Here is a 286,365-nt window from a genome sequence, read left to right as displayed (position 1 = left end):
GTACGCCACCTCGGGAGACGGGGATTAGAGGCCTTGGAGGACTGACTGTATGGATGGTGTATGAATAAGTTGGAGAGAGGTGACAGACGGGACAGATCGCGTCTCATCACCAGTAAAGCCTCGGGGCTCCCATAGGGGACCGGTGCATCACACAGAGAGCTACATAAAGGGCCGCCGCAGACGAAGGCCTGGTCAAGGCCTAAGCTATAGAAGCCCTGACATCTGGCTTTCTTCTATGTTTCACCGCCAACCTGCTACCCCAGTCTGGCAGCTATATGCACTTCATTATTGTGCCTTAATGCACTCTTGAATCACAGTCAAAATTTAGTCCTGATATGTGTCTTTATTGCCAATAAAAATCTACTTTATATGAAGTATCTACCATAAGATATATGGTGAGTTACAACAGCATGCAGTATATGACATTGGCAGTATCTTTATGCTGCCCATTTATGTACAAATGTGCAATGTGTGTTGCATTTTGGCCAACAAACTGTAAAGATAAAATTATGATGAGACAATAAAGGCAGGCTCAATCATTTTGAAGGGAAGATACACAGCAGGTGGTACGAAAAGCTCTGACAGAACCCCTGATTTGTGCAGAATTGTGTTGCTTAAAGGATATGGCCACCAGATGCCCATTTGGATGAAAATCTAGGTTTCAGTCTAATCTGTCAATTTCAGAAGCCAAAAACGTGTCAGCTTCATGAGCAATGCGAGAAACTTTGCTGTTAACACTGTTCCAGAGCACTTCTTTACTTTACTAGATTGAGAATTGTCAGACATTTGTTTGCAATTTGATGATTACAATTATATTTTATTAATCTTATTTACAAATAACAAGCCATACTTTTTTTTTCTCCTAGCAATACATGACTGCCTTTGTGCTGGGTGCACAGGACCTCAGCAGTCCTAGGAACATAGCCATAGATGGCAGTGTTTTGCCTTATTTTTAACAGCCCACTGAGTTCTGTGGCTGTGCAGAAATTAAATTTTGTTTCTGTGTAATATGCTTCCTGGTGGCAGTATATATATATATATAATACATTTATGTATACACAGAATACTTTTGGCTGATCTGTTCCTGAACTGGAGATGAATCTCTAGATTTAAGCAAATCCTTTATGATATAAAGTTCCAGGTGGCATATTGTTACAATCACCTTTAAAATTTGCACTTTGCCTAAAGCTTTTCCCATATTTTTGTTTCTTTTTTTGTTTCCATTTTCTAATGTACTTTTTAAAATGACTGCAACAGTTTTCTTATTTACTGTACATAAACAGAAAAGAGGGAAACACATTATAAAACTCAGCTGTCTGTCTAGAGGTGCCGCATTTTTAATTTTCCCATTTACGGGATTATTGCCTAAATATTTTTATTTTTTTTTACTGTTAAATTACTACTTAAATAATAAAATCACCTATTGTACTTGATGAGGTAATCTCTGCTGCTTTTTGACTGAAACCTCCTGATATTCTTCTCGTATTTGCTGAGTTGAAGAAGATTTGTTGACAAGTTCTACTTGAATAAATTGTGTTTAAACAACAGTAAATTTCCTTGGTCTTTTGCTCCGACTGGGCCAAGGTCGGTTTTATATTCGAGCGAAATCATAAAATGACACTTGAGATAAACAGAATGTTTACCCTCCCCATGTGAGCTGAGGCTGATATGTAAATGCAGCCTTATTCTTTCATCAAATTTGCATTTACCCTCTTAACCAAACACTACAGGGCTCCAATTCAAACAGCACTAATGATGGCTGGCCCTTTATGACCGATTGCCGTATCGGCAAAAAAGGGGAAGAGCAATTTAGCCCGGAATGAAAGGAGTAAAGCATAGTAGCTATCTGTGAGTGGCTGACAATAATTGGATCAACTTTGCAGAGAAATGGATGTGTTTTGATGCTCTAGTGGCTGACTGGCAATCGGCTGGCTTTTCGCCTATTTATCATTCCCCTTTTATCTGCTGCTGCCAGACCTTTCCACTGCCTCCATTCCAGGGCCGGCTAATCAAACAACTTTTTAATAAGACCAAACGGCATCTCCGCAGCCGGAGAACAGAGCGGGGCTTCACAGAACAGCGAGGAGAATCTCGGGATGAATATCAATTAACACTCTGACATGCTGTTTTTCTGCACTGAAAAGTTTGACACAGTATCAAGAGCAGTCAGCTGACTTTGTTTGCTGCTTTCAGATCTGTCAAGCAAGCTGTGACTCACAGGGCCACAGCCTCTTCAAATTGGGCTGCTTACTGCTCATCAGCAAGAAAACATTCAGCTTAGCCGGATTTGACTTTTCGGCTCAAATGACGTCTTCCAGAACTGCTTTATTGGCTGCAGTTGAATTCAGCCTGGTGCTTCGAGGACCACGCTGCTGTCGTGTTTCCACACTGAGTCGGATTGGTCAGAACCTTCCAGTGAACCGTTATCAGCATGTAAGGTTTAGTGCAAATAAATGTCAGTATATTAAGTTGCCCAGGCCGGTGACACTTGTTGTGGTCGTGTGGCACCTTTGCACATCTCTCTGGTCACAAATGTAAGCTGGACTTATCGCTGCATAGAAATCTGGACAGATAGTATTGCAGGGAGGAGGTTCAAGGTCCTGCCTGGCTTGTTTTCTGGCTTTGTCCCACGGGTAAAATTGATGTCTCGCAGCCACTGCAAGATCACCAGCTGCTGCTTGTCCGTGTGGCTATAGAGAAGCTAACAATCTCCCACCAAAAACAAGTGACAAGATGCAACAAAGAACACCAAGGAGTGAACAGGGCTGTCTGTAAGGAGGAGCTCCCTGTTGGTCCCCTACCACCAAAGGAAGGCAGGGTAGAAAAGCAGACCTTGATTCGAGTCCTTGCTAGGTAACTGAGGGTCTCGTGTTTGGAATGTGTCCCCCTGTGCGTGTGATACGCCACCCTGCGAGTCCACTGGCCATAGGTCACACAATTTATCTTTGTTTTCAATGCCTCAATTATGTATTTCCTTTTCGATTTAAAAAGAAAAGATGAGGTGCCCTTGGAAGTGAACAACAAACCTCACATTTTGAGTGTGCCTGTCAAATTGCTATCTAATTGTTGCAGGGCTGCAGGGGGAGCTGATATCTGCTTTTCTCTTGCCGCCGGCTGCCGGCCCTGCCGTTCACAAAGCCAGGGATGCCACACACATTCTGTTTGTTCTACATGAGCAAACAGATTGTAAACTGGCTGATAATTTTTGTTCTGACAATGTCATTTACGGCTGTCAGCCTTTTGTCTGCTCTGTTTGCTTTATTCAAATATGAACCGAGTGGACCTCCCCTTCAGCGCTCACTTCTGCATTAAAATCACATCAATTCACTTCCATTTTGTCTTATCTGAAATTCATTGGAGGCAATCACTTGGTTGAATGCCCTGCCATTGCCATGGAGACCACAGGTCCCGTGTGGACTTCAGTAGGATTAGGAACTTGTAAGATTTAAGTCTTGAAGTACACAGTTGCTTTGTTGTGTTTCTCTTTGATTCGATGGGGAGGAATTTGCCTTTTCTAACTTTGGACTGAGGTGAAATAAATCTGTGTGGATATTAGCATCCTCTGCTAGGATTGATAAATATTCATCTAGTCCCCTTTGGACTGATTTATCTCTACATTTACCAGTCGCTTTAAAGGCACTTCTGTAGTTATTTGCCTGACCCTGATCTGCATTCATATGGCATGGGGACCTCAGCGGTGAACCACTCGGAAAATTACATTTTATTCAGGCACTGCTCAGCTTCATTTGTCAAGCAGCCACCTCTGTGCTGAAACTATGACAGTCCAAGTGGCATGCAGTGCCTGGGTGCCCCAGTGGCACCTCTCTGCCCCGCCGAAGGACAATAAGTCCAACTCAGCGAAACGAGCAGGGGTGCTCACTGGACGCTCGCCTCCCAGGGCGTCGCACTTCACTCCTGAGGCATCCCCCCCCCCTTTGTTCGCCAAGGTCAGGGCACAAAGTGCTGAGTTATTCACATCAAACTGTCTGGTTGGAAGCGGCTGCAGATGTTACTGTTTTTGTGTTTGGTTTTGTCTCCTCGCTCCGTCTTTTCCCTCTCCCCCGCATCTTGTCAGAGCTGGCTGCCAGGGCGCTTGGCGTGTGAGGTTTTAAAAAGCTGAAAAAACGTGGCCCGTGAAAGAGAAGTTGAAGCCTTGGCTCCTGCACCTCATGAATTGTGTTTTTTTTTCTTTGCCAAAAGTACAAAGTAAACAGAGTGAAGTAAATGGATTCATTTTTAGTTGCACCAGGCAGTTTGTGCACAACAGAGAGACGCTTCTTTTTGTCCTCTTTACCACCAATGCTAACATCTATTAGACCACCCTTTATTGTCAGCCATGACAGGCGGTTTTCAGAACTTAATGCATTCCAAATATTTCCTCCACTTTCTTACAAAGGTTAAGAACAAAAGAAATCTTTTGAATAGTTTGCACATTTTAACTAACAAAGGGATAGTCTAGATCAAACCACTAACAGTCCTAAAATATGCTGTAGATGTATGGAGTAATTTGCATCTAATTTCCTCATTGAATCGCACCGTAAACTCTGTACACTCGGGCCCGTTTAGACATCGGTGATACGTAAAGCAAGAGATGCACAGATAGATATTTTTATTTCAAGTACATCATTTATTTAAACGTTAAAATTTATACATCAAGTGCGCTTGACTCTAATTTTTATTTATCAGCGCAGACACTTTAGCAATATGTCAATAATTTTTTAGTGCCATTTCAACATTCTGTGAAATTTGAGATGTAAACAAAAGTTCTCTCTGCTGGCACGGTGTCACCTAGAGCATCTAAACAATCAATGCACATTTGCAACTTGGTATTTACCTGCTGTTGACATCAATGGCAGCCCTTTAAATTAAGGTCATTTTGTCAGATATTGCATGACATTACACATGGCATTTTGCAAGGATAACTATACACTGAATATAAAATAAAGGCAACCAAAAAAACGAAAGCAATTATATACATTAGTCATTTAGACAAATGCAAACTAGGTTTTCGCAGTAGAGCAAAGATTGCCTACAATTCTGCTTAATTTCACATTTCCTGTGTTCAAAGCCAGGTGGCACATTTACATCACTTGTTTTGTCATTAAAGAGACATTTTTTCAGCCTCCAGCATTGCAGATCCTCCAAAGAGTCACCCCTCAAAAAGGTTTTGACAGAGTCTTGCCGCTGCCTGTCGAGACACTATTTCATCTATGGAAGGAGGATTATTCTCAAATACCAGCCCCTGTTTGAACAAAAGAAGCTGATGATGGCAAATTAGGCTCAGGCTTTCTGTTGGGGAAAAAGAGGAGAAACCTCTAAAGTCTAACTTGGTGGTCTCCATTTATTCATAATGATATATTCACCTACAGTTTACGTGATTACAGAAGGGAACGATCAAAGCAAAAGCCACGGACAGTTAAGGCTGCGTTTCACTCTGTACGTTATTGCACCGCGAACGGGCCTTTATTGAGTTAAAAGCATCAAAGCAGACATTATATAACGGCGTGGGTTACACTTTAGTCAAGGACACGTCTCGGTGGTTCGTTGACAGTCTTTATTGTGCCAAGAGGCAATGGGAAATCAATGGCACTGACCTGTCCAAGCCAGTGTACCTATAAGCTGACGGAGGTCACTGTTAGGAAAGATCTGGCTCAGCAAAGTACACAGAAAACTTCAGAAGGTCCTCTGGGACGCTTTCGTCTAAATGGCGATATGGTGCGTCGATACTGCACCTCGACTGCAGTGTTTCATATTCAGCGAAACAAATGCGATGAAAAAAGTTCCGTGTGAAGGCAAAGTGCGTGCAAGCAGATCAAAGATCCAGATCAGACAATGTGCCCGATCTTCTCTGTCTTGCAGCTCCTGAGCGGCTGCTGCTGCCACTAGCTGCTGCACAGTTGGCCGCGCTATTGATCTCATTGTGGCTAAAGACACTTCATGTACCCTGAAAGACTGCTACACAAAGCTGTGACATTGATAGGGCCACACTGAGGTGGGTCTTTTTGTTCCTGCCTGTGTGTGGGAGTTGAGCTACAGCTGGGGGTGGGGGCAGTGCTTTGAGCTGACCCGCACAGGACAAAATTTAAACTTCAAGAAGCTGCTTAGGGGTTAAACTGAAATGCTGGGCCGTCTCTTAGTCGTCATGACACTTTTTCTTTTTTACTCATTTAGATTTTACAATGGCTAATCCAGTTAATCTGCTTTGTTGTCTAGACATGCCATCCCAAAATACCAAGCTGCAAATTTGATGTTTTGAAAAATGTAATAGATATTGTTTATTATCAAACACATAAACACAGCGTCTATCTGAAGTTCTGCCAGGTTCAGCTCCCACACTGTCAGCGATGTTTGTACATTTTGTTAGGACTGTTGGTTTAAACCTTTCTTTGTACAGTGAAAGGGAAAGTCGGCTTGCAAAGCAGTGGCTGTCGACAAGGCTGCCTTTGCGTCGTCACACACAAGTATCCTGCATGTAGCCACACGAGGCTCCTGCCTGCACATCTGGCTTTTATTTTCGTAGCTAAGGAGTATCTAAACAGGTCTGAATCCGAAAACGGCTTTGTTGTTTTAGTCCCAGGTGGAAGGGATGTTGGTTGCCGCAAAGAGGAATTTTCATTGCACGCTGATTTCTGTCTTTCCTGCATTCCGTGCGTAACATATCACTGTTGTTAGTGGGCACTTGCTTTTATTGTTTTTCTAAAAGGAGTCCATTTTGATAGGATTAACCATTGCTAGGAGCCTTGTCGTAGTAGACTTAGTTTATCCAAATGTAGGAGCTGTATTGTGCTGTTTTGAAAGCACCGTGGCCACCCAGATTTCTGGAGTTTCAGGGGATGACTTTGCAGGCAAGGCGTGACTGATGCGCCTCCCAGAGGAGAACAACAACTTCCGAAGGGCAAGTGGGTAATTGATTTGGTGCTTTGTTAATAGCTCATGACTAATTAAGCATACTATGAGTGGCAAAATCAAGTACAGAATGCTGAACACTGTCAAGAGGGCCGTTAGTTCAGTTCTTGCCTTTTCACCGCCTTTGCACCAAACTACATGCAAATAAAATACAACCAGTATCAATAAACGTTTTTTCATTTGTAAAACTGCTTGTAAAATATTGCTTGATCTACAATGTTTAACAGGCTTCAAACACACTGGTATTTCCTGGTATTTTTTGTAGGGTCAAACCAAGATGCCCCTTCATCACGTTCAGCCTTTTTCGGTTTGATTTCAGTGCCAACCTTTAGTGTTTACAATGGTCTCCCGTGTCACTTCAGTGGCACATAGGCGTCCCCTAATTAGATCATAAAGCTGATCTGTTGTCCTGATTAGCATTGAATGGACTTTGATCTGCATGTATTATCAGATTACTGTGATAACCCACCTTTGGATTAAGAAAAGGTCCGTGCTCATTGTGCTCTCTTGCTGGGAAGAAAGAAGGGGGTGTGGGTTGCTTGAGGATTAAGCCCGATGCCTCCTTTGTATGCGGGAAATACCACTTTATCAGGGAGGGCTGTGTCGAGCTGCAGGCTCTAGCAATGAGAAAGGGGGAGCGGGTTGCTCTTTCAGGGGAAGCGGTCTTCTGTACCCTGGCCTCTCTTCTAGGCCTCAGCCCCCTTTGTGGAAGCCCAGTGACCAGCAAGGATCACAAGGGATGACACACCCCAATCTGGCCTGTTTACTCAGGGAAATAATCACTAATTTTGGAATAATCATGCCTCCTACTGACCAAGACTAATTGAATGGTGGCATGCCATGGAGGCGCTGGACCAGCTTTACGTTGCGTCTGCCTTGTCAACGGTGTTTGGCTAGGCAGCTCAGAGTGATTGATCCCCACAGAGCTCCGAACACAGAGAGGCGGAGAAGAAAGATATAGAAACATAATTAGTCATGAATATGCCTCCATACCCCTGCTGTGATGATCCTGAGATTTTAGGATTGAGGAATGTTGGATTACCCATCGGCACTATTTGGACAAGTTGGCTGCATTGTGGTGCACAGGGATAGTCCGAAAAAATATGTGACCCAGCCTAACCCTATCGAGAAATCAATATTTCATATACGGGGATTGGCTATTCATAACCACTGAGAGCACTTGCATTTCTTCATTATGACGTGATGCTTCAATCTTACTGCCAGCTTTAGAAAAGAAAGAACCATCCCTTGCCAATAAACGGGTCAGCCCTGTTGACATTTTTCCCAGCGTGAGCCATTTTGATCACCCAAAATATTTCAGTTCCCAAGAAAGGGGATTTAGGAAAATTTTCTTTCATTCTGCTGATCAGTTCATCTCCCGTCATTTTGCCGTCAGGTAATTCACTGAAACTGAAAGAGAAGCTTTGAATGAAGTAATGGAAAATTTCAATCCATCTTTTCTCGCTGACAACCCTTCCCTCCTTTAAATGCAGCTTAATGCAACAAAAGAAGCTCATGCATGTGTTTCATGCTTTGTTTGGTATTTTTCAGAAGACAAAATGCCTCCAGGTTTGGATTACTGTGAGAGCCAAAGTTCAAATTCAGTCTCAGTCCAAGAATGTCATTTTATCTAACTATAGGAGCTTTTTAGGGTTACAAGGCTGCAAAAATAAATTAATAATAAATCAAACTTGTACTCTGCAAGTTGAAGCAGCGAGCAGAAAATATTGATGTATGACCTATAATATTATTAGTGATTTAATCTCAGCACTGACAAAAAGGAAGTTTCCACCAAAGCTTGCAAATCATTTTATTTCAAATGAAATGTTGTAAACTGTCAGCCCATCTGCATTCATCTGCACTGCTGATGGAAGGACAAAGACTGTATGGAAAGACTGAAATTGGATGTGAGATATTCTGGATTAACTTCAGGCAAAACAAACACACAAAATATGGTTTTAAATATTTTCCTAAACACAAGAGTTCCAGCTCTAAGAGTACAGACACAGGAAAAGTGAATGGCTGATATCAAGGTTCCCATCTGCTGTCAGATCAATATTTTGTGCAAGCCTTGTAGGCCTGTCTGTTTACCCTAGGCATCTGTGCCTAGCATACCAACCCAGCGCAATGTTTGAGCATGTGACTGTGTAATAATGGCTAGATAGAGGAACTAATAGCCACTGCAATATCTGTAGCTTGACCCAGTGTGCCTCTACCTAATTGATCTATAGATTAACATCAGACACATCAGTCAGGGGTTAACCTTTTCTGTTTCCTGCACTGTCTTTGCTGTGGATTATAAAGCATTTGGAAAGCTGACAGCGGCTTGCAGGAAGGAAGCGATCCCTCTTCTTTGTTTTAACGCATTTCAAGCGAGGGGTGAAGGGAAATGGCACAAGCACTATCAGCATATTAAAAGAGATGTCAAAATACTTTTTTTTAAAAATTCACCCTACACTATATGTGCCACAGATGCTGTGCATACACTTTCCACATCATGCAAGTATTATATTTATAGTCAGCCACCCTTCCTTTTTGACCCACGTTTTTAAGCAATCTTCCTCTTCTGTGGCTTCGGTCACAAAGTGTCTTTTTCCCCAGTCCAGACTCACGGAGGTCAGCCTAGTTCAGTCCCAGTTGGCCCCACAGTTCCCCTGCCCTATATGTACACTTGGTCTGGCTATGTAAACTTTGACATGTGGGTGTCAATCTCTCCCGTATTTACCGTGGGCTTTATCAGACCATGATTAGTTTTCCGAGCAAATTTGGAGGTAAAAAGAAAAACACCACTAGCAGTATGTAAGCCAACACTGCGTGTGCCACTGTTGGGCACTGCATATTTACAAGGGTCCAGCTTGTTTTGTTAAGGCTTTCTCTGTAGGTACATGTCAACCGAGGGCTTCTGGAAGAAGCAGGGGTTTATCAACAAGCAAGAAAGGGTGCTTTCACGCATGCCGTCCACCCCGACAGGTTCGTGTTTGTTAGCTGTGCCGTTCCCTTACTTCTACTACAAATACTTGGAGTGCCGTGGATGTCAACAGCAGTATTTCTGTGAAACAATCACAATGTCATTGACATGTTTTGCTATACCGGCTCAAACAAGTAGGCAAAAAGACTTCATAACGCACTCAAAAAAAGGAGTTAATTGAACATTAAAACAAGACAGATGGGATTATTTTCATTTATTGCATTAGGAAAACAATGGCACAGGACATCCTAAGATTGAACTTGATAGGATTATATTTGCGGACACCGGTCAATGACATACGAGGGCCCTAAGTGTTTGCCTCAAACAAATGGTCCCCACTAAACGTGTACTCAAGCCAGAGTAAATTTGATTGTGGCGACTGGAGAGAGGAGGGGTGATTTCGGCCATTCCTGTAAACACAGGAGAAAGAGAAACATTTGCTATGACACGGATAAAGCAAAGATGATAATAGCATGCAAATGTTGGCAGATGTAACAAAGCAGTTTGCTTTTACGGACCTTGAAGAGCCCTCATAGAATATTGACACTGACCTTAGCGCTCCTGGTAATCTGCAGTTGTGCAATTTTATTTTTTCAAATTTTCTAGACATCCAAGGCCTGGTAATGCAGAATACTGTGAATAACCCTGACTTTCAGTTTCCAGCTTTACCTCTGATTACACCCGTCTATGATCAGTCCTCTCTGCGCTAATCCAGAGTCGGCTCTCCATCGACACAAATCTTATCAAAAAGTATTCATGTTGAAGTTGTGCTTCCTCACTCCCAAGTTACCATCTAGTCTGGACAAATCCCACTCTGTGCTGCTCGGTGTCATGGCAACCGTGGGAACGCTTGGGCTCTGTTTAATAAACGTGGTCGGACGAGGAGCGAGGGTCCGATATTGACCACTCAAGAAAAGATTAAACGCTGGTGACATTTCCGAGGTGGAATTTGCAATTTCCACAAATATGAGGGCGTCCTCGAGCCCGACATGACAGCACATAAAATCAATACAAATAACCTGAATCCCTAATACCTTGATCCCTGTTAGTGGAGGGATGCATTACAACTAAGACACTGGGAAGTGGGAGACACAGCTCTCCATAACCCCACCACCAGGCTCACTGCTGATTCCTATCGACTGTCTCCAGGCCAAACACAGACGCAATAACAATTAGGTGGGACACTGGGCCAATTCTCTCACTCACACACACAAACACACACTCGTACAGCACAAAAAAAGAAAAGAAATATAATAAAAATCATATCACTAATTCAAATGTTGTTTTCTGTGGGTCAGGTATATAAATATACACACGAGAGAAGGTGTTCATCCACCATTAGAAACTATTAAATGCCACACAACATGATTCACAAAGCCAACATAAACATTCCTATTGATATTCACACTGTGGAAAAGATATCTTTGGGAACACATTGGACACACCCGTTGTGAGTCATCACACCAAGAAGGATTAGCGGGCTTACCCCAGACTTAGCCGAGGGGAGATACTGAAAAGAAAACAGCTCTCCTTCTTTATATCTTCTTTTCTGTCTCCTGCAAGAGCCAAAATTGGGGGTGGGGGTTTGCTGCGCTGTACAGTAGCTACTAGGCAGGGTCTAGCTGTCACTGCAACTCTGGCGTTTTTTTATTCTCTAAGCTCTCACAGAAGGGCAGGTGAGCGGAGGCAGGTGGCTCTTTTACAGCACGGAGAGCAGTTGGCCTCTCTTCAAAGCAGGCACCCGTAAATGTCACACCACTTTGAGTCTAGGGAGAGCTCATAAACAAAAGGGATACTACAGCCAGGGAACAGGGTTAAGGAAAATTTCCCTTATTGAGAAAGTTAAGTGCCTAGCGTTGGCTTCAAACAGTTCGACGTGGGAGTCGTCTTGTGCGCTATCGATCGCCCCATCGTATGTAGACCCGTGTACATGACTAAAATATTGTTCGGCGCAGCAGAGTAGGCAATCAAGCTCAGCTGTGCCCTTCATTTCCTGCTGATTGTGGTGTGGTTTCATTACCTTTCTATGGAGGTGATAACAGTGCACCTGCTGTCTCTGCTTCCTGTGTCTGACCACAGCAAGGCAAGCCACTCCTAGTCAGCACAGTTGTCTGCCTACAGGTGGTGGTGGAGCTGCTGACCCTGCAGTGGTGCCGGATACACACAATTACCAACAGCTCTCATAATGGCCATGTTCTTTACTCAGGATTAACTGTTTCTATTCCCCTTCCAATCCAAGAATAAGGAACCGATTCCATTTACTGCCTTAAAGGGGAACTCAGCCTGTGAGAACAGTTAAGTAATGCCAGACTTCATGCTCTGGCAAATGACCCTGAAGAGTACGATGAACTCGTCTTGTTTTCTTAAGTGGTGCTCTAAATTAGTTGCCTTTTTTGCTCATTTTGCACAAAAAAATAAATATAAACTGTAAATCCTGAAATGCAATAAAGTAATTGCAGAAAAATAAAATGGATGTAAGAAGGAAAGCTAAACTCAACTGGATAGGTGGAATCTGTGAGAGTTTTAGTTTCCCAATGCGTCATGAAATTTTCCTCACATATTTAGGTGAGCTGTTTGGTGAAGGATCATCGATGGATGTGAGAATCTGAAGCCCGGCGCTAAAGCTCTCCTGTCAGGAGGCATTACTGCTCCGTGTTGTGCAGGAGGACAGTTGGAATCCTTCAACACTGATATCTTAATCTATGTCTTTCAGAAGTGCGACTCCTGATGAAGTGGTCACTAAAGTGGGAGGGAGGAGGTGCAGGGAATCCAGGTGGCCCGTGACGTTCACCGGCAGGTAAATCTGAAGGAAATGGCATGCCTTGACTCCTTTTACTCCCTCCCCATTCCAGGCGAGTGTTTGCAAGAGAGGCGTTTTAAAAGCTGTGCCCCAGCTAAAGCTGCCATCATCATTACACTAAGAGGCTGAACTGTGGTGGCATAATGTGTGTGCCGAGTTACTCTGTCTGTTTGAAGGGCCCTCAGCAGAAGTGTGTCTGCTGTTGACTCTCCCCATTTAATATTGTTTGAATTTTTCATCAAGATCCCAAGCCCTGTTACAAGAGCCCTTTGTTTTCTGACTTGTTTGTACATTCTTTGCGCACGCTTGTGCGCGCACGTGAACGGTAGTGTAAGTGCATGTTTGCAGAGAGGTAACAGACAATCATTTAGCGTTAAATGTAACAAAGTTAGTGCTGCTTTGCATGCCTCTGTACGTAATCGTATGTCACCTATTTATTTTTACTGCAATATTTCCTTGATTTCAAAGTATTGTCCATCCCAGAGGTCTGTGAGGGTCTACTGAGGAATTCCAGACTCAGGACTGGACATCCAGCTGCAGACTCCCCTGTCTCCCAGTGCCTTTTGTTCTGGGGACCCCGACGTAGCCTTGAATGCAGGTCACTGCAGGTTACTGACAAAGCTTGGTGAAAGGGGCGTTTTGTGAGCATGTCTGAAAGAAGTGCATACAATTAAAAATAGCCTGCCCTCCTGTCAATGTATCGCCATTAAAAACAGCTGGGCTGGGCTTCTGCCTGCATTCAGCCACGTGAAAGTTGATTCTCTCATTGTGCGCCGATCTTGTCACAACTCCCCCTTTACTGCCACCCTTTGTTGGCTGCTTTGTGCAAGCACCATCACGGAGGCAAAGTCAGCCTCATAAAAAGAGTTCATTTTGGATTCACTGGCCTCCGATGAACAGTGGGAACTTTCTTTATTGTGCCTTCATCCATAAATCGCTGCTAACTCACTGGGCCGTGTCAGTCTGTCTCAAAAGATTCTTTATGGGGCATTTCCTACTTCTTTCCCTGGATGCGTTTTGTAGGTGATTGTGAAGCTCAAGTTTCTAGGACGGTGCACGGCGGATGCTCCGTGCGTTTCTTTTATTGCAATAACAGGGGAAAGAATAAAAATGCCTTTTTATTTTCGATGGCGGGAATATATTTTGATTAATCAAACTTAATTAACCTCACCTGGCTGCCAGATGATCGTGCAGACCCGTGAGAGTGTTTTCATTTTGCTGTCAGTTATGACACATTGGAGCTATCATTGGCTTTAGGATCAGTCCTCTGAGCCTACAGGTAAAAGTAAACACACAGGATCCCACCCATGGAGCAGCTGTCAGTGGCTTCAATGAATCAGCTCTACCTGTGCAACCAGGCACTCTATGGGTTAATGGAAGTGGAGGCGGACAGTCTTGTCTGTATGGCATAGCCGCCTGTGTTAGATGTGGTGCTTTCAGGAAGACCTCCTTTACCAGGCTTGTCATTTTCCACCAGCCCTTATTGTTCCACCCCCGTCTCCGTCTCCGACTCTCTCTCTCTTTTTCTTTCTCCCCTGGGCCCTCTCTTCACTCTGTCCAAGGCCTTTTCTGATGCCAAGAAAACACACACAAGCAAGCAGCAACATGCACCCTCACACTGACACACTCTCATAAAGACAGAGACAGAAGCAGTCCAAGACACAGAAGACTCACACAAACAGAAAGTCAATAAATGGCCTTCTTATCTTATCAGTACTGTCATCGCTCTATCATCCACAGCCGGTCCTTTTGTCTCATTGCCTAGTGATTCCCAAACAATGGATGCAATTTATACTTAGAAGATTTGAAATAAGCCAAACCTTTGAAATTTCACTAAATCAAAGATTAGTTTGCAGAAACGAAGAAAACATTTTTTTGTTTGTTTGGGTTTTTTTTTTTTTTCAAAAATGCAGAAGTCACCATTTGTAATCAAAGCAGGCGCACAAGAAGGCCTTTAAGTTGTTTATGAAAGAACAAATCTACAGGAGTGTTTAAACTTATTCTAATGCGCGAGTTTTATTTTTGCTCTACGTTTAGCTGAGGGGTCACCGCAGCGGGTAGCTCTGCATATTTGATTTGGCACATCTTTACACCAGATGCCCTGTTTGATATATGTGTAGTTGTACCTTAAGCTTATAGACACAGACACCTAAATAAACCATAAAAAGGTTATTACTGTGTTTCTTTATTGATAAATTACTGAATTTTGGCCGTTCTTATTTTTAAATGTTTAATTGAAGAAGAAGAACTCCCCAAGTCCTTACAAATGATACAATATGTAAAAACATGAGTTTATTCTTTTGTGATATGCTGTGAGGCCTGTGGGTTCCCTCCACTACTAAATCATCACATGTGTGAGCAATATACTCATTGGTAATAATAAGACGCATGTTCATTTTGCACAAATTTCTCTTATTGATATCCTCATATTTTTGCATTCATAGTTAAAGCAGATGCCATGGATTTAAAATCCAAGCAAATTCCAGGTGTATCACCCGTATACAAACATACTGCTGTGATAACATGAGAGGCCACTGTTGGAAAAAAAACCCTTAAATATTCACCCACCTCCCCATAATTAACTATTAGACATAACATTGTGTTGTTTTTGTTGATATTAAAGCAGCTCTTTTAATGGTTACATAGACGGCGTTTTAAAGATAGGCTTCGCAGAAAATGTAAACTCCTCCTCTCACCCTGCTCATTTTCTCCCTCACGGCTCTCCGCCTCTCTGCTCTTTTGTTCTGTCTCTCTTTCTGCTTCGGCCTCTGCCGCCGCTGCACTGCTGATGGAAGGGATTGTCTAGTTTTATTAATATGACAGGTGAGCCTGCCCAGCTGCTACCTGAGTGCATCTGTTTGTGTGCGTGTGTGCGTATTTGTGTGTCTCTGTGTGTGTGTGTGTGTGTGTGTGTGTGTGTGTGTGTGTGTGTGTGTGTGTGTGTGTGTGTGTGTGTGTGTGTGTGTGAGTGTGCCAAAAAGCAGCAGCTGTCTCATACACGCAATGCACTCTCATGTGAACCCTTTCACTCGGGCATTATTGTGGCATATAGATTTTTATTTTATTGCACTTTTGATTCACAACAGCCGTTTAGAGGATGGTGCAAAGAAACTCGACACAGCCGGTGAAAAGCAACGACTGGCCAGATGCTCTTCATTCTGGATCCATATTTGTGCATTATTACCCTCGTATATGAGTGCTTTGTTTACTTCCTGGGCTGCAAATCACCAGTGTAATTTCCACTTCCCCACTGAGATGGCCATAACATCCCTGTGCTTGTATATACACTTTATGATTTGACTCATATGTTGGGGTTCAATACTTTCGTATTGACTCAGGTAATTGAACACGAGGGACACGATCTGTATTCATAAAAGAAGCAGGGAGACTCGGTGAATCCGGGTTATCCGAACGGTCGTGAGAAGCTCCTGGCAGCGCGATCGACACGCTTTTTTGCTTTGAGAGAAGCGTCAGGTTGTATGTCTGTCATTGACTGCAGTTCAGGCATGACCACGGCAGGACTGAGGTCTTCCACCTGAGCAGCATTTTGTTCTGAGTCGCTCCATTACCTGAGCGAGCCTCCTTTGTCTTATAGCTCCATGTGGAAAATGAATACAAGCTGAAACGGTTCAGGTCACCAGGCATCGCGAGCATTGTTTGTATGTGTGCGTTTGGGGGGGGCTAAAAGCTGAGAATGTTTTTAATTTTATCCTTTTAAATCCAACAAACACCTGCTCTGTGGTTTCTGATCCTATCAGAGATGTTACCTGAAAATCATCAACCCACCAAAGATTTCTAAACTATGGTGTATTACAGTGTTTTAACAGACAGATGTCAATAGATTCCCACTCAGTAGAACAGAGCCATCACACTTATATATGTATATATTGTTTTTCTTTCTTTTTTTACTTTAAGGAGTCAGGCTGGCTAATGGGCAGCGTTTGTGCCGTCGTGGCCCTGCATTGCCCTCACTGCTGTTAATTTTTAAGTACTGTGATGTCATTATTAAAGGCTGCCTTCATTTCTATGATGCTTTGTGGCCATCACATTTATTATCAGACCTAAGAAATATTTACAGAAAAGAGTTAAATACATAAAACTTAAAGAACAGACAGAAATGTTGCTATATTGCCAAAAAGTCTAATTTTTCTTCTTTTTCTGCCTATCACTAAGGCAGCAGGTAGAATTAGGAGGTCATTACTCATCAAGTACATCCTCCATAGAGTTGGATATTACGTCTTTCTAGGTGTGGGCTTGTCAAAAGGCAGGAGGTTAATGCAGTGCACTGCTGCTTAAAGCACACTTTGCTCTTTTCAAATTTAGTCATTGTGCCCGGTGAGATCAAAGCGGCCCTTTCAACATGTTGCTGTTGTCAGTGAGCTTTCATGTCTTACCTCATTACTGGAAAACTTTTCTTTGATTGAGCCGAGGTCTGAGCTGAGTTTGGCCAGACAATAGGCCTGGACGACTTTCACCATAATACAATGAGGAGGCAACAAAGATGTTGTCTCAAATCCCTCTTGAGATGCTGGGCCTCCACGCTTTACTGTGGCCAAAAAGCCGGTGAATTACAGTAAGATCCCTAAAAATAAGGATTTGTAACTCCTCTGATCAAACTCAGCTCACGACCAGTAGAGGCTAAATTCCCGCAGGGTACCAGTGTCGGAGAAGAAGATGAGACGAGCTTCTCCAAATGCATCCCCTGCCCATTTCATTTTAAACCCCTTTGTGATAATGTCTGGAAAAATGGCTTGAAGAGGTTAAATGTAACTTTTTAAATATGCAAGTTTTAGCAGGCTTAAATATCCAAAGCACTGTCGGAATGAAAATCCTTTAATAGACAATTTGTAATGAAGCACGACACCTTTCCTTAAAAATATTTTATTCATGCGGTTTCTAAACAGCTCCAACATTTTTTTTTACTTCTAACAAAAATGTCATAGCAGGGCACCAATATTTTTTCCAATCATTTTTTTGAGGAATAGAGCAAACAAAGCCTTGAGTGAATCCTTGAGTATACACGCCCCTCTCTGGCTCTGAGAATTGGGCTGCAAAAGTCAGAAAATACTGACAGAAGTGGCGTTTTATGGATCAGTAGAAAACTACTTTTGACCTTTTTTTATTTATTTTTTTTTGCTTTACCCATTATTTCCCTCCTCACACAGACATTAGCACCACGCTTTCCTTTCTCCAATTTCTCTCGATTTCTTTCGCACCTCCTGTCTGACCTTTTTTTTTCCTGTCTGAGCTTCTCACTTTTACAACTTAATTTCCTCTCCTGCTGATTTAAGTGTTTGTTTTAAAATATTTTTATCATCTTTCCAGTGATAACTGCTTTACGGGCTCAGGTAATTGCAGACTGTCAAACCAAAATGCCCATAAGAGACAATATAAATATTTGAGTGATTAAAAAAAGTGCGTTTCCTGTGACCCGGCCTCTGCAGAAAATTGAAAATGAAATAAACTGCGCCTGTTGCAAATTTTCCACTCTGATAATTTTTCCTTTCTTTGGAGGAGCCGGCCAATAAGAGCCAAGCTTTTGTTCCTGTTATCACACGCTGTTCATTTGTCTCCCGGCCGGAAAGCTGTGTTAAGATAACGCCATCCTATCATCTGATTGTCTTATCAAAGTTGAGCGACACAGCACCTCCAGACACTCTGAACAATCAGTCGAGCTGGATGAAAAGGTTAAGTTCTGTAGACACATCTTGTTAAAAAGGCCACAATACTTGGATAGAAAAGCATTTAAAAACACAACTTATTCAAGATGTTTTCTGTTGCTTTTCTCTCCCGCTTTCAGGTACCTCACCACATCAGGCTCGTGTAGGCCAATACTCAAAGCCTGTTTAATTTCTTACAGCCTCCTCTCAAGATTTCAAGTGCAAGAGTGTGCAACCCTTATGCAGCGTTTGACACCAGGGTCAGTGGAATTGCCCCACTTGAACTAAAAGACTTTTAGTTTGGTTTGGAAAGTGAAAACTCGGACACCGTTAATTTGTTTGCTCTCCCACTAGTCATGACCGCAGCAAATGCCATCACCTCAAAGAAGTGGTCGGCCGTCCTCACTTTTATTTGTTTGTTTCTTTGGAGGGTGTCAGAAGTTGTGGAGCCCAGCTGTAGCAGACATTGGACTTGTGCAAGGGGGTGTGGTGACCGTCCAAAAGGAAGGCTTTGCAGGGAGAAAGCTATAGGGAGCTAGCAAACAAGCTAGCGACAGAACAGAGGGGGGTGTTGATGGTGCAGGGAGGAGTGGGGATTCATTTAGCCAGGCATAGCTGCTCTTGTTTGTGGTTGTCCCTGACAGCGTCGGCAACGCTGCTCCAAAGCACCTGTGTTTGCTCACTAGCTTTCCCCCAATCTGCTCGAAAAATGCTGTGAGCATGTCACATGGTGGCCAGATAGCCTGGGCACCATGGGAATACAAAAGCCAGGGCTTTTAGAACAGTTAATCATTAATGGAGGCCTCTCTTTTGTCCCCATTCAGTTCCACGCTGACAGAGGCTTTGATATTACATATAGCAGACAGGTCAGTCGTAGATATCGCCAAGTACATGGACAGGAAAGCGCTTTCAGGCCGCTTGATGACGGTAAGAGTTTCCTTACAAAGAAAAAGGATCTGTAAAGGACAAGGAGAACATATAAGTCAGTTTTATATAACACTGTAGGATTTTTTTTTTACTATTTAATTAACTGCACAGTAATTGTAAAGCAGCTTAGCAAATGCTATTGAGCTCAATTAGTGAGTACTGCCAACAAAAAATCAAGTAAGGGCCACAAGCTTCATGATTACGGCTCTGTCGGTGATCGTCAGGAATGCAATTAATAGAACGGGTCTTTTATAGAACTGAAGGCTGTTTTACCAACCCCACAATTAATTAACATGCCCTAATCTCAGTTTGCTCACCATCTCGAACTGTCAATGAAAAGTCCTGGGCTCATTTCATGCCTGTCAAAGTGGGCTTTAGAATAGAAGAAAAACGCAATGCGTGAACTTGCTTTCACAAAGCAAGGCCAAATTTATCTTGAGGAGAGATTACGTTCTTATAAAGCCCTAAAAGGGTCAGAGACAAACTCTTATCTTCCATTTACCTCAGCATGCCAACAGTCCTTTATTGAAAGTTAGAGCCTACCCCACCTTAACCCCCCCCCGGTGCTAATAATACTGTATGGGACTTGGAGAGCATAGTGGGGCCACAAACATTTACGGCTGAAAATGCAGCACAAGAGCAGGCAAAGTGGCCACTCAATGCAGGATGCTTGGTGTGCTGAGAGTCAATCATTAACGTGGCACTTTTAGCGATATCTGCTCTCTCTCACAAAGTAGAAGTCAAAAGATAAATGGAGGTGGTGTTTCAGGGAATGATGTAAGGCTCCAGCGTACCAACTTGGGTTGTTTGGCAAACATAGCAGGTTTCTTTTGAGATATTTGTGGATGGTTTTCATGCCTCTCTTAGATAATATGTTCCATAGCTGGCCACCAAAAGCGAAATGACTCAGGTTTATGTTTGTGTTAATATCACTAAAACACTTCCTGAAATCTCTAATGGAAACCTCTCAGCCTTTCCATTATCATGCAGTTTAAACTTCCCTGTTCTGTTATTAATGACCTGCCTGAAACCGTTCTCCGTCTACACAAAAACTATTTGAACTCAGGTGTATGGAACTAGTATGACTGCAGCATGATGCAGAGACGCCAGCAGAAAGTAAAAACAATTCCTTTGGCATGTGTGAGCGTCACGCAGCCATAAATTGTTCCCTTCCTTGGGTGCAGCTTGACCTCACTACAGCGTGTTTATTTGCAAACCCTGGTCACCGGCGATAAGAGGTACTGATGTCCCCAAACTGTAGCTCGCAATCTCTGCTACAAACACAGTAACAACACACCCATGTTTTTAACTCATTTGCACGGCACAACACACAATAAGGAAAAACACAGAGGCGCTAATAAATCCTCTGTCTCAGCTATAAGAAAATAAATCAGGTTGACTACAGTCAAAGGATGGGCTTAACAAGTGCATGTTTCAAACAAAAGTTCCTGTTTTAGGAGGGAAGGTGCACGGCTGATAGATGGCTTGGCAAACATAGTTGACATACCTGGCCAATGCCATGGGCCGGTCAAAACCCAGGACTGAGAGGGACATTGTGCAAGTGTTTGAGTGTGTGAGCGCATCAGTGTAGCTCTTCTACAGCCTTCCCTCTGAGGCTTCCTCTCCCTCCTCTTCTCCTCTCAGGCCGTGGGGATCACTTCAGTCAGCAGAGCCCTGTTTGACAGAGACTCAGCCTCCATATAAATCCCATCCTCCTATTTATTTGATGTGCAGTTCTACTAGGACGCCTTCGATCCGTCCTCAGGGAGCCCGCATCTCAAAACACTCAAATAGTCTGGGTGCACAGATAAGCACGGGGCTGGAATTATACTCCCAAATTCCCAAATCCTTATAGAGCATTGTTTCATCGCATTTTAAAGCACTTACATAGAAAGAAAAACTGCCATATGGTATAGGATCGTGAATGACTGCAACTGCTGTTTTCTGTAATTTAGTGTGTTAGTGTGTGTGATGGGAAAATGTGAAAAAGACCAAAAAAATAAGTAAATAAATAAAAGGAAAAGGGGGGCAAATATTCCAAATCCTTTTTCCATGAGTGCAATTTGGAGCATTGGAAATGGGTCAGTGCAGTCTGGTGGATGAGTGGTGAACCTTTACGGGGAACACCCAGGAATGTTTAGTTAACTCACCCGTCGCATTCAAGCATGTGTGTCAAAGGTGTTTACAGGGTGCTGACATTCACACACTGGAAGAGAAGTGTTGTCAGTGAAACAGCCGTGTGTGGCTGAACTGAATCTTTAACAGAAGTAATAAAAGAGATCTGGAGGAAAAATGTTCCCAAAACAAACAGCTGCATATGAATTAAGAGAGAAAAACAATTATTTTTAATAAAATGAAATACAAATGCAAAGGAACTGCAATCGTTAGCACAGCAGCCTTTTCACCAAAAAGCCTTAAATACAAGTTATTAATTTCATTAAAAAAATCATGAGATTAAATAATAAATTACATTTATATAATGTCATATTTTTATATTTATTTTTGCTCGAAATTCTATCCTGATATTTAATTCATTTATTCTTTCAGATATATTTGAATTAACGCTAAAATTCAGTAAATAAAAACTGACACAGCACTGACTCGATAAGGCAGAAGCACAAAAATGCGACCCCGTTCTCAAAGGTAAAAAATGGTCAGCGCAAAAGATTGTTTTGATCCAGCAGTCCAACATTAATCCAGCATGTAAATATCATCAGCGCGGTGTCACCGCAGCTGCTCGGTACTGGTTCACCCAGTATTGGATCGCACTGACCCCACGCTGGATACATTTTTAACTCAGTGATGCAGTGACACAAAAACATATTTGAATATTTCTCGTGTCATTTTTTAATTTATAGGATAAATTAAATAATTAAATATATTTGTTTAAAATTAAAGATTTTTAGTGCAGCCAAAGATGATGAAACAATTCTCTTTTTTTTTATTTATATTAATATTAGTTGTTCTATTCTACATAATCATAATTAAGCATCATCTTTTTATTCCAAAGTCATGGCATATTCATTTTAATTTTGTTTAATTTATGTTCTTATTGTTTTACATTTGTCTTTTCAAAAGTGGGGGGCAGGGGGCGGGGGGGGGGGGTGTTTTCCATTTTCCATTTAAATTATGTTTTTGTTTGCTTTTTTTTTTAAATATGTGTGTGGTTAAAATATGAACAAGGTATAATTACTCTAGTAGTAAATTTTATGATTAAGTAACATGTTGATCTGCTAATAAAACGAACTTGATAATATGTGGTTTAATTTCCCCTTATTTGATTCCCCGGCAATAAAACCCAATTATGCAGTCATATATCCAGCCGCTGTAACACAAGGCAAACACAAGATATGTGAATCTAAATGTTTAGTGATTTAAAACTGTGTGATTATGAATCATATTTCCACAGTTTAAAAAAATGCTATTTATATTTTAACACCAGCTCTTTTAATTAACGTGTTGGTGAGATATGGGTTGTTAACACTTTTATTTATAACAGATAAATGGAGACTGAATGAAGAACAGAGTTTATTTTGAAAATAATAGAAAATTAACTTTTTTTTATTCTTTGTATAATGTTTTGTATTTTTGTCTGACGTCTTTTTGAAAATACTAAATTTGGAAAAGGTCTTTTACTCTGTGTCTCAAATACAAATGTCAAAGACGTGCCCATGAGCAAACACTCAGTAAGTCCTCTCTGTCTGTCCGTGTGACCACCCACCGAGTGCTTTGGGGCATGAAGCGAATGACTTTAACCGTGTCCTACCAGCTCGCCACACTGACCCACAGGTGACAAAATGGCTAACCTGTTATAGTGCCTGTACACCCAATTACTTTAGGTCACATCGCGTCCACGTCTAGTGACTGAACCACACGCGAGAAAGCTGCAGACTTCACTCAGACTGGCATTGTTTAAGGTAATTGGAGGAGTGTTGTAAGTTTCCTATGACTCACAAGGCTCTTTTCTCCACCCATGAATGCTGGAAGATTGTAGGTCGTAGTTAACTTAAAAACGAAGTCCTCTCAACTCATAAATTACACGGTAACGGACAACCTTAAGCAGTGTTGAAATGCCTCGAACAGAGCTTTATTTCAGCGTTGCTGGAGCGTGAAGCTGAGAGCACCACCCCACAAGGAGCCTGGCTCTCACAACCACAAATAAGACAGCTATTTATCTTGCCATACCTGAGGTCTGACATGCTGGCAGAACGCTGGTGGTGCACCAAAGGTGGATGTGAAAACAAGCACTTACTGTTTCTTAATGGTGTTGCTCTTTGAGGTATTGCTTCCGTAACAGGTGATACCCTTTTTATTGTTGTGAATAAAGTCAGGTCTTGAATTTAAAATTTCTGGCCTAAACAAAAGGGTTTTCCTTCCTGGGGCCTGTCTTGGCACAGCTACTGGCACTTTGAAATCTGATCTGATAGATTAAGAGCTTATCCATTAGAATAAACCATTGTGGAATCGTCGTGGGCTGGGTTTTCACTCGGCTGAAGAAAAGAACAGTTTTCATGCCATATCTTTGGGTGCAGACTGTATAGAAAGATGCACACACTTGTATAAAAGTGGCCTTACAAACACAGCCAGTGAAAAGCTTTCTTAAACGTTTCCTTCACAATGTCAAATTGTGTTGAAATTATCCTCCGTCTGACCACCCAGGGGGTCCCTGACATCACAACCTTTACAGAGGGGGAGGGGCTCAGTGTGTGTGTGTGTGTTTGTGTTTAGGCAAGTGTCTGCTCACATGCATGAATATGCTGCTTCATCTTATGTGTATTGATCCTCTGGTGACATCCCACTCCTGCTCTTTTCTGTTTGTTTGTTTGTTTGTGTGCGTTTCAGATTCATTTACCATTGTTACTTTATTCCCTGCAGATTCCGCGGGGAAGCACGCTACTTCCATTTCCTGCCACCCCGGCAGCATTACACGGGCCGAGTGTGTGTGAATACACATTCAGCAGAGAACTGGTCAATGTAAATGCAAACACCAACCGACACACCAAAACAAAGGAGCACAATATGCTTCTCTCTGCCAGAGCCCCTACACTTGCTCTATTTGCCCTCTTTTCTGGTTGGAGTCGCCATTAGGTCATATAATGGCAGCATCAAGTGCCCTCAGCAGCTTCCTGCCTTTGACTGGAAAAGGACTTTTTGTTGGGCGCTACAAGCACGACTCCTGTCTTAGAGCTTTCCTTGCGCCATAAATCTAGATCCCCAAAAATTATTTAAACTAGGCCTCCTGCTAAAACCATCTAAGCGCCGTTATCACAGTCGGTGCTTGACTTGTGCTTCCTTCTCTAATACGAGAAGAGGGGTCACCCGTTATCCCCCTCCCACAGGCCTCAGCTGCCTTTTATGGTAAAGAGAGAGCAAATCGAGGCCAAAACGAGTACACATGCTAAGGTGAACAGAGATACACGAGTGATACCTCATTCAATTAGACAACACCATTAAGGCAGGCAGAATGCGGACAGATAAATGACCATACAGTATGGCGTACAATGGGAATTAAAAGTATAGGGCAGCTGTGCTCTTATCTGGCTGTGGTAGAAGAAACCAGGCAACAAAGGGAGGCCTAAGACTAAGAGGCTTGATGCATGGGAAAGCCATGGGCCAGCCATTGTGGCTGCCCTTCTGCTGAGCAAATAGTCCAAACTGTTCATTCCCCATCTCCCATTCTCTCGCTGGTACATTGTTTGTGTCCTTGCATTTCATTCTGACTGGGGAAGATTGCTCTCAGGGCCAGTGAGCAAACAGTCCAGAAAAGAGCCAGCTATCTCCTGCCGTTCCCAGGAGAACTAGCATTTTTATTTCAGCTCCAAGCTGTCAAAGGATTGGAGAGTTTATGTCAGGATCCTGAATTAATTGCTTTAAGCCTTGGGGCCGACGCCGGCGTTTTTATCACCAAATGTTCGGTAAAATGTTTCCTAGCAAATTATGCGGCCCCCTCCCCACCGTTTCCTCGCTCAGTCGCCAAACATTTGGTATTGGATACATACAGGATGAGTTTCTGCAACACAAATGATGTGTTTAGTTGTTGTGACAGCACAATGGTGTGAATAGTGATGGGCTATAGCACGGCTGTCAAGGATTTGGTGGAATGAAGGCGAACAGAAAACTTTTGTGTGTGTGTGTGTGTGTGTGTGTGTGTGTGTGTGTGTGTGTGTGTGTGTGTGTGTGTGTGTGTGTGTGTGTGTGTGTGTTTTCTCCCTCTCCATGACGGTAGGTGCACGAGCCAAGCTTGGCAATAAAATTAGTAAGCTTACAGATGCCTCAATAAAACATAGCTGCTCAGACATTTGGTGGACCGAGCTTTAAAGGCTCCAAACTGTCCCATGAACTGCCAAACTGACTTCGGAACCGTCTGTCATCCTCATATCCATCCCATGATACTGCTAGCTAAATAACTGTACACTGTATATCATAGATTTGGAGGTGAAAAACTCCTATGAGTGACCACAAGCCGTATATCCAACCGAGCAGCATGTAGAAACTGCTCATTTCAAAGAACCACTTTTTAAAATGAATTTTGCCTGCAATGAATGCATTCGTAGCTAACACTTGATACAGTTGATACATTTGGCTCCGTTCACTGTTTTAAATCTGGTGTATCTATCTCAATTATCCCAATTATTCTATGCATAATTTTTGGAATTAAAAAAAATGCTGTGGTATTTATGAACACACAATGTTGGCGTATCTGGATGTTGCGTTTTCACTTTTTGGGGCCAAAAACAACACAGCAACGGGAAATCCGACACTTCCAGTCCTTGGAGTTACACACCAATAACTGAACCTGGATCCACTGTGTGCGTGTTGTTTTTCTTTTTACCAGTCGTCACCCACTGTATTTGCGTCCAAAAAGGCATAAGTCCTTTTTCACTTTGCTGCATGATATTAAACTATTTGTATAAATAAGCCCTTTGACAAATTACCTGTCATCTATCCCTCACTGTCTACATCAAGGATTGCGTCGTCTGATCTACATGCTGATAGGGAGCTGTTCCCAAAGAAACATTTGCATATGACGGGATCTCAGTGGGAAATTTGCATCAGCGCATAAATACAGCTGTCTCTGACTCAGTGACCTCAAACAGTGGTTGCTTGTAACAAGTCTGAACCCACAGCAAATTTAACTGTAACCATGGCCCTTCACAAATGCTTTACGACACCTCTTTCTGCTGAGACTCCACCATAATAACCCGACTCTGACCAATAAATCTGCCAGTTGACTCCTTAATCTAAAAGGATATTAAGTGACAAACACCATGATGTTGCTGTCAGCATCAAGCAGGCGAGGGTTAAATAGTGTGTATCAGGGGACTACTCTGCAGTGGGGGAACATACAGGCCTCATCCTTCACAATAATCTGCTCAACAGCCCTATAGACACTTCCCAGCTTTCCTCAATCCTTCAACGGAGCATCCGTCTTTCCATTATAAATAACACAGCCATTTATATGGGATTAAATTGGGGATTAATTTGATTCAAGTCAGGGTATGGGAATTCATTAACGGGCTGACAGTGGCACTATACACGGGGAGAATTTAATTTGAATCCCCCAAGGGAAGCACTGTGAGGCGCTGGAGCTGTGTTGAAATGGAGGTCTGAAAGACAAGGAGGGATATTGTTCTTTAGATTTGGACACTTGTAAGGTGGCACTTTATTGCTGTTGATGGTTTGTTATCAAATTGAGAGCAGCACTGCTGTTAGCTGAGATGGCACTGAAACAGATAGAGCATACTGGACAGCAAGAGACGGGTTTATCTGGAGGAAAGGGCTCAGATTTCACCTTGTCTGTCTGCGTGGATCAAGAGTAGTTTTTGACACTCGCTTGACCGTGAAGAAGAATATAGAGGTTTTCTCACACAGACTTGGCTCTCACTCACATGGTATTAAAATGAGCACATTATTTGAATGTCAGTGATTCTCATGAATGTTGAAATGGCATATCTATAACAGCCATTCCCGACAAGCTATGCAGTGTAAAGTAAAGGCATTAAATTCAACTCGGATGCCCATTACAGAATTCGCCCCTGCAGAACACCATCCTGGCATTCTCTAAATTGGACAAGTCCCATTGTAAGATAGCCTATCAATGTGCACATGTCTGCATAGGAGAACATATGCAGGACAAAATATTCCATAGTTTGTTATTCCGAGGACAGCGCTGGGGGCACACAGGCTTGTTTGCCTTTGCTGGGAGAGGAGATTGGATTGGGGGTTTAAATGAATCGCTGGCGCACCACGTTTATAGGTTTCATTAACTTTTAATGAGTTAGGTGTCCTTCGTTGCGATTGGCTGGCAAAGCTCTGCCTTCACTTCCTGGAACTGGAGCTCAGGGGGAAGTGAGGAGATATTGCAGCATCCTGGCTTCCATGTTATGGCCGTGCGATGGCTAAATATGCCACAGTGTGTGGAAGTGGTTCAGAAAAGGGGATGTAACATGGCACTATATGCGATACCTCCCATCAACACTGCAAGAGCTGGGTCTAAAATATTGAGGTGCATGGTCTCAAGGGGAATAAAGACTCCACACCAGATCAATCACAGCCAAGCAAGCATCCCTTTACCACTGCTGACCGACACATCGCCCATGGCGGCTTTGCCAACAAGGTTTGAGCTAAAAGATCTCCTGGGAAATGTCTGAGGAATTACCAACAAGGGCTAAAAGCACGACTGTGTGCATGTACACAAATACATCAGCAGTCAGCCTGACTGATATCTAACTTCACATTGTAAGCATCTCTAATCTCCAACCAATATGATTTTTTTTCTGCCTGGATGATCACACTTCTATTATCTTATGTGGAGGGTTGCTGTTTCTTTTTTCTGTTTCTCTTTGAAAACCTAATCTTCCCCTCCGCTGCTGGGCTGAGCCTCACGTCAGCGCTCAAGAGAAACAAAAGCTTTGATGGTCATCTCAATTTTATCTCGATTCCACCGACATAAGACGGAAAGCTCCTCTTCAGAAATTTACATCACCTTCCACACTCTTGATATTTAGCGGTTCCCATACGAGAACTTGATTGGTTTGGTGAGGTGCGGACTGCTTCTCTTCCATTTTCATGATGACAGACCTGTGCTGCGATACTATTTAAGGATAAACACTGACCATCCATCCACTTCCAGCCTTATAAAAGCAGGAGGGTAGTGAGAGGCACCCCGTTCTGGACTGAATAGATTGCCTTTAGGTCACTGCATGTCCCACCAGCTGCTGCCTCACAGTGCTCAATGGGCATTGTTGACGGACCCCTCTCTCTCTCTCTCCTTCTCTCTGAGAACATGATGGAGTCCTGCGCTGGAATGTCACACAGTCTTGTCAGGAAAGTGCGGACACATCACAGTTAGCGTCCGCATTCTCAGCCTCCATCCCTTCCTCTCTCTTTCTGCCTCTCGCTCGCTCTCACACACCCAGCTCTTCATCATCTTTGTAACAAATCTGCGTTCATCTAGAGTCACCAAATAATATCTGCGTCTGTAACTCTGAGACTTTGCAAAAAATTAAGATGAAACATGTCAGCATTACAAATGACAATAAAGTGATTTGTAAATATAGAATAAATCTGCTTTGCCTTATCAAATAATCTGTATACGTAAAGATTTTTTTAAAAAGGGACAGAGCAAAATTAAAGCCAAATTTTAGTCAGAAATGATAAAAGTTGAGGTTTCACTTACATGCACATCTTGTAAATTCCTCATGATATTATTATATTCCAGGTCAGGAGGAGAAAAACAGACTTTTCTATAAAATAGTTTCTGCCTGCTGTCTCATGCAGTTTGTACGAATTATCCACAACCCCCCAAATTACATAAAGAAACATTTTTAAAAAGCCAATTTTTTTTTTGCTGATATATATATTTTTAAAAATAAGGAACATTTGCAATTATTGAAACTCCATTTACTTTAACTGCACTGTTTTAATAGGAAAATTATTTATAAAAGCCAAATAGTTAATTCCTTGCTTGAAGGTCTGCCTGAGATTCATTTTATGATTTTACTTTTTAATATTTCAAGTTTGTCTTATTAAAAACAAATATTCCACAGGAAAGAACGAAGCTCAAAAGTCATTTTAGAAAGCCAAACACACAATAAAACAATGTTTTCAACAGCTGCAACGCAAACTTATGTGGAATTAAAATGTAATTTATTAATAAATCATTCTTCCCTGCAGTAATCCTGTTTTCATTTCTACCTTTTTGTGCTAGAAATCCGTAATATGTTTGCAGAAGTGCGTATTTATGTGCAAATATCCTTTTAAATACAAACGTGTGGGCAGCCTATGAAACGGCAACAGAAGGAATGCATTTTCAATTGCAAATTAGCTGGTTAACTGATAGATGTGATTTCGATACATTTTAATATTTCAAATTTCGGACACTCTAAATGTATATTTTGGTTATGAGCTCATTTTAAATTCCTGTTAAATCAAATGTTTAACAACGATAGAAAATAGCAGACGTTCAGAAATGACAATAACGCAAACCGAACCGCAGTGCCGCCTCTGGAAAAAATAAGCCGTAAAATGTTTATTAATTTATCAACATAACAGAATTTATTTTCTACAATTTATTTATTTATTCTTTTATTTAAAGTTGAATTAATATTTAAATCTTCTGGGTTTATTTGCGCAAATTTGTCGAAATCACATAATAAAAAGTTATGATTACAAGTATTAATTTTCTGTAAATAGGCGCTGAGAAAACTGAAGACACGTACAGTGGCTGGCCGGACGGGACGGGACGGGGCAGCGACGCTCACACCGGGATGGGCCGCCTGCTGGGAAACCATGGGTGGCTTTAAGTTTTGACTTTGTGGCCTCTTTAATATACTGAGGGACGGCAGTTTGCCTTGCTAAGATATGGGATTAGGAGTATTTCTGGTGAAAGAGGAGTTAAGTCGGGCTAGTGTGGACGGTCCCTCCCCTGAAAAAGGCTGAGACAGAATTACAGCTTGTTGGACCGGTGTCCCGCCGTCGTCATGGAGACGGATCTACTTGGGTGTTCCAGTCCGCGGGCTGCAGCGCATGGAGAGCCTATAGGTGCGCCAGACACCTTTCTGTGTATATAACACATCTGACTCTTGAAAGAACACTGCTCCAGATTTAATATAGCCTACAGACACAGGCTGATGAACTGGGCAAGAATCGAAGAGGCTGTATTAGAAGGCCGATTGGAGGATTGATCACAAAACTACCCACTCTCACACACACGCGCACACACTTCTTATTGTTCTTCCCTTCCGAGGCCAGTGTTCATACGATAATTCCAATAATTTGTTGATATTATTTCAATTCTTTTATGCGTAAACCGATGGTGTAAATGGAGCCCCATCAGGCTGATATAGCCTATTCAGTTGACGCCCATGGGTGGATGCGCATATGGCTTATAGGGTACTGAGTCATTCATTGAAGACAGAGGCCCAAACTCGCCTAGGCATTAAAATACGTCGCTGTAGGGAAAATGTCTCACTTTGGAGGTCTGGTATTAGACGCTATTTAAAGTGATAAAAAGAAAAGGAGGTAAATCGTCTATTGTTGCAGTAAATATATCCTCACCCCCCCCCCCCCCCCCCCCCCCCCAAAAAAAAAAAAGACTGAATTAAACAGCAGAAGACTTTATAGTACAATGATATTTGGTCTATTGTTTCCAGCTACGCTGATTTTTTTTAAAGATATATGATTTCCCATCGACGACCTGCAGTGAGAGTCAGAATGCCTGCCAGAGATGAGTGCCTCTGAGAAAAAGGGGGTCCTGTTTTCAGGCCCTAATCAAGAAATATGCAAATACGCTCACAAAAAAAGCAGAGAAATCAGGTTAGCGGGCTAAGAAAAAAAAAGGATCAACAGGCCGGGCCATCCTTTATTCAGTTGCTATAACAACAGATGTGCTCGTCTATGATGGCGCGGCCAGGAGCTCCAGAGGTATCCTCCCCGATGGAAAAACCTGAATAAAGTTAGGAGATGCATGAGCCCCGGCGCACTTTTGTGTGCCGGTACAGATTGAGGTTGGTTACCTTTGAACCGGCAAAGCTCCACAAGGCCATTCCCGGCTCAGTGCGCGCGAGAGGGGCTTGACTGGGGTTACCGCGCCTTCTGAGGGTCGGAGGAGAGCAGCGTTGGAATATAACTGTTATATATTGGCCGAGGAACAATTTGAAGGGCTCTCCATCTACTTCAGATTTTAAAGAATCAGTATTTTGGATGCAGTGTCTTGAACATCATTATTATTATTATTATTATTATTATTATTATTATTATTATTATTATTATTATTACATGTTTGTGTTTAATAAAACGGTAAAGATTCTAGCTTTAAAATTAAGACTTCCGGTTTTTGAATCCAGGAAAAAAGGGGGGGGGGGGAATAAGATAAAGTACGTATTATCCTAATTTTCTTAAAATATTTTATTAAACGCGTTTTATTTTCATATATTACTTTACTTTTGATTAAAACTGGTGCTGGAAAATAAAAATCGATTCAGTGTATTTACATACCGGTACCAAATAATAAAAGCCGTAGAGTCAGTGTTGCAGGAAAGCTCGCTTTCAGGACGTAAGAGCAGCCACACTGATACCAATCAGCCGCACACTGCAAAAAATATCTGCACTCAGTCTCACATGTCTCTGAACAAGGAAAGAGTTCCGCTGGTTTCGTGTGTTTCCTCCAGTTTAAACAGTCGCTTTTCTCTAATGTGCTACAAGTTACAATTGTGGACAGAGTTCATCTATTTGGATGATTTACTTTTGCGAAATAACCACCAATTGAGGCGAGAGAAATTATCTAATCAACTGAAAACTTTTAATTAAAAACAAAAATTACGCAGTTGAAAGAGTAAAGCCAACCTAGTGTGTCCGTGGCAGTTTTTTGCAGTGCGCTAAGGTCTCTCCAACATGCAACTCAGAGACAGGGAAACTTGCAGCAATCACACAACCTGCATATCCTCTCAGCTTTGCACCACCCTGTCGTGAAATCAAATACGTCTCGTTTCGACTGAATTTAGGAAATCAGCCTCTGCCCCCTCCACCCCATGCACCCCCGGGAACGGCTGTCAAACCGTCTATCCCTCCAAGTAAAAGGAAAAAAACGATGTAAGAAGACAGATTTATAAAAATAAAAGCTTCATACCTGCGCAAAATAGCCGCTGCTTGTTGTTGGCAGGCCACACAGGAGCCCATTGTAGAAGCTCGCCTTCTGCCTTCTGCAAAGGGCTCCAGACATCACGGCATTTATTTGAGCTCAAACTCTGTCACTGTTGACTTTAGCACAAAGCAAAGATTTCACTGCCCCGCTAGTTTAAAAAAATGATTATTTTACAGAGATATCGATCAGTGTGCTATAAAAAAATCAGCTTAGCATTATATGTCTAAAATGAATAGAACGAAATTTAATGTCTGTGTAAATTTACAGAGCTGCGGCGTCCTATTCAAAGTTTACACTTGTGCAATTTGGTTTGTGTGTGTACTCTTCCTATATGTGAGCATAGCCTACACTCTATTGTTTACTGGCTTTGTTTATTCGCAGATCACGCTGTTTAAAGTACGATCTGTAAAGAGGGCCTGGAGAATAAACGCACACTTTAGGCCCTACGTGTTCAGAAGTCGAAGGGGTGTCATTTGGTTATAAGAGGAGCAGAAATGCTCCCAAACTCCCTGGCCTTGGATTTGAGCTCAGGAGGGGACTTGGAGTCATTTGGATGACAACTAGCCTATCTTATCTAACAAGTGGGGAGGGTCCCACTACTTTAAAAATAGGCAGAAGACAATGGTCCCCCAGATTGTGGGGAGAAAAGTTAGAGCATCGCATTGAGCCGGCTCTGTTCCCAAATCAGGCCCCTTTTGCAACTATTCTGCTGCGCCACGGGAGGCTGTTTTATGTGACAATGACACTAATCTTATTCAGTGATCCAAACTTTGCACTGTGCGCGTGCGTGCGCGCGCGCCAGTGTATGTGTGTGAGAGAGAGAGTATGTGTATGTGTGGGAATTTAATAGCTGGCATAATGCATGCATGTAGGCTGCATATAATCTCACCAACTGCAGCTGAAGATTGCGAGATTAAATGGGAACGTGTGCATTTCTGCCTTTGGATCGACTGTGTGGGGTCAATTTTGCTAAAAAAAAAAAATTAATTAATTAAAAAAACATTTTAATATATATATTTTTAAATTATCCTGCCGCTTTTTTTCTTTCAAACCTCCTTTTACCTCACTTTAGTTTAAAAATATTATAGAATGTGGCGCACTGGCTACATCTCCTTTTTTCATATAAATATTTGAATTTGTGGTTGGGATTAATGAGCATATATGTGTGTTGTTTACATTTCCTGAATGACAAATTGGGAGCATTGTTCCCGGTTTTATCCAGCAAAGCTATTAATCCAAGCTGACTGTGAGCCTTACGTGGGTAAGAATAAATTCCAGAATTTGAATTAAATAAATAAATACATCGTGAGAAACGTATTTTATGATCCCAAAGATGGATGAATGGATTCGTTTTTGTTATGATAATATAAACCAAAATTGGACTAAATTAATGCCGCCTCAAATTGTATCTTTCTCCTGCAAATTCTCCGTTTGAAGTTCGTTTTTTGGATAAAATCTAATTTTTCCTATAATAATAATAGTAATAATAATAATAATAATAGTAAGAATGATAGTAATAATAAATGGCCCAACACCGTGACATTCAGAAAACAAAACCAATAACACTTTAATATAGATTCTGTTCTTGTCACTACAAGAATACACATATACAAGCCATAAATAGGAATTACACAAATGATTGAACAAATCCAGCGAGGCATTTCGAGTCATTTACGAGTCCAGTTATGCGGACGCAGGCTATTTTACAGCAAGTTGTTGTTGGTTGTCTTTGGGTCCAGTCCTGAAACCAACTTCTGAGCAGATTTCCGTCACATTATCAGTGTTTTTAATCATTAATATCAGCATCCTCTCAAAATAATTAGGCTACTAACAAACTCGACAACTAAAACTGTGGGAAACGTCAAAAATATCTGAAATACATATTGTACACAAAGTCTATACTTTTTCTTTTACAAATGTACAAAGTGAATGGGAAGAAAGTCCACATTACATGAGGGAATAAAAGAGTTTATGAGGAGTTCATAATTGGTCTGGAATAGACACCTTGGTAGTAAGTTGTGTCAGGTATGGATGAAGAATCCAGACCGGCTTTCCCCGCCATGGAGCCCATGGAAAGAGGTCCCGCCATGGGGGAGCCATAGCCGGAGTAATGCATCACCTGCTCGTAAGTCTTTAAGTCCATTTTGTGATGCTGCTGCTCCGAGGACATGAGGTTATTTATGGAGAAAGGGTGGTTGAAGGAGTAGTGGTGCTCCGGCTTCAGGTGGGCTTCGTGCGCAAGAACCGAGTGATGCTGAGACATGAGGTGCTGCCCCTGCGTCACCGGGCTAGCAGCGGTGTGCTCCGGGCTCAGGGCCTGGCTCGTCTTCATGTCCGACAGGGACCTTTTGTGGTCGCTGGAGGAGGAGTTGGAGAGCGGGGACTCGTTGCCGTTGCAGCTCTCCGAGCTGCTGTTGGAGGAGCCGCCGTCCCCTGACTTGCGGCCCGGTTCCTTCATCTTCTTGTCGCACTTAAAGCGTTTCTGCCTCCTCAGGTAGCAGCCGTTCTCGAACATGTTCCCGGAGTCCGGGTGCAGAGTCCAAAACGAGCCTTTCCCCGGTTTATCCGGCGACCTGGGCACTTTGACGAAACAGTCATTGAAAGACAAAGAGTGGCGAATGGAGTTCTGCCAGCGCTGCTGGTTCTGTCGGTAAAACGGGAAGAGGTCCATTATCCACTGGTAGATCTCGGCTAGTGTCAGCATCTTGCTCGGGGACTGCTGGATGGCCATGGTGATAAGAGAAATGTAGGAGTACGGGGGTTTGGCGTGCGTGTAGCTCCTGCGGTAGGTCTTAGGGTCTCTGGACCTGTTGATGTTAGACTGTCCGTATATCGGGCTCATGGCGTTCATGTTTGAGTACGACGTGAGGGCGTTCATAGACGCGGGCTGTGCGGTCATGGGACTCATGCTGGGGCTCAGGGCTGCGCTCATTGCCGTCATCCCTGCGCCCATGCCGTTCATGGCGCCGGTTCCAGGTGACATGCCGGTCATGGAGGGGCTCATGCCCGTGTTGACGTATGACATATTCATGGAGTTGGCCGTCATGTTGGCAGTGGTGCTCATGCCGGACATGCTCATGTAGGTATTCATAGAGTTCATTCCCAGGCCCGCGTTCATGTTGCCAACCGAGGTGTAACACTGTCAGTGAGGGAAAGAGGCATTCGTGAGTTTCATCTGGCATTGCAGCGAGGAATAAAGCGGCACAGTGATTTCTAAACACGGCGAATCGTTATTATTTGAGCCTGATAAAAATCGCCTTATTCATCTCCATAAATAATACTTTATATTTTAAAGCTTCCCGGTTTCGTAAGTGTGAAGTGGCATTGTAGGCGTTTGCTCTCGCGCGAAGTATTTCCTAAAAATGAAAAACAGGGGTGTGTATATTTAACAATATATTTAACGCCAGTATTACAACAAAACATAAATAAATAAATAAATAAAATTGAGGTGACTATTCCTCTTAAAATGTGCAGCCTAGATGAAAATACTACTCGGTGTGCGTGTGTCCACTGAAAAATCTCCCCGAAATCAAACAGCACCCGTGTTTATTGGGTGGAAACCTGACCAACAATAACCCGATTTAGTAGAAACACGTAGAGACTTATGAAATTATAATCCGAGCGAAAAGTTTCTTCCCCTACGTGTCAAGTAACTTTGTTAGGATAGTGCGCTGCGTGGAGATGGGGGAGGATTTGGAGGCGCCTCAAGTCAATATTTGATCACAAAGTTAATATTATCTCAGGGCTAATATTGAGTTGTATAAAATGGGATCGGCTTTAGACAGAAAAAAATATATATTTAAGGTACCCACCTCGGGCTCTCCGTAGTAGGTGCTCCAGTCGGTGTGTTCGTGTCCTTCCATTTTAACTGCTCCAAGCATCATGGAGGACTTTTACAAAGCGTCTCCCAGCAGAGGGAAAGCCGAAAGTCTCTCTAATAGCAGGTAACTGGGGACCACTGAGTGTATTTAGGTCGTCGGTCTGTCCCTTCGTCGAAGACTGGAGCATGTGTGTCTTATGGAGCCAGCCGTGAAATGCGTCTGTCAGTGACTGGAGTTCAAATGACGCTCCGTGCTGCTTGTTAACGCTGTGATATAGCTCTGTGCTCTAGGCAAGCCTCCAATCCCTACTTCTACGCCTTGGGCCCTATTTGAATAATCTCCTCGCACCTAGGCGTGAGACTCCTCGAGCATCCCCCCACCCCAATTGTACACCTGCGCTAACTGAAAAGAACAGTTTCATATGAAAAGCTTCATTATAAACTAATCTTATTGTATTTTGGTTGGGGCAGAAAAAGGGGGGGGGAGAACTATAAAAGGAATGTTTGGCGCTCTTCCTTGGTGCGCTTTTCATTACGCACATACTCCAAAGTGCTTATTCCACTTCAGCTGAGCTCAAATCATAATCCATTTTATTGCGTTGCATTCAAGGAATTTATTGCCTAAGCCTACATATAAATTTTGACTATTTTACACCGAGAACACCAAAGAACACGAAAACGTTTAGAAATGAAGTAAAATCTCGTTTCAGCAAAAATCTCTACAGAGATTTAAGGCAGATTAAACCATTAACTGATACAGGATTAAATATTATTCTGCCATAGCTCTGTTGCTATATAAATCCAAGAACACGTGTTTATGGCTTACATAAATGATAAGACACAGTTTTAAACCTTTCTGATGTTCACCTGAAGAGGATTTCTCTTTCAGCTTTGCTTAGTCCACAGAAAAAGCAGCGAGATCCGTGTAAATGACCGCAGCATGTTTGATATAATTGGTCATTTTAAACAATATCAAAACTTCCTACAAGCTAAAGTTTACATTTTGTCAGTACTAAAGTCCTTACCTCTTTCCCAACTAATGTAGGTGATATTTGCACAAAGGCACAGTTTAACCTGATTTCTTAACCTGGGAGACCGAATTACTGTTTCTAAATGTTTTAATTAGTGTCGAATACGCCAGGCACAGCTTCAGAGCGCCCTCTCTCGGATGCCACCTCCGACTGGCTCTACTTTCTGTGGCACGTAAAGTCATCCTTTGAACTCAAACGCCCGTTAAAAAAGAAAGCTGCGTGTTTTTTCTTTAGGTTGACTCAAAAGAAGAGATGAAAAATAACCGAAATCAAGAAAAACACGGAAGTGATGACGTTACAGCCCACATTCTTTTATTTAAATAGGTCGTTTGAGAGTGCGCGTGGGTGTATAGGCAGACAGCTTTTTTGATTTTGCTTGTTGGGGGACCTTTAAAGCACGAAACTCCTGTTTTTCATCAGACGTGCAGGCCTGTGTGTTGAGGGCCTCTCATTTTCGCAACCCGTACAGTATTTGTATGACACAAACATCAAGGTGAGGCTGCAGAGCGATGCCAGCCACGTGTCAGTAGTTGTACATCTATTTGACTGCATATTTACGCAAGAGCATAACTATCAGTATAGAGCCCCATTAGTAAAGGCGAGTAAACCTGTCGTGTTGACGAGGGACTAACACAGTCTGCTTAACTTGGAAATGAGATCATGAGAAAAAGCTCTGTGTGTTTGAGGATTTGGGATTGCACCGGCGGAGAGGTGGAAATGGAGAAAGCTGGAGATGGTCAAATCTGCGCTCTCCCGGCTCGACTGAGTTAACAACAATAAGTTTTGTGAAATGTTATTTTTGAAAGGGACAGTCGCTGCAAAATCACAAAACGCTTCAAACAAACAGCCATGTAATATTTGTATATAATAGGGCCTTTATAAAGTGTTGAGGGCGGAAGATTAGGCGCGTTGAATATTTTCGGTGTGAGCTCATTATGGAGTAACTGGATTTCAGAGAAGACATTTTTCGTAGATGTTAAAATATAATTTTTAAAGAGTTTTACAAATATTCTGACGCATTTCTGTTGCATAAATGTGCTAAAAAATCTGATCGTGAATGCTTGCATGGCCAGCAGGTATGTTTGTGTGTGTTACGCAACGATGTGGTGACGCTGAATGTGAAAAATGTTGCATATTTTCTTTAAAAAAGTATGAAAACGGATTTAAAAAGGACCTGGATTGGTTCTGGTACCGCTAAATCCATTATATATGAGTCAAAAATATTATTTCATGAAGTGCTTATTATAAAATTACAGAAACAAAAAACCGTGAGCGTTTTAAAAGGGTCCTTGACCTGTGTAACATTATGTTCCTGAACGAGACGTGAAGCTAAATCCATGGTTAATCATCAACTTTCCAGAGTCCTCTGACATGAGTGAAGGTCACATTTTGGAAAAACAAAAAACTCGTGCAGGGCTTTATGCAGATGTATTTTCTATTCAGTGTATTTTGTTTTTCTTCATTATTCTTTGGTGTAGTGTTTGCATCCTCACCCCAGAACAATAACTGGCCTTTTCACAAAAAAAAATGTTACCTCCTCTCCACAGCAGACACTACATATCACTCTGACTCTATCTCACACGCTGTACAACTGCAACATTTTTATTTATGACCCACTCTGACTGTGTCAGTGGAATGAGGTAGCCAAAGAAATCACACGGTAAATTTAATATATGGTGGCTGACTTCAGTTTTTAGAAACAGAACACACAAAAAAAACAAGTAAAGAAAAAGTGTCAGCAAAGTAGTGACAAAATGTGGAGAATTTCAGAAATGTGAGCTCCGAAACAAAGTTTAAATGTTCCAGAGAATCAGAACAAGTTCCTCCCGTGGTAGCTTTAATTTGAATTTTAAAAGCCAGAGTAGTTAATCACTGCCTCTTTATGGTTGGTACAGAAAAGATGATTGAATCACCAAAGACTGAAAATCTTGCGTTGCGTTACACTCGGCTTAAATTCAGAAGGTTAATTACACGTGCATGTATATACTTGTAAGCTGGTCTGTTAGTGAATAAAAAATATGCCAAGTATCCATTCTTCTAGCGTAATTATGTAAAACGGGACTAAAAAAAAGCCGCAATATAAAATGAAAATCTTTATCCAAAGATTTCAGAGTCTTTGTGTTGTTTCACACTCAAATTAAAGTAATACTGTAATGCATTTTGCTTATGATTGAGGTTCAGACCATGTAAACCTTTGGGTCAGATACAGGCAGTGTGTTCCCTTCAGTTTAACCTCTGGTTTATTCCATTGACACCAGCTTTAAATATGCACTTTAATAGTTCACTTCAACACACTGAGCAGGGAATCTAATGACCTGACGGTCATTGCTGCAATATGTACAAACCGCTGCCGCGTTTCTTGGCAGTTTTTCTGTTCCCAGCTGAAGCTTTCACAATCCGGCGTGCACTGAAAATGAGGCCAGGACTGCATTGACTTGTACTCATGAGATTGAGTCAGAACACAGCTCAGTGTGTTGTTATAAAATTTATATATTTCCAGTGAAAATTTACTTGAGGCACCTGAAGCAGCAGTGTAGCCCTCTTTCTCCTCCAGTTAGATTTGCCACACTCTTGATTAATTAGCCTTTAGAATGATGGGTGTTACATTTCACACATTTGGGTGTTATTCATTTACTCGTTATGATAAGGGAATCCACTAAGTGGTGAAAATAGTAATGACTGAGTTAAAGAGGTGAAAGCAAAGCACACACGTGGCCCCAAAATGACACCAGGAAGTTTTCTTGGGTGCAGGGCAGGGGGATGGAAACGGATAGATCTCTGCTCGGTGAGAGGAAGGTGGAACATTCCTTCAAACACCCAGGAGCTGTTGGCAGTTATGTGCTAGCTTTAGGTTTCGGCTTTCAAAGTAAGGATTTCTTTCTCAACTGAAATTAAAAGCTCTGCTGAAGAATGCACCTTTTTGTGCCTTTCTACCCTCCTGAGTACACCGAGCCACACAAAACGGCACAGGGCAAAGGGTTAAGCATGTGATTCATCAAAATAAAATTAATAACAAGAGAGTCTTCCTCTTGGAAAGTGCTGGAAAAAAAATGTTTGCAGCCAACTTGCCTGTGGTGACAGTAAACATTCCAGAGCCGGGCTGGAGTTTGGACCTGCCATTATCTGCCACAGCTGTGACAACGCCTGTTGGCTGCAGGTTTGTGGCTGGCCACACTGTGTTTACCTGGAAATGAATCTGAAAAGCGGCCGGACTGGGAAGGCACACAACCTAGCTAAATAAAAACTGAGAGTGGTCATTGCAACGAGATGCAGTGGGAGGCAGTCCAAAGTTATTGCACTGGCCCCAGTGGGTCAGGGCGCAAACACAGGCGTAAACGCAGCAAGGCTGTCCTCAAACACGCACCTTTTGATATTGAGAGGAATGCAGTGAGGAATGCCATTCGATATGTTTTATGTTGACTGTATCCAAGGCATTGTAGATGCAATACTTTCCTCTTGTCATGTTAAAAAAAGAACCTATGTTTACCTCCGGCCTTCATCTGTCAAACAAGGTGACAGTTTATCTATTGGACCACAGGAGTAGAATGAGGAAAATGAAATCCTGAGAGATGGAAGGATCCAATGCACTGAAATAGAATTTTGAGTGTTAATGTTGCTGCAGTTTATTCTTTTGACAGGTCTGGAAATTAATTTGACCGAGAAAAAAAAAGCTGCTTTATTTGTAATTAATACATGATTTGCAAAAACCTTCTAGATTATATTTGGTTTTCAGGTTGTGAGAGCAGCAAAATAATACAAACTTACTGCTGTATTAAGTGTTTTTAGTTCTTATAGCCGCACACTTAGTGGGTCATATAAGACTGAGACACACGTGGGCTTAAATTATGTTATTTAAATGAACCCAATTTAATCTCAACTGAAAGAAGTACAGGCTGAACCCTGTAACACCAAGTATGTCTTTTCAGAGCTTTTCAGACTTCTACATCATCAGTGTGATATTTTATTTTTCCCCAACCAAAATAAATTGATCAAATTATTTTAAGTAATAAACTGACAAACAAAAAGTGCCAGATGAACAAAAATATAATATAAATTAAAACTCATATATGCAAATAGATATTGAATTTGTCAGAAGGTTCAATAAAAACTTAATTTTCAAAATAAATTTGCATTTTTTGGCAATTATTTAATTGCTCAGGCTTTACAGGGTTGCTGGATATAAAGCTGCAGGTTAAAGGCTAAAATACTTATTTTGAGGGGGTAGGGGGGGGGATATATACCCACACTCTGATCAGATGCCACGACTCCTTGTGCCTTCTGAACTTTCTACAAAACGTGGATGGGTTGTGTATTAGAGCCAGAAGATTTAATATCACCAAATCAGCACATTGTTATTCATTAGTGGACCAACTGCAGAGTCAATACACATTTAATCACAGACTGAAGGCAATTAGAACAGGAGGAGAGCCACTGGTGCTATGTTAATTAAAGTGCCAGGCTCCCATGGGAAGCACTGTGTCTAAATATCACTACAATCAAGCCCGTGCAAGAGCTTGCTGTTCACACGCGGCCGCCATGCTGTCAGATCCCTGTCAGTGTGGACAAGAGGGCAAACCTGGCCTCGTGATTAAAAAGTTGCGTATCAGTAATGGTCTTTTTAATCCTAAGTGCCCTCAGCGTCTCACAGGGGACAGACCTCTGGTATCGTCCTTTCCGTGACAGTTAAATGAATTCATCAACTATTTTAATCTCGCGTTGATTTGTGAATGATGTTCAAACCTGCAGCACTGCAGTTGTTGCTGGGAGACCTCTCGAGAAAACACATCTCTGAATCTGAGTGGTCCATTTCCTTTTTCCATCAATCACTCAGTCAGTCAGAGTGAGGTTCAGATCTGCTGCAGTCTTATCTGTATTCCAGGCTGATGGGGAAATTCAAGTTTGGGATTACCTCTGACTGCTGACCCGAACCCATCACAAGCAACCGGCCAGCCGAGCGCTTTCATTATCTTCACGCTCCAAGGCTCCGTACAACAAAATCTTTCTCTCGAGCAAGAAATCGTTACCACACTGACTGTGCACGCTTTGTTTTGCATACATGAGAAATTAAAAGCTGGCGTTGGGGGGCCGGGGGGTTATTTGTTAGAGAGTCGATATCTTCAGCCTTCTTGCAGGCAGTTGTCTGCTTCCTGTATGGACTAAGGGCCCATCCATATGCAGATGGCTAATTTGTAGTGTTTACAGAGGAGCATAGAGGGGGCTGACAACTCATGAAGAGGTCTGAAAGAGCTGCCTTCGTGTCACCCCAGGAGCCTGGTGTTAAAGCCAGCTGTACCAGAGCAACAGCATAAGTGTCCAATCTGTGTTTGCTTACCCGTGGACACCGATGGCTGAGCCCTGGCCTGGGGCCAATAAATTTTGCCTTTTTTACAGGCTCTGACAGCTAACAGGCCATTGGGAACAGGGCCCCAATGACACAGCCACTCAACAGATTAGCACCTCATCAGCCTCCTGCAGCTTCGAACAAATATGGTGCCTGCCTCCTTAAGGACATAATAAGGCGGCCACATCTGAACAACCCCCCAACAAGAAAGCCCCTTCCCCTCTCCAGCCACAAAACTTCCCGGTCTGGCCACAGCTGCTTCGAGGAGGCCCTGCCCAGCCCCTGAGCCCACCCCTACCCCAATTGCTATGATGTGAGTATTTCAGGTGAGCAAATATTGCCACTTGCCTGAGAGTTCAATGACCGTTCCTTTCAGGGGGGTTGCGTATTGCGCCTGCCTGCTTTGCAACAGGGGCAGCCTACATTTTGCCTCACACAACAACCAGATCTTAGGATGGGTCAGGGGAATTCTCCAGGCACAGCTGGAGTCAGCAAATCAAACATACCTACATAGCTCATCTGCATTTTCCCAGACGAGGAAACCATTCCCGGCTTTCATTTCCTCTCCACAGCTTTTACAACAAAAGGATGACTGGATGTCCTTACAAGCCACCACACACACGGCTTTCACCTCCTTTTTTTTCTCCAATATACAGTCTAAAGTGATGCCAAAGCATTTAATTAACGTATTATACAACCTTTCGGTAAATTTCAATTATTAGTCAAACGGTAAACATGCAGTTGATCTTGTGAAGCACTCCCCACCCGTGTCTCCAATACACACCGGCCTCAAGGTAAAAAGCTCTCTGCGGAGGCATTCATTTACCACCTGGGTCTTAATGTGAAAAGAAGAGGGAAGAGTGCTTTTTGGGAGTGATGCCCTTTACAGAGGACACGGGAAGAAAACCGGAGCAGCGTGGCTAACGTGTGGGTTACAGCCTCTTCCAGGCAGAGTGCACTTGACTGATAATACGACAAAGAACATAATGCAGAAACAGGAAAAGATTTCACTTTAATCAGTTTAATATTAAACACCTATCTTGATCATTTCTTTGGCATTTGTGTTTTAGATTATTTATCACAGTCAACATTTACTTAAAGTTCATTATTTGCTGGCCATGGCTGAAAAACAGCTGTGTGAGGACGAAATGCCACACCAACAAGTCCCTCAGATAAAGGCCAAGACCACAGCTAACGAGTACAGGACCAGCCTAGGTAAAGGCTACAGGCCTGTGGCTGCAGCCAGCTGTGTATTGGATCAGAAGATGATGTGTCAGTGCAGAGTGAAGACCACCTTGATCCCCGTTGGAAGTCAAACACAAGTGTGGGTAGTAGTGTCCTGGGAGGCCTTTTCTGCCATCACAGTGAAATAGAACTGGCCCAAAGAGCAAACAAGAGCCATCCCCATCTCTCCCCCCAAGCCCAGCCCGACCTCATCCGGGTGATGGGTTTTTCTGTTGTTCTGATTGTTTGCTTGTTTGGTCTGAAGCTCATGGATACCCAGCATGGAGCGGAGAGGAGAAGCGGAGGAACGGATGACACGGAGCAGAAGCGAGAAGAAGCGGCCGTGGATGGGGGTTGCGAGGGTGCGTGACACGCGGACCTCCCCTCGAGGTGACGAGAGACCTGCCGAGAAGCTACCAGGCAAAGCTGCTCAACAAATACACACAGACGCTAGGATCAAGGCAACAAAGACAGATCGCTGTCTCTGATCCTTCAGCAGATGTTATTTCTGTGAGGGATCTTGTAGCTCGGTCTTCATGTGTAAATTTTATATCAGCCTTTCAGATGTGTGTCATAGTCTCCAAAAGAAGCTTCTATTCAGCTGTGATATGTGACTGATAACACTGTAGTTTTCAGTATATGCAAAGGCAAATTTTTAATGTTATAGACTGTAATACATTGATTATATATTTCTCTCATTTGTAAAGAAATAATAATCTGCTGGTTCCAGGATCATCTGTTTTCAGTAATAGCCACAACCAGCCTTCCTTTCAAATTTGAGTGGATAAACCAACAGAGAGTGACACCTCCTGGCAGCAAAGAGAACAGTTTTCTCTTTGGATACAGACAAAGTAAAAATACTGACACTGCTTAAGACTATCTAACAGTCTTGTTCTTCCATTCTGATAACGTCTCATAACACCGCCCTGTATGATTAGCACTCTATACTCAGTAACGTCATCCACGTAACTTCTGTGTCCTGGAGAAAACCCATCAGAACTGTGCAACTGATGCTAAAATCATCTTACAGTTTCACAATAAATATGACAGCAAGTGTTTAAAGACACTTTATAGGCACGTCGCTCTTGAGTAAATGATTTGTTTCTGGTTTGATTTTTCCAACAAAAATTCAAAAGCACAGTGTAAAACTTTCAAAAAAATCCAGCTTCTGTAAAAAGTTTAATGTACTTTCCTTATTACACCTCTGTAAGCTACACACAGGGCCATGAATGGCTTCTACAAAATAATGAAGTTGAGCTCAGAAAAAGGAGTAACACGGTTAAATGTTAGGGTTGAAAAAGTAAAATGTGTTTCGATAAGAGCAAAGGTTTGCTGGTGCTGCATGGGGCCACGACAGGTTAAAGGAACGCATGAATGACTGAAACCTTTACACCTCTGGGCAACCAGACGAGGGAGACATTGCCTGTTTTTTGCCTGATTCTTCTTACGCCGTATCCTCTAATTTAACAAAGACGAGCTACACTTTATTATGAGGTACGGTATGCGTTTTGAAAGAGAATAGATTTAAACGGTCCTGTTGTATTCGGGCCTGTTCAGCATATCAGAGCCTCCGTGTCCCCCCCTCAGAGGTTAACGGGGTCATAAGGACTGCAAAGGAAGTGCACATCTTGAAAGCATTCATGCTAATAGATAGAGGTGAGCAGTATCATGTATCCTTAGAGAGAGAGGAAAAAAGAGCTGCAGCAGGGATAGTTGTGATTACTTCACAGTCTATATCCAGTGAAGGAAACTTCAAACACTTTTCTAAATTATTGACAGCTGTCTGTTCCCTGTAGCAGTTTATTGTGGGCCTACCTTACAATAGGCCCATCCATTACACTGGAGCTGATACTCGAAGGGATCTGTGATAGCTTTCATCCTGAGTGTTTTCAGAGTTTTCCACAACCCCCTTCCTCACTACCACCCTCTTTAACTATGTCATTACTCTCTTGTGGCGAGTGGCTGGCTCAGTAAACTGCTCGGTGTGGTGCAACAATCACATCCAGCTGCTGTGAACGGGATCCGACATGTGAAAGCACGACGCACGCGCACATCTTGATGAATCACACAGAAAACTACGAGCCACTGCTGCCTCTGCGCACACATCCAAAGCCCGTCTTTATCTTTTATTGCACCTGGAGCCGTGATCTCCAGACAGCAGGTATATAACATAATACACCACTAAAGAAAGCAGTGTGAACAGAGAGGATTTCAGAAATTTACCAAATGTTTCATTTAGGTTTTTTTTATTTCATTGGTATGTACTGAAATATACAAAACACTGACACCTGCCAATCCAGCGGCAACAAAGACAGAGAAAGGAAACTGGAACATACTCCCAAACACACCGACGGAGCAAATATAAACTCGCTCCCGTGTGAAATGATTGGACAACATAATGAACGTGGAACTCCTGATATTTTGTTCTGTTTAAAAGCCAGTTTCGCCCACGTTGGTGATGAAACATTTCAGATAGCTGGGTTGAGGTCGAATAGTCGTTTTTTTCAAGGAGGGTGTGATAAGTGTTGGTTGAATTCTCTGCTGAGGAAAGGTGACGTTTAGGACACACGCTGACCTTCATTTAAGAAATGTGGGGACACGGCGGCTTCCCATAATTCAAAGCGTTGCATCATTAGATCAAAAATCATCTTATGCCATAACATCCTAATATGTTTATATGTTTTGAATCTTTAAGAATATATTAAAGCTAAAGCTGAGAGGTAAAGCACTTTTTAACGTGAGTTTGAAGCGTTTGTTGAAAATAAAGAATAGACTAAAATTATTAACTGTGTATCATCAGACTGAGCGTTAATGCTTTCACAGCTGAAGACAGCTCAGGTAAACTGGAACATCTGTTTAGTTTGAAGAACAAATAAAAAGGAGAACAGGACGAGTAACCGTTCTCAACGTGACAAACGTGTTTTTCACTGCGATGTTTAACTGCGATTTTTAAAAAATATTATTCATCAAATGTGATTTCAGGAGCTGTGTTGTCAGGGGCATTTGGCACTGGTAGGGTCTCCCAAGGCAAATAGGTTCTTGGTAAGAGCACAGATTTACATTTACCCCTATGAAACAAACATCATGGGACAAGAGCTCAGGCCTGAGCCCATGGGGTCTGGCCGTGTACTCGCCGCCCTGTGAGCCTACCGCCCGAAGGAGGCGCCACAGGGTCGATCTCTGGTTGCTGAAACGGCAGACTGACGTGGTAGCAGCAATGATGAGGACGCTGTACCAATCTGCTGTAACGAACAGAAATCTGAGTGTAAAAGTGAAGCTGTTGATTACGTTTCCTACGCTCACCCATGGCCACGAGCTGGGTAAGAATGAGATCGCAGATGGCAGAAATGAGCTTCCTCCAAAGGGAGGCTGTACTCTCCCTGAGATGGGTGAGGAGTTTGGTCATTCAGGAGCTAGTTGGGGTGGTTTGTGCTTCTAACTAAGATGTTTTCTTAGTGCCTACTAGAAGAGGTGTTTTGGGCACACTGGGGGAAATGTATCTCTCCGCTGGCTTTGGCATGTCTCAGCCCTTACAGGAGCTTGCTGGTGACAGAGAGGTCTGGGCTCTCCTTAGACTGCCCCTCACAACCCAAACTCAGAACAGGAGCAGCCAGTGGGCGGATGGATGGAAAGATTTTCTATGTTTATACAGCCAGCATGAAAGCAAAGGGTGAACTTGATCTTAATCAACATTATTCATCATCGAGTGCTAAACAGCCTAGTGTGGACACACCAGGTTCTCTGTGAATTCTCGTGCACACCTTTCCTTCACCTTGTGATGTTTTCTTAGAGAAACAAGAACATAGGACATGACTTTTTGACTATTCGACCGCAACCCCAGAGAACATCAAAGAACACGTCCCAGCACTGGAGCGCTTCAACGGTCACATTCAAGAAAACAGTGAAAGTACAAAAATGTGATGCCGAACCAAAGAGTCCGTTCCTTGTTGTATTGCATTCAACTACACTTCAGGGTTACGGCCTTCACAAAAGATTCACAAAGTCAAAAAAGGAAAACAGTTGAAAGGAAACAGCGAAATGAAATGTAACATATTTGGTCAGGGTTTGTTGGTTTCTCTCTCCGAGAGCAAGCCGATAAAACTTGCACACTACTAGCTGCCATGAACAGATCACACTCTGAACACACGTAGGTTAAAAACACCTGCTGGGATCTGAGACAAAGGAGCTAATACTGCGTGACACCGTTTCTAACTTTGAATATTGACGGGAAATGTAAAAACAGTTTGCGTTCTGTAGCAGTGAATAGTGTTTTCTATTCAGTTGCTATGGAAATTGGTAATATAGTGCAAAAACCTACCACAATTACTAAAATACATTAAAAAACCCAGACAAATCTGCGTGATAGTTCCAGTTTCATGCCACAGGACAGTCTCACAAACAGTTTAGAAATGAGAACAAACTCGTGTGTTTAATTCTCAGGCTGTAAATCCCTTGCGAAAAGTGCCCTTTAATCCCGGCGTAAGCGCTTCACGCGACTCCTCTCTTACATCACGAGCACGGCCTTCATCCAGAACTGTGCGTGTTCATAAACATTGTTCTGCTAGTCCTTAAAAAATGAACCAAGATTGAACAAATTCATGGAATGTTTTCGTATTATTATACACCAAGGAAGAGGGAGCACTCGCCTCCTGTGACAGTGTCTTAATGCGTTTCTGTGACACGCATCTCCGCCTGCTTGTAGCGGTGCTTCACACTACAACCTCTGCTGGGTTTTCCCACTTTTCCAGCCTCTCCACCCGACTGGCTTATCTCTGTTTCGAGAGTTCTGGAGGGAAAACCTGCCACTTTCAAAGCTTCATGAAAACTCTGTGAGATACATGTGGTGTAGCAAGTCTCCCACTCCACTAGGGGTCCTCTTCCATGTCGTCCAGGTTGGGAGCCATGATAAAATGTTTAGGGTAAACAAGACTGTGCTCGTCCGCGTACTCCTCCCAGCGTGCGTCGTCGCTCTCGTGAGTGATATAGCGCTCGCCTCGCCGCGTCTCAAACTCCCTCAGGTCCAACCACGTCTGGTAGTCCTGACCAAAACAGACATGAAACTGTCAGTAAATCTGGCTCATTGTGGAGAAGCGGCTTCACATAAACTGATTCAGAGGTAAATCTGCATTCAGCTCACAGCATTTATACACAGTTTTCACTCCCTTTACTTTTCGGGCTTCCCGGTCCAGGTCTTGGCCACGTAAGCCAAACGCTGTTATTGACACAGTGTACTGATGTGCAGGGACAGCGCTGTTGTGGTTGTTTGACTTCTAGTTCACCACCAGGAAGTTTAATGGTGACATAACCACAAGTGGGCGGAACCTTTAACTCTATTCATGTTTTCCATGCTCTGACTATTAATGTTCACACAACTCATCTGTAGATTATTTTCAATGAAGGGAATTGATGACTTGACAGAATTATGACTCCGAGAATTAGCTCGAATTGCAATTTAAAGAGAGGAAAAAGCAAATGAGTCATACCTGTAACCAGGGATGGCTGAGACACTTGTCCACGCTGTACCTCTTTCTCATTTTGACTTGGAGGAGATTGTTGATCAGATCTGTGGCTGCGGAGGAATTAAGAGTACAAGAAGTGTAAGTGAACAAGATAAGTCAGAGGTGGTTTTGAGTTAAAGGGAACAAGACCTGCAAAAAGATATATCTATCAATATATATATATATTCAGTGTTTTTACCGCATAATATACTATATACAGTGAGTGGGAGGAGGTGCAACTTGGGCAGTTGGGGAGATTTGAAAGTGATTCATTTCAACCACAGACATAAAAAAGCTGACATAAAGTTCAGATGACCCAGACGTGTGGGTGGGGAGGAGCTACATGTGTGAATATCATTTAAGTTACAGGTGCAGCAGGCCGCCAACGGCTCACAGACGAGAAGGTCAGATTAGATCAAACATTTCTGAAAGCAAACAAACAAGTAGCTCTTTGTCTTCATACCCTCTGCAGAGATGTCCTTCCAGGGCGTAGGAGGGTACATGAAGGCCGCATTCTGGATCTGATCATTAATGTCCTCGTCCTCGTTAAACGGGAACGTGCCGCTCAAGCTGACGTACACGATCACTCCCACTGACCACATGTCTAAGGAGCGGTTGTAGCCTTTGCTGCGCAGCACTTCTGGAGCGAGGTAAGCCGGAGTTCCTACCACCGACCGCCGGAAGGACTTCTCCCCAATGATACGGGCAAAGCCAAAATCACACAGCTTCACCTGGAGAAGAAAAGCGGCGTGTTAACGTACACACGCTTGCGGACACACAGCTCCACACATGCAAAACACATAAATATATATGCTCTCACCTGAGGGAAAGGCTCTGCAGAGGCCAGCAGTACATTCTCAGGCTTCAAGTCACAGTGAACAATGTTTTTGAAGTGCAGATGTCTCAAGGCCACAAGGATCTGTTGCAAACACACAAGTCCCATAAGCACAGATTCAGCTAAAAAGATCAAAACACTGTAAAGTCTGTAAACCGTACGCTATGAACAGAGTGCTGTTTGTGTAATGTATGGAGGAGACTCTATGGTGCTGCCATGTGGAAAAATAGTAGCAATATAAACATACTAATGCCCTTAAATACTTGCATCTTTACCAGCACTGCCATATAAGGGACACATGATCTCATCTCATCATCTCATCTATATTCACAAGGCCTATTGTAAGTGAGCGCTGCATGCATGTCTGCCCATGGCCCTGCCCCAAGACCACAGAGGGCCTGGCTCGCCGATCCTGACCCTGGCTTTAGCAGAGGCCCTCCTGGCCACATCTGAGCCGAGCCTGCCGCAGCTAATGGGGTTGTTGTTAATGGCCCCGCTCCCGTTTGGTACCCGAGATCCACGGAGCCTGCTGCTCCTCTAATCAGGCCACAGAGCCACCAGTATACTGAAGGCTGTAATCCACAGCCAGGGAGGAGGCCGTGATGCCATACAGACCAAATCCCGTAAACAATTCCCTCCAATCAGCTCACCACAAGAATAAACAGGCCCCAGAGCTGGAGCACAGACCCATTACACCCCCAAAATAGGGCACAGAGAGAGAAGGGAAGGAAGACACAGCACTAAGAGGACTAAGAGGATGAAACATGCAGCAAAGCTGCTCGATTCTCAGTGACTGTCATTATCTGACTATTTCAGTGTTAGGACAGAATCTTGATTTGAGAACTGAGGGGTGAAGAAGGCTGCGTGAAAGGGCAGAGAGCCGTGTTTCAGCGGTGCAGACCTGCGTCACGAGGAACTTGGTGATTCGTTCAGGCAGTTTGCTCTTCTCGCTCGACAGGATCATCTCCAGCATGTCGCCGTGCAGCTTCTCCATGACGACAAACACCCGCTCAGGCGTCTCAAACATGCACTCCAAGTTAACGATACCCGGGTGATGCAGATTCTACAGAGAAACAGATCAAAGGCTTCAAACGAGGAATACGCTAAGAGTAAATGTAAACCAGTGACAAATGTAATGAGCGGGATTTTCTCTTAACTGTTATCAGTGATTACCTGTAATATGGCGACCTCATTCCGCAGCTGACTCTCCTGCTTGGTAGGAAATCTCATCTTGTCAATAACCTTGATGGCCACATCTCTGCCGCTCTTTCTGTGTTTGCCTGTGTTTGCCAAACAGAAAAAAACATCAATTCACAGCACAGACACTGAATATAAAATGTTCCTTTTAACTAAAGCACAAACATACCTCCATACACAATGCCAAACTGGCCCGATCCCAGCACTTCATCGGAGAATATTTGGTACACCGAGGCAATATCCTACACGGGCGTAATTTACACCGTTAATTTTCCTCTGCTTGTGGAAACATTCAAGTGAACTTTCCATGCTGCAACAGTTACATCATCTTTGGTTTTGGCAGAACTGCTGCCCTTCCAAAATGTTTTTCAGGTATTGCCAAATAGGCAACTTTCACTAAATGCAGAAGTGGAACTGAGACGAAAACTCCATGACCAAAAAATGAGTCTGCAGCTTCCCCATTTCTGCAGCGTAAAAGCTTCCACTGGATGTTTCGGCGACAGGCGCACTAGGATACCGTTTCTGATCTAACCACAGCAACTATTTTAATAGCATATGAATGCATAAATTTGCGAGCTGTGCTGGGAAATTGTGCAACAGCATCTAAGAGAAAAAAGAAGCTCCACTTACCACATTCTCCTGGACCTGGCAGTTGGACACAGATATGCTAATAGACAGCTCTTCTGCAGAGGGAAACACATGATATTTCCACATTCAACAAGTAACACAACATCACTCTGCCAATGCACAAAGCAGACACTAAATTCTTAAGCAACTGTAATCAGAGCTTTCTCAGATACCAGTATTTCTACTTTTCTAAAACCTGCAATCTTATCACAGCTGCACGCAATAACTCACAGCCCCACATAATGAAGCATTTTATTACACAATGAATTGGCTATAAAATTGATCTGGAAAGCTATCTGTGACTGAATGCTGAAAGTATGCAATGCATTTCAAAACTGGGGATTCAGACAGCCGCAGAAACTAATTCTGCATACTAGGCATTGGACAGAAAGCCGGAGATAAAAGCCAGCAGAAAACTTTCTGTGAGGTAATGCTCGACACAAAGATGGAATTTCACTCTTAGACAATGCTTTGATTTTTCAATTAACAGAGACAAACACATACAGTACATCACGCTGTCATCTGCAGATTAAACGTTTCATCTACTGATAGTAAAGTGCGGCTTAGTTCATTAGTAAATGAATTCACATCTATGTAGTGAGTTTGAGTTATCTTATCAGGTTGGCTTCTAGCGTCTTTTCTCAGGTTTTCTCATGTCACGCTCGTTATCAGTTAACCTCAAACTGTGCACATTTCTCATTTCTCTCTCTTTTTTCGGCGACTGGGAGATATTATCGCTGCCCTGACCATCAAAAGCTCAGTTTCCATACAGTTATGTCACTTCACTACTTACACTACTGTCATCCCCAAACAGTGACTTCACAGCCCCACTTCCTTTGGCCTACAGACCCTGAGTCAGGGCTTTCCCAGGCTAGCAAAAGTTAACCGAGGACATCAACTTTAAGGTCATCAAAGTAGTTTAAAAATCGCCTACGACGGGGCACAGAGAGCCTTTTTCTTTCTATATGAGCAAACAGTTCTCGTTTGTCACGGCCGCGACAGGTAACAAGCCTGCTTCATGCGCTAACCAAAGACACATGCAAGCTGATTTCATTCCTACAAACACAAGATAAAAAAAACAAACAAGTTTTTCATCCGGAGACATATCAGCAGCATTTTTAGCACAAGAAAGTTCTGATAAATTCTACTTACTGTGATCTTTGCCTTGGCCGGCAGCGCTGGCTACACTGGGCTGAGGCGTGACGGGCATCAGGGCCTGTCTGATGGCCTTCTCCCAGCCTTGAGCCACCTCCATGCCGACTCCAGAGGCGGCCAGAGCAGGGCTGTGGTAGTGACTGCCGTTGTTCTCCCCTACATAGTAGACCATGGTGGCTGTGATGATCTCAAAGCAGTGAGGGTTGCTGCCCTGAGCCAGATTGCTGTAGTCTCTGCACTGCTCTACCTGGAGGATCTCAGACAGAGGGATTTCCTGTGGAAGCAGTGAAGGAGAACTGATAAGAAAAGCAGACGACACATAAAAGAGCACAATCTGCATTTCTCAATGAAAGCTCAAGCAAGAATCAGAGTCTTCTTTTCTGTCTTTCTTAATGTTTCAGCCAGTAAACAATTTATGCAAGTCCAAGAGCACATGAATTTCTGAAGGAACCAAAACAAACAGATACACTCCCCCTCCACACAGTGCTGCACATATAAAGTGCTGGGATGGAGTGGTGGAGAAATAAAAATCTCTTATAGCCGATGCTGGCTGTAAACTAGAAGAATATGAAAAAATACTTTCTTCAATCAAAAACATATCATGCTACTAAATGAGCAAATCCACAATTAAGCAATGATACACAAAAGGTAAAGACAGAGGAAGTAACACTCACACACACGCCGCACTCAGTCGTCCCCGCTCTAACTTTCTGCCTTCCTCTTCGCTTGACTTGTGAGCACAAACAGAAAGTGGAGCTGCACTACACTTTAAAAGTCCCCCCCTCGCCCGTCTAACTCACTGTCAAATCAAAGGTGGGAGGGAGGGCCGAAATTACAAATACAGACAATTTCCAACCAATGGGGGCTCAAAGAGGCGCACGCCGTCTGCTCTGCGTGGCTCACCACACAGTATCAGATGAAGTGCTTGTGGTTAGCAGGGCCTGGTCACGTGAGCGCGCTCTGCGGCGGCTCAAGCGGTTCCCTGATTACAAGGCAGGGCCAGCAAGAGGCCCCATCTGAGCACGAGGCGCTGGCGCTACCACTAGCCACCAAGACAAAAGACCAAGCAACTACCGTTCCTCCACGGGGTCGTTTGTGAGTGGGCGTGTGTGATACTGTGACAGGGAGAAGCCCCCTCACCCCATGAAAGCTTCTTCAGAGAAAGCCACAAGTACAGGGGTCTCATCTTCAAACGAGGAGCTGTTATGGCTTCCAAATGGTGAAAATGGCTGCCATGCCTGGCGAGCGAGCCACCACGCGACCACCACTAATCAGATTGGAGGTATAAAGAAAAGGGGAGTGGGGAGGACGGCGGCCACACACTGATGAGCAGCAGGCTAGAAACTGGGGAGGAATGAAAGGAAAGAGCTCGAGGCAGACGGCTTTCCGGATACCAGCGGAGCTCATGGAGAAGCAGTGGTTTCGGTAGAAGACCCCCTCCCCCCAAAATACTACAGGAAATAATTTCATGTTATCTGTCCCAGATAAAAATCCTCTGCTCTGAAGCAAGAGGCAAAGACCAAACTTTGGAGCATAAAAAGGAGATTTACAGCAAGCCTTCAATTAGCCTCCTGAAGCTTTTAAACATAGCTGAGTGCCAAGTTGATAATAAAGAACCACATAAAGCTGCCCTGTAAACACACCCGAGGAGTCGGTCCCCGCTGAGGTTTCCTCTCTGAGGATTTAGTGGCCGGGGACGCAGGGTGTGACAGAATAATTGGGAGAGAAGGGGGAAGGAATACAGTTTTTCCAAAACTTGCTTCACAACAAATGCGGACGGAGAAAAAACAAAAAGAAGGCAGGCAGGACAATAAGCAGAGCTGTGAGCGAGACCACCTGTTTGAGACTCGCTCAACCGAAGTGGAAACTCTGCCGCGTCCTACTCAGCGCCCTGTTGCAACATACCTCTGACCACAATTCGAAGAGGTGTTAAAGTCTCAAAACGCACAAAGCGAGAAGAACAATAAGATAATTACACACTCCATCCTACACAGCACACACGACACACATGTGGAAGTCTTTACCTTGCAGCCTGTACTTCACTCCCCCAGGCCTCACTGTGTAATTACTGTGCTATTAAGCCCCTGTGGCGGCGTAATGACTGACTACGGCGCTGCCACCGAGAGGGAAGTGTCACACATATTCTCCTCAACTCCATTTACACGTTTAAATCTTCACATTTCACTCAAAGCGAACACTGAGGATTAGAAAAAGAATCAAAGCCAGCATTCAACAGCTCGCAGCGTGACTTTTTAGAAATGTTTTCCCTTCCCTAAAATAAGAGCTAATCAAAACTCTTTTGTGTGACAGACGCAGTCTGACATTTTCTTCAAAACCCCATTTAAATGTCCCATCTCTGCTGTTAGTGATACTGAGGATGATGAAACGCAGAAACTCCGAGACTGCGACCCTTTCACTTCAAGCAGCGAAGAGACCAGGCGGCATTGTGAAAAACCACAGGGGGAATTTCAGTGGGACGAAGTGACCACAGGGTAGTTTACAGTTGTGAAGCGGCAGCCTTCAGCTGAGTCACGCGGCTGCCACCGGGTAGATTTTATTTACATATCACTCATAAGCATGACAGACAGCCTTTATACCTGAATATGAAAACAGATCTTTCCTAAATGACACGTTTGAATCATAAGACAGTAGAGCGGGTGAATTCTGTCTAAGCACTGTGGGGATTTTCATGATATAACTCTGCACAGACTGGACGCTGCAGCTTTTCTGATATTCTTATGAATAATAGTTCGTCGCACCAGATCGAGCTGAAGCCGTGGTTTTCCAAGAACACGGCAGAAATAATAGTTTTAATCTTACTTTGTAGAACTTGGCTCCGGTGTCGTTCTGGAAGAGACTCAGGCTTTTGCTGTCCAGCCTCCAGTAATGCCTCTTCCGCTGTTAAATGGAAACCCCGAGTTAGTCCTAGTGGCAAAATATGGACCACCTACCAATATTACGGAAGTTCAAAATTTTATTTCACAAGGAAAATACCTCGTGTGCTGATTTCAGCACATGTGAACAGTTTCCCCAGCATACATTTAGGGCAGAGCCGTTTCAGGCTAAGCTCCTCTGTTGGGCTTTGGGGTTATCAGTCTTACCAGGTTGTCCCTGCTCGTGTAATGAACCATCCAGCCCTCCTTCACCACCGTGGAGCTCCGCCTCTTGGTGTGTTTGATGGACTGGACCACCCGCATCAGAGGGATGTTGGTGCTAGTGGAGGGGCTGCAAACATAAAAGGAGGTTTTTTTTTATTTAGTGATGATTATCACAATTACCGTAACTCAGAGTTATGATTTCATTAACGAAACACTATTCAGAGCACAGCAGGTACTTCCTGAGACATCCCTCATACGAAGTGAAGCGCTTTTTTTATGTTTTACGTAACACTCTAGGAAACATCAGACTCTGCTGCTGCAGCTGGAGAATAAACAGAGGAGTTGGAGCGTTAGACCTAGTAGTTAAAAAATAACCCCAAATTCCCCAGTTTAGATCAGAGTAGCAACCTTGAATGTCTTCCCCTCCTCTTCTTGTTTCTGATCCCTTTTTACTCAATTGTTCGATTACAGTAGAGTAGAACAAAAATACAAAAATGACATCAGAAACCAGGACTGGGTAGTTTGCATGAACTCTGACATTCATCCCACATCAGCTGATAGATTAGCCACCTGATTGGCCAATCCACCCTAGCTCTTCTTTTTAATCCCGTGTCTGACTTGTCTTCTAGGAATAATCCTTGAAGCTCTTTTCTGAACTGAGCGGTGTCTGTTCTATGTAAGGACTGCCTAGAGAACAAAGAAGTTAGTGAGGCTGATTTCTATCCCTTGAAAAAACCCACAAACTATCCTAACGGTCCCCAAACAACAACTTTACTGACATGAACTCAGGTGGCAAAACTGGTCAGCGTACAGGTGAGGTCGCCAGATGTCGTGTTTATGAAGGAAAGAGTTAAGCAGTCGTCCTTGTCCCTGGTGTCACTGGTGCCTCTTAGTCTCCATGGAACATCAAATGTAAACGACTGCAGTTTTGGGCTACAGCTGGCCTGGATTAACCAGTATGTTCATACCTAATAGTCTTGATGGGCTCTTCATCCTTCTCCCTGTCCAGCAACGGCGAGTCCATTTCAAACATCCTCTCATCCGGAGTGGATGGTTCATCTGGATCATCCATCCCTCTGCCACAATCCATGTAATTACTGTCTACCTCCATTGTATCCATGGTAGTGTCTGAGTCCGGCCCAGGGCTCGCTGGCTCTGCACAAGAACTTTTATTAGAATTACAAATATGAGAAATAAACAACTGTCAGTTTGAAAGATGATGTAGAACTTACCTCCATTGAAGTCCACCTCACCTAAACAGTCTCTTGGTACCTTTGAAGCACAGCGCTTATGGCAGTTGAATCTGCAGTCTAGGAAACAAAATGTTATGATAGTTATGGTAAAGCGCTGCTGTTCCACGTCCTCTGTAGCGGAATCTTCATTGGTCAGCCTACCTTTACACTGCATGCCCTGGCGGAAGAGACCTTTGAGCAGACGCTTGCAGTACTGGCAGATAGTAGGACGAGTGTAGGTGTGAATGGCGAACGTGTGTGGCACCTTAACCCGTGTCTTTTCCATCTTATCCATCCAAATAGGCCGGCCGCTCCAGGACGGGATGCGCTTCCCTGCCTCCTGATGGGACCTCTGCTGCTGGGGTTGGATGGGAAAAGGGGAAGACGGGGGGTATTCGGAAGAATTAAAAACCATATGCAGGAAGGAAGCGAAAGAGGAAAGATAAATAAATAAGATAAAAACAGAGGTAGAAGAGCCTCAGAGGGAGTATGTGAGTGACAGACAAAGAGAGTGAGTAATGACATGTGAGTAAAAGACATCAAAGAAAAAAGTGAGTAGTGTCTGCGCTTCTATTGGTCCAAACAGACGATCAGATTTGTCACTCTTGCCACACATTAGAGTTTAGTTGTGATTTTTTGGTGGATAAATGGAGCAGTCTGGAATCTGTCAGGAATGGAGTTTTCTTCACTTTTTGCCAACAAGTGAGCAGATACATAAACTTGGACTTCTATGGACTTTTAATGTCATTAACATAATTACATTTCCTGGTGACCTTTTGGAGAGACAAAGACAAGAGGGGAATATCTCAGTGTGGGCTTATGCAAAAACGGTTTCGTAAGACCTCGCTGAGGATCTCTCCACAGAGCTCTGTGCAGCACAATTCAATTTTCTGCATCAGTGGTATTCTACAACAGGGCCCAGGAGGTTCACTCGTGGAAAAGAGCCACATTTGATAAGTTTAGAAACATTTAACAGTGGAGGCAGAGCCTGTGAGCTGCATGTGGATTGCCTGCCACACATACTTGCTCCGAATATGTCTCTCTTCCTGCTTCTCCCTCATTTGTCTTCATTTTTTCCATTTAAGACAACGCTTCAGTGAGTTCATTTTACATATGGATAAAACAGTAATCCTCACATTTTCCCTTCTGTTCAGAGAATTCGCAGCTACTAAAATTCCTCTACGCTGCTCTTTCTCTATCCGAGCACCTTCATCCAGTCACACTCACAGCAATCCGAGCTTACCTCATCCAGGACAACCACTGCATTTTCAGCAGGTAAAGGTCGGGGGACAGAGAGAGATGGTCCAGGCAGTGAAACATTGGACAGTCGCCTCTTCCTCACACCACTACAGTTATTTGGGATCTTGAAGGCACAGCGCTTGTGGTAGTTTAGCCCACATCCTTAATAAAGCAAAAAAACAGATCACATTAGTTACCGAACTCATGGAAAGATGACATCATCGTAAGAAATGCAGTGAAGAAACGTCTCATTTTGCAAATCAGCCACAAGATGGTCCTGCTGATAAACAGGCTTAGTACGAGAATTTATGGCCAGGAATGTTTCACTGGTGAATAAATCTTCTCTCTTTAAACTTAATTCGCTGTCAGCGGAGAACTTGACACGAAAACACAAGAACATATTTCAAGTATGATTCAACAATGTGAAAAAATGTAAGGAAAGCGAGCGCGACATGAGTCCACTGGGATCTGAATGTCAAGCATTTCAACGGCTACTGTGCCTGCGCCACATTGTTCTTGTTTGCCTCTATATCTCCCTGATACAGTTACAAGGTCAGATATGTGGTGTGTTTTTGGATCTGTGTTTGAGTGCGGATGCAATAAAAAGGAAGGTGCAGATAAAGGCCAAGTTCTTGGGAATTTGGTAGAATTGATCCAAGTGTGAGTGCCACTGTGTGCGCGAGCGTCTAACCTTCACATTTAAGCCCCTGCCGAACGAGACCCCATAGCATCTCGCCACAGTAGTCGCAGAAGGTGGGGGCCTTGTAGGAGTGGACGTAAAGGGCATGGGGTCGGATCTGGAAATCTTCAACTGTGGCTTGAGCTAGAAACAAAAAGCAGAGGTTGTTTGAGTAAAGATAGAAAATAGAAAAGTTCACAAAGAAACTTATAATCTAAAGAAAATCATTAAAGATGAAGAATAAATATTTTTGAATACATTTTTTTAATGTAAGTAAGTAGGTGCATGTGAGCTTGCACAGGGAAGATCTACTCTACACGCTCCACTTTCTGCACATAAACACGGATGCTATGTCTCACTGCTGCAGTAGAGGGCATCACATCTGCACCACACGAGCGTGATCGAGTGATAGGGCACGCCCATAAGACACCAGAGACATGCATTTTATTCCTGTTTGTTATTAAGAACCGAATATCGAATCAGCAGAGCCGTGAATATGTCTCTCTTTCTGTTTCTCTCTTATTTGTCTTCATCTTTTCCACATTTCTGTGTCAAATGAGACACAGTGAGTTTGTCGCAACAAGACTTGGCTAATCACGGCTGTGAATCATCAAAGATGTGAAGATGAGTAAGATAAGGCTCATGCTGCCAAATATCCCTGAGTGTGTGACTGTGCCTCCTCTGTTCCTATGCAGTCACTTATGTGGCAGCAGTGACCAGCGAGGGGACGGTTAATATTTACTCTTGGGTTAAGCAGCAAATGTGCTAACGCCATTTCGTTGTGTTTGCCGATGAAGGCATTTTCAGCTTAAAAAAACAAATGTGAAACGTCCTTTGCTTAAAAGCAGCATCTGATATGAGTAAAGACGGGAGGAAACAAAAAGGCAGTTGGTTAAACGAATCCGATCTCTTAATTTGAGCAAAGAATGCAGGACAGGTCAAATGGGAAAGCAAACATTTTGATGTCATAATCCCTGGAATGGAAAATATTTACAGACATTTGCAGGAATATTAAAGATCTGAGACAATTCGGGGCGGCTGTTGAGAACTACAGCGGCTGGTGGGGTGATGTTGGCAGTTTGGGAAGAAGAGGAGAAAGAGCTCAGCGAGGTCACATGTCGAGAGGCGCGCAGCTTTCTCACACAGACACATGAAAGGCAGCCTTCATGAGCTTTCTGCACACGCGTCTGCAAAACAACTGGCCACTTCTTAGCAGTCACAGTGTTACGTAATGGTTATCGTGCTAATAAGTATCAAACAACTCCAAACATAAACTCGACACGTTGTTTTTCAGAGCGCTTCTCACGAGCGGCGGGGCTCGCATGAATGTGCTATCTGTTCGCTCGGAGGCACCGAGTTTCCATTCGGAGTCAAAAGTTTCCATCTCACAAAAACAAGTTAGTTATATTTATGACAAGCAGAAGGTGTTGTAAAATATCAATTTCACGCGGCCCGTGGCGGTGAATAAGGGGCTTGTGAAAGTGGGTGGGAATTTAGGAGGAGTGAGAAACAGAACAAAGGGACACTCGGTCAGGCCAAACCTCAAACCTCATGGGCTGAGATGGCCTGCGCAGCGTCCGCTGCATAGGGCCGCCCCGCACATCAGAGCGTGTTTACACTCCGCGGGTCTACTACAATCACTTACTGCAGGAAAAACAAGCCTTTTTCTTTGAGCTCGCAGCCAAGAAAAAGCCACTTCTGCCTGCTTCTTGCAGAGAAGGAGATATTCAGACCGTCCTTCTCCCACAGCCGCGCAATCCAAAAACAAGCTCGCCGAGGAAAAACTGAATGGAGACGAGGACGAGAGAGAAACTGCGCGGTGGGAAAAGGTTGTGTTTCACACGCAAAGATCAAGCGTCCGACATGCAAAGCGCCTCTCAAAAAGAAGGTCGCGTTCACAGACTGTGAGATGAAGCATGTGTCCATGTGTAGCAAATCTGAGATCTTCTACAGCCGTTTTCAGCAGGTATGTCTCAGGTTATAAATCGCCTGGCTCCACTGTTGGCGCTAACACCTGCAGACGGATTTGTTCAGGTAGGGGGGGGATTAGAGCGAGAGAAAGCGGGGAGGGAATTGCGAGCCACAGAGACTGACACAAAAGAGAGCACAAGACAAACACAGACAGAAACAAAAAGAAGGAAGTTCTCCAGTCTTTAGTCTACATTCCTCAGCCTGAAGTATCCTCAGATCCTGAAACTATACAATCATCCCCTGACTAAATCCCTGCAAACAATACTGTCAGCCCAGGAGAGAGGGGGGAACTCGGCACAGGTGGTGTCAGGTGCTTCCCAGTGGAGGCAGATGGAGCAGCAGCACAGATTGGAGCAGAACAGATATCCTAAGCCATTTGTTGGTCTCAGCACCGCAGAGGAAGCCGGCTCATTCATCGCAGGAAATAACAAAGAAAAACCGAGCACCTGTGTAGTTTTGCAAAGGTGGAAAATTATGGAAAGAAAAAACTCAAACGTCACACAGAAAGCAAGTGTTTGAGAGGACTGTCTGCTTGTATTCGTTCACTAATGACAGAAAATTGCTCAAGACTAATATTTATTTTGGGAGAGCACAGCGGACGCTCACAACAAGCATCTCAGCCCCAACAGGACCCCCGAACAAGACACAAAAGACCGTGTTTATGAAGGTGTGGCAACGACGGCTGGGCCCAAAATTAAAAAAAAATAAGCTGACTCGAATACTTGAAGCGTATTACTTTCAGACAATTGTTTAGACTTTGCAAACACGTGGTTTATACTGCTCGGAGGAGTTTTATATTCATTTTTCTCCTGTTTTGGAAGTCTAGAAGTCTAAAACAGCAGCAACACTGTGCCAGCAAACACACTGCACTGTATCACAGTTTGTATATAAGAAAAGACTGAAAAAACTGGGCAAATTGGAGGAAGTGCGCTGCCAGATTTAGAAGAATTTGGTTTATAGTATAATCCTCTAAATACATGAACAAGTCTGCTGCTGGGTTTATATTAGGGGAGTCACTGCAGGTAAATGGGTCACAACTTCCAACATATACCACAAGTAAAGCAGTTTATCACGTATGCTAAGACAATCATCCGTCCTATTAAAACCACTCAATACGCTGATGTCTAAGCTGCAAACAAGACACGTTTAGATATTTTCCTAAAACAGAAATATGAACACTGGATGAAGCCAAGCTCAAAATTTTTTGTTTCCTTTGTTGAATTTAAGATTTAAAAAATCTCATTTTATCGCTCATAAATAAAAAATGATATCAAAAGGCAGGAAAAATAGTTTCCACCATGTTTTTAGGAACAGAATGTTCAGTGAATCCGTCTCTGAATAAAAGCTCTACAAACCCTTCAAAATCCCGAGAATATAAACAGAAATAACGCTGCGGAGCTTGGATGGATGTGAGATATCTGCCTTGGATAATGAGCCTCTGTATTTAGAGTTATGAGCTGTAAAATTACACACATTTTTTCTTAAAAGCAGTATTTAAGGTAAAAAAAAAATGTAAGTAACAGATAGCATCATCGTATTAAGGCTAAATACGATCACTAAATATGCAAATCAGGCACAAGCTCAATAATTATACATTAATTCTGCATAGACAACGAACAGAAGAAGTGCAGTAAAATAATTATGTTTGAGAGCAGAAGTCCAATCATCGAATATCTGTGCTTTTGCATGAAAAAACTGTGTTTGCATAAAGTCATCATCAGTGGCTCAAACTGTAACACTCTTTGTCTGCAGCTGCATTTAATTAAAATCAGTCCACATGTAGCTCTCACCTGAATGTGGCCGTAAGCTAAACTATCTGGATAACTAATCTGAAATGGGAAGTTTTATTTTCTACTCTTCAACAGCGCAGCTCTAGAATGTCTTTTTTTCCTTTACAAATATGCCAACTAACATTTCACTTAATGCTATTTTGACCTCTTAAATTAGAGGATGGAAAATGTGCATACACTGTACAAACACATTTACGGTGAGGTGCGAAATGACATCAGACTGCTTTGCATACCAGAAAGCACCACCTCAATGAGGTCTCCTTCATGGATGTCTTCAGCTGCAGTCAGCCTCTGCAGGATGTTCTCATCGTTTAAGTCGTGGCGGAATAGCAGGATCTTGTCGTACATGCCAAAGAAGCCGCACTCCGGGAACTGGAGAGAAAGGGAGATACAACAAAAAGAAATAAGCAAGTTTAACTGTAGGCATAACGAATACCGGTAAAGTTAAATGTCCCGAGACGCGATGCCCAGTACGTGGACATTTATGGTTATGCTCTGCAGTGGCTCAAATCTAATACAGAGCATTTAAAAAGGTATGGATCAGCCAGCTGTCTTGATTCTTTTTCAAGCACGCACACACTCACATTATGTCAGTTCCAGCAGCTTACATCACCGCTTGTGTGCAGTATTGTGAACCCAGTGGCTCAGGAAGAGAGCCCCTTTCCTCCCTCAGAGTAATCGACACTATATACTTGGAATAATTCAGTACAGACTAATTCAAAACGAGTGGCTTGCATTTAAACCCGTGTGTTCTGCATTGTGCACTTTGAGTTTTCTGAGTCATCTATTAAGACGAATCGATGATGTGTCTGCTTTAGCTGTTGAAGTGTTTCCGCTGGATTTGAGCAGCTTTCTACTATAAGATGAATCACCATTATTCAAGCGTGTCTAAAACGCCCAACAGCAGCTATCACCGCTCACAGCGTGTTGACCAAAACAAACCTTGACAAGCTGGTCGTGAACTGCAGCTGAGTGTGCGACATAAAGTCACATGACCAGGGAAAGGGGCGGGGTAGAGGGTGGGAGAGGTAGACGGGGAGAAGGAGAAGGTAAACATCCTGAGAGGAGTTCAGAAGAATCAGCATACAGGAAGTGCAGCGCCAGTCAATACTGAGTCACTTCCTGTGGTGAGGGCAGCCCATAACCTCTTAGAAAGCCATGTTCTTGTCACAGGGATAGGCCTATAATGAAAATATCCACTGTCCATGCGGCGAAACGGCAGAGTTTGCCCAGTGTTGTCGTGCTGTGGCTCCGCAGCACGTCTGTCGTGTTTAAAAGGAGGAAACGCCATCAAAGGTCAAATCAAAGTGAAACTTACTGAACATCTACTTGGCAAGGATCTCTCCTCTTTGCTCAGACTTTTCAAAGCTCAAAGGAGAAATGCGCTTTGAATACCAGGAACCTGCGCAGCATAACAACACATCTGCACACCTGACACGGCGGAAAAAGTCCAGCGACCCTCAATGAATTTTCAAAGCTGTCCCTACACGGATTGGGAACTGTGACGCTGTAGTTTAACGCCAAGGCAAGAGCCCAGCCTTGATGCCAAGTAGGTTGGTACTGAAGAATCCACCAGCTGTTTCCCCCTGAACCAGGGTCACATTCAATGGGCCACACAGAACAATGCCACTGTGTCCTGGGAGTACCAGGGGTTGGTACAGTGTCTAGGCACAGGACACATAAGACACCTGGTGGCTTATAACTGCCAAGAAACACAGAGAGAGAGAGAAAGCGAGACAGATTGATGGCCTGGGGAAATCACGAGTGTATCACATGACTTGTGTCAACTAAGCCAGAAGGATGAAATGCCTAAAGGTAAAAATGTAAATTCTGCAAAGCAACCGATAACCGATGGTGCTTCAGTCAGCAGTGGAATACAGATGCATTGTAATAAAGGAGCTGGACCCCTGCCCCCAACATGCACTCGGAACTCCCGCTGTGGAGGGGAACAGTGTCCCCCAGGGGAAATTATACGGCAATGGTTTTTTCCACTGAAAGGCCCAACAGTGGGGTGCTTACAAAAGCATTCATGCACTTTCAACAGGCTCATTCCAAGAAAAAATTAAATGTCTTCTAATAACAAAAATTTTCAAATATGGTAGTGTGCAAAAGTCTTGAGCCACCCCTGATTCCCTTTCATTTTATTATGACATTGGCTGCTTTTTCTCCCATTTTCAGTCCATTTTCACAGGAACGTTATGGTTTCCTTGTTAAAGCACCACACAATCATTCGAGCATAAAAAGAGCGCCTAAATCAAGAAATGGACTTAGTACGCATCATTTGTTCTCATGTCTTCATCTGAATCTATGGAAAATGATAAAGATAACACAACTTAAGTCAAACAAATAGTTTTTGGAGCTATTTGCTGAAAACCTGGAGTATCTCAGGATGGTGTGAAATGTGTCCTTAAAAACATGAAAGGAAACAACAAGTGGAGGACAAAAGATGAAACAGCAGGCAGGCTTAAAAACCTACCTACAGCAGCTCAGCAGTATCTGAAGGTCATGTGCTTATGAATAAATAAAAATAAAGCCCAGTAAAGACCAGACACGGGACCTGAGAGATGAGACTTTCATCGGAAACGACTCAGTAGAAGGGGAGGTCAGGAGAGAGCTACAACAGTCAGTTTCTGTAAAGCACGGTGGAGGCGCTGTCATGGTTTCTGGCTGCATTTCATCCCGTGGTGTTGGAGGTGGGCTTATCAGCGTAGAAAAGCACCATTAGATTTTGATCCAGCATGCAGCACCATCTGGAACCTGTCTGATCAAACTGGGAATCATCAGAACAAAAGAAGTTGTAGCATGTGCAGCGACAGCCTGGATGTTCTCTTCCTGTTCTCCAGATGTTCCACTTTTGCACAAAATGCTTGCTGCTCACACGTTAACACTCTCGTTGGCTGACTACCTGTCAGGACAGACGCCTCCCTCCTTATTGCACGCTGGGCTAATTTTCCCCATGACTCCATGAATGACAAATGTATTTCTATTTGTATCCCTACTCCTGCTCAGTCATGACGTAAACCTGTGCACTGACCTCACAACAACAACTACGTGGCAACATAATCCATATATGAAGACTATTTCAGTTATATTCAAACTGCATGAGAAGCTGATTTTGCTCAGAGTGTAAAAACAAGGCACGCGACTGTAGAACGAAACCTTTCCAGCTCGATGCCTCGGCTGACATATCTACATCCTAATCCTGTCACGCTTTCAGGTGATTAATGCTGTATGGCTCAAACCATCAGCACCAAAGGCGGGAGGAGGGGGGCATCCTTCCTGAGCCGGCTGCAGTGTCACGGTAGGGTTTTCCTCCACCCGCCTGACACGCCTGCACTTGGACACACAAACACACGCACACACAAAAGCTGAGGTTGATGCCCATATCTAGCCAGCTTGAGTCACCTCCTCTTGGCTCCTCGTGCAGCACTTTCCACTGTACAGAATGAGTCCCATTCCAGAGCATCTGCATCTGCAGGCAAGAACATAGCAGCTCCAAGGGCAGAGGACATTACTTTTTTCCATGCCCTACTAAAGTAAGAGGAAGCCTATGGTACAAGAACAATAGACTGGCAGGTTTAGGACAACGTTTTAACAGTTTGTTGTTCTGATCGCAGGCGTAGAGGGAAAGCCGAAGGCCGACCTGCGGGTGGATGAACGTATAAAGCACTGCATTTATACATTCTCTCCTTCCCGCATGTAAAAATAAACCATTCACCTCCAGCGTGTGCCTGTGCACATATACGTCCTTACACACCATCACCCACACATGCTGCTGCATACATTTCCGAAGCCCGTAGTGACTAAGCACGTCTTTTGTCATCTTCGAACGAGAGTCCATTCAGCCGAGCAGCCGCGACCACACACGTACACCAAAGACCCCGGCGAGGAGAAGCTGTGTGAGGTCCACAAGTCAGGCTGGAAAGACAAAGACAAGCTTTTGTTAAACGAACTAATCCGCCATTGATATGCTAAATCCTGCTGTAAGGAAAGAGGGTAAGAGGCAGGAGATGAAGGAAAGAGCAGGACAGATTTGAAATATGGTCCCATTTTATTAGAAGCCAAAAACAAATTATCTCAAGACGGCCAAGAAAAAATGATCTGACTGGAAAAAGAAAAAAGGTGTAGCTTTGAGGAATATTGATGCTTATTCCTATCAGACACAAAATGATAAATGAGTGAAATGAATCACAAGTCGTAGCTCATGTATTCTGTGCGGCTGCTGTACAATTCCTGCACGAGGGCCTCAGTCACAGAGGACAATGAGTTTGTTGTGAAACAGGATGGCGTGCACCTGATTATGTGGTTAAACATTTGTGTTTCGCTGCATGTGAGGGTGAAGCGGCGCTAAGAGCATCGCGCAGGCTCTGACAGATGGCCGCGTGTTCGCAGTAAGGAAAAGCATGCAGCTTGACCTCGGGCTGCCTAACACCTTTATTGGTGTGGCAGCGGGCCAGACAGACGTGGAGGACAGCGACAGTTAAACGTCCAGCTCATCATCGCAGCGCCGGAGATAAACGTTGGACGATGGAAACAATGCTGCTCGTGTGCAACACGCAGCACTGCACAAGAATGCAGAACTGCAAACCACGGTTATTTTCATCTAGTTGTCATTTTCTTGATTAATCCTTTGATGCTGTGGTTTATGGAAAGTAAGAAAAGTATGGCTAAAGTTTGACAACGCTGACGTGAAACCGCATATTTGTCTCATCGACGCTGCAAAATGTACGGATACTCAGGAAAACTGTAGAACTGTAAAATACGGAATAGCTGACATTATAATTATTATAGCCAATTTCATTCATTCTCATTCCAGCGTTTCAGGGCACCGACACGAGAAGCTTTCTAAATACTCTTCCTGGCAAAAGGATTATAAAATGCCAAAATTTTAAAAAAGGTCCTGTTACATCTGGCATCCCATGGTCATGTGAATATTTCTGGATACTCTGACTCAAACGATTGTGCCATTTTTCCTTATAACACTGCAAATAACTAAATCAGATATGGCCAGAAGCAGGATAGTTTAGAAAAAGCAAACAGAGCCCAGGTCTTCCAGGTGTCCAGATTCTTTCTGCTTTTCTAAAAGTCAAACTTCACCTCCCTACATGAGATATGAGACTGAAGTCGGTTACTATTATTTAGCATTTCAATCAAATGGTCACCTTAAGAGAAACAAAATGCTAGAGCGCACGGAAAACTTTACATCCAGCTTGGAAACTGTAGATGTTTCCTCTGCAATGTCCTTGAGCAGATATGTACTTAAAGGCCAGGGCAGCGTTCTCCGGTGTAAATGTGAAAACTAATGGATTTTCTTATACTGAACCACAGATATGTAAAAACATTACAGAAGCAAAGGGTAAAAGATTATCTAACCTCCAACACAACCTAAAACGTTTCATCGGGATCCTTGTGAAACATTTAACCAGAGTCAGGAGGTAAAAGACTCTTGTTTATTTTGCTCGAGGTGGCAAGATAAACACTGTCACAAGATCGGCATGATACAAGGTGCTTTTATTCAGCAGATAAATAAATCTATTGACTGATAACCTTGCTAAGGCACAGATCGCTGTGGCCCAGAGACACCGAACCAGAAGACACAAGACGATGTTTTCTGTTGCTCTGTATCTGAGCGAGCATCATAATGAGAGGCCAATAAGAAAAGACGGCATCTGTTCAAACTGGGTTAACAGCTACAATCCTGACTTGATTCATTCTGATGCGTTGCACATTTAAAAGGCAGCGCGCGCTGTGCCGACGAGCTCCGCAGTCTGTTGTGAAACCGACAGACTGTAGTGAGGATTTCACAAATAGGACAACAGTGTTTTCATGTCAAAACAATGGGGAAACCATTGTTTGACTTTGACGTGCTTTTTAACTCCCACAACAGAGGAAAATACACTTCAATACTTCAACTAGTCCAACGGCTGCATTGGAAAATCCAATTATGTGCTCACACGAATCTTGGAGGAAAGCTGTGTAATTACTTTCTTCGAGTCACATCAAACGCGATGTGGAAACTTTGTTCATTTATTAAAGTCAACAGTGGAATTGTATTTGTTTTCATTGCACATTATTAATGTAATACCAGGCAATTTTTTTCCACACAGCATGGCGCAAGTCACTCATGCACTGCAAATTACAAGAGCGCTAGATGTGGGCAACGACGGCAGCCAAATAATGAATTTGTCACTTGGACGGATGCGTCAGAAGAGGGCATGTTGGAAACACTCTGGCTTTCCACTGTCTTCTGTAACATTATGTGTTTTGGCTCCTCCAGTAACAGTTTCCATTCACTTTAGCTGAATGGATTCACTTTGATGGTGAAGATGTCCTCACAGTATCAAGCTAATTAAGTAACGTGCTTCTTACCAGGTTTATGCAGCAGAGAAAGTCTATCCCACTAAATGCAGGAAGTAAGAAAAGATCTTGCGAGTCAATTCGAGCGTTCCCATAACCACCAATACATAAACAAACAAACACATGAATGAAATTCACATGCTGAACGACACATGTTGCATTGCACCTCTGAGTGATGTCACACACAAGGAGCAAGTGCAGTGGAATGAAAACCCTTTGGCTGCACGAAAGGAGGCGTGACGCTTTTGATATCACGGTATTAAAGGAACAGATCGACATCCCATCCTGATACTTTCAATACCGGAATCAGGTGGAAAAATCTAGCCTGGATCTGTCCAGGCTGAGCTTCATCTCTTAAAGCTGTAACGTCACTGATTTTCAGGCAACTTCAAAATAAAGCTGGAGACGACCGAGTATAAAGTCGACCGATTTAATAAGGCAAAACATTTTCATATAGGATTATTTCTACATGTTTCAGAGACTCTGTCATCTATACAGAACCAGCATGACTCGACTGAGCTCGAATAAACGGTCCACGATGAATCAGGCGAATGCACAGAAAGTGCTTCGCTTCTGCTCTGCAGCCGGTGCACGAAACCGTCCGAGTGCATGAAACCGTCCGAGTGCACGAAACCGTCCGAGTGCATGCCTGATTTCTATAGCAAAACTGTTTGCTCCTCCGTTTGCATGCACAGGCCAAGAACAACACGCTGCAGCTGGAGGCAGAAGTAAAAGTGGGTTGGAAGGGATTTGAAAGGTACGTGCAGCTGACTGAAGAAGCACTCCCCTCAAATGGTTTACACTCAAGAAGGAATCTTTGCACATTTTTTTCAGATTAAGCAAATGGATCCCACCACTCTCCATAACATGTTCACGATGTGTTGGCGACGTCCGCTCCTTTTCTACTGCAAAAGGAAGACTTCACTGGGGGTAATCGACAGAAGCAGCCGCATGCAACGGAAAGGAAACTCACGTGGTGAATTAGCAGCAAGAGAAGCTGTGACTTTCTCACTCTAGAGGCTGACTAACGTGTTTTCTTCCATGTGGTCGCATACGACTCATGGTTCATTCATAGCTTTTACTGCATGAGGCTGTGTCATCATGGAACACAGCAGCAAGTTTTTCATATTAATAGAAACATGCCTGATTTTGTTTAAATATATCTGACAAATTTCAGCATGCATGACACAGAAACACAGCTCCTTCAAAGCCCTCGCAGCCCCCACTTTGCACAGAAGACAGACTCACTCTGCTTCTTTGTGCGGCCGCAGTTTGACCAGCGTCTCTGGACACTAAACAGCTTTTCACCCTGTGTACTTTCACATAAATCTGCGCCTGGTTTAGCCGTAGCTGACACGCTCTGCAAGATGATGAATGCACGGGTCTGAATTGGTGCCAAACGTACAGATGCAATTAATTCACTGCTGCTTTTCTTGTTTTTGTAGGTGGAAGGCTGTGTGCGTATATCTGTGTATCTATGTGAACATGTGTGCATCTACATTTCTGGTCCGGACTAGGAGGAATTGCAAGTCTAACCACTGAGTTTAGGTCAGCTGCCTGTTCCAGACCACAGCACAGTGGAAAACTCTACACCTGTCATTCTAGACCTCTTTCAATCACCAAGAGACTCTGGGAAAGCTATACCCCTTACCCGATTTACATCAACCACAAAAGCAGAACGTCCTCCTGCTTTTATCAAACGTAGCTGTGAAGCACTCCAAAGAAAATCCTACAGTAATTTCAGCAGGCTCTTCTGGATGTGGAGGAACAATGCCCTTCTATCGTTATTTGGCCTTAAGAACAAAAGCGCTGCAATGAAGTCGAGATAATGGTGGTGAGGTCACTGCTTGGTTACTAGCCACTGTATCCTCGACGAGAGCCAGGCGGCTTCCAACCGAACAACACCAAGTTTTTTTTATACATGCATGACAGAACCTGCCTCATCCCTCTTCAGTGACGCATCTCCAACACGTGTGGGTGTGCGCCAGCAAGCATCTCTGTGTGCGGGTTTTATATGCAACAGCGCCCAGAGGCCAGGCATAGGAGAGGAAGGCTGAGTCACAGGATCTAAGGCCTCGCAGGAAGACAGCAGTGTGATCTAAGACATGCTTGGCCAGGCCCCCGCACGCCACTGATGAGTTATTGCTCCGTTGCGATCCTCAGCCAGCACCTCCACCCCAAAGATATACTGCAGCACATACTCCATCTCCTCTCTGTGACCTGGAGAAGCGAGAGAGGGCCGCCAGATTCACCTCCACAGGGGGCAAATAAACAGGTGAACCTGGGGGGGATTTTTGTGAGATTGATGGCAACTGCACTTTCTCTTGTTCTGCTAGAGCAAAAGGTCAGAAGGTGTGCAATAATGGCAGGATGTAGAAACAGGCTGCTGTTGCTCAACAAAAGCATTAATAATTGCTGTGGGCTCTGCAGCAGAAAGTAGCTCAGGACTAGCTGCATAAGCTTTACTTTATTCCCGAGTAACAGTGAAGAATTGCTTTTACAGACATGCCTTTGTTTCACACAGTTTCGCGTAAATGTACCTCTGAAAAGGGAAAACTAAAGCTAAATAAGCAGTCCGGCCGAATTCCAACACTCTAGCTGTCACCTCCTTCAAAACAGCCACCGAGAGGCAATTTCTCTAAATGTTTAAACACGCAGACAAGAATAATAGCAAGTGCAGGGTAGAGAAAAGCCATTTGAACGCAGGCACACAAAGTGAACGGGCTGTGCTGCTCTGCCGACCACAGCAGATTGGAGAGCAGGAGCAGAGAGAATATGGAAACAGGGAGCGGCTCTGAGGGGAACTAACCAGCAAGCACGGCTGAAGAACGAGACAGAGTGACAAAAGGAGCCCAAATTAAGTGGCTGACTGCTCCCCTTGCATTCAGAAATGTTCAAACAAACCAAACTTTTCTTTCCCTTTTGCCTGGGGTGCTGCTTTTTCATAGATGTGCATTTCTTGAGACGTTTCCCAATTGTAAGTCGGAGAGCTTGTTGTTGTATTCTTGTTGTATCAACATGTAATTTCACTTCCTCTGCCACCTTCCTATCAGTCTGACAGATCACTCTCTGCACTGAGACAGGAAAGGCAAAGAGCGCTGAGAAAACAGCAGCGAACAAGACACTCTGTGACGTGCTCGTGCTGCAGGGATCGATAATAACGCCAAAGTGATACGACTGTACGGCCACTGCGTGTCAGTCAGTGACGTGCACACGGTTCTGATGTTAACTGCTAAGGTCACAAACAAGCAACTTTCTGCATTTTCAGTTTACGAGCTCCTCGAGTCAGAGAAGTGACATTAGTGGTTAACTGCGTCGAGCGGACAAATGTGGTGTAGCGCAGAGTCCTCGTCACTACACCGGCTTTATCTGTTTCTCTTCAGCATTTGTCATGCTTGAAGTCCTCTAAGTATGCTGACATTGTCAGCAAGTGCAGTCAAGTTAGAAGCTGGTCAACAGAGGAAGGCCTGTTAATGAATACATGAATAGGTGAAGTAAGACATCCGTTATGCCACGGTAACAAATTTATGAATGGAAACTCGAGGAATCTCTCGGGAAGTGCTCCTAAATCACTTCATGTGGTTGGCTTTGCAAAGACAAAGTCACCAGCATGTACGAGCATTAAATAGCTCTGCGGTGCTCCTGCGTGCCACGTTAATATAATTGCGATGGAGCTCTTTGAGTCCGTATTAGCGGGGATTGGAGCGATGCCACGTTATCTCCCACCACTGGCTAAAATATGATGAAGGACATTTGAGCAACCAAGAAGCACAGACAGCCCAAGGCGAAGCCGTGATTGGTGGCAGAAGTGGCTTCTACTGATGGTTTTGGCACAGAACATCAGCCACGCAGTGCCCACAACCCCCTCTGCACCCCAAGCAGGGACTGCCAAGGGCTGTCCCAGCCTCCCCTGCCCCCTCTCCCCAGAGAGGACCACGCTTCTCCACTCTGTCATTCACTGACTTTTGCGGCCAGGCCCCGTGCTCTGCCTTGCCACTTTACATTTAAAGGAGAGCAAGGCGGTAGAAATGTGCACTGCAGATGGTAGAAATTACTTAGCTCACTTAACTTCAGAGATATTTTTTTTCCTTTTTCTTCTCTCTCTCCCTTTTCCACAAATTACTCCAAGACTGGGGAAATTGATAGATTCCTCGTGCACGTTGGCTTTTGATTTGTACATGGAGGACTTTTGTTCTTCGGCAATCCCATCCTGATATCCATTTAGCTGGCTCTATGGCTTTGGAATACGATAGCGTGCCTTCAAACGAACACCAAAATGTTGGGGAAAAGGCTAAAAGCCAAAAGTTTGCTTTACACTGGAGAGACTCGTTTTTCCTTGAGAAGAAGCTCAATGTGCTTTCCAGGAAACGTCTGGCCCTATGCAGATCACACGTGTGATGTCGAGACGTCCTCTGGGGCGAAACATGTCAGCTAGCTTCATAGGAACATTTACATGTGGCCTTATAGCGTCGAAGAAAAGCAGCGAGGGAGACGGTGGTGATTTATTTCCCATGTGTTTCGGTTAGCGCTGGTCGATGTGAACTGCAGCCTCCATTTTCCATCTGTGCACTTCTTTGATGCTGTTTTCACCTCTTATTTCCTTCCCCTTATAACCTGTTTATGTCTCCTCTGCCTTTCTGTCAATGCTTTTCTTCCAGAACGGGTATTTATGAGTTAGTGATACAAGCAAATAAAATAAACAGGTCTCACATTTGTACTTTATTACTGTAGCTGTAATCCTAAATGTATCAAAGACAGAAAGATACAGAAAGAAAGTGTTTTTTTTCTTTTCATTTGAAAGTTTTTAAATATGTAACAAACAAGGAAGTAAAAACTGCAGATTAATACGATCGTTTTGTAGCTTCTGTCTAAACCAGCAGTCCCCAACGGACCGGTTTATGTCCGAGATATTTTCACGGACCGGCGTTTAAGGTGTCGCAGAAAAATTCAACAAAGTAAAACCAGTACCAAAAAAAAAGATTTATTCATAACACGGGAAAAGACCCAGGGAAACCGAGTTAACGATAAAACTGATAAAAATGCTGAAAACCATAAATTTCACACCCGTACCGCAACTCTCGCGGCCCGGTACCAAACGACTCACGGAGTGGTACCGGGCCGTGGCCCGGGGTTGGGGACCGCTGACCTAAACAACAGAATTCCTGCTGTTGTCACCAGACCTGCAGTAAACTTCACTGGGCATGTAATGCAGCTAGGCCGGGGTCACAGGGGTCAGCCACATGCAGCTCTTTACTCATTTTCAGCATCTTTTTCAAGCAGTTATGTGAATGTGAATATAGAAATAACCAACGTTGTGGGTTTTTAAATAAAAAAAACGCCTAGCTTACTTTAAAATGTTTTCACATGTGCCTTATAGTCTTTTTCATTGATGTGTTAGCTGGATAGCTTCAGTAAAAGTCATATGCACAAACACTGGTAGCGCTCTATGGTGATTCTGTTGCAGTGTTATCAGCCAACATCATCTATTTGGTGATCGATCAGTGTGACTCGAGTCACTCAGAGGCACGCCATAACTTCTCTGTTAGCAACACACGTGTTTGAAATGTTTGTCCAAACCAGCTGATCCGAGTGTAAACGAGTTAAGTGAAAAACATGTTTATGTTCCATCTGTCTGAAAGAAGAAAACTACCAGTTGGTATATCGGAATATCGGATTTTGAAATCAACAAATCAAAAATGCTTCATCGGCTGGGCTCTAAAAGCATGGCATGTTCAAAAAAGTTCTAAATAACAGTGCTAAACAGTGCTGAAAGGTTTGAACTGCAAAGGTGACACACTAATTTACACGTAATCATCTGTTTCACTTTCACCGTGAGGCACAAATATATATTTTTTGGTCAAGAAAAAAAACAGCTCCTTTGGAAAAGGTGTTTTTAAAACAAAAACCACCAAAAAAACAATTATCAAAGCATGATTTATTAAAAAATTCTTAATTATTAATGGCAGTCAAAGAAAAAGTTCAGTATTAACAGGGGGAGCTACATAGACAGCTGTTTGTAGATCTGTGCAGTGCTGACAGGAAGTGCAAGGCAGGAACCTGTTCAGTGTTTTGTCACTGTCATGAGTGCGTCATGTTACGTTCAATAGCTCGGTTTATTGTTTGTAAAGCTCCAGCTCAGTTTGCTGACAGCAGTTTTAGTCATTATTCAAATCTTTCACTGCACAGCATTTTTATAATGTGCCCATGCTTCCTACAGGGCCTCCTGTGCGCTCAGCACAGGACAGATTCTATATCTCGCGGAGCCCGCGGGTATTAAAATGGCTCCATTCCCAGGCCTCGCTGTCCCGTACACGTACGAATGCAGACCAACACAAATCTTCTGCACTGTTGCAACTCAGTCTAATTAATCTTGGAGGAGAATTCTGAGCTGATCTTGTTTTCTCCGCCAGCTGTTACCTTGCATCATGTAAGTGATATTACTCAAAGGTTTAGAGCGATCCAAACCCTTCTGTTTTTATAATACTTTGCTTTTTTCCTGTGTGTTGTCCAACACGGCCCATTTCTGACTCAAAAAGGTCTTTGTCTGGCTAATTACAGAGGCAGCTGCAGAGCTCTGAACCAGAGACTGGGAGTTACAGTGCTGACAAAACCAATGGGGGAACCTGCGGCTGAGGCCTTTCATTGCATTTTCAGCTGTAGTGAAAAAGCATCAACATCCTAAGGGCTAAATTAAAGTATTCATAAAGCTAACATGCTCTCTTTCCATCTCCAGTGCCAAATAAAATCTAATTTCCTTCCTCCTGCTAAACTTTATCGTCGCCTTTGATAGAGAAACTTTTAACTGATGCCAAGTTCCCCTGTAAATTCAAACATATCAAACGTGCTGCTGCCGACATTCATCAGAAAATTCTATTGTTGCACTAAATACAGTTGAACAGGAATGAAAACTAATCTGTGTTAACCGTGAAATCGGCATTACAGCGCTCCTTACAACTTGTCAAATATTCACTCCGACCACAGCAAGAATTTAGCCTCACGCGTCTGAGTTTCATAACACTCGAATCCCACCCATACCCAGGAACATCACATCATCCTCCAAAAATGCCTGGGCAAAGAAGAATGCTCTGTAGCTGACTGGCTCACCAGGCTGACCAGCTGGCTAACTGGGAGTCGTGAACTTTTGTCCCGACGCTGCTCCCTTTGCTGGCTGCTAGAGAGGACTTGGGCGACACCAAACAGGAAGCATTCAACAACTGGACGCTTTGGATGTTTATCTCACGCCATTCATCAAACCCCCAAAACCAGAGGAGTCGGGACCCGGCTGGTGAAACAAGGCTGTGATCAGGGAGCCATCGCGGGGTTAGATCTGGGCTTCTTCGTACCCTGACAGGGGTTGGTCTCCTCCACCCTACGGCTGGCTCCCCTCCTCCTTTCTCACAGTCTTCAAGGAGCCTGGCTTAGGGTTGATGCTCTTGTGCCAAGTGGTGACAATAAAAAAGTTACACTTTTAAGCATTCAGCAGATCGCAAGAGCAGTGACCACAAAAGCTGCTCTAAAAGACTGAACTTATCAGCGTCAGGGTGCGCAAGAATAAGGTTGACCTAACCACTATAAGTTGGTAATTACGAGCCAAACCGCTACTATCAAAACCAACTTCACATCAACACAGAGAACAGAAAGAAAATCTATTCTGTAGAAGCAGCCAAGTCATGTGGTTGGTCGGGTGTTTAGCAGGAAGAAGAATGAGCCGAAGAAAAACTATACAATGCGCAGCTATTATAAAAGGTTGCACGACCCCATGTGAAACAGAGAGACTCATTCAATACTATAAGGATAGTTTACTAAATATTAACCTTTGAGGCATGATTCAGAGCCACAGCTGGACTAGAAATACAGTATATTCCAGATAAAAGTGAGCTCAAAAGGAAAACTATAGCAAAGTAAAGCACTCTGCTGATCAGAAAACAAGTTTTTCATCCTTAAGCTATGATCACAAGCTTTAAGGAGATACCAAAGGAATGTGACTGCAGATTTCACGATACCCTCCTAGAGCAACTGCAGCAGAAGAGTGTTTGTGCAGAGCGATGCGCTGCAAGCATTTTTCTATCTTAAATATTAAAGCACATAACGTACCGATTAGAGACAATATGTGTGTCTAAAGAGGCAGATCACATAAAACCTTCACAACAACCTGTAATAACAGCAATAATTCAAAAGATATTCTGTTAGTGGGACTCATTAAGTCCTGGTTTACTAATCAAGCCGGTCAGTGGGAGATAGGAGCTGGCTGTCTAAAGGGAAAAAACCCTGGCTCAGACAGCAGACAGTAGGGCATCGACTTCTTTATGCTATCTAAACAAAAGAGCTCAAGGACACCGCTGAGAAAGAAAAGTGGATCCAAGTTGCCATCCCGCCCTGCTGGCACAGCGGCCAGACCTGGATGATCAGCACAAAGGTGGACAGACTGTGCAGCCGTTTGAATACAAATGTATCGACTAACAAGACGTCAATGTTATATCCGCTGTGGTTTGTAAGCAACCAGATTCTACACTGAAAGCTCACAACAGCTGACACAGCAGAAAGGCTGACACTGAACTGCACAGATCTGAGTTGGGATAAGCATCCCTGTTTGTTGCATGGCTGAGCGGTGAGTCACTTGGTGAAGCAGGCCAGCTCTCAGCGGAGGAAACGGCACCACAGAGGGGGAATACGCTTCCATCCAAACTCCATCTCCGCGCAGATATTACAACATAAAGTCGAACGCTTTTTCCTGCCTCGGCCGCGCTGACAGACACCTGAAGTTGTGCTGACTGGAGACATCCTGGGACTGCTGTCAACGGCTAGACCGGCTAAGGTCAGAGATCCTCAGCTGGGAAAGTTGGCCGGGATGAGCGGACTCTGTATCGCTCACCGCTGTCATGCATATTCTAGAAAAGAAGGCAGGGATGGACTGAAAGCACACAAGGCCTACAGTCATATTTTCCACTGATATCAAAGCCATATGGCTGGATTTCATGAAATAGTTGAAGCAGTGCACTGCTTCTGGCAGTGTTTAATAGAAGCACTGCACACTAATGTGGATGAACAGACTGGATGTGTTCTGTGGTGATGATGTACAGTATATTATGATGAAAAGATATACAGCGTGGTCAGATGTTTATAGGCTCGCATGACTGCTGGCCATAAATTTTATAATCACCTGGTACATCTTATCAGACTGCCCGCCATCTTTGAATGAACGCATGTGATACAGAGATAAAGCCGGACCTTATCTCGGTTGGATCTCAACTCAAAATGCAGGCGCTGCACTGATTTTCTTTAAGGTGTGTTTCTAAAGCATCGTGTTTCCTCACCTTTTCCTGTTGCACATTCTGCACCAATATGTTACGAGATCCATGCAAATTTGTGCAGCGATGAGATTTTCTGCTCTGTGAACCAGAACTGTTCATAACCAGCTAGCTAGTGAGAATCAGCAGACCTCGTAAAGAACAACAACATTACCCTGCTCCTCTGGAATGTCAACTTGGACAACACGAAGCAAAGGACGCGGGCTCGGCGCACACAGCTCCCGCACAGTCTCCCATTTGTTCCACACAAATTTGCTCCTAATTCCTTTTTTTTTCCCTTTTAATTGTAATTATCATGACTTCAAAGACCAGCGCGGCTCTGACCTACATAAATGTTCAGATTCTAGTGGCTGATGAAAGTGCTTTTTTTAATCACCCTCTCTTTTTATGCACTCAATGATAATTACACACACAAATGGAGTAATCATCATTATTTGCAAGAGGTTAAACATGTGCATGCACACAGAAGCCATTTCATTATTCCAATAGGCTTTGCATACTATTAATCCCTCACAACTGTTAAGTACAGCACCTATAAGAGCACCTATAAATGGTTAGAAACGCCACACATTTAGCAGATAGATATGAACTACGATTTTTTTCACTGTGCAAATACAGTGTTTAACTTTCCAATTTATACCAAATACTATTTTTGTCCTTTTTGTAATTATTATATGATTATGGACAAGAAAACCACTTCACATGACGGCCATAACATCTGGGGTACTGCGGCTTTGCTGTGCTTATAATATGAGGTTGTTTCAGATGAAGGAAATTAAAGTGTTTAACCCTCATTCTTACTTCACACATTATAAAAAGAGCCCACACACGCACATGCAGTATGACTATAAATTTCTGACCAGTTTCACCACAAAACAACAAGAACATAGAAAGTAAGGCGAGGTAAACGCGCCACAGCACTCGTTTGTTGAAAGATGCAACCTATACTTGTGCTTAAAGCCGGTTCTTCTGCTGAGGCTGAACTCCTTCACCAATACCATGTGAAAAAAAATGCTTCGAGATGCACAGCGGGCACAAAACCACTTCATATATGCGCGTGCATATGAGTTTGTACTTGCACTTGCATCGTGTCCAGTGACCTTACACAGCAGCATAAATAACAGGCGCTAGTAGACCGTAACTGGAGGAGCGTCGATGCTGTTGTGTGCATGCTTCTGCGGCGTTTGACTCATTGGGAGCCACATGGCGCAGATGTCTGCTTTGGAAAACAAAACCAAAACAGATGAATATGGTAGGAGATGGCAAAACACATGCTGGTGCTTCGTCACGTTGGTCCTCTTGAGCCTCTGATATCACGGCTGCACTGTGAAAAACAAGCTCCCTGCAGATAGCGAGCTTGTTTTTGTGCAATACACTTCATTTCAGAAGAGATTAAAGAAAACAATGAAGGTGAAGCACGTCCTTTATGACAGAAAATAGACTGTTAAGTATAATAAAGAATGAATGAAGACGTCCCTACCTTCTGATCCACTATGGAGCACACCAGGTCCTTCACAGCAGACAGCGACAGGTCACTGGCCTCCAGGTTCACCGTCTCTCTGGTCAGTCCGATCTGCAGCAGGAAGGACACCCCATGGAAAGAGCTGCGGGAGCTGGTGGGGCTGGGGGCGTTGTGACTGCCGTTGGACAGCCGTGTGTAGATGGGTCCAGACGGGGTGGATGGCAAGGACGGGTGGTGCAGATGGACAGAGTGGAGGAAGGCTCGAGGTAAGGATGGGGGAGAGGAGGCAGACATTGGGTTTCTTCCAGTTGCAACGTAAACGTCTGAACAGTGGAGGAATCAGTGAGGGCTGGCAGAAAAAAGCACAGCTGGGTTTCTGTGGATGAACTCCTGGTAGGGGGAATCTTTGGTCTTCATCAGTAACAGTCAGTTTATTGTCAAAATGATACTGTCCTTTTCAAACTAACAGCCTATCCACCCGCTGGAGCTCACACCGCCCGAGCTCTGTCACCAGACTGACAGGTGATGGAGGAGAAGTGTCTGAACAATACGCAGGCCTCTGCAGTGAAATCACAGCAACACACTTCATATCCTGGAGTTTTGTTCCTTCTCCTTAGTGAAGTCAGTAATCCACTCTGACCACAGGAAGCCTGTCACCACACACACGCACACACACACACACACACACACACACACACACACACACACTACTTTTTAACGAGAAGCATTCTCATATCTGAAAACAGTTGTGAAAAGCATTCAGGGTGTATGAATGAATCAGCTGCTGTTCTTACAGTGTAAAGACGCTGAGCTGGATTCACTAAGAGGACGTTTCATTTTACGTTTGTCACAAATCTTTATTCAGAGCTTTTTCAAATCAAATATAAAGTCATTTATTATTATCTGCAAGGTTCGGAGCAAAGCACGCCCCCAAAGTTTGGGGCTTGTCTATAATTTCAATTATTTTAAATTTTCTCGCTACATTTCTCGACTTGTGCTAACTGTGAGAAAGTTGTAAGTAGGCGACTGTACGCGAGCGCGTAAAACGCCAAAACAGCAGGCCACAAGACGCGCAAACGTCGATAAAGGGCATCACTTGTGTGTTTGTACGGATTCAAACCCCACAAACATCTGGAACCGAGGCTTCTGAACATCTGCTCCCCTCCCACTTTCGATTGGCTCGCTGGCAGAACACAACCCGAGCCGAGAATGCCAGCAAAACAAGTTATACAAGCCCCGAATCTGCGCTTTCTGAGCCTGGCCGCTGAACACTCTCTCTCCCGGTACAGTCGGGTTAAAGCCAAACGTCGAGTTAAACGTTTCTTACAGGATACTTTACCTTCGCTCTCGGCGCAGGGCGCTTTTCGATCCATTGTGAGAGGGCTGAAGAAACTTTTCGACTCCATCAAGTGAGGGAAGCACAGTCGGAACTTTATTCTTCTGCACTTTGTTACAAGTCACACAGAAAGCACTCCGGCACAGCCCACAGCTCACACATACTAACTTTAGTTTTGCAGCGAGTCTCGCTGAGACGAGCCGCTCCGTGCATTAATTTTCTCTTATCTTTTATTCCAGATTGTAAATTCATGCGCATCTTATTATCCTTCCAGCTGTGACTACTCCCCCTGCTCGACGAGAAAAAGAGCAGCGACCGTCGCTGGGGCTTGGAGTCTTTTTATTATGTCCGCATAACTGACTTTCCATGAGTGGGGAGGAAAACTTGAACTACACACCATGTGAAGCAATGGCGCCTCCGCTCGAGCTCGAACCAGTGCGCATGTGCCTTTTCTTTTCCGTTATTTCAACTTGGTCATGCCAAAAGAAAAAAAAAGAAAAAAAAACTTTACTCCACATGACCCGGATCGAATTGTAATAAATGGCTCTCCCAAGTAGGAAGCAAGAGTCGCAAGGGGACACTGAAGGAGTTCATACAAGTCGAGGTTTATTACCTAAAGTGCGCTCGGCTTAAGATAAAGGGACGTTGTCTATGAATAGATTAACTTTGAAGGGCTAATATGTTATTTAACTAATACTCGGAATATTACAGAACAAATTTCAGGAAATTGTCCAACAGTTCCACTGCATTGTGAGATTTTTCATTTGAGAACATTACAAACAGCCTCTCTCTAATCAGGATGCTCAGTTTAAAGAAAGCCAAGAACAACAGAGAAACAAACAGAAAGCAGCCTTTATTAACAGTAAAAACATAATAAATGCATTAATACTGCGGAAAAGTGCAGTCTATTCCCCTCGCCCAAGCCGTGAGGCCCCCACAGATGTCTTTTACGGTGACACGGTCCACTTCTGATCCACTCATCTTCTCCAGAATCTGCACGGCCTTCTGAGAATCGTTACCCTGCTTGCAGATCACGTAAACTGGAGAGAGAAGTCAAGAGAGACTGGTGGACTCATTACGTTTGATTGGTTGAAACACAACATCAGGTACAAGCAGGTGAATATTTAAAAATCGAGACAGAGTAAAGTCCAGGCTAAATTTATCTCACTGATTAAAGAACGTCACCAAAATAATGTTTTGAATGTTAATTTCTGTAAAGCGGGCCAGCTGCACAGGCTGACTGTACTTGTTTTGGAAAAGGCCTCACATAGCAACCCCATTACAACCTGTTTCTAGCTGTCCAAAATAAGCCTCTGGCCCAGCAGTGTGAGACTACACAGTGGCCTCTGAATATGCACAAGTGACTGTACGTGCCCGTTCATTTCAAACAACACACCCTAAATGGTGTTTTTGCTGTGTTACCTGGCGGCTGGCAGTCACCTGCCATCTGGTGCTTCAGCTGGCTGATTCTCTCCCGGAGTAACTGGAGATGTTCCCTCTTCCTCTCCTCCAGACTTGAGAGTGGAATATCTGGCAGCAATGTAAGGCGAACAGCCACACAGACACGAGGCTCGCACGAAGAGAAAATACACGATTATGGTGCAGCCAGAACGATTTGTGTCTTAAAGGATACTGAGAGAGGAGGCTAAGTGGCATATATCCACCTCCACCAGAGGGCGTACATCCAACAGGAGATGGGGCTCTTCACTGTCCATTATCGATTTATAGTCCTGGAATCACATTAAAACAGCCCTTAATACACTTAAACTACCAGCTGCTACAATTACAGAGGTGCGGCTTCGCTTTTTGGGGAAAGGCGTGGATTTCTACGTAAGCAGGGAAACCAAAATTACTCATGTGCCTGGACTCGTAATTGTAGAGTAATATGAACGTTTTAACAGTTTTTCCTTAATTCACAGGAAGCAAAACTGTTTCTAACTGCAGCCTCTTGCACAATCTCAGCTGCACCCCAATCAATCATGATCCCCATCTCTGTGCTAAATGACTCAGTGGGTTTCAAAGCAGCAGTTCTGCAGAAACATAAACAGATGCAATCCACGCTCCTGCGCTCGGTGCCAAAGAGAACGTGTTATTCTTTCCCATAGAAAATTTACAGGCGCATTTTAAGTCATTTCCCATTTGGGGCTGGGTCAGCACCAAGATGCAATCAGTTTATGAATGCGCATGAAAACTGAGAAAATTGTGAGTAATCATATAATAAACAGCACTAAATACAGGGAGTCACGCAATGACCGAGCGCTCTGCACTATATAATCCCCACCTGCACTGTGATCCTCTGCTCTTTGGACAGCAGGTTTAGTTTGCGGCACTGAAAAGAGAATTTTCAGAGAATTAGGGATAATTATTTGCACTTTTAAAAATGTCACTTTAATATAAATCAAGTTGATTTAGGAAACACGTTTGAAACCTTCAAAAACCAGCATTCCTCCGTAAATGGGCGTGACTGCAGAAAATGAGGAACTCCGTGAGTTTCTCTTATGACCAACCTTGTCTGTGGCAGCAGATCCACAGAAAGCCTCATAGTCCACCAGCCGGGTCACGCTGGGGTTTTCTCCACATACAGCACAGCCGGCCTGCTTTGGCCGCAGCCTGATCGACCTGAACCTGGCATCTTGGGCGTCAAACATCACCAGCTGCTGGCCGCAGGAAGCTGGCACGCCCGGTCAAGGTTACTAACAAGGCTACTTACTTCTGAGAAGCACCGTGTCGCTCGATTCAGAGGTTCAGAGTCTGGCACGTCTCCCACTGGTACATTAAAAGCCATAGCAACATTCGGGGATTTTGCTGGGAATATGGTGCAACACTTTCCCGGCTGACGCATCACGGGAGGTGTTAGCATCAGTACAACAATGCAATACAGAAGGCAGGACGGGGTGCGTCTATTCTCTCCCGTGACTCTCAGTACCAGCACGAGAACATGACAATGGCAAATAAATAGTCAACTCAGAGAATGCAAACAAAAATCTCCCTTCCCCTCCTTATCATTCAGCAGCTCATTGTTAATCAATTCTGGTGACTAAGCAAAAAAGCTCAGATGCAAAGAAGCACAATAACTAAACTATATATAACAAGAAGGTGAAGAAAAAAAGGATACAGCCCTGTCCAGAGGCAATCTTGAGGACTTCCAAAGCTTGGAAGCAGCCCATTATCCCTGGAACTTCAATACAAGCGGGAAATATTATAAAGAACGATCATTTACACCGACTGTGGCCTCTGGGAAGGTGAGGGAACAAGACTCACCCACTCCTAACACTCCTCCATCAGAGCAGTTGGTCACCGTCTCTGGAGGTGGAGGCACTGGATACAGACATCTGTAGCAGGGGCCTCCACGGTAGTTATACACCGTCAACTGCAGACACACAAAAGATACCGCATACTGTACCCACTGCACCGATGAGGAAAACGGGGGTCTGCCTTCTACCTTACCTGCCCTTCCATCCGTAAGGCACTCGCCGACACGAGAGGTTTGCCGCTGAGCACGCAGGCGTCGTTCACCAGATAACGAGTGGGGACGTTGTCTGAGCAATCAGCCACAATGTCATATATGAGGTCAGTGAAGTCAAGGCGTCCTCGCGGTTTATCAGACACGCATTACTTACAGCTTCTTCTGAATTTCTCTTCATGTGCGCTGATAAGTAATCACAGAACGAGACTTGGCAGATAGCAGCTATGTGACATATTCATGATTTTACAAGTAGAGGTCTGTGCAATAGAGGATACTGTTGAATAAGCTGTAAAGCGTTTTCCGGCGAGAGCTGCAGGTGGTAGGGAATGCACTCCACAGTGGAATTTAACCTGCAGAGATAAATGCAGATTCAAGTAATTCCCTATAAAGTCTGTGTCCTGCATAAACAGCACATTTAATACAAACACCTTAACTGTCCTGCAGCAGCACGAGAGCCAAGAAAGCAAAAAAAACGCAACATGCGAGTCCCGACTGTGGCAGCAGACCTGTCGGAAACCTGCTCGTGCTTCCTTCCTTCTCCATCTTTTCCATCTCGACTTCCAACGCAGAGGAAAAACACTGACAAACATTACAGTCGCACGTCATTTGCATCGTGCATGCAAGAAACGATCATTAAAGAGCAATTATTAACAACAAGGCTCAATAAAACTGGGGAACAAGTGCAGCCCAGCATTAAATTGATGTTTCAGTTCTTTGCTAGTCAGCGAACTGACGCCCTCGTGTGGCCGTAGGTTAAAGACGTGTGCGCGAAACCACAGAAGGCCTACTGTGTGGCAAAAAGGCACAAAAACAGCTGTCTCTAAAATAACATGTTTACAAAATATTTGTAGACTGGGGTGAAATACAAAACCAAATATAACCTGTGGTGAGACTGGAAAGCGCCGGTGTGCATTATAACGCAGCCCAATGTTTGCACAAAGCATAAAATACACTAATTATCACAGTTACTGAACATCTACTAATAATATCCAAACAGTAAGGTCTCTGTTTCCAGTTCGGGGCGGGAGGGCATTTTTAGACAGATTAGTAACAGTATACTCAAAAAATCTATCATACTTGAAGTCCTAGATGATTTTGGTATTCTCTACACATCTGCATACCACGAATTATACGCAGTGTACACAGAGAGCAATCTGGGAAGCCGTCGCCTATCGTGTCAGACTGAGCCTGCAGGGCTGACAGCAAATGTCAAAGTAAGATGTCGTTACTGTTGTTGAATGTAGGAACTAAATGAAGAATAAGAGTTTAAACTGTGCTGGGATGAAGGACGGTGGTTTTGTGGCCACTGCACTATGTTTTAGTCCTTCACGCTTACCTGCATGCAACCAAGGCTTCCTTAAAGTGACCAGGACTAAAAAGAGAAATACCCAGTCTCTGGTTTCTTGCATAGATATTAGCAGTTGTTCACATGCAGACACTTGATTGCAGCAATAAAACAGTACCAAGTCTGTACCTCTGAACTGCACTGGCAGCAGAGAGCGCCTTGGCCTGGCCCTGGTTCTCCTCCCCATGAAGCACCTGTCTGTGCAGGTTACTCAGCTCCACTTCATCGTAGTCTAGCAGGCCGAGGCGACCTGGGGAGGCAAGAAAGGCTTTAAAACTCATCAAACACTGATACCAATGAGTATACTCATAAGGTACAAACTTTTAAATTATGCATCCAAAGTTTGCCTGACACCCCACCTGAGAAAACAGGTAGTATAACTCTCTCTTATTTCAATTCACTAAATGTTAAATCTTAAATGTTATACCGTACGTTTTCTTGTCTCTTCAGCTTTAATCGTTTTACTCACCAAAAATTAACTTTTTATGGCTCAACATTATTTTAAGTAAACGCCACTTTTAATGAGCTGATTACTTTGGTGGTGATGTCCTCTAATCAACAAGCGTACCTACCAACACCTGCTGCTGCAAGATACTGCGCCAGGGGGCAGCCCAGTCCTCCACAGCCCACAATCAGCACGGATGTCTTGGACAGATTCAGCTGACCTGCAGATAATCAGTCCTCACTTGGTACAATGCTCTGAACATCAGACGAGTGTAATCTGCAGCCATCCGTACCTTGCACACCAAGCTCGGGCAGGAGGAGCTGTCGACTGTACCGCATGATGTCCTCGTTGGTGAGAGCCGCTTTGCCTGTGAGCGGAGTAAGGGGCGTCACTCTCTGATGTAGCTCCACCGATGCAGCTCGGCTCTGATGTCACACCAAATACATTTGCATAGTTTTTATTCACCAAAGTCTTCCACAGTTTCCCTCTAAAATCAATCCAGATGTGTTTTTTAAGGATTTGAAGTATTTTGTGTTTTTCGATAAACTCTGATGTACAAATGTATCGCTGCACTCAGATTACAGCTGCACCATGTGACCACTCTCATTGAATTTTTACTTTGATTTTTCCTTATGTTAAAGAGCCAGTACTCAGACATGTTTTATGCATTTATATTAAATTACAGATCCTGGTTCACTTGAACATTTCACTCTTTTTCATGACAGCTTTCCAGCTATTCATGTTCAAAAGATTTCAGTCTATGAAAAAAGGTCAGAAAGTGAGTTGGATGAGTCTTTAAAAAAATCCAGGAAAGTATTTGATCCATGAAGCTGGAATGTCAAAGAAATCATGTCCAAACTTTGGATCATCTGGGCGAACAGAAAATGTTCTTAAAAAATGGATGATTTTGGATTGAATGATATTAACTCAAAACATGTGAAAACAGGAGGAAATAAAAAGGTTTGACCAGCAAAGGTCAAAGATTAAATGTTAGAAAGAGATAATAATTAATAACAGGCAGGCTAAAGTAAAGCACAAATAGGTGACATATTTAGAAGATAAGATAAACGATCAATAAACATGGTTAGATGGAGAAAACAAATTGTAGGCTCACATAAATGAATATATTAGGGATTTTTTTATTTAAAATAAGGTTTAAAAACGTCAGGTAATAATATAATAATTAGACGCCTACAATGGGGAATCTTATTTTATAAGAATTAATGCAAACTTTTCATCTTAAACTCTGAGATTGTAAGGATCAGGTGAATATGAACTCTTGTCTCAATGATGCATTTAATATTAATTATGCAGCTGGTTGCTGTGGCGACACCTTGTGATAGCCGGATAAACTCTGAGGTGTTGGAGTAACATAACGTCCTTCCCCGATATCGTCACTAAACTAAGCTCCCATTATGCTCACGTTATAACTGCACCGTTAATGCCACACAAGAAATCAGGCACATACACACACCGAAACACACCGATACACAGACGTGAATTCACTTTCGCACCTTTTCCAGTTGCGCCAGTTTGTTCTTCAGAGCTGCGATCTCCTCCTCTTTCTCCCGCAGCTGCGCCTTCAGGCCGCACACCTCCTGCGCCATGGTGCAAAGAAAAAAACCCTACGGTTAGAAAAATGAAGCTCTAAAGCAGGAGACTCCTCTCAGACATGTTGACATGCCAAACACACGGTGCAGGCTTCCGGGTTGGTCACGTGGTAAAGACACCACGTGGTAGATGACGTCTGGAGCGCCGGTCAGAAAAAATATCAAAAAGTAGCTAAATAATAGAACATTTTAATTAGATTAAGAAATAATAATACTAATATAATATAAACAGGAAATTCGTCAAATATTTTTGTGTTTATTTGTTTTTGCCAGGGCGTATTCTTAAAAACATTATAGGTGAAAAATTATGCATTTATTTAATTAAAATAAATAGAAACCTATTGGGGAGGGGGGGAGCCTAAGGATCTGTTAATGCAGTGAGTGCCAATTTACCGTCATGGTTTGGGTTCACGTGTCCTCTCGAAAGCGAAGGAAAAATAAAATGTAAAGTTGCTATGAGAGCTCACTATGCTAATCCTACACACCCCTGTACCAGTGTGCGGTGACAAGTGGCTGATAACTCATTTCCTATATGTCCCTGAACATACCGGGTTTTCACTGGGGTGCTATTGGGGGGGGGGGTTATAGAGGGGCTCATAGGAACCCAGGAAATCCTATCTACAAGAGAGAAAACCCAAACACAAGCACGTGAGTTTAACGATTTTAATGCGCACAGAGCTCGTGACTCCATAAACACAGATCAGGAGTTGCACTGGAACAATGCAGCTGCATCTCTAAATGGCAATGCTTTCATAATCCCATCAAAAAACAGAGAGCAACAAAATAATGCATTAAAAAAGATGAAAACTAAAACATCATTTAAGCATCATAAATATACTTCATTGTTATGTGTTTACGATAAATTGTGTGCATAAAACAATAAGGAGGGTGCACCAGAGTAAAGCTCCCGTTCACGTGGCTGGGCTTTACGCTGTGACCTGCAGCTTATGAACATACAGAATGTGCGGTTTGCTGCTCAAAATGAGCACCTATCAAATGACTCTGGGGTCACTGTGTCAGGCACCCATGCGGTTCCTGGGAGTGGAAAAAACACACACACACACACACACACACACACAGACGGTGACGCGCTGCGGTTTAGAGTCCTCCCTCCTGCTCTTCACATGATCTGAAAGCTTTCACAGAGGAGAGACAGGAATGTGCAAAGGAGCGACTACATCAGTGGCTGATCGAAGCCACGCTGCCTCCACAATGTCTTTATTTCACACTGTGGCTGTCTGCGTGACCCTCATCCACTACACCAACGGAATCCCATGGACAGAAGAAAAGGTAAATATATTCAAAGGATCTGCTCGCGTTCTGGGCCTGAATGCACCGTGGTACTGCTTCACAGTCATGTGTTTAAACGCTGAGAGAAATCTGCTCCAAATATGAATCCATTAAAATAAGAACTTACCACGTGCTGTGTTTACTCTGACCATCAGTAACCTGCTTTCAACACGAGCATGACTGCTTACTGTCATTATTTCCTGTCTTTGTGATGCTTTTATCATTTAAAAGCATCTGTGCTGAATGATTTGATCGTTTTGGGACTAATAATTAACCATGTAGAAAAAAAATAATAGTAATTTTAGCATGTTAATGTCTTTATATTGTGATTATATTGTTTGTGGTTACCTGCACCGTTACTGCTGTTACATTACTCCATAAGAGAAAAAGAGAGGCTCTCAAGTAATCGGATACATCTTTATAATTAAGTGAAATATGTGTTCATGACGTTAGAACAATCCCCTGCGCTTTTAACACTGTTGTGTAATTCTCCTGAGGTACACCAGGGTATCCCTGGACATAAATCTTCTTCATCTATATTCTTCTTCTCCTCTCCCCTGTGCTTGGTTGCTATGGCAGCACAGCCATCATCATTGATCCTCCAATTGTGGGTCTTGGTATTTATAGACCTTAAGTGGACCCCCTTTTAACCCTCTATGAGCTCAGTGAGCCCCAGCTCTTTGAAGGGCTGTATTCAGTCTGTGTGACCACATAATTATAGTTTTCCCTCTGCAAACACAGGCCTGCTGTATGAGTCAGCCACTATGGGCTTAAGACGTACTGGGAGCAGGTTTTGTAAGTGAATATTTGTGCCTCCGCTGAAATAAACAGACCTGGGGAACGTATCTTCTGTTGTTGTCTGCAAAGAAGAGCAAATGTTGTTGTTGGTTCTGCAGATGTAGCAGTGCCGAAGCAAAGAGTCAGTTAATCTGTCAGTTTGTTGCTTCGGCCATTTATTCCAACTCCAACAAACATAACATAAATATAAATGACTAATTCATTAAGTGAATAATGACCACATCAACTGATAATAACCTTAATATTATTCCTTTAAGCTCTGAATCTATATAAATATTTTATAACCTTGGAGTGCTGCTCGTTTCCACCACATTCCCAATTAAGTACTAGCTGAGGGCCTAATAGAAAAAATGGAGCCGCACACAGACGTGGGCTTTGATTGGTCTCTGATATTTACTCTCAGCTGTTTCCCCCCGATTCCCTGTTTGTTACCAGGACAACAGTGTTTCTCAGCAGGTGAACTTTGTGACCAAATGAAACAGGACTGATTGGAAGATCAATGCGGTTTTTTAGGCCACGACTGTGAATCAGCAGTCATTGAACTGACTCTTATAGTTTGCACAAAACAGCAAACTGGCATTTTACTAAAGAAGAGTAATTCCATGTTAACAACTATGCTTGTCTTTGCCTCCTGTCTATTCATTAGATGCTTGCTTTTTTAAAGGAGCCACTCTGTAAACTTGTGTCTCTTCTCAAAGCTCTAATTAGCTCTTGTGTCCCGACAGGCTTTTTTCACAGCTTATTAAGGACACTGTCTTTTATTTAACAGCTTTACCATATGATCAAGTTACTCATAGCTCATATTTCCTTTATTTTTTCTGTTAAAAAAGCTACATTTATTCTTTCCTCCCCCAAAGTTCCTGCATATATGAAACATCCAAATTCCCCATGTTTGTAATCTTAGCGCTCTTTCCTGTCACATGACAGGATGAACGTATCATTATGACACAACAGCAGTCTATGCGTCATCCGCACAGTTACTTAACTTGAATCCATCACAGGCTTCTCTGCTACTATTAAACAGCTGCTGAGGAAAAAAGTGGACCATTGCACACGCTGTGTGAAAACAGATGTTTATGAATTGCTTGTTGTGTTCTATGCTCTGCAGTGATGAACAAAAACAAGCCGTAGGACTGCTGAGCAATACTTTTTTGTTGTTTTTCTGACAACCACTTATTTTAAGTATCAGTTGAATCCATTCATTTTATCTCTTGCTTCTTTGGTCCTGTCCAGTTGTACCACACAGCTGTCACGCTAACACAGGATGAGATGCGCGCTGCCCTGTCGCACACTGATGTAGAGCAAATGTGGCAGAGGGACCTGAGACCACTGCTCGTTACCAGGTATCCAGGGTCTGCTGGCAGCCAGGCTGTGCAGGACGTAAGTTGATCTGATACCAGATCTGTGTCTTTAACTAGAGGAACAGTCATCTTTACTATCATCATGTGTTATCATGCACACGTCTGGATGGCAGGAAAAATGTAAAAATAATGTTATATTTCCTCCAAAAAACCACAATGTTTTACACCTGGGAGGACACTTTCCACATTTGTAGTAAATGCAATTCCACTGGTAATAATAAAATGCTGTTTAATTCTGCAAAACAGGAATCAGGTCAGTATATTCAGTGGTTTAGCTAAGTAGTAAGGAGATGATAAGATGAAGGAGAGGCTAAATTACATAAAAACCTTTGCGTGTGTGTCCGCAGCACATCAAAACAACCCTCGGTTCGCTCGGAGCACAGTGGGACGTTACAGAGGACAAGTTTGTGTCACAAACACCATATGGACCTCTGCCCTTCACCAGCCTAATTGCCACCCTGAACCCATCAGCCAAACGCCGCCTGGTCCTAGCCTGTCACTACGACTCCAAGTACTACCCACCACAATGGCACGGAAGAGAGTTCCAAGGAGCCACGGATTCTGCCGTTCCCTGTGCCATGATGTTGGAGCTGGCAAGAGCCCTGGATCTGGATCTGAAAGCTCACAAGGTATAATTCTAAGTCATGATTTACAGCTGCAGGGCACAGTAAGCTAAAATGGTACATTATACATTATTAGTAACAGGCGTTTCATTGAAACCCAAGCCTTTTGGTGCTAGTCTGTAATGTGTTTGGTGTTTTAGAGGTTGTGATCAGCACTGACTTGACTGTGGTCATGAATCACGATGAACAACACAACATCACACAACAACAACACAAATGAAAGCTGAAAGGAAACCTGGCCAGAGGTAAAACACCAAGAGCATTCAATTTTCCTACCTGCAGCACTTTGATATAATATATTTTTATCTTAAACACCCAGGCTCTGTAGTTATTAGGAAAAGATTTCGCACCACTGTGAAAAACAATTTAAACTACGTCCTCATATAGGAATTAAGAGACAAGTGCTCAGGCGCTGCTAATCAGTCACACTTGATTGGCTGATCATCATCAGCGTGAGCGACTCAGGTGTGCATTAACACAATGCCAGGAATGAATGACATCAGCGATGAGCTTTGAGAAGCAACTGTTGCTGCTCATCAATCTGGGAAGGGTTACAAGGTCATTTCCAAACAGTTGGAAGTCCATCATTCTCCAGAGAGAAACATCAGTGACAAGCGGAAAACATTCAAAACAGCTGCCGGTCCTCCCAGCAGGGAGCATCCCACCGAATTCAAACCGAGGTCAGACCGTGTAATGGCCAGAGAGACCCCAGAGCTTTATCTCAGACTCTACAGGCCTCAGTTATCATGTAAAATGTTAAGGTTCAACCAAAACTAGGGCATACATCAGGACAATGATCCCAAGAACAGCAGCAAATCTATAACAGAATGGCTGAAAACAATCAAGGTTGTGCAACGGCAGAGTCAAAGTCCAGAACTCAGCCTGACTGAAATGCTCCGGTGGGACCATCGGTGAGTTGTGCATAAATGTCCACAGACTTCATGTTATTGCCGCCACAGGTGGTGCTATAACCTGTTTCACAGGACTTGACGTAGCTGCCCATCATTGTGTGGTAATACAGCTCCCACCAGTACACCAGTGCATTTTAAACACCAGTTAGGATCTCTTGCAAAAAGGAAAATACGAGAGTTTGGCTCTATGTTTTACACTATGTTTTACACTTATTAAGATCAATTCACTGCTCGTATTGATCCTTACATGATGGAAATATAAGAATTTGCCCAGTGCCGTCTGCTAAGAGCTTTCACAGAGTCAGGGAATAAGAGGATGCAGACGTTTTTCACAGCAGAGATATGACACGTTGAGTTAACCAGCATTGATGAAGGCTGTAATCCATTTAGGTGAGACCAGAGCTATTGGTACTGCTCCAGCACTGCTGGCTTTCTATGCCTGATGTCAAAAAGGCATTTAAATGTTGCTCAAATGTAGCCTACACATTTCAAACACTAAATATTTTTTATATTCATTTGTGAACCTGCAGGCGTCCACACTACAACTCAAGATCGGGATAAGAGCAACATTTCAAGTTACATTCTGGATGTTTTAAATTAATTAGTACATACACGTTTTAATTGTTCTGCTCAGTATTAATGCATTAGAAAAGAAAAAAAACATTAGCATTCATGCAGCTAGCTCCTCTGCCCTTTTCCTGTTCCACAGCTGAGCTCAGCCTCCTGTCTGCTGGGCGGACAGTGACATCGTCTGTGACAGAGAGATCAGCCAGGGGACGTGTTTTCCACACTCAACTGTCTGTCACAGAGGTCACGGTGGAAATAGGAAGCACACTGAATTCAAATGCATTCTGTGGACGAGAGGACACATAATCAATATGAGAGCTGATAAATCGTGTGTTTAAAAAATCTGTTCTAGAAAAGAGCAATGAAGCAAAAGAATAAAATGAATATTTCCCTTGAAAAACATTTTTCTTAGTTTTCTGTCAAGTACTATGAAACAACACTAGATGGCAGCAAAACTCTTGGATAAAAAGTAATTCTACTGGTTTTTGTTTTTACTGTTTAGAGCTTAAATTCCAACCTGACCCTGCAGTTACTCTTCTTTGATGGGGAGGAGGCTCTTTTTCAGTGGACCGCCACAGACTCCCTGTATGGCTCTCGCCACCTTGCCCAGAAGATGGAGGCCACCGCGCATCCTCCAGGAGCCGCAGACACCAACCAACTGCACGGCATTGTAAACATCACTTCTCCTAATTCTTCTCTGTCCAAATCACGGAGGATTAGGATAATCACTTAAGCACACTCAAGATCATCCTTTTGTTAGCCAACATCAATTTCAGTACAATCTGCTTAGCCCTGATCTCCTCTTACACACTCGAACAACTGAAGTGCATTTCTTAAATAGTTTTGTATTTGAAAGAATTACACAGCCACTTATTTCATCACCAGGGAGGCTCGGAGGGCTTTATATGGAGCAGAAGTTATTACACGCTCTATAAAAGTATGATGTCACTGTACCCGGTATATATGTCCGTATCCACGCTATAAAGAGATAACTGTTATCCAAAAACTGGGGAGATAAAGTTTCCCAACATTGCTGGTGTGTGAGCGTGTGTGTGCATGCGTGTAGACAGACAGAAAGACAGATTGGTGTGTTTTATGTACAGCACCGTGGAGCACGTGATGTAATCACCTCAAAGCAGCACCGCTGAGGTGTGATTATTATGGGAATGAGCTGCTTAACGGGGAATTACCGCCGGGGTGTGTAGACAGAGTTTCTCATGAGAGATGGGCATCATTCATCCCGTCCTGTCTCTGCTCCTCCAGGATCTGTTTGTGTTGTTGGATTTGATCGGCGCTCCCAGTCCTCGCTTTGGCAACCAGTTTCCAAGCACAACAGCCTGGCTCTCCAGACTTCAGCACATCGGTGAATAATCATTCACTAATGCTTTATGTATAATATGCTGTCTTTGGTGCAGCGAGGTTGAGTGATCACCAAACATTAGCAGCTACATGAGTCTTGTTAGTCATCACCATATAGAAGCTATTCACCTTTGTAACACATTATCCTTTAATTGCAACATTTCAATGAGATTATGAATAAATTAATGTGATAACAGTCATGGGTTTGTGGCTTAAAGGGTTGTTAATGGAAACTAGTTAACCTGCATGGATCCTGTTACGGTCCTGGGCCTGGTGACCCAGTGTTTAGATTTAGAGCTTTCCGGGGTTTAGTCTTTTGTGTTTCTAGCTTCCAAAGTTCTTTGTGATTACAAGTTCGTAGGTTTTGTTTCTTTGCCTTCCACGTCTATAGTTTAGGTTTTGTTCTGTCTCCATGTTTACTCATCTGTCTTCCCTGTCAGCTGTGTCTCCTTAAGTCGTGTCTGTGTGTGTTATATGCTCAGTTTCTAGTCTCTAGTTTTCCGTCGCTATGCCTGCCCTGTGTTCCACGTTTAGTTACTCTTGTCTCCATGTTTCATGTCTGATTCCCCTTGTCAGTCATGTCTCCTTGTCACAGTGAAGATCTCATGTTTCCTGTTTTATTTTGATAGTTTCTTGTTCTGTGTTCAGTGTATTCAGTTTTGCTTCCTCCCCGTTCGTTGTGTCTGACTAGTCCCAGCCGTGTTTCCCTCCTGTTTCCCTCATTACTCCCGTGTGTATTTAAGCCCTGTGTTTTCTTCTGTCTTTGTCATGTCATAAATCCTTTTTTCTGCGTGTTGCCGCTGTGCTCCTAGTAAATTCCTAGTTCTCTGGTTTCCAGTTCCTTGTTTTTGGGATGGTTTCTGTAAATGTGTAGAATTATTTCCAGCAATAAAGCTGCCGTTTTCAGTTAACTTCCCGTGTTGTAAATCCTGTGTTTGGGTCCTACATCCTGCCACCACCCAGCCGTACCTTGACAGATACAGCCATGTTGATTGGTGCAGGGAGAGAGGAGTTAGAGACAAAGTTAGAGAGACAAGGCTGAGATGGTTTGGGCATGTGCAGAGGAGAGATAAAAGACAAAGGTTGCTAAATATGGAGCAGGAGGAAAAGAGGAAGACCTGAGAGGAGGTATCGAAGGAGGAGATGCAGAGGGTTGGTGTGATAGGTTGGTGTGATAAGCATATAGTTAGGGCTGGACCAGGTGACCCTGAATCCTCCCTTAGTTATGCTGCAATAGACATAGGCTGCCGGGGGATTCCTATGATGCATTGAGTTTTTCCTTTCCAGTCACCTTTCTCACTCACTATGTATTAACAGACCTCTCTGCATTGAATCATATCTGTTATTAACCTCTGTCTCTCTTCCACAGCATGTCTTTTATCCTGTCTTCCTTCTCTCACCCCAACCGGTCGCAGCAGATGGCCGCCCCTCCCTGAGCCTGGTTCTGCCGGAGGTTTCTTCCTGTTAAAAGGGAGTTTTTCCTTCCCACTGTTGCCAAAGTGCTTGCTCATAGGGGGTCATATGATTGTTGGGTTTTTCTCTGTATCTATGAAGCGCCTTGAGGCGACTTATGTTGTGATTTGGCGCTATATAAATAAAATTGAATTGAATTGAATTGAATTGAGGAGGAAACAGAGGCAGATGAGTAGCTGAAAGAAGAAAATACAGCAAATTGTTTGTTTATTTATTTATTTATTTATTTTTACTATTAATAATTAACATGTGAGGTGTTTTCACTAACCTTTGAACTTTTTATTTTCTGCTCTGCCTTTTCTAAACTTAGAAAAGCGTCTTCACTCCATGAGCCAGCTGGTGGACCATCCTAACAGCGTGCAGTATTTCTGGCCAAATCACCACGTGGGCCATGTGCTGGATGACCATATACCTTTCCTAAACAGAGGTATGACCCTCAAGCAACACAACAACTAAATCAGCAGTTGCCCTTACTGTGTTGTTCTCTTTGGTGATCCTCATAATGTGCCTCTCTGCCAGGTGTTCGGGTCCTTCACCTTATCCCCTCCCCCTTTCCGTCTGTGTGGCACACGTTTGATGACAACGAGCAAAACCTGGACCGTTCCACTATTGAGAACCTCAATAAGATCCTGCAGGTTTTTGTTTTGGAGTACCTCAGCGCCAGACCCACCGTTCCTTCAAATCCACAGAATGCCCCCTAAAGCTCCCTGTAAACCCTTCATCCTTTGATGTCTCACTGTAGTAAAGATCCTCAGCTGCCACTTTAAAGACACAGAGCATTCACTGCATTAACCTCTATTTATATACTGAGACGCATATGTACTGCTTAACTTAATGACTGAGATAAAAGGGTTAAATTGTGTGCATCAGACGAGTGCTTGTTGTAGAGAACATTTTCCATAGATGATCTTTAGAAATATTGATCTAACCTGCATTTTTATTTTGAAAGTCTGAAAGTTGTATGCGTGTAAAATGAAAGATGAGGCTCATCAGAGAGACTAAGGCTTCATAGCTTCTTCATTTCAAGCCCCCAGCAACAATCCGAGCACAAAGGACCATCAGTGTGTTTCTGCAACACTGCTCTCTTTGTATCAGTCAAAGGCCTTCCTTATACCGCGAGGATTCATCTCAGCGCCAACACTAACATCGAGGATCTTTACCACGCCTCAAAAAGTCGAAATAAGAGCAGCGCTGTGTTAAAAACAGTTTTCATTTTACACACTTTCTCAGTAACAATGAAGTAAATGAAGCCGCTAAGATCTAAATTGGAGATAATTTCATTATGGATTGCTTTTGGAATGCCCTCAAACACTTGCTTATAGTCATTTGATGACATTCAGAATCCCCAGTCGGGCATGCTGTGTGAGAAATATAGTCAGACCACCCACACAGCTGCTACCAAACATATTGAGTATATGGCGACACACATGCCACACTGTGCGAAATTTCCCCTCCTATATTAAACCTGTTCGGTGTTTAGAGAACAAACCTGTCAGTAGCAGGAAGTGTGGTTAATTTGTACTAAAACAACATCTTTAGCCTTTTATATCCTCTCATCTTAGGTGAAGTGGATGACTTCCTGTGCTGGTGTTTCATGTGCCTGTCTTTGTTTATATGACGTTATTAGCTTGGTTTTAATGTAAATGCCAGAATAATATACTCTGCCAAAACTGGACTTCCTGTATTTGGAGACTGAAATAAATGTTGATTCAGAAAACAAAGGAGAGAGTTGGTTTTTTGCAGGATTTTTAATCATTTGACAACTTTGTGTTTAAGCAGATCCAGACTACTGTACGTACTGCAGCTCCTCCTCTAAAGCATTTCTGTATTTCTGACCTGCAACAAGGAAAATTTGACTCTCCTTCCAGTCCAACATCTTTTCAAATCACTTTTTTGATTCCTCGGCTTCACCAGTCTTTCCCCTAATCCTATCAAGAGGCCATTCCCCAAATTCCACACCATCTAAATCCTCTTCAGTCCGGACCACTCGCATGTAACCACTCGAGGAGGTTTTTGTTTGCTGGAGGCAGAAATATTTATGATGCAGAGGTGATGAAGAGGTTTAGTTATATGTGAACCAAAGAGAGGGGTTGGATTCAAACTATATTTTGGAAAGCAGCACGTCTGAACAAAGAACAGAAGACCAGGCAAATCGAGAGTTGTATAACAGTGTATTGTGGCATCCAGTTTATGTGTGACAGCAAATTGATGAATGCCCCAGTTTAATAACAGCAGAGCTTTAATCTGAGCTGATTAGAGAGCAGAGTGTGCAGCTGCACGATAGTGGATTGATGGGTAGGGCCCGAACTCTTTCTAGGTGTGTTTGAAACGGTTAGAAAACAAAGAAGCGAGCAGTGCTGTTTTCTTTGTAAGGTCGCTCGCTGGAGTTTGACTGAGAGGTTTTATAAATTTCTAAAAAAAAAAAAAATCACAAAAGGGTTACACAACTTCACAACAAAGAAGCAACACTGTACTGCAGCCACCACGATGCTGCACCTTTTTTCCCACGAAAGGTCAAATTTTATATATCCCCTGGCTCATACTTTTAAACATACACATTCCCCATAACGTGACCTTTACGCTTTCTGTGCTGTTGTGCAGTGTCCACCTGTTGCAGCACTGTAAACCCACTGAACCAGCTGCTTTGTCCAATCCCAGTCTGCATCATGTTACCTATTATATGTCCCAGTTCTGTCATGCAAGAAAAAAAATCACAAATAAAGATTTTTAAAGGAAGACCTTCAGCATAGTCCTGATAATATTTTTCTGCATTTAAATTCCCCTTTTAAAAAGTCATTTTCTGCTCTTAAAATAATTTTTGAGAGAAAAAGAACAATATCGCAAGTAACTGATTCCCTCATCAGACCCAACGTAGCCTGCACTTCATTTTCTCTGCACTGCACAAGTGTGTCCATTCTAAATGAGCTAATGGGGAATATTAATTTATATTATTGCGTGTGCATAAAGAGATGCGTGCAGAGTGTACGCTGCAAAGAAGCAAGACACCAGCAGAGAGCAGTGCCGAGTCATGTTCAGGTTCCAGGAAAGCACAAGCAAAGCTCTGCTGCTCCTGTTTGTCTCACGATGTTGTATTTTGACGACTGCTCATTCAAATATAAGAGAACAAATTCAGCTAGTGTCACATTAGGTCAATAGCTTAATCATATCTATGAGGCCTTTCAAGTGCTCAACACAAACGGAGGAAAATGTTCTATTTTAATTATGATTGTTCACATTGTTCTGTATTTTCCTTTTTCTCCTGAAGCAACACAACACAAACCGGTCAGCACTGTTTCACGCCTCCACTTTCAAATGAGGGCGGCGAACACACGGAAACCTGCGTTCAGGTACTCTCCGTAAATTCATATCACCACTCGGGCGTTCTGGTGGTTTTTGGTTAGAAAATTGTAAAATTGGTTTATTACAAGAAAGAAAGAAAGAAAGAAAGAAAGAAAGAAAGAAAGAAAGAAAGAAAGAAAGAAAAACATGATGCAATGGTAACGAAATTCATATCTCGGTATTAGTTTTTGATACGTAAGCACTATTATGAAGGCATCTGCACTATGTGAAAATATAAACTGTGATATTTGTTAAGTGTATCAGTGTTTTATTAATCACCGGGGCTCACTGGGCATTTAAGGAATAATTGTGATTTTTCCGAGTATTCCCGGCAGTACGTGAATGCAGCATCAATCCCAACCCGAGCGGTGAGGACCTGAGAGGGATTTCAGTCCAGCCTCCCGGTCGAGTGTGCGCACAGTTGTTCATTTGGTGAACACAAACAGACGCTGAGAGCGAAGCTGGAGCGAAGAATGTGACAGAAAACAGTTCTCCGAGTTCTTCATCAGCGCCGCCACATTTCGGCTCATTTCTCTTTCTCTGATTTTATTCTGAGCACACCATGGAGCCGATAACCAAGTGGACGCCAAAGCAAGTTGTCGACTGGATGAGAGGTAAGTGAGGCACTTTGAAAAGATTAGATTTTAGTCTGGAAAAAAAAATCTCATTGACTTCATTAAAAGAGAAGCTGTTCAAAGGCTTCTGTGCCCCAGCGCAGAGTCGCTCCTCGGTTATCTGCTCTTAGTTTCGTAGAAACTGCGTGACAGCATACCTTCACTGAGGCGCATAACAATGGGACTACATTTCTTTGACTCTCACTTACACAAGAAGGACAAAGAAATGACACTTGGCTGTGTAAGCAGTCCCCTGACATGCCAGTCGTACTACTGATAACACTTGATAATGAGATTTATTTTGTCACTGTGCTAACAAAGGAAATGTATTTGATTGGCTCTTAAATACACTGACTGTCCTAAGTTTGGTGTCACAAATCCCGAAGTCAGAAACAAACAGTATCCAAGTGTCTCTCATTATATTTGCTGCTGCTTTTTTATTTGTTTAAAGAAAGTGATATTGATGTGTAACAGTCACTGTACTCTGGACTTTTGGAGCTTTAAAATCTCTAAAGAAAGTCCGAATAATTTGTCTGTAAGTTTGCACTGATCTTTTTTTCTCCATTAAAAAATAAATTCTATTTCTAATTTTCTGAGAGGAATGAGAGGTATGCTAGTGGCATAAATATTCTCTGAACCAGACTTTAGTCACAGCATAGGTATGCATGGCGTGCGGCGCAAGAAGCTACGTAGTGGATGGAGTAGTTGCAGAGATGCCAAACTCAGAAACTGAAGTTTGTGGTCATCAGTCAGGAAAAAGAAGCGCAGGCTCTTCGTGATGGGATCAAAGCGTCTGTCTTTGTTCTGAAGGACATTTGGAAACTTTTTTCATATACTGATTTGTAAGTTTAAGCTAACTTCTGTATTTTTATGGAAGTGTAACAGTTAGTAGGCGGTGGTGTATTAACTGCTGAATGAGGCGTGCCTGCTAGTGCGCATCGATAGTTGGGGGTTAAAGGGGATTGTCAGGGGTTAGTTTCCATGTGTGCTGTGAAAAGAGCCTGACCGGGCATTTGTGGATGGAGGATTAGTTGTGTATGGGCCCCACTACTGTCAGTGACCTGAAAATCTGACTCAGCAGTTGTCTCTGTAGGTCCCAGCTACTGGATTTGCAGACTCCTGCAAACACATCAGAAGGGAAGAACTGAGTGAAATGCACTGACGCGCTCAGGGAAGTGCTCCCTGCTGAAGCTGGTGCATGAAAAACGGTTGATGAAGTTTTGTTTTTATACTTGAGAGGCTTCCAGGGTCACTGCTCTGGCTTTGCTGAATCACATTTGCACAGAGGTGCTGTCGTCGGTGTAGACAACAATAACTTTGCAAGCAGGTGGATCTGCATTTAAGCAGTCAGAGCTGCAAAAAAATGAAGCGTTGTGATATTGCACTTCTTCCTTTGGTCATTTAAACCTCTCCCTGGGTTGGCTGTGCTCATGCGCCAACATTTTCTTTGTTAAAGAAAAGCAAAGAGCCTTTTTAAAGGAGGGCCAAAAGCCACCACCAGTTTTCACAGAGAAGAAAAGGCCTCTTTCGGTCCTCAGTGACCGCTGCACCGTCCACAGCCATAACACAGCACGTAACCACTCGTGTTGTTTGACTGAAGGAAACCTTGTGTAATCTTTTCATACCAAAGCCAAACGGCGTCAAACTGAAGGAAAGCGCACAGCCGGAGCGGGGTCACGGCCGCTTGTTGACCATTCGCACCAACACCGAACACGGCTGTTTGCAGAGTTGCTGTGCGTGTGACAGAAGCCAAATGAAAGTCTCAGGAAGCACTCTGTGCAGACCTTTACTCCCGTTTGCCTCGGGCTGTTTCCCCGAGCTGGACAGGGGCTGCTCTTGTGTATTGAAGCTGTTGTTAAACACCTCCATTGTTGCAGCGGATCAAGTGGTCGCTGGTGGATGTTTATTGTCACTCTTGATCCCTTTCAATTCAAACATTGTTGTTGTTGTTTTCTATGTGTGGGGACTGGAAATGTCCTGAAGCACATTTGCTTCACCACAAGATCTCCCAGCTGGACCTGCAGTGCTCTGTGACTGGTATGCCATATGTCATGTGTGGGATTACGTCCTCCGGGGAACTGACCGCACTTTCCTGAGAACACACCATGTTTTCAGTAAATGCATTTTTAGCTCATTGTGATGATTTTGAAATTAAGGCTTAGACATGCTGCTAGTCATTTTCCAAATATAGTCTTGAATACACAACAGCAGTGTTTTAATGGTGAGGGTGGCATTCAATATATACAAACACCTGAATAGGATGTAATTCAGATTTTTCTTTTCCACCTTGCAGCTGCTGGGAGGAATCAGTGTATCTGTAAATACAGTCTTACTGTGTGGCTTTTTGCTTTTTTGCTTTTGCAATACAGCCGAAATGTCCTGCAGTGTTTTCCATAAATGTATCCTGGCTTATCAAATTTCAAAGCTCTGTGTCTGTAAAGCAGGTTGGACATGTAAACTTCAGTGATGGACTTATTTTACCAAGCTTTGCTCATCTACTCAATAGTAGGTAGAAGAGTAGCAGCAAGTGTGTGTTGATCCAATTTTTTTCCACTTCCAATCCGATCCAGAACCCAAAAATCTGATAACCAGGTTACATTAGTAAGATGTAAATCCTCACTGTGTGGAACAGACCGAGACCAATTCTTTTATGCCTCAGCTCAGCTTCCTTAGCTTCATTCACCTAAATTTCATTACCGGTAGTCTCATTTCAGCTCAGCGTGAGCGTCATTAGGTTGCTGTTAATTGCGTTCACGCTGGTTTGTCCTTTACATCCTCTCAGTCTGAGTGCGCATCCTTTACCTGCTCCTCACACACACTTATCGAGTGTGGATTGGAGCAGACAGGAGACAGCTGAAGTGAAATCAAGTCCAGCAAGAGCTTCCAAAGAAGTGGCGAAGCGAACACAAACCAAGCGAGACCAAGACAGTGAAAGCATCGTCGCTGTGGGAGCTTTTCAGGTGCGTCCGTTCACTTCGACCACAGTGGGTGTAGCTGCAGTGAAACACCACCAACTTAATACTTGGATATCTTATCCAAATATCAGATCAACACGTCCTTAATGACAAGCATGTGCAAGCACTGTTCTGTCTCCCACCAAAGGGCTGAGATGTCGGTTATCTTGTCAGAAAGGTGACAAACGTGCTCAATGTGCTTTTGTCTTTCACCAAATTCGAACCTGGGAAAAATAAAAGGATTGTTGAGTAGCTTCACTGACGGGTGCCTTCAGCAACCTTATCTCTGGAGAGGATAGGAAGGTGAGGGCAATGATGGCTCATGATCCTTATCTGACTGAAACAGAGTTCCTATATGGGAGCAAGAACAGACATTGTCCAGACACCTCACCCTTATTAAGGCATCCTTTACCCCTGTTTTAGTGCCGGCTCTATCAGGAAAGTAGAGTCTATGTTTGGATAGCCACCACAAGCATCATTAATCCATTTTTAGCAAGCCTTACGCTGGAGCAACTGTGTGTATATGCATCAGGAGAACAAGTGTCAGATTAATCCAAACATATTCTGTAAGCTGCAGAAATCTGTCTGCTCCGTCTAACGACCTCACTCAGAAAAGGAAGTAACAGGATGGGATGATGTATTCAAGTGAAACTGTTTAATTCCCGTAAAGTCCAGCCTTTGTTTTTTAACACTTTCTGCATCTTTAAGTTTAACCTGTTGAGTTCTAGTGATGCGCGCATAACAATGTTTCTTTAGAAAAGAGTTTAGGGGAAGTGCTGTAAGAGGATTCCCCCTGGGGAGAGGTTACTCAAAGGCACTGCTGTGGTTTTGTTGCTGTCATGGCCTCTGTGGCCTTTTTGTCACATGAATCCCAGCCTGACAGCATCAGGAGCTCCAACATGGGGGGACACAGTCAGCGTCGGGGTTTTTCACACTCTGATTTGGTCTGAATAAAAGGCAGCTGCATAAATAAAACCTTAAAAATGACTTTCCTCCGCAGCTTCACCAGCAGCCGGCACATTGTGTTTACACGGTATACTTTCTTGCGTATGGCGCTTTATAGGTCAAATGATTGTTATCAGCACACTGATATCAGTTTGCATTTGCATGTAGAGCACATTATAACTAATTCTCACAATGTCAGCAGAGAGGAGCCCGAGTTTGATCCCACGTCCAAGCTAACCCGAAGCTACACCAGTTTGCTTTTCATTCAAATCTAAAATGTGCATTGCAAATCTCCCTGATGAGCTCAGCTTAGTCGGACCTGCAAGCCGTTTGGCCTCAGTCTGCCCTAAGAGCATTGGCCTGTGAAGTGCCATGCTTAAGTCACGGGACTGAAAGCAACAACCTGAGGTGACGCAGCAGGCCAGTGTGTATTTAGGCGTCACATGTTGACCGACCTCTCGTGCAGGGATGTGAAATGCTCCCGTGCACTCGCTGGTATGTGTCACGATTGTTCCCGGTGATGTCTGTAAATGCTACCGGACCTGTGTGCGCTGGTGCAGGAGGGAAAAGGAAGTGTGTGCCTGGGTTGATATTGTTATCAAAGCACCGCTAATGCATTTATGCTCAAATAAACTCCGAACATGAGAGGAATGTAAGTGCTGTGATTTTTTTTTTTTTTTTTTTTTTTTTTTTTTTTTTCCTCTCCCTCCTGCTAAACCAAACCAGCGGCTCTGTGAATGAGCAGTCCAAACAGGTCACACATGTCCTTTGTTGCATTTGGGGCCACCAGTTGCTTTTAACGGATTTAAAAATGCCACAGCCTGTCAGGTCGGTCCCCCTCGCTGACCAAATACACACAAAGCTCTTTCATCCTGCCACCTGCTTACACTCTAATGGAGTGTAATGTCATTATGATTATAAAGTGATCTGTAGTTTTATGAACTGTCGCCTACTTTGGGGTTTAGCCGGGCACTTGGGCGAGCGCCAGATCTGTGCATGTTCAGACTAGTCCTCCGTGGAGGCTGAATTCCTGTCTAGCTGTTCCCACAGGATAAAATTGTCATTCCTGTGGGAAATACATTCTTGTGACTAAGCTTTAATTTGCTTACTATCTTTTTTCTGATCCACTGTTGTTTATATATGCACAACAGAGGTGCTAGTATCACCACGCACATTTTTTTAGGTCTCCGTGCTCGTGTTTGTGTTTTCACTCGCCTGTGATGGTTTTTTTTTAATTTGTCAGCTCTCATTCACTGGTTACGCAAGAGAGCGGCGATAGATGAGGCAGCATTAATGGGCCAGTCTGTGTTTTTAAAGCATTAATGAGCCCCACTATCTGCGTGGCTTCATGGGCTCTGAATGGGTTGATGAACAAAAGGTTCCTCGAAAAACACAAAGTCTTTGTGTTTGTTTATTCGTAATTTTCAGGTCAGATTTCTATTGTTCTATTAAGAAAAGCTCATAATCAGGTGACAAACCTCTGTTTTCGTTTTATCGTGGCTGAAAGTCTCCTCAGGAGTCTTCAAAACATTCCACAAACACATGCTAGTGAAGTCATACATGTTGCACCAGCTGACGAGGACTTTAGTTTCACTTGACGCTGCACATTTTCCCCGGGCTTCCCTATCCCAGAATGGGGGGGAAAAACAACTATTTTTGTCACCCAACAGTCATCATACTTCTAACTCATCCTCTTGTGTCCAGTCCACATACTGAACTAACCATTGTTTTTTGTCTGAGACACAAACTCGGAGCGTTGTACAAAAGATTTTAGAGCAAATGTTGGTTCGACTGTTTGGACAGGGAGTGGCGGCTCCTCTTTGAGAGATTTGTGGACCCGAAGAAACAATCAGGGGAGATTCTGTTGATCCTCCCTTTTGTTTCCAGTGGTGCAGCCTACCTGGGAAAACTCTGTCACGTGACCTTCCTCTCTGTTTGTATATGACAACCTATTCCAGCTGTTTCCAGTCAACAGCACATTTATTATTTGTAGGAACAACTCTTTCTGTGAGGAAGATGCACGGCAGGTGCTGGCAAGACTCGAAACAAAGCTCACCGGTTAAGTAGCGTGTGAGTGTGTGTGAGTGTGTGTAAGCTATCATTTATTTCATACAGCAAGAAAACAGAATGTAGGGACAGCAAAGCCAGGACAGCACAGATCACATGCTGTGTGTTCGTGCGTCACGGGTGCCCTGTCCTGGCCTGTGGGTGACACACTGTCATTCAGTGCTATCTTTTCATTGAAGATGACTCACCCTCCCTCTCCCTCACCCCTTGCAGCAGGAAGAACAGGATCAGCTGCCCACTGCCTGTAGGCTGCCTAGTGATGTCTTGCGTTGCATAATTTGTTGAAGTTCTCCTTTCTGTCATAAAGAGAATATTAGTCACGATTAATCCTTTATTTTTAATTGATTTATGGGAAAGCCGATCGCTTCTAGTCATGCTTATGTTTCTGTTTCTATTTAAAACGTGTGCCTGCCTGTAACGTCAGACAGACAAATGATGCTCTCGGTCTTTTCGTGTCCTCTTCCACTGACCTGGCCATGAGCCAGGTTTCTCCCTCCCTCAAAACCCTCCCAAATCTCCCACCCTCCACTGTCGCCGACCTCTTCCCACTTCCCCTGTCACTATAGTAACCTTAACTTTATTTACAGCCTCGGCCAGTCTGGTTGTGGCTGAGGGGGCTGACCACCAGCAGCACTTTGCACTGCCGCAGTAAAACGCTGTGCTGTGGAGGGTTGTGGACCTCCAGCTTGTCGGGGCCAGAGATGAACCTCCTGTCGGCTTAGATCGAGTAAACGCTCAGCTTGGCTTTGCAGCAAAGTCGATCTTTTTACTGCTTTGCCCTGTGATAGATTTATGTCAATTAGCAGGTTCTTATCCAAAGATGCTTTCGTCGATCCAAAATTAGGATTGGACTACATTCAACCACATGAGCCACTGGAGCAATATGAAGATATCTTTAGTTTAATTAAAGGCCTCTTTCTGTCTGTCTGTCTGTTTCAGAAAGCATTGTCATGCAACAGAACAGCACAATGGATGCAAAGTTAAATTTGTCTCTGCTAGAAAATATGCCCACATGCAGCGTCAGGAGGACGTCTAGCACAGTATTCCCATGGCAAACTAAATCAGTGGGACTCATTTCCTCCCCCAAACATGGCTCATCTTTATTGTGGTTTCCATAGGCAGCTATTATGGCGCTGGTAAATTGGTCTGTAATCAGCATGGAGGGCCACCCTGGTCATACACCGTACATGTAATGGGAAAACACTAAACCGAGTTCCCTGTTTTTTGCCTGTGTCTTAGTGCATTTGGCTTTGAAGCCGTGTTTCAGGCCTGCTCTGGATGCAGTGTTTTAAAAGTGTTCATTTACAGCTTCTGTCTCTGACATTTGTTCCCTCACGTTTGCCTCTTTCTCTCCATCACTGTCTCTTTGCAGAACACAACAGTCTTTAATTATAGATTTTTTCTTGGGACAGTGATGCTTAGGTTGTAACAAAGTGAGTGTTTTTGAAGTCGCGTTGACACGAAAACAGCGCTTCACGGAGTGAGCGTCCTCGTTTCTGTCTGATTGATCACCTGCTGCGATCAAAACTACAACACTCCGCTCTTAAATGATAAAATCGGCAATTGTGTTGTGACTTTAAAGCTTTGTGACTATGTTTTGATGTTTGTCAACAGGTTAAGCACAACAATATGAGCCTTGGTGGGGCCAGGAAGACGAAATATTGTGGTGGGCGGAGAGGCAGGAACAGGAGAGAGGTGGGGGCGGCTTGAGATATTTCTGAGGTCTTTGTTGCTTTCTTTAGAACGTGTTTATCCTGCGGTAACGAGCTGCAGCGTGGCCAGGCGGCCGACTGGAGAGCGATGGGTATTTATGTTGGCCTGAGAGGTTATTGCTCCAACTCCTTCGCTTACCTGCGTAAACTATTACCTCGTATCTTTTTCTCAAGAGACAAGCAGTTTATCTGCTTTTATAAGCCTGATGAACCTTCTGCCATGCACCCATATTTATTTATTGATTGATTTTGCACCCTTGTTCATTAGCATAGCTCCAAAAGAAATCACCCAGGACAGAAACGCATGTAGCTGATTACTCACAGGAACAAGACGCAGATTTTGTTGCTCCAAATGGTTTTTGTTGCAAACCCAGCAAACAAACAGCAGACTGGGCCAAAACGGATCCCAGCATGAGGACAGGCAGACAGATATGAACACGTTTTCCATGTACGGTGGAGTTACAGTCAGATCGTTTCTTACAAAGCAAGAAAATATTTATGAGATTATTGCAACGACAAAAAAATGAAACGCATGAGTCTGTGGCACAGCCACACGACGTCTTTTCCACGCACACAGACCTGAGCCTTATTAGAATGATAGAAAACTCTTTCCTGATTTATCATCTACTACATTCTGTCTCATGTGTTGCATGATGAATTTAAGGTATCTGGGCTGATGCAGTCCGGTGTCCTCATTCTAAACCTGTGACGTGAGCAGTTTGGTGTGCAGCCCGTTACTTCTGCAGGATAAGAAATGAGCTCTAGAACCAGCGTTTTGTTCATTAATCAATAAAAAGGTCACATAAAATGGTTCCTGAACACAAATTTGATCTTCCTAGAAAGTCTCGTGACTTACAAACAACTGCAAAAGTGCATCTAGCAAACATTTGATTAGCTAACTTTTCTGACACGAGCACGATTAAAGATGTCTTGCATGCACTGAAAATTAAAAGAGTGTAATACAGCTGAAACACACTGCAATAATACAGGATAGCTTATTGACTCAGAAAGTTGTTGAACACAAGAATGGAGACTTCCATGTTGCTGCCTGTCCTACATGTTCATAATAATGACTGATGGGAAAAATCCACCAATCAGTGACTGCTTACTGTCCTTTCTTAATCACTTAAATATTGCAGAGTAAATCACCAACAGATAATGAACCTGGCCATTCACAGATAGCCAGTCTATTCATCCAATTGCCTGAGCTTAATCGGAATAATCAGGATTAACTGGATAGTCCCCGTCACTTCTCAAAGCTTCAGATCTAAGATGTCTAATCTAATCTAAACCCAAAAATGATGTTCAGCGCAGGTGCAGGTGTAGCTCACTCAAACTGCCCAAGAATCCCTAATATTACCTGCATATAGGCCTACTGTATGCAGCTGTTAGAGGTTCCACGTGTGGCGTTGAGTAACCGTATACAAGGAAGGAATTTTTAGGTTTAAACTCGGTGACCCAGTCAGTTTCAGAGTCTTATCCCACGCCTCTAAATTGGGCAACAAGTGTTTTTGTTGCTGCAGGTTTACAAAGACTCTCGTACTCATGCGCCCGCAGCAGTGTGCTTATCTCTTTGCCCTGTTTCTTGTTCTCTTCTGTCTTCTGATGTCATTGTGACCAGAAGTCATCACATAACAGCCCGACCAAAAATACCTCTCCAAACCTCCTCTTCTCCTCCGCCCAGACCTCCATCACCTCCAGACCTTAGTCGATATTAACTGAGCTGTCCAACATCCTCCTTCCCTTCCAGCTCATTCAACCTTAGAAATCTAAAAAGGTAGCAGTCACGTGACTCGGTCTGCTGTGCTAGAGGTGAGGATTAACTGAACCTAAGGGGGCTGGCACTCGTGCTCGCTGAATGCGCTTCAGCCACGACAGCCCCCTGAACTCTGACCCTTCAGCTCTCATCAGTCATCGTCCATCACCCGGTAAGAGACAGGGCTGCTTTTGTCTTCTGTGGAGGGGCCAGCCTCAGCTGCTTTTCTCCCTTACGAAGCACACTTGGGACATGTAGCTGCCAGTTTGTAGTTGTCTGTCTTTAAGATTAGGGTACATAAAGTGAAACACTCTGTTAGCTGGAGGAAGTGATGATAAGATTAAAGCATGGATTATACCGGCTTGTATAATCGATGCTATCAGAAGATAGGAAATCCCAGGAATGAATTAGCCTGTTAGGTTTTAGCACTGAAGGAAAACGTGCATCTAATATATATTCAGATTAATATTATTATTTATATTAATATTAACATTTTGTACTGTCTGCAGAAGAAGAGACAACAGGCGCAATAGAGACGGAGATCATTGTGTAACTTCTATCCCCAGCTCCCAGTGTGTGTACAGGCTTTGTTGTTGTCCTGTGAAGTCATGCATTACAGGATAGCTTAGCTGTGTAGTCGAGAGGAGCTTTTTCTTTCTTTTTAATTACTGCACGGCCTGGTCCTGCCAGAGACCATTGTGCCAAAGCGCTGCAAGTTCCCACAATGGAGCTGCTCTGCAGAGAACAATGAATCAAATTCCTGACCGTTCCCCACAGGTTCAGAGGCCCGGCTGACAAATAAAGACAGCGGAGTTACAGTGGCTTAGCTATTCTACACCCAGTAGCTTTCCCAGTGGCCACCCCTGTGGGGATACTGGTGTGTGTGTGTGTGTGTGTTAGTGTTACATGGTGGCAAGTGCTCCCACTGGGAGCACAGGGAGGGGTTGAAAGATGGGGGAGGGAGATTGTTTGTTTCTTTCTGTTGGGGGAGAAAGACTGCGTGCTCTTTTACTAATGTAATCAAACCCCTGAGAACGAAAAGTTGGCAACCAAAAGCTGCACTGAAGAGCATTATGGATCTGAACTGATCTGTTTTTTTTTTCCTTGGGACAAAGATGTGAACTTGTTTCAGAAATCCTGTTCAATCCTGTTTGCTGTTGTTTAATGTTGTTCATCACAAATACAGAGTCCTGGGCTCTTTTGTGCTTTAGACAAAAAAACAGCCAATTGTTGAGATTAGGATAAGAATAAACTAACCTTTTGCAAAAGGATGTGCTCTGTTTATATTGCCAGAACTGTGTGCTTACACAGGCTTTAAGTAGGCTGCAGAGCTTAAAGGCCACTAGGCGGGTCTAGTTCCATTTATGTTGTCCAGATTGTCCAGCTCTTGTCCTGCTGTCCTGAAGGTTTATCCATTGTACTGCTAAACCTTTGCTGCTAACCTGTTTGGCACATAATCACTGTTTACCGAAACAGTGTGTGGTGGTGAGACCCCACATTGAACAGCAGGTGCCACATTAGGCACAGCCAGATCCCCTAACCTCTAACCTCTAACCCTGGCATTTGTCAGTCATCTTCTGCACTGTCAGTGATTACAGTCTGTCTTCTCCATTCTTCCTTTTTAAACTCTTTGTGACACTGGTACTCTCACACCTTCTCTCTGATTGTTCCCGGATGAACAGAATCAACTTTTTGGGATTTCCTTACCTGGATGATCGAGCCTCTGTGGGCTGGGAATGAAGCACTTATTTGCAGACTCAGGATGAAGGAGTTCTTAGTGCTGCGAGATTTTGGTTCAGATTTTGAAATGTGAGAACTTTGACAAGCAAACTCAGTTTACTTTTAGAAAAGTGAGATTTATTATTTCACAGCTTAAGCTAAAGTATTCAGAATGCTAAGTTAGCCTGCAAAATGCATTTACACTGATATGAAGTGGAAAACAGCAGATTGTCACATCTCACACTGGACAACTTTGAGCTAAAGAATGATGAAGCACGAACCAGCTGTCAAAATGCACACAGTAATTTAGACTTTTTGATGATGTAAATAGAAGGAGGTAAGTGATTGTCTGGTGTTTTGGTGCTTTGCTTCCCGGTTTACATGCACTCGCTCTGGTTTGAGGACATTTGCCAAGCGGTTCTCAGAGTCCATAAACCTCCACAGCATTTCATCCTGTGCAGGCTTTTCAAAAGCATTCACACACTCCTCCCCTCTGCTTCCCCCTTTACTCAATTCACAATAACGTGACACTCTATCTCTTTTACTGGTTTCTCTGCCCTTTAATGAAAATTGATAGTCTCGCACACACATACACACGCCCTAACAGCCATTGATTGAGGCACAATAAATGTTTTATAAGCCTCACTGTTTTTATTTTTTTAAGTGTCAGAGGGGGGAAATGTCCCCTTTCTGTATTTAGCACAAATAAAAACATTTTAAACCTAAGCCAGAACATCACGGAGTGATTTTCCTGATGCCTACAGCTCTAACTTCTAGGAAAATTCTTGCCAAAGAATGAAAGTGAAAACAAGCTAAAGGAGAGGATAGCCCCTCATCAGTTAGTCAATCAATTAATTCCAGAGTGTTTTCTGATATCTACTCTGTGTTTTTCAAACAGTTAAGATCCTGCAATTGGAGCCCCTTCAACTCTTTTTGTAGCCTAAACCACAACTTTCCCTTGTTGGTGGAAGGACGGTGGCACCATTCCACAGGAAATGCCTTTTTAACACAGCAGGAAAGGGAGACTTTGCCCCGTCCAGACCCACGACTTTGTTTTCATCTAATCGCATTAAGTGACTGGCCCTGTGTTTGTGCTTGGCTTGTGTTCATGTCAGTGTGGGCTCAGGCCAGTGCTCAGCCCCTTTCCTACAATGCGAAGTGGATTCCCTCGCAGAACACCGGCCAGTCGAGGGTTAAGCCTAAAAATTCTCTGAAAGTCTTGCCTAAGATTAGCATGCCGAGGAATGAGAAAAATGTAATGAGCCTAACTGGACCTGACTTGTATGGAGGCTAATGGTTAACGAGTCGTGATGGATTTTCTCTGTGATTCAGTGGAGACGACTTGAGCTCTCACACATGGATTATATTTTCTGAAGGATTAAAATTGCTGTCAGAGGGAACTTTGATACCATAATGAGGTTTTAATGTGTCTGAAAGGTGCTCTTTTATAGGCATGTGAACAGAAAGATTCGCTCTAAAGTCGAATGCTACCATGAAACATGCAACAGGTGTTAAAGAGTTTGACATAACTTTAAAAAAAACATCATGAGAAGTGATTATAAAAATGTCCTGAGGTCTCCTGACAGTATTTACCTCATGGGAACTCTGTGGCTGCAGAGCTCGCTGAGTCACCTGACGACAGTCGTCTGATTGGTGGCTGGAACTTTTTAAACTGAGCCCTGCCCACAACACCAAAATGGTTTAATTTCAGTCTGAGTCCATAACTCTGAAAATATGTTTTATGGCTTTTTTAAACTGTTGTGCTTGTATTCATGCTTTAATGCGTTTTAATGCAGAATGCATGCTACAAGTATTTGCATGCAATTCAGTATTGTTTGGTCAGGAGTGACTGTCACATGCACACCTTTGTCTTTGCTTTATGCAAACTCTCGGCAACAGGTGCACGAACTGAGCCCCACAGGGACATAAACATATGAGGTGCCATTTAAAGACAAAAGCAACCACAGAATAAACCCACAGGACTTCACTCATACCTCTACGTTTGATAAGGACCCATCTGCAGATGTCGCACGTGGCCAGGCTAAAATTGTCAAGTCGCTTTTGAACTTGGATGCCCCACTTAAAATATATCACCTAATCATGCACCACGCTAAGTAATGTCAGTTGTGCTTCGTGCATGTGCTGAGGTCTGAAAGAGTGGGAGAGTCTTGCAGCTGACGGGTCTTTCAGAGGGAATCGGGGCGCAGGGCCATGTAGCTGCAGCTGCCGCCTCTGTGTACGCTCTTTGATGGCGAGAGGCGATGGCGTTTACTTCCACACCCACAGCTACACACACTCACAAAATACACAAAGGCTCATTTTCTCCTCTGTTGTTTGAACTTTACTTTCTGGTCCCCTGAGGGGTGCATTGCATGCATAGGGAGGGCATGTTTTGTGCATTTGTTTATTATAATGCACAGCTTTGAAATCATATGCAGTGTGAGAGGAGGCTGTGTGAGCTGCATCCTTGTAAGTTCAGTGACTGTAGCAGTTGGTGTCACAGTCCAAGTCATTTGTTAGTGGAGTTTGGAATAGAAGCAAGGGGACACCCATGATGCGGACGCACTTATTGCAAACACCCACACCCACATAGACCTAACATGCATACACACAAATACAGCCACCCATTGTTTAACCAGTCTAACAGACTGAGCGCTCTCAACCGTTACTCTGTTTATGGTTTGTTTATCTAGCAAAGATAGCCATCCCACCTGCTCCTTATCTGGACAGTGCACACGCACACTTGGAACGTGCTAAAAAACCTGACATCACCTGATTTTTGTGGTTTTGTTTTGCATGGCGACAAAAAGGTTTGTGAATGACATCAACATACTTTGGTAAGATTATCCTCATTTGCTGTTTTTTTTTTTTCCCTTTTCCTTCTTGTGTGTGTTGTAGGTTTGGATGACAGCTTGCAGCAGTACGTTAGCAACTTTGAGCGGGAGAAGATCAGTGGCGAGCAGCTGCTGAAGATCACACATCAGGACCTGGAAGAGCTCGGCGTTGCCAGGATTGGCCACCAGGAGCTGGTGCTGGAGGCTGTCGACCTGCTATGCGCTCTGGTCAGTAGATCTGTTTCTGGTTGAATCTATGTGAGGATTTTATAGGCTGTACCTCAGGAAGGCTCTGTTGGTCCCTGACCCTCCCCCCTCGCTCTCATTCACTAAAAACTCAACTGGTAGTTTCTGGTCTGGCAGCTAAAGGAACTAGCGATGCAGAAGAGCTCATCGTTTCCCACACATCTCAGCAGGGTGTGGACGCATCGCGACACATGAAGCAGCCTGAGGACACTGGAGAAGAGCAGGTCACAGGTGTCACAGCTGTGTGGCAGTTTGTAGATGTGGGAGATAACAGAAGCTGATCCTAATGGGCAACATGTAGCTAGCAGTGGCAGTTAGATGTGTTTGACAGATAAAATAAGAAGCTCCTCCTCCTTTCTCGCTATATGTGCACCAAATACATATGTACTTAAGCTGTTTGTTCATCAGTCTCAAAGGAAATGAAAAGTTGGTTTCGTGCTTACTCCTGCAATCATCTTCACTCCTAATTCCATGCTGAATCTCTCCCGGTTCAGTATCAAAATCCCATGTTTGGCTCCTCTTGCTCACTTTGAGTCACGCTGATCTGCTGTCCATCACCACAGATCCCAGAACAGCTTCCAGCTAAAATGTGTCTGGCTGAGACCTGCAGGCGAGTAAAGAGTGATGAAACCTTCCGCGCTCCAGCTGAAAGAGAAACAGGTTCTCCAGCAGATGGGATCGATTTGGAGTTTTATCACTTCCTGTGCCATAAAAGTCCAAGCTTGTGGTCCCCGCGTTTTGATCAGTGTCAGCATTTCTGTGCGCTCTTAAAACACTTTACATTAATCATTTGTGGCATGGTTATTTTTGCTCAAAGCTATTTAAATGTTAAATCTTCTACTGCATGAGGTGGAATGGAAAATTGTGGGTAGAATAGATTTGGAGCTACTTTTACTTTTTTTTTTTTTTCTTAGCGCACAAAAGCCACATTTGAGTTCTCGTGCATTCTTAATAAAGCAAGTGTACGTGCGCTTAGCTTGGATCTTATTATCGTTCCTTAGCTTCTTTGCATTGGAATAGAGTCACATGAACTGAGCTATTAATATACACAATCTACAGGAAGGACGCTGAAGTATCTAATCTCATGTCCTACCTGTCTATTTATCAGTTTAATTGTGAGTGATATGCAAAATATGTTAATCTCTTCCCTTTGACACAGTTTTTGACAGTTTTTCCATCAATGCACGATAAGCTCCTGCCTCCTATCAGTGCTCTACCTGTAGTCACCGCACTGAACAGATGGAAGCATTCAGCACGTATTCATTGGGGTTTTTTTTATTGGATTTATTTATCATAAAATTTGCACCATGTGTTGCACTATCCCAGTAACCAGGCCCAGATTTGGATTCATCCCTGGAATCTTTTGCATTGACAAAGTGGAATCTCAAGTGCTTTTGCTCTAAGATTTACGGTAAAACATGCTGCCAGTTTGTGCTTTGGTAGTTGGTGCACTGTCCTTAACCTTTCACCCCTGATTGAAGCCTTGAAGTATAATGTTTTTTGTCCGTTTGGGGTTTCCCTATTAAGAAGCGGGCCTCAACCTTCCACTGGGCTCATGGGAGGAAGTGAGGCCCCCGATTCAATTAGCTTTTACTCAAGGTCACTACTACTCACAGGAACGCAGCCCAGCAGCACCCGAAACCCCCACACACTCTCACACTTTCACCCACTTTCTCCCCTTTTTTTTTTCTTTTTTTTAATTTACTGGGAGGTCAGACACTTCCTGTTGACGTAGAGGCCCTTTGCTGCAAGGCTTTGCTCTCGCTTTTTAAATGTTTATGCATGTGTGCACATCTTTGTCTCGTTAATAGTTACAAACTTAAATCATGATGAAAGATGAGCTAACATACAGCGCTGCAAACCTTTAGGAAGCATTCGTACTCGTCCTCCATCCGTGCAAAGGAGATCAAGACCAAACTGCTGTCTAGAGACAAAGAAAGAACACATCAATTCATTTTACTGGTCTTCTCACGAGCCTTGATGCTTTCTGCAGAGTCGGTGCTGAAAGTCAACACTTCTATCATCACATAAGCATTAGCTGCAGCCATTGAACACGGCTTCATCATGGGCCTGCTGCAAATGTTTGTACTATTGCTTAAAGATATGTCCTTTATAGTCAAGTCTGAGGGGAGGAAGCACCGTGTTGTGATAACCGTTCTTGATTTCTCCTGAGGAGCCTAAAGTCAGCGAATAACGTCTTCAAAGAGCCCCAGAAAGGCCTTACTTCAAAAATAAAATCTGCCATCTTGGTTTTTGTTTAGCTTGGTGTGGTGAAAAAGGACACTGCAAGAATGTAAATTTGACTTGAAATGTTGTGAGGATGAAAAATGGGTTGAGTGAAAACGCAGATTTTGCTCAGACGTGGTTTTTAGCTCAGCGGACATCTGTGGGCCAGTCAGAGCCGCTGCGACGGTGTGATTAGCCTGCTAATGAAAAAGCCACGCTGCCTTGGTGCTAAAGTTACACCGAATGAGAATAAAACCACCAAGTGACTTTTCTCTCTTTTTTCACATATTCCTTGATCATGTTTGCATTTCCTTAATGGTGTTTCAACAAACCATTTCATGCCAAGTGTGGCGTGAATAATGCTGCCTTCAGCTACTGTTTGACTAGTCTGATTATTCCAGTGTGTCCCCGGAGACTAAAACTGGTCAAATATATGTTTTTGAGCCCATGTTGGCGAGGGGCGGTGGAATAAAAGGAGACGCTAACCACTTGCAGATCTCGTTTGTTGGTTGCCAAACACGTGCCGTGTTACTCCTTGCAAAGCATATTTAGCTCCTGGCATGTCACTCAGAGTGCAGCGTTTGCTGGCAGCGATGCAACATCCTGTAAGCTGATATTTACCAGGACAAGAGCCAGGCTGCCCTTCCACTGCGTACATATGGAAAAAACACATTATTCCAATTTCTCAGCTGCAAGAATGCAAAAGTTTAAACACTGCCGACTCTGATAAAAGGTGAATTCTGTTGCTGCCCAGGTTTCCTGCAGCAGCTCACTTCACAGCTGGTTTATAGTGTACTCCCTGATCTTTGAGACCGGCATACATTCCTCTTCTAAATAAGAGGAATGTATGCAGGAAACAGCTTAGACTTAGGAATGAAAACTTCACACCGCTTGATAAGAATCAGGTGATGGCACAAGTACTCACACCCCAGAACAAATCTAGAGCTGGGTGGGAGTGATGTCTTGTTCACGATGTTCACAGACAAGTGAACTCAAAGCATATCTGTCAAATCAATGATTACAGCCTTTCAGTGGACGGGACACAACTTGTTTTGACAGGGTGGGACCATAAGCCTCGCAGGTAGACTATGTAGAAGGATTGATGATGAGTGTGCTCTTAAACCGTTCTGTTATGTTTAATTTGCTGTTTCAGAACTACGGAGTGGAGTCAGATAACTTGAAGAATCTGGTAGTGAGGATGAGAGCTGCCACCAACAGTCTGCACATGGCCACGGCCGACCGCAGGAAAAGCCCCGCCTACGATGGAAGCGCCTCGCGAAAGCCACCTAACGATTTTCTTACCTCCGTGGTGGAGCTGATCGGTGCTGCAAAGAGCCTCCTGGCGTGGCTCGACAGGTAACACTTTGTCAAGGCCTTAATGAGAGGCGGAAGTGTCACGTTCGATCACACTAGTTTGAAATAAAGATGCAATTTGATATTCAAAAAACGAGTCTGTTTATGATCAGACATAAGAGTTCGTTTTCAGCATTATAAAGACCTTTTGCATGTCAGCTTATCGTTATATCCAGCTGGCAGAGTGTCCTGTGCGCTCCTGTTGACCTGCTCCAAAACACATTACGCCATAAAAGCCGAGCATATTAAGCAGGTTGCCAGGATTAAGTGTTAGCTGGCTCAAATTAAGCTTCTCCTTTTTATGACAGGCTTGGCTAAAGTGGTGCATTGATGTCATTGTTTAAATGGTTGTTGTGATGCTGAAGTGCAAGCAGAGCCAAAGAAAATTTATGGTTCAGGTTTGTAGGTCATTAGGCTTCTCTGACTCTAATAATAATGTATTTGTACAGCACATTAGCTCAGCAAACAAGTCTTTGCACATTTGGTATTAGATCTGTTTCTGGTCAGACGGCAGTTTAATGATTTTGCATCAAGTTTCTTGTTTATTAACAATAAAATATATAGAGACGTATTTCTGGCACACAAATAAAGTAATCCTTATTTTTTTGTGCTACTGGCCAGTAAGTGCTATTTGTTTCAAGATTTGTAATATAGTCAGACATATTCCAAGGACTACAAACTGGTTTTTGAAGCACATGTTTCAGATAGAGTGAGTTGAGAAAAAGACAGAAAAGTACAAGCTGGCACCAGAATGGTTGCATACTTGAGAAACGAGTAACAAGCCTGTCGGTGGCCAAACACAGCAATCTGAGCGAGTACAATAAACTTGAGCTCATCTCTGCAGTCCATCGCTTGTTTCCAATGTTCTCTCTTTCCTCCTTTGTCTGCTCGCAGGACGCCTCTTACAGGGATCAGTGACTTCACAGCCACCAAGAACAAGATCATTCAGCTGTGCCTGGAGCTCACCACCACAGTTCAGCAGGTCTGCATGCTAGTTAGTTCAGCAGAAACACACACACACAATAGCTTTTTTCCACTGAGCACATACCAGCTCAGGGGCACAGATGTGTAGGAGAAGAGTGTTATGGGAAATGTGGTCTGGCAGCCATGACATGAGCCTGAAGCCAGCAGTCTCAGCACATTATTGCAAATGCTGCTGTTTTTCTTGGGATCTTTTCCCCCACGTGCTGGCTAATGAGGAGACCCCCTCGGTGTGGGGACGTTTAATGGTAAATGTTGCTTTTGTGCTTCCAGTTTCATAAAACCCACTAGCGCTCTTTTAGAGGTGGCTGCCAACATTCCCCGGGCTGCTGTACTCCTTCGGGCCATGTGGTTCCTGTTTTTGCTTCTCCGAGATGCTCACAGTGGGAAACCAAACCGTCTGGAAGCATTTCCTGTGTGTAGGTTTAGTGGAAGGATTGAGGAGGTGGTCCTTCAGACTGCTGGAAAGATGGCTAACAGATAGCGCAGAGCACCGGCAACCACCCTTTTATATTTCTGCAGAGGGTTGCTCTTGAATTGCATCAGTATAGTTATTCCTGCTTCTGCCAGTTTCATGAAACCAGTAGTGGTTGCTCATGCATATGGGGAAGACTTTTTTTGACTGGGTTTTCTTTCCTATCAATTCATCCGCTTGTCTTTTATCCCTCAAGGGTTATCCCGATAAGAAACTCATTTTACGCTGCCAGCGAAAGTGGCTCCTGAGAGTGCAGGTGTCATTTTTTTCAGAGGGTTATTGCATCAAAATAAATTCCTTTCCCAGAGTGCCTATTTCCTCGCCAGAGTCTGGGATTTCAGCGCCTCTGGTGATTTACTGTGGGTGTATCGGTCATGGTCATCCAGGAGGAGTGGGGGTATCCATTTCTCACACTGCCATGTGAAGTGGAGAGGTTATGGTGGAGAATAAACTTCTGATAGGTGCTGAAAGGTTCTTGCAAGGCTTGAGAGATTAGCTTCCTCTCGCAGCTGGAGAGACATGCCGTTCGACTTGCTAGTTTTAAGCCAGCTCGCAGCAGCTGATGAGGATGGGCGATTTCCAACTAATCCCATGATCGAGTTTATAAAAAAGCACACAGGCTCAGAGAAATCCTCGTTTCATTTCCGATTTGTCTGAATCGTTTGGATTCCTTGTTTCTTTAGAGCAAGTGGGCTAGCATGGAAAGCACTGGTTAATAAAATGAGTTGCACAGGAGTCTGCCACGGTGATTAGTTTTATGATGGGGGAGGACGGCGTGAGGTTTGCCCAGAAATCGGGGCTTTTGAGATCGCACTTTATGTGTTCTGCCTGAATGAAGCCTGTGTTTGCACACACAATGGGACAAGGCCATAAAACACTGGATGCATCGTCCTTCTTGGCTGACCCGTCAGCGTGGAGGTCACTCTCTGTCAAAGTATGCATTTTTCATCAATCCCGCGTGTCTTTAGTTTACGCTTCCCGCTGGATGACGAAGGAAGTTCAACTCTCTGCAAACGATAAAGTCCATCGTTGTCATCACGTGAGAAGCCCAGGTGTGACATGCTGCAGTCCGTGGCCTTGGTTTCCTGCAGGTGTGAAGTCAGTCCAGGCTCGGCACCGTGCCAGCGCTCCACTCTCAGCCATGCACCTCACTGCCCGACCATGCAAATCTTCTCTGGTGGCTGATCAAAGGCCCAGAGAGCTGCACCCAGAGAGTCATCTGATCCACACTGGTTGTGAGATCAAGTCCATAATGTCAGGGATCAGTACACCCAGGAAATTGTCCTCAGCCGCAGTGCTTTCTTTCTCATCTCGCCCTCGTCTATTGTGACTACTTTGGTCCTGACAAAGATGTGGGATTACTTTGGAAGCACAAACAGTTCTCAGAAATGAGAAATAAAGCCAGGAGTCTAAGTCTATGATATCGTTTTCTCATGATCTGATACTATGGAGAAGTTCTGTAAATGTTAAAGCTTGATGGGAGTCGTGCCAGCTGATAATGACATGCTGTTTTGTTTCATGACCTCTAAACGTTGAAATATGTATTTTTAGTTCATCCTTCTTGGCTCAGTTAAGAGAGCAGCGATCCAAACATGTCTGTAAAAGAAATATGCAGCTGTTTGTTTATGGAAGAGCAGCTAAATTCTTGCTGAAACCGCCATATATTCCTGGCTGGAATTAGATTGTTTGGAAACATGATTTTTTTGGGGACCAATATATGTCACAGGAAATGTATTATAATTGCATTTATTCCTACCTCGTGTTTATACTGTTTTTTCATTTTCCTCCCCAAAGTAAGGGAAACATGGCAGCCGCATGTATGAACCTTCACCGAATGAGTTTCATCCTTCAAACAGACGGTAAAACGCAGATCGAAGGGAATATTTAGGGAGCACTGCATGCATTCTGCTTTGATGCGAAGCCATCGCTCACGGCCACAGACGGTCGCGCAAATCTCGTTAGTGCAAACAAGCCAATGGTTTTGAAAACAAATGCCCCGCTTTATCCCAGTGGAATGTGCAAGCTATGGAAATATGGAAAAACATGGCTGACCCCCCTATTTGCTGTCTGTACAATGCATTTACAAAGAGCAACAGAGCTGGCTTTGTGCACATCACAACAGTTTTCCTTTATTTTCCATCCACAGGTTTGTAGCTTGTGAGCGTTCTGGGGGAACGAGCCTCACACTGATACCTTTGTGCTCTGTGGTTTTGACAGAAGCATGTCACCTGTGATTTGTTGGATGCTATCCCTCGGGGGGTTACTCTAGACTGACCCCCCCCCCCCTTCTTTCCCCGCCAGCGACACAGTTGTCAGTGGGGCTGTTGCCACAGCTGTGTCCTGTCTAGCTGACACTTGGAGAGGGCCAGTGGACAGTTTCCCAGCTGACTGGGCTGACTGGGTGAAGGAGCTGCTGATAAAATCTGCAAAGATCACAGCTTTGTCTTCAGAGGACCTCCCCTCCTCCACTAGCCCACCCAGTCGCAACGAAGAAAGCGGCCGTGCGTCCAAATATTTGCTCTCTGCCAGCAGACTATTTGGAAGAGGGTTTTCTGAGCACGATGACATGTTTTCCCGACTGTTTCTCACCATGTCATCTGCGCATAGTTACTGTATGACTGTTCTTATGGTATTTACATTCCAGTATAAGTAAACTGAACCACAAAGGGTGTTATGTAATTAAAGCATCCACATAATTTAAGCAAAGCGGTCATTTAAAGCTAAAAGCTGTTTATTTGTGGCTTTTTTCATTTTTCTCAGTTCTATATGTAGGATTCTGATTATATCCCATTTACCCAAACCCTGCTTCATGCTTTTGCTTTTTCGCTCTCGAGCCATCGACTAACTTCTTCCTCTTCCCTGTTTCTATTCTCTGCAACAGGACTGCAGTGTTTATGAGATGGAAGAAAGGATCCTGGAAGTTGTGAGTACTCTGCATCTCTTTGCAAACAAAGAACTGACCTGGAAGTTCCAGTATTGTGGGGAATGGGCCTTTAAGTCTTTTTAATTGGGCATTGTGTCAGACTTGCTTTCAGCAGCAAGGTCAGATTTTTGAGTGAATAGAGCAGGCGGGTGTACAAGAAGACCAGAGGAGGAGGTGGGTCTATTATGGCCCTGCCATCAATCAGTGTTTCCTGTTGTTGACACTCTCCAGACTCTGTGGGCTAACACTGGGCTTCCTCTACCATTTTCTATCTTTCTTTGAAATTCATATTACAGACGTCTTTGTTTAAAAGCTTTTTTCTTCACTTTTCTTTCATTGCTCCTCTTTGTCACCAGCTTTTTTTTCTATTCTTTATTTGGCACGAGTCCGATTTATTTTTATTTCTTGCCTTTATACTCCTCAAGATCAACTCTACATAAAGTATATACGATAAAACCCTCTAATGATGAGAAATTATAGTATTTGCCATTAACCAAGAAAGGAACATAGAAGAGGTGTGTTTAAAGGACTGATTTCAGTCCTATGCGTTGAGGTCGCTCCACTTAAAAGCACATTAATGACCCCTCGCAGAGCATTAAACCTCACAGTAGTGAGGTTAATGTCAGGCACACAGGTCTTTGCATATAGTATGAAAAGGAGGAATGTAACCTAACTGCGTTCTCTTCTGCAGTCAAAGATTTTGAACACCATCTGTGATCAGACCGTGAGAACCACCTCTGACCCCCTGATGAGCCAGTCGGCTTGTTTGGAAGAAGTCCAGTTGACCAACATCAATCCAGGCGAGGGTCTGGTGAGGAATGATTCTTGAACATTTTTTTGTTTTCCTCTTTTTTTTGAACCTCGAACTTGTGGTCGGCTTCTTGGGTTGTCTGTCTGGGAATGTATTCGATGTGTGAACTGGTAATACGCTGTTATCCACCATTTTTCTTTTCTTTTTAAACCCAGGGAATGTACATCAAGTCTACTTATGATGGGTTGCATGTCATCACTGGAACCACAGAACATGTAAGTAGGACAGGAGCCAATTTTATCCAGTTTCAGTGCTGAAATTCATTCATTCGCTGCCAGTACTCTTAAACAAGCTTTTGTAAGTTTCATCCTCCTCCTCTTCATCCTCCTCTCTGAGGGCACCCTGAGTAACATCATGTGAGGGAGTTCAGAGCTGCTCATGTGCAAAGGGGATAGTTTCTTTCTGCACTCCACACAAACAAGTTTTACCTTTTCACCACACTTACACACTCAGTCAGTGACTAACACACGTGCATCACAGCCACCGTTGGATCCTCACGCCTCCAGTCCCCACTCCTGAATCACAACCTGAATCATCGTTTATAATGACCAGTTTATCTCGTTTGGCATCTTCGTGACATGAAAAACAATTCTGCTGATAGTCACACACACTGAGAGGCTTTTTCTCACGATTCTGATCTTTGAGTGTCCATCTGGTGCAGAAATCAGCCACGAGTGGTACCAGAGCGCCGCCCAGTTTCCACAGCATTTTGAGAATAGTTCAATAAAAGCGGTCTATCTGGTTTTGACCTTGGCTGTTTATGTATTATGTTTAGTCGCCCGCAGACCTGACGAGGAAGATCCACGCTGGGGACGAGGTGATCCAGGTCAACCATCAGACTGTGGTAAGAATCCCAGATTGTGTGGGAAGTTAAATACATACTGGAAATCTTTAATCAAAAGCATGAGCATCATGTGCATTCGCTTCCTGTTAACCAGGTGGGCTGGCAGCTAAAAAACCTGGTTTTTAAACTGAGGGAGGACCCTAAAGGTGTGGTTCTACTCCTGAAGAAGAGGCCCACGGGCACAACAGGTTTCACCCCTGCCCCACTGAAGAACATGCGCTGGAAGCCCCCAGTACCTCAGGTACATGCACACCTGCATGCACGCTTCCTTTCATCATTGTCTCGTCTAATCATTGTCAAACAATTACCAGCTTTTTAGGGAGTTGGTTCCAAAGCAGCAAGTCCAGACAGGGCCACCCTGAAAGAGTGCTGCTGGCTCAAGTGAATATAGCATTCAGCTTTTCTTGCACAACAAAAGAGGCAAACAAAGTCCCAAGATGTTATTCAGTCTATGAGATAAAGCTTCCGAGCTTTAGTGTTTCAGAATGGTTAGTTTATTAGACGGCCCAACGTCATGGTTTAAAGCAAACAACAGACACACAATCATTTGTTTGTGTTAAAGAAAGCTTAAAGGGAAATGGGATAAATATCGAGCCTGTGAGGGAATGTGTGAGCTGATTCATAATCAAATGAACACATTACGCTAAATTAGGTGAGTCCCCACTGACAGAGGAGGAGGCTGCAAGCCTGTCATAAACGTAGATACCAAGACTGAAGCTCTGGCACCGCGTCATCGTGTGCGCAGCCTCTTTTATAGCCGGAGAAGACAGGATGAGATTATATCAGTTAGGAGTGGGTTCCTCAAATCAACGAAAGAGGCTCTGTGCACAAAGGTGACCAATGTCTACACATCCACCAGCATCTTCTTTTAACACGGAGCCAGGCCCATCAGAGCCAGGCCCATCGGAGCCAGGCCCATCGGAGCCAGGCCCATCGGAGCCAGGCCCATCGGAGCCAGGCCCATCGGAGCCAGGCCCATCAGAGCCAGGCGTCTCAGTTTATTTGCGATAGCAAGGCTCCGAAGAGCCAAACAGAGACAAATCATACGGTGTGACTCGAGAATGAATGACACTGGTTTTGTAATAGTATATAATTTGTACTATTTGAGCTATTTGGAGAAGCGCAGAGAGCAGTGTTTCACGAGATCCCCAGTCGGATGTTTAGTTTGCCATATATCACATTTACAATGCTGTATCAGCAGATGTGTAATTTTTCCCTGATGAGAATAGCAGAGTAACACTCAAGGACGATGTTGGGGAAACATAACTGTGGTAAGTGTCTCAGGCTATTTTGGACTACACTCAGAAGCTTTCCATGCCTCAAACAAGAAGGCCCGACATACAGGAACTTAAATGTCTCACCACATCTGGGAAACTCCTCCCGTTAGCCAGCAAGTCAGATTAAGTCTTAATTTAAGGCTGAGGAAAAAAAACTATTAGCCGAAACAGTAATAAGCAGAAACACAAACTGATCTGTACATGCAGTCAGATAAGGTGGAATGAGAAGACTTTATTCTCCAGATTAGATCAGGCACTCACGCTTGTGTTGTATTCTTTCAGAATAATTCGTCCCTCGTTAGAACCCAGTCTCCTTCCAGTTCAGCTAATGGATCAACCAAAAAGGAGAAGCCGGCTATCCTGGACTTGTACATCCCGCCTCCTCCTCTAATGCCGTACACGCCGCGGTAAGCCATCCTGTTTCATGTGCACCGATTATTAATTTACTGGAAACTTCAGCTCTAAAAGTAGTAAAGTACTAAAACAAGAAGGCTGGAGGCCACCTGCTCCCCCCGCTGTGAGGGATTCAGACACCCCCAGTCAACCTTTGCTACAGCCTAACTCAGAGCTTTAAAGCTGATGAATAATGAGTGTGGTCCCGGCTCGTGATCACTTTACCTCGCACCCCCTCCTGCTGCACTTTCTCTTCTGCTGGTCTTCAGCCCACTCAGCTCCCACCCGTCCGTACACTACGACTGTTTTATCCTCCACCTCCTCATGCTGTGGAGATAAGTTAATGAACATTTGTTCCTCCGTCCAGAGAGGCGAGAACAGACGCCTTCTCCAGCATCAGTAAAAGACCAAAGGGCTCTGAGTCACCTAACTCCTTCCTGGACAAGGAGAGCAGAGGACACTGCACCGATTTTGACAAGCAAAGCGCCGGCTGTCCCATCGAAGCAAAGGTGGTCCAGCCCAGAATGAGGGAGCATAAACCCTCGCGTGGTCAGTACTTTCTCATCGCAGTGGTTTAGAAATATTCCTCTGACAGAAACTCAGAAAATGTGTTTTCAGAACAATTAACAAGCCTGAAACTTTTGTCTACAGGTAAGCCCCGGCCGCTGTCCATGCCTGCAGACACCTGTCTGTCAGTGGTTGATCCTTACGCAAAGCCCTGGGCGCAGGGAAGGAAAGGTGTGTGCAACTTATCATTTAAATTTATTGACTCACAATTGGATGCAGCCTCAAGTGGCCACTAGTGGAACTACACTTTATCGCACATCATTATTTTTTCAGCCCATTAAGTTGCTGCTTAGTTAATTTCAATAAGAAAACAAGTCAAATATTTAAAAAAGATTTGCAAAGCATTTTTAGAGACTTTAGAATAACCTGTCATTGTGTCTTTGCTTTAGGTGAGGATCTCCTGTACAGATACCTGAGTAACGAGAGGATCCCCACCATTGCTGAGGAGGTCCCCTCGGTGTCTCCACCCTACAGGCCTGCAGGGGAACGGCATCTCATCCGAGTGGACCACATCCGGGGCAGCCGCTACTACTCCAACTCAGACCTCCACAACAGTGCCACCATCCCCTACCAGGAAGACACGAAAAAGGCTCCGGTAGCTCCCGTCTCCAAGCGCACGACGGCAGAGCGCTCACTACTGGTCAGTTGGATCACGCGGCTTAAGCTATTGACTCACTGATGATGCGCTTCCTGTCCGGGGCTTCCTGTTCCTGTCTTGTCTTCCTCAGTGCCTTTGACATTTAACGTCCTCGGGCTTTCTCACACTCCTCTCTCCCATACCTCCCTGGTGTTACTACTACTACCAACTACAACTGCTACTCCTCAACCAAACCTGCTTTTGTAGTACTCACTACATTAAGTCATCGCTCCTTTAACACAACCCTCATCTCTGACACAAGCCTCAGCATCAAGAGGACACAGTTGTGTTCAGATTTAGGCTTTTTTGGGCCTCGTTTGCTGTACATGGACATCTCTGTACATATCATGTAATGTTTCGGCTAAGATGTTCTTCACGTCGCTTATTTAATACACTGAAGCTCTCGACCAGTTCGGTTCTCTGTTTATTTGCTTTTCATTTGCATAAATAAGTTATTAAAAAAGAATAAGTTAGACAAGCAGCACATGTCTGTTAGCGAGGCTGTTTTTCTTGTCATGTTGCTTTTTTTTCTTTTTTTTAAACAAATTCATTTTTGTGATTGCTTACATTAACTTCTGCCAATGGTTGCCTCTTGTAAAGCTATGCATACGATTTTTACTGTCACTTTAGTGGAAAAATGCTGCATTGGCTGTTAAAGGTGTTTATCTTGTCACTAGCAAACATTTGTGCATGATTTAAGGCTATGCACTCAACTCAGTAAACCTTTATAACCTGTGTTTCAGCTCAAGCACCCATCTAAAGGGCCTCTATATACAGCTGGTTGACAGTAAACTGGTCTTTTATGCCAGTGTTTTTGAACAGTGGCAGAATGACGGCATTATTTAAGAAGCCACAGGGAATGAGTGTCTGTTGTTGCTTTATCTGCCTTTTGTAAGATTTGAATAGCGATTTATTAAAAACTGCAGTTTATTTCAGTCAATTTTTGTATTGTCTTTATTTTACTGGTGCGTGTGGAGTGGCTGCTAAACGTCTCACTGTAATATGCATCTTCTCCTGCAACCCTGCTGAGCTCCGTTCAGCCTCAGTTTATACACTTTAAATGGCATGTTTGGTTGTAAAAAAATATATATATATATATATATTAATTTCCACGCCAGGACCAAACTGTAGAGCCAGCTGTCTTTCTAACCTGCTTTGACCTTTGAGGTGAACCTGGCCTCAGTGCAACAGGATAGCTAACGTGAAGTTACCTTTTGTTGGTGTCAGATGGCGATGGTTATGTAACCACTTCCCTCTTTGAACTTTTGATTCCAGCTGGGGAGCCATATGGTCAAAGCAGGTTTTTCCACTGGGGCATCTCTTTTCTGGCACATATGTTGCCTTTTAAACATTAAAACGGCAGGTTAGGATTACCTTACTTGATGGCTTTTGCCACTTTCATTGATTTTAAAGCGTTTTCCTGGGACTGATCATCAGCTTTCGTCGTGAAGGTGAAGCTCTGACAGCCACGAAGAACTCCCGCCTCTCTGACCTCTCTCTTTGCCCATGTTTTCACCATGCATGCATTTACTGATTGAGAGGAGCCTGTCTTCTTATCTCTCTTTCACTTCTTCCTCCTAAAATCTTGCTCTGCCCAAGCTTGCTGAGCTGTAGTCGCCTGCGGTCCTCACTAATTTGCACTTTCTGAGACGCTGTGGTCTGCCTAAGTACTACCTGCGCTCTGTTTATCCCACTGCATACGTTTGCTAACCACTAACATTTTATGCCTACACATCACAAATGGTTACAAGGGAACGATGTGCTGAAGTATTTCTAGTTTGTGCATGTCACAAAACAAAAATAAAAATTCTGCCTTTGTTATATAATTGCATTCTTTTTATTAACTCTAAAATCACAATTACTTGTTTTTGTTCTCCGTTTGTTTTTCCTATTCTTGCCAGAATCATTTATTTTACTGCAAAGCTTACCAAGCAAATATTGTAGATTTCCTTAATCCATGCATAATTTAGTGCCCTGCAAGAACGCAGCACACAGATCTTCAGTCACTTTAAAGAAAATCATTAAAGGAATATTAATCAACATAGAGCGTCTCAACATTCAGACTGAGGCTTTGAGAACACATGCGTTAACTTAAAAATCTTTATTTATCACAGGGATCCAGCTGGCACTCTAGCAGTGACTTCCTCAACCGGTGAGTTCCCTTCCCTCTTTCTCCTACACACACACACACACACACACACACACACACACACACACACACACACACACACACACACACACACAGTCTGCTGGTCAAAGGTCTGTGTCATCTTAAATAAATTAGTTGCAAAGTGAGAGTAAAATACTTCCGTTTTAGTGGAAATGATCATTTTGTGTGGCTCCCTTGTGGTGGACATGTTGTCCTGTACGATGATGCAGTGTATGTGCTGCTACAGCTGTAATAGGACTGGCTTTGCATTTCATACACCATATGTCATTCACACATTATCACAGAAGTGCTTTTATCTTCACCTTTCACATTGATGATACATCTGAGAGCAACTTGGAGCTGCGTGACCTGCTGAGGATACTTTTTTACCAACCTTCTGATTAGTAGATGACCTGCTCCCCTGAGCCACCTAACAATCATGTAGCAGTCACACCTGTCCAGCGTGTCCCCTTCTCTCCCCCAGTGTCAGCCGTGGCAGGCTTCAGCTACTCTTCAGCTCTGAATTGAAAAAGCGATTTAGAAATAAACGTCTGCAGAGACTCTTCCAATCACAGCCATCACAGTTTTACAGACCTTACTTCTTACATTGTTACTGTCACTTTCTTAAAGCAGTCTTGGATAAATGTTAGCCCATGCTTTATGAAGTGCAGCCCACAATGTGGAATGGTTTGATGGGCACTTCTTACGTCCAACATTTTTCCCACCACAACAGCAAGACTCAGATCCAGAGGCTGTGTTGTGTGCAGGCAGTATACCAGCTGACTGCTCTCTAAATATTTATAACATGTCGTAGGGCAGTGAACAAATTTCCTACATTGTCACTACTAAACTACTCTCCAAATACCCCCAAACCCTCACTTTTGGGGTCTTTTGCCCATCTTAATATTTTCCTTTTTTTGTCCGTCTCTGAAAATTCTTTTCTTTGCAAATCTTCCTGGAAGTTGTTTCTTCACTGTTGGCCTGTGAGCAGACAGTTTCCCAAATCTGAAACTTTGACACACTATTTCTGTCACTCAGTTGTTCACTGGGCACTCTCACTTCTGTTTTGCGTGCACTTTTGTGTGTTGCACAAACTGTTGCACCCCATAGAATAGCCTTAGTTTCTCAAACCATGAATCATCTGGCTATTTTAAGACAAAAAGCAAGCACACAACAGCTAATGCTCCAGATTTTCAACTAGCCAAATGAATTATTTGGAGGAGAGATGGTTACTGAAAAAGGGACCTCTTCATACTATGTCTATATATGAATATACCCCGGAAATTATTGTCATTTACAAATAAAGGCCAAATTATTAGTCTTCCAATGAAATCTAAAGTTTTCGTCTAACAGAGTAAGGGGTTTTCAGCACAGCATTTCTACACATACTATTTGCAGGCGTGGTACATGGGATGCCATCAACCGCTTCCTTTTAGACTATTTGTGTCTATATAGGTTTATATGTTGCAGACCAACTTCTGATTTCTACACATACTAGTTTACTTTAGAAAGCATAGGTAGCATCTTAGCATCCTGTAAAACTGACTTTTTTATTGAGCATCACAAACAAACCATCCACTGCTGAGCAATGATTATAATTATTTTCTAATTTACACACAGTATAAAAACTTCAGTAAGGATTTGATCTGTGTCATGAGAAAGCATCGTGGCAAAACCAGCGAAATCCATTTAGTTTAGATGCTCACAAAGCAGGAGATGGATATACAAAGTTATCACAGATTTTGCAAGTGTGGACAACTGGAGTGTAAAGTATTATCAAGAGCCACAGAGTGCAGAACAAGCCTCACAGACTTAACCAAGTCGGGAACTGTAGTCATGAGAACCCTGCAGGGAGGGTGAGGTATCAGAGAAATGCCACTTCTGCACAGGAGGCAACGTAAAGCCAGACTGAAAGTGTCTAAGTACAACCTGGAGAACGATTATGCAAACTGACTCCCCGGTAGAGAACTACCTCCAAAGTGAAGGTTACTGCTGTGGCTGATGGGTAGTTGGTAAAACAGAATGTTAATTACAGAGATTGATAAACGTCCTCTGCAGAGCATTAGTCATTTCTATCGATACAACGTGACTTTTTCCATTATTGAAGTTCCTTAATTAATTTAGAGCTTATAATGAAACTGAAAGAGTATTTGTGGCCTATTTTTTTTTAACATAGTTCTGTCTCAGCACCTCAGCATCCAACATGTCCCACACAGCAATGTGTCCATCCACCCCCAAGATCCCCCAGAGATCTTTAGAAATGTCACTGTTATGACGAATGCTAAATCCGCTTCCAACTATAAATAACTCCATCCCACTACCAAATATGATGACATATGAGGACTGCTGTTCCCTCTCCTCATGCGTTGCCCATAGATCTCTTCTTGTCTTGGACGCAGGGCCTGGGGAAGTGTGACTCCCCACATTAACACCCCAATAGATGACTAAACGCCTTGCACCCCACCCCCAGCCCGGTGCTTCTATTCTAAGAGCCGCACACAAGCGCACTGCATCCGGTCTATTGCACGCTTGATCAAAAACATTACTCACAATTAGGATATATAGACAGATGCTATTGTAAATCTCATAGATACGTAGTTGACTCATCGCTGGTGGCGGTTATGAACATGTGCCACTGATGCAGGGAAAGGAATTTGATTGACAGCGGATTTAATCGTGTGTCATATTAATTTTAGGCTGGTCAATCTGTAAAAGCAAGAGGGGGGGGGGTGTTTCTCACGGTGAGGCGAGGAATGTAACGGTGCATCAGATTTCTCTTTGTCATCTATTAAAACCATTTTTTCAAACAATCTTTATCATCATCTTTTTTAATAATCTGAGAGGGAGGAAAACAAAAATGCAATTAAAGGGGAAGGACAGCAAGCCTTAATCCATTTCACAGCCTACAAAACACACTGGCTTAGGCCCAGCAGAGGGCAATTCAGTATTGAGAACAGTCAGAACATTGGGAGCGACCTTCTTCTCCAGCATGCTCCTGTGACTGGTCTCCAAATGTATTATCAGAAGCACTCACAAATAAATCCCAACCCGTAAGTGTCTGCTTTTGCTTTGCCAAATCAGAGTCAGATTGGAACACAGATAAAGATAATGAGCAGTTAGCTGGGAAGCAATAAGTATGTGTTGGAAATGTTCAAAATACACTGCGGTAATGTGAGATGAATCTCTTTGGTGTATGATATAAGTCTGCTGGAAAGCACTGCTCGACATCAGTGCATGTGGTGTGTTTTCAGTTATTAATGTGTTGGCTTTCGTGTCTCTCGCTTGTTCTTACAGGTATAATCATCCACATTTACGATCGTGGTCCTTTTCTCAAGCAGTAAGTAAATAACAATCAGCTCCTCTCACTGAAAAAATGAAGTGCATGCACCTGAATGATGTGTGTTTGTGAGGAATGGCCTGGAGCTTCAATGATTGACCTGTTACACTGCACACGAAGCTTAGTCTGCACTGCAAAGCTCTTTGTTTTTTATTAATATGGATGGATCTTTCTAAGTGTCTCGATTTTTCCTGCATCTTAAATTTGACATTTGGGATATGAAATAAAATTCAAAAAGTGTATTTTACGTAAAACTTGGTGAAGACATTTATGTTGGGGATAAATCGTGTCCTTGACGGGTTAATTTTTTTTATTAAACTACAAAATCCTAAATTAAAATTTGTGCTAAATCTCTAAACTAACGTGGTACAGATCATCTTTATGTGTTAGCAGTATCACTTTGCAGAAGACTGCATCTCTTCGTTCTCTGTTGAATGTGCTGTTAGTAGAAAATTGATCGTGCACCTTCTAGCTTTAGCATTTGTGGAAATGAGATGACTGCAGGGGTTAACTGAGGACGCACACAGTGAAACCACACACCCCAGTACCACGGGTTACTGTCAATCCTCCACAGGGGTAAGATGGCTGGACACAGGGAGTCCACGCCGATGCAGGCGTGGTATATGGGAGGCCATCAACCGCTTCCTTTTAGACTATTTGTGTCTATATAGGTTTATATGTTGCAGACCAACTTCTGATTTAAGTTCTTTCAGTCTTGAATTCAGAGCTTTGTGCACCAAAATCAAAATTCAGGACATGATCAGCGGCAACTGCACAGTCAACAACAGCCGGCGAGGGGCATGCAGCGCCATCAAACTGAGCGAGCGAGAATCTGATATCATCTCCAACCACTGCACCCTTCCCCCTTTACACTGTGTGAGAGTCCCCTGGTAAATAATAGCCACTCTGTTTGACCCCCGCCCCCCCTTTCTGTCTCACACACAGTTTCTGGGTGGGGGTAAGTAAGTGCCATGACAATTCTCAGCACGGATCATGATGGGAGATTGAGTTGGTGTGACCAATCAGCACTCCCTTGAATCCTTTGACATGAGTCGCAGGCCAGATTATCTCACTTCCACCAATACATAGCTCCAGTAGAATGCACAGAAATGAGACGGGCGTGAATTATCATGAGCTATTAAGTTTAGTTCAGCACGTTTAATTTAAATATTAAAGGCTTCTGCGAGGTTAAGGGCAAATCGAGGAAGTCACTTGATACAGATGAGAAAGATAGGGTGGCAGCGAAGCAAAGAGGAAGCCACAAGCCTGCGCGAATGTGAGCGAGATAAAGAAGGCCTCCTCGTCACTTCACACCACTTTCTACTGTACAATGGCAAGTGGAAAGAAATACGAGGCCCCTGTCTATTTAGGCTTAGTAAAAATGGAGACTATAATAACGCAGGACTCAGGAATGTGTCTGCTGGTTTACCGCCAAACGTGGCCCAGAACATCCAAGCCTCTGCACAGATACAGCTCAGGCAGTGATGCTGTGGCTAAAAACTCGCTCCCCACTGAGGCAGCGAAGGGTGTTGATAGCCATGGAACAGCTTCCCTAAGCAACGAGTGGATGGGTGTAAACTGAACCGCTTATATTTCTCATTCTTCTTGCAGGCGGTTGTTGGTGATTTTTATCAACTTCTCTTAAAGTAATAAAAAATTTTTAAAAAAAGTGCTTTGTAAGCATCAGTGAGGACTTCCTCTGCATTCACCACATGTGAAATGCTGCTTTTCATACTCAGCGTGAGTTACTGTGAATGTCACAGCTGTTTGAAACAATGATACAATGATGTGTTTTGAATTACACAGGCAAGTCTGTGGAACAGTCCCGTCTACATTTTACGCGTCAAGTACAACAACAGCTGTAAAGACAAATGTGTGTGTTGGGTAAAAATGATGCTTTTATGACGCTCTCACTGAGGTTCCAAGGCTGTTACACAGTTGGGATTTAGCGACACCCTGCGGTCAGGTGGGGTAACTGCGAAAACGAATGGATTTTACTGAATTTAATGAATGAATGAAAGATGCGTGGGGAAAGTGGGGGGAACATGAAATGCGAAAAATTAGCCCTGTAGTTATATCTGAATTATTGGGGGGAGTCAAAAATATTTGTCACTTTGTCAGTTTCAGTTTGGGTGGTGCCTTCTTTGGAGGGTAACGCCCAGACAGGACCTGAACTCACCTGAAACCAGCCGGCGTCTCTTTGAACGTGCTCTTTGGCTTTCTGCGTATGTTCCTGACATGTTTGGCAAAGTTTGGTCAACCTTTGAGCAAAGGTTTCGAGACAGACTACTTTCTCTGAGGTTATGGTGGAAGGTACAGTGTTTGTTTTACTGGCAGCTCGGACTAATTCATTTGTCCGCAGGCTTCTTTGACTTTGTTTCGCCATTAAGCTACTGGACAACAAGCAGTCAGGCTACTGCTGAACTACACTCAGTAGTTACAGTCAGAAAATCGTTATTTAACATTTAACCAAATTTGTCTTAAACTTCGCAAAATAGTCCTAATAGTATGAAAAGTATTTGGTTGTAAACACGTCACATTCCCCTCTATTCTTTGTGAATGTCATTTCATTGTAAGACGCAGATTTTTTTTCGCTCTTTTGAAATTGTAGGTATTTGTTTCAGGTAGTGGTCGAGAAATTGCGTCATTCTTTTTCTCCCGAAAGCTTACTTTCAGAAGAAAAATCTTATTTTTAGGTGAAGTGTCAACTTCCTCCTTTAATGGTGATATAAAAGAGCATCTTACATACAGAGAGAATATTTCATTTTTCATCTCTTGCTGCATCTAACCTCAAAGAATAGTTGCGTAAATCTGCAGATGGGTTTGTTCAGTCTGGATCTTGCCACTAAAATTACACATGGTTCTTAACATGTGCAAAAGAGAAAACTCCAAGAGGAAGTTAGTTACTAAACACAGGCAGGCAGTCACTCTCAGTCAGGTTTGGGCAGTGGTTTGTGTGGTGATAGGCATCTACCTCCTACACTCAGCCTCTCAGCTCTGACACCCGGAAAGCAAAGTGATGATACATTTGTGTTGTGCAAGGCACAAATGTACAGAAGTATTGATGAGAGCTTCTAGTGATGGTTTATTATCACTGTCAGAGGCACAGAGGATACTTAGCTGTTTGGACGAACCTTTTAAAGAACCAGGTATGAGTCTTTCTCTCTTCATTGTTCTAGCTGGGGACTTTGGCGAGCTGTGGTACCGGTAAGTGGCTAAACTTGGACAGCTGCAGCAGGGCTCAGGACCCTGTGAACAACTCGCCGCCTGGTTTTGCCACCGAGTCTAAAAATGCCTGTGGGTTACACGTTTCAGAGTACTCTGAAACGTGTAACCCACAGTGTAGATTCTCATTTTCTCTAACTTCACACCCAGTGGGGCAGCACGGTGCTTAGTTTTGTCTCTGATGTTCTTTCTCTCTAACAGTTTTGGCATTTCAAAAAAAAGGAACTTAACCTAGAGGAAGTTGGTCAATAAAGGCAACTTAGATTTCACAACGTTACTGTCCATTTATGAGCTTGAACTGCAAAGTGAGAAAAATCTTTCTGATTCTTTGTTTGGGAAAAAATAGATTTTTGCACGATGTCGTTTTGCAGAAGAGTCCTTTTCATTTTGCTGTGAGACAACTTTCTGTGTGTGTCACATATTAAACAAATCTGCTGACACTGATCATTGTGACACTTGTGCTGTGACTCAGTGCTGATCATGAGCATTAACTTTTTACGTTTTTAACCTTTCTCTGAGCTTCTGCTTCCACAGAACTTCTGCTGTTTCTGAGCATGTTCGATTCAGTTTTTTCCATCCTCTGAAAAACAAAACAACAATAAGAAAGAGAGAAAAAAAAGCTGATTGGGAAACATTGTCTTTGCTGTACCCGTGACGCCACATCCTTTTGTCACACTGAAGAAATTTTTTTTCTCCTTTTCTGCTCATTTCTGTTTTGTTTTTTTCCAACCTACACATTTTGAATAAGGTGTTTCTTTCAACAGGCTGCTTTCCCCATATCCGTGACTCCTTCAATGGCTGCCGATGACTACAACCCTGTAAGTAGCTCTTTTTTGTCTTTTTCTAACATTTACTCGCTCTCTCTTTAAAGGATTAGAAACTTCTGCTTCCCTATTTATCAGTAACTAATTTGAATGTAAGCAGTATACACCCAGAGTTTAGACACCACCAGGTGGATGTTTTGTTTGACTCACTGGGGAGCAAAGAGAGTTACAAATAAAAGGAGACCAATAAGAAACAAGTCACAGATGCTAATGGAGGTGTTAAACAGCATGTAGAAAGATAGAGAAAATGCACATGACACTCAGTGTGAAAACAGGATGTTTCAGACAGCCTCTTCTTCTCAGTTGTGTGGTCTGAAACTGCTGCTCACCCCCTTGCCTTTTTCTTTTTGACCTCCCCCAACCCCTCCTCTGCACTCCTCTCAAAGGTCTCCCTCCGACACAAATCCAAGAAGAAGAGCCGAGGAGGTGAGTCCTGCCTTATCACCTTGTCACTTATCTCAGCCTACAGCTGCAATTAGAAAGCGTAGTGGGTGGATGCGAAGCAGCGGTGCACTTGGCGTGTGCAGAGGGATTTTAGACGAGTTCAGTTACTTTCACTTCACTTCTTTTATTTCTTGGCTCTGTGTAGCCGTGCCTTTGGGTTCTTCTGAGACGCTAACTAATTTGTATATATACTGTTTTTGCTGACTGACTCATATCGGTAACGGGTAGGATGAAGGTAGAATAGCACTTTTGATTTGACTCTTCCAGGATGCTTCACGCGCTTCTTAGTTTTAGAGGTCCATTTGGTTATCGACCAAACTCCGGGAGCTCTTTAGACTGAAATGGAAACGTTTTGGTTGTTTGTGTTTGGATGTTTAAATCTGTAACGTTCTGCTTCCTCTGATGCTGTGACTAAATGCGCTGTTGTCTGGTTAAGGCAATGGTACGATGAGCAGAAGACGGATCTCGGTCAAAGAGCTCGGCCAGCCAGACCACCAGGGCTGGCTGTACAGGAAGAAAGAAAGCAAAGGCTTTCTGGGTATGAAATGGAAGAAGTACTGGTTTGTGCTGAAGAAGACTGCTCTCTACTGGTATACCAACCAGCTGGTGAGTAAAACACCCTCTGACTAGAAGACTAATGTGGGTTTTAGACTAGCTGGTTGCTATTTAGAGATTGCACACAGCGAGTGTACAATTGCACAATCCCTGATAACAAAAATATTTAACACAGATAAGTCTGCTTCTCTATATCAGTTGCATGCTTTTCAACTTCTTCAATTTATCTTGCAAGATTATAAGATATCAAAAGAGAGAGGAAAAAATAAGGAAGCTATTAAAGTTGCACCTCTTTCTTTTGGTTTTCCACCACTCTTTGGAATATTTTGTGTGTCATCCTATCTGTGTTGCCCTTTTTAAAGAGTATCTTGCATATCTTCTTTATTTTTGCTAATTTCAGGAAAAGTTACAAAGTACAACAGTGTTACACCCAAGTCATCAAAAAAACGCCTTAAAAGAATCTTAAAACTGTCTGATGATCTTTTTTTTAATCATCATAAAATAGTTAAAAATAATCGGGGTAGTTCTTGAGAACTTGTATCAGCTGCAGATTAAGTGCTGTAATCACTCTTTACAGCAGCAGGATGGTGGCACATACACAATGTGTACTTTAGTTTTTGACTGAACATGTAATCCGGTGATTGATGTGGCTTCATGTGTTTTTATTTGCTTTTATGCTTTTTTGTCTCACGCTAACAATAGCAAAAGATGAAACATGACTAAATTTTATTACAGCTTAAGTAACAGACCACAGAATTAACACTGGGTGAGTCACAGATGTGCGCTAGGCAGTCAGGGCTGCAGGTTAGTCATACTGGTTTCCTCCACAGCTGTCTCCTTGCCAGTCTGTCACTGCAGGAATCAGCGAGCGCTGGTGACACTGCGCTTCCTGAATGTGACCGTGTCACTAATAGCCCGCTGCTACATATATGTCTAATCTACATCTGTTTGACTTACTGGCACGATAACTTCAGTCAGACCTGCTGTACGTCACCACCACTCAGTACGAGGAAATTAAAGAAGTTGCCTGTTGCAATTCAGACGCGCACGTCCGTGTGGGGAAGTGGTTTGAAAGTTGTGTTCTAATACTCACTGTTGTTCAATCTGTGCGTTGCAGGCAGAAAAAGCTGAAGGCTACATCGACCTCACAAACTTCATGATCGACAGAGCCATCGAGTGCAAGAAGAAATAGTGAGTCCTCACAAACAGTGCTGGGTGTGATCTATGAAATCACAGTTATAACAGTAAAACTGTCTTTTTTTTTTCTTTTTTTTTTTAACCCTCGAAACACTAAACTGCTGTTCGTCTGTCTTTCCCTATTCAGTGCATTCAAAGCTTGTCACCCGCAAGTTATGATGTTTTATTTTGCTGCCGAGAGCTACGAGGACATGAACTTGTGAGTCATGTCAACTAAAACAGTGTTTGGAAATGTATACATTTTATGTGCATTATAATATTTTATCAGAATTGCAATTAAGTTGGATCATTTCTTTGTTTCAGGTGGGTGAATAAGCTTGGGCTGGCCTCCATTCAGTATGAGCAAACAGAAGTAAACGCTTCGGCCGGTGAGCACCTGTTTCAGTTCCCCGCCTCTGTCACTGAAGCTTTCCAACATCTCACTTTGTTTGGGTTTTAGTTTAAGAAATTTACTATTTAAGTTTTTAATCAGCAACGGAATCGTTTGTTTTTAATTGTCATATAGCTCTTCAGTACTTTCCAAGCAAACATGCCCACTTCAGCCCCGTGTGGGGTTACTATGGGCAGACCAATATGAAATGTATGGCACACCTGGGCCCCACAGATTTTTACAGCAGATGCTCATCCTGGCACAACCCTCAGGGGATCTATATCTCTCACTCTCAAACCACTTGATCCTTAGATCAGATAAACTGTACTACACTGTGGATCCACTTGCTCTCAGAGGAGAAAAATGAAACACTAAAGTCTTATTAAACCAAATATGGCCTGTTATAGCTTTCACTCATTGACTTCTTTTGCAGTGTAACCCCAGTTTAACTTCCGTTGTACTGAGGTTTTGAACCAGCCACTTTCTCTCAGCCTCATATTTCTGACAGTGTAATAAAACATGTTCTATGGTTGTCTCTTCTCCACAATATATTTTCTTTTTTGATGCTTCCTTATCATAAATAATGTGTCAGCAAACATGCCCGTGTGGGCCCACAGTGTCTAAATGTGGAGCTGTGTGGGCAAGGCAAGCCCAAACTAATCCCACCTAGATCCTGCTGCAGTTTTGCCGTTCGGGGTCCCTGTAAGACAACTGTTGGTTGCCCACAAAGTTCCCTCTCGGGGGCCCAAAAAGAGCAAAACTGCTGTAAGCCCCACGTGGGCTTACCCACAGAAAACCCATGTAAGGTCCCCAAAGGGCACAACTGCAGCAGGATCTAGGTGGGCACGCCCACTTGGGGTAAGTGTGGGTTTACAGCCCCACAGTTCACCAACAACTACCCACTGTGGGGCCCCACAGGCATTTTTCCTGGGTTACATTTGTTGGTTACATGTTTGAAGTTTTTGTTTCTTGTGTGTCTCCATGTTTCATGTTCAGAGTGTTATAGTGAAGCCAGTGATCACGAAGAAGCTGAAACCACAGAGATACCTCCTCCACCGTACTCTGAACAGACCCTGCGGGACTCCTCGAATGCCTCCGGTCCGCCTGGTAGCACACATCAGGTCAGTAACGGTTCTGGCTGGATGCACATCCATCCATAAGAGCCAACATTTATCTTTTCATTTAATATAAGCTCATTTTGAATTTGATGCACATCTGTGAAGGCATCTGCAAACCTGTACAGGTTCTGGAGAAACATGCTACCATCAAGCATGTTGCTGGATGCTTGCTTATTTCAGCAAGAAGATGCCATGCTACTTTGAGAACATTAGAATGACTCTGTACTAAGTGAGGTCACGGTAATAAACAGCCTGAATGCAGTCAATGCAGCCAAATTCAAAATGAGCATATAACTGCAGTTTAATTGTTAATGTTCAGCAAAGATTTACATTCTGTTTAGATTAAACACACGGTCACAACTTTTGCAAAGGCAGCTGTGTCTTTAAGGGACACTACATGTTTTATTACAAGTAAATAAAACCAAGTGGAACCAAATGGGATTAATTAATAGAAAAAACTCTTAACTTAAATGTATTTGTATTTCAGGGTACCCTTCCTCCCCCTTACTCCTCTGCAGTCCCCAGCGAAGCTAACGGTTCGCTCTCCTCACCTGTCAGTACGATCACATCTCAGAGCTCCGCCTCTTCGCTCACCAAGCAAAGACAGTCCTGGTTGGACCTCGTCTCGCAGGCATCTCCTTCTGCTGGGGAAACAGCAGTGGTGTGCTCAGCCCAGGTCCACTCGCATCAGCCTCCACAAAAGGAGACGGCAGAGGAAACAAGGCTGGAGAACTTGGCCACCCAGGACTCCTCGGGCACTGAATCTAATGAGGAAACGCCTTCAGCTGAGGGGGAAGATCAGAGGGAAGTTTTAAGGACGCAAAATAAAGGTGAATATTTAATATATGCAGTTTTTTCTCGTGGCCCACTTCCAGCTCTAAGAAGCAGAGCACGTTTCCTGTTTCTCAGAACTTTGATTAGCATCAGTGATCAACAGAATATACGACTGTTAACATTCTTATTCCTTTTCTGAGCTTTCTATCTGTGACTAATCTAATTGACTCACCTGCATGCCATTTGAATTAATTTAGCAGGCATTTACTCAATGCAACCACTGCATGTAGGATGATGATGATGATGAAGTGTGTTGTCTTGTTGTAGGCAATCATGAGAACGGCTCCGATGAGATGGAGAAGCTGTATATTCACCTGAAGGAGGCCAGTCTGTCGCCGATAGGAGAACGTAAACCATCCACGAAAAAGGAATTTAGGACCTCCTTCGTAAGACGCTGCAAAAACCAGGCTGTCAATGACAAGCTGCACCTTATCAGGACACTCAACAGCACATTAAAGGTACATTTCTCACCTCCCTTTTTAGTTTTTAGTTTTTTAGTTTGCGAATAGCAAAAAAATACAGTTAAATAATTTATGCATATTCAGTTTTTCACTTTTTTTGCCCAGGCGAAAGAGGCGGACTTGCAGGCAATAGAACAGATCCTGTCTGACCCGGAGCTTACCTCAGACAAGTTCAGAGAGTGGAAGGAGGCCAACGGACCTCTGGTGCAGGAGATCTGTGTCACACACATCCAGCAGGTGGCGTCAGAGGCCGCAAAGGCTGAAGCGTCGGTCATAGCCGCTCCTGTGGTAGAGACCAGTTTATAAAGACTCTTCATGACTTTTTATGGTGTTCGGACTCTGAGGACCTCACAGTCACATACATCAAATACACACACACGCGCACACACACACACACACACACTGCTGTTGGTTATTCACTTGAGAACTCTGTTTATATTCAAGTTCTTTTCAACTAGTAGTTGGATGAATGAACTGTTGTTTTTAGTTCCATGTGGAGACGGTGTATGATAAGCAGCACACATTAAAATGTGAAATGTGTCGTAGTATTATTTTTATTGTTTAATTTGTAGGTTTAGCAATTTTTACAGCTGTTTGTTTTTATAATTTTATGAACCTATGTATAAACTGTATATTTGGAACGGTGGAGTGCATGGAAATAATGTCTCTGTTGTTTATCTGTAGTGAATTTTGTTGTTTTTAAACTATTCACAGTCAGTTATTGGTGCCATGCACCTTCAGTGCCTGTTACACATGTGTTACAGAAGCTTTTTCAATAATGTGTGTATGTCGTCGCCCTATATTCATGCTTATTAGGAAGACTTTGCTGACTGAACACTAGGGCCTGCACTAACAGAATAAATGTTGGTCTCAAATCAGAATTTCTTCTTTTTTAATACTCAAAAGTGTCAAATTCATGTGACTGTAATGTAATTTACTGCTGAAATGTAGCGATCGCCTCGTTTTTTGTGGAAGATTTTTTTTTTAATCTTCTAAACCAAAACAAACTTTTTAAATTATTTCAGCTACACTGATTTTTATTTTTTTTTTTGGTCATTTCTGCCCATGAACATTGACAGTATGAGGCAAAATCTTGTCTAAAATGTGACAGACTTTATAACTGATAACATCTGTGCATACAGTATATTGAAGTAAAGTGGGGATTTAGCAGTATTAAGGATAACTCTCAGGAAAACGCTCCTGGAATCATACAAACAAGTCTGAAAGACCTGGTACAAGTTAGATAAGTGGATGGTTATAAATAAATTCAGACATTATGTGACTGCACAGTAGGTTTGGACACCTCAGGCCGAACAGGATTTTAATATATGACAGGACCTACCAGAATACAGAGGCATTTTCCCCCTTATGTATCATCTGTTGTATAAGTTAAAAAAAATGTAAATAATTGTGAAGGGATGTGTGATGTTTGTTCTTAATTCTGGAATGAATGTGTTTGTTTGTATACAGGGAAATAAAGTCAGAAAAGTGAACTTTACCAGCCTCTTTGTATGGTGCTCTTTTTAAGGGTCGTGTCACAGCTAATCATCTACCTCCATCTCACCCTATCTGCAGCATTCTGTCATACTAAACATGTCCTGCTTCATCCATATATTTTCTCTGTGGTCTTCCTCTTCTCCTCCTGCCTGGCAGCTCCATCCTCGGCATCCTTTGTCCAACTTGACCACTTTCTCTCCTCTTCAAAGCATCATCGGTTGAAACCATTTCAGCCATGCATCCCCAACTTTGTCTCCAAACCGCCCAACCTGTCCCCCTGATGCACTAACCGAATCTTCTCCACTGTGGTCAGTCACAATGAAAATCTTAACACCTCCAGTTCAGCCTCCTGTCTTTCTGTCAGTGCCACCGTCACCACACATCATATCAGGTCTCATTATACACCAACATTCCGTCTGATACGACTCGTTGACGCTAGGAGTCGCCGGTTTCTCTCCACATTCCCCGCTGAGGTTATGCGCCATATTGGCAGTCTCCTCCATCTCAGCAAGCGTCGGGCATGCACGCCTCTAACCGGTTATCGAGGAGACGTTTGTAAATATTTACTGTGGTCTGCCAGTCGAAATACAACACTATGGAGGCGGTCAAAGCCTTTAACAATGAGGTTTGTAAGAGATTCTCGCTAAAAGATTTGAGTATATTGAGGATATGTTGTCTAATTCACAGTCGCGGTAGCTAGTCGGCTAACGTTAGCATCTTAGTAAAGAAGAGGGTAGTGTTTGGCAAGGCCGCTGTTTCTGCACAGCAGTGCAGCGGTAACGTAAAGTCAGTGAGTGTGTACTTCGTATAAACTGGCCACACATCATGCAAGAAGAGAGTTAATTTGTTAGTACAGCCCTAATCAGGGTTAAATTCTGTGAACAAATATAACCCAGCGGCTGCCAGTAGCGCTAAATAGCTAGCTCGCTAGCTAGCTCCAAATTAGCAAAACCGCTTGAGCTAACTATCTGATGTGACCATGGGCAGAGTAGCGCTCATTCACCTGGGAAAGAAACAACAAATGATTGTGAATCAGTACTTTCCAAATTACAGTTAGCTTCCCGGTATATGCAACCTAAACAATGTGAAGTAGCAGCGCATATCCACACTGTTAAGTTTAGCCTTAGCTATCTGAAGCCTCCAAGCGGAGACCGCAGCCGTCATTTGTCTACATAACACGAAGTCTTTGCTTTAGCATGATGATCATTGTAAATAACACCTGCATTTAATCCTAGTAAAAAATCAATCCGCTGTCGACCGCAATCGAATTGTGAGTGTTTGTTTTAATGACGATACTAACGCAAATACCTGAGTCAGAGGCAAGCCCCCGACGTCGCTTTATTGTGAACTTGGGGTCTCTCTGAGCCCCATGACAGCGAAAGCCAAGGTTCTTTAAATTGTTAATAAAAGTTTGTAGTTGGTGAAGGGGGGTACTCATTTAGAAAGCTATTGGGTGGCAGTTTACGGTTCTTATAGGATCACTTCAGTATTTAAACAAGCTGTTCTCTGTCTTTTTCCTTTCATATTTCAGCTGTACTCATTGAATGAATACAAGCCCCCCATCTCCAAGGCCAAGATGACTCAGATCACCAAGTCTGGAATAAAGGCTATAAAAGTAAGTATGCAGTGTTATAGGATGAGGCAGGTAATAGAGGAATAAAGACATGATTATTAAAGAGAACTGTTCCTTGGCTCCCAATGAATATAAACATATGCATGGTCTAGCAACCAACATTATTCTAGTTTTGTTGAGTTGCTCCTACAGTAGAATAGACCTCAAGTAATTTTTAAATCTCAATTTAGGTCACAGCCCACTAGAGTTGTGGTATGTTAATGTTATCCAGTATGAAGATGGTAAAGAAAATGTGGGACCAAAATTGAATTTTTACTCTCAGCTCATCTTCAGTCACATTCTGGTTTGGTCTTTAAATCAAGCATCCAAAACAATATGTGGTTATTGGTATTTAAAGGAATAAAGATGAAAATATAAATGTTGACTTTTACTACAATGGCAGTGCAGGTGGTTGTATGCCCTTTGGCTTAACACACGTAAGACCTCCAATTCTAGACAAAGGGAAACATACGGTAATACATTTGTGCGTAGGAACAGCATGTGGAGTAAAATATACCAAATCAAATATGCTGTAATGACCACGTGTGAATGAGGGAGCAGCCAAAAGAAGCTGCTTTAAAAAAAAAAAAAATCTTATGCTAATCTTATGCTGTTTACTGGATAAACTACAAAGGAATGTAGGGTTATATAAACTCAACAGCAGTGTGTGCAACTCATCTGCTCTGCTGTAAAACTGTGTGGTGTTTGCATAACTTTTAATAATAGAACAGTTTAATAAAAGCCCAGGAAAGCTGAATTACCTAAGAATTAAAAAATATATGAGGTGTTGCTCTTCTGCTACCTTTTATGGTTTCTCATCAGCCTTCAGGCAATAAGCAATTTTTTTTTTAATTGATTTTTTTTCATGCAATAGAAATGACTTTATTGATTTATATGTGCGGGAAATATGACGATTAGAGGGGTGCAGTGAGACTGAAGTACCTCGCTAGCCAAACATCCCAGTTTAACAGGGAGTTTCAGCAAAGTCGAACACCAATCAAATCTATAGGTTTTTATCAATTTATGTAGTTTTCTTATAGTATATTTCTAATCAGACATTTGTTTGTTATGTGTTGAACATGGTAAAGTTAACATTTTGAGTGTATGAAAAGTAACTGAACCCAGTGATGTTGAGTTATTCTGTTTTCAAAAACAGGTCATGTATCACATCACACTGAGGTTTTTTTGCCTGCTTCAGTTAATGTCTACATATCAACGTTGCCTGTTACTGCACAAAGTTCATTTATGTGCTAGGCTGTTAGTAAATAACATTTTCAAGCTTGAAGAGACATTTTTCACCATCTGTATTTATAAGTCTCTTCGTTTTAGTTATAGAAGTTTTTTTTTAAATAAAACTGACTTTTTGTTGTGTAAAAGGCAAAGATGTTAGTAACAAGTATAACAGTAGCTTCATTCCTGAGCAGTGAGCCAGCGTGCACAGTGCCAGAAACTCGGGAATTAAAGTAACAGTCATTATTTTTATTTATACAAGTCTGCTTTGTAACTCATCAAAGTTATTTTAACATATGAGATAATTGTTTTATTGCTGTTATTTGAAATCATGGCTGAATTCACAAACTGATAACAGATTTCTTTTATACATTGGAAATTCTACACACGTTATTGTGAATACAAAGTTTTTAAAAGGCTGCATTTGATCAGTTTTTACGTATATTAACACATCAGCAGCCAACAGCAGTGCACAGCGGCTTTAGCACTTCTTGTGGTCTGGAAAATATAGATGGGATGCCTTGAGTAAATCGGTTAGAATTCTAAATAAAACAGATGTTAGACATAAAACATTAAGGTAAATGTATTAGGTGCCAACAGCGTATTAAGCCACATTCAGACTACGGCAGCTTGCCACTGTGACATCATTTAAAATGAGCGTTTTAGCCTTTGTTATCTTACGGGTTTAAAACCCGAAATGATGAATGAGGAGAGCAGGACCTGACTGTGAACCTGTGAACTTTCTCATTGGCCAACAACTTGCCAATCACAAGTTTAGTATACCCTGGTTGTGTCATATAATCTCCAGATTTTACTGATTGTGCTAAATATTCTGGAGCAAATTCGTCCCTTCTGCTGGCTTTGATTGATCTGTGGTCTGATGCATCACTCGGTCAAGGCTCTACAAATGCCTAATCTGACCACTGTAACAGATTTAGACTGATCCCAGTATAAACCAGTCCTATTGGAGTCTTTTGTGTATTTTACACAATTACAACAAACAGAACAATCTTCAGTCAGCAGTTTGTGTTGCGTGAGCATCAAATAAGGTGTGGACGATTTTAAAAAGAATACAGCTTCACATCATCTGCCTTATTAGTTTGGTTTTTGATCATTATTTTCCTATGATGTAGCACCATAACTGCAAATCCTCTGATTAAAAATGATACGCAACCAGTTGTTATTCTGACCTGATTATGTTCAGTGGTACACGTGTAAAAGCTGCAGTACTTGTTTTTTTTTAAATTTTTGTTTGCAATATTCACATCTCATAATAACAAGAGCCGAGTGTTATAATTAGGCTGAAATTAAATTTGATAAAGATGGTTATTAATCTGGCTAAATTAAAGGATACATGGCAGTGAATTTGTTTTGGGAGGCGTTTCTGCCCACTGAGACTGAGCTTGAATACTTTTCCATGTGTGGGAAACAGAGTGTAATGTTGTCATGGAAATAGTGAGTTACATTGCGGGATGCAACCAAATTAGCTTTTTAAATATATCTTACTGCTGTCTGATTTTGAATCTATGGACAACTTCCTAGAATGACTTTGATGGAGGAAAGATAAAATCCTACAGTGAGTTCCGACCTCCGCTTTTATTTTGTAGTTTTTTCTGATTTTGAAAATAAAGTGCAGACACATGCGTAGCTGTATAGTTGTTAGCTGTTATAGTGTTGAAAGTAGTTGGCGCCATTTCTGTTCTTCCGTGCTGTTAAATGCTTTAAGCTCTTGTACTTGACTATTATTAGTTTAGCTGAATTTGTAACTAGTTCTAACGTCACAAAATGAACAAATAGCAATAAAAGTCTCACCCTGCTTACTCAACAGTAACTGTGCGTCCTCATGTTGCAGGTGGACCGTTATATTTTAGTAGTTTTGCATGTTGGTTCCTGTTTACAGGTCTGTCAGTGTATCATAAACACATGATGATTCATGGGGATAAATGGGCCTTAACACATGGCATGTAGCCAATACACAGCAAAATCTGTGTGTCTTAAAAACCCAAGCAGAAAATGAGACTCTACATCTGGAGAAATTTTAGAAGTAAAAAAAATCAGTTGAAACCCAAAGAAATGCTGCTGTTTTTTTAAAATTAAATTTTATTACTTAATTTTATATATAGATGATTTATAAAAGGTGAAGGTCATTTTTACTTTTCAAAGTGGGCAAAAAAGTGTTTTCCCAGAACGGTGCTTTTTATTATGCATGCTTGGCTGGTATCCTGCACACTGTGCCTATAATTCGGGGGGTCTTTTGCATCGCTGATCATTAGTCACTAACAAATTCTCCTTAGACTTCATTGCTTAAAGTTGTTCTTATTATGAAATACTCAAGGACCAAAACACAGTTTCCTTCTTTATAAAATGACAGTTATTTTTTTAGTCATTTGAATTCTGGGCCTGACACTTTGAGTTCAGGACACCAGCCTTTAACAAAAGTCCTCTCATGATATATTTCTTTGTCCTGTTTGCACTCTAAAGGAACTGCTCTTCTTGTGGTGTTTCTATGCCTTGTGTTACCTGTGAATAACACCCGTTTCCCCTTCCCTCAGCAGCTCTCCCAGCTCCCCCAAAGCACTGAAAGTGAAGCAGGAGGATGGGGTGGAGAGAGTTACAAAGAGATAAGAGAATCCCTAACCAGCTTAGGTAGGAGTATGGGTTGTTTCACAAGGAAGATGGAAGAAGACTAAAATAATTGAACTGAATTTGTTCCCACACACCCAGAGATGCACAGCTTTTGCTGTTCTGGTTGTCTTGCGTTGGTCGATGTTGGCTTTGAACTCTTGTTTTTCAAATTGAAGTTGCAGTCTTGTTGATTTTCTTCATGAGTTATTTGAAGATATTTGTGTTTGGTGCAGTTAATTAAAGTCAGTCTTCTGTGTTGCTTCATGTTGGATGGAGCTGGAGCGGAAATGTGTTAGCTTTGGGTTTAAGATGCCATCAGTGACTTATTAAATGTTGAGTATACAGTTAACTGCATGAGTCCTTTAACATTAAATATACACGTTTAGTGCTTTTATCTCCAGCAATACTCAGATTTGCATGTCAAGACTAAGTTTTTATTAGAATCTTAGATTTATTTCATTGAAGCTTGAGGTTTGTCTGGTTCACAGTTTAAAAATTGTAAATCCATGCTTTGGCAAAGCAGTCGTAATTGATGTCTTTTGTACACGCAGGAAGTTTGCCTTTTTCATCAATAACTGAGAAATCCAGTTGAATCTACATATTTCAGATGGTGATTTGAATGAAAGGTTGGGGCTGTTGCTTCTTGTTGAGTCGTGCTCAGATGGAGGAGAGCTTAGAGAGCTTAAACTAGATTGATGATGGCGCTTCAGTGCTGGAGCTGATCCGTAGGATAGGACGGCACATGATTTTAGAAGTTTCTCTGTAACGTTGCTGATCATTTCAAAACAGCCAACATACGTGATAAACAAAAATAATAAATGGAAAACGATGCATATGTGACCAGCCGGGATGGTGCAACAAAGCATCTGAGATGTAATGTCAGATGCTTTGTTATCATGTTACCCATTCAGCACAAATTTCTAAGAGACTGATGTCCACAGGCAGCAGTTTTTATGCTGCCATTCAAAATGAATGAAGATTCTAAAAGTAATTTTCATTCATAGCCAGATTAGAAATGGTCTTTTTAGTCACTGCCAGAGTTAGATTACTCTCTGCTATTATTTAGTGTAGATATCTGTAAGAGGAATGAACAGCAGTGCTACAGAAACTTAGCATCTTCCAACCCAGTGCACTTCAAGTGTTTTTGTACAAAGGACTTCACTGTAAAATCGAAACTTCCAGCACAGAAAACTGTTCCTGTGGACACAGCAGCGAATCTTTAATTTGGTTTAATGGGCAGTACAGCCTCAGAGTAAGGTTGCATCTGAAGAGCACTTAACCTTACTGGATTGTTACTATTCTCCATATACTGAAATTGGATGAATGATTAAAGACAGGATTTTAGTTTGTCTTTCAGCGTATCTTGAGTTTGGATAAGAAGAGACAGTCTTGCACTTTAAAAAAGGAAAAGTTACCTTAACTCATGATCATCAGCTGCGCTCTAAAATGTTCTCTTGAAGCAGCCTGACAGACTCACACATGTTCAGACAATTATTTTCACAGCCAAGTTATTTAAAAATTGATGAAAGCGTGGCATTAATGTAAAACCGTTAACGCCTGTAAGGTGCACAGCTACCGGCGACTTGCTACAAACCAGCGAATGCTGCGTTTTTGCCACATTCTTCATTTCGTCTGTGACTAGCAACAAGTAGGAGAGAAATACATGGTTTTGAACCAGCCGGGTTCCACTTACACAGTCTGGGTACGCTTGTAGGTTGCCTATATTTTACCCGTGTTGACCCACTTGGCATTGCCCACCAGCAGCTGTAGATGTCTCGCTCTTTTCTTTGTGTTGTTTGTGTGTATCAGTCTGCCTGTACTTCCAGGAAAAGGACAGCTTTCAACACAAAAAATCTCTGAAACATTCCCCTTTAAACCATGCAATAAGTGATACTGATCCCCGTCTGCACAGAATCCGTTAAGACCTAAAATTACCTGTGAAGATTATTGTGAAATGAATTGGTCTCAGTGGATTATTTTAATTCCAAGCGTCTGTGTGGCCCACAGGCAAGTGGTTTCTTTTGCAACAAACTATATTTTTCTCATTCACAGTTCAGTTTGTACTAAAAGGTAGCAATACGAGAACTGTAACAGCAACCTTTAGCACTGGCTTAAACTATAAGTTGGTGCAAAAATTACAGTTGTCACCAAACTACCATTATTTGAACCAAAAAGACATTAAATATTAAAAGTAACCTAACCTGACAGCAGCTATAACAGTGTGTGTCAGGTAATGAATGATCAGGAATAATTAGGAACCTCTCTGCAGTCTGAGGAAACAACACACAGGGTAGGTGATTAGTTATTACAGGATACAACCGATAAAATCCATGCAAATATTTTGTGAGTTTAAAATATTTTTAGACTGACCTAAAATGACCCGATCTTAAGTCATTTTACCGCCACTGACTTCCAGCCTTGTAATTTCACTGGAGGAATTTGCTGCATTTATTTTTGAATCGGGCTTCATCTTTTAGATTTTTCAGATCCAAAACGCCCATCGGGCTATAACCCGACGGGCGGGGCTGAGATAGATTTTGGTCGCCCGACCGGAGATATCGCTAGTTGTGGGACATCGGGCTAGCGATTTTGCGAGCCCTGAGATCTGACCAATTGGATCACTGCATTTCGCAACAGGTGTGCTCGTAACTCAAATCGCGCACTGTTACTGAATACACAATGAGATGGAAATGGTAAAATAGTCCTATTTAACCTCAGGCGCACGGTTAGATGCTGCTCCAGGTCAGTCGGCTCTCTCTTAAATGATTCCTCTCCATTTTCAGATAAGGTCCCAACTCAAACAATTAGTTCATTACCAGACCTCTGGAGAACTTCAAGACATGTTGAGGAGGTAGTTTAGCCATTTAAACCAGCTGTGTTGGATCAAGGACACATCTAAAACCTGCAGCACACTGGCCCTCGAGGCCCCTGATTTAAAATGCTGCTGCTGCTCCTGAGAACTGGATGCAGACAGAATCTGTTTCCTCCTTTTCTTTTTGGAAACATCAAGACCAGCTTATGATCGCTTCATGTCTACTCCTTTATTTATTTGTTTGTTTATTTTTTTAACCAATTTTAGCAAAAATCCGACCGGTTCGGTGTGTATATATGTTACACGACAAGTTTGGATCTGGAAATTTCTGAATTTCGTGTTGTTGTTTTTTCACATCACATTCGGTGTGTAACAGATTTACTCTACAGGATACTTCAGATGTACGTAGCTATGAAAGCTGTAAGATTAATTATTAAACGTGAATTTGTATTGAAAACTTTTATTAGGAATTATTGGCAACTGTTTCGATGCCGTTTTTATTTTCTCCTTTTTTAATGGATGTTTTAAACTTAAACGTGCTGCTTCGTTTATGTTTTTTGCATTTGCTGCAATATCAAACGAGAAATTTAACATCTACTTCATGAAGCTGACGCCATTAGCTGCTAGAGTCACACACAGGGACTCGGATACTTTCTTAGAATATTTATTATTCTTAGAATATTTGTATAATGCCAGGACAGTTTGAGAGTGGACAGGAAGGCTGGGGGAGAGACACAGTAAACAAACAGGGGCAGATTCAGACCCTTAAGCTGCATAGCTCAGTGAGCTGTACCCAGCATGGTTACTTTTATGAGAGCTAATAGAGGACCAGTTATAGAAGCTCTTCCCTTATTCAGGGGCCACCACAGCAGGTAGTTGTGCACGTCTGATTTGGCAGACTTTTACACCGGATGCCCTCACTGACACAAACCTCAAAGGGATTTGTGTCGCCTAATAGGCTCGAAACAGATGTTTTCTACACAGCAGAGAGCCTCATTGACTAAATGTGTAATAGATCCACTGATCTAGGATCAGTTATGGCTTTTAAAAACAATTCTGTTAGACAGTAAAGGAGCAGAGGAAATTTCCTTACCTTATACTTATAAATGTGGCACGATGGTCCTTTGTAACAGTGGATTCTAATGTCCCTTACGTATCATCTCAGGTTAGTGTGGAAATTTAAAGATATTAATCTGAAAAGTCCAGAGTCCAGTTAGAAAATACTGCTGGATATGTAACTTATTTTTAAATGGGTTTTATCTTGTTTATTTACTTAAAGTCTGTTTGAGTCCGACTGCTAAATACAAAGAGATGAAGTTACTCTTTATATGTTGGAAGTATTTGCAGGTTGAGAGAAAATAATTAGGCTGGTTAAGTAGTCTGACAGAAACCCTTTAAATCTGAACACATGTTACACGAATGAAGCAAAAAATTGGCCAAGCAAAGATTTAGTGTTTATTTTAAGAGCTACATGAAAGCATTCATCACATTCCATGTTAAATGCATTATGTTTTAAATCTTGCTGAAAAGTGCGACACTTTGCACTTTGCAATATTTGAGACCCTGCAGTGGCAGAAAAGTCTGCAGAAGTTAAGGTGGTGTTTCTGTGAGGACTGCATGTAGTGGCTGCTGGTGTAATGTAATTACACATTAACAAAATAAACTAATTCAGTTTGTTTTTTTTCCGCTGCTACATTTCAGTGCTGTGAAACGTTTGAGCTCAGCCTAAATGATCCTGACTGACATAGAAAATCACAAAGCTCTCTGCTGAGCCGTCGGTTTGAGAGAGACGTTTCATTCAGGAAGTATGAATTGATCATGTCCTGGTTTCTATATCTGCAGTGAAATGCCACACGCGTGCTAGCATGTGGCCGATGCTTGTTTGGTGCCTCGAGTGAAGAACGGCATCTCTGTTAAAAGTGGTGAAGATTGCAGCTTTGCTTAAATGATCCCTCTGTCGCACCACCTTATCACTTTGTCTCATGAAGAAATTTGCCAGATTAAATATAACCTAATCATTTACACTCTTCGTCATCATCATGACATCCGCAGGTTACCAAAGTTACTAATAAATGATAAAACCTTTGTTATAGCAGAGTTACAAAGTGCTTCACAATTATTTATCAAGCTTTACAAACATAAAACGGCTCAGGTAGAACTAGAGGTTTAAAAAAGTGAAGAAAGAACGAGGCAGGCTTTAACGTATCTATCCACTTATGTCCACTGATTATGGATAGTGGTAGACTAGATTATGTGATATGTGGATAAGGTTGAACATGAATGGCAGGGATGAGCTGCACAGTGGGACGTTAACCCTCTGGCTTTTGTCTCAGTCCTTCTCACTCTCACATCATCATGTGCTGTCGAAGAAAAGCTTTTAAAGTAGTTGCTGTAATACTTGTGAAGATGGGTGTAGTCTGATCGCACGATGGTCTGTAATTTGCTCCTTTCAGTTTCTGTCTATTCCATCGAGCATTTTCAAAATGTGCGTGTGGGGGGGTCACAGTATTATGACAGTAGTACATAATTATCTACAGTGTTTGCATACTTGCCTAAATTCATAATCTGTTCATCAGAAACATGCACGTGTGTTTTACTTACTCAGTGCTTTCTAAATGTCTATAGAGGGACACAAACCACCATAATCACAGTGATGCTACTGTGCTGCTCATGTCTTCTGTCTAGAAGTACAAGGATGAGTGCAGTTCGGTAACAGTTGCAGGTAGTGTTGTGCATATCTTTCACACACAGCCTGTGCAGTGTGTGATCAGTTGCCTGGAGACTGGTCCACACTGCAGCAGGTGATGTATGAGCATGTGGTTTTTTTTGTTTTTTTAATTCTTTGGTGTGAAAGTATGTGCTCAGTAGGGTTTCTGGAAAGGGTGGAGAATCTCTGTGAAGAAGACTGTCTGCTAAATGTTCACGACAGTTGTCTTTGCTTTTCATACCCAGACCCAACTTGACTCATTAGTTAAGTTGCTGCTGCTTTTGTTGTTAAAGCTAAATCACAGTTTAAGGGTCACGTAGAGGAAGTGTCTGCCTTTACTGTACAAGGAAGAGACCTTAAAGGAAAGCACAGGGAGAATACAAAAGTAAAAAAAATATATAAATACATCGTCAGCAGACGAATGGAGTGAAGATGAAACACCCAGTTAATTTATTCACCAAGCCGTTTTCCTTTCTAATGGAATCTTTTAAAGGACTGTTTATGTGTCCTGGTGCCAGTATTCAGTGTTGTTTCAGTTCGTTATGTGTAATTTTCCATTCAGTCTCCCTACGGCGTCACATCACAAAACAAGTCACCTCTAAACAGTTTAAATGGTCCACTCAAGAGCCAACAATTCCTGACAGACAGAGCTGAACACAGCATCTCAGCTTATGATCCTAGTGATCACAGGGAAGAACCATCGCTAGCAGGTTGCTGGATCATTGGAGGAGCTTATTTTATGTATTTATGTATTCAGGTTTTAATTCTTGTAGTAGATAATCGCAAGAGACAGAACTCTGAAGGAGGAAATAGTTGGTCTTTCTGCAGGGCTGATCTAACAGTGGCATCATTTCAAACAGGGCTTGAAGCCCTCTGTTATCCCCAGAAAGCTGTGTGCCCAGTGTTACAATGGCAATAGTAGTTGAGTTACAGTACTCGTAGTTTTACGTGTACTTGCCGTAAGTTGTCGCTCAGTGTGCACATTTATTAATCTAAGATAAACAACAAAGGTGACATGCTTTGTTTCCAGGGTGCAGTTACTTTAATTATTTAATAGTCTGACGATTGCTTTTTAAAGTAAATGAATAAAGTTACTAAAGTTTGTCTGCAAGCTTGAGTCTGTAAATGGCATACTGCAGTTCTCACAGTCACACCATGTTAAGTCTTCATACTTTACAGTTTCTGCTGTAAATTTCTTGTCTTGAAAATTTCTAGTGGACTTATTTCAGCTTCACTTTCCCTTGCATATGTATAATGTGTATATATTGTAGTTTGCAGCTTCATGTGTTGGCAAAATTTCAAAACTACCACCAGCTTTACTTGTTTAGCTTCACTTGTATCATATCTAATGACTTTTAAAAAAAATGCTGGCAGTTTTAGAAAAAGCTCTACATGATATGTTACCTTAGATAAGTTTAACTTTGACTGCAGCTGAACTTATGTAATTGGAATCACTCCTCCACAGTCCTCTCTGTGATAAAGAAACATCATCAGACCAGCTCCTCTGTTGTACTTTGACTCCATCTGCTGGCTGTTTGCAGAATTGCATCATCAACTAGAAATTCTGACTTTTCTTAGCAGGCTGTGTAAATACTTGTGGTGAAGGGCTCCCTTTCATTTGCTTAACCACAACTGCATTGCTGTTGTGCACTTGTACAAATATACAAAAGACTGAGTCAGTAATAGGGCTGCACGATTTTGCATAAAATGAGAATCACGATTTTTTTGGCTTAGAATTGAGATCACGATTCTCTCACGATTTACTTTTCCAGTATAAATATTTATTGCACTTATTAACTGCACATCAACTTCGTAACAGTTGAGACTGAACATAAAAACAACAAATGTCTCACGCTTTGTTGTTGTACTGCTTGAAATTCTGTCTCCACCGTTGCTCGACGCTGCGTGTATAGAGCAGGTAGTGCAACAATAGAAAAATAGTTGCGGGACGGCACTGCGTAGCGTTTGTCTAGGGTGTTGATCATTTTCCTAAATCCCTCGTTTTGCACCGTGTTGATGGGAGCCATATCTTTGGTCAGGTGATAAGTGATAGCCTCCGTAATTTCTTTGTGCCTGCGGGAGTTCGACGGGTATAGGGAAGCGCTGTATAAGGTTCCCGTTATTGATGTTTGGGTGGTTGACCGGGACGGATTTTCTCCTGTCACTTTCTCGTCATCCCTGACGTGCTCTCCGTTGTTTTTTCCCTGCTAATTTTAGCATCACACGGCACAGCTTCTGTATCACGTGGTATAAGGCTCCGCCCTTGTCATTTGTTGAGCAGGAAGAGTGAGCGCTTGTTTTCATGCAGAGTACGTCCCGGATCAAAATCAAAATGCGGTACAATCATCGTCGTCTTTTTTTTTTTTTTTTTTTAATTGTTGTCATTTGGAAATGAGATCTCACATAAGTATGAATCGAGATCGCGATTTTCTAACGATTGATCGTGCAGCCCTAGTCAGTAATAAATCTTTGAGCCCCAGCAAAGATCTTCCTGATGGGATTTTGTATTTTAACATGGCACTTGTGTATCTAAACCTCACAAGAAAGCTTAAAAAAAAATCTTCAAGTTTAATCTTCGTCAATGCACTTTCATGAGTACAATATTAGCATTAGCAGCTGTCTAGTTAAACTAGATGTCAGTGATATGAAGAGATTTTGCTGCAAATGGGTGCACAAAAGTAATGTCTACCAAAAAGTTCTGTATGAAACTAAGTCACTTTTAGTGCTGCACAGAGTTTCAAAAGTACATTTGAAGGTGCCTAACTGGCAAATATTTTTACTGTCAAAGCGCTGAAATGCTGCCTGTTTAAATGAGAAAAGCCTGTGAGGCTGTTACTTTCAAGTGTAAAGTGCTCAGCCAAAAAATGTCCATGAAAGCAAGTACAATGATTTAATCATAATGATTTAAACAAACTAAACCTAACACTGTAATACCCATCTCTCTTCTCTCAATATTAAGCCTATTTCTGACATTTCTGATTTATTTATGAAATAGTTTTTCTGTGCATGCCATAAGGTTTTTTCCTCTGTGAGATGAAATCACCTTTTCCATTAGTACCTACTCTGCTTAACTCGCCACAGTTTTTGGGGTTTTCCATTAGGTCATAGTACCAGGTACTAAAATAGTACTGCTCGGCCGATCTACCAAGTGATCCGATACTAAAATGTGACGTCATCAGATTGCATGCCACCGATTGGCTGGTCAGTGGTGTCACTTGATGAGTCATGAGTCTCTCGTTTCCGAAAATCAAAACCGCCATTTTTGAAACAACGCTGTGGTCCCCGAGTCTGACGAAAAGCCACAGACCGAGCAGTGATCGACGTCCACCTTTGCTGTAGCGTTCGTATCGCATACTAAATGCGTCACAGGACGCTCAGCAGCGTTGCTATGACGATGACCATTCACATTTAAGCTGTACTCTATTGTAATGGAAAAGCAGTCGATCCAAGTCGAGTCGTGGCGAGTTAATCTGAGTAGGTACTCCAGGGAAAAGGGGCCTAACCCTCACAATGTCCAGGTTAATTTGCGGGGAGGCAAAGAATTTAGTGCTGGTAACGCAGGAAGACATCCCATCAACAGACCAAAACTGTTGGCCTGTATTTAGACTACAAACAAGACTGGCAAACTGTCTTTTAAAAAACATGATCTGAATCCTTTTACTGAAGCCAGGACAGGCTTGTCCTCATCCTGACTAGTTACCAGGGTGCTTTACTGCTTACTCAGGTAAGGTCCTGTAGCTTGAGTTGTTGCTCTTTTGGTCTGAGTTTTTGGGGAATTGAATGCAAGTACATAAACAATGGATTTTAAACAGTTTGGTTCACAGGGGCACAAACCTGGGACATGTCATACAAAAGCAGTACTGGCCATACAAGTCAGGACTGTTGCTGTTCTTGTTGTTATACCTGTGCTGTATACCTGCAGGACTGGTCTGCATACATTTAATTCAAGCAGTGTGCTTTACCTTATTTAACAGAAAACTCTGGATTTTGCTGATATTTCTGACCTGAATTTTGTATTTGGCTAAACTAAATAGCACTTTAAAAAATTGTTACTTTTTTTAGTAAACCCAGAAATCTTTTTTGTTTGGCAAATATTTGTTTATGTGGAGTAAAAACCCCACTCTGGCCTGCATATATAACAGACACTGGCACATCTTTATAGATGTCAGCTGTGCAGGCCAAAATATCTAAGAGTTGCTAAGTGGTGTAAGTTGTAAATAAGGAAGAACCTTTCAGTTTCAGAGTAGTACAAGTATTTGACATTCTGGTGTTTGGATTAGTTTAAGTAATCTAAGTTACTTCTAGCTCTTGATTTATGTTAATTTACAGAAATGTATGTGGGACTTTTGAAGTCTAGCATAGATAATCCACTCTGCCATCCATGGGTGGCAGTGTAAACTAGTAAAGTGTTAAAATAAAGATGGGAGATAAATCCAAAGAAAAATCTCACTAAGCCATCAGAAGCTCTTCAGTGTATCTTGACACACATTTTCCAAAGTAGGATGTCATTCTTCAGTTCATGTTGATCTAGGGCTGGGCGATATGACCCAAAATTCATATCTCGATATTTTTTAGCTGGATGGCGATATAAGATATATATCTCGATTTTTTTTTTAAAGCCATAAGTTAAGAACAAAAAGAGAGTTCTTAGTCACACTGTGTCCCAGATGTCACACGGGCACTTTTATTTACATACAGCGTAGATGTACATGAAGAAATTACTCAAAAATAAATTATCAGCATTTATTAAATAATCATGGTCCATAAATAAACGAAAACAATGTTGTTTTTGTGCATAACAAAAAGCTCACAATTGTGCAGTCAAAATGTAAACTAATAGACGCTGAGCATAATAACAAAGAGACAGATTTCACAGCTGCACCACGTCTCTGAACACGTGCCGTTTGTGGTCCTTATACACACACAGTACGTATCACTCCGCGAGGCTCCTCCTCGGTAGCTGTAATCCTCCGACAATCCATCAAGTGGTGCAGCTCCGTAGCTTAGCAAAGTCATATTAAAACATTTTTTGACAGATTGCCGAGAGCTGTGTACCACATAAAATCGGTTCGCGGTCAGTAAGCACAACCAGAATTCATACATAAGGCGCACTGTCGATTTTTGAGAAAATGAAAGGATTTTAGGCCGTGCAGCCCCTCCTGGCTGCATGTCGTTAGCGCGGTTAGCTCGTTAGCGCGGTTAGCTCGCTAACACGTTGACACCGTCCAGCCCCACGCACGGTAACTCGCTAACGGAGATTTTCCGCTTTCATCTTGTCATTGCCTGCAGGTGAAGCTATGGGGGAGGGGGAGTTGTGTTCAGTGAAGGAGAGGCGAGGCAGAGTAACGTTGCGTAGAGACGGAAGTGGACGAAAGAGAGGCAAACCTGCGGCTCCACAAGTATAATTATAACGTAACATAGACTATATCGATATAAACGATATTGTCACATCTTATATCTCGTATGAAAATATATCGATATTTTTAAAAAAACTCGATATATCGCCCAGCCCTATGTTGATCCATCGTCATCTAAGAAGAGACCCTTCAACTCAGGATCTAAATGTTCCAACGTAGGATGAGGAGGGGACTCACTAAGAACACATTTGTATAAATTTATAGCTACACTTAAACTTTAACACACCTGTCTAGACAGTCTATATATAGCTCTGCTATAAATCTGTTTCGCACACAGGATCTGCTTGGGCAGTGAAGTGTTTTTATTTTTTTTCACGTATTGGAGACGAAGACAACAGCAGCAGAGATCGATTGCTAGTGGATAGCCCCCTGAGTCTTATTTGAAAGGTTTGGCTGTTTTCAACCCGCTACAACCGGCTCTTCCCATCCTGCGTTTCCCTACCAGTGTGTGCCTGCCCCAACACCGGCACCGCCAGAAATAGAATTCAAACCTGTGGGAAACATGAGCGATATTCCTCTGTGTGGGTGTTGGAGTGTTTTTGCTGACGCGGTCTTATTTTGCCCTGCACTGACACTCTCCCCTGAGGAAATGTTGCTCTTCTGCTTTTTCTTGCATATCACACTAATGCACAGTCATCAAGGTCATAGAACGTGGAGCTGTTTATGGTTTATGTCTGTGCTGGAAGAAGATGAACCTCTGAAATCACTGAGATGTTTGTCTTTCCAGCGTGACAAAAAAAATCAGTCTTCCTGCTCAGTGTGTTAGTGCCTAATTGTTCCATACGGTGGACTGTGTGAAAGCATCTACATTTGTTGTTACTCTGCTCTTTTAGTCTTTAGGGTTTAATTTGTCACTTTGCCTGTATTTTAATTATAGAAGAATATCTATACTAGTAGTGCTACTAGTTGTCTAACTCCAGAGTGTCCTGCAGGCTGGTGTGATCATTACAGTGTTTAATCTGTATTCATGAGTTTGCTCACTCCCGCCCTCAGCCGTAATTTTGATCTTGTCTGCAAAGCTGTTAAATTTCATGACTTTATATCGTGCAGTAATTGCGATGTTTGTTCACAGACATGAATAATAACAGCCACACTGTTGCAGATAGTAAAATAATTGTTTTTTTTAATTATTTGGCCCTTTTAGTTTTTGAATTCTTGTTTAAATCCACAAGAAAGGGATGATGCTGTCTCCATCTGTCATGTCTGTTGTATCCTCCTTTAACAGAACTAAGCTTTAAAAAAGCAATTATTTATTTATTTTCTTTTTTGTGCATGTCATTAATTTGTAAATCTGAGGAACGGGGAAATAAGACGATTTACTTAAGAGCCTCCATCCAGTCTCTTTTATGTTTTTTTTAACCCTCAGTGCTGTTCCCCTTTTGTTACTGTGCTCTGCGATGTTGTTGCTCAAGTCACTCAAAATATTTTTTTCTCTTTGCTTTACTTTCAGTTCTACAAGCATGTTGTCCAGAGTGTAGAGAAGTTCATACAGAAGGTGAGTTAATGCTTTAATTAGAACCATGAGCCACATCCAGGCAGGTGCAGAGATATTCGTATGTTGCTCTGCTGTTCATATATCTCAACACCAGCTGTCTTTCTTCGACAGTGCAAGCCAGAATACAAAGTCCCAGGGCTGTATGTCATCGACTCGATCGTCAGACAGTCCCGACACCAGTTTGGCACAGAGAAGGACGTATTTGCCCCGCGCTTCAGCAAGAATATCATCTCGACGTTCCAGCACCTCTATCGCTGCCCTTCAGATGATAAGGTTAGACCATTTTTAATAGGTTTTCTGTTCCTCTCTGTGGCTTCTCATTTCTCGGTTTCCCAGGACATTATTGTGACATACAGGGCATTCGAATGAGTGCGATCTGTTTTGTGAATGAGTATGAATGTCTCGTGTGTGATCGGTCACAAAAATATTTAAAGATCATGTGTCTGAGAGAAGGTTTTTGAGTAAATAATTTGTCTTATTGTTTTTGTGTCATCCAAATTCCAGAGTAAGATTGTGAGAGTCCTGAATCTGTGGCAAAAGAATGCGGTTTTCAAGAGTGACATCATTCAGCCTCTGTTGGATATGGCAGCGGGGATTCCTCCTCCCAGTGTCACACCCGTCATGCCCAGCAGTGCTGCCCCGGTCAACAACACTACACCCGGTCAGTAGAAGCACATTAAAGTTCAGATTTGCTCTTCTAATCACTGCTACTGTGGTGTTTAACATATCTGAACACGGCAACCTTGTGATTCTCTCTGTGTATCCAGGGACCCCGGCTACACCGGCCACTCCAGCCAACATAGTGCAGGGTCTGCCTGACTGGGCTTCGCAGATTACCAACACCGACACTGTGGCTGCTGTGGCCCAGATCTTGCAGAGTCCCCAGGGACAACAGGTAAGTGAACACATCCTCCCAAAAAGTGTTTACATCAGAGCAGCATGTGTAGCTGTCGGAGTAAGAAGGTGTTTAACTTACTTTGTTGTCGCCTGTTACAGCTCCAGCAGCTGGTGCAGAGTCTGCAGATGCAGCAGCAGAAGCCCCAACCGTCCCTGCTGCAGGCCTTGGATGCTGGCCTAGTGGTGCAGTTGCAAGCTCTGACAGCTCAGCTCACTGCGGCAGCTACTGCCAACAGCCTCAACCCCCTGGAGCAGAGGGTCTCCTCTTTTAATAAGGTAATGCTGCAGTCAGCAGCTGTGAGTTTATTTTTATGCTTCTGTGGCAGCCAGAGCTGGAGGCGTTATGTTTTTGAGTTGGGTCCATGTATATATGCACATCTCGGTTTTATTGGAGTTTTGTATTTGCAAAAACATTTGCATTCATTGAAACAAAAAACACTTTTCTTTTTGTAAGAATTCATTGGCCAGCGAGAAAGAAATGAAACAGAAATCTATAAAAGAGTTAAAACACAAAGTTAGTGGAATTTTGTATGTAAACAGTCAAAGGTCTTGTGTGCATGGATGTTGTTGAAGGCATGCATCCTTGCTTCATTTGAATTCTCTTTACTTCTACTCACATTTTGTTTCTGTTGCAGAAACTTTTGGGTCCTTTTGACTTTGGGAACGATTCAGAGCGTAATGAAGAATCTAAAAAGGACAGCTCAACATCTCAACTGTGAGTTCAGTGTGTTTGACGTTTGTTTTAGTCCTTCATTAATAGTGATTCTGCTGCTTCCACCTGAGAGTTTGTGTCTAATCACGCTGCTGACTGCTTCCAGGCCCATGGTGTCGGAGCCCATTAACAGCTCCCTCTTCCATCAGTTGGCTGAGCAACTTCAACAGCAAAACCTGGAGCAGTTTCAGAAGCAGCTGCTGGAGCATCAGCAGAAGGTAGAGCACACACACACAGAGCGGCCTTCTTGTTCAACATTATGTTTGTTCTGGATTTATGATTTGCTACAACTTGCATTCTGCATTTTTTTGCAGGCAATGAACATAGAAGGGCAGGACTCGATCTTTGGGCAAGAGAACTCAGTTTCGAATGCTCAGAGCAGCAGCCAGCCTCAGCTTCCAGAGCCAGAGAATAAGATCGACGACTCCATAGACAACCAGCAGCAGGTATGCCCGTGGGCCATTACTGCAACTTTACACTAACTTAGAGGTTGGTGTATGCACTTAATATTTGGAAAGAAATGCATGTCTAAAAGCAGGACTGCATTAAATGATTAGTTAGCTCTAGAGATGGGCTTTACCTGAAATTACCCATGGGTTTTCTAGGACATGGATCTAGATGAAGGCCCGGATGGGATGGAAGAGGAAATCTTTGAGGCTGAAGAGAAGAAGACCTTGAACACACGGTCTAGAACAAGGTCAAGGTCACGCTCCAGGTTGGTTTGACTTTTGATACATGGGTTTGATGTTTAAAAGGAACATGCTCAGGGTTTAATATTAGCATGACAAAAAGTCAGTATGGAGAGAATTCCCAAAAGGTTTGGCATTGTTTCTCCCCAGGTCTCCAAAGAGGAGACGGTCTAGGTCGCGCTCCGGCTCACGGAAACGGAAGCATCGAAAACGGTCGCGGTCACGCTCTAGAGATCGCAAGAGGAAGTCCTCGCGGTCTTATTCTAGTGAGAGACGCGCCCGAGAACGAGAGAAGGAGCGGCAAAAGAAAGGACTTCCTCCCATACGGTCCAAGACTCTCAGTGGTAAGAGGAAGTCATTGTTCTGTTCTGTTAAATATTTTAAGTTTACCACCTGCAAACCTTTTTTTTCCCCTGATGAGTAAAAGTCCCATTATTTTTTCCCCATCTCGTTACCTAGTGTGCAGCACAACTCTGTGGGTGGGCCAGGTGGATAAAAAGGCCACTCAGCAAGACCTCACCAATCTGTTTGAAGAGTTTGGCCAGATTGAGTCCATCAATGTAAGCAGACCTCTCCCTCCTTTACCCTCTAATTTTCTTGCAGTGTGTAGTTTTGATCTCTTAACAAGAAACGTAATGACGGTGCCCCAGCCTGTCATTACTGTAGCTGTTCCTAATGATCTGTCCTGTGTGTTTTTTAAATGCCTGTGTTACTATCCTTCTTTCACCAGACACACAAATCTGCCAGTATTCTCCGCTACACTCTTTTGCTCTCTTTAACCTCCCCTGTCCTCGTGTCTCTCTGCAGATGATCCCTCCCAGAGGTTGTGCCTACATCTGTATGGTCCACAGGCAGGATGCATACCGTGCCCGTCAGAAGCTCAGCACCGGCACGTTTAAGATTGGCTCCAAAATCATCAAGGTCCACATTACCTATACAGTTTATTCCATTGTGTTCTTTGTTCGTTCTACACGGTGAAGCTTTAGATTTAGGTGCACATGGTTGTATATTACAGGAAGCTACTATTAAAAAACAATAATAATAATCTGTTATCTTGACCTTTTGTGCGTCTTTGATCCAGATTGCGTGGGCTCTGAACAAAGGTGTAAAGCAGGAGTACAAGCAGTTTTGGGATGTGGACCTGGGTGTCACGTACATACCTTGGGAGAAGGTAAAGCTGGATGACCTGGATGGCTTTGCCGAAGGAGGAATCATCGACCAGGAGACTGTCAATGACGGTAAGAGGAAAGGAGCCTTTCTTTGGCACAGACTCAGGCTCTGTTAATTCTGTGGCGGTGTTTGTTGAAATAAAAGCAGGACAAACATGCGAGTTTGTGCACAAATGATGAAAACAAAACAGTTATCCAGGCAGACAAATCTTGGCATTTCATCATCTAAGTGAATTTACTCTCTGCTCCATTCCCTTTATTTATTATCCACTGGAAAACTCGGTGAGGAATAAGATTGAGTTGGAAAGAAAGAACTGAACTCCTTAATCCAAACAAATAATTGAACAGTATTTGTTTTTTGTTTTTTGTTTTTTTGGTCTGTGTCTGCAGAGTGGGAAGCTGCCAAGAATACTGAACAAGCCAAGGAAGCTGCAAGTCAGCCAGTAAGCACTGAGACTACAGCAGCATCTAACACCCAAACCGAGACCTTCAACCAGCAGGTTACCATGATGCCAGTGCAGGTACAGTCTGCCTGTAAACTGTAAAAGGAGTACACCTCCATGATTTGATTCTGATTAGTTTAGCTACACTGTTGTAAACCATTAAGAAACTTTGAGTTGCTGAAATATGTTAAGGGATTTGTGTATCATAAAACTTGGGAGGTTACACTATTTTTCTTTTAACAGCGTTTTGTTTACACAGTCTTATATCCCTCGTATTCAGCTTCCGGTTGCACAGGCAGTTCCCAGTGCGGTCGGTTTGGTGCCTCCTGCCTTCCCTGTCACCATGGGCATACCTCCGCCAGGTTATGGGCCGCCGCCACCCTTCATAAGGGCAAGCTTCAATGCCTCACAACCTCCGCCAGGTAAATGATGCACGTGTTGTAAAAAGATGAGGCCAAGAAAAATTGACCAGCTTACACAAATGATTCTTTCTTGTCCAGGTTTCATGCAGGCTGCTCAGACAGCAGGAATGGCCTCAGCATCTGCCTGTGAGTATCTATATGCTTCACCTATGACCAGTACATGGATGTGAGTTTGAAAGTGGAGCTCCCTATTAGACTGTCAGGTTTAAATATGTTTTTGTTTTGTTTTTTTTACCTGTAGCTCTGGTTCAGCCTTCAGTGGGCTCCAGCCAAGATGCTGTCAAGGATTCACCATTCGGTGCTATGATTCCTCCAACAAGCACCATCCCAGGTAGCTTCATGCCCTCGGCTATCCCAGGAGCTGGCGTGTTCAACCCAGTGGGAGTGCAAACTCAGCAGGCCGCTAATGAGAAAACACAGTCTGCAGAGGGCATGGATGCTACTGCAGAGCTCACGCTGCAAGGTGACACATCGTTAATGTGTTTGAATAGTTTTATTTCTAGTATTCATTTTTATGTCTCCTTTTTTTAACAATTCTGTCTGCACTTGTGTTCATCTCCAGGCATGCAGAATGCTGTCCGCAGTGGAATGGGTCTGCTGGGCATGCACCCTACAGCTTCCCTCACCCACCCCCTGCATCAGTCTGGACTGAGTGGGCAGAGGATGCCCGGCCTGCTGCCTTTGGATGTGCGCCCCAACCTGCTCCAACCCGGAGCCGCTGCTCGCTTCCCGCTGCTCATGCAGCAGGCCCATGCCCAGCAAACCCCTGGCCTCCTAGACAGTCCAATCCAAGCTCAATCCCGCCCCAGGGCTCCCTTCCCTCAACTGGACCCCTTCCACCGGCCCCCCAACATAACCAGTGAAAATGTATCCAAAACAGAAGATGAGTCGTCCTCTGGAGCTGACGAGGGCAAAGACCAGGACTACCGCTTTCCTCCGATGGAAAAGCAGAGCACGGGTCTGCTGCGGACCCCTCCCCCAGAGCATAGGGAGCCCCTTGCAGGATCAGGAGCAGGCGTGAGACCACCTTTGCTCCAGACCCCAGGTACTCAGCCAGCCAGATCAAGCCTCGTAGGCCGTCTGCAGGCCCTTGCAGGGTTTACACCCGATAACCGCTGGAACCAAGCCAGAGGGGACTTTGATGAACGTGATGGCATGCGAGGAGGCCCCCAGGCCCCAGGTGGTCCAAAGGGCTTCCCGGAGGCTGGTCCCACACCTGGGCAGAACTTCCCCAGCCGCTTTGATAACCGTCCCGGGACAGCAGCCGGTGTTTCTGTAAATGCTGGAGCTGTTGGGGGGCCACAGGCTTGGAACCGTAGTGGTAATGCCGCAGCTCCTTTTGAGAGCGAGCTCCATCAAGACCTAGATGAAAGAAGACGCCCATGGGACAGGCAAAGAGATAGAGATGAAAGAGATTTTGACTTCAGGAGGGAGATGAATGGTAACCGCCGCAGCCGCGAGAGGGAGCGCGAGAGAGACAGGGGCCGCGACCGCACCAGAGAACATGAACGCGAGCGAGACCACGACAAAGAGAGAGACCGCGAACGTGGAGGCTCAGCACCCCTTCTCCCTCTGCCCACACCTCTTCTACCAACTCCACCTCTCAATCCTAACCTGACACTGAACCAAGGCAAAGTGCTTGCTCCGCTTAAACTGAACCCTCAGATTCAGCCACGATTCCAGCCCCCGCTTTTGCCTCAAGCTCAGGGCAAGCTCCCTCTGCTGGGTCTTAATCAGGCAGCGCCTCAACTTCAGATCAGGTCTCCTCCTCCATCACAGAACCAAGCAGCCGTGCCCGAGCCTGAGTCAGAAATCCCAACTCCATCCGAGGCCCCCCAGGCACAGCCGACACCCTCGACGCTTTCGCACGACCCGTCATCTGACGGCGAAGGTCAGAGCACATTGACTGAGGCGCCTCCAAAGTCAGAGTCGTCGCCACAACCAGAGACTTCTCCACGCACAGATTCACCATCCCAGCCTATAGCCCAGTCCGCCTCTCAGACCACTGCTTCTTCTGACAGTGAAACCCCTAGCCATGCCTCACCACCTGCTGAGGCATCGTCCCAGGACTCATCCATGGCCTTCACACAAGCTGCCAGCCCCCCCGAAGATACGACTCACTCTGCGGAGGAGCAGAAAAGTGGACAGAAGGATGAGGAGGAGTCACAAGAGAGACCCTCCTCTCCCCAACCGCCGGGGGTCAGTGGACCTGAGCTGGACAATGATCAGAGTGAGCCCGTGGAGGATGCTGCAAGTCTGCCAGTGGTAGACACTGTCACAGACACTGAGGGGACATAATCATCACTCAGTAGGTAAAAGATCATTTTGTAAAGTTGTCTCTTCTTCTCTGTACTCATGTCAGCAAACTACCACCACCACACGGGACATGACGAATACTGACTCACACTGTCTGATAACAAATGATTTTATCCTCACAGAAACCAGTGTACTTAAATAGAAGGCTCATTAGCTGATTTATGGTTAGAGACTTTTGTTTGTATTTTATTTCCTTTTTTCCTTTTTTTTAAGTTGTAATGCCACACCACCCATTTTAATTATGAGCTTGGTGAATTTTATCAAATTGCCTGCCAAAATGTTTCAATTGTATATGGGGAAATTTAGCTTTGACCTTCCTATGGAAGAGAGTAAGAAATCCTGGCTGTTCGACAACGGATTGATATACTTGAAAATGGCAGCTGTTGGCCCAATTTCTGTCTCCTCTTCTTTTAAAATGCTACTGCAAAGTTTTCAATGAATGCTTTTGTGGTGTCTTGCAATGCTTTTTTTTCTTCTTCTTTTTTTTTTCTCCTGAGCAGAACAAATGGCCTCCATACATTAAAACCAGAACAGCTGCTTATAATTGGAAAAAAAAATGAGCATTTTAAATAGAAAACATGAAAATGTTGTATCCCCAAAATAAATGTCTGTAATTTGTTTCTAATTATCCAGTGAACACAAACAGAACATTACATGCCCGGGGGAAGAAAAAGAAAAAGGAGCAGAGGGATGTTCTGATGTCGGCTGCATATTGTTTTAGTTTGAAATAAACATGCTTTGTCTGTTTAAAACACTTGCTTTAGGACTGTTTTCTGACCCAGGACCAGTGGAAAATGCTTTACAGACTCGTGCGCGCACACACACACACACACTGTGTGCTGTCACTTCGGTCGATTTGATGTTCTTGTAACTCAAGTTGCTGCTATACCATCCATCCACAGAGCACTTTGTTGGATGCAACCGTGGGACTTGTAGTTTTTTTAGTCTGAGGACTTCAGCCTGTATGTTTCCCTAAGCTTTTTGCTGGGTGACTGTTGAGGATGGGATTGTGCCTTTTTGACTGGATTTGTCGTTCACGATGCTATCCAACACTACTGTGCGATGTACATCAGACTGTGCGTGCAACTCTGCTTTAGACAGCTCACTGAAAAGAACGCTCCCTGCACAGAATTGACTGACCTACAGTTTGAACGGTGGCTGCGCCGTTTGTGCAGCGCCTACCTAGAGAACAATATATCCTCCATCGTTCTGTGCATGCAGGCCTGTAGCCATGTTTTAACCTTCTGTCTTCTCTTGTTCATTTCATACCTGTAGTGGTTTTCTGTTGAGACGTACCTCTAGATATCCATAGTCTGCTGTTCTCTCAGACCAAATGTCTACTACAGGAGTTGTGATGTTGAATAAAAGTTCAAGGTGCATCAGACTTTCACTCCTTACTGTCATGAATTCCCATTCAGGCTGACCAGAATCATTATTTTGGGATTAATAGTCCAATTCACGGGATTGGATTGCATCTCAATAGTCTGTAACATTTCAAGCACCACCCACCCGCTCTTCATCAAACAGTAGGAACTCACCTGGGTTTGGTCACGTGACCACAACCCGTGATGGATCCAACACGTGCATGAAGCTAAGACAAATAGTTTCATGCGTGTTAGTCGTTTAAACTGAGTAAATCATATAAATTGAGTTCTTCACAGCTGTTTTTATCACAAAAATCAGTTTAGAGAACCAAAATACCAAAATAGCATTTTGAGACCCGACAGACTGGACAAAGGCGAATTCCACACTGCAACACAGACATCCAAGCAGACGCCACACGAGACCTGCTGCCCTTTATATTTTTTATAATTTAAAAAAATCCACACAACAAAAGGAAACTAATAAAGAAGGCCGGCTAAAATACCCCCACCCTGCCGGAGAGCTGGCTGCTACATCTGGTCGATGTGCTTACTCAGCACGCACTAGCACCCAGCTCCTCTGCGCTCATTTATGGCCTCACTAGGGTCCGAAAAAACACGAGCTGGAGGATTCATTAAAACAATCGCCTCCATCAGCGTGTCTCCTGGCACCATCTCAGCACTTTTTATTGTTATAGAGAAATGGTGGACAAGAGCAGTGCAGTGTGCTGCTTAATGTCTCTACCTCCACTTAAGCTTAGTCTCTTAGTCCAAACAATAGTCAACAAAAATAGATTGCATGTAGAGACCCGAGTTCTGGTAAGAATATCCAGTTGTGTGTCTATGACTCAGTCCATAAAGTTCTAGCTCCCACCTGCCTCCCAAAGCCTGGGCAGTCAGCCAGGTCCATCTTCCTGCTGACCTCCCGAAAGAAAGATTAGACAGCCTGGAACTTTCAATCAATGGCTATCTGTACTCAAACAGACACACATGTGCACAACAGTTGGCTAGGTCTTCCATTCACAACAATAAAAATAAATATTCGCTGGACGGAGGTCAAGCAGCTTCAGTTACATGTCTATGGCTGGGTAAAGGGCATGCCACAACTGTAGTGTGATTTATTTAGGAACTGCAGCTTTCAAATAGGTCCCGGGTATGATTTAGGATACTAGCCTATGTGAGGTTTCCTTTCTCTGCACGCTGTCCCACCTGCCTCCGATCTGAGTCTAATGCCGTTTACTGTGCCAACCCATGCGCACTTCATACTGCATATAAATTCTTTGCCTGACCTTTACCTTTTAGCCCAGCATGGGCACCAAAACTGTATTTAGTATTTATTTATTTATTGTCATTGTCAAGAACAATGAAATTGCGTTTGGGGCTTCCATACAACCCAAAAAAAAGAAGAAAATAATAAATACCCCTTAAAACCCAAGTGTACATATTTAACCCAGTGTGACTCCAATGCAATAAGACAATCCTTAGCAATAATGTTCGTAGAAATTCAGACAAAGACCTGAGAAACATGACAAAATACAACAATGCAACCCATTCAATATTATTGTACTGTGAGATATGATATCAGATATGATAGTTATCTATTTAAGAAAGAGGGGGGGGCAGGAGGGGGAAGAGAATAAAGATATGATGCACCAATGCAGACCAGTTCATTGCTATTAAGAAGTTGGATATGGTTATTGTCCGTGAGAGGGGGGCAGAGAGTTCAGGAGCCTCACAGCCTGTGGATACAGGCTGTTGGCCAGTCTGGATGTTCTGGCCTGTATAGACCTGTACCTTCTCCCTGAGGGCAGCAGATGGAAAAGTTTAAATACTAAACTGTAATGGCATGGAATAATGGTACATTTCCAGTTTGTACCCTGGCAGAAGCGCTAATGTGTGGTTTTGACTGCAGGTCAGATACACAGAAGTTCCCTGCTGTGAGGAAGTTAATTAGACACAGTGCTAGCTTTTGGCTTGTAAAAGGCTTTTTACTGTGTTGTGGGAGAATCATAAACATTTCCTACCCTAATAATGGCTAAACTTCAAGCCCTAATTTGTTCTATAAAGAGGATTTCTCAGCAATTACGCGATACACTGGAGGTCCATTTTCACAACCGCTATGGTGCTCCTGCTGCCTTAGTATTATAGCAGTGCCATTACTCCGTCTGGCCATTTGGGGTCAGTGTGGTGCTGCAGCACTTGTCAGTGCGCCGGCCTTACTGTGCTCAGTGCAGACCGGATTCTTTGAGTGTGATGGCTCAAAATCTGCAGTGCTCACCTCTCTTACCTTCTGTTCTTCACCATCTCAACAGCACCGTGGCAAAATATCTCTACATAAATCCCCCTCCTTTGAAACAACAGTAACCTTGATGTAAGGATACGGGCGAAGGAAACCACTGATCCATACGGGACCTTCATTGTGCCAGGTCCTTGAAATGAACTCATTCCATACCTTTTTGGGATCAATACAGACGTGTTGTGATAAATGGAATGAGGTCTTTTTAGTGTGAGACTTGGCTGATTTCTGCAGCTTCCCAGTTGCTGCATTCTTAATTGATTAAAGCTATTGATTAGGCCTCCTAAAGCCTCCAGACTAAAATGAGCCTTTATCTGCCATGGCCAGATACCCAGATATCATATTCACTCACTGTGCAGCCTGTGCCAGATGCAGAGAGCCAGAGCGTCTCTGCTGGTGTGACCACTCGCACAAATTCATGAGCACCAGAGATGGAGTCAGAGCAAGAGACAGAGCCATCTATCTCCCATCCACCTAGTTATGCAGGAGAGGAATCCCCTATCTCAGCTCACAGTCTGCAGCCACAGTAATTACTCAGCTCTGTGGGAGTGCGCATAACTTTTCCTCTGCTTTCAAGAAGCCACTGCCCGCCCGGCTTCCCGTTATCAGGGCCAGCAGACACTCCTAGACTGGGAGGCGTCCAAAGTTCTCCTCACCCAGGAACTTGGGCTCGCTGCAAAAGAGCAAAGTCATACAGCTGTCCCACTGTGCCACAGGAAGTGTGCGTGCAGTTAGAGCAGCACCGGAGCTGGATGTTGGTGAGGAGATTCGCTCAAGGCCACATCAGCAGTGCCTGTACTTGCAGCATACAGGTATAAGCAAAGCTCTTCGGGTTTTAGCTTTCTGTTCTTTTAAGCATGAATTTTAATGTGCAGAGCCACAGGGGAGGTGGGGGTTTGTGTTTTATAGCTTTTAAAGAAGGAAAAGTTGAAAGTACGACGCCGAGGCTGTGATGGAATTCATCATGAGAGAGACAAAACACGGCCTCGGGTGACTGCACGTCAGTACTTTGCAAATTGGATGAACGGTTATGTGTTCGTGCTGTTTACTCGGACACATTTGATGCTGACAGCTCGCGTCGTGATAGAAACGTCTGTGCAATTGTACCCATCAGCCTCACCTGGACTGAGACAGCCTGGAAATAAAAGATATTCAGTAAATTCAGATGTATCACATTTAGATAAGGCTGATGATTCCCTCTCACGGAACATTTTGTCTCATTTTTTGATGAGACTTTTTTGTGTCATTCTCTCGAGATGAACAGAAATTTGATGGCAAGCAGTCTGTTTTTTCCCCCCAAGACTGCTGAGAGGAGGAGAGAGCGCCTGTTTGCGCCAAGTCAGTGTGTATTTGCATACTGAAGAGGTGTGTGTGATGGGGGGGGGGGGTTTAAACGCTCGTCACTGAAGACCTTTCTATACTCACATCCTTTGTATGTGTCTGTGTGTGTGCGTGCTGGAGCTGTCAGTGTGACGACTTGGTGCAAACACACCGGGGCAGAGACACGGGCCTCGCCGTTTAGGATGCGAGCAGCTCTTACCTCCGTGCACGCTGTCAGCGGTCCTATCTTTCCTGCCCGTACCCTCACTTCAAAACACACAAATATCAGTAAACATAGGTGCATGTAAACAGATCATGTATCTGCTAAAAGTGGCTGCCTTGAAGCGATTACACGAGCTCTGCTGGTGCTTCTACTTCTCGTCTTCAGCTGTCTCTGCATTTCTCGAAGGGTGAACGTGGGGTCATCGGGGCAGGGGATGTTAAAGGGCGCCACTGTTGGGAACAGAAGGAGGACTATAGGAAAATGAGAGTTGTCATGGAGGCAATTACAATCCACAAACACCTGATTCCCCCTCTCTGTTTTGTTTTTTGTCCAACCATGGCTCACAGCAGGCACAGTGTTGTGCTGGGTGATGGGGAGCTTATTAAATCTGCTAACACAGACAACGAATATGCATATATGTGTGCTTGGGGAGTATGCAATAGGGATGAGGCGGAAGATGCTGAGCAAGCAGGGAGCGGGCTGTTTGACAGCGCAGCACATTGTGCCTGAGAATGGGGGAAACTGGGAGATGTGTATCAGGAAAGACAGGCAGGTACTGGATGCAGCCCCCATCACTCTGACATTAGTGGTGCACACACGAGGGTGAGCCCGTTAAAATGTCGTACGCACTCTTTAACCAAATCCCAGATCGGTTTTCTCATTATGAAGCCGCCTCTCGTTTTTCTGCACTCGTCTGCAGCGACACGAGGTGTGTGACACACACATTCGTGCAGCCTTAACACACTGCAGGCCTTCTGTATTTGTTTTACTCTCATGCGCCGGGTGTTGCCTCCATTCACGGGTCTGTCATCATTTGAGAAAGACGACCTTATAAAAGCTGCTTATTAAAGGCTGACTCAGCTTCTTCCTGCAGATGTGACACCTGCTTCTTAAACCGCCAAAACAAGCTTCATTGTTTCCATTAAGGAGGATAGTGAGTGTGCGTCTACCTGCCCACACATGAATAAACAGTCGCTGTTTGTTCCCCACCCCGGGCCCTTTTAACCCCCACTCTTTTTAACCACCCCTCCTTGCCGTTTCCAAGCAGCAGCTAGCTGGTAATTAGCCCTGAAGGCCTCCTCATTGTCTGCCTGTTTGTTTGGTGAGAAGCAGATTCCCTCCTGAGAGTCGGAGGCGTCACTCACAAGTGTGCACAAGAGACGGAGCAGACGGTGTCAAGTATAAAAAAAGAGGAAATTCCAGACTCACCAGAATGAGGCCGGAGCGAGGGGTGATGGTGGTGGTGCGTGGCATGTGATCAAACCTGGTAATGTGTTTCATGGACAGACTGCAGCACTCGTAGATGTTAGAACGTGTAGACCTGATGGAGAGTTTGAAGGCTGAAAGTAGCGCTAGGATCAGTATATTTCAAATTCAACATAAAGTCAAAGCTCCTGAAACAGCTCTGGGATCAGGAATAGCACCTTCTTTGTCTTCTTTCCAAATCCCCCACAGAATACCACACAGTCATAAATCTATTACTTTATAATGTCAAAGTCAAAGGCCTGCTGCAGTTGTACCTTATTATTTATATTCTTTAAAATATCAAATTCTTGTATTTATTCTTGTTTTTATCAAAGAAAGCCGACTTGTTGTACTTTTGAACATTTTTCCAGGTGTGTGAAGTATTCTAGCAATAGACCATTCATGTAGAAATCCCTACCACCTCAGCAGCAAATATCTGAATTAAAAAACAAGGTATCATGGAATATGCTGCAGTCTGATTTCACAATAATAAATACAGCAAATAACATTTTCGTGAAATCGATACAAGCATTTGTGATCAGTTCTTTCGGTTTATTCAGATGTTCATTTTCTTTGTTCCTGTTCACGTACGACAGAAAAAAGAGAAGAAAGTACATCATCTTTTTAATTCTAAGGTTTTGTCCTTGACGACATCATAAAGCACACCTTTACTGCTTCCATGGGAGTTGCGAGGGTGCTGCATTGGTGTGAGCACCTCTGAGCTGTGTGTTAGCTCAGTGCCAAAGGAGGAAAGACATCAGCAATGATCTTAGAGGACCTTCCCATCAATTCTCAAGGCATGTGAAACCATTTCCAAAACAATTTAAAGTTCATCATTCCACAGTGAGAAAGATTATTCACAAGTGTAAACATTAAAAAAGCTGGGGAAATGCATCCCAAGAGCTCCATTTCAGACTTTACAGGCCTCAGATAGCATGTTAAAGGTTCAAGTTAATAATATGATTAAGAAAGGACTGAACATGTTTGGCTTGTTTATAAGGGCTCAATAAAGAACACGGCAGCATGGCTTAGGTTTGCAAAATTACATCTTAAGAAACCAAAAGACCTCTGGAGCAATGTCCTTTGGACAGACGAGAGCGAAGTGGAGACGCTCGTCCATGAAGCACAAAACCAAACTCAGCACATCAGCACAAACACCTCAGACCGGCTGTCAGCACGGTGGTGGAGGGCTGATGATCTGGGCACCCAGCAGTTTGTTGGGTTGACCACAAACTCCTCTGGATACCAAAGTACTCCAGAGTCAAATGTGAAGAAATCCGTCTGACAGCTAAAGCCTGGTGGACACCGGCTCGTGGAGTGAGAACCATGACTTCAAGTTATTGCAGCTGAGAGAGATTCTGCAGGCTACAGAATCACAGGGTGGACTTTTCACTCGTTTTCTTCCTGAATAATGACACGCGGCCCACGTCACCTCTACTTGCAGCCCGGATGTTGATATGAAGAAATAGTTTTAAAAATTATTATTCGAAAAATGATTTAATTAGAAGGCAATATGACCAGCGTGTTACAGACATGGCCCTTTAAGACTGTAGCCCCATGGGCGGTGTAGTCCTCGCTGCAGGGAGAACGTGCGCCCCTCCGTGTGTGAGCGCGAGGAGTTGCTACCGAGCAGAAACGGGAGCTGGAAGCATGTAAATATAATAATAACCACTGCAGCCAAACAGAGAGCCTGACAGCCCAGTTGGAAGTAAGCTATTAAGACTCGACTGTACACTGTGTTCGTGTTTTTCTCCAAAACAATAAAGTTCTGCTGGAGCAGCCTTTCAACGCTTCTTTCTGCCTCTCGCTAGCAAAGTTGACCCAGACAGTAAAGTGAGTTCCCGGCTACGAGCCCGACACGGAACCCGAAGTATTAGCCGGAGGTCTCCTTACCGCGGAGCCGCGGACCTGTCCGAGGTAACAGAGTGCAAACATGTTGAAGGCTGTGTTAGTTCAGTGAGAGATTTATTTGGAAAGAAAACAATTTTCACTTGACTCAAAAACTAATGTGTACGCTTATGTATGGAAGCCCGTTTCCGCCACTAAATAAAAACAAAAAAGCTAGTATCCATAACTCGAAATTTCGAGAAATATAACTCAAATTTTCGAGTTAGCTCTGCCAATCAAAAATATACGTGAATGAGGTCGCTTTCTTGTTACTCGGAAGCATATGGCGCAGAGGAACGCGCACTCAAAAACGGATCCCAACAAATTGGCGCTTTCGCGAGTACGTTTGCTGATAGTAACACCATGTGATTCAGCTAATAACGCAAGGATTTCATCATTTGTGAAGCCAGGCTGAAAACACAAAGCAATCTGTGCATTCACGACTGGATGTAATACTGGTAGCTTAGCTGTAGCATTTGTAGCTGAGGGCTTCAGCTTCCGGGTAACGAGGAAATGACGTCATTCACGTAGATTACTGATTGGCAGCGCTAACTCGAAAATTCGAGTTACTTTTCTCAAAATTTTGAGTTAATAAATCGAAATTTCGAGTTAATATGTCGAAATTTTGAGAAAATAACTCGAAATTTTGAGTTATGGATCCTTTTTTTTAGTGGCGGAAACGGGCTTCCATACTTACGCCTGCATATTTGTTAAATACAAACAAAATTATAGCAAAAGTGCTGCCACGTGTCTGGCCAGAAAGAGCTGTTTATTTGGTAGTTCAATGAAAGGCTTCAGGTAGTCAAGAGTGAGAAAAAATTGCGTTCATGTTTGCAGTTTTTTCTTGTTAAACATTATTTGAAATTAAATAGAACAAAGAAAACACTACATTTTAGGAAATATTAGTGGGTGTTTTCTTGTTTGTTTTCTTGTACTACTTGAACACTAAAGTGGCCCTCCAGTGAGATGACGGTGCCAGAAGGGGCCCCAGGCTCATTTGAGTTTGAGACCCCGGGTGTAAGATGTCACGTGTTGTTGTTTATGGGATCATATTAGAAGCTAGAATCTCCTGATGCGTTAAACCTTTGCACGTCTTTTGAAAAACTAAAAAAGTTCAGATATGGGACACTTTGCGTTACCAAGAGAATTCTTCTCAGTTTAGCTCCTTAGAAGCAAATGGTTTTTTTGTGGGGGTTTTTTAAAAAATGTTTTATTTTTTATGGATTGTTCATACTTCTCAGTTAAACCCAAGATCAAAATGTGCGCGTGTTTCCTCAGGGTGTGGTGCTATTCATCCATCTACATTGGTCTGGTGAGAATTACCCAGGTTTGGAGCTACTGTGTTGCTCAAAGTGCAAAAAATGCATTTGAAACACTATCTGGTTATGTCTCTCTCTACAACTCATGTGGTCATCTGTTTCTATGCAACTCACTCCCCTCCAAAGGTTGGGGTGTGGCCAGCTAACATGAGGGCGGTCACCATCAGTGCTGACGTTCTGTCTCGCTGTCCCACCACAAGCATCTCATCGCAGATAAATGCATGCTCCCTTTGGCACGGTGGTGCAGTTGGCAGGTGTAGTTTCATAAGGAGAAGAAACTGCTCACAACAAGATTTCTGGAAACAGATGTTGTTACTTTCTTTATTCCGATATATTTTTTCATAGGCATAGTGCCACTTAGTTCCATTATATTGAAGAGGAGTCAGACATGTTTACGCCACATGTCTCTGAAACCTTTTAGATGGATAAGCAGTAACTACAGAGGAAAAACATGGAAATCAGAGTTTGCCGTCAATCATTCCTTTGTTTTTTGTTAATATGCATAAAAAAATACTGAAGAGGAAATTCTCCAAACACAGAAAAGTAGATCCTGAGTCCTGAGTGGTTAACCCCGTGTTCAGCGCCTCAAACTTCCCTCCTGCCGTTTGTCCAATCTGCCGAGTCTGTGGGCGTGTGTGCGGCTCTGTCGATATCGCCCGTGACGGTTCCTATGCCGCCCCGCTGATGGGGATTAAACATTCATCATCATGTTTATTAATGACCAGCAGGCATCAGGGGTCTCCAGGCTGTCACACACATGCTGCAGACAAGCTAAAGCTCACGATTTCTGGCACTTTCTCTCAAGAACTTGCACACAGAATAATAAACACACAGCTACCTGCAAAGGTGGCTTAAATATTCATGAACCCCTCCCTTTGTTGTTGCTTGTTTTCAAGCGTTTTTGATGGTTAGAAGTTCTCGTGTGTGCAGCTATCGATCCACTGGCCTGTTAAAGAGTTAAAGAACAGATTTTGTGTCTCTCTGGAGCGCCAGCCTCTCCCATGGGTGGAGGGATGGACTGAGAACATCTGTGATGGCCGACTCCTGCAGAGACACACCAGTGTGTGTGTGCAGGGTTGAGTGGTCTGTTACCTATAGAAGCTTTAGAGGAAGCGCACTCCCAGTTTATTTCTTCCTTTCTCTCTCAAATAGACATGTAGTCATTTCTAAGCAGGCGGCTGCGCAGGCAGAAACCAAGCTGCCATTTTTATTCAATAAAAGCTGTGTGGCTGAAAATCCTTTGAGTTTATTTGCATCTCTGCATTTTAACCATTTTCATCATTCACTCTTCAACTCGGAGACTCGGAGATGTGCCCTCCTCTTAGGTGATACTCATAAAAACGACATACTTTGCACCACAGCCTCTGCAAATGAAATGATAAATGAGTGATGAGCAGAAGCGCACTGATGCTGCACTGCTCACAGCCTGCCGTCTCATTCTGTGTGGTTGAGCGTCTCCCTCCATACCTTCATTATTATTGTGCTCTGCTGCCTCCCCTTATCCTTTTTTTTACTCCTTTGGCCAGTCGTGTCTCATTTTACTTCTCTGCAGCTCCATCTTTGTGCTCCACTCTCCATTCTCCCCAGTGAAGCGTGTCACAGTCTGGTCAGATTTCTTGGTAACGGAGCCTCTCAGTGGGAGATGCTACCCACATCATAAAACTCGCTTAAAATATAGTTTGTAAAGCTGTGCATTGTGTGAGTGAGGCTGAAGAGCAAACTAAGGAAACTGATCTCAAACAAAGTCAGGCTTTTAGTGGAAAAAATAGCAGTTGGCTGGTTTTTGGACCGGTTTAAATATAAACACAGATTTTAAAATGATTTCATATTCTTAGTAGATCTGAACTGGAAAAACAGAACAGGTAGAAGGCTGGCTTTTAGAAAGAAAATGCTGGCATTAACCAAATATTTGTAGAAACAACAACAAAAACTGATATATACACACTCTGGCCACTTCATTAGGGACACCTTTCTAGGTGTCCCTAATGAACACAAACGATTCCTGAGAATTTGTTGGTTACGTCCAAGATGTGAATCTCCCGTTCCACCACATCCAAAGGGGCTCCGCTGGATTGAGATCTGGTTACTGTGGAGGCCGTTTGAGGACTCGGTGTCATTTTCAAGAAACCAGTTTGAGATTATTTGAGTTTTGTGACGTTATCTTGCTGGATACCTGGTGTGTGTCCTTTTATGACCATACATATGAAGGGATGGACATGGCAAACTTACATACATGCTTCCCTTAGCTAGTATTACTAGAGAACACTGCATACATTTTCATTATTATGCAGATGATATCCATCTTTATTTATCCACGAAGCCAGATGATACAATAAAGAGATTTCCTGCTTCTAAATTCAGATCAAACTGAGGTTGTTGTTCTCGGCTCTAAAACCCTCAGAAATACACAATCCAACCAGATGACATTACCTTTCCCTCCAAAAACTCTGCGGCGGGCCTTGGAGTCGTTTTTTGACCGCCTCTCAGAATGATGCTGAAAAACTACTTTGTGCATTTATCACTTTTCTCCCATATTAATGTCTCTTTATTGGCTCACTGTTAAATTCAGGTTCACATTTAAAATCCTTCTCCTCACAAGGCCAAGCTCTGTAATAATAACAATCAAGCCTCATCTTATCTTGAAGACCTCGTACCACATGACCTCATGTTTGTCTTTTTCAGACTGTCCTCTGTAAACAGAGATGGTTGTTTAGGAAAATCCCAGTAGATCAGCAGTTTGTAAAATACTCAGACCGCCCGTCTGCGCCACGTGCATTCATTCAGTCTGAACTTCAGCAGGCTGATGTAACCATGTCTACATGCCTAAAGTCAATGAGTTTCTGCTACGTGATTGGCTGATTAGATGTGTAGAAATATCAATGCTATAAAAAAGTAATATCACAATTAATACTCAAAGGCTGTCCTTTAATTTTATAATAACTGCTGTATTTGCTTTCAAAACATTGTAGTTTACTGTGTTATCTTGACTGAAGGGGTTTAATGAATATTAAGTATTAAGAAAAAGTGAAATATATGAAAGCTACCTTTCAGGCTATAGCTCTAACCTCCACCAAACAGAGGAAGGCAACACTTAAAGCAAAGAAGGCACATGAATCCCTGCTTGATCGCTCTCTTGATTGCTTGAGCGTTTTAAAGACGACCGTGGCATTACAAAAACCTTACATAGTCAATATAAAGTAAAAATGTTTCCATTTGCTTTGCTTTTTCTGACTAATTTGCATTTAGTTACTATGCTATACCCTGACTACGTGAATACATGTGAAGATGTGCATCAGATTTTTAGATTTTGTTTCGTCTGTGGGAGTTTACAGGCTTTTGAGTCGAAACAATAAAACCTTTTCTATGTTAAAATGTCTGATTCTTTAATCTAAAGGGGGTTTCTATTCCATTTCCAATGTTTCAGCACAGCACATGTAAAAAAACAAAATAAAAATCAGACAATAGACAAAACAGGAAGTGTCTGTGCAGCATAATGCAGTCCGGCACAACATCCGATGAGGCTTTTATGCAGCTTGAGTCACAAAGATAACTCATGAAACGAATTTAAACTCAGCAGAAAACTGAACGTGGAAACGAAGACGAGAACAGGAACAAACGCGTCAGTGGGAGTCGGCAGAGGAGGGTCACCATGTTTGACAGGGTAACAGAGGGATTTGTTTCTAATGAGTAAACAGACAGCGTACACTACTGCCAACCCACACACACACACACACACACACATTCTGTGTTGTTGTGTGGGAGAAAATGAGAAACGTGAAACTTGCACTCGTCTCAAAGAGTTTCTCTGTTAGGAAGAATAAGTGTCAGTGAGGTCTGGCTGTTGGTTTGGGGGGTGGCAAAACCTTAACTGCACAGAGAAAAGAGGGGAACTGGGTATCACATGTACCGTGTAAAGGTTTCCTATCCTTATGAAGTCATATTGAGCAAGTAAGGCTGGCCAAAATAACAGAAACATTACTTATGGGAGGACTTTAGTTTCCATCATCATAATTAACATAGTCAGAAACATCAGCAAAGTGACCTCTGAGCCAGTTAGTGTTTCATGTGTGGGTGAGCTGTGTCGTGGTTTATACTTTATCAGATATGGATTCATAAATTTTCTGCCCAGCTGATACAGTATAGCTGATGTAAGCACAGTTTATATATAGCCACGCCTCGATACTTTCATTACACGTGTTTGAAGGCAGGATCGGAGTACACCGTCACAAATCGACTCAACTCTCCCAAAACCCGATTGCTGAAATGACCCTGTCACTAATGAGTACTTGCAACAAGCTAACTTGTTAAGTAGTAGTTTACCAGCTGCACTGCCATAGATCCACGTGCTTCATAATGATCTTATTTTTGATTAGTGGAGTACAAAAGCAAACCAAACTCTAGCAAAGAGAAGCTGGTTTTAATAGATTTCTAATGACGCTGCTGGACCAACGTGCAAAGAACCTTGGGAGAAGTTGAGCCCACATAAATCTGCCTTTCTTCTCTCCCACGTTTCACACCGGTCCGAGTATATGAACCTAATTACACTTGAACTTAATAGTTGACAAAGCAGTAGCTTTTGTCTTTCAAGGCCTCGTTGAGTTATGGGGCCACAAAGAAGTCTGTTCACATGCAAGTATAATCCCAACCTTAGTGTTGCATGTGGGCAACTTCGCTAAGATGATAATGGTCTCATAAACGCACCTAAAAATGATTTAAATAACTAAATATGACTGAAAACAAGAATTAAACCAAATGGTTCCCATGACCTCGTGATTCAACAGCACTAAACCTGTCTGGGGTGTCCTGCGTATTCCCTAAGACCTGGAGCGTTTCCCTCCTGCAGATATCCGCTTCATTATCCACTTAGATGTGCTTTAGTATTTTTAACAGCACACAAGAACAAGCGGAGCCAGCTAGAAGCGTTTCTGTGGAGCATGGAGGATTTTCTCGTGCACGTCATACACACACTGTGCTCAAATCAAACATGTGAGTGTGCACACGCAACACAGCACACAGGAGAACTAATCTGATTTCACAGCCCAAATGAAAAGTGATGCACACATACACACATCCATTAGCTATTATTAGGTAAATAGGCTAATAGGTAAACACACAGAGAGCTGCTACGGAGACCACAAATGTCAGAGGGACAGCAAGAAGCGCTTGATTGTAGTGTTAAGTTCTGGGCGTGCTCACTTAGGGCAAACACCAACAGGCAGAGATGTGACTCCTTTATTGGAAGTCACACCTGGAGGCGAAAACTGCCTGCTAGTCATTTTTATCAGGTTTATTTAGCCAAATGTCAGGAAGTTAATCGATCAGATACTCTAACGACTGGCTTCTCGGTTTGTTCGCAGCTGCTAAACAAAGTGTAGAGCATGGCACTGCACGCAAACACTCTGCACCTGAACACGCTGTAGAAATGTAGTGACAAAATCACACCAGCCCCTCCTTCTCCACTGTAGCTCTGGCTGTCAGTTGTTGGTTATTTAATCTGTATGAGTGGTTCGCCTGACATTGGAAAATGATTTAAAATAGATTTATGTCATAAGATCACCTACCAAACTATTACTGCTCGTCTCTACAGTCCTTCGACGCTCCTATGACCCTAATATTAACAGCCCACGGATGAACTTTAGGTAGCTCGATGTCATTACATAATTACCACTCACCTTTGAGAATTTCGCCTCCTTCTTCTCCCAAATGGCTCACATAACTGACCTGACATTCTCATCCACAATGCTTTACAAGCTGGACACGGCCAGGTCTGCACACCGCAGCACTTGGGGAGACCTCCAGCTACAAAACAGAAACGTCCTGAGTGCTTTTTTGTTCACGAAGCTCCTGCAAGTCAGAACAGTGGTTGGCCTCACTATAAATAAACATTTCCACCTGGAAAGACTAAGAGAATAATGCTGTAAGACGTTCTAGAATGATCTTTATTATCCCGGTCTCACAGACAAACTGTACCATCTTCAGTGTAAGATTAATACTTTGATTACAGTCCCCAGTTTGATGGTGCTGCTGACGCATCCCGACGGGATGAATGCTAAGAATCTATGGTGATGATAGTGTATAAAAGTGAAGGTCAACCTGATGAAACTTTTTAATGACAACTCAGGAGACAAAAGCTGCAGATCCTAAATATATGGAAAAATGATCCTCAGGAAACACTTTGCTCATTTTGGATCACAGTGAATACAAAACTGATTCCATTTTGGACAATTAAAAGTCCGAGTGGAGGATTATCCTGGGTGTATTTGAAGTCCTTAGCATACATGGCATAAAAGATGGATGAAGCTACCATGACTTCAGCCATTGGTCCTGTTTCCTGTAGTCCAGATAAACATTTCCACCTTCACCACCTGTTTGGCCGTGAAACCGCACATTCATTGGCTAATGACTTGTCACTTAGAGTTCATTCACCACTGAATAAATAATCCTGCTTTGTGAAACGCAGAACGAACCTGCAACCACACAAACTCACTTAGATAAAGAAGTCTTCTCTGGCACTGGATAAAAGTTACTCCATTAAAAGTTATCGATAAAGGTAACTAGTTAGCTACAAATGCTAACCATTGCAGCAGAATAAATCCAGGCCTCGAACTTGTCTGTACACATCATTTTAAGGTAGAGAATCCAAAGTGTGACTTGTTCGTTGGAGGGATCGGCAAAAGCAAAGCAGTCTTTTCTTCTTTTAGTGAACTTTATCTTCACAGATTTCTCCTCTGAACTAACTGAAGTTTATCCCTGAATGCTCATAAGCTGAAAACAAAGACGCAAACATGCTAACGTAATCTTACAATCACAAAGGATGATCTAAATGTCTCCCTCCACAAGGCCTGTAAACAAACCAGTCCAAGTGGTTTGGAGGAAGGTATCAGCTTTCCAGGTCCTGCTTTGTCTAATAACGACATGTCAGACAGACCCCTCCCCCCAGCTGCCCTTCCCTTAGCTTTGGTGCCCTCTGTTACAGTGCATCGCACTAGTAGCTAATAATATTGTGCTAAAGACCCAGAGCACTGTATCTGTTTCCAATTAAGAGGTGAAATGAGCAGGTTTTTAACAAGGTGACTGTAACAGCGCCCAGCTTCCCTTCACATGGGTGTGAAAGTATTTGTCAGCAGGGAGTGAGGAGGTTATGGGTGTGGGAACCTTACCTTAGTGGGCACGGCAGAGGGACAGTCACAGTCCTAATGATGCAACAACAGTTTGGTTCTCATGCTTTAGACATTGCAGCAGACATCCTCAAAACACACTAATTACTTCATATATTAGCAAAAGACTAATTTTTTGGGTGAGATTTGCTGCGATAAAGATCCATCCTGAGACTTTCTGCTCGATGTTGTTTGCGTCTAGCTTGTTTTCAGCTCGTCTCGTTGCTCTTATTGAGTTTGAGCAAGTTGAATTTAGCCCAATACAAATCACATTACACTTCAGAGTGAATGATTGCATTTAGCTCATTGGAATCAGCCTTTACTGTTTTTTACTGAATGAAGCTTTTGATTTTTAGGCATGTTTGTTGGCTTGTAATGTGTTCGATCATTTGACTCTGTGTAAGCTTGCGATAACTCAATAAAACGTCCCTGCGTTTGCTGTGGATTCCCCTCCACTGGCCTGCAGGACTGTGGCTGCAGGAGTGAAGAGGTTTAAAGCAGCTTAAACTGTCACGCCAGCCCAGAGCTACAGACTGTTTCCTTATTCTCTTTCACTGAGTCTATAAAAGATGAGGCTTGTCCAGTCTTGATCTGTCTTTCATAAAGTAATCTCTCCAAAGTCCCTCAATCATTTATATTCTTTGCTCTCTCATGTGGGATATATATTCAGCCACTAACATGCTCTTAACTTTGTCAGTGTCGAGTCTGCCCCACATTCAGACAAAGAAAAGGACAGCCGTGTGTACTTTGGTGCATTTTTAGACCAGGGCCTGATGTCACGCTAACCGCGCGCCGGGTTGTCCTCCATCAGTCATGCCCTCCATGAGCTTAGACATGGTACGGTGCCACCATGCACCAACTTTGACGTAGCCTGGACGACAAACATGTTTTTGTTTCAGGTCTGATGGTTTTCTTCCGGAGCTGCTGACTGTAAAAGCAAGCGAGAGCTGAATGTTTTGGAGCTGGTGCAGGTGGGCATGGTTACCTGAGAGGAAGTGGTAAACAGGAAAAAAGTCAGTTTAGATCAAACACAGAGGCTTAAAGGGATAAAGAAGATGTTGTATTTCACAAAGTTCTCCTTGTGCAGCACTGCAGCCTCGACGGTCAAACTATGGAGCAGCTTTAAGATGCTCATCAGGTCTGAGACAGGGCCACGCATCCCGTTATACCACACGCTGGATATACTGTACATACAGTATGTTACATCAACAAGTAGTCTGACGAGGGGTTTGTGCACGTTTTACTATGACATGGCCACAACAAATCACTTCCTGTTCTACAGTTTTAAAACTCCCGATTGGCTGATTCCTTTCTTAGTGTTTTATTTTTGTTGCTGCTCATCTGATGCCGTTGTGGGTATTTACCATAACTAGTCATGTGAGTTGTGATGTGCACGAATAACATCAGTTGTGAAATAGTGTCAGGAGGTTTGTTATCTTCATGCTATAATAAGCTGTAAGCTTTTGAAGCAGTTTATGGGCTTTTAAAATGACATAATGTCTTATATGTTTTCAACCTGTAGCTTTGTATTGTGTTGTTTTTTTACATCGTATCATAACCAATCACAGCCGCGTGATTCTCTCATGCATTTCGTATGTGTGCAGAATCCGTAATCATTTCAATGATGACTGATGGATAACATAATGCTGTCTTAATAATCCCTGCTTCAAAGCTCTGGGAGTTGTGGATATCCTTTAACAACTTCGCTGCACTTACCTTGAAATGATTCATTTTGCAGATGGTAATGAGTGCAAGTATAGATGGATGGAGGCAGGCAATCAACCACAGAAAGAAAACTATGCTTTCCCTGAGGCAGTTTTAGGGAAGTTGTATGTGATGACATTCTGCAAACTAACATGGATTAGATCCTTTTTTTAAAAACTGGGTTAACAAGAACCATTTTATTACTTTTTGTTGTTATGCTGGCTTCAGGTGCCGACACTTAGCTCTATACTTATCTTACAGTCCCATCCTGTTTATCACACGGCCGTCTCAATCTTTTCTCACAAGCAGGCAAACAAAAGAGTAATTCAGCTCATCAGTCTGTAGGAATCTCGTGATAGTTTCTTCACCTACAACTCAAGTGATGAGCAAACACATCCAGCTCCCCTCACTGCTCGGTAACGAACGATCGTGCTGCAGACAGGCAGTCAAACAAACACATGATGCAACGTGTGGAGGACACGTCTGTCAAATATGTCGTTTCCCACACCGCTGAATCCATGCAGCTTTATATATCGTCTGATATCAGCCAAAAAACAGTATATTCATCATCTTCAACTCTGACACATATCTTGCACGTCCACAGTTTGAAAAGCATTTTAAATGATGCTCGACTCAAAAAAAAAATAGAATTACACTAAAAGAACTGAGGGTTTAATAATGTAAGTGCATGTAAATCAGGGGCTTTAAGTGCTGTGTCTGTCCTTTGAAGACCCTAATAACATTGCTGCAAAAGGGTGGCCGCTGTGACACACTTTGCTTGTCTAAGCCATTGATTTCTCATTAGTTAGGCCCTCAGGAGTGTACAAGCTATCACTTGGATCAGCCCTGTTGTATTCAATTAAAAGCCTTTCCAACACACCCTGGCTTTTTTCTACCTTATCTTTAAGTGCATATTTTTTCTGTTGCGTGAGCTGCTGCCATGGCCTCTTTCATTTTGGCTGCCATATTTAGAAACAAGTAAGGAGTTGTTTCAGGGTGTGGCAGTGGTGGCTCTGATTATAGCCCTCCCTTTGTCTCACATGCACCTTATGACATCTCCTTCTTTGTGTTCATGAATGCTGCGCACACAAAAACCGTGTTCCCAGCACCTTCTGCCTAACCCTGCCAGCCTTTCAGACAGCTCTATGAGAAAAATGTCTTCCAGCCACAGCAAACCATTAGGGCTCACATCTCAAATCAGTTTGGTAATTACACATGGACGCTGAACAGGCCAGCTCTCACATCTCAGCACCTCATATAGTGGTAATAATGGCCAGATCACAGCCTACAAAAGGCAGCTATGAGAAGGGTGTGAGCATCGCTTATCGGGGAATCTGCAGCCCCCTCCCTGCGTCTCACGTACAGTAACACACACTCACATAGAAATGCACGAACTGTGACGATCCTATTAGAGAAGCCATAATGGCAGAACAAAGCGATGACAGTCGGAATAGCTGGACCGGGGGTGTTGAGGCGAGGAAGGAGGACTGAGGTGTGGATGTGTGTCACTATGTGTGTTGTGGAAGCCCACATTTCTGGCTGAGCTCAATGCTTTTTGCTCCCCGTTGTGTTTTAAAGCAATAAACTGACAATACCAATATTTCATTTCACCGGCCCTGTCCTCACTCCTCGGTGTGTTCGCAGGAGTGGCAAAGTCAGGACTGTCATCTTGTGCCAGGCCGACAGACAAACACAGAGGGGATGATGGGCGGCAGGATGACCGTCAGAGCCAATTACGTTTAATGAGATGTGGAGTGACCAGAGCTCCCGAACGCTGCCAGATGACACAGGGAGCTTCCGAATGTATCCAGGATTCTGCCCTGGAAACATTGTGTGCTGGGATTGGTAGCATGTCACTGGAAAGGCTGATAATGGTTGCCCAGTTGATTATTGCACTACGTTTGATTACCAATAAAAAGATGTGAATCAGTTCAAACGCAACAAGTTCCATTTGTAATGATTCACATTCCCTAACAACCTAATTTGTCTCTGAAATCCTTTGACACTCCTGCAGATGCATATTAAGATATGTTGATTTCACAACAACATGCTTGGTTAACTGGAGCTAAAATCCCCAAGGCTATGTACATCCAACCAAGGGGGATGAAAGGCTGCTTGTTGTGATGACAGATCCTGATCAGACTGTGATGAAAGGAGTAGAAATACTGTATCTGCTTCTACGACAGGCACCGTGGCCACAGCTGTAAACTGGCTGATATGGAGACTGGACAGGGCGGGCTGGGCTGGCACACCCGGCCAAAGAGCCACGTTATGAAACTCAAGCTTTGTGCCAGTTGCGAGGGAGTTTTAAGGAAGCAAGGCCGTGACGGTCATGTTATCAGTAATCTGAGACATCTCGACAAAGAAGGGTAGAAAGAAAATGGAACAAAGGACTTAAATTTAGTCCAAGAGAAACAGCGACAGTGGCAGCTACCGCATGATTTCTGAGTTCCTGAGGAAAACAAACCTGTTCCCTATCACACTGCCTATCAGTTCATCAGACCACGTGACAGTCAGGGTTGTCACTGTTATGTAAAAGATGCCTTCTTCACCTTTTCCAAGGCAGGACATGCTTCAGGTGAAGGACTGTCATGGAGAAAAGGCTTTAAACTCAACTACTTGCCCCAAGAAAGTTTCGTTAATGCTGGATTTAAACCTTTGCAGAATGATTGAAGAGTTCAGAGGAAAGAGTGAAATGCTCACGCCTGTTCTGACTGTGGTCATAAATGCAGATGGAAACAAATAGTTTGGTGTCAGTGACCCAATCAGTGCGATTCATATCAGGATGATTCTCACACCGATTGCCTCCCATACCTCCTCTTATATAATAACTAACTAACAACCCATAAGTTAACTTTAAAATATAGTCTACACATTTAATAGCTATTTACATTAAATCTATAATTGCATATGTTTAACTGCAGTATAATTTTCTTCACCTGAAGCCCCGACGAGCCCTCGGCCCCCCTTACATCAGCGTTATTCTCAGCTTTCTATGTGTAATTAAATACTGCATTAAGCAAGAAGATGCTTATAAACACACAGTATAAAATATGATCATTTTCACAGATTATATCATAACATCCCCAAACTCATTTTAATCTTGGTGCTGACGATGTTTCCTTCTTTTTTAAAGTCTTTTGATTGATTGATTTTTTTTATCTGTGTGGTCCTTTACAGTTCTTTTACTTTCACCAACTTTCCATCAAAAGGTTTTAGCAGTCACTTCAAATCAAGCTTAGGCTTTAACCCAGGACACCCAAGAAGTTTTTTTAATTGAAGTTTATTTAACAATCAGAGAACAGCCAGATTAAATAAAGTTCAGCGTCTTTTTCTCTTTTCAGTCTGACTACAGGAAGCTAACTGTCTTCACAGGCTGAGCTGTGCTCATGAATAAAGTGTAAAATCTGTCCTTTTGAATAAAGGGAAAGGAACACTTTTCTGATATTTTTGAGGACCCTAAAGTCCTTCTTCGTGACCCCTAAAAAGTCCACGAACCACAGTTTGAAACACCTTGGTTCGTCACACGGTTAGATTTCCTTCCACGGTACTCCATGTTGTAGTCTATTCAAGGCTCTCGGCCATCCCCCCTCTCCATGTCCGTGGGAAGGAGGAGTTTAACCCCACATTGCGAGGAGTCCGCAGTCTCTTGGCGCTCCGACCCGGGATCGTTTGGCGTGGACACGGAGGGATCGTGGAATTAGCTCCGAGAAACGCAGACTTTTTAATGCAGCGCTGGTATATTAAGAGTTTTCAGAGAGGAGGACGCAAGAGTGCTGCGGGGAATGTGTTTCACGGGTGGAAGCATTAGCCGGTAAGTTGTAGACGAACTTATTCCCAGTCACGCTGTTTTAATAGACTGCCGTTCAGCTTAAACGCGTCTCCCACTCTGCGCGAAAAAGTTTAACAATTTAACAAAGAATTTCCAGTAAGTCGACCAGTGACTGAGGCAGCGATGTAATCCAACTGCAGCACGTCCGATTATCCAGTGATTTTAAATTTGAATGATTTCATAGAGATATCTGTTTTATTCTGAGGCTTTCTGCCGTCGTGTAATTATTCATGTTGACAACGGTCTCCCCTTTCTTCCGTCTGTGGATCTGTCACGTATTAAAGCCTTCACTGTGGATGTTGTTGGACTTTCTTACCTGAAAAGCAGTAATCGTTATGTTTTATTGTGCGCTGTGAAGCAGAATTTGGGGTGATAAATAGAAGCACCATAAACACAAACTGTGCCTGGACACGATCTAAAAGTCCCACTAAAGGTATCTGCGTGGCTGTTTCATGCTGTAGCTCGCAGCAGTGTCACAGGCTGCTTATAGCTTTTGAACTTCTTTCTCATTTATAGGCTGGGAGATGTGGGACACACAGGATGTATACTGATGTGAATTACCTGCCACTTGCATTGTTGTTTGGGTTTGTGCTGGGGTGGAAGGACTCTAGCCACATACAGAGGCAACAAAAGGGCCCCGGGACCCCCGGAGTGAAGGGTCAGCCCAGAGCAAACAGAGTTTTGGATTAAAGGAGGAAGAGCCCGGCATGCCTTTTGGGATGGTCATGGAAACACCCACAGGAAGGTGTCAGTCTTACTGTCCTCCTACCTTTAAATGCCACAGATGAGAATGAAACAGTGGCTAATGTTTGACTCAAACAGCCGCCCGGGTCACTCATTTATCTGTCTGATGGCTTTGGCTGGAGTCTGTCCAGTGTTTTGCAGCAAGACAGATTGGATATGTGCTTGCACTGTAAATGTAAATCATTTACTCCGGTCATTTTTATCCAGGAATTATGCTGAGCCCAACATGCCCAGGAGGAAAAACTTCAGCAAATGCCTTGTGTTTATTTTTCTGCAGGGGGAACATGCTGCGTGCTCTGTTTATATTTCATCAGGCCTATCAGCCCCCCTGCCTCTTTAATGGACTATCCAGAAATAGTTATTTACTTACATAATTGCGTTGATCTCATGTGTGTTCCCTGTTCTTTTTGTGCGAGATCAGTAAGAATAGCGCTGGGTTAGAAGCACCGTGTGCATATTTTGGCTTCTGTGGTTCACATTTTTGCGGCACAGAAGTCCTCCGCCACAAGGAACATATTGTTTTTACTATTCTGTTTTTCCCTGGATTGGAACGGGGTCTTGAACCAGAGCAAAGCTGACCGAGTGTGGCCCTTAATTTCCTTTTAGTGGAAAACATGTGATAGTTTAGCTGGTTCGTTCTGTCCTTCTGTGGCACGAGGGGCGAGTTTCATCTGGCAGGGCCGTCAAAGTTGTTTACAAGTGATAAAAGGGTGAGGCCACGCTGGCTTCTCTTTGGGTGGCACAGAGTCACAGGCTCAGAAACAGCATGACTCTGTGACATAATTACCACTGGAACTGCAGTCAGTACATCAACAGCTGATGCACTTTGTCAAGTAACTTTAAGAACAGCCGTCTAACTGTCGACTGCTCTCGTCTTTGCTTCTTTTTGATGCTCCGTGTGAAAAGCAGCCTTGGTCAGGCACAAAAACTTGGAAGTGTTTTCCCCTGACTGCGCCTGTCATCATTAATTCTCAAAGTGTTCACACACTGGCCGAGAAACGCCAATGTTTCATGTCTTCTCCTCTGCACATTTTTCTCCATATAAGGTGCACGGGTAACATCTGTGCTCATTGTCACACGGGGATGAGGGCCTTTCACTGTCTCTAGGTAGAGAGGCCCTGCAGAGGGAAACCACAGGGACTCCACACGAAGGAGACAAAAGGATTTGAAAGGATCACATTTAAATGAGCAAAAACTTGATTTCTTTTCGGTTTCTCGGCACGTTCGCTTTCTTGATTCCAGTGAAATGCCATTTTGAGGCTTCTGTTCGGGCTGCACAGTCGGGCGAGCATAATGGTGGCCTGCGTGCTTCTATTTCTTGCTGCTGTGGTTGAATTTATATTTGGCTTTCAGAGTGTTTGCTGGTAGCCCGTTGCCAGCAGTGTCTGGAGTGGTTGCTATAAAAAGCAGGTGATCTAAAAGCTGCTGTTGACAGCATCTTGGCCAAGACTTCTCATTTCATACGGCGCTCACCGAGAGGCTGACCAAAAGACACGTGGCTGGCTTTGACCCCTTCTTGGATTCACGCAGCTACAGGTCGAAGAGCTATCACGGACACAACACCGAGGTTATCCTTCTTGGCTTTCAGCGGACGCTTGGACAACAGTAATAACCGAACCCTGTCGCTGAAACGGCAAAAAGAAGCCGCCGAGTACTTTGAGTGCTGCATAATTCAGAGATTCTGAATTTAACTTGTTTTGCAGTGGATACTGGGCTGGTGGTCGCACACACACAAGCGTGCGTGCATCCACTTTGTGAGATGAACCGGCCCATTCATGCTCCTCCTCACACTGGCTCCTCTCTTTGAGGAGATTCATTTAATGCACTGGGCTAAACGGAGCTTCATGCTGTCTGGGTCACCTGCTAAAGGGAGGCAGTAAGGTTTTAAATGCAGGCAGGCATGTAAACAATTGGGGTGCAAATGAAGAAGAGGATGGCATAGCTCTTCACGTGTGATTCAGACTTTCATTAACCCCAAAGAAATAACTGTTAGGCTGTTACTACGCTTTTATTGATGGCCTTATATATCATGCAGCGATTGGTGAACACGAGGGAAAAAGCTCCCATGGCAGCAGTTGAGTAGCAGTGCATGTAATTCTTGTAAGCTTGTTAGACGGCGTGCAATATTTCAGTCTGGTAATGGTGCTGTTTCAGCATTTTGAAAGCGGACCAAGTGATTTAAAGGCCTTGAATATAAAAGCAGTAGTTTGTATTATCTAAATGTGTGAACAATGAAATGACTGACAGTATGGCGGCTACAGAGACCTCAGTCGGAGGGCGTGTGATCGTCTTCGCTCAAAGCATATTCCTCCAGAGCGTAGCTCTCTGTGTAAACCCTGTTTGAGGTCTGGATTGTAAATATTCAGACTGGAAGCAGTCGAGCTGCATCACGTCTCTACTGCGTACACGAGAGAAGTCTGTATTTACATGATGTTTGTGTTTAAAAGATGACGCGTGCTGGCTCATTTGTCAAGCAATCAACAGCCCAGTTTGTATGGAAATAACCCAGTCTGTGTACACACACACACACACACACACACACACACACACACACACACACACACACACACACACACACACACACACACACACACTGGCTACAAGCCTGTTTATAACAATAGAAATTGTGATTGATCTGTCCTACCTCAGTCCAGTAGCCATAAGGTCCCACTTACTATCTGGGCCCTATTGGAAAGGCAAACACAGCTGGTGCTACAGGCTAAACGAGTGCCCGGCGCTGGGATGTTCAGCTGACGCTGTGCGTCTTGCATTGTCCTCCATGATGGATGGAGCAAATTCTGGGTACACATTTACAACAACGTCCCAGCTGCTCAACAGCGGGTGGATGTAAACTATTTTTATTTTTGTTTTAAAGAAAACTAAAAAGCCCTCACCTCTTTTTAAATAGTTTTTTTTATTATTAATTTGTTTTTTATAGTTAATTAAGACACCACATTTCTTGTCATACTCGTCTAACAGGTACCCAACTGCAATGGGATCCTTTCAGAAGATGACAAATGATGAATCTGGGCGATACAAACGTCGGAAATAAAGTTAAGATGCTCATAAATCCATCATCGTGCACACATGGATGCAACTGTATCCGGTAGTCCATTCATCCCAGCCTTACCTTCAGCAGTCAAATATCAATCATCACAATTGCACAACTGCAGTCTTGCAGGATATTGATGTTGCTTCGCTTCGTTCGCTCGCTCAGAAGCTCGCTCCAGTTTCCTGGGCTTTGTGAAACATGCAAAGTGTTTCGAGGGTCTTTGGCAGCCGTTGCATTCACGTTATGTTGAGGAACATTTTCAGGCTCATTAGCACCCCTCTGCCCGTCCAGCCCACTCCCTGCTTTAACAGTTGGCGGTTTGATCTCTGAGATAGATAAGCTCTATTCTTTACTTCTTAGTCTCCAGCCTTTGTCACGTTGGCGAGCGGCCAGTGTAAACACAGACGGGGTCCTGATTGCTTTAGGTAACCAGCAATCCTGACGTCCACTCATGGAACACGCTCAATTAAAGATTCCTCTAAAATCCTGTTTTTTCCGAAGAGGTAAATGTTTTTAAATAACCTGTTTCCTGAGCTGATATCATCATCCAGGCTTGTTCGGCTCACGGGCCTCGTCTGTTCGAAGGAAAAGGATGTAGAAGTGAAGGGCTTCATTGTGCCACAATAAGAGCAATGAAACAGAGTGTGTAAGAACATTTTATCAGGTTAATGTGAAATTGTGGCTAAATGGTGTAAGACAGGCCTCACATCCTCAACCTAAGCCGAGCGGTAAATCAGCCAGGCTGCTGTAGGAGATCCTGTGTGTGCTTATTTTCTATGGCACCCCTTCTCTACCTCAAACTGTAGTTTAGACACTTGGGTTTCCCTCCCAGAAACTTCCAGCTCCACTTTTCTGTGTTCGGCTAGTGCCAGGACACGATCTGAGCTGTTACGTAAGAGGCGTTTAATGCAGGGCTGGGCTTCCCTGGCTGCGAGTGACAAACGTACCCACTGCCCGGCTGGCTCTCTGTGACACTCTGGCTCCACAAGAAACTGCCGGGATGGTTTTTCACACCTGATGGCTGCAGGTGCCCAACACCAAGCGGCTTTATCTACACAGAAAGTACAGACCGTACAGACTCCGTTAGAGGAGAAACACTTGAACCGAGGAGCAGGGCCGCTGTTCGCGTATCTTTACGTCCAACAACACAGGATATTTCCTCATGGATATTTGTGCTACCAAGCATAGTGCTTATCTCACAAATGCATCCTTGGCAAGTTGACATGCACAAAAGACACAACATTTAGATAAAGTCAAGGTTGGTATTGGCTGTTTCTTCCATGGTTAGTCATTCAGATTACAGGGTGCGGTTTGCAGTCCAGCGTGTTGTAATATGGGACAGCTGTGCAGATTTAATACACTTCCCTCCCTCAAAGAAGTCAGAGCAGGCGACACTATACACCCTCATTGCTGCAGCTTCACTCATATCACCAAATCCATAAATCTTCCTTTAAAACTTGATGCGGCGATGGTCTGAGTCTGATGGAAGGAGGTGTGAAGGGGATACCTGAGGCTATTACAGGTATTTGACATTAAGGTGTCACTGGAGCTCCAAACCTGTCTACTGCTCAATCCTCGTGTTATTTAAGGTGCTAGAGCGCCGGGTTTATGGACTGTCATTGATCCTGGTGTCTCTGTTCATGCAGTGCACTTTAAATTAGAAAAGACGTCAGACAGCACAGATAAAGTTGACCCAAAAAACTCTTATCAAAAAAAATTAATTAAACATTGTTTGGGAATATTTTTATTTAGTTTTTTACCTAGTTTAAGTGCACTGATTCCACTTTCACATACAGAAACATTAAAGCAAACCTTTGACCTCTGCAGTGAGGCAATCTTGTGGCTCTTTTATGATTTATAATGAACTCACTGGAGGATATGGAAGGGGAAAAAAAGTCCTTGTGTACAAACTTCTGGAAATCCAGCAGGGCAGCCATGTTTCTTGACTCAATATTCATATGCAGCGGTCCCCACGAATCAGTTTATGCCCGACAATATTTTCATGGACCAGCCTTTAAGGTGTCACGGATAAATACAACAAAATAAAACCAAAAAAAAAGAAGATTTATTCATTACACACGGGAAAAGACCCAGAGAAACCGAGTTAACAATAAAAGCGATAAAAACCCTGAAAACCATACATTTCACACCCGAGCCTCAACTCTCGCGGCCCGGTACCAACGAGTCATGGACCGATACAGGTCCGTGACCCGGGGGTTGGGGACCGCTGTTCATATGGAGTCTTTTTGAATTGCTCTTAGTTTGGCCCCTCGCCCATGAAGCGTTTGCCTTTGGAGACCCTACCAGGGGCAAATTGGCCTGACGATCTAGCTCTTGGATTACGTGGGCATGCAAACCCTTCCACTGTGGGACATTCATGCATGGGGAGGGTTTATGCCGCTTGGCTAGCGTGACAGAAGAGCTAGACGATTACAGTCTAGACTGATGCCCGCGACCCGGATAATTGGCTGAAATTGGATGGATGGGTAGCTGGACCTTTATTAGTCAAAGGAGGGCTTTAAGGCAGGTTCTCGGCTTCCATGCTTCATGCTTAACCAAGTTCCTGTCTTTAAAAGGTAGAGCTCATTGACCCATCTGTCTCTTAGCTCCAGCTTGTGTTGTGACATTTTCATCAATCTTTCCATTTGTCTTGTTTCAAAAAAAGTAAATAAGCTTTAAGGTCAGCTGTTTCTTCTAAATGGGAAATCTCTTGAGTTTCTTGGTGTTTTATTTGCAGAGTTTTCAACGCCGCGGAGTGAAGGCAAACTTGAAAAGGTCATGACTCTGCCTCTGTTGAGGCCTTTTGAGTCCGGGTTAAAGACACACCGTACCACGGGCAGAGCAGGAGCTTGTATGGGTTATCTCTGACAACCACTCAAACATCCCAGGTGGGTTGTCGCACTCAGCGGGACCGTTGTTGGCCTTTCTGGATGGATCTGACTGGATGTGGAGGCTATGTGTGCTGCAGTTTAGGGGAACGAGTGACTCACAGCTACAGACGATATACAATACACATCCTCTTTATGTGTGTCCAGGCCAGTGTGGTTCCCATGCTATGCAGCAGCCCTTCTGCCCAAATTCTTCTCAGCTGAATAATGAGAAGTCTGTGTTACTCTGCATAGCTCTCTCAAAGCCTCCAACATCCATGTTGATGGAGTAGCTGCGTACGAAGCGCCTGTTGGTTTTCAGCGGCTGTGAGTTTTGATCTCTATCTCACCTGCTTTCATGGTGGGAATCCTGCTTCCAGCATATCAAAGGAACATAAAAAGTCCTTTTTAAAGATTTTTCTACATCCGCCAAACAGCCTTTTATATCCTCATTGCTATTCCCCTCGCATGTGACAGGATCCGGTGTAAAGTGAATGCGTACAGAGGTGAAGTCATTCATTATAAATCATTTCCACTTTGCAGGGTGAAATCATTTATTCACAGTCTCATGAGGTTAGTGATCCAAGGAGCACACCCTGACTGGTGACTAATATGCGGCTGATGTTGTGTCACTCGGCCCAGCGACATGCAGCAGATACTGTTTGGTCTCCAGGTTACTGCGCTTCATCTCGTCTGTCATTGCAAACAGCTACTAGGAGGCTTCGTTTGCTCAGGCTTTTAGAGGGGACAGGTTTTTGTTGACGAGTCCCAAATGTCTGTTTCTTCCTGGCAGAATAACTTCAAGAACATATCACAGTTATTACAGTAATTTTGTCTCTTTAGGCGCTTGCCCTGCTCCTCTGTAGTAATTTTGTGAGCGAGCGGTTTTGTCTCCAGCGGGAAGCCCTGCGGTCTGCTCGCGTGGAGAAATCGGCTTCACTGGAAACCTGCGGGTACCAGTTTTTTTTATACTGATAACGATATATTACAGCACATGGGTGCACGCTGGCATGCCCGGGCTTAAGCTAATAATAACAACATTGAGAAATGCCAGGAACTGGGTTTTCCTGACAGTTAAGATGATTGCTGCAGTTCAAGGAGCTGCGAAAGCTGTACTTACAGTCATATTGTGTTATTAGCCTCGTGCATCCCTTTTTCCTCCCCGTCTGTGTGATTCATGTATGCGTTTGTACTTGATCAAATTTAGATTCCAGTAATTGGAAACATATTGTTTTTCATTGTCTTCCACACTCAATTGGCCCTTAAGTAAAACAGAATAGTAAAACAGGCCATTAGTTAGTGGGCAGTGATGATGTGTGTGTTTCTCTCTAATGGGGGTTGTCTTAAGTGTTCATGTTTAATCCCAGACGTGCCTGCTGCTTTTGCTAATTATTCTATCATACAGTGCCACGGGCTTTTCTAAGCCAACAAGTATTTTAACAAGCTGGAAAGCTGCGCTCATTTTTTCCGATCTTTTCCCAGCATCCATACCGTCACGTTTAATGTCTCGAGGTGCAGTAAGCATTCAGCTAACCACTAACTGTACATGGAATAAAAAAACATCGAAGAACTGTTGTATCGCCGTCTTGATGCTGCGTGCAGCCACGCAGCAGAGTCGCTTTGATGTAGCGTGAAGCGAAACAGCTTCACCGGCACTACAGACAAGTCGGATCAGGCCGGAGTGTTTGAAGTGCCTCTGCTGTGTGCCTTTGTGGTCATTACTGCTGCTTAAAGCGGGCTGCAGTGCATCAGTCCTGTCAGAAAAGCTCCTTTTGTTGTTGTTATCATGCATTGATGGCAGCACAGTAAGATCTGAGCAAGTCTGAAGTTTTTGGTTTTCTTTTCATGTCTCGCTCTTTTCTTTTTAATACCTTTCTCGTGGTGGGCACGGGCAGAGCGCTCCTTTATCTCCACCAGCAATGAGAGAAACGCTGCATTGTTGGTACTTGGCTATTTGCCTCAAGGGTTAAGTATCCATCTCCATTCCCTCTGAGCCCACGCCAGCTTAGGAGGGAAAGCCTGTGAATAAATGCCACCCTTGTACTCCCATAATGGAACAGCTTGACCTTTCGTGACCTCTGCCGGTCGAAGCATCTGCCTGTCGATTTCTCCGGCCCGTCCCGTGGGACATCGCCGGGCTTTCACATCTGCCTGTGAGCGGTGATTCGATTAGTTGAGGAATTTGTTTTGCTGAATAAAAATTAAGAGTCGGACTGTAATTTTTCAAAGTCAGTAAAAGAATGGCCGCCAGCTGAAACATGGTGTAGATTTACTGTGTAATCGTGTGAAAGTGCTGGTTTCTTTGTGGGCATTGTGCACGACGACTGCATAATGAGCATGATCCTCATTGACATTCTTGATCCACCCTATATGAATGGGATAATAACGAGTTTGGCAGGAGCCTTAATTTAATCATGTTGGTAAAAGCGGCACATATGCGGCACAGCTGCTGGTGCTTAGCCGAGCCTCGCCGTGCCCTTCGCTGAGGTGGTGTTTGGTGCCCGCTTTGGCTTGTTTTGTGTTATCGGCCTTTCTGAACCACATTCCTCTCTGAAAAGGCTTTGCAGAGAAGGACAAAGGAGTTAGCTTTGCGGAGATTTGCCTCTGACTTTTTCACAGCCATCGAATTGGTTCACGTGCCTGTGCATCGCCGTGACTTGTGAGACTGGTTGCACAGGTCACTCTTTTGTTGTTGCCTTTCTTTAACTTTGCAAGTTAAACACAGGTGCCGCTCGAGTGCTTTGTCCAGCACCTGTTGTGGATTATAGGTCGATAAAGGCTAATTTCTTGAGATAGTTCTGCAGTGAGATCTAATCTGGCCCTCGCCGTTTCAGCGAGCTTTGCAGACCCCACGTCCTGATGTTGGGATTCAAAATCTGTTCCTGCTTAGAGTGAAAAGGAGGCGGAAAATTCACATGTCTGCTCGCATGCATTAGCAGGCACATTTTCACACAGTGTTGTGCTCCAGTGAATCAGGCTAGCCCTTGACACAGTTTTGGACAGAAACTGTGTCATGCACTGGGACATGCTCACCACAGGTGGTAAACCTGTTCGTAGGTGTTGAGCTGCAGGAGCCGGCACTGTGGCCTTAACGCACAAACACACACACACACACACACACACACACACACACACACACACACACACACACACACACACACACACACACACACACACACACACACAAAAATCATCGTAGCTTCATGTTCTGCTTTTATTCCACCAGGTGTTGCTGTTTATTGGCTGTTTGATTTCCTTTTAATCAAAAAGTCTTTAAGCAAATAAAAATCTGACTTTGACTGCATGACTTTGCATTAAGCTCACATTGCATTCCTTCATTTGCAGATACTTAGACTTTCTCAAAGTGTAAGGAAATTCATACTGCCCCCAGTTGCATCTCCTGTAAACATGTAACATCTTACAGTCCCGGCTCGTATGCAAGAATCCATCCACCATATGCAATGTGCAGCTAACAGCATTCGCCGATTGTGGAGGAAGTGGATTGCTGGCATTTTGGGCCATGCAGTCTGTAACGCCCTCAATAAAATATCTGTGTCTGTGTGTGTGTGTGTGCCTGGCTCCTACCAGCTGTCTCACCCATCATCAGTGCTTCCAGGATGTTTAGCAGACAGTCCAGCTCACACTTGTTTCCTCTTATCTGTGCCGTGGACAGTAACAGTTACTGTAAGTTCTCTTTAGCCTGTTTTTGGCCTCCAATAAAACTCCGTGTTCAGGTTGTTAATAACCGGACGACTCGTGGGTCTGCTTTCCCGAACATTCGACCAACTTGGCTTTGATTCATAACTTGTTTATTGTCAGCTCTGTTTGATCAGCAGAGAGTTCAACAGAGATTGTTAGCTCTCCTCTTCAGTAAAGAGTCGGTTGCTGTGAGGAGCATGATGTCAGAGGATGGTTACTTTATGCGGTAATTTACATTTCTTTGCCTGTGAGCTCTGTTTACTAAAGCCGTGCTGTGGGATATGTCCTTATTAGAGGCAGCAGACTGGTTAAGGACGTTTATATGGTGAATAATGTGATTGTGCATAAACTTGCACATGTATAGGGTCTAAATACAGCGAGACATGTCTAAACAGAGCTGATTTCACCTGATGGATGGTTTATATAGCCCTCCAGCCTGTGGTCCTGTGTTTACAGGCCTCTGATGTAGGTCCATGACACGATGCCGACTTCTCCACCACTTTATCAAACCATCTACAGCCGGCCGGCCGACTCCTCTCGGCTCGGGTAGAGGCGAGGATGTGTATTTGAAACACGCTGGCTCGGCAGCGTGACGCGAATACCAAAATCTCTCCGGTGAATCATCACTTTAAACTGAAAGAATTGCATCCCTGCAGTCGTGCATTTGTGATGTGGTCTGGATTTGCATGCTGCTGCTGCAAAGAAAGGTCGGTGCCAAAAAGCAGTGCAGGCCCGAAACTTGTTTCAAACAAGTTAATCCCCCATTCACGAGGAGAGGGATAATCCTGCTTGTTTGGAGTTTGGAGTTCACTTGTTTCCGGGAAAACAGATCAGTGCTGCCGTGTTAAGAAAGGTTTTCTACACGACAGCTAGAGTTGCACTTAATTATGTCACATCAGCATTTTTGTGGTGAGTCAAATGAGCTGGCATCTCCGCCAGGTAAACAAACAGTCTTTCATACCTGCCACTGTGTTCAAAGAGAGTCTGTAATAAGGACATTAATTACTTCAGGTAATGACTCCCAACAGTTTACTGAGCGGCAGGTCCTTTGTTACCTATGTTAACCTTCACCGCAGTGAGCAAACCAAGCAGACGGGCCCAGGCTAGTCTAACCACCTCTGACAGACTTGGAGCATCGTCTTGGCTTTGGCTTGTCAGTGTGTCGCAGTTTAAGGCTTCAGCAGACATGACGGTGATGTATGAATGGAGGTGAGTGCTGAGCCAGTTGTTGTCTGGTTTTGGTTTTTTTCACCTATTTATCAAAAGTGAGGTCAGTTTCTTGTGCTGTTGCTCAGATGATGTCCTAACCTGTGTGACAAAAGAATAATGCTCGATAACTTGATCAGTGATTCGTGTCCCGTCTGGCCTGACTGCATCTACACTTTAGCCCTTTAATTGCCCATTAAAAGCGAGACGCTGCCAGTTAGAGCACGAGTTCACCCTGAACATATGGCCCAGTTTGGCACAGGGACACAAAGTTTGAATTACGATTTCTTTTTCTGCTTTTTCGAGCTTGAATCGGACACGAGCGATCCAACAGCAACAGATTTTTGAATCGGGGCTTTCCCTTATCCAAAAGTGACTGAGAGAGCCGTGAGTGGTTCTCTAAAACGAGGATGGGGGAGGCCACAGGGGTAAACTCCCTCTGGCGTCAGAGCCCCTCAAGAATGCAGAGGGGGATTAATGCATGCCTGTGGCAGTGATGGATCGGACGAGGCTCCACACGCATTCGCCCAGACATACACCCACAGAGCATCTGGATGCAGATGGTTTGGCCAGCTTAGCAGGTGTGTGTGCGCGGCTTGTGTGTCTGCTGGAACAAGGCCAGCCGTGGTTGTTTGCCCTACTACCCCAGATAGAGCGGTAGCCACCAGCCGCATGTCATTTTGATTTGAAAGCGCAGCTTTCATCTTGCCAGCTCACCTCTGGGGCCTTTTAAACAATTCACTTTGTCCTTCTCAGATCGCAGATGAATCGATTGCCGCTCCCTCAATAGCTTCTTCTTTCCTGTTGGGTACGGTGATTGATGCTGAATGTGCGCCGTAGTGATTTCTGCTTTCTATGCGAGAACATCGATTACTGTACGTGCACGCGTCTCTCTTCCCCCCGATCCGCGGCGCCTCATCGTTTCCTGCGTGACCTCCAACAGCTGTGCACCTGAGTCGGTCCTGCAGCGGTCAATGATCTTTGATGGATCACCTTGGGGATCCTGAAGTGTGCCTCACATGACTGCCACAGTACACTACAGTGACCACTGCAGTGCTAATGAGTGAGTGGGTCGCAGGCTGATTGTATTAATCACTAGAGCTTATGAAACGTAGCGTGTGACGGATTATCTCGCCGTGCACAGCGGCAGTTGATTCGAGTGGAGATAATAGAGTTTGCTGGTGGGTTTAATGTCGGTGTTTTATGCAGACATTTGCACTCGGACGTACAAAGTCATTGTGAACTTTGTCTTTATTGATGATGCCTCTGCCCTTCCTGAAGGTTACCACTGAATGCTGCGATGTGATGTGTAGATATCTGTCAGCTGTTGTGCTTCTCCCGCTCTTCATGGGCAGGGCTGGCTGTTTACTCGTCCTCCCAGGAGCCTCAGGGTCTCCTATTTCGCCCTTGTTCCACATGTTTTGCATGCACTGCTGCCACTCATGCTATTACTTCCATTCACCGCCAGGCGTTTTCTCCATAACTTGAAGACAGAGAGTCTCTAATGGTGCTCTGCTGCGAGCCGATCACAAGAGAATCGAGCAGCTCGGCTGAGATGTTCTGCTGCAGCACAGATGTTGAGACGTGTGTGAGAGCATGCTGATTGCACTGGAAAATCAATCCAGCTAAATCGTGAGAATACCAATCAGCCTGAATGCCAGATACTGCAGCTCTGGAAAACGTTCAAGTGCACGCTGTGTGTGCGCATCTCGTGTCTTTTTCCTTTACAGATTCAAACCTCTGAATGACCTTCCTCTTTCCATTAAGCTGCTTAATTAGCAGAGAAGCTGATGGAAAGCTGATTTGCACCTGGAGTCTTCCAGCTGTTTGTTATCTCACACACACACACACACACACACACACACACACACACACACACACAGTCTTCTTGATTGAGAGCCTGTAACCTATTCGTCCCTCTGCCATTCCAAGCATGCACATAAAAGTGCGCATTCATGTGAACATGCGCACTCTTGTGCAACAGATGGAAGCTGACACACCCTGGAGGATGTCCTCAGCCCGTGTCCCCTCTAAAGAAAAGGCCCCAAAGATGTTTAAACAACATTTCTCACATTAGATTTTAACACCGTCAGTGTGAACACAGAGCACAGTCCCTGCAGTGTTGTTAGCTGAGAGCCCGGGCGCACACATCCCGGTTTATTTAAAGTTGGTGCCAAACTCTCGGTGCAGAGGCCTGCTTCGTCTGACAGGAGCACCACTGTGCAGAGGAGCTGACAGCAGGGAAGCTGGCGGGAAAAACGGACATCGCAGTTTGGAACAGAGGGATGAGGAACAGATGATTAATAGTGGGAGGGATAACCTTTGAGTCTCTGAATGACACAGAAGCCGAGAGATGAGTTTGAATGCGCTTCATGATATTTTCAGACTTTTACATTTGTGGAAATGAACATAAAAGATACATTTGTTTGTTTCAGTCATAGATTTGTAAAAGCAGCATGTTTTGGGGTGAAACACGGTATTGCACAAAAGACCTGACCTTTCACTCTGGCTTAAAGTATCCCAGCTTAAGTAAATTCCCTCAGTCTACCCCACCTATGTGGGGGGATGTGTGTGAGTGCACATCCCCCAGACACACACAATAAACACACACCCGCCCTGCATCGCCCGGTCCGTCCCACTAGGCTTTATTTTGAAAGCAAATCCAGACTCTTAATATTCCAAATTGATGTTTCAATGTGAGGCTGTGTGCTAATTGCTGCTAAAATGAGCAATTAAGCTCTATTTATTTCCTCCCAGTGGATGTTTTACTCACAAACTGCTGAAGACTGCAGTCCCCAGTGAACGGGATAATCAATGGCATCAAACCATAAACGGCCTCCAGCCACGAGAATGGCTCCAGCATGCTGTTTATGAGAGAGATGACTGATGTCTGATTTTTGTAAAGACACGTTGATAAATAGCAAATCAACAAATCTGTATTTTAAAAATAGATTTTAAAGGTATTTAAAGTCAGTTTTTTTTTTAATAAGGCTCAATTTCTGCTGCAAATTCTGCTCTTTTTAATAATTTATCACACTGCTGGGATGAACTGTCCAAATGTGATATTATAGATGGGCTTTTGAGTGCATCATATGTTTTTTTTTTTTTTTTTTCCCAGGGAGGGGGGGGGGGGGGGTTAATTGTTTAAACTTTGATTTTAAATCCGGGGTGAGGGGGTGCAGATTCTCTCACACTCTTATTATTGAGCCCGGTGCCTGAAAGGCCATCCGGGGTCCTCCGGAGCTCGTTCTCAAACTTCTGCTGACTTGTATTCCTGTCAGTTACGTCATTCCCTTGTGTTTCACGACAGCTGCGCTGCTGCGCACATGAGCTGCGTTGGTGCTTTCTTGAGTTACGTCTTCATGTAGAGCAGTGTGACCTACAGTCCCCATGAACTACCTAGTTCAGCTCTTGGAGATGTGAATGGAAATCGTGCAGAGATTTGAGCACGTGTGGGGATTTAATCTGGCTGTGTTGATCGGCGCTTGTCGGAGCCTTAATTCATCGTAATTAGGGGTCAGAGCATTTGGCCGGGAGGAATTAGACCGAGCACCTGCTCTGTATGAATATGCATCACAGCGGCCCTGCCTGCCTCCTAGGGCTGGGCGATATGACCCAAAATTCATATCTCGATATTTTTTAGCTGGATGGCGATAAAAGATATATATCTCGATATTTTTTTTAAGCCATAAAGTAAGAACAAAAAGAGTTCTTAGTCAAAGCTGTGTCCCAGATGTCACACAGGCACTTTTATTAACATACAGCACAGATGTACATGAAAAATTACTCAAAATTAAATTATGAGCATTCATTAAATAATAATGCTCCATAAATAAAAGAAAACAAGGTTGTTTTTGTGCTAAACAAAGAGCTCACAATTGTGCAGTCAAAATGTAAACTAAAAGACGCTGAGCGTAATAACAAAGACAGACAGATTTTACAGCTGCTCTGTTCCCAAGTTTTACTGTGTGACTGATAGCCTGGAGTTTGAAATCCGCTTCATAACCACGTCTCTTACAGGTGCCATTTATGGTCCTTATACACACACAATACGGTAATATTACGTTGATGCACAGTACGTATCACTCCGCGAAGCTCCTCGGTAGCCGTAATGCGCCGACAATCTATCAAGCGGTGCAGCTCCGTAGCTTACCAAAGTCGTACTCAAACATTTTTGACAGATTGCTGAACGCCGTGTACCACATAAAATCGGTTCGCGGCCACCAAGCACAACCAGAATTCATACATAAGGCGCGCTATCAACTTTTGAGAGAATGAAAGGATTTTAGGGTTAGCGCGGTTAGCTCGTTAGCGCGGTTAGCTCGTTAGCATGTTTAGCTCGTTAGCACGTTGACGCCGTCCAGCCCCACGCATGGGGCGATGCGCAGTAACTCGTTAACGGAGATTTGCCGTGTCCGTCTTGTCGCTGCCTGCACGTGAAGCGATGGGGTAGGAGGGGGAGTTGTCTTCAGTGAAGGCGAGGCGGAGTAACGTTGCGTAGAGACAAAAGTGGACGAAAGAGAGGCAAACTTGCGGCTCCACAACTATAATTATAACGTAACATAGACTATATCGATATAAAGGATATTGTCACATCTTATATCTCGTATAAAAATATATCGATATGTTTTAAAAACTCGATATATCGCCCAGCTCTACTGCCTCCTCTGTCTTTCTCGCTGCCTCGCTCTTTTCACGTCTCCCAGTCACTCCAAGTGTGTTGTTGACCAACCTTTTAGCTGCCTCCATCTATAGCCGGACAAAGGCCTTTGAGAGCAGCTCAGACTGGGCCACGAGGACCATTGTGCTGTTAACAATGTTGTTTAGCTCTGGTGAACGCTGCTGATATTGTGTCCCGGAGCTGATGTCTGTGTGTCAAGCAGAAGCAGCTGGCTGATGGAAGCCTATCCACAGCTGCTCGTACAGCGTGCACGGACGTGACTTTGAATCGCCATTCAGACCACAATGATTTTCTGGAGGAGAATCCATCTGAACGTTCTTGTTATATGTGCTATAAGCGCTGATACGTCCCCAAACATCCAGTAATCTTCGCTCGGTTACTCTGAAATAAAGTGAGAGAGCCGTCTGGCACACAGGGTCCAGTTCTGATGTCGTGCTGTGTTCTGGTGTGGCTTTGTTAATGGGTCCAGTTTGACTCTGACCACAGTTATGCGAACCATAGAGAAATGGAGGCATGCGTGTGTTTTTAGCCCGACGGCGGTCTCAAATTTGTCTCCGCTGGGAGACGGCTTAGTCACAACACTTTGAGAAAGTCGAATTCCCGGGAAGTTTTGCTTTTTTGTTGCTTTTTAAATCAACTCCCTTCAAATTAGGACTTCCTTCCCGGCCAACAGAAACGTTCAAAAGGCTCAGGCATGTCGCTGTCCCGCTCTTTTTATATTCTTCTACACTAAACATGCACACATCTCTCTCTTGGGGGTGGTTGGCTGCCTCCTTGGCCTCCTCTTGGGGTCATTGTGGTATTTAGGGTCAGACAAGAGCTCCAGTCATTGCGCCCTCAGCAGTGCCTCCCAGGCAGCGCTGCAGCCATTACACGCCAGCTTGTCTCGGCCAATCCCCTCAGACTGCTATGGAAAACCGCCTGGGCTGCAGCGGACCCTGCATCCTGCTCCTTGCCAACGGAAAAGCTGGATGTAGGAAAAACAACACGTTGGAGTAGTGGAGCCTTTCTGCGCTGGATGAGCGTTATAAAACATCCTCGCTTCTCTTCCTGAGAGAGCTCTTCTGTCGAGGACCTTTCACTTTTTCCTCTCTGGTTTTTCCTCTTGGCGCTCCGTTACCCAGGGTTACCCTCGGAGGATTGTGATTCGCTGCTCCTCCAAAGCCGGGAGGGAGTTTCCACATGTCCTCCAGTGTGCCTGGGTGTGTGTGTGTGAGTCAGATGCAGTGTGTGTGAGTGTTGCTTTAAGACTCAACGAGCCTCCCCAGAGTGAATCCAGATCAGAGAACAGCAGCTAGATTTCTCCTTTGCAAGCTCTTCAAAGAGCTTTTAGATTAAAGCCCGGGCCACGGAGGTAAGGTCTGCTCTGGACTGGAGTTTTATCTTTGTCTCCCTTTGTTTCTCCTGCTTACTGGATTAAGAAGAGCCTGGAGTGGAGAGGCTGCATTGTGCTCCCCATTATCAGATGCACAGGTGTGGTTTACACTGTGTGCTTGCATGTGTGAATGCTGTTTAGTTCCCACCTGGATCTGCTAGCTTCGCTTTGTATCTCTTGTATCCGGCCTAACTCTATGTACTTGCTTCCAGCTTGCAGCCTTGTACATGAAGACACAACAAGGTCATCTTTCTCAGTCTGAGACTTTATTGCTTCTGCCGGTCGTCGCGTTCGTCTGACTCACGAGAACAACTTTGTTTGACAGACTTGTTCCTTTGTCTAAACTTTGTGTGAAGTTTCTAGATGTTTGCACGATTGTACAAAAAGTGTTTGGAAACATTTTCATTTTCTTGGCATTAGTTTGGAATGGCGGTGGCATACACGTATAAATCTTTCAGCAGGCTGCCATGACATTTTTGGTCGGCAGCCAGGCTCAGAGCTTCTAAATGTATAATGAAAAAGTCAGAAAGACACTTAACAAGCACTTTGATGGATGTTTGGTGGCTTTGGCTGGATCCACCGCACAGTATTACGGGCTTTCAGCAAGTGATTCATAGATGGACATTTCTGCTCATAAGCAAACAACCGCAGGATACTTTAAATCTGATTCGTATGACAAAAAGTCAGCAGGAGACGGCGTGGTCTTTGGCTTCAACCACCCTGTTTTCTCTTCTTCTTCACTTCCTGTTGTTGTTTTTCTTTGCCCGGAAAGAAACGACGGTGTTTTGCATGACTTTGAATTTAATTTGTGAGTCTGAGAGAGAAGCTTTACGCGTGCTGTTGCTTTAAGAGCCGAGCTGTCGCAGCGCCAGAGGAAAGTGATAAGAGACTAGTCCCACGGGCTGTGATTTGACAGGAGGAAAGCGGTGCGATTGTGTTAACACTCACAACCAATAACAAATGACCTCATAGCTCCTAGTGCACAATAATTCAGAAAGATTGAAACCTTGTTGGTATCCTTTATTATATTTGAGGTTATTTTGTCACTTTCACTGTGATATATTCTTTTCTTCAAACAAAACCTTGCCTGTATTTTCAGCAGGACTCCTGTGTGGTGGCAGAGTGGGTTTAAAGCTGCCCTAGCAGCAGCGTGACGTTACCGTGGGGCTTCAGGGAGTGTGTCACTGCTGTGTCTGGAGTTTTTTCCTGCTGCTCTGTTTCTATAGTTTAGATTCAAGCACACGAAGGGCCAGGTTAGGAAATCCAGACTCTGCACGTGTGGGTTTGAGTTTAGAGGTTGGAGCTTCTCTGCTACAAATGCACGGTGGTCTTGGTGAAAGGAAAAAAAAGGCAGTTACATCCTCGACAATTCACATACCTGCTGTGTTTACACCAAAATGAGGCGTGGCTCATTCCTCACCGTTATCCTGAATCGCAGACCCAAGACACACACGGTGCCAGACTAAACACGGAGCTTACGTAGGAGTCACCCAGGGCCGGGCTGAGAAGAATGCCAGGTCACGGGGTGTGTGCCGAGGAGCAACGGGGTGGCAATGCTCCCTTTGCCCTTGAGCAGATGGCCTGTAGGAAGCCTTTTAACGTGAACAGAGGACTGAAGGGGAAGAAGGGGAAGAGGGAGGGAGAGTTCACGACCGGGTGCAGCGGTTCGCAGCTAAAAAGGAAGACTTGTCTTGTTGTTCTCCGAAAACATTCGCATAATGCTCCAGTTCGGCGCGCAGCAGAAGGCAAACGTGTGCCTTAGTTTGTGTGTTGGCACGCCTTTGAGCCTTTCATACCCACAGCTCTGCTCTCCCCTGAATAAACTTTGCAAGAAAAGCATCAGTGGTAGCGTTTAGAAGAAAGCCGTCGTTGTGACAAGTTTGACAACCAGCTTTATGTTGATTCCCGACAGCTGCTTCCTTAGTCTTTTACTCCTGAAAGAGAATAGTTTAGTTGCTCTCCATTCATGTAGAAAGCATCTGAATCAGGCTAACTCTGCTTTTTAGCTCCTTCTGCTCTGCTTGGCTCTTGAACAACAGAAGTTGGGAGGTAACGCGGGCTATCATTGGTCAGATTACTACTGAAGACGAGGGTTTGACCATATACTCCATAAACGCTCCCAGCTTGACTTTTTCCAGGGTTCGTAAGAATAATGGCAGCAATTTTCCCAACTGTGGGATAAATAAAGCATCTCATGATATATCCGGAAATGTATTCCTGGAGAAAAGCTGCTTCAGTAACTCAGGATTATATTTCATGCTTATATTCAACATCTTCTCCTTATAACTCTTGTGAAATGAAGCAAATGTTTAGTTAATACCCTGATCGTGTCAGATTCGCGGTTCGAGTTCATTACCGGGCCTGCTCGTCTCCACAGCCAAGTTTCCACTCTGCTTTCTGCTGCTACTTTTCACACTCGTTCTAAACAGCTGCAGAAGAAGAGAATCACTTCCTCAAGTGGCTTTTATTTTTTCTTTCTATTTAAAATGTTGATGTTTCCTGGAATTCCTTTCTCCCTGTATTAAATGCGCTCTTTAACTTTAGTTCACTTACTCCGCCAACACGTCTTAATCTCACCTCGCAGTCAAGGTGCACCCAAGCAGGAGCAGATAAACTCTTAATGCTGCAGATCACTTAATCCTGAGGTGACACTTGGCAGTGAGCTTTGTTTTTACTGTAACCGTACACATGCTGTACACATGCTGTACGTATGCTGCGAGGCTTAGCAGAGTTAGCACCGTTTGAAAGCCCTCTCAGACTGCATTACTGCATGCGTTTAGGCGTGTTGTGTTACATACACGCAAGGCAGTCACATTGCCTGCAGAGACACGTGGTGCACTCGTTCTTCTCCTTTGGATCCCGGCCCCCTGGACGAATTTGGAGATGATGGCTGAAAAAAGGAGCGAGCGAGGATTCAAAGGTCTAAAAATAAACAGATGGGTAAACTGTAGCTGGCTTTGAAATGCTTTCCCAAACCCGATCAAAGACGACGTCATTTACTCGGAGGGAGGTGGAAAAATGCATCAAATGTTTGGTTTGGCTGATGGGGGGGGGGGGCGCTGTAGCGTCTGTGTGGCACTGCTGGACGTGCTACCTCGTACAGGAAGGAACTTTTCTTGTACTTTGCATTTTCGAGGACACGGTCCTAAATCATTTTTACAAAATGAAAAAACAAACGTGCATGCACCAAATGCTGTCCTCTGCTCATTACACAAAGTAAATTACATTTTTGTGGAAAGCACTAAGCCAACCTCTCCCTGTGTGTTTCAGATGAGCCAGACGACGGAGGAATGAGTTTATTTTGAGAAATGAGGCGGAGAGTGGCGCGAACATAGAAGCTCCAGTCTGAGACGAGGCTTCAGAGGTGAGTGTAAGGAGCCTTCAGACCAGGGTCAGCATTATGCTTTAGTTCAACCCCTCAGCTTTCTGTCTTCTTTATCTGGTCAACTTTCATTTTATTTAATAGCCAGGTCACTCTTGAAAAAGAGATTTTGAATCTTATAAAAGACCTGAAGTGTTGCATCCTTCCCACGCGTCATGCAGGGCTTTATTTTAGTTCCTGATCGTCTCGGTTTGCTAATTCAAAGACTTGAAGGCTGTTAGAAGTGTTTGGCCTTACTTCCACCTGTTATGCAATCACATCATGGGCGACGGCGGACACGGTAATAGTCTTACCGGCAGTGTGGAGTCTTGTCACAGCTCTCTGATGCTAATGTAAGAGAGCTGTGAAGCATCTAAAAGTTTTTAATTGTCAACATAACGACCACGACAGACTAAAGCCTGCTGGTGTCAGTTATCTGCTCCTGCAAGAATATAATAAAGTGAGAGGGAGACATCATTAAGCATCAGTGACCCGATGCAGCAGAATAAACTATGGAAGACATCAGCGACGTATTAATCCTGCTGCTGTTGTCACTGTAGCTCAGATGACTGTGTGTATCCGTTATTGTTTATGAGTAATAAGTTAAATTTATGCCTCTGATGAATCAGCATTATGTCATACCATGTCTAATGTGTAAGAACCACGGATTTTCCAGTCGTGACATTATGGTTTTGTTTCCTTTTTTCTATGTTTTTTCCAGGGCAGGATGGGAAATTCAGAGAGCCAGTACAGCATTCAGGGTCCCAAAGGCACCAGCTTTATCTTCCCCGGGAAACAGAAGCCATATTCATTAAAGCTAGGCTCAGCCAAAGGTGATGCTCTGTCTCCTCATTCGTGGTGGAAAAATGCTCCGGTAGGCTCAGGGTACAAGACCAGGTGCGTTGGCCGTGGCTGTCTGTCGCCTACTAAAAGCCGACAGCCTTACTCTGCCCGGCTCTGTGACTACGTCTCCAAAGGAGTGAGGGGGAGCCCGGCTCAGCACCGCTGGCATCGGTCCCCTGGATGCGGCATAAGGAAGCGGCACATGTCAGACGATGATAATCCATACGGGGTCGAACTCAACGGGCACGCCCTGAACGGAGATGATGACGAGCACGAGGTTTTAGGGGAACAAAGCAGCCCGCGGGTGGTGATCAAAAAGGACGGCACGCTCAGGGTGGAGTTCACCAACACCTCGGGGAATCCTCTCCACCTGGATGGGGCCACTGGCCCGGTCCAACTCCTCAAGTTCTCCCCCAATGTGGAGTCGGCATCGACTCCCAGTCTGCCTGGGTCCAGTGGCAGCAGGCAGGATGGTCATCACAGCGCTCCGCTTCCAGCCTCTACTTCCTCCACAGCCAGAACCAGCAAAGGCAGCTCACTGAGCTCTGACGGCTCCTGGTATGACTCCCCCTGGGGGCCGAGCACAGAGCTGTGTGAGCAGGACCAGCCTTGCTCTGCCAGCAGAACGTTAGCACACTCCCCCATTCACCAAATTGTCTCCTTTGCAGAACAGTCCCCCCCTTTGTCCATCACAGATCTGTATAAAGACCCCACAATGGCTGCGACTTTCCCCACAGCCAGGGACTTGTCCTCCCAGCTACACGAGCCTCCACCGGGCCAGAGGCCACACCGAGCGTCCTTTGCGTCCGTCCTGGACGTTCCTTTGGAAGAAGAATGCCCAGAGCCCCGCCAGTACTCTTCGTACACCCTGCCCTGTCGCAGGCCCAAATCGCACACCGTCAGCGAGAACCTGGACCAGTACCGTGACCAGGGGCAACGGCAGGAACAGGTGGGGCCGGATTTCATCTTCCAGAAGAAAGACTCCATCAAAAACCGCATCAGACGCTTCAGTGACTGGACGGGCAGCCTCAGCCGCAAGAAGAGGAAGTCTCAGTCTCAGGTGAGCCTGCACAAGATGGGCTTTGGGGTTTAGTCACTACTCTTTAATGAATTACACTCTTTTTATCACTCACAGGATGCATACAGAGCCATGCCTTATATTTTATAGAGATTTTATATTTGAAAATCTTAGTGTATCTTCATATCTAGCCCAAGAAGGGAGTGGTCATCAGACAGTTTCCCTCCTGGCAAGATTTATATGATTGCGGGCCACAGTGGTTGTCCTGGCATGGCTGGGAACCAACCACCGTCCTCTAGTCCTTTAGCAACACAACACCAGCTGTCTGAGGACAGGACGCAGCGGGGTGACACAAAATGAAATCTGTAAAGCAGCCAGGGCTGGGTCTAGTTGTTCTAGTGAGGAGGGAACAAGGATGGGAGTGACTTTTAGCACAATGCCGAAGCATGGACGACGCTCCGACGAAGAGGAGTGTGGGGCTGGTAATCAGATATCACGAATACTTTTACTGGGTGGGTAAATCTAAGTAGTATTATTGCACACTGACTGTTTTCTAGCAACATGCAGGACTTTCTTTTACACATTTAGCTCGTTCGTTTACAAGTCGGATCGATTAATCGTGTTACTGAAGATGTCCGTGGGAGGTGCATTGACTTTTGAGTGGACAGCTGATCTTCGTGTAAGTAAAACGATACCTGTGCTGTGAGGAGAGCAGCCTGTCAGCCCGCTGCCTGCACGTGGACGCAGGAACCGCCTGATTTTGGTTGTACAAACATCAGGTTTTTATAAGCTTTAATTTGACCTAAAACATTTGCTTAAACTGAGCCTGAACTCTCGTCCCTCCCTTCTTTGAGGGCTTTAAAAGCAATTGTTCCTGCATTAATTCGTTTAGCTGTGCCTTGTAAAAGTTTTCAGAACGCTGTTTGGGTGCTGCCAAGAGAATAGCTGTAAGCCTTTGAGAGGATCTGTAGAGTGAGGCTAAATCCGAGCTGAAGATTTAACCCCACCCCTCCTCTAACGTTAATGAGTGACTTATGTTTGTTCTGGTTGTTGTGTTCAGATTTTCGGGTCTCCCCTCACGTTCCTCGGAGAATAAATCTGCTAATAGGGATTGGTGTTCAGTCGGTTGAGTCTAGGAGCGAAACAAAGGACAGAGAAGAACAAATGAGAAGGCGTTTTCTTCTTGGAGACTGTGTAAGCTGCTTCTCGTGCTGAAACGTCTTGATTATTTTCAGTGAAATATGCAAGAAGCTTTGCTGTGACGCAGTTTTCTGACCCTGTGCTTACTCGACTCATTTTGAGTGTTTTTAAAAAAATGCCTCCTTCTAAAGCTGCTGCGCTAATTTCTAACCACGTGCTGGTGCAGGATCGATCTGCTCCAGTTTTGTTTCCTCGTCCAGAAGTAAAATTCAAAGAAGTGGACCAAGGTCTGGTAATCAATGCTGATTACGGGTAATTGTGTGAAGCACATAAATACTTACGAAGTCTGCATTTCTGGTGCAGTTTGGTATAAACTAATTGAACCAATCAGGCAAATTCACAAACAAGTCAGTGATTAATGCACGGGGGTTTCCTTTCTCCGTAATCAACGGGGCATGCAACAAGTTCTCGTTAAATTCATTGAGCTGTTTAAAACTGTATTTCCTCTTTCCTTTGGGAGCCGTTTTGATGCCAAACTTCGGTGTGCAATATCTCTGCGGGCTGGTCACAGTGCCTCCTTTCAGCAGGTCATCAGCTCTGGTTCCCCTGGACTCGTGGGTTTAAAGGTCACATAGCGACCCTGATGCCAAAGACCAAGAATCTGCTTGTAATGAAAAGCAGATGGAGGACGGTGAGGAGAGGCTGGATAGAGTTGGGCTAGAGGAAGCTTGCCCTCTGCACAGTGTGCATCTACAGCTACTAACTAAACAACGGTGGATTTCATGGTTGCTACAAGAGGACGAAATGGTAAACAAAGCCTGTCCTCAAGTGAGCACCGAGTTCACCGGGTTCAGTCCTGCTGTGAAACTTAAACATGAACCCTTTGCTGCCTAGTTACAGGGCGCAGGGAGGCAGAACTGCATGCTAAATATGAAGAAGGGTGAGTGTGGATGCAGCACGAAATGCGCATTAAGGACTGAGACGACGCAGACAGGTTGGAGTGAAACGCATTAATAAACAAAAGATGGAGACAGAGCTCTGTCGTGACGCCGTGCGCGTCTGCACGCTGAGAGCGCTCCGCTCTGTTGCCAGGGGCGGAATCGATGCTCCAATCTAGTGAAGTGTAGGTAGGCTGTCATTAGGCATGAAAGGGTGCAATTCCATCAAGTATTCATTTGGGGAATTGGGAAGCCACAGCAGACCTCAAATGACGTGAAATTGTCTGAGCCTGGAGGGTGCCAACCTCTCAGGTGCCATCACAGGAAATTTGTCCCACTTTTTCAGCCTAGGAAGAATTTCGAGACTGTAATGCAGACTTTGAAGTAGGTTCGAGTGGTTTGCCTCGATTTTTCAAAAGTTTCGCAGTGCCTTGGGGCTAATTGAAAGAAGCAGAGTTGATTTGTGTCCCGCTGTAAGCTCACGGGTACCTACAGAAGTCTGTACACCTGGAGGGCAAACATGCTGTGTTTTGCCTAAATGTGGATGGGAACAATGCAGGTCAGAGCCAAGTTTGTAATCTGCAGCCAGCCCCACACTTCTGATCTTCCTCCAATTGACTTTTCTCACACTCTTCATTCACTTTCTTCACCTTTTGTGCCTCCTCAGGAACCCCGGTACAAGGACCTGAGTGATACGTTTGACAGTGGGGTGGATGGTCTGACTGCAGACACCAGCTCCCCCTCCCAGGTCTCCAGCCTCCTCTGGTTTCCCGGAGCCTCCAGGGCCCAATCTTCAGGAGCCATTCACCAAACGACCAACGATGCCCTTCGCCAGAACATCTATGAAAACTTCATGAGGGAGCTGGAGACGGGTACCGGGCAGGGAGGAGGTGAGAGAAGAGTGCCGTCCACCGGCACCGAGGAAGACGAGAGCAGCAGCGAATCTGCCGAAGGCTCGCTCGAGCAGCTCGACCTGCTGTTTGAAAAAGAGCAGGGGGTGGTTAGACGGGCCGGCTGGCTTTCCTTCAAACCCCTCGTTACTCTGCACAAGGACAGGAAGCTGGAGCTGGTGACGCGGCGCAAGTGGAAGCAGTACTGGGTGACCTTGAAAGGTGAGCTTCGGTGCCCTGTCCTTGAAACTCAGATGAAGAATTCACAGTTTGGGTTAGTTGGAAATATCAGAAGAGAAAATAAAATATATGAAGTGACGCATTCTTGCCATTTTTCTGATTCTGTGCAGGATTTGTGCTTTTATGTCTCAATGTCACAGCAACAACTCCAATTCTGCTGAAGTTCATTGCTTAGATTATTTTTCATGTTGAACAAGGACACAGTGTCTGCAATAATCACACGGTAAAAGCATTTCCTTCCCTTTCCAGGGTGCACATTGCTGTTCTATGAAACTTACAGTAAAGGCTCTCCGGAGCAGGAGCTGTCGCCCCGCTACGCCCTCCTGGCCGAGGACAGCATCGTCCAGGCTGTTCCTGAGCATCCCAAGAAGGAGAACGTGTTCTGCCTCAGCAACTCGTATGGAGACGTCTACCTTTTCCAGGTGAAGAGTCACCTGACTCCTGTGCTTGTGACTCAAGATTTCTCAGAAAGTCTTTGCACACACCCGCTGGTTTCTTTTTTCATATAAAATGACCTTAGAGCCCAAGTCCCATTTAAAAAGGGCTCAACTGAGTTCTCATCCAGTCTCCTCTCAGGATGAAAAGAGCACATTAACCTTGATTTAAGCAGGAGTCTTTCAGCTGCCTCCTAATGATCTTTCTGAGATAAATGGTACAGTAACTTTATCATGCATGTAATGGAAATACTGGTCAGCGTTTTGAGCTCCTCGTTTCTTTATTTCCCTTCCAGGCCAGCAACCAGACCGACCTGGAAAACTGGGTGACGGCGATCCACTCCGCAAGTGCCTCGCTGCTGGCCAAGCGCCAGGGGAAGGAGGATACGGTGCGCCTGCTGCGGAGCCAGGTCCGCGCTCTGCTGCAGAAGATCGACATGGACGGGAAGATGAAGAAGATGGCCGAGCTGCAGCTGACCGTAGTCAGCGATCCAAAGAACCGCAAAGCTATTGAAAACCAGGTGAGCAGGTGGCGATGAGGTCTGCGGGGAGACATTGGCTACGAGGGCTCGCACACTTCCTGCTATTGAGACAAATTCTCAGAGAAAATCTGCTTCGTTCGCAGCGGTGATAAACGGATTCAGTGGCGTAACGTGTGCTCGCTTCATGTTTCAGTTTTTAAACTCATCTGCGTGTCGTTACCCTGCATAATTCATGGTGAAACCACACAATGTGCCCTACTTCATTTTTCTGATTATTTCTTTTTTGGACTGCGGTGACGAGCCTGTGTTTCATTTTCGTCTGCGGGTGGGTGAAGTGGCCTAAATGCTTCGGTCCCAAACGTGTCGCGAGGGGCCCAGAGGAGCAGCTCTCTCCCCAAACATGTGATTGGGATTCCAGATGTTTCCCGGTAATGGGCTCTCAACATGCATTATCCTCTCCCTCCTCCTCGCAGCCGGAGGGAGAATCCGAAGCACCCAGCGCTGTTTTAGCCTATATACAGCAGATCACAAAGGGCTGGAAAAAGCTCCAAACCTGTAGCTTAGCAGGAAGAAAAACACTGTGACGGGAAAACAGTTTGTTTTGCAGCGTCAGGCTGTTGTCGTGGCTGACAGGGTGGTCAGTCCGTTTCATTTTTTGCACCACATTAGACACGAGGACCTGATAAAAGCTCACTGCAGGGCTGATCCGTGGAGATGTCACCGCCCAACTTTGTCCTCAGGTCTGTTTTCAATTAGCTGGTACGCCAAGACAAGAAGACGGACATGGTTGGAGTCAATGATGGGGTCAGGACCGGACTGATAAAGACGCCATGAGGCTGATGATAGATTTAAGGTTCTGGGGGAGTTGTGGAGCACCAACAGGGCACTACTTTGATGTCTCTGCCTACCCCCACCTATGTCTATGGTGCCAGTAGAGCATGTTTGAAGTCTACACACACACACACACACACACACACACACACACAGAGTGCAGTGAAACAGCATTGAAGGATGTGTAGAGAGAGATCAGGCAGATGTTAAAGAGGGAAAATAAGAAAAGAGAATCTCTTAACAGAAAAGCTCTGAAATGGAAGTAAGTTGTGCACGCCGGCCAGATGTGACCAAACATGACTCGCTTTCCACTGATGTGCATTTTTTATCCTGCGCTGACTCAAGCCTGCTAGATGCATCAAGCATTAATATAAAAATTCTATTCATCAGTAACGCGCCCCAGCATGACTCATCAAATCGAATTTTCTGCAGGACTATTTTAGGCCGTCCCGGCACAAAGACGTGGATATTTGACTGTTGACAAACCGATCCGTGGCACATCAATCTGGAGCTCGCACAAATCTTGTCAGATGTTATACATAAAAAGGATTTTTCCAAAGCAGCGGCCCTGCAGGTTTTAAGGAAAGAGCTTATCTGATTTCGGCGGCGATGCCTCCCACCCCCTTTTAAAGTCATCTTCAAACCGCTCAGTGGGAATTAAATTACGGTACACTGCGTTTTATACAAGGACCCAAGAATAGCAGGATAAAAAAACCAACTTGTGTTCAAGTAACAGCACGAGCCGCAGCAGACAGGAAGCTGTTTGACGCATCCTTTTAAGGGATGAGTATAGCAAAGCCATCCACAGGTTTCTGGTGTGCTCGCCATAGAAATGGCACCTTCAGCCACTGTTATCTGCACAGAAGTACCCACTTTTTAGTTTAACACTGACTACCGAGTCAAAATGTTTTCCTTTGACTCGACTTTGACTTGATCTCCAGACTTTCTAAGATTCAGACAGGAACCTTTGGCTCTCAGGACGTTAGCCCAGCCGAGCTTTTCACAGAGCGGCGAGTCGGCCTCTCGGCAATTTCTGTGCAACCTTTGTGTTTAAGATGTTTGTGAAGTCACAGGGTTCATAAAACACCACCCTCGTGCCCTTTCTCAGTTTGCTCCTAATCCGAAAGAATGCCGTCAATGTGAGCGAGACCTAATGGGAGCGCGCCATAGGGTGCGTTATTGTAAATGAACTCGCAGTGCAGACGAGACCCATTAAAGTCAGTTTGTTATGGAGCGTTGTTTAACTGAGTGTTCTCATTAAAAATGGTCTCCAGCCAACAAAATAAGCACTTTCTTATAGCTTACATAGTGCAAACGGGGACATGGGGACTGTACGTGTGTGTGTGGAGGTTTAACTGGTGGTCTGTGCAACATCATCAGCCTCTCAAGTCGTCCATAAAAAACGGGCATTTGAATTTACTGCACACACACACACTCTCGTCTGCTCCATATGCAGTCATCCTTCACTATCAAACCTCCACAGAACTTATGCCTTTACCCTCCACCAACATCTGCAAGCAATCGCAGCTCCCTGAAAAGCTCCAGACTGACCCTGGATCCCCCTCTTTCATTCCCTCCCCGCCCCTCAACTCCCTCCATTATTATTTCCCCCAGCGCTCTTCTGCTCGCTCACCTACCAAACACCAATTTCAAATTCAGATCTTGTACCAAGCGCGTCTTTCCTTTTCCCTCAGATCCAGCAGTGGGAGCAGAACCTGGAGAGATTCAACCTGGATCTCTTCAGGATGCGCTGCTACCTCGCAAGTCTGCAGGGCGGAGAGCTGCCCAACCCGAAGAGCCTGCTCGCCATAGCCAGCCGCCCCACCAAAACCACCCTGGGACGCCTGGGGATTTTCTCAGTCTCCTCCTTTCACGCACTGGTAAGGAATACATAAAGAGGCGATTCTGACGCTTCTGAATGGGACGTTTGGATTTACTTGATGTCTAGCAGTAACCTTGAAAACTCTTTATTCAGTGTAGTATATTGCAGCGTGCAAACGCTCGTTTTGTGCATCACGGGAGGAAAATGAACTTAATTAAGATGGTTTGATTAGATGGAATTTCTGTTGAGAAATATGATCGTAGTGCTGATAAAGTGTATCTGCTCAGATCTGTTCCAGAGACGAAGCCACAGTCAGGAGGCGCTCCCTGTCCCTGACTCACAGACAGCGCAAAAGAGGCCTGTTCTCCTCCCTGAAAGGCCTCGACAACCTCACGAGGAGAGGCCGTGACAAGAGACCTTCTGTCTCGCAGGTATTCACGAACACACAGACATCTGAAGATGTTTTAATAAAATTCTGTGTTTAAAGGAAGAATTAAACGGGTTAAACATTAATGCACTGATTCTTCTTTTTATCTGAAATTCACTAAAAAACCTCATAAACGACATGAACGTGCATGATTACAGGCAGTGTTCACGTCTACTGTACATGAGGAGAAAGAGTCCCGATGCACAGTGTGCACGTTCGTTAATGGAGCAACCTGAAAGCATGCTGGCTCGTCGCTCGCTCGCATGTGCAGTGCCTTTGTTAATGTGAAAGAAATAGCTAGAGACTGTTTTAGTCACGCAGCGTTCTCTGCACATTTCCCCTCCTCCCCCAGAGGAGTCTTTATTAAATGAAAAGCGCATAAGCTCACATCCCTCCTGCTTTCCTGTAAGGCTGAGCGCAAACCTCCCATCAACGTAAACACAAGGGAGCATTCCTCACCCAGGTGCATTGGGGGGGCATCTAAATCCTCTCAGGTTAGTAATTAGACTCATGCAAGCTGGTTATTTATTGATACAGAAATCCACCGCTCTGTACCCTGCAGATACGGCCCTGGAGACGAGCCTTGGTGGTCTATTTTAAGCATCACCAAAGGAAACACTTGTGTAATTTTATGGACCCCTGTTCATTAGTCGAGACTCTAATAAAGCAGAGGAATGTAACTTTGTGTTTCTTTGTGCCGTAATGTCAGCGTGGCGTCCAACGTTTCCCGAGCGCGGCTCTCCGGTAGGCGAGCCCCGACTCCTGACTACGAGCAAAACGCCGCCTGTCCTGTTTCACCTGCTCTCGTCGGGCTCATCTATCCCGCCACCTGCTCTGTGATATTTATGCTCGTGCATTTGCGCACGTCTGTCACCGGCTAGGTATGCGTGTATGTGTTATTATTTTTCTGGGGGGACTCCAGCCAGCCGGCCTAATGAGGCCCAGTTACATTTCACAGTGCAGGAGGCCGAGGTGGCGCTGCAGCACACATGAATTATTAAAAGCCATATGTGGTAGATGGCGTTCTCCACGGTTCCCTCAGCCCAGCAGATGGTTGGTGTAAAGACGCTAAATATTAAACAGCCTCCTTTTTTTCCCCCTCCCCCGGTTTCCTCTTGCCCACGAGCTCTTTTTTTAGTGTTTTCTGGTGTTTTCGTCTTTACTTAGAGGCTAATCATGAACAGTTAATGGCTGCTAAGCGCTCTGAGGGATTTTCTGAATGCTGGGGTTTCCTGGACATCTGCTATTTTCCTTAATCTTTTTCCCAGAGCGAGGGGGTCAGTGCGGCACGAGTTTTGGTTTTCTGTGATTCTCTGTGGGAAATTCAACTGTCGCTGTCACAAACATGACATCATCGGCTCCTTGGCTATTTCCGCAAGTTGGGCTGACGAGTGATACGTCTTCATACGCTCCTCAGGTTCTCCCAAACGTGCCATCTCCAAGGGTTTCTCTCCATCTACCAGTTTAAAAACACTCTCCAAGCTCCTTAATTTATTCCATCTCTTAAACTGTGCGGTTCCCTAATTTCTATCACCATTTGTTGTCCCTCTCCCCCCTCCAGCCGCCCCCATTTCTCAGAGCATAAACATCAGAGCTGGCGGTGCTTCTCCCACAGTCTCCATACTGACTCATGTGTGTTGACTAAGCCTAAATCCCATTTACCACTTTGATGGCACACTCCACAACCTTCCCCCAAAGTCATCCCCCCTGCTCTCCCCTTTTCTCTTCTCTCATCCGCCTTAGCGGAGCTCTGGATCATAAGGAGCTGGCCGCCAGTCGTTTGTGGGAAGTAGGCCAGAAAGGTCCGAGGATTTGTGGAAGAGTTGTTAAAGCTTTCTAAAATAAGCCGGCTTTTTTAGTGAAGCGGCACCATTTACAGCTATTTTATAAACGTCCTCATGCTGCGGAGAGACGCAGAGTCTTATTAGCAGAACAAGAGCTGGAAGTTTCTTTGTGATTGTAAAGACATTTTCTTGGTCCTGTAGACCCTCTAAGTCCGCTTGAGCTCTTTAATTTGTGAGCAAAAACAAACACCTTTGACTTCATGTCGGAGCTTTTTGGGGAGCAAAATAGTGAATTGAATTTGCCGGCTGTGCTGCTTGTCATGTCTCTGCTGCCTGCTGACAGACTGTCAGAGCACAGCCTGATAACTGCAGTCCACTTAAACGAGGACTCGAGGCACGCCCTCATAACGGATAGCTCTGTCACGGCCGTATTATAGAGTTGTTGAAATGTTCTGAGGCCGCAGGGTTAGCAACACGCCTCCCAATCACAGACAGGCAGGACGGACTCGAGGAGCCAGAGAACTTTGTAGATGTGGAGACGGATAGGTGGGAGCTGGCCCTCCCCTCTGCTTTCAGACACCCCCCTTTGATCTCTCTGCTACACAGAAAACACTCAGTGTCCACACACACATTTCCTCCACTCACTCACACACTGCACATTTCCACCAATGCACCTTCAAAGGCCACAGACCCTGTTTGGAAGCAGTATCAAAGCGCTGCACTCGCCATGCGTAGTTTTTAATTAACTGCATAAAAGCACCGTGTGTGTTTAATATGTGTGTTGCTGAGATGGCTAGGTGCTAATGGCTCATGAGTCAGTCAGCGTGGTGCCCCTCTGTCTGTACTTCTTACTGTCTGTCTCTGGGTTTCAGGTCTTTGAAAGCGATGCTGGAGGTCAATCGTGCGCCCTGCCTCCCAGGAGCACCGAGGTGAGTCACCGATTTCAGTAACTTATTTTTTAAATAATCTCCTAAAAACTCCCCCGCCATCTGTCGCGGGCATCCTGTTGCACAGTTTCATCTGTACTATTATTAGTTTAAGTTGGAAGTAGCTGCAGTTGAAACGGGTCTGCTGCTACTTTAACCTCTGCCGTCTTTCGCGGCTTTGATGGTTCGCTGTGCAAAGATATTTGAACACGCTGGGCGTGCGTACATTGGGATCACAAGGCGCACGTGTCCGCCTGAGTATATTACACGTCCAGGATCAAAGCAGCGATTCCTTTCATGCTGATCTGCAGGTGTCTGCAAGACAAATGGAGAGCATATCTAACAGGAGGGATGGAGCCCTGTGAAAAACCGGCGTGAACAGGGGTCCAATTCACACCATAATTGAGTTAAAGGATGGTGTCGTATGTGAATGTGTATGTGTGTGTATGGGCGAAGCGTTGGATGACTGACAAGTGTGAATTCAGGCCATCTGAGCAGCCAGACTTTAAAACGCCAGCGTTTGCTGGTTATTGAGGGCTGTAATTGTAAAATAGCAGCGCGAGCTTGAGGTCCTCACCTCGCCGGGCTCCAACTTCCACATGTTCTTCTCTTTTTAATTCCCATTTCAGTTTAAAACTCCCAACATGAATATAAATAGAATCCAAATACGCCACCTATTATAATCCCATTTCTGCATTGTTCACTTTCTATTTCATTGTTTTGTGTCTCAATTTTTTGGACTGCATGTTGTAGTTTTCAGTCAGATACAGGAGCCAGATTTTAAGCTTTTATAAGCTAGGCTAGGCTAAAGTTAGCAAGCAGCTCATTTAGGCCAAAACAGACCTGAAAAACGCAGCTAAACATTCGTGGTCACTGATTGGTGGCGTGGTGACAGTATCAGATTAGTGCAGCAGTAATGAGTCAGTCCATCCTCCTCCTGATGGCTCCAGCAAGCCAAAATATTTCCTGCCTGATGAAATGTGGCACTGACAGATGGGTATAATGGATAGCGTTAGACGGAGGACGAATGGTGTTATAAAGATCAGTGTTTCACAGGATGTAGTGATTCATAGCATTAGTCTGTGGTCAATGTGGCAAGTGTAAAACGGCCCTCATTAAGGGCCTAGAAAGGGACTCTGAGCAGGAAGCGTGTTGGGGAAACAACACTGGCTTTCATGCATGTTGCTGGAAGCTTCTCTGCTCTTTTCACTCAAAGTCTCTCAGGTTTGGACGTAAATGAGGAAAGCGGCTCGTCGCAGGGATCCGTTTTGTTTTTCGGGGGGATTAAGGCTTCACGGTGTGGGAAGTTAGAAAAGAGAGAGGTTTGCGCAGCCGCTTTGATTTTTGTCAACATGCACACTTCTTCATTTCCGTCTTGATGACTTTGCACCTATTGTGCTGCTTTGGACTCAAAGCCCTCGAATTACTCTAATAAGCACTCATCCTGCACTAATCCTTTCAAGTGAAGGGTGTGCGTCGCTCTTGTGCTTCCTTGTGTTGCTGTGTTTGTGCGTGTCGTGTCCTCTCTGTGTGGGTCTTTTCCATCCAGCTTTTTCTGCAGGTCACGTTTAGCTGTTGCCTTCAGTTGGTGAGATAAACATCTGTATGGGCTCGAGCTGCCACTGCTGGAGTTGCCTTGGTATGGTGTGAAGTTAAAACTCACATAGCAGAGCTTGGCTCCTTACATCCTCTGCTTCCAGCAGTGGAAAACGGCACAGGGATGATTTTGTTTTGCTGTGGATTAAGACTCCTCAGCAGAGCGAGCTGATGTGTTTTGACTGCTGGAGGAAAAACTCCTTGCTACTTATTCTTATGTTACTAAAACAGCTTTGCTTTAACTTCATTTATGCATTTTCACACTCCATCCATCCTGACGCTTTATTCGTAAATAAGGTTGGTACCTTCCTCCTGGGGAAACTCCCGAAAGCTGTTTAATCAAACCAAAGCACTTCAGCTGCTGCTTTTTGGAATAAAAAGCTTTCTTGTCCTAGTTTGGGTCACTTCTGTCTGCTAAGTGGTTCTTTATAAAGATTAGGACAGAATCATGAGCCCGCCCACCCCAGCACAGATTATTTATGTTTGCACATAATAAAAGAATTATAATCTGATAAAAACAGAAATTATGATGGTGAATATTATTAGACCTCTGAAAAACTGACCTTTGATTGAGCCACAGCACAAATCATGACTGACCAATGATGTGCTTTCATTTTTTATTACACACAGTGTAAACCTCAGCAAAGATGTGAGCTGACGAAAGGAATTGTTGATGCTGAAAAATCAGGACATAAAAAGTTATCAGTGTGTTTCCAAGTTTAATGTGCAAAGTAAAATAATGTAAATATCTAAAGTAAAACTGGGATGTTTGGAACAGCTGTGTTTAAAACATTGTTGCTCTGTTTTACAGGAAGAACGAAATATAACAAACGTTCATAGCGGGGCTAATATTTCAGTCCTTATTAGCAGAAAGGCTGAAGGTTGGAACAAACATTACCAGGTAAATCAGAAGCGTAAGGTTTGCTTTCCACATCAGCGTCTTCTTCACCTCGCGCTACATTTCTATGTTTCATTTTTCCTGGATGGTGCAGTCCACAAATGAATAGCAAAGAACTGACTTGGAGGCGAATATATCAGGTTGTTCTCACCTGGCTGCAGGCTGCTCCAGTGCATGCTGAAGGTCGCATCATTATCACGCTAACAGAACCACATTATCTTCAAAACGAGCCCCTCACACCGACTGTGCCTTAAGGTGCTCGCCTGAAATATCACGAACAGCATCGAGGAAAAGGGGCGACCTCGAAAGAGTTTTGTGCTCCCCTGGTCTCATGCTCTCGCCAAACCAAGAGGGAATGTTGAGTTGTTATGTTTTTGGAATTACAGCACTTATTCTTTTCATTCTCTTTGAAATGAATTTGAAAAAGACGCTTTCACATTATTGCAACTTGACCAGAAGAGCTTAGGGCGAACGATGCAGAGCCGTGAGATGATGAAGACTCAGCTAGTCAGCTGCAGCCATGTTTCGTTTATTAGGGAGACTGAGAGGTCTGCTGGTGAAAGAGAGTAAAATGAAACGAGTCTTTGCCTTCTTCAGTTATAAGATTCGGGTTAAGAAACAGTCAGTAGTGTTATGAGTGTGGAAACTGGTGGCATTGCGCTGTAAAGGAGGGGATCGCTGGGTGGAGCTTTAAGGAAATAAGGAGTAATACGCTTTAAATAGACCTGATTGGCAATTTTCAGTCTTTTCCTATCTGTTTGAGGAACTACTGTAATATTTGTGTTACAATGTTGCTAAGTGGAACAGAGATGGTTATTCTTCTGCAGCAGCGGTCATCACTAAACGTTCGTTACTCCACTCTGTTCCATCTTTAGAAGTTCGGGTGGAGGACCGCTCGCTTCGAAATAATTTCCACACTGGAGGGGAAACGTTGAAGCCCTGGCTCGAATGACCTGGCTGAACGCAAACATAAATAGCACGCGCACACTCGCCACAGAGGGCACTTGTTGAAGTGCAGCGCGTGTCTGGCAGCGGCTCACGGAGCGTTGGCCAGGCAACCGTCGGCCCGTTAGAACGCACTCTGACCATGAATGAGTGTTCAGTGTTAGTCTGTCTCTGATCGGGACGACAGAGTTTTTGGTTTTGCAGTCACACCGGGACACAAACGGGACATTTACGCAACCATGTCGGCCTTTTTTTTTCCATCCTCAGGTTGTGAGTGTGACCTGACATCTATAAAGCTGCAGACAGAAGTGGGCGTTGAAGCAGCACCTTGTGTTCCTTCATGCAGACGGAAACATTTTTAGGAGGAACACAGGTGGCTCTTTTTTTTTTTTTTTTTTGGCTAGTCAAAAGGACATTAAGGTGGAAATGTTTGTGTGTCTGTGTGTGTGTGTGTGTGTGTGTGTGTGTGTGTGGAGCAAACTGATGCTCTGAATCAGAGACTGTAGCTCGTCCCTTTAGGCCTTCTGTCTGGCAGGAAAAAAAGGTCTTTTTCCTCTTGAGGTGATTCATCAGGCAGCTCGACTCTGGAACGGACTGAAAAGCTCACACACATGCAGAGCAGACAGAAAGCCTCAGACAGGCACACACCACGCTTTATTTTATCATGCCATAATGCATCTGAAACTGCGCTTTATATCCCAACCTATTCACTAAAGCAATTATCCCTCTTGGTCTCATGTCTGAGTTTAACCAGCACGTTTCATATCGTCTGTGTCAGAAGTGCTGAATCACAGGCTTCTTCCACCCGCGTGTTTCACTACATTTGCTGCGACTGAGCCGTCGCTCGTGATCCAGAGCTCTGATAATTGTGGTCTCGGGCTGCACCGTGGCGTCTCCCACAGCCCCGCAGCTCCACATCGCAGCTGTGGCGTTTTTCCTCCAGAGACACCGAGTCGCGACCAAAACCCCTAAATGGCCGCCTGTGAGGCCAACCCGCCCCCGCCTTAATACCCCACTCACTCTTAATCCCGCAAATAATGCAGCACATAATTACCTCCTGAAAGTTTGAGTGATTCCGATATAAATTGTCCCCCCCGCACTTCACCTCAGTCCAAATGACTCCTGTGGTTGTTTTAGAAGAAAAAGTCCGGGAGAACTGCGGCGATATCATCGGGACGTCTAGACCCAGCACTCGACGCTTGCCAATCCTGTACACGGTCATTATGATGACTATTATATGGAGCAATTGCCGTCTGTGATGTCAGATGAATTTCTGAAAGGCTAATTGTATGACATCTTTGCTCTGCCACTTGATCCACAGCCAAGCATTTAGACTAATGGACCTGTATTGATTTGTGTGTTGTTGCTCAAAGTCTCCTCTCTCTCTCCTCTCTTTGTTTACCTCCCTCTCCCCCGTATTCTCTTTCCTCTCTGCTCCATCTAACGGTCCTCACCCACCTCTCACTGCATCCTGCCTTCATGCCCCTCTCTGCACCTACACAGAGGCTGGACGTGCTAACGAGTATATACTCCATGTCGCCCCCCGAGGGCGGTCTTTGGGACAGCGTCAGCAGTGCCGCAGATGCGCTGATGTGTGTCTACATGCCAGACGGGCTGACGGTCCAAGTTCCCATCAGAAGAGACCAGGCAGCTGCTGACCTTCTCTGTGCAGCGTGCAAGGTTGAGTTTCAAAGAAATTATGCCATTTGACAAAAATCAGACGATAATATTCCTGTGACTGTTTTAGCAAAAAAACATTTGAATGTTTCATATATGCAAAGCTTCTTAGCTCCATCGAGAACAGCCTCAGTAATGGTCAGATAATCTGGCCTCAAACAGCTGTTGCAGCAGATTTGATTGCATTATGTCCCCGAGGGTTTGAAATGACACCAATTCATTACACACTTCACACAGCCCCCCCTGAATGGCTGCAGATGCATGGGCTCACACATGCAAAAACAACATGCATGCAATTTCTTAGGCGAAACATTTTTTTTGTTTACTGCAAATTTCCCATCACTACATGGAAAGTCTGAGTAATTCCCACCTCGGGCCACACAGCAGCTGTGTGGCGAAGTACTGGTGCGGAAATATGTGGGATGATTTTTGTGCGTGCCGTCTGCTAAGCATTTATAGGCTCCTGTGTAAACAGGTGAAACAGCTGGACCCGGGCGCGCACTGCCTCCGACTGCACAGGCGAGCGGGGCAGCACGTGGAGGTTCGATACGTGGCTCCCGGAGAGCTCCTCCGTGATGTGGTGAGAAGGGGAAACACGCATGATCCCACACGAACACTTCATTTATCCGCTCTTTCTATAATGTGTATCGATTTGTTTAATATTGCCCCGCAGGTCAATGATCAGTTGGAGGTGGTCCCGGCTAATGTGTTTACGCTGCACATGAGCAGGCAGAGCGGCAGCGGCGACTTCGGTGAGTCGGGCACGTTTGGGCGAATCGTGTTTGTAGTTTATGTCGTGATCCTTTATGTAATCCTCCGGTTGAATCCTCCTGGCAGGTTTTGCAGTAACAGGATACGCAGACAGCCAGAAGAACAGCAGGGTTTTTGTCAGCGAAGTGCTCCCTGATGGCCTGGCCTTCAATGAAGGTGCCGATCTAGAAATGACCAATAAGAGCGTCACGTTTGAGATCGGCGTGGCTTTTCTGAAACGAGTTTGCCCGTGTGAGCAGGTCTGCGTCCTGGCGATGAGATCCTGGTCCTGAATGGTCGGTGCGTCCCCGGTCTGGACCTGGCATTGATCCAAATGCTGTTTGCTGAACAAACTGTGCACCTGAGCCTGAGGCGGGAGGGCCCCGTGCTGCCACCTGTGACCTCTGACCATCTGGCTCCTCCCACTAAACACAGCCAGGAAGTTCGAAGTAAACACCACCGAGCCAAGTCGTCCTCAGGTGCTTTAATCAGACGCAAACGTACAGTTGAACACACACACGTTCATGTAGATGGAGTCATTATCGGACATTAGCTTTACTTACTGCAAACAGCTAACAGTAGAATAGAAAGAGACGCTGGTATTGAAACCTTATGTGACACAAATGGTGGCACAAGTTGAAGGGTGACACGTACAGTTTCACTTTCACAGTTCTGAGTATGAATGTGCAAATGTTACTTCTGCTAAAAACATTCGGTGTCATTGTGCAGAACTCAGAAACCGCAAAGTTCCAGTTTTTCTTTCCTCTTTTTCTACAGTCGCTTCTTATCTTTGTAATCCATCATCTAGGCAGCATTATTGTTGTGACATCCGAGAATCCATGCTTCTTTAGAATTTACTGTTTATTTGAACCTCAGAGTTATTAGTGGTGAGCTGTTGCTTGTTGTTACCAGTAAGCGGTGGGAGTGCTGTCACTACGTTTCCGTTTCAGTTAATAGCTCCACTTCCCCGAGTTAAACGAGTAGAAAGGGGGGGGCTCTAGATGATGTTTCACAGCTCTGTGTGTTCTGGAGGAGAGGAAGGGCCGGGAGGGGCTTTTGACCGCAGAGGGCTCATTACTGCTGTGGATGTATAGAGTGCTGTCAGCCTGGTTTAGTCTCACGGTGCAGACGAGGTGTCAGAGCAGAGCAGGGCGTCCGTGTCAGCACAGCTGATCCCCAGCTGGAAGAGAAAAATATCCGATTGTTGTTCAGCTCTTGATTTCAAGGTAAGGAACATAATAAAGAAATAGTATGGCTGATGTTATTTTGAGTCATATGTAATAAAACTGCAGTCATTGCAAGACAAAAGAAGAAGTTGTGTAGCAAAACCTCCTTTAAGATGTGCATATCATTTTGTGTCGCTTTTATTGCATTTCATTGCACAAAAACAGTCTTGAGTGTCATCTTAATGATAATAATTCATTAGCGTTTCCTCCACTGTGGCCGTAATTGAACACAAAGGGATTAATGACTTGAAGACCTCATTACTGCAAATGGTGCCATCAAAGCGCCTGCAGTTTTCCCGCTCCGTCTCTAGAGGGCACATGATCCCAGGCAGGCTGATAAGGAGGCAGGGAGGTATGTGCCCTCAGTGGGGGAATTAACACTTGTCTGACATGAATTACAAAAGGATTTCACCATGGCGTTCCTAGAAGGAAGACGTCTGTCATCTGGCGTTCATTTAGCCTGATGCAAATGTACGAGACGAGAGAAGCGACAGCAGATGATTAGATATATTTAGAAATTGCGGCCTAGCTATCAGACATTGGCTGATGATGATTGCCGGCTTAAAAAATGCCAAGTTCGGCTCAATGGGAGGCCCAGAAGTTTTCTTTTGTTTCCCGCCGACACTTTGGCCTGCCTCCCGGTCGACAATCAGAAATCTTGCATGTGCCAGCTGCTAGAGAGCATGTCCTCCAGGCCTTGAATTTTAACCAGAAGGAGGCTGAAAAATTATTTTCAAAACACTGTTTATCTGTTTGTCATGCTGTAATGATGCAAATATTATTTGCAGACATTTTTCAGGCTGGACTAGCAGCAAACTTTATCTCCAGAGTTGTTGTTTTTTTTCCCAGTCGAGCAAGGAAAGAGATAACTGAGTCTTTAATTAGGATTTCCAGGCGTGTGCTTTTTTGCTTTTCTGGGTAACTGAATGCCCTTGGTGTTTTTAGTTTGGAGACATATTTAAGTTGTGTACACGACAAAGTCGCCCACAGTGGTTTCAGACCGACTCTCGTCTGCATTGTTTGTGCTTTGTGGGTTAGAAGAAGGATGCGCTTCAAGGGGCGGTATGAGCTTAAAACACCATCAAACACAAATAGACGCATGCTGACTCTCTGTCTCTCCAAAATCTCTCTTTCCAGATGTTTGTACTGCAGCTGGCGGTGGCGAATCTCTGTACGTAGGACTGGAGGATGGTCGCTCCCACTGCGCACACAGGCCTGTTCAGCACAGCAAGGTAGGAGGGGCCCGAGTGCGAAAAAAAGACGTGTAAACATCCACACTCTGTGCCCGTCTTTCCTTCCAGGTCTGTGTGAGTGAAATTGTCTGTGCTGTGTTTGTGCCCACTCTCAGCAGAAGCTGCGGGGCTGTCAGAAACCAGACTGGCACCAATCCTCAGCATTTCCATAATTAGGATACTCAATCGTAGCCACCGGTATAAACACAGCTTATTACTGTCACGCAGACGGCATGCAGACTGAGAGGGGAGGCTGTGTCACACTCCCACTGCCTCCTGCACAAACACACACTCACATGTGTCTACATGCACATGAGGACAAGCACGCCTGGGGGCAAAGCCAAATCCTCTGAAGAGAACGCTTCTCCTGTCATTCACTTAACCGTGCACATGCACCATTTTATTAAGAGCTACCCTGCTTGTTACATGCAGACTTTTCCTTCTCGTCATGCATTCGTTAGCCGTAAGAGTCCTGTTTTTGTTCTAAGCACGCTACAGTTAATGCAACACTTCCTTTCAGGCCACTTTAGAGGAATATCTCATATCTGTAAATGTGCCAAACAGTTGTCCCTTCTGAGTTATGGCAGATTGTGCGCCTATTTCTGTCCTATTGGTCGCTCAATATCTACTCAGGTTTTTGATATGCAAACCAACTTTATTGAAGTCATTAAACCGCGAGCCTGTTCCGCTGGGAATTACGCTTCAGTGATGTGATAATGTAATACGGGAAGATTTGTGTGCCGGTGTTTATTGAGGGCAGTAATGAGTGTGTGTGGTCACAGCAAAAAGCCGTGTGTTAATGATGCAGCCATGGCTGGAAGCCTAAACGTATTCGTGCATGTTCACCTCCTCTTGCATCATTCGGCTAATATTTAATGCCCTTCAAAGCTGTGTATAGTCGTCGCTGCTGCGATTGCGAGTGCATGTTTGGCAAGTTGCTCATTATGTAATGCAGACTAAATGAAAAAGGGAGCAGGCATCATTGATGGCGATACAGGCGACATGTTTGTAAAAAACGTTAATCGTAGCTGCCACGTGTTTGACCCGAGGTCAGCTGGGAGGTGGACTCTTGCTGTCGTTTCCTCTCTGTTCGTCTCTTGTTGTTTGCCCGGCGACGTGAGTCAGTCCTGTTGCTGGGATCTGCACTGCACCACTGCTGCTCAGCTCCCTGCCGTTTCTGTTTTCCCAAGGAACGAATGGAAGATGGGAAGGTGTGCGGCTGTGCGCGAGAGAGGGAGGTTTATGAGTGTGTGCGTGTCCGTGTCACTCGTGCCACTGGATGTGTGCACATTGCCACGAAAAAGGAGAAAAGGGCTCCCCCTCTGCATCGGTGGGAATCAACCACTGTGAAGGAAATTAAAAAGAAATAAAATACAGGGTGAGATATCGGTGCTGGTAAATCAGATTTTTGCTGCTGCGCACAGAAGGATTTAATCAACGCGCAGCCATCAGTTTGTTCTCCAGGGCGTGCAGAAAGAAATCGAGTCACCGGGTAGAAAACCGGCCATGCATCAGCACAGAGCTGCACACGTGCATGCACAGTCGATAGAGATTGATGGAAGGGAAGGACCAATTTCAAGCCTCTTGTCACACATGCGATCAGCTGCCTCAACCTGACTGATCGTTTTTGATTAATTAGTCTATTGCAGTCCAATTTGTGCTTATTACGTGTGTGTGTGTGTGTGTGTGTGTGTGTGTGTGTGTGTGTGTGTGTGTGTGTGTGTGTGTGTGTGTGTGTGTGTGTGTGTGTGTGTGTGTGTGTGTGTGAGAGAGAGAGCGAGCTGAAACGCTTACCAGGCAAAGTTAACGGCTTTGTTTACCGTTGAGTTAATGATTGTTTCTATTATTTAATGAAACGTTTGGATGGTGAGCGCCTTTGCAATCGGTTTAACAGTGTTGTTGTACCATAATGAGCTGAGCCACTCAGCAGACGAAGTGAACTAAAGTGGTCTGAAAGACGTGAGCGGAGCCTCGATCGGCAGATTCTCGCACATCGTCCGTTCAGTTTCTTCTGCTTGCAGACGATTGCAGGGGGGAGGCGGAGCCTATCCCAGCTCTCGCAGGACAGGTAGTCAATCTGCCGCAGAAAACCATTGACACCTACAGTCAATAGAGAATGACCTAACCCCACTGGAGAACATCCAAACTCCACACAGAAAGGCCCCGGACTGCATGTGATGCGTCGGCGCTAACCGCCGCGCTGCTGCGCTAGAACATAAGCATCTATAGGATGCTGTGCAATCCCATTAGACAGATGGAAGGACGTGGGAAGTAATCTGGTTTCACCACATGACACCAGTCCGCATGCAAGTGATTGATTAAAATCATTTAAATTCAAGTTTCCCAAGTTTGTTCTGAGGGTTTAATCGACTTCTTTCACTTATTGGGAAAACTGCGGTTAAAATAATCAATAAGGAAACGGACCAGTCAGTGCAGCTTTGAGCTCAGGTGTATTGTATATGTGTCCTTGTATATGAACGATGACATAATAAATTCTGCGGTTTGTGTTTGATGCAATGCAAAGCAAAGCAGACAGTCATCTTTAAAGGTTAAACAGCGGACAGACATATTAAGCTTCTTTGCATTTGTCCAGACGAGACATTTCACTAAGAGCATTTGAATGGACTTATGAAGAGCGCTATGACTGGAGCCATGCTCTGTCTGGATGTCAGTGCAGCGAGATTTGGCTTGATTCAGGCAGTGATGTTATTAAGTTGAGTAATAAGCAGGCTCGCACCGTTTGTTCACATCTTTACTCTTCAGCTCTCTGGACTCTGGCACCTGTCTGCGGGCTGGACGAGTCTGAGGTGTTTTAATATGTTTTAAAAGCTTGTGAGGAGGATGTTTCAGTTCTCCCCTCTTATCATGGATCCCAAACTTCAAAACGTTGGCACATGCCTGCAGATGTGAGGTTGTATCTTCTTCTTCACAGATGATTTTGTTTTCCTTGAAGCTACCGTCACCCCCCTCTAAACTTGAGCAGACGTGTGTGTGAGGGGTGGGTAGGTGTGGGTAATTTGTGGAAGTGCTTGTGTGTTATGACTAAGCCGCCATCTGGCCACGAGCATACTAATAATCTAGGCTTACTGCTGTCAGCACAGTTAATGCTAGCCTTCCCCTGCTCAGTCCACTCCACAGTAAGAACTTCCAGACGTGGAGATAAAAACTGAGTGACGGAGGAAGCAACGGGGATCCCGATGCACAATGACCCAGCATGGCCATGGCATTAGCAGAAAAGGATGAGGATCCCCGGCCATGCCTTTGCCTCACCATCTTATTTGAGCTGCTTCAGAGGGGTCGGTCGCTGGTTCAGGCCTTGGGCGCAGTCGCAGCCATGTGCTGCTGCTGGTTCTGGCCGTTTGGCTGCAAAGCTGAGGAAAAATCCCCGTTCTTAGGATCTGCGCTTCTCAGGCTGGGACGGCTCCTGAAAGACAAGCTGTCCTGCGTGGTCCAGGACCTGACCGCCTGCTTGTCCTGCCAGAGAGACTCCAAGGAAGGCAAACAGCCGGTAACTGTGGGCGGATGGGCTCGTGGTTTTCTGTGTGGGGCTGGGATGGCTGATAGTACAGACTCTTCACACTTTAAGCTGCAAAGTTTCACACAACCAGCCCACATCCCTCTGTGTGCAGTAAAAATAATCTAACAAATGCAAGCATGGAGTAGTTTTACTGTCAGAGGCTCTTAGCAGTAATGAAACAACGTGTGCTTGCAGCTCTGTTTTAGGCTCGTGGTGACGGCAGGTGGAAGAAGGTAAAGAGTCATAGTGTTGGGATACACTGGGATAGTGTCTTCCCAGCGTTAATGCTATGTTGGGAGTGTACTTGCAGTGTTACTTGTTGATAAGTAGTTGCTGTCTTTGTTGCTGTATCGTGGATCCTTTGCTTCTGATTCACACAGAGTCTTTTCTGGGTCGGATGCGGTCTAGAGAACGACGTTTGCCATTACTGTGAATTATTTGTCATCGAGAGGTGTTTAACATCAGCAACAAGCATCGCCACTTAACCTTTTATTCAGTTGTGGGCATCCCTTTGAGAGGGAACAGCATAGAGTCGTGGCATTACTTTGTCTTCTGGCTTTAATGCAGTGGAGTGCATGTGAATAGCCTCGGGGGCTGAGCAGAACGGGTGTTTTAATGTGAAGCTGGCTTCATTATTAAAACACACTCCTCTCTCAAAGTCCTCGGAGACTTGGCGGAATAATATTTGTTTAGGATGAATAATAAAAGGCGTAAATGGGCTCGAGCGGAGCGCGACGGGGCCGGCCCTCCCCGCTCATATTTCTCTCTCCTCCCCTCTGCTCTGTTTGATTTATGAGTGCGCGTCTTCTTTTATTGAGCTTTGAAAAGAAGATGGCATGGTGGCACTATAGCCCACTAACACGGCAAATGAATCACCGGCCTGCCCACCGGCCACAGGCCTCCGCTCTTTCTCGCGCGCTCTCTTTCTCGGCCTCACGGTGTCATGACAAGGCTGTCATGCTTGACGCCAGCCCCGGGGGACACGGCTGTTTTTCATGCCCTCCTCCTTATCTCCTCTCTCCCCGCATTTGTTTGTTTATTCCTGCAAAGATGGGGCTCCTCCGCCGGTAAAGCGCAAGGCTTCTCCTTTGATTTGAGCAACGTTTCATCTGCAAGGCAGACTGAGCTCTGTACATAATGACTCCATCGGAGCATTAAAAGGGAGATAGAGATGCTGTTTAGTGTTTATCTTGCATCCTCCCACTCTGACAGAGCTCAGCTGTGTTTTCTTTTTCTTTTGTTTTCTCCAAGTGTTTTTGCCCAGACTTGGAGAAAATAAGTGAGACTTAATTATGCAGCGGCATGCTTTACTAGCTTACTCAATATAAAAAATATTGTACGTGCATGTGGATGTGCACACGAACTGAAAACACTGTCTCTTTAAGGAGACTGAGGACGTAGACGGATGACCGCGGGGTGAGAGGAGTCCAAATTTAAACAGAACTTAATCTCGTTTGGTGCAGTTTGTAAAGTTTAGTCCCGATATGCCAAAGCCGAGGATGCTCCTGCTCAAATCTGGGCTTGGCAGGAAGACGTCTGTTATTATGCATTCACTGAGTCTGGTGCAAATATATAAGACGAGGACTGAAAGCAGGTGATTAGCTGTATCTAGAAGCTCTGCTCTAGCTGATGATGATTGCCTGCTTAAAAAAACTGGGAAGTTTGGTGTGAAGGCTTTGCAGACAAACTTGCCCAACGAGCAACAGCTGGGGGTTAAGTTGCGAAAGAGGAAGCGCCACAGCCTTGGTTTGCATCAGGTTGCGAACTGTTGTCAGATGCCGTTCCCTTTCTCCTCCACCGCTCCCCTCCCGCTGTGCGCCGCCACCATGAGTCAAAATGAGATGTTCATGTCACGTTTACTACAAAATCATCGAGGACCTGAGAACTGATTGTGATTCCACACACCTACTGGCAGAACTTGAAACGCAGGTCTGCAGTGTTAGATGCAGTTTGGTGTCTTACACGTCTATACTGCATTTACACAGCATTTTACAACCAGGCAGGAAGCTGCAGTGCAAGTAGAAGTAAAAGAACAGTAGCAGGAAGCTATAGGACAATAACTAACCTTCCTAATTGTAATCCCTTACATTTATTTACCCGAGTGAGGTGAGAAAAATGGTTCCATTATAGTTTGTTGTTAAAACCATCCAGCATCTGTTTATTTCTGTCCACATGTAGTAGCCCGCGAGCGAGCGATGCATGTCATGTTTTATTCTTGTACGAGGCCATAGTTAACATTCCTGCACTGTTACCCCCACCCGCTCAGAGCCTCCCAGTTTTGAGTCAGCCATTCCTGTGTGTGTAGAGGTAACAAGCCAGAACAGTCTGCATTGTACTGTCGCTATTGAGAGACTGGACCCAGATACAGCCCCCAGCCTCTCAATTCAGCTCTCTGGAAATCACACCAGCGAGGTCACCTGGAGCCGAACAGGAGAGGAAGAAGCGGAGGAAGAAGAAGGAGGCATATCTGGAGGCAAACGGACAAAAGGAAGTAGGATGGATGGCAGTCTGTGGCGGTAGAGACATCGGAAGAGCAACGCTGATACGCGGCGACAGAGAGTAATAGCTCCTGGAGGAGAAATTCCCCCACAGGCCAAGTGGCCAGACCATCTGCTACGGACTGATATGCAAAACAAGCAGGCAGCAAGCACTTTTTCTCTGCCTACGCTCACAGACCAGTGGCCACTCCGCCCCAGAGGCTGAGGTGCACTGAAGTCTGAGGGTTCTGACTTGGGCCTGATGGAGAGACGGGCAACGGCGAGCTAAAGAGAAACCGCAGAAGAAGAAGGAGGAGGAAAGTTGATGAGGGTATTTGACTGATCATCAGAGGGAATTAAAAAAAGAATCGAGGCAGGTCAAGTAAACTTCAGAGCTCACTCTCTCCGAGCTGTTATGCCAATGTCCAGAGGAGGCCGGCTACGCAGGAAGAGCTGCTCGCTCGCCCGCAGGACCCAACAGCAGGCCACGGCAGCATGGAGGCTGCTCTACAGACTGCTCGTCATGGTGACTCGCAGACTGGGAGAGGTAGTGGATGTTTAAACCTTAAAATATGAGCTTCAGTAGGAGATTTTAGAGCCATCAGGATTAAACATTTAAACAGATGTAGTCTGGCTTCGCTGGAGAAGGAAACTAGGTGTAGGTTGTGCTTGATTGTTGTGTTTGGGATGTTTGGATTGACAGTAAAGTGTTTTTATTTGACTTGACGTTGGAATTAAAATCTCTGGCTTTGATTTCGGGGATCTAGGAAACGGACAGCTGGCAGACGAGCGGAAATAAAAAGAAATGCAGCTGGAAATGCATCACAGACAAAATAAGAAGAATTCTTCTCCAAATTGGTTTGAGCAGAAGTCGAAACACTATCCCCGGCTGACACCTGTCAGCAAGAAAACCTGATCAGGAATTCACAGCAGCGCTGTCAGATCCGCTTGTTTTCCGTGGCGCTCCCTGGCTTTTCTCCCGCCTCTGCTGGTTCACGTCCTCAGCTCTTAATTGGTTATTTGGGCTAGCTGTCAGGCTGTGTCGGTGGGATTGTTGTGAGGCGAATGCATTTCCCGAGTCATGACTGCGTGGCGTCCACCCACCAGCTTTCCTTCTCTCATCACGCTCCGTCCGTCATTAGCGTTGATGAAAATCTTACTAAGCGACCTGTGTGAGAGCTGAAAGTGTTTTCCCCTCCTCCCCCCACCTCACCCGGCTCCTCCATCATCTCGTTTGTGTGTGTGGGTGTGTAACAAGAATCAAGTCGGCACTTGAATGGAGGTCTCTAAAGACCTGGGCAAACCTCACCTTCGGGTGCCAGAGCTGAAATAAAACACAGTTATCTGTCTGCACAAGGATGCTCTCTCCTGTCTGGAGATACTAGCGGGCTGTTTGATGAATATGTCCTGCTGATATCCTTCAACCTTTGTGTTTCCTTCAGGCAGCCCCCCCACCGTCTGCCTCCATGGTGCATTATGGAGTTCTCCCAAAGCGTGTATCAGTGAATGAAGGCTGACTGGTGCTGTGTGTGTGGCAGCAGCATCAGTGCTGGAGGTGGATTTTATGATCTTTAAAGGGATAGCCTGTGTCAACAGCTCTACTTATGTTCCAATATCCTCGTGTTTCTTTGAATCGCTTCAGATTTGAAAGCGTTTAAATGCTAAATGACACGCGCACAGTCGCATTAAATGTTTCCTGTCACCTCAAACATGCTCAATATGACATGATGCTAGCTTTAGCTAAAGAAAAATGCTATTTGTGAGCAGCATTACTGCTGCGTTGCTGTGGTTCTCACTGCAAACATTTATACAGGTATGTCTGCAGCATGAGTGCATCTTGTGTTGTGCTCTCCACTAGGAACATTAGTCCCTACATCAGAGCACAGGGAGACTTCAAGTCCCCTCATAATTATCAGCCCACATTCAAAGACCTCCAGAGTGGAGCTACAGTGGGAGGTGGATCACTTGAAAGAGGCTTAGCCCAGACATACATAAAGGGCATGGAGAGGAATTTTTCCCCCTTCCCTTTTTCTTCTCTCTTTTTCAATCTTTGCACACGCGAACACACAGACGCGCGCGCACACACACACACACACACAGTCTTTGCTGGAGTATTGGAGGGCCGTCTCTGGAGTGACCATGTTATAATGAGCTAGCTGATGAGTCGCAAGCTTATTAATGGCAGACTTTATTATCTGCGGTCTCCCTGGGAATGGGCGGAGGTGGTGCTGGGGGGTTACGGGTCGTACCTCACACACACTGTGAGAAGATGCGTGACTCGGGTGAGCTCTCACACACTTCCTGGCAGCGTATCTGTTCTGTAGTGACAAAATGAAGGTTTTATCGATCCACGTCTGTTACTGCACAGTTTTGAGAGGGAGCTGCGACTGACTGCTTGCTTATGCAATATTTTAAATAGCAGCACATGCACGAGGAGGCAGAGAGTGCTGAGCAGCTGTTTTGTTTGGCGTCTTGGCTGTCCCGCCGTGCTGTGTTGCTGTGCAGCGGACTGGAACCTGCTATTACTGGCATTTATCAGCTCCTGCTGATTTTTTTGTGACTGGCCACAGATTACAATGCTACATCATGCCATTCACTTGGAATAAGGGGGTCTGGGCATCATGAGGCCATTTTTATCACAAGCATCAAAGGTAATTGATAGCAGCAAAGCTTGCTGCAGTTGAAGTGTTTTGCTTGACACGCCTGTCAGGTAAGAAATTAGTAGGTAGGATTTTGATTACTTGAGCATAGTTAGCAAGCACTGCAATACATGCAAACTGCAACCCAAACATTGCAACAATGGTGTAAGTTGGAAACAACAGAGAGGGTTTTTTTCCCCCTTTTGCTTCTTGTTTCCGTAGAACAGAGCAGCTCCTAATAGTTCACTTTCTGACACGATTGCTCTGAAAGTCTTACCTGCCACAGGCAAAACTTCACAGCGCGCTGCCGACGGCTGATGTTAAGTTCCCCACCCCGGGCGGTACAGTCCACTAAAATGGGATGCGAGCGATCTGCTTCTGTAGAATATTTTTGTAAATGCTGTGACGCTAAGTTCTTCATGGGGTTCCACCCATCAAAGGTGTAAGCTGGAAGAAATGACTCATTTATGTGTGGAAGGTTGAGACTTCCTCTTCATCAAACACCAAATATTTCACACTAATATACGACCACTTGGGATTTCTTGCCATGTCAGACTGTCTGTAATCGACGTGACACAAAGCTGCATAACTGTCTATTATGGATTATGGAGAATAATGAAATGTGCTGTAATGCTATCTGCTGGGATATCCAGTTGCTAATTCTGTAAAGTCTTTGATGCAAAGCCAATTAGCACAGAGTACATAACTAAATCTCAGTAACACTCTTACTGTACCCAGGGGGATCGTTGACCAAGCGCAGGGTGGAGTGATCCACGTGGTTATTTTACACAGCTTTGGGGCTGCAGTCATTAGCTGTGGATGGTTAAATGAGGGATCTTTAAATGGATCCGTGAGAGCTTGTGTTCAGGCCGTGCGTGTCATCATACAGTGCAATATCTTCTTATTTTATGCAGCTGACTATAATAATCCTGCCTAACCTACATACACCACCTTCTCTCTCTGTCGCCCCCTACAGAGCGTGGACACAGTGTGCACTCTCTACCACTCCTTCCAGGAAGGGTCAGGCTCGGGCAGCGGGGGTCTGATGGATCACGGCGGGGAACCCTCGGTGAGGCAGGGAGGGGATTTGGGCTCGAGCCCTACGGGAGACGCTGCCCTGCTCAGACCTTGCCCCAAGCATATGACGGCCACAGAGAGGTTACGCAAGGTCATCCAGGAGCTGGTGGACACGGAGAAGTCCTACGTGAAGGTGAGACCAGCAAAGAATTTCTAATATTAAACTTCACATCATGATTTAGAAAGCTGTGCCCTTATTGTAAATTGGGTTTTTTTTTTTTATGTAAGGTTACTTTAATAGATGATGAACAAGAGATCAGGAGCATAAAACAAGCATTCAGAAGAATTTGTTAGCTGTGAGTAGTCACTCAGCCTGTCTGGCCAGTCATTTTATAACCTTTTTTCCCCCACCTACCATTTTTCATTTAGTCTCCTCCCCCCACACGCCTCCTCTTCAGCCTGCAATTGAGGGAGAGGATTGTCTTCAAAGTGTGGCCTGATTTTAGGCATCTTCACCATGCAACTAGGGGAGGGGAAAGCCCATATATCAACTTAATGAGTACAACAGTCCCCGCAAGGAGTGGGGGAATTAGGGGCTGTGGTGGTGATCTGATAAGAGGTTCAAAGGTTAAGTGCTGACCACTTCTGTTTCAGGACCTGACCTGTTTGTTTGAGATCTACTTGAAACCTCTACAGAACGAAACCTTCCTCACACTGGATGAGGTAGGTGGAGAATTATTTATCCTCCTATCGCACTCAACTATCCTTCTCCTATCACCCCACCCCGATCAGGTGGGGGTGATCTCTCCCCTGACCTGGCGTCCTGGCTCCCCCTTGCCGTGGCATTTATATCATACCTACTTCCTCACTCAGCCTAATCTGCTGTAGGCTTGGTTAGCATGGGGGGGGGGGGTCTACTAGCCTTTGGACCCTTACTGGATACAGACACCCCAGGTGGGAATCGAACTTGTGATCCTCCGCTCCAAAGGTGTGTAGTCAAACCACTACGCTATCAAAAATGTCCGGTTATATTTTGGACCTCAGAGGGTTAATCCAACAACGACCAGGACAGAGAGCCCAGGGATTGAACCGGCGACCTTCCGGTTACAGGTGCGATTCCCCAACCCCTGAGCCACGGTCAAAACAGTGAAACTTAAATTAGACGTGTGTTTGTAGATGAACCGCCCCATGTTGTGTAGCTTTCTGGATTTTAGACTTATTTATTATACAGACTATATAGTACATAAAATCAAAACTCACGTTTTTTATGTAACTAAAGTGTTTAATTATGTGGGCTACAGAAAGTAATTAAGTTATAGACTATATGAAAAACATGTATACTTACTGCATTTGAATCATTGTAACCATCTGTAACCACCTGCATGTGGTTTGATTTTGCCACCCTAAGAAAACTTACGTATGCTAACTCTGTTGGACACCTAATATGTGGAGCTTTTATTATCCATCGATGAACTCTGCTGGGCCAAATCTCCCTCATTACTGCTCCAACTGCCTGGAGGACAAATTAACATTCTCGTCCGCCGACCTTCCGGCGTCTCAGAGGGCCACACCAATAAAGGGCTGCTTAAGAGCCAACCCACCTCAGCTTAATATGCCACGGCACGGCTGTCCACTGCACGTACTCTTCATTAAAGAAGGACTGTTTTTCTCCGTTTAACAACTCAACAGCATATATCGTTGCTGTAGCACGCAACTTTCCAGCTCTGTGACCTCAAACGTAGCACATCTCTCCCAAGTATTACCAAGACACACCAGCTGATGGGCCTCTAAGCATCGGGGCAAATTAAGAGGCCATTATTGGACACCGGAATGTGACCGGACACAGGACAGACAAGGGCACGCGAGCTTTTAATGAAAGGAAGTGGCGACCCTGGCTGGATGTGTCAGATAGCGCTTGTTACACAGCTGAAGTTTACTGTGTCCATTTATATGTGCTTTATTTGTGCGCGGCTGTAGCTTGTCCCTAAGTGCCTCTGTCAGAGATGGAGCCATCACAGTGGAGCTGTTATAACACTCTGGGGTGCCGTCTGCTATGAATTACAAGCTATCCTGTCTGTTTTTCCTCGTTGCCACACACTCTCTCACCCTCTGATGTTCTTTCATACGTCCTCACCTGTCACCTGTGTCGCTTCCTTCTCCTCCTCTTTCTAACTATTGTTCTACTTCCCTTTTGCCTCCTCAAAGATGGAGAGTCTGTTTGGCAGCCTGCCTGAGATGCTGGACTTCCAGAGGGTCTTCCTGCAGACCTTGGAGGAGAGAATTGCCTCGTCACCTGACTTTAGCACCCTGGAGACCCCCTCGCAGTTCAAGGTAAGCAGTGTTGGGAGGGTTACTTTTAAAATGTATTCCACTACAGATTACAAAATGTATTTGTAACGTATTCTGAATACTTTCCATTACTTAATTTCCCGTCATTATGTGGGGTGTAGTAGAGGTGACATGGGCTGCGAGATTGAGACACAGACATTAGAGCCTCTTAATGCGCGTTTTGTTTGGGTTTCCACCAAATACCAAAAATAGGGAGGACATAGCCTAACATGAAACAGGAAACGACCACACTGTAATCCATTTATTTCAACAAAGTAACTGTATTCTGAACCTTTTTAAACGGTAACTGTAACAGAATACAGTTACTCATATTTTGTATTTTAAATGCATAACGCTGGTACGTGTATTCCGTTACTCCGTTAGGTAGAGAAACGTCACGCTGTTTGTTAAATATCTAAAGATTCAGTCCCGAATCCACACAGGCTACAGAGAAAAGAGAGATCTTTCAGGTGTTGGGTTTTAAATAATTGAGGTGGTGCAACAGAAGCGTCATCGGCTGATTTATGGCCTCAGTGTGAGGTGGTGTGAGGTCTATCGATCGCGGCGGCGGTTCACTGGTCGGATTGTGAGCTGCTGAAAGCCAGTGTACTGAAGAGGCTGGGTGAGAGGAAGAGGACAGAGGGGGCATTTTGAAGGGAGGGCACGGTGATTCAGTCGTGACTTCACATGTTCACACCCTCCAATCCTCTCTCGTGCTTTGTGTTCACACTGGTGTTTTTCCCCCCCCCCATCTCTTCACAGAAGCTGCTGTTTTCCCTCGGGGGTTCATTCCTCTACTACGCCGATCACTTCAAGCTCTACAGCGGCTTCTGTGCCAACCACATCAAGGTCCAAAAGGTCCTAGAGAGAGGTACAACACACATCTTAATATTCTGCATAGTAACGAGAAACAGCATGCAAAAACAAACTAATCCACCTCCGCTAAATTTAGCTTCCGTGCTCCTGTGTTGCGTCAGAGGAAGCTCGGCCGCTCACGGCTGAAGGTTCGGTCTTCTCTTTTGGGAAGCAAATCAATTATGTATGAAAGTAAATGTCCCAGAGTGAGACGGTGGGTGAAAGCGAGGTGAGCGATGCCTCTCCAGTTTAGCACCAGTCCCGCTCCATCTCCAGCACCACGCACGAAGGAGCACACTGCTCTCCACCTTTCAGTTTGTGATCGACACTTTCAAAGCATTATCGCCCTTTTCTCCTCAAACAGATGATGTTTAAACAAATACATGCACATATAAATATTCTGGCTTTGGATAACCTTGTCCTCTAACAGCAGATGTGTGACCGTGACAATAACTCTCGCTTCTCCCACAGCATGTGACGCTGGAGAAATTTTAAAGTTGATTTATGCCTCCTCAGATGTTGGCCTTTCCGCCACTATTTGGGATGAATGCCCAGTAGAGAGAGAGGAGTGTAAGTAGATTGGCTTCTTAGCTGACGGGGCTGTGTGGGAGGCTGTGTGGGATATTCCTCGAAGGAAGCAGCAGGGCTGATCTTTAATAGGATTAGATGGGACAAAATCACTAAAGTACCTTGAGGATGGTTAACCAGCAACACTTGAAAGCGTTTTAGGAACAGTCAAAATGATTTGATCTTGTAAATTATGTTAATGATATGCTTAAAAGCAGGCTATAAAAAGATGTTTTGCTGCAGAGGTAAAGCCTCCTGTTATTTTTTGAAGATGCAGATTATTTTTTTAACCAATTGTTCAGATATGTAGATGTATTAGGTAAAAATTTCCCCCCATAAGCATCTGTGATTTTGGCGTAGTGATTATTCCTGAGTGCTTCAGCATGCGGGCGGTGCTAGCTTGGCACAAAATGGTTCCAAGTGTTTGAGTAAGGGAAATAGATGCCAGATATTCACCGGGTTTGTGCACCCGCTCTTTTAGCCAAAGCTTTAAATGACGGGTTGTGCTGCTCACAATTGACGACTGCAAACTGATATTTGAGCAGGAAGCATAATATTTGCTTAGTACGGATAAAACAGCCGAGTAGAACATAAGTGACGGCGTGCGAGTTTCTAGTTGGCTCAGCAAAACCGAGAACACCCAGCGCACCTCTGGTCACGAGCAGCTGATCCACAACACATCACAGAAATCTGCGGCTGTTGTGAGTCCTTTAAGTAATTATATACTCATCTCTGTCATCTTCATCCCCCCTCCTCTTCTGCCACGCCATGGGGCCCGGGTTGCCTTAGTTTCTGTTTATTTGTCGACTCGTTAATTGCCTGCCAATTACTCTGCGAGGCGTCGACGTGGCTGCACGTCTGTGGCTGGCAGTGCTATAATTAATACTTTAATGGCCCCCCTCGGTAACGCTGTGGAAGCATAGCGCTCGGGGAAAATGTCAGCACCTTTACCGAAGGCCTGCTCTGTCTTATACCTGCTGTTTCACGTTAACCATGCGGCCCCAACTTGGTGTTTTACCAGATTTAATGTTACAGCATCAAAGATTTACACTTTGATACCACAGTGGTCGTAGCAGGTGGAGAAGCTCACACTCCCCCCTGCTGGAGACGCATTATTGCACCGCGATTCTGCACTGACCCACATTTGCTTTAGTAGGTTAGAGCTTAATAACGTAGCCACGGTCCGAAACATAGACCAGAAGCAAAGAGAACAGACGGCTTAAAAAGATCCAGATTAAGTCTGAGTGTTTCTTTCCTTTAGCCAAGACGGATCAGACCTTCAAAGAATTCCTCGATGCCAGGAACCCCACCAAGCAGCACTCTTCCACCCTGGAGTCCTACCTGATTAAACCAGTGCAGAGGGTGCTCAAGTACCCCTTGCTGCTGAGGGAGCTGGTCTCCCTTACCGACGGCGACAGCGAGGAACACTACCACCTCACCGGTAGGAAGGCTGCGTGCAATCAAGCGCTGTGCTATAAACAGGCCGTGCTGACACTCGGCATTTCGGTGTCACGTTAGTCGCACGTGGAAACATTAAGTGATAACCTTTGGCATTTTTCCAGTACAGGGTGAACACAGTCACCCACAGGGTCACGACTTGGTCCTGTTAACACTCTGTTGTGTCTGCAGAGGCCCTGAAAGCCATGGAGAAGGTGGCCAGCCACATCAACGAGATGCAGAAGATCTACGAGGATTACGGCTCCGTGTTCGATCAGCTTGTTGCCGAGCAGACTGGCCACGATAAAGAGGTGAATTAGTGTATTTTTGGTGGAGTTTCCATCAGTACATCAGAGCGCAGCAGTTTAGGTGATGCGCACGCCTCTAGGGTCTGAATACATTTATAAATTGATGTAATATTTACTCAAAGCCAAATCATGTTTTCTATGTTCACGTATGCTTTCAGTGTTTTTAAATTTGCCTGAGCTTTGAGCCTGTGCACAAACCCGAGTGTGCAGTGCAACTCCATTCACAGACACGCTTAGCCTGAGCCGTAAAAAGCTCAGCGCCTGCCTCGACTCTCTCTTAAACTGTCTGCCGTCCCTTACGCCTCTCTCAGGTCACAGAGATCTCTATGGGAGAGTTTCTCATGCATTCCTCTGTGGTCTGGCTCAACCCTCATCCGTCGCTGGGCCGCATGAGAAAAGACCCCGAAATGACCGTGTTCGGTGAGTCAGCCCTTTTTATTTTTCACCATTTCCCTTAATTGTCACTCGTGGATGTTTGCATCAGAGAAAGTGAATCGATATAAACCAGCTGTATTGGGTTTGCTGCACAGAATAGTGTGCAGGAACAGAATTTTAATATCCACAGCTGTAACGCTGATATATGCTTTAAGGCTTCAAGCTGGCATTTAAAATGCTTCTGTGGTTGCGCTCCCTCAGTCGGCTTTCCCCAAGAGGCATGCACAGTCAAATCCAAGACGCTCATGTGTTCTCTCGCGCTCTCTCACCAGTGTTCAAGAAAGCAGTGATATTGGTCTGCAGGGAAAACAACAAGCTGAAGAAAAAAATGGTATGTTTGTGTCACGTTCCCACATCGAGTGCGTTTGGTGTGAAACGTTACATTTTCTCTCTTACCCCATTTTTCTTTTTTCTTGTAATGCCAGGCCAACCCTCGTTCGGCGCTCTCTCACGGAGATTCGGACCCCTTCAAGTTCCGCTGGCTCATCCCGCTCTCGGCTCTGCAGGTCAGATTGGGAAATACTGCAGGTAAGAGGCCGACACGCTTCCAAATTATCCCCAACAAATCACTCACAAAGTACATCCACTAAATCTCTCTCCTTTCATATTTCCCTCAGCCCATTCGCATTACCCACACACCCACATTTCTATTCAGCTTCCACCCCTCTTATCTCCCTCTGAAACCATAAACCATACACGCACCACATGATTAAAGGCCTCTCATTTATTTCCCGGCTCTCCTAGGAACAGGTACGCAGAGCAGCTATATCTGGGAGCTGATTCACTCCAGGTCTGAAGTGGAGGGGAGACCAGAGACAGTCTTCCAGCTGTGCAGCAGGTCAGAGATTCAGCGTTTAGGTGAAATCACAGCTTTCTAAAAACGCACCGATTTTAAGTTAATGCTACACTGGGAGCATCGTGACATGGTGCGAAAACGAAGTCAGACAGCAAAAGAAATACGAGCAGTAAAATATTTTGACAGGTCGTCAACACAAAGGAAAACTCTGCAGACTAGTTTAGTCGATACAAACTGTCATGATGTTTGCAATGAGCAGTTTGTAGATCACATTGAATGTCGGCCTCTCGTCCAAAGATGTTTGGATAAACTCTGGTTTTTAGGAGCCGTCACATATTTCACACGACTGTCACATTAATAATGACCCAGAATTCTTAAAGAATATAGTCTATCGGCTGGAAATGGTTAATTAAGTTTTCTATTAATAGAACATTTTATCCATAATGTTAGATAATCAAATAAAGCTACTTCTTCTCTGCCCCCCAAAAAGACCCATTTCATACAAACAGTCTACATGGGAACTGTAGCGAGAGAGCCTGTGACTAAATCGGTGATTCTCATTACATACTATGAAATCGGGATCAGTCCTAATAAATTACATCAGTAATTTTGCCGGGGACACAACGAACCCTTCGCAAATCTTAATCTATATTTAGCTTGTGAAATCAAACTGAGCATGCCCCGTTCTCACGTTACTGCGATACCTCTGGTTTCTTCTCAGTGTGCCTGAGAGCAAGGTCAGCATCATCAAGGTGATCCGCTCCATCCTCAGGGAGAACGTGAGGAGGAACATGAAGGGCGAGGGCACGCTGGAGAGGAGCTGTAAGGAGCACCTGGCTCCTCTGAGGAGCACCCTGCCTTCCTCTGCCAGGCTAGGTGGGTTTCTGAAGCGTTCTTATGGAGATCTTTCATCCAGTTTAGGTTGTATGAAACACTCCACACTCATTTTTAGTACCAGGCACGTCTTCCTGGGAAGGTTTCCTGTAAAAACATCTCTTTATAAAAATAATTCTTGTCGACTGGAATTTGAAGTCATTTGGCCGCCTAACGCTCGGCTGGCACTCGGCTGCTTATGCTGCAAGTGTTCAGCTCAGATAACAGTGGAATTTCCATCCCCACCTTTGTTTCTAGGTTCCTCCAGAGCTTCCTGGTTGTGCAAGCAGCCGCCTGCAGAGCTCTCCACCCAGGGCGAGGCTCCGAAGCTCGGGCCAGACTCTGACGAGGGAAGCCTGAGCAGTGGAACCTACAGTTTGTCCGGGGCTCCTCCAGCCCGCGTGTCCTCAGACTCGCCCATCTTTCCAGTCCAGCAGAACTGGTCTCAGACACACTGCTCCAACTCTCAACCCCGCTCCACCTCTGTGAAAGAGTCTGACATTTTGAGCGACGACGACGACGACGGCTTTAGCGAGGGGGGGACGAGGAGGGACAGCGGAGACAGCAGCTCCCCAACTAGCGCAATTGAAGCTCAGTTTCTCCAACTTAAACTGTCGGAGGATTCTGCATCAGAAGGTGCACCGGCCCCCCGCGTTCAGCCCGAGGGTGTTGGCGACACCCCGGAGATGCAACCCAAACTAGTGCGAGGCCACTTCACCGCCGTTAAGAGGAAACCGTGCAGTTTCAGGAGGAGCCCGGGAGCCCTGTTGAAGATGAAGGAGCAGAGCAGGTCACTGGACAGCCAGACGGATGCAGCGCTGCCGTGTGGAGCCGTGGACCTCAACACGTTGCTGGAGAGAGAGTTCAGCGTCCAGAGTCTGACCTCAGTAGTGAACGAAGACTGTTTCTATGACCCAGCTGAGAGCGGTGCCACCGGCGCCTCGTCTCAGGTGTCAGCATAGACGGGGCATACAGTACCTGGGCTACTTTAGTGGCCACCGAGGCGATGACTGCGAAGCTGTGCATGAACTTCAATGCCTTACAGATTTAAGTCTCACACTCGCCCACACAAGGTTAGATGCAAACGACGTGTTCTGATGGCAGCTCGTCGGCTGGGACTGTGGCTTTCTTCCCCTAGAGAGGCAAAGCGCAGTGATGATGACTACAATGAATCTGCCAAGCACTGATGTGTGTCTGCATCGTCCTCAGCTCTCTGGGCTCTGCCTCCTCCCCACAAACCATCAGTGCGACGCGTTCCATTCAAGTTTGCCCCGCAGCTGCTGCTGATTGGCAGTTTTTATTCGGTTCTTGACCTTTTTCACGAAGAATGTCCTCGTCTGTCACTCCCAAACGTTGAGAGGCGGTGAAATCCACAGGACGCTGAGTTGAGTTTCTCAGGCAGACACTGGTAATTCGGCAAAGCTTGCCAGGCAACAGGCTTTTGTATCGATTCTGTGAAACCAAAAGAAAACGATTAATACACCGAACGTTGTACGAATTTCACTTTAGTACAAATATGAAAGGAGGCACTGAAGAAGAAAAAGGTGATCACAGACGCACCCACAGAGCTGCAACGGTCAAGTGAGACTTCCTGAGAACAGGAGGCATCAACTACGCCTTTTTTTGCTGTATTTTGTGCACTAAGAGTACACTGTTTGCCTACATATTTGAAATATCTGTACAGGTTGTATTGTTATTACTGCTGTTTTTAATTTATTTCTGGGTTTCATTATGTTTATTTTATCCTCTTTGGGTTAAGGCTTGAACTCGAGGCTACAGATTCGGTCGACTCTTAAATGAGAGAGAACAGTTTGAGAGTTAATCACTTCATTTTTAAATGCAGCTACTGGATTTGGTTGTGTTTCGCTCCAGATTGTAATTTCTTGCATTGGGATGTCCATGTTTTTACTCAGATGACCGATTTAAACTGCAATAATGTTTAAAACCCGATGATTTTAATGTTTGTATGTATCCTGTATATATAATCTTTTCTATCTTTGATACGTTTATGTATACTCATACATACTTGACACTGTACAGAAACGAAACAGGATCTTGCAGTAACACAGTTGATATTTTTGTAAAGAGCGTTTGCCATTACATTAAGTACATGTTTGTACTAAAAAAAGGCAAACCACTACATGCTTTACCCTTTCAGCTGAACTCTACCATGCCTTTAATGCTAGCATACCAATGAATGTGAATGCTCCATTCTGATGGAACTGTTTTATAAATAAAAGTATATCTGTGAAAACCATCTGGGAAAGTGTTTCCAGGCTGCCCTTCAAAGCGTGCCACTTCAGTTTTGCATGTCCTTTATGTTTCATCTTAGGCTCAGTCCCAGGGCTGGGCTTGATGGACGGTCCCCGATTAGCTGTCATATGATCCTGACGTTGGAAGCATACGGTGTCTCCTCAGAATACATAATTACTTGACAGAAGTGGGCCACGGCTACACGAAGAAAGACTTGGCAAAAGGCAATTAATCTCCGTGATGGGAAAATATTTGTTTGCTCATTATTTAGCATCACCGAAAGCACAATTCATTCGTCTTGTTAATTTCCCCCACGTAGCCCTAAATGCATAGCTCGACAGATCCTTCATTTTTGAGACATTTGCCAAACAAGAGGAGAATGTGGAATTAAATCCAGCAGCTTAAAGCAGACGGAAAGCCTGCAGTGTAACAACCACCGAGCCTCTAAGTGATAATGATGTGAAAATATTTCACACTGAAGGTGTTAAACTCTAGCTGGAGTTGGCCGATATTAGACACAATAAAAGGTTATTGGTCACACCAGAACAGGTCCAGCAAGAAAATATGAGGTGAAGCAATCTGACATTTCCTGCTTAAAAGTTCCATACTGTTGCTTTAACAGCACCAGGGGAAAAAAGGACGCTGCAAGACTCTTCTAGCACTTTGGCCATTGCAGAGTTTCACTGAGAGTTTTTAATGATACAGCGCACAGCCGATCATTCAAGTAACTGTGCACGGACAACGGTGCTAGAGTAACAGGAAACCTGCTGTGCTCTTTTATTACCTAAGAGTTACTGGAATTTACAGTAGGTGACAAATCACCATGGCATGAATACGTCATGAGGCTGGTTCAGTGGCTGATGGAGCAACAAGGATACAAGGTGTACGGTTCTGGTTGGGCGTGATTTAGGAGAGGCTCTTAAACGGCTTAGAAAGCGTGCTAAAAATGACTGTGGACCAAAATAACGTCATGAATGACTAATGTCAAATATCCTGCAGAGACCTCCTTAATAATGAGGTAAGAAGACTGTACTCCAACAATGGTAGAAATATTGTGAAGTTATGTTAAACTACACTACAGTCAGTTTATTAAATACATTTCTTTTTGAATTACTCAAGTAAAATGGCCAAATAGACAGCATTTAAAGTGACCCCGCCTCAAGCTGCTGTAATTTGAAGTTATTAATGCATCTGTTGTAACACTGATAGCGGAACATGACTCGGCTCTAATATTTCACTCTTAACACCAGGGCCGTGCAGAGACCTTTAAGTTAAAAAGGGGCACATTGAACCAGGCTGAATAACAACAACACACATTCATCAAGAATCTAATATGGGATCGCATCATACTATATCACTGTTGTGAGGTGGCGACAAGGCAAAGCAAACGTAGCCTATGTTTTACCTGATGGGTACAATGTTGCTGTTGAGGGGTTTCTGCTGCTCCTGCTGCTGATGGTGCTGGAGGGCAGGGTTGTGCTGATCTGAGACTGTAGACATTAAAAAGTCCATAGGAGAGATGGTAGCTGATTCAACAAGTGTCATGAGAGAATAACAAAATGCAAAGATTGGAACCATAAGGCAATAAAAAACTGTGAGAAATAATTTAGGCTCTGCCTGTGAATCACTCTTTGCTTCTCTTCTTCCTTCCATCCCATCATTTCATATTTCACTCTCCACTTGCTGTCCATCTGAGAACAAGGCACAACTTGCTATTGCAATAAACTATAATCTAATTATCCACACCTAACAACTCTTGCACTTAATCTAAAATTAAATGATGACAGAAAAATGTTATAGCACTGCCTTTGGTAGCCTCACACAGCTCCTACTGTTTCCTCCTCATGTCCTTACCAGCCATGTCTGCACAATGTTATATCATGAGTAATAATTTAAAATAATCCATATACATAAAACAAACACATGCACGCACACACAGTGACATTTTAGACCTTCTTCAGAATACTGTATATACTATGGGCATCATGGTGCTGATCCAGAATCCTTACATTATTATTTATTACTAGAGCTACAATAATAAAGCAATGAGGAGGGGGAAGTAATAAATATGAAATAATGTCATTATGATGATTCTATTTGTTTCACTATCCACTCTGTGCAGGGCAAAGCTTTTTACATTTTTAAACAGATACAATAATTTTACTGCTGTAAAATCCAAATTTTGTCTTATTTAGAATATAAATCTAATATAATCTGTTTCTTAATGTATGTTCTTTAAAATAAAGCATGTGTTTTTTTTAAAATATTATAATAATGCATAATTATGTGGACATGCATATTAGATCGTTTTTTAGTGAAATATAATCCCTCCAGAAAGGCAGGAAAAGCCCGGAAACTTGCTTTAAAACTAAACATGTTCCCTAAAACGGTGACAGAGCTACAGACCCATGACAGCCTTACACAGCTAGCAGCTATGACCAACACTACCTGTGCAGTTAATAACAGGTCAGTTAATGTTTGTTGTTGCACACACAGCACGCTCATTTCTTTCTGTTCGTCAGTTGCCACAAGACAACTTACCAACGTGTACATAATAAGCCAATACTCCTGTGTGCTATACACTACAGTGTACGCTGTACACCTACTTACTGGTTTTGTCGCATCAGTCTGTATGGAAGAAATATAGTAAGTCTGTGTCTCTGAGTTAACTTGTGTTTCTCCTACAGCTCCGGACCGCAAAAAATGCGCGTGCTCTTTGTGAGCTCGTTCCCGGCTCGTAACCAGCGCGTTCTGCCGTCAAGGGCGATCATTGGTTAATAGTGATCATGTGACTGATGCAAGCCAGATCCTTTTATTTAGCAAAACTGTGACTAATAGTATACATTATTGTTGAGGGGCACAGACAGGACTCCGCACGCCCACACACATAAATTTTTTTTATAAATATATATATATATATATTTTTAAAGTTGCCTCAACAAAAGGGCACTTTGGGCACACATCAGGAAAGGGGCGGGTGCTCAAGCCCCCCCCCTTCTGCACGTGCCTGCTTAACACTTCTGCACTTTTACTGAAGTGAAAAATTTCAAACGCAGGACTTTGTCAGTGACCGTGGTTCAGGGGGTTGGGAAGCGTATCTGTAACTGGAAGGTCGCCGGTCCCCGGGCTCTCTGTCCTGGTCGTTGTGTCCTTGGGCAAGACACTTTACCCTATCGCCTACTGGTGTTGGCCAGAGGGGCCGATGGCGCGATATGGCAGCCTCGCTTCTGTCAGTCTGCCCCAGGGCAGCTGTGGCTACAACTGTAGCTCGCCTCCACCAGTGTGTGAATGTGAGAGTGAATGAATAGTGGCATTGTAAAGCGCTTTGGGTGACTTGAAAAGCGCTATATAAATGCAATCCATTATTATTATTATTATTATTATTAATGGTGTCATTACTACTTTAATGTACATTACTATCAGTGGAAAATAGACTCACACTCCAGTTAGCCTCTGTACATCAGTGTAACCCAAGTGCAGACTTTCTGCTTTAAAGTCAAGGAGTTCAACACAAATACTGCATGCTACAAATACTGCATGCTACAAATACTACACCTGGTGAGAGAAGTTCATTTGTTATTTCATGACAAAAGAAGATAAAAGATCTGCAGCTGACTGGTGCTAAACTTTTTTAAGCAGCTTTCATTGGAGCTCTCGAAATGACAACACTAAGCTGAAGAGAAAACTAAATCTTAGAAACAATGACTGCGACACCAAAAGAGCGCAGAGAGCACAGTAGGGAGCTAAAGTGCATGATAACAGAATTATTTCCATGATTAATAAGAACAACTTTACAACATCTAACCAAGACAAAAACACTCTGCAGGAAGCGTATTGAGTCTACAAGAGGAACTTGCTGCACAACTGACCAGACAGAGCTTCACAGTGCACGTGCATAATGAGCCAAAGAAAACCACAAAAGCAACTCAAGATTTTCTCAGTACTTAGGCTGTATCCCAATTCAGGGTCTGCAGCCTTAAAGTACGCAGCCTCAACAATCCTCAAGGGCCGCGTACTCAAAGACCGCTAAGGCCGGAAGTGCGAGGCTTGTGTAATGGGACGGTCTAGCCTCCGTTGCGCTGACACTGTTGTTTGTCAATAAAGTAAAAAAATTTTTTTTAAAAAGCCTCCGTTGCGCTGCCCAGTTTGCCTAGCAACCATGATACTAACAGCTGGAAACGTGTCATAGCTCTGACAGAAATGAAGGAGAAACTCTTTTGTTCATTTGTTTGTTTCTACATGATCTTTGATCATTCTCTACAGCGTACATTTTAAAGTAAAGGCTTTAAAAACAAGTTAGTACAAACGTCACTAATGTCACATAACTTTGCCGACATGTGGCCAACAGCAATGTTTAATGTTCTTCGTTATTAAACATTTGCACATAAATAAGTGACATAATATTCAGTACTTAAAGTTTACTCTTCGGGCGCCCCTCATCCGCCCTTTTTTTGTGCAAATTTATCCACACCCATCGCCGCGCTATGCATTCTGGGATATGTTGGGCCACGAAGTCTACACTGCCACAGCCTTAAAATTCAGGGAAATGAAGGACGCATTTGAGGGCCGCATTTCGAGCAGCCTTTGAATTGGGACAGCCTTCGGCGCGCCGCTGTGACGTAATCGGCCTTGAAATGCGTACTTTAAGGCTGCAGACCCTGAATTGGGATACAGCCATAGAAATGAGATATTCTTCAGCATCACCTGATCTCAACCCACAAACAAGCACCTGAAGGCGACTGCAGGACATCTCCAGAAGGAAAAGCAACTGAACTTCAGGCAGGAATTACTTAGTATTAAAAACAATCCTTATATGTAGAATTATTACAATAATCCTGTTTGTCAAATAGGTTTTGAGCCTCTGAAAAAACAAAAAAGCATGCAATTCATGCAAAATGTTTGTTAGACCCGTTGAATTAAAGCTGAAAGTCTGAACTTTAATCACACTGTGATGATGTAACAGTAACAGCACTACAGACACTGTCCAAAAACAAAACCATCGAGTTTATGATCATAACTCATACAGGTGCCCAACACGAGCTCAGCCAGCCCCACATTTAAAAATGAATAATATACACATTTTAAGAACTTTGATAAGCTGGATGCAGAAATTACATAATTTCTTTTTAGATAAATATTTATCTACTTTTACTGTAGCATGATGTTGCAGTACTAAGTTTACTGCAGCCATGCTGACGCTGTGTACTAATTAAAGACCAAATGAAACTAAATTTTTGATCCAAAAATATAACAGGTGACTTTCCTGACCAGCTCATCAAGTTTTCACTCACCTGTAGCTGCGGGATGACGGTCTTCACACAGCTGTGGTGGACACGGTGCCTGATTGGCCGCTTCTGTACATTATTCAGAGTATAATTGACTTTGAGATATGATGCGTACACTAATGCTCAAAGGTATCAGACAAACCAAACAAATGCCTCTACGACCGCAGCCTTGCATCTTGTTAGTGGCTAATTATCTTCCTCCTCTGCGTGATGCAATTCCTCACCCTTCAGTCCTCCTCCACACGCCGTCATCTACCAAAATAAAAGCTTATCGTAAGAGCAGTTTATTTTGGGGTGACTGAGCAGACTGAACGGCGCGCATCACATCACTCCTGCACGTCATGCGGATTGTTGATTGTGGCTGTCGATTATCACCCACCTATCATCAGAACTGAGTGAATTCTAACTCTGGCAACTACTCAGCCCTAGCACGCCATCTGCCATACTGGCAGGAAGCAGCGCTGCCATGTTCTGCTGGTGACAGTCTGCTCATAGAGGAATATTTAAAACTACAATGCTTTCACCGAGAAACACTGCACACGCTGCTATTTATTCATACTTCTGATTAAACAAACAACAGTCACTTGTAAGATTTTATTATTTTGCCTCATTTTCCAGTTATACTACAAGCACATCTTACCCCACCATTAGCCCACAGAACGCAACACAAAAAGTTTTGAACAAAAAAATATTTTAATTGCAGCCATCTTCCTTTTGCATGACAAGTCTTTCTTGAGCTGACAAATTCACAGCACTCTTTGTCCCTTAAAGCGCCGTCTCCCCAGAGACTGAGCAATACACACTGGAAGGAATAAAAGTGGCCTGAATATGGAGCTGCCATGTTCTCCTTGTCTAAATCACCCTGAAATCACTGTTTCTTTCAGTCCCACAGGATGAGGTGTTATGTGAGATGGATAAGAAGTAAGAACTGGGACATAAAGAGATGCTTTCTCTTAAAAAGCTTCTGTGGGGAACGAACTAGCCGCCTTTCTTCATCCTCCCTAAAACACGTGACTTGCTGGTAGCTGTTGGATCCCAGGAAATGGTTAAGGGGCTGAGCCAAAGCCTGTGTGGATCCTGTGTGTGAGTCCCAGTATTTCCTGTATACCAAATTGCCGTGTGTGTGCAGGGGAAATGCTTTAAAAATGCATGGTTATGCCAGGTGGAAATGTCACAGCTAAGAGCAGACTGTTGTCTCCCTGTGCTAACAGAAGCTATTAGTCCCCTTCTCTTGGTGTCCATGCTTTTTATTTTTTCAGCGGGGTTGCAGAGGACTCTGCCACGCCGCTCGGTGCGTCCGTAAGTGTAGGCGATGATGCCGTGTTGCTTTTTCTGGCAACGTGCTTCAGCCTGAGCTCCTCTCTGAACTCGTAGGTGAGAAGAGCGGGCTCGTGAGCGCAGAGACGAGCGTAGGCATCTGCTAACGCCCTGAACTGGGGTATGGTGAGTTCTGTGGGGCGCAGGATGGGGTCCACGTCGGCCTGCTGCATCATCTCCTGTGTCAGTTCAACACGACGCGCCTCAGGGAACAACTTCCTGTGGGGAAAAAGCGACGACACGAGAGTACAGATTCCTGTGCTTAGTCTGCTTTGATATCTTAACGATCATGCAAGTTTAATGGCATCAGAAAGTTCAAACAGAAAGAAATTATCCCTCAGCAATTATTTCAGATCGGTGAAGTTAATTGAAATCACACAAAGTCCTCATGAATTGTTAATTTACTCCACAGCCACACTGCATAGTCCAGGGCTGCCATTAAACTCACACAAAGTTTCTAAATCAGAAACAGAGCAGCTGTGATTTCAATTGCTAATTTTTATTTATTTTGCCGTCTCCCACCCTGAAAGCTGTCCCTGCCTCAGATGTTGCTGCGGACTCGTTCGCTGCAGGTTAGCGAGTGACAGCCAGCTCCACACAATCTGCAGATGCTTTTTAGGTGCTCGAGTGCTGGTGCCGCCTCCCCAGTTTGGTGCTGCTGCCACCGACCCACGGCAGTTACATAAAATATGCTTCCTCGTTTTCCTATGCTACCTCAGTGACTCATAATTGCTGCTCTCTTTCAAACAGCCAGCGCTCTTTTGTTATCCGGGCCTACATACACTTCCCTAACAGGCACGGGGGCGATGGGCACACGCATGTGGGTGTCTGGCTTTGTTACTAGCTGCTCTGAAGTTACTCGAATGTTCAGATTTGGTTAGAGAAACACTCAAAAGCTGTCTGAATGGTGAATATAAAAAATATATAAAGCCACTCTAATTAACGATGAGATGAAGACGTTGCCGTCAGACATGAAAAATGTAGAGAGAGAATAACTGATGTGAATGACGCATGGATTAAAAAGTAAAAAGAGGGAAAGAGTGGATCGAGGCCCTACAAGCTTCATTAGGTTAACGTGTACTTACTCGACTCCTTTATGGCAGTGCTTCCTACGGAATTGGAAAACGTTCCTGACGACTTTCTCCACCAGCTGAAAGGGCTGCTGGATCTGGGGCTGAACCAAGGGGGTGAAGTGAACTACTCCCACGTCAACCTACAACGAGAGGAAATCCAGACAGCGGGGGGTTAGCACAGACCTTAAAACTAGACTGCAGAGAGTGTGCTCATGGGAATGTGGTGAAAGAAAGTGGCAGAAAAAGAGCAGTCAGGTGTGATCAGAGGGGGAATGTCAAGTGTGCCAAAAAAACAAGCTTTCCTGACAGATGGCACGAGAGATACAAAGCTGGACAAAGAGAGCGAAAGAGGGAAAGGGCTCAACACTCCGGGATAAAAGAAGGAGGGAAGGGAGAAAATAAGATGACGCAGCATGGCTGGTTGGCGAGCTAGTTCCAGTTGCCACAGTAACACCTGTGCAATGGACCATAGAAACTGAGTCTCTGTTGTTGCATCACCACCGAGTTCCTTAATACCTGCAAGCCTGACTCACCGTAGAGCGCATCTCTTTATCCCACTATCTGCCTCTAACATTTCCACTGAGGACCGACCATATATAGATGCAGCGATGCAGGCAGCCATGGATGATTCAGCGGGAACTAAATCGCATATACCTGCTTTCAGCTCACTTAAGAAGGTCCCAGAAAAGTACTCCAGGGTTCGGTGGAGCCCAGGAAGGTGGAGATATTTTGGAAATGTTTTTGTTTTTGAAGGTCACATTTGGACAAATGGTCCCACGAGCGTTTCAGGAGAAACTACAGCAACAGTTTGAAACCTTAGGAGCCAATCAGGTTAAATCAACACCAGCCCCATAGTCCCTAATAAACGAATAAGGCCATGTGTTACACCGTAATACATCTGACTATTAATTTATTTTTGTTACTTGTAGCAAAATATCTGAAAACCACAAACATAATAAATAATATCTATAAAATCCATAAATCTGGAACCTCCCAGCACACCGCAGATGCAGGAGAAAGCAGGACCAGCTATACTGGAGGTGATCCAGAGCTGCCCACGGAGAGACCAGGGACGCACTTTTTTATTTCACGTCAGCTGAAGTCTTTACAGTGTTACCACAAACCCCCTTTAGGTACCCCCCGTTCGGGAACCTGAAGCGAACCCCAGTTAAGGACTGGTGGTGGGACTCTCGGCTCCAGTTCCACTCTGGCAGCCTCCTCCTGATCCTTCCTGTGTCAGCTCTAAGCTAACATGACATACTGATGAAGTAATCGCGTCTGAGCCAGCAGAGTGCATCTTTCTCACTCTCAGATCTTTTACTTTCAAGCACCTATACGTACACACGTTCTATTCTAGCACTTCACTTGTTCTCCTGTAAAGCATCCTCTAACTCTCTTTATCTCCTCAATGTCATGATGAGCTCAAAAGAACCAAAATACATTAAAAAGACTATTTCTGAATCTCCAGATCTTTGCTTTAGCAGCGCAAAGAAGGACATCGTTGTTCAAGCACATTTCACATGATGCTGCCAGTTCTGTAAGTTATAGTTAAAGGAGATACTGCACAATCAGGGTGATACTGCACTGCGTGGGGACCTAAAGCTCAGGCAGACTACGGGCAGCAGAGCACAACAGCTGCCTGTCAGTCTTTCCATAGTCGGTAATAGCCTTACTTCCCTCAGGAGGGAGCACTGAGTGGGACTGCTCGAGCACATCGAAAAGGGGAGCTACATAGACACACATCCAGAGTGCTATTCTTAATAATAACACATTTCGTAGTCCTTAAGTGCTTTTATCTGTAATTTCACATGACTTTTTATTCAGGTATACGCTGGGAGGAACCGCAGAGATGGCAAAAGCTGCAAAAGGAGCAAAGCGTGCTGGTGCATGACTGGCAATGTTAATTTAAAGATTCGAGGCAATACAAACATGTGAACCACACATCCCCTAAGGATAAGCGCCCCCTTCTCACGCTTAACGGGGGTAAAATAAAATGACATCTAATTCAACTCCGTTCAAAGTCTTCCTGTGGTGACGACGTGCCCCGCGGAGCTCCTTGTGCACCCATGTGGCTTGTATCTCTGGATTGTGTGATTCACTCTCCTTCTCAGCTGCTTCGTGCTGTCCGGGAGTCGCGGCTGGTGTTGATAATTAGGGGAAGAAAGCTAAAGTGGTCCAAGGGTACCAAAGGATTTTAATTAAGCCATTTAGAGTTGTTGTTTTTCTTTAAAAACAGATGTAGCGTTCAGGAGCGCTTGTAAACCACAGCTCTATCTCATATCAGATCTATAGATCCCTGTGTAGTCCAGAGATGCCTGGTTGCTGCTGAGCATCCTGCCAAAGAGGCTTTTAATGGGACAGCAGCAGTGGAGACTCTTTGTCTCACCAGCCCTGAAGGCTGTGCGCTATAACAGTACGGGAATGCTTCAAACTGGATGCAGCATAAGGAGCAGGGACAAAGGATGTCGTGGGTATAAACAATTAATCTTAAATCTTCTTCAAAATGAGTTTATCATTTACACAGAGAATATTTTACAATCAAAGGCCACGAGCCGTCCTGGGCACCCAGCGGCGGGGCTGCGGTATTTTGTCTGCATCATGAAAGGCGCCGTCTCCACCTGTCGTGTCGACAGAAATTCAGTCAGGACTTTGTATCTGGAAAAACACTTGTATGGGTGCTTTGGTGACGCTAGATCAGACCACCATCTGCTAGGAAGAAGCAATAAAAAGGAACGTCTTTAATTTCACTCTCTGCTGGAATAATTAGGCCATTTATATTCCGCACTTCATGATTTAAGAGAGGAGCAAGGGAAAAGTCGATACTGGGACTATACAGGCAGCAGCATTTCAGCCATCAGCTTGTCCAAGTCACTTTGCCCGTTTGATTTATGTGTGGCCTTGCTACATGACTTCACTAGGTAGCACCACTGTAATATGTCCCACTCCCTGCCATTAATCCATCTTAAATCACGTGCCGTCACCTGGCTCCTGTGCCGAGGCGCTGTGAACATGCCTTCAGTGCTCTCTGTGAAGCATATCCCAGACTTACCGACCCCCTCTGAGCCCATTATCCGTCACCCTGTGCTGTACAAAGGTAGCAGTGGGGATCACCTGTGAAGAGCACACAGGCTGGCCAGACTGTGGGAGTCATTTTTTTTAGGAGAAGAAGAAAAATAAACAAGCAACTCATTAGCCCAATTTGAGCTGTTATGTAAGGATCTTTAGTCCAGCTCATGAACATTCCTCTCGCTCTGACTCACTTAATTCAGATAACTTGATTACATTTGGGAAACAACGACTTCAAACATTTACACCAACTCTGAACCTGCTTCTTATTCCAAATATGGCAACTCAAATAATCCGATTAACCAACAATGGCGCCTTTTATGAAGCGTACAGTGATTCGGTTCGAGCGTTCTGAACAGTCACGTCTGCTTTCATCCTCAACTTCAGACCTTTTTCTGACCCAATAATCGGACATCTGCATGAAAAGATTTGCACTTTACTATATTTCATGTGTTTGACCTTCCAAAAGCAGCACTATTACTTTATACAGCTTCCTTCTCTTGCTCTCCTTTCCCCCCATTTCCATCTCCGATGTGTCTTTCTTGGTGACTTTACCCAATTGCGTGTGAGCAGTAATTTGTCATGTCCCTCTAAGCGTAGCCAAGATGAGATGGCAGGGGCCCTCGGGCTCTAGCCACTACACTACCTGAACCTCCGACACTTACATAATGGCAGGTTTGGAGAAAGAGCTGGGGGATGGAAGAAAGCTATATACAGCCAGGGAATACACGAGACAAAAGCTCACGGAGATCCTGCAACCGAAGAGGGAAGAGCTGCATTAATCATGACAATACCTTGGGAAGACAACCTCCATTACATCAGAGGAGGCAGACAGCCTCTCGGAGAGGAGAAGGCAGCAGTCAATGCCACTGAATATACCAGGCTGATATTGCTTGAGGGGTTTAAGAAGGAAGGGCTTAGGGCTTCCTGTGCAGGCAGCCCAGCATACTTCCCATGAAATTGGCCCTTGGCATGCACACAGGACATTCGAGACACTCCAGCCTAGCCTCTGACAAGATCAGCTCCTTGGAGAGAAACTTTCGTCATAGAAAAGCTTGAACTTTGCCCAAAAATGTGAAATTTGCTGTGCCAGTAAATGATGATAGCATGGGAAAAAGAAGTTCATACGGGACACTAAAAGCCTCACACACGTCAGTCCAGGCTCGGCCACTTGCTTCACGGTGTAGCCCGAAGAGAGTCTTTAATATGCTGGTAATTTTACAAAATGTCAGAAATGTTTTGTCTGAGACGGGTTTGCACATATTATGTAGGGTGAAACTAGACTTGGACCCTGCTCTGCAACAAGATTGCAGTGACAGCAACATCACAGCTATCGCAAGACACCTTGCATCGGAACTGTGAACAAATCGCTGTTGCAAGGCGATGAGCCTGAAAACCAATTACGCAAGAGCGGACATAAAACGGGGAAAAAAAACCGTAAAGTGAACGATAAAAGCCCCTCGCGCGGGCAAAAAGGAGCACGGCTGGGCCGGCAGCGCCTCACAGCTACGCTGCAGAAACGCTGGAGAGCTCTGCTGTAAGGTGATAAAATAAAAAGGGACCACGCTTATAATAGCCCACAAAATCTTCACACATCACAGCGTCACATCTGCACCCACTGGGTATTTGTTGACTGCATTTTGCTCTTCTCCCGCTACACCCATTGCCTCTATAATGCATTTATTTATTTATTTATTTATCTTGCTTCTAAGCGAACAACAGCAGCATCAGCACTTAAGATCTCATCAGTTACCAGGAGACAGGTCACACACGCCATACTGCAGTGTGCGTGTAGAAAACTGGAAAATCTCTCATCTCGCTGCAGGTGCGTCCCACAAGGAATTCTAAGAATGTAGCGCCGAAGGTCGACACCGGCATCACACTGGAGCTAATGTTGTGTGCACCATCCCCACATCTCATTTTAAGACCAGGGTTTCTGAGGGGTAGTTTACAGGAAAAACAGTGGAGGCTGGGTAGAAATAAACAACCGGATCAATAGCTAAACAAATCAATTGCTACCAAACCATCTCCACGTAATGACCACGCATCACCGTCTCCAATACCTGGCCTGTACTGCAGTTGGGAGACTGGCAAAACTATTTCCCACAGCCGGACGTTTTTGTGCCTTTGCAGCAAAATAAGAGCAACGCACATCTGCATTTACAAGGATATCAGGATATCGGCTCTATTAAACCCTGCCTGATTTTCTTCCTCTCTCGCTCTTTTGTCCTCTTTGTCATTCATGAATCAAGGCCGTCCTAGCCAGTAGCCACTCCCCCTGTTGTTCTATGTCCTCTACAGGGAAGGGAGGAAAGACGGGCAAAGACAGGGGAGCAGCTGTGAATTTTAGCATCCTGCTGACTGATGCTGATGAAGATGATGCTCTGGGGAGGGTCAGTTTTGGCATGGCGGGATACACATGCTCCTCTGGCCTCTGGACCTAGAAAAACAAAGCCTCACAATACCAAAGCCTGACCAGCTCATCTGGCCACAATCATAGCAGCTATTTCTTCTGCCTTAATTAGAGTACCCTTCCCCATGGTACCGTCAGGCTATGATTGGAAATCTTATCTAGCCCTCTCAGCCATTACTTAGGCATACATTTTAACAACAGCAGCACTGAATTATGATTAACTAGGAAGCTCAGTGCAACAATGGGATGAATATCATTTTATTTTGTTAGTTAGCAGCATTTTTCCCCATCATGGGGGGATTTCTGGTATCTTTTAATAAATGCTTGAGCCACGAGCCACACATTTTTTTTGTAACTGGTCTTTAAGTTAATCCTGCACGACACAAAAATCTGCTTATTATACAGCCAGAAACAACGGGAAATGTACAGGTTTCTGTCAAACAAGGCGCTTTTAAAGCCCCGGGCAGTTTATACTGCATAGCACAAGGATTTTTCTCCCTGTTATTGTTTCATAAACTCTTTATATGCCAATATGACCCTTTTGTAAAATAAAAAAACAAAAAACAAATAGCACTCTGTAACAACATGCACTACTGTAATCAGTTCTAAAATATTAACACAAAAACAAATTCACAAAAATAATGTATAAATAAATAACCAGATAAAATCTGATGTTTGGACAGTTTTATTTTACTGAAGCTCTCTCTAGGGGGCAAAAGTCATTTTTTGTATATAAACCTAAGACGTGTAAATATATAACTTATATATGACTAGTCACGTAATTGTTTAGTGAAATTAATGATAAATAATGTAGAAAATAGTGAAAATGACGCGAAATCAGTAATTAAAGGAGTTCGGTTCGAGTGAAACGGCAGAAGTAGTTCCGGTCCTGTTCTGGCTGCTCGAAGGTGGAGGAGGTGTCGGTAGTACAGTAGCTGCGCGGAGCTGTGAGGTTTGAGCCGTCTTTGAAGTTGGGAGGCAGAGACCGCTCTGCTCCAACGCGCGAGCCCACGCACGCGCAGACACACAAACCGGCGAGGAGCGACTCACAAAGAGAGAGAGAGCGCGCGCGAGAGAGAGCGAGAGAGCTCCGGTTATTCCTCCGGGCTCCGGCCGAGCCTGTGTGGTCTCTCCGCTCTGTTGCTAAGGAAATGGATGGCTCGAACGGCTCCGCGGTCCGGGATGAATCGTGCTCCTCGCCCCCTCAGAAGCCTGCCGTGTTTACCGGAATCACTGCGAACACCGTGACGCGCCAGCTCTGCACCAGCCGGGGTAAGAGATCATTCCCACAGCGCTGCTTTCTTTCAGACTGGACCGGGAAACAAAACGGAAACAAGTGGCCCGCGTTTACTGTTCATTACAAGCTGGAACGAGCCGTGAATGAGAAAAACCGTTATGTCAGGAGGTCCGACTAAAAAATGTGAATAAAAAAAATAAAAAAAAATAAAATAGTAATATAGAGAAAAAAAAAGCTTTATTTTCAAAGTTTATTTCTGCGACCGAGTAAATAATAATTGGTGTTCCAGCTTTAGATGAGGCTGTGCAAGTCTTTAAAGGCTAGTCTCAGTTTGTTCGGTAAACAGCGCTGAAATCAAAGTGGTAGAAAATACAGTCGACTGTGTGAGTGGAGTGAAGGCACTGCAGCTCAGAGTCCACATACTGTGACTACTGAGCATGGCAAATACCTCAAACACAAACTCATCTTCCTCACAGACAGTAGCTCTGTAAAAGCAGAGGAGTAGAGCACACATGCACAACGACCGGCGGTGTTTTGCTTACCTACAGTGAGCCTGAGCCAGCTCTTAGCGCCAGTGCTTGATGCTGTCCTTTGTTTCCAGCCAAAAAAAGAAAAAGAAAAAAGTCTGCGCTTGTGTGAGGTGAATGAGATGTGAATTTCTCATTTCCGTCTCTCTCCTCCAGCCCAGTGGAGCTGCAGCTGAGGAGCCGGGGAACTGGGGGATTCTGACTGGCAGCTGGTGCACCACCAAAGGAGGGGAGGGAGGCGGCGGGGGTCCACGAGCAGCGGTGCCGGAGCGGGGTGAATGCTGCCCGGAGAGGACAACGGCTGAGGCGGCAGCGGCGTCGACTTGAAAAGCAGCATGGCATCCACGGGCATGCAGATATTTGGATTCGTCCTAGCTCTGCTGGGCATCATGGGCGCCATGGTGGCCACTCTGCTGCCTAACTGGAAGGTGAGCGCAGATGTGGGCTCCAACATCATCACAGCTATCTCCCAGATGCAGGGACTGTGGATGGACTGCACATGGTACAGCACAGGCATGTTTAGTTGCACACTTAAGTATTCAGTGCTTTCACTACCCGCATACTTGCAGACTGCTCGCACCACTATGGTGCTGTGCTGCGTACTGGCTGCCATGGGCCTTTGCCTCGCCTCCCTGGGACTAAAATGCACGCGCTGGGGAGGTGGACGGCGCTCCAAGCGACACGCCGCCATCGCCAGCGGCGGCTGCTTCGTCGCTGCAGGCTTTCTGTGTCTGGTGCCTGCGTCTTGGTTTACCAATGAGGTCATCACCAACTTCCTGGATTCCAGCGTTCCCGAGAGCAATAAGTTTGAGCCTGGAGGTGCCGTGTACGTTGCCTTTGTTTCCGCAGGTTTCCTCTTTGTGGGGGGGTCCATTTTCTGTATGTCCTGCTCGGGAAAGAGACACGGACCCCAGGATCTGGTCCTGCTGCCCCCCCCTGACAAATTGCTTCTCCAGCAGCAGCAACAACAGCTGCTTCAGCAGCAGCAGGAGCTCCAGCACCAGTACTGCTCTCTCTCCCCATTAGACAATAAGACGGGCTACAGCCTGCAGGACTACGTGTAATAACGCAGTGCTGTGCACGCCAAAGGGAGACGAGCCCGAGGGGAAACATCACGGCTACGCACTAGGATCTACTCAAGGATGGAGTTGGAGGGGGAAAAAAAAAAAGAGGAGAGCAACAACTTTGAAATCACATTTTTCCTTCTGCTCCATCTTCTTTTTTCTGTTTTGCAAGCACAAGCAGTCGAGGTATTCCCTGAGCAGCGCCTTGGAACAAACGGCGTGAATGTGCAAGGAGCCAGGATACCAGGATAAGGTGCTGCAGAACTGACGGAAGCTGCCAACCAAACGCAGACATCCTTCATCAGTAAATCACACAGAGTTCCCTGCGGAATGAATTAAGCAAATAAGGAAGCCTTGAGTGGAGTTTTTTTTTTCCTCGCCAAAGGTTTAAATTGAAGGAAAAAACATACGATTATTTAGCTGCTATTTACAATCGTTCAGTCCTTCGTCTCATTTGATAAAACAGGCAATATAAAGCCCAAGAGCAGTAGGTGGAAACCCTCACATAGCAAGCCATTGTAGTTTATCCTATGCTTGTCCACTAGAATGCAACATGGAATTGACTAATGAAATAAATGGGCATATTTTTGTTAGCTACTAGAATGACGTTGATATTTTGCCTCTAAAGCATGCTGTGTGGAGCCTGTGTACAAATACAGCGGAATGCCTGGTAGAAGACTGAGACATAGCCACACAATGCCTGTGCCTGAAAAGCTGTAGAAACATTACCCTGCTGTAACTGTTCAAAGAGGACTGTCAGGAGGAGTAGATGTGGGCTGCTGGGCTGGATTTAAGAGAGAAAATGCAGGCAAACAGATGCCTGCGTCTCTCTCTGCAGGTGGAAATATGAGAGAGATGGAGAGAAATTGAAAAGAGCGTGATCCAATACTTCAGCAGCAGAGTGGACCATCTCATATTTCCATCCAAACAAAAACAGTCTGCCTGTAAGTAGCAGCTACCCATCTCGATCCATCCCAGACGATCACGCCCACACATTTACACATGCACTTGTGCGTCTTCTCGTATGCAGTAAACACTCCGACACGCCGGCTTTTTGCATGTGCTTTTCTCTCCTGTCATCCACCTCCACACTGCCATGGAAACCGAATTCAAGCATTGTCTGGGGGTATGTGTGTGTCAATCAGTCAAGTTGTTTTATTTTGAGTGGGCGGGTGGGTAGGGGGCATCTTTTTCTCTTGCCATGGCATGCCATAAGCTTTCATCAGAGCCTCTGCTCACACTACTTTCACTAATCCCCTTTATTAACCAGTGACATGAAGCAGAAGCCCTGGTCCGGGGGGGGGGGGGGGGGGGGGGGGGGCTGGGGCTGGAAAATGGCTCTTCTTTGTAACACACCCCTATATGGTGTCTATGCCGTGCATGCGGTCTCACATGGATGAACAGATGTTTAATGGTGCAGTGGCACAGAGGAAAAAACAAAGCAGATAAGAGGAGGAATCCTGAGTCACAGCCAACTGGGTAGTCGTGTGGCAAGAGGCTAAAAATGATTTGAGTCATTCTCCATATGCGACTTGTTTTTCAAGTACGTCAGCAATGCGCATACACTACCAGCCTGCACCTGCAGAAGGGTCTCAGTGTCTTAAATTTCATCCACCAGACTGTCCTCGTTTACCTACCAGTCGCCCTCGTCTTTTTTTACTCCATCTCCCCGTCCTGCTTGTGTCAGGATATGATTCCTGACAAGAGAACACTGATGCATGTTGAAAGCATGTCCTTCTGAGACGCACACAAACACGCACTCGTGTCAGTTTTGCAGCTACGCTTTCACAGTTACCGTGCGCTCTATTTTCTGAGGTAAGAAGATGGGAGGAATATTGTTTTTGTGCTTGAGACAGGCCTTGGCAGTGATGTATAGAACTGCACATTCTCTCCTTCTCTCTCATAAGAATGCAGCTTCCTGGGGGAGAGCAGATGGCTAAGCCCAGCTCGCCACCTGCAGGCTGCTGCCGGCACACCACGGGATTCGCTGTGGGAGCTGCCGGTGGCCCCGCGGGGTTGTTTTTTTTGCCCCGCCCCGGTTTAGCCCTCTTGCCCAGCTCAGACTGCTCCCAAAGGAACTGGCCTCCTGACAACGACTCACTGCCCAGGCACCATTACCAATGCAATAAACAAAGTAAAGAATGTGCCAAGTCATCAAGTAATACTGACACGTTATGTGTTTTGAGAATGTGCCAAATGGTCTCATGATGACACGTTTTAATAATATCTGAAGTTCTTTTTGTTTATTTTTTTAACAACTTGTTTGTACATGAATTCTACATTAGCAAATGTTTTATGGATTTGTGATTCGTCCGAATCAGCTGGATGCTTGTGTACAGTCCGGTGCGGCTTTCGAGGGTTATTTTAAATCCTCTTTATTCCTCATTTCCCAAAGCACAGCGAGACGAAACAGGAGGAAGACGAGTGAAAAGTAAATAACGCTTGTTTCAGGAATTCCGGTTTACTGCAGGTCTGTGACAACTGTACACAAGCGTCTAGATTTTTAATACGTTTAGGTTTCCTACTGAAGGATCGGGATTCCTTTACACTGGTTCAGTATAAGATACACCACGCTCATATCATATCTTCTTTATAAGAAGACTAGTCAGTGCACGTTTACGTTATTTGACAGCAGTTCGGTTCAAATGGCTGAGCATTCAACCTCTCTGGACCAGGACAAGTACATCACACAACTGGCACTCTGGAAAAAAAGGGAAAGTCTTTCGGTCTGATATGATTATGCAGGGAAAAAAATTAGCTAAAAATCTCTCTTTTTTGTGGCTGTGCAGCTTGATCATCAGCACGCGATTTCATTAGCTTATAAATGGCCAGAGTGCAAAGTGACTAGGTCCTAAAAAGAGTTAAGCTCTCCTGCGTATCCTGTACCAAGACGTTGATTTATGGTTTTGATAACTGCAGCTTATTTTTGTGGATGCTTTAGCACTTCTTACTTTGCCAGAGCATATTTGTGATGATAAACAGTTCACAAGTTCTGATACAGTTGTCTCAATGTGCTTGTGCAAGTAGTTCTATTTTTTACCAATAAAACTATTTTGTGAAAGCAGCGCGCCTGCTGGATGTTGTGTGCTTTTATGTGTGTGGCTGATGGGGACGGCGATAGCATTCATCTTCCTGCCAAATGTACAGATTGCTGGATGGTACAGGCTGCGCAGCGTGCAGGAGGGAAGGCAGGCTGCTCGTATGCAGCACCCACCAGTACAGCAGTGCGTCCAACAACAAGAATAAAAAAAATAAAAAGGATTCTCTGAAAATCGCACTTAAAGAAAGGGTTTTATAAAGCTGCTCCCAATCTCCTCCAGTTATTTCTTAGTGATAACATGAGCGAATACACGAAGGAAGCAATAACGACACTTCTGGGAGTTGAAGGGAACGCGAGTTATCCGAGTTGGCTGGTTTATCTCGCACAAAGCGACGAGTTTAACGACATGTAAACTCTTCTACCAACTGGTGGAAAGAAGAACATTTTTTGCCGCCTCTCTTTTTGGTATTTTATCACATTTTTGCTAGAAAAAAAGGATCCTTAGACCAACTGATCAATCAGATTAACTGAAAATGGACTAGTTTACTCTTCCGCTGCAGACCACACTTCTTTGTCCCAGTTCTTTAATAATTAATCAGTGCTATGAAATGGTATTTACCCCGTTTCTCATTTCTTAATTTGTTGCAGATTTGTCACATTTACACGTTTCAGATCAAACAAATGTTAAAAACGTAATTTCCCTTTAACCTAATAACTGGTTGTGCCACCTTTAATGATAACCAGCAACGAGCCTTTCACATGACTGTGGAGGAATTCGCAGAATTGTTTGCATTCAGCCACACTGGAGGGTTTTCCGGCATGAACTTCCCGTTTCAGGCCACGCCAAAGCGTCTTAACTGCATTTGAACCCAGACTGTGATTATTTCACTCCAAAACGTTCATTTTGTTGTTTCTGAGCCGTTCGGATGTGAGTCAGACTGAGAGAAGTGAGGCCTGCAGTTTTTTAAGTGTTGTTTGGGGTTGTTCTCTGCCGTCCTGGACGGGGCGTCGATGCGCTCGTTCAGTAACTTTGGTAGGCCGGTCACTCCTGGGAAGGTTCAGCTCTATTCCAAGGTTTGTGGATAACATGTGGATAATCCCTCTCACTGTGGTTCACTGGCATCTCAAAGCTTTAGAAATGGATTTTTAACCCTTTCCAGACTGAGAGATGGCAGTGACCTCGTCTCTCACTTGTTTCTCTTTTAGCCTGATTCACTTCACAGGTTCTATTTAATGTTATTCAACAGGTTTGGCTATAATCAGGCCTGAAACTGAAGCTTTCTGTGGTTAATTCATGATTTAACAAGGTACCGTAGCAGCTAGGTTTGGATAGCTTTTCCCCTTCATACAACAAACAAACTCTGTGATCTTTGTCTAATATTAAAATTGAAAATGTCTGTGAAAATGTCTCAGACTTGATGGGAGTTTGGTTCAGATCACAATCCTGCACAGCACGTTCCCTCACGTTCACGCTGGTGTCATATTTAGCCTATACACTTCAGATGGGGTGGTTATTACATTAGAATCCGGGCTCTCATTACAGCTGATTGGAGTCTCATCAACAGAGGGTGAGTGAAAATATGCTTTCCTGAAACAAACATGGATTATTAAAGCCTCTCTCTCTCCCCGTCTCATTCTTTCCCTGCGTTTGGTTATGCAATACGAGTGCAGATCAAATAACTACTCCTCTCGTGGGGGAACGCTAATAAGATCTGCCCTTCTGTGTATTTAACCTACATTTTTCATCAAAGGCTTTCACCCCGAGTTGCTGCTATGACAGATCTGGAGTGTGAGCTTTAAATGAGGGGAGGTGAGCACTTGTCAGTTGCAGGCAGGGGTTAATCACGCGCTTTTCTTTCAACTCCGAGCTCACATTTGTTTGTTGACCTTCCTGGTCAGCAAAATGTCTTTCCAGATATCACCAAACAGGAAAAAAAGGAGGAGGAGGCGTGGATGGTAATAAGATGAACAAAAGACTCGGTGCACGTTAGGGAAATGCCATCGCTCACATCCACATTGCTCAAAATTGCACCAACGTGTCACAACCCTTAAAGTGCTGCTCTCTGATTCGGACAGCAGTTATGCTCATGAAGGTTCATACTGGAAATATAATGCGCTCATCAGCGCTGAGGGAGGATGACCTTCCTTTGTCGCTCTCCTCCAGTCCCTGCGCACATGTGAGGCCGGGGAATAACGGCAACGACCTTAGCTGCTCGGTAAATCGCTGACAGAGGCAGTAAAAGCTATGAAGATGACAAAAGGGAAGCTTGTAGGAAAACAATACGCTGTGACAGTTCAAAGGAGGCCCTTTAATATTTTAGCTTTGGAGCGTGCAGAACGACGCGTGCCCGGGAGGATTCGGTAAGCTGAAGGTGAGGGAGGCTAAACGCTTCAAGGGTGCTGAAGGTTTTTGTATTTTTAGATAATCTATATTTCTCCTGACTAAAATGATGATTACTGTAGACAGGCAACAAGGAAAGAAAGAAAAAGAAGCTCCTTTAATCATAAGATGCTGTTCATCACCTCACCAGTGAAACTAGTTAATATAGCCAGTAAATCTTTACCTGGAACTTTAAAATTGGGATCCATCCCACACCTTCAGTCGCCATAAAAAGCCTTAAAGTAAGTCACAAACCGCCGCGTGTGATGTTGAAATTGGACACTCAAGTAAGCCTTCAACTTAATAGCTTATAGATTGATGCCTCCCATCGCGGTGAGGCTTTTCCCCCATGATAAATGTATTGTAATTTGATTTTTCTCATTTGTAGCTGAACTTTCTTTCCTTGGAGGATAGCCGGGTTTTTAAAACACCGCACCCCCTCCGCTGCGTGCTCACTAACCAAACAGAGCTGAATTTGCTAAACTCGGCACAGTTACTTGTTAGGAGGAGGCAGTGGCTCTCTGGAGATGTTCTTAAGCTAGCTCTGCCAACCTTGGCGTTTTGTTTAAGGTGAGCGGAAATGAAGGAAGAGGAGAAGGAAGAAGCAAGGGAGTATTTTTAGATTTCTTTACCTTGGGTCCGTGATGTATTGAGACCAAGCCTTCGGGCATTTTCTGGGCTGGCACGAGTCATTGAAATAACTTTCCCTGATACTCTTGATACCGCGTTTGACCCCGTTTATGGGATAGGAATAGGCTCAGATGAATTGTGAGAGTGGAGGATGTGTGGCGGGAGGTGAGAAAGCAGCACAGCCCCTCTGAGGAGATTCACTCTTGCTGTAGAGACGGGCAGCGAGGCCACATTACATCACAGAGAAGATATTCATCACCACGGTGGTCCGAGCTGGGTCATGCTCCCCAGTGAACCACCTGTTTCAATTCAAAAGGATAAAATTAATTCAACAGAGGAGGAAAAAGTCTCCAAAACTCGGAGCTGTGGAGGAGTACATGTACAGTACCTTTAATTCAAGTCCAATCGCTCTCTGACTACTGCCAGCTACAACCGAAGTTCAATGCGGCATTAACAAATTTAATTTAGCCTCTGCTCATCTGGCCTGTGCTCTTGGTAGACTATTGTGTACAAGGCGAACATCTGTAGGGCGCTCCTCCTGTGAGGCTCGGTTAGTTGGTGGGTGACGGCCATTACTCAGAGCAGGGCTGATGACCGGCCCAGACAACCATCTGTTTGGAGGTACGCCTCGCTCTCCTCTCAGATCCATCTCTGTCATGAATCTGTCTTCTGGTGCTCTCTGGGCTTTGTTTCATTTGACAAATCTCATATTCAGACGATAATCTGCTCTCCAACCCTGCTTCCATTTATTCTGGTTTTCATCACCAATATTTCCTTCCATTTTTGCATCATCACCCACCCTTATTCCCTTATTTCTCAGCTCATTTTCTTTTATTCATTCCATTTCCTGTTATGCCCTACCCCATGCCTCAATTTCATTCTCACCTTATTCAGCAAATACCCGAGTTGTTAGCACAACGTGGAGCCCCCGAGGAGCTCTACAGAGGACACAGCAGGTTGTTTGCGACGGAGCAGCTACTGCACGACTTACAGACCCGCCTGCGATGGAAAGAGGTTGATTTTAATCACATTGTACTAGGGCTGCCACAAACGATTATTTTGATAGTCGACTAGTCACCGATTATTTTTGCGATTAGTCGACTAATCAGATCATCATCCATTGGACGTACAGCTTATTGCACCAGCAGCATCTGGTCTTATATAACTATCATTAGCTTACAGCTTGAAGTGTTTGTGCTAACTAAAAATAAAGACAAGATGGTAGTTTATTAATTTTTAATGAAATTTGCAGATTGTTTCGGTGAAGTTTAATGAACTCCTTGCTTTCTAAAATATAACAGGACACCGGAGTATATTCTCCAGCGTCTCACACTTCTGATAATCAGCTGTCTGCTTGACAGTTTTAGCTGTGCAAAAAACTATAACTTTAATCTCAGCCAAACCGATTTACTCAGGAACAAATAAAATACTAAAGAAAGCCAAACAATAACATTTTTAAGTTATCTAAGTGACTTATATATATGTTTAACCTGACTAGCGAAAGACGGCGGTGGGTTTGAAAACGATTTGCCGGGAGTCCGGTGTTCTCACGGCTCTAGTTAGCCTTGCCCCCGCCTAGCTAACGAGCTAGTGGGTAACAGACGTCTCCGAAAACGTCGGAGCGCTTTTGAAAATATGTGGTGTCTTGATAAACTGAGCAGATATTTGAGGTTTACACAGCTACATTCTCGCCTGAAAATATGTTAAACGTTTATTTTGTGACCCAGAAAGAATAATAAGAGTAAAGTTAAAACTAACTAGCTGCCGCCATTGTTGACAGCTGCGCTATGAATTCTGGGACACAGCTTCTTCTTCTTCTTCGGGGTTTAACGGCAGCTGGCATCCTTGTACATGCAGTGCTGCCATCTTCTGTTTCAGTCCGTTATTACACTCTTAAATCCTACTACTCATTCCTGCGTCCTTTGTGATCTTACAAAGCTTCAAACGATGCGTCGACTATTAAATTAGTCGTCGACGATTTTAATAGTCGACATAATCGTGACTAGTCGACTAATCGTGGCAGCCCTACATTGTACCCAGATGGGGGAGAAGAAAGGGGAAGAGAGATGAGCGAGTCAACGTGTGCTCTTTTCTCTTTTCAAATCAGCTCCTTTGCATGTAAGGAGGCAGTGAGGATGCAGATGCTTGATGTCAGCGTGCACTCAGAAACCCCTTGACCCCTGACCAGAATATGAATTAGAGATGTGTATGAAAGCAAAAGCAAAAACAGAAAGGCAGTTCCTATTTCGGTTTTCTCAGGGAGCCTTCAGATACGTGCATAGCTGTGAACCCCAGAAGCGATGCAAGCATCACTCAGTCTGTCCATCTATGTGAGAATTAACAGGAGGAGAGCGACTAATAAGGAAGAGGAGGCAGGTGTGATCTGCAGTGGGACGGACCTAGGGCACCCTGAGCCTGGGGGAACACCATCAAAGCAGCCAATCGCCACTCTCGAAACCCTTCAAGGACAATCTCAGTCACTCAATGTGACACAGCAGAGGCGAGAGGGACAAGACTGGCAAATTAAGCAGCGGGGATAAGAGCCTATCTGCCCACCCCGCGTCAATACGGGCCCCCGCAGCCGCTGATGTAAAATGGATTCAACATTTCCTTTCTCATTATCCCATCAGCCTGCAATACTCGGCCTCCTCTACGTTCAAATCAGCCGGCCAATCAACCCACACTCCCCTCCCCCCTTCGCCTTGAAGTGATGCTATTTTCTCATCGTGGTTATTTGGAAAGGTTCACGGCTTTTTCAGCGGCTCTCTGGGACTCGCTTTGTTTGATCTCACAGTATTAAACCACTTCACATGTTTTGTTTTTTTACACTTCACTAATTGGCATGTGTGCACAGCACCTGCTACCGTGGTTGTTTGTTTTACTGTCCTGTACAAAGCATTAGCATCGCTGCAGAATAATCCCAACAATGATTGGCACACACGTTCGCAAAAAGGCTCACGCAAAGTGAAGAAAGCAAGAAAGATACAGAGACACAGACCTTTGGTACTTGGCAGTCTAACAGCACCAGTATAATTAGTTCCTCTCTACAAAGGGGGGTATTTAGCCATCGCCATCTTCATAAGGAGCACTGTGAGCAGTGTACAGTACTAACACTCTGCACAGCAACCATAACAATTTATGCACGCAGCATTTTTCTTTCTGTATATTCAACATCTACAATATCTCGGTTACTTCTTCTCTTTAGCAGGAAATCTGTCAATATTCCCGTGAGTGACAACCTCAGTCGGTCCCGCTCCTCTCAGCCTCTCTGTCCTGTAAACCATGGAAGGACATTTTTACTCTTCATGCTTTTCTGCGTAATTACTCTGGTGTGCACCAGTAAACAAAGCAGAGCCACTGAGCTTTTTATGAATTATACTACATGACATACTACTACGATAGACTTCATCTACTCTGTGTGCTCTTGTTCCTGGTCTTTTATAGGACACCAGCAGCAGGAGGGCTGCTCATCAAACAGCCATCATCTCTCCTAATGACACCAATTTGACCAAGAGCCCATTAAAACATTTAGTAGGAATAGATGGCCCGTGTGGGCATGTGGGAGGCGCGGATTCATCTGCACGCATGTGTAGCATGAAACTTCCCCTGTTCAAATGTATTCATACCATATGAGCATATTACATCAAAAGATAAAGCCTGCTAAAGCCCATTAAGCTCCACTTTGACATACACACAAAAATAAAATGCTCTAGAGAAACAAATGCACAGAAAGGCAGCTGAGTGCGATGAAATAATCATTGGAATCCATCTCTTCTAAGAGAATGAGCAATCAGCACTGGTCCCATTCACTCGGCTGCATTTTACTCCACACGGGAGATTAAATATTTACTGTCAGTGGGTCTCCTAAAGAGCCAGGACATCTTCGAGGGACCAGCAGTCTATCTCTGACATCCACCTAACACCTATCCTTTAATTCTGGGAAAGAAAAAAAATGGCTTTATTTGTACAAAAGATGCAAGCGAGCTCTTGAGTTTTCTAAAACACTTGAATGTGTGCGATTTAAAATAAACTCCAGCTGCGTATTAGCCAGCATTGATCCTTTTTTTAATGCATCACCTCTGGTCCTACGTTAAACACTGAAGCTGAAGACGAAATGCGCGATCGGCCCTGATGCTCACACACGGGTGGAAAGATGCAGAAAGAGAAACTGGGCCTAAAAAAGAACAAGGCCTTCATTACAAGGCACAGTGTGATCGTGCCACATCTCAAATACCCACCAGGCATCATTACAAGCTAAAAAAAGGGTCCAAAGACAGAAGTGAGACAACACTGATTCAACACAGTCTTAATGAAGCCTTAAAGCAAGAAGAACGAGTGGAGGGATGAGCCAGGGTGACATGATGAGGGTCTGACCGGAGCGTGGCACCGTGAGGTCCCGCTGACGTCATGAAAGCTGGAACGTCACTTGTTCACTGATATTGAAGATTAATATCATTATTATTATTATTATAATAATAATATACTTTACCGTTTCTTTCATTTTGTTCTGAAAGAAGAAATCTTTTCCCAGCATCACCCCCGAGGGTGTGCATGCGGGGATCTGAATGCTCGCTATAGCTTTTCCCAATAAACCGTAACTATCAGCACAAACTTCAACAGCACCTTGAAACAAACCGAAAATATTCCACTACAGTTTGAAGCAGAGCCTAATCCGAGCGGCTGGTACACAAACTGGACGAGGAACAAAGTCAAGAATCAGACGCCATGTGCTTTGCCAAACGCCTACCCAACACCTTTTTCTCCAGCTCTAAAGTAATTATACTTCAGCAGCACACTGATGAGGTTTTTTCAGTGTCACAAAGTCAAATATTAGTTAAACACTACCTCTGGTTTGGGGACGAAGGCCCGTCCGGGGATGGTGAAGCAGTTGTGGACAGTGCAGAGATACTGAGCCATGATGGAAAGACGACTCCTCTGTTTGCTGCCTGTGCTGGCCGTCAACCTCTGGATGGAAAAAACAACTGCTGAAAGTTACTGAAGCATATTAAACGTGTCCTAAAGATGATTTTTGCATCACAGACAGAGAAGAATTAAGCAAACATCAATAAAGCCTGTTGGCCTGAATCATGAAAGGCCCATCCCAAATCTATTCATCTCAGCTGCAAAGTATTTTTAATTATGAATCAAGGAATCAATATTAAATCACAACAATAAAATAAGAATGAAATGAATAAAAATGTCTGCAGAGTGACGATTGCTCAGGAAATCTGCAAACACGGGTGTTTGACTTTATTTAGGGTCTATGTGGGTCATGTGGAGTTCACCCACCTCTGCCACCTCTTTCTGGAAAGTGAGCGTGAGTCGGGTGCGTCCAAACGTGAAGGGCCCCGTTCTGTTCGCTACGTTTTCCAGCCACTTGATGATCAGCGGGGTTGAGACGCTGAATGGGAGATTCCCTATGATGTGTAGGTTTGGAGGGTCTGTGAAGACACACACACACACACACACACACACACACACACACGTTTTAGTCACACGTATTTCCCTCAGTTTGATTGCCGTAACAGCTTACGTACGCTCATCCTCTTACCTCCCTCCCATGGCTTAGAGATATTTGTTGGGAATCCTCGATCCAGTCTGTAGGTGAGTATGTCACCGTGGACGATCCTCAGCCTGCCCGGTGCTGCCTCAGACAACAGCTGTGCAAATGGAAAAAATAAACAGGTAACAATCATTTTAAAAAGAATAAAAGGACTCATCAGTCACTCTGCAAGCGGCCACAGCTGCAAAGAGAGGGAGCCGGCTCCTGCAGGTGAGGACGTTTGAGCCGTGTGTGCAGAGTGACCTCGTTCAGCCAGCCTGGATCCGGCCGTTCTGCTCACCTTCAGTCCGGGGATAAAGCGTGTGTCTTTCTCCACAACAAGCAGGTCTGCGGCCCCAGCATTGAGGATGGAACGGGTGAGGCCTCCGGGACCCGGCCCCACCTCACACACGTGGGCATCTCTCAAGCTGCCCGCCTGGCGCACTATTTTGTCTGAGAATACAGAGAGGGAGCACTCAATATTCATTTATAGTAATTTCCTGGGATACATTCTCAATTCGTGCAGCCTATAAATTATAAGATGTTCTTCAATCAAATGTTTTCATCAGAGTCGGGCGTCCAAATTGAGATTAATAGAGTGTGATGCTGCAATATCTGCTCTCCTCTGTGTGATGAAGATGAAAAGCATTAATCTAACAGTCACCTTGTCCAAGGACGAGAGAGCAGATCAAAGCTGCACTGCATTGCTGATAATTGTGTTAAGGCTCAGCTCTCAAGGGCTACAACAACTGAGCTGGTCCATTCGCATTAGTAGGAGATCTACATAACCTCACCTACAAAGAAAGCCTGTCGGTTTCGATGCCTTCAAACAAGGCGGTGCAGCACCGTGCAATCAAGTGCATGTAACACGCTACTGTATCCTGAGAAGGACCTCAAGGGTCTTGGTACACTGCAGACGGGGCAAAAGAAGAAGGAGGAATGAAAGAAAGAAAATAAAATGCTGGATGACTAACCTGTGAGCCTCAGGTCCAGCAGAAAGTTCTGGGACAGCTGTTTCTCTGCTCGCAAGTTGTACAGCTTTATGAGCTCACCTACAGTCGGCAGGGGAGGCAGGCGGAAGGAAGCCAGCTTCCCCGAGGCAGCCATCACTGGGGAGAAGGCTGTGAGAAACAAAGGCAGAAAGCTGTGAGACTAAATGTGACTGATGAGCCTCCTCAGCAAAGAAAAACACAATCTCACAGTATTAATAAGAAATTCCTTTGTTACAGCAGCTACAATAAAAAACCCAAAAACAAACATAAAACAACCGACTAGCGGAACAACAAGTGGAATGGTGAATAACTCAATAAAATATGATAAAACTAATATATTAACAGGGTCAAGACCAATCTGGACAAATAAAATAAGAACTAAGTCTAGTCCAACTTAACTGAATGCAACCATCTGGTACAATTATAGCTATTCTGAACTATGCAATTTATGATAACTATGCAGCCCATTCAGCAACTGAAGAATTTGAAAGTAAATTAAAACAAAATATAATTTTACATTAAATAAAAAGTTTTAAACTTAATTAAAATAAAACATGTCTTAAATTAAAATAAGTAAACTGTCATGTTTATTGCTGCCAAAAAAAAAGTTAAACACATTTGGACAGTGAAGGAATGTCAGGATTCTTGCTCAGAAAAAGGATCAACATGCTCTGAAGTTAGGGTTGCCAACTCCCTGAAAAATAAATAAGGGACACCTCGTGGCCAGGGCCGGGCGACCCAGTTGTCTTCACCCTTCCCAGTGTGGTAGCTCTTTTTTTGTGTGTGAAATTATTTTTTTAACCATTTGACTTGAATTTGATTTAAGTAGATGTTTATTCTTTGTGATATGAACACATGTGAAACAAATGATCATTTAGCCATTTATTTTTAGCTCAAAATGACAACATTAACACAGTAAAACAGGTCTCCTTCTTAAACAGAAGCCTGTCATGCTTAACTTTTGAGAATATAAGTAAATCTTTCTTTAAAAGAACTCTGTCCTGCTTAACTTAAAATAATAGAAAACAATAGAAAGAAAAACATTCTTGTAACAGTGCACATTTAGTGCATTTAGTACAATTGGCTTCAGTTGAGGTATTATTTCAGCTTTTCTAATGCTAATCAGCTGCTCCTGTTTGTAAACCCGCTTGTTCCCATGATTACGCATCTTAACTCATCATCATTATTCATCTATGTATTACTTTTATGTATTAGTGATCTATTTGTTGTAATCATCTATCCTTGCAGTTGTTTATTACACAAAATAAATTATATTATCACACTTCTGGCCACATAGCGCTGATATTCACTGCACATGCCCATATTAACTTTTTCCAGCCAGGTGTTTTCCTTTTCCCATTCTTCCCTTTCTCTGAGGGGAACAAACATTGCTGCTCTAATGCTGGGCTCACACTGTGCGGTTTTAGGCCCATTTTGAGCCGATTTTTGAGTGATCTTCATCGTGCATCGTGTAGTATACGTGGGGTAACTTTGGAAAGCTCATCCGAGCCTTTTCGATGTGGCATCACAAAATTATCACGACCACAACAACCGTGAAAATAGTTGGATCTACACTGCTGCTCAATCACAGCTGCCTGATCAATGTTTTTCATTAGCAATTTAGCAAAGTTGATGGTGGTGGTGTGTCTGTGTGAGTGTAATGCTGGGCTTACACTGTGCGATTTTTGGCCCATTTTGAGCCGATTTTTGAGTCGTGTGACCGATTTGGCGATCGGCCCGATTTTGGCCTTCATCGTGTGTCGTGCATCGTGTAGTATACGTGGGGTAACGAGACGCGATTAACACCTCTCGACCAGCTCCCGATCATCAATCGCTCGTGAGGGTCTCACCACAGCCGCTCACACTGCTCACGCGCAAACACGTAAACGTCGGTGTAAAAGACGGAGCAGCGCGGCAGTGCAGCGTGTGATCTGGACACAAGCGATGGAGGCACAACTTGTAGAACTTTGGAAAGCTCATCCGAGTCTTTTCGATGTGGCCTTACAAAATTATCACGACCACAACAACCGTGAAAATAGTTGGATTTACACTGCTGCTCAATCACAGCTGCCTGATCATGTTTTTCATTAGCAATTTAGCAAAGTTGATGGTGGTGGTGGCGTGTGTGTCTGTGTGAGTGAAAGACAGAGAGGGAGAGCGAGCGACAGATTTTCTGTTATAACCTTCATTTTATGGACGCACAGTGTGAGCTCTCAGGTCGCATCAGAGCATCGGGCAGTATAGTGTGAGACCTGCATCGTGACCTGCAAACTTCTAACCCTGCGAGTCAATTGTGCAGTTTGAGCAGGAGCTGAATAACGTGACTGAAAAAAATCGCACAGTGTTTGCCCAGCTTTAGGTTTACTGTCGTCCGAGACTTGCACCGCAGTGTCGGCGTTTGTTTCCCTGTTGGCCATGCTTCTTGTTGTGGTCATCTGTTGTCTTCCGGTATTTTCTCCGCAAGCGACCTTTCCTCGACCAATGAGATGAGCGGTAATCTGAATTGTCATACTCGAATTGTCATAAGTGTGCTGTCAGCTCATTGGTCACAAAGCAGGAGAGGGGCTGGGAATTATGTTTTCAAACAAAGCGTTAATTCCATTAAAAGTTATAGACTACTTTTGATTCTCACTGTATTACGGGACAAAGTGCGTCCCTTATTAGCTCAATACGGGACGTGTACTTTTGTTTCGAAATACGGGACGATTCCGTATTTTAAGGGACGGTTGGCAACCCTATCTGAAGTCAGAGCACAAAAACCTTTTTTGTAACAAAATATCGATTTCTGCTGTCCCTGTATCGATACATTATTAGCAAACAAAATATCACGATACTACACAGTATCGATTTTTTCCCCCACCCCTAGTCTCAGCTCAACTGAACCATGGACTTATAAACTGCTTCATGACCAGGTGAGACCTGTTTCTTTACAGTTTGGTGGCATGTTTAGCAGATAAAAGACCAGGAGCTGAGTCCTAGTACTGAACTTGTATTTGGTACTTTTTCCACTGGAACTCTGAATATGAAGTACAAAAAGATGTTGATACAAGAGAAGGAGGCAATCGCTGAAAAACCCACATAAACCTGTCACAGAACAAAAAAATAAAATAAAAAGCAACAAAACTAAAAAAAATTAATGCACTGACCAGCTCAGCCAGACCTAAAGGACCTCCTGAGCTACAGCCAACTGGGGGGAGACACGAACACCAGATTCGACTTTTTCCCAAAAAAATAAAAAATAAAAAAATCATCTAAAAGAAAACTCTTTGGACAGATGATACATAGAGTGAATTTTACTAGAATGATGTAGAAGGAAAGAGCATGTATGACAGGTCACTGTTCTGTGATGATCTGACTGCTGACAGAAGCAGCAGAATGAACCGCGCAGTGTTCAAGGCTATACTCTATGCTCAGATTCAGACAGGTGCTGCAGAGTGGATCAGACAGAGCTCCACAGTGCAGGTGGATAATAGCCCAAAGCAAACTGCAAAGTTTCTCAAGGCAAAGAAATGGGGTATTCTACAATCAGCAAGCCAGTCACTTGAGCTCAGCCCAGGAGAGCAGCTTATCAGTCACTGAATACAAAACTAAAAGGCAGAGCGCCTCACAGACAGGCAGCAGCTGAAGGCAGCTGCACTAAAGGCCTGCAGAGCATCTCAAGCAGGAAACACAGCACCTAGTGATGTCCATAATGTCTAGCCTCCAGCACTTTGAACTACTAATATTCACCCTTAACCTTTTTTAGTTTGTCCATTTACTTTAGATCCTCTGAAAATGAGGGACTATGTATAAAACGTCCTTGAATTAAAGCTGAAATCCTGCACTTCAACCACACCGTGATATTATAATTCTTAAAATCCACTGTGCTGGTGGAACAGAGACAAAACTACAGAAACTCTCCAAAAACCTATGGGAGCAGATGCACATCAGGTTTTTTCTCCGTGTCTTGTGTGCGCCTCCTTGTGGCCTTTGAGCAGAAAACTAAATGAAAACACCCGCACACAGTTATGTGCCGTTCTCCACGTTATGAAAACACGTTCACTGTGACAGCCAACGTCACGTAAATCCACGACTTAGGAGGAGAAACTGGAGCTGAATAACTGGACTTATGAACTCCACTCTGAAGCTGACAGCTGACTCTGCTGTGACACTCTTAACACAGGAGCTAACATTTGCAGCTAATGTTAGCTTGCTGTCTAAAATGCAGCTCGCAGAGCTCGTGGGAAAGCCGCCAATTTACACGAAACACGTGACCGTTTTCTCCAAAAATCGAGATAAAAATGACAATGACACACAACGAGTACACGAGACTGATAACACACAGGAGTTTACCCACGTTTGTCACCGGCGGTGCTCTCTTCCTTGAATTTCCTTATTCGTCATCGTATTGACGACCAGATATCCAATAAACTTCGTCGAACACCGGTATCACCCAATCAAATTAAAGTAGGCGGAGCTCCACTGTGCCCTTGACAGGGCGGCTGGTGTTGATGAATGACGCCTCTTCGCCAGAAGGGGGAGACATTTCAGCGCACACAGTGGCACCTGGTGGTTCATGTAGTCCTAATTTTACACCATTTCTTCTCTTAATAAGATCTGAAAGAGAATCTACAACCCTAAAAATCCAAATGTAGCTTTTAAAAGAGCAAAAGATGGGAGAGTCATTCTTAACTTGTTGAATCCTTTCCATTGATGGGCAGGCTATATGCTTCTATTAGAGCTCTGTAGGATATTTATTCATTGTCTGAGTATTTTGTGACACTGAGTGATGCCCAGCTGTTGTCTGGAATGAACCCTGTGGCCCTGCAGTCTCCCTCCTCTGTTCATGAGACACGCTGGCTCATAGGCATCTGAGCCTCATATGGAAATACCCTTCCCCTCCAGAAAGTCTGGCACATGACTGGCAGTCCTGACTCCTGCTGGGGCTGACCTTGAGAGAGAAAACCAGCGGCGGTGTCGGTGGGTGAGAGTCATGCTGCGTTTGCTGCTATGGAAACTACTTTAAACTGGATTGTGCCAGAAAATATCAATCACTTTTTTTTAATCGTTTGTGTGAGCTGGACTCAAACTTTATTGAATATTGTTACAGTCTGGGAGCAGGAGGGTGTGTGAGAGAGAATCACCTCCTCAATGCAGCTCTATAGTGTGTGATCAGGACACACAGGAAATGAAACATAAGTAATTAACATTTCTGAGCGGGTAACTCATCACCAGAATGGGAACACGAGAAGAAAAACAAAGGCAGAAATACTTAACAGCATGTAATTTCCCAGCCAATTTAGGCTTTAGACACAGGCTCACATCAATAAACACAAAAACCACAAGAGATGTACAGCAATAACTTCTGTTATGATGATAATTCACAGTTGAGTCAGTATTATTCCCCTATATTTATCTGGATGTGTTACGGGTGATGTAACAAGTTCAGCAGGGTTAAAAGCCCAAAAAGTGAAACCAGATGCACGCTCTTATGAATACCCTGTTTATCATGGCAACACTGGATTCCACTGAGTGCTATGGTCTTACTATTACTTTTTTAATTTAAATTAAAGAGTCGCTTTGGTCTGAGACTGCATGAATGCCAGTTTTTGGCAAAGGTGACGCCTGTGGCTGATTTTCTGTTTATGTTGTTTCGTTTTTACTGAGCTGAAATTTGGTGTCAAACATGATCTACGTCCAAGCTTACAGTAAACCACCTTCAAATTGCTCTAGAAGTCTTTTGATGAGTAGTTTGACTCAAACAGCAGCGTGATGTCATTTTCATTGTTCTTATGAAAGAAAAATTATGTTACATTTATCATTTTTATGCCAGGTCACAATTTCTGTGTTTGGAAGCGAAAAATACAAACAGACTTTACACAGACAGACCAAACATCGGCCGTACTGGAATTCCTGTGATACAGCACCACATGAAAGAGGTAGCTGTACTTCAGCAGAGGAATTCCTGTGGTGATGAATGTGATCCTGGGATACATGTGGTGTGGTATTTTTGTGGTATCCTGAGACGTGCTGGCCCTTTCTGGATAATTTACCATAAGATGTTTGGTGAGCAGTCTTACTGTAAAAAGGTTTCCTACGTGAATTCAAATACTGAAAGCTTGCTTGTCATTGCAGGGAAGTTAATCTGATTATATATCCTTTAACAAATAACTGAGGTTTGTCTTTGATTGGTGGCAGTGAGTAAAGCAGCTATTTTGGAAGGTAAATGTATTTGCTTTCTTGTTACATGTACCTACAGCTAAATACCCGTTAGCTTAGAGACAAAGGGGCTCAGCTGGTCTGTCAGACATATTTAGTTTAATCATTTCAAAAACTCAAGGATCAACAATCTGTTATGTTATGAAGGGTTATGTTTTAAACCTTTCAGCAAGTAGCAGCTAACAAAGATTGTCTTCCTAAACCAAACCAATCAAATTGAATTAAAATGAAGATAACACTCAAAGTCAGCTAAACTTCAGGGATGTCAATCTGTTCAGTTAGGAAGCAGAAACCTTCATGTGCTTTGGTGTAAATGAAAGTGGCAACAGGTGCACCAAAGAGGCAGCAACAAGACAACCTGCAGAAAGGGAGGGATTTGGCAGATGGAGGCCACAGACCATAGGAAGGACCATAGGAAGCTGCTGTAGAAGGCCATCGACCCGGCAGCATGACTGCTCTCTGCTCTTTTGTGTGAGGAGAAACAGGAGGCACTGCCAGAACTCCATGGAATTACCTCTCCGTACATCCATCTGTGTTGTTGTAAGATTTGTTGTGTCTCACAGCACAGTCACAATAGTGTGGAGGATA

General features: G+C 44.1%; 9 protein-coding genes and 1 long non-coding RNA gene across 24 annotated transcripts; 5 read left to right on the top strand and 5 right to left on the bottom strand.

The window, feature by feature from the left end:
* Positions 1–33,947: 33,947 nt before the first annotated feature.
* foxa2 (forkhead box A2) lies at positions 33,948–36,538 on the bottom strand. Its single transcript, XM_086274377.1, has 2 exons — positions 36,218–36,538; positions 33,948–35,544 (listed from the first exon to the last, which is right to left on the bottom strand). Exons 1-2 carry the CDS (start codon positions 36,287–36,289, stop codon positions 34,375–34,377), a joined length of 1,242 nt encoding a protein of 413 aa, XP_086130503.1. The 5' UTR covers positions 36,290–36,538; the 3' UTR covers positions 33,948–34,374.
* Positions 36,539–45,948: 9,410 nt separating this feature from the next.
* prkd3 (protein kinase D3) lies at positions 45,949–81,976 on the bottom strand. Of its 2 annotated transcripts, none has more exons than XM_086274968.1 (19): positions 81,609–81,976; positions 80,288–80,919; positions 63,376–63,514; positions 59,394–59,525; positions 58,707–58,864; positions 57,626–57,821; positions 57,464–57,541; positions 57,200–57,386; positions 56,235–56,358; positions 55,954–56,031; positions 53,131–53,407; positions 51,982–52,034; positions 51,521–51,593; positions 51,328–51,434; positions 51,056–51,217; positions 50,140–50,238; positions 49,783–50,050; positions 49,305–49,390; positions 45,949–48,860 (listed from the first exon to the last, which is right to left on the bottom strand). In XM_086274968.1, the coding sequence occupies exons 2-19, from the start codon at positions 80,561–80,563 to the stop codon at positions 48,687–48,689; spliced, it is 2,667 nt and encodes an 888-aa protein (XP_086131094.1). In that variant the 5' UTR covers positions 80,564–80,919; positions 81,609–81,976; the 3' UTR covers positions 45,949–48,686. The 2 variants fall into 2 exon arrangements, with proteins under 2 accessions (XP_086131094.1, XP_086131095.1); XM_086274969.1 differs by having other exon boundaries at positions 57,626–57,818.
* Positions 81,977–82,439: 463 nt separating this feature from the next.
* mocs3 (molybdenum cofactor synthesis 3) lies at positions 82,440–88,575 on the bottom strand. Its single transcript, XM_086274525.1, has 13 exons — positions 88,376–88,575; positions 87,154–87,286; positions 86,989–87,081; positions 86,546–86,666; positions 85,347–85,421; positions 85,053–85,170; positions 84,867–84,975; positions 84,721–84,783; positions 84,113–84,276; positions 83,887–83,934; positions 83,239–83,335; positions 83,028–83,135; positions 82,440–82,645 (listed from the first exon to the last, which is right to left on the bottom strand). Exons 1-13 carry the CDS (start codon positions 88,466–88,468, stop codon positions 82,488–82,490), a joined length of 1,380 nt encoding a protein of 459 aa, XP_086130651.1. The 5' UTR covers positions 88,469–88,575; the 3' UTR covers positions 82,440–82,487.
* A 1,000-nt stretch (positions 88,576–89,575) lies between these two features.
* qpct (glutaminyl-peptide cyclotransferase) lies at positions 89,576–98,574 on the top strand. Of its 2 annotated transcripts, XM_086275133.1 has the most exons (7): positions 89,581–89,761; positions 91,793–91,939; positions 92,268–92,549; positions 94,524–94,691; positions 95,285–95,384; positions 97,164–97,280; positions 97,373–98,574. In XM_086275133.1, exons 1-7 carry the CDS (start codon positions 89,630–89,632, stop codon positions 97,552–97,554), a joined length of 1,128 nt encoding a protein of 375 aa, XP_086131259.1. In that variant the 5' UTR covers positions 89,581–89,629; the 3' UTR covers positions 97,555–98,574. The 2 variants fall into 2 exon arrangements, with proteins under 2 accessions (XP_086131260.1, XP_086131259.1); XM_086275134.1 differs by lacking the exon at positions 97,373–98,574 and having other exon boundaries at positions 89,576–89,761; positions 96,750–97,179.
* A 1,721-nt stretch (positions 98,575–100,295) lies between these two features.
* LOC147306621 (connector enhancer of kinase suppressor of ras 3-like) lies at positions 100,296–143,538 on the top strand. Of its 5 annotated transcripts, XM_086275589.1 has the most exons (25): positions 100,296–100,806; positions 114,858–115,021; positions 118,419–118,621; positions 119,513–119,600; positions 122,956–122,997; positions 123,689–123,808; positions 123,964–124,023; positions 124,584–124,652; positions 124,747–124,893; positions 126,212–126,336; positions 126,690–126,871; positions 126,974–127,060; positions 127,279–127,529; positions 129,641–129,678; positions 132,970–133,012; positions 137,002–137,055; positions 137,448–137,487; positions 137,942–138,111; positions 139,178–139,251; positions 139,385–139,456; positions 139,561–139,625; positions 140,624–140,748; positions 141,233–141,575; positions 141,847–142,037; positions 142,146–143,538. In XM_086275589.1, exons 1-25 carry the CDS (start codon positions 100,755–100,757, stop codon positions 142,344–142,346), a joined length of 3,006 nt encoding a protein of 1,001 aa, XP_086131715.1. In that variant the 5' UTR covers positions 100,296–100,754; the 3' UTR covers positions 142,347–143,538. The 5 variants fall into 5 exon arrangements, with proteins under 5 accessions (XP_086131715.1, XP_086131716.1, XP_086131717.1 ...); XM_086275590.1 differs by lacking the exons at positions 100,296–100,806; positions 114,858–115,021; positions 118,419–118,621; ... (4 more) ...; positions 124,584–124,652; positions 124,747–124,893 and adding an exon at positions 124,972–125,535 and having other exon boundaries at positions 125,611–126,336; XM_086275591.1 differs by lacking the exons at positions 100,296–100,806; positions 114,858–115,021; positions 118,419–118,621; ... (10 more) ...; positions 129,641–129,678; positions 132,970–133,012 and adding an exon at positions 135,174–135,325.
* A 423-nt stretch (positions 143,539–143,961) lies between these two features.
* Positions 143,962–212,168, top strand: scaf8 (SR-related CTD-associated factor 8). Of its 6 annotated transcripts, XR_015126451.1 has the most exons (22): positions 143,962–144,162; positions 145,069–145,152; positions 161,391–161,435; positions 161,547–161,708; positions 161,940–162,096; positions 162,203–162,330; positions 162,432–162,608; positions 162,968–163,047; positions 163,151–163,262; positions 163,359–163,490; positions 163,650–163,759; positions 163,884–164,077; positions 164,193–164,293; positions 164,541–164,654; positions 164,815–164,971; positions 165,293–165,423; positions 165,605–165,767; positions 165,846–165,893; positions 166,009–166,230; positions 166,330–168,079; positions 211,322–211,415; positions 212,134–212,168. XR_015126451.1 is itself a non-coding variant. In XM_086275585.1 (21 exons), exons 1-20 carry the CDS (start codon positions 144,133–144,135, stop codon positions 168,063–168,065), a joined length of 4,083 nt encoding a protein of 1,360 aa, XP_086131711.1. In that variant the 5' UTR covers positions 143,962–144,132; the 3' UTR covers positions 168,066–168,079; positions 168,717–168,834. The 6 variants fall into 6 exon arrangements, 5 of the variants coding, with proteins under 5 accessions (XP_086131711.1, XP_086131710.1, XP_086131712.1 ...); XM_086275585.1 differs by lacking the exons at positions 211,322–211,415; positions 212,134–212,168 and adding an exon at positions 168,717–168,834; XM_086275587.1 differs by lacking the exons at positions 211,322–211,415; positions 212,134–212,168 and adding an exon at positions 148,932–149,025 and having other exon boundaries at positions 144,112–144,162; positions 166,330–168,834.
* Positions 190,364–251,032, top strand: tiam2a (TIAM Rac1 associated GEF 2a). Of its 2 annotated transcripts, XM_086275581.1 has the most exons (27): positions 190,364–190,409; positions 211,322–211,415; positions 212,134–213,315; positions 216,019–216,463; positions 216,731–216,903; positions 217,212–217,436; positions 219,923–220,108; positions 220,338–220,481; positions 223,134–223,190; positions 228,130–228,306; positions 228,779–228,883; positions 228,977–229,055; positions 229,141–229,230; positions 229,314–229,532; positions 231,417–231,511; positions 241,121–241,354; positions 241,816–241,884; positions 243,367–243,492; positions 244,252–244,360; positions 246,173–246,352; positions 246,541–246,659; positions 246,968–247,076; positions 247,364–247,422; positions 247,517–247,619; positions 247,836–247,929; positions 248,609–248,763; positions 249,019–251,032. In XM_086275581.1, exons 3-27 carry the CDS (start codon positions 212,140–212,142, stop codon positions 249,720–249,722), a joined length of 5,232 nt encoding a protein of 1,743 aa, XP_086131707.1. In that variant the 5' UTR covers positions 190,364–190,409; positions 211,322–211,415; positions 212,134–212,139; the 3' UTR covers positions 249,723–251,032. The 2 variants fall into 2 exon arrangements, with proteins under 2 accessions (XP_086131707.1, XP_086131708.1); XM_086275582.1 differs by lacking the exons at positions 190,364–190,409; positions 211,322–211,415; positions 212,134–213,315 and adding an exon at positions 213,677–213,785 and having other exon boundaries at positions 248,609–251,032.
* Positions 241,934–256,279, bottom strand: LOC147306618 (uncharacterized). The gene is made up of 5 exons (XR_015126452.1): positions 253,624–256,279; positions 252,419–252,503; positions 248,592–250,212; positions 247,488–247,591; positions 241,934–244,350 (listed from the first exon to the last, which is right to left on the bottom strand). It is a non-coding gene; the product is annotated as an uncharacterized LOC147306618 (long non-coding RNA).
* A 550-nt stretch (positions 256,280–256,829) lies between these two features.
* On the bottom strand, positions 256,830–284,004 carry tfb1m (transcription factor B1, mitochondrial). 3 transcript variants are annotated; one of them, XM_086275594.1, is made up of 8 exons: positions 283,916–284,004; positions 279,562–279,708; positions 278,889–279,040; positions 278,597–278,705; positions 278,335–278,486; positions 277,891–278,010; positions 258,701–258,828; positions 256,830–257,834 (listed from the first exon to the last, which is right to left on the bottom strand). In XM_086275594.1, the coding sequence occupies exons 2-8, from the start codon at positions 279,692–279,694 to the stop codon at positions 257,546–257,548; spliced, it is 1,083 nt and encodes a 360-aa protein (XP_086131720.1). In that variant the 5' UTR covers positions 279,695–279,708; positions 283,916–284,004; the 3' UTR covers positions 256,830–257,545. The 3 variants fall into 3 exon arrangements, with proteins under 3 accessions (XP_086131720.1, XP_086131721.1, XP_086131722.1); XM_086275595.1 differs by having other exon boundaries at positions 283,902–283,923; XM_086275596.1 differs by lacking the exon at positions 283,916–284,004 and adding an exon at positions 282,726–282,873.
* LOC147306617 (claudin-20) lies at positions 265,068–268,162 on the top strand. The gene is made up of 2 exons (XM_086275598.1): positions 265,068–265,439; positions 266,088–268,162. The coding sequence occupies exon 2, from the start codon at positions 266,267–266,269 to the stop codon at positions 266,993–266,995; it is 729 nt and encodes a 242-aa protein (XP_086131724.1). The 5' UTR covers positions 265,068–265,439; positions 266,088–266,266; the 3' UTR covers positions 266,996–268,162.
* Positions 284,005–286,365: the final 2,361 nt, after the last annotated feature.

Source organism: Aulonocara sp. 'chitande type north' Nkhata Bay, linkage group LG19 (genome assembly GCF_057382095.1).
Source record: "Aulonocara sp. 'chitande type north' Nkhata Bay isolate Kocher_YH1m ecotype deep benthic linkage group LG19, A_spYH_male_GT1.1, whole genome shotgun sequence".
NCBI lineage: Eukaryota > Metazoa > Chordata > Actinopteri > Cichliformes > Cichlidae > Aulonocara > Aulonocara sp. 'chitande type north' Nkhata Bay.
This window is presented reverse-complemented; position numbering and strand designations above follow the sequence as displayed.

Coding starts and splice junctions, on each gene's coding strand:
- LOC147306617 (XM_086275598.1), top strand. CDS start 266,267: ATGGCATCCACGGGCATGCAGATATTTGGATTCGTCCTAGCTCTGCTG.
- tiam2a (XM_086275581.1), top strand. CDS start 212,140: ATGGGAAATTCAGAGAGCCAGTACAGCATTCAGGGTCCCAAAGGCACC. Junction 216,464..216,730: donor GTACTGGGTGACCTTGAAAG/GTGAGCTTCGGT, acceptor TTCCCTTTCCAG/GGTGCACATTGCTGTTCTAT. Junction 241,885..243,366: donor CCTTCCTCACACTGGATGAG/GTAGGTGGAGAA, acceptor GCCTCCTCAAAG/ATGGAGAGTCTGTTTGGCAG.
- foxa2 (XM_086274377.1), bottom strand. CDS start 36,289: ATGATGCTTGGAGCAGTTAAAATGGAAGGACACGAACACACCGACTGG. Junction 35,545..36,217: donor CCTACTACGGAGAGCCCGAG/GTGGGTACCTTA, acceptor CCTCACTGACAG/TGTTACACCTCGGTTGGCAA.
- prkd3 (XM_086274968.1), bottom strand. CDS start 80,563: ATGTCTGCCTCCTCTCCCCCATCCTTACCTCGAGCCTTCCTCCACTCT. Junction 58,865..59,393: donor GCAGGGGCTTAAATGTGAAG/GTTAGACGCTCG, acceptor TGCTTTATTAAG/GATGTGGGCTAAACTACCAC. Junction 48,861..49,304: donor TCAGCCATCCCTGGTTACAG/GTATGACTCATT, acceptor TGTTTTGGTCAG/GACTACCAGACGTGGTTGGA.
- tfb1m (XM_086275594.1), bottom strand. CDS start 279,694: ATGGCTGCCTCGGGGAAGCTGGCTTCCTTCCGCCTGCCTCCCCTGCCG. Junction 278,706..278,888: donor GCTTTATCCCCGGACTGAAG/GTGAGCAGAACG, acceptor CCATTTGCACAG/CTGTTGTCTGAGGCAGCACC. Junction 278,487..278,596: donor CTCTAAGCCATGGGAGGGAG/GTAAGAGGATGA, acceptor GTGTCTTCACAG/ACCCTCCAAACCTACACATC.
- qpct (XM_086275133.1), top strand. CDS start 89,630: ATGTGCAAAGGAGCGACTACATCAGTGGCTGATCGAAGCCACGCTGCC. Junction 89,762..91,792: donor TCCCATGGACAGAAGAAAAG/GTAAATATATTC, acceptor GGTCCTGTCCAG/TTGTACCACACAGCTGTCAC. Junction 91,940..92,267: donor GCAGCCAGGCTGTGCAGGAC/GTAAGTTGATCT, acceptor GTGTGTCCGCAG/CACATCAAAACAACCCTCGG.
- LOC147306621 (XM_086275589.1), top strand. CDS start 100,755: ATGGAGCCGATAACCAAGTGGACGCCAAAGCAAGTTGTCGACTGGATG. Junction 124,653..124,746: donor AGGTCAACCATCAGACTGTG/GTAAGAATCCCA, acceptor CCTGTTAACCAG/GTGGGCTGGCAGCTAAAAAA. Junction 142,038..142,145: donor CACTCAACAGCACATTAAAG/GTACATTTCTCA, acceptor TTTTTTGCCCAG/GCGAAAGAGGCGGACTTGCA.
- scaf8 (XM_086275585.1), top strand. CDS start 144,133: ATGGAGGCGGTCAAAGCCTTTAACAATGAG. Junction 144,163..145,068: donor TCAAAGCCTTTAACAATGAG/GTTTGTAAGAGA, acceptor TTCATATTTCAG/CTGTACTCATTGAATGAATA. Junction 163,263..163,358: donor TGCTGGAGCATCAGCAGAAG/GTAGAGCACACA, acceptor ATTTTTTTGCAG/GCAATGAACATAGAAGGGCA.
- mocs3 (XM_086274525.1), bottom strand. CDS start 88,468: ATGGCGCAGGAGGTGTGCGGCCTGAAGGCGCAGCTGCGGGAGAAAGAG. Junction 87,287..88,375: donor AACTGGCGCAACTGGAAAAG/GTGCGAAAGTGA, acceptor GTGTGACATCAG/AGCCGAGCTGCATCGGTGGA. Junction 86,667..86,988: donor TCTTGCAGCAGCAGGTGTTG/GTAGGTACGCTT, acceptor TTGCCTCCCCAG/GTCGCCTCGGCCTGCTAGAC.